The sequence below is a fragment of the Dermacentor variabilis genome, chromosome 7 (assembly GCF_050947875.1).
Source record: "Dermacentor variabilis isolate Ectoservices chromosome 7, ASM5094787v1, whole genome shotgun sequence".
NCBI classification, from domain to species: Eukaryota; Metazoa; Arthropoda; class Arachnida; order Ixodida; family Ixodidae; genus Dermacentor; species Dermacentor variabilis.
The window spans coordinates 131308223-131596580 of record NC_134574.1 but is presented as its reverse complement, the minus strand read 5'-3'; the positions used below and the strand labels follow the sequence as shown (position 1 = coordinate 131596580).

The 288358-nt window shown below is 46.0% G+C and overlaps 1 protein-coding gene across 1 annotated transcript; it reads left to right on the top strand.

The window, feature by feature from the left end:
• Positions 1 to 100302: 100302 nt before the first annotated feature.
• Positions 100303 to 270200, top strand: LOC142587138 (uncharacterized). The gene is made up of 5 exons (XM_075698024.1): positions 100303 to 100321; positions 210299 to 210364; positions 211501 to 211608; positions 261720 to 261851; positions 270064 to 270200. The coding sequence occupies exons 2-5, from the start codon at positions 210301 to 210303 to the stop codon at positions 270084 to 270086; spliced, it is 327 nt and encodes a 108-aa protein (XP_075554139.1). The 5' UTR covers positions 100303 to 100321; positions 210299 to 210300; the 3' UTR covers positions 270087 to 270200.
• The last annotated feature ends 18158 nt before the right edge of the window (positions 270201 to 288358 follow it).

Sequence of the window (288358 nt, the reverse complement as noted above, 5' to 3'; positions counted from 1 at the left end):
AGATTATGACGCACGCCGTAGTGGGGAACTGCAGAAATATGTACCACTTGAGGTTCCTTAGCCTGTACCATAATCTAAGTACAAGGGTGTTTTCGTATTTCGCCTCCATCGAAATGCGGCCGCCATGGCCGGGATTCGATCCCGTGACCTAGTGCTTCGCAGCCCAAATCCATAGCCACTAGCCAACCACGGCGGGTAAAGCAGCAGATGTGATAGCAATAGAGAACACACATAAAAACGTTCTACAGTATGCTTTCAACTCCTACCGTACGTATATGTACACAGATAACTTCTGCACTGTAACCAACTTTTGTGGAAGCCTTTCATAGTCAACGCTATAAGCTGCAGTAAGCAGCTTGACCGGATCAAACTAGTGAGCGCAGTGCCATGGAACAGTCCCCGATATGACTTCAGATAAGAGGGTAGCCGTTCATATTTGCAAATGGTATTAAAGGTAAACTCACTTGCCTGAAGTTTCAAGTGTGGTCAGGTGAAAAGCGTACGAGGAAGTCAAAATGACTGATCAACCAACTTCAGCATCCACCTCCAGTATAATGTTTTTTACTAAGAGGCTTAGAGTGCGGTAAGCTGCAACTGGCATTGAGATAACGACACAGAATTATGATTAAGAGTGTTTGCTGGGGACATTTATTACGAAATACGCGACTGTCTTCCAACTGCCAAACATAAAACCCATTCTCGGCGCAGACGGTGCTAAGCGGCGTGGGTCAATTTAATGTAGATTTCTTTTTTTAGTGATTTCATTCAAACTTGGCGTGCGAAAGCTCGTATCGGCTTGAACGCCCAGGCTGAAAGCCGATCCCAGCCTAGCGAGACACTTTCAAGCCGCACTTCGCGTGCGTTTCGAATAATTGAGCCCTCATAAACCCACAACGCTGGGCAACTTTTTCGTTCGGTGCTGTGTGGACGACACCTCTCTTCGGGCGCTCCGCATATGGCATGGTTCCTACGCAAATGGAGCTATATATTAAACCTCGTTAGCACGCCAGCAAGAAGGTTAATTTTCCTGGTGCGAGGTTTCGAAGGCATTAGCGCTCTGTTTCGACTGCTCTTTGCTTATTCGCAGGAATGCCTCTTCTCGTTTTGCGTTCCGACTGACGCGATCTTGATATGGCTTGCTGAGAAGTTGCACGGCAGTTCTCGTGCTGTAAGACGTGCAATGGCTTTCTCACACAAAATGAGAATACAAATTCGCTGGTGCGAATGCTCAAACGGTTGCTATAATCTCGTTCGTTGGAAATTTTCTGTAAAACCACTAAGGCGTGAAAACAAAGTAAGCCCAGCTCTTTCAATTGCAGGAGCTGATTTGTCACCCATTCGAAGATGCTGGAGAACAGAAGGAGGGAAGGCGGATGGATGCAGTAGCTACTTTTTGCGGTGCGGGTACCTGCCTATGTTTATGAATATGTTCGCTTGCATATTTCTCTTTGTTTTCGCAAAATTTCTGCTGCGTCCACACAGAGGGCACGTTTTCGATCGGGTAGCGAACTGACAGGTAGCTGGCACTGAGAGCTTTGCTCATGCGCGCTGCTAACGCTTGATTAAAGCGACGGAAGATTCACACGCACGCCATACCTCAATTTTGTCTGATTGTTCAGGCTCAAACATCAACCGCTCCTGTAATTACTAGCACGCCAGGCAGACTACAGACATTTCTCTACCCGGTGTGTATTCAACTCGTAAGCTCTATACGATGTTGAACTGGCGCTATTGTCGTGCATACAAGTACCGCACTTCTAATAGCTGAAATTGACAATACTGGACACAACCTGAGAATAAGTAACGTGTATCGACAGCACTATGTCTTGCAGGTCCGTTTCTTTCCTGTAATGTCATTCATGCCTCAGCATTATTACACAAACTTTATGAGCCCAACTACGTAGTGTCGTTTTTATAGTATGCATTACAACAAGGCATCGCGAACCAGGTATCTTTTACTGCTCATTTCGAGCTGAAAGCGAACATACCTTGCACTGTTACGTTTTGTGCGGATAACGGGTTGCTATTCACAAATCCTAGCGTTGAATACGATTTGGTTACAGGCAAAGCATTTCAGACGTTGAGCACCTGATTGTAACAAAGGAGTTCGCCCAAAAAGCGCAACGCAGCCGAACGTTTGTCAAAGAGAAGAATTTTCATCAATACCAGAGAATAGAGCAGGAACTCTGCAAATCATTTTTATAGCATTTAGAACAATTTTTTGATCAGGATTCTCCACTGACTCCGACATAGAAGCTTGCGCTTAATCTCTTGTGCACTAGTGTAGCACACCTTCTAGAAGAATTAAGGAAAGCTTAGGTAGGCTGAAGTGCATGTCCGAATAGCAAGGCACATGTTTCAATAATTGCCGTGACGTTTTGTGCACCAGTCTGTACTTTCCTATCTGTTATATGCATTTACTAACGGCTATAAACGGCTTAAAATATATAGCATGCAGTCGAAGCTCTATGTAAATTTCCGCTTAACTTGCAGATTCTTGTCGCCCTTCTGTTATGTTGATGTTTATTGCTTCACTTTGTCGTATATATTTTCTTTTATTTTTTATTTTTTTTTCACGCAGGCATAGGCCTTGAATATAAACTTGTTTTGCCGGAATCGCAAATGATACCATCCGTGCAAAGAATGGAATAGGATGCGTTTCATGGAGCTCAAAGAACAACGGAGGTCACCGTATGTGTGCTATACAGCGTGTCACAGCTAGCTTTAGCCAGGGTTTGAAAATATGCCATTTAAGTCTAAAACCATTCGACCAAATGCATGTTGCCGACTATTGTATGTAGCAAGTCGCCCTACTATTTCTTTTATTGTGCTTAATATCATATTTAGTGAATATTAATTAACAAACTTTTGAAGCAACGAAGTTAGGCAAAAAGTTTCAATGAGAAACTTATAGAGTGGTTTGCAACACGTCTGATTAAACGGTTAATAACTTTCTATCAAGTATTAGTTCTTTTCCCGCTTGCTGCAGATGCCCGGGAGAAAGAAAAACACCACGTGACATGCCTGCTTGCGCGCCATGATTGCAGTGCTCACAAACGTTCTGCGTTTGGGACCAAACGCCCATAGCACTGAGAAAGGTGAGCTGCTGTACATTCAAAACACTTATAAAACATTGTGAGCCCTACCGATGTAGCGACTTACATGACTATGTTAAACTATGAATCAAATAATTTTATTTTCACTTGTTCAATGGCCTTTCACAAACACCGCTTATACATTTTCTAGCGACAGCAAGACAGCATTTACTGTACGGACGGCCACAACTACAAGATACAGCACTCATATTATTTGAGCAGCATCAGCTTTGCTCGCTGAAGAAACGTTCAATATGTGAATTCGCAATTGATCCATCAAGCCAGGGGTATGTCATGATTCAATGGATAGTAGAATTAGCATCGTTTTGTTTGGAAGAAAAAAAAGCCGTAACTCTATAGACGAAGAACCAACACCGCTGATTTTAGTGATTTATTCGGTAAACAAAAAGGGCACCTATTTCACCAAAGAAAAGTGATGCTAGCTCTTACATGCATCTTTGTAGTCCCTGCGGTCTAAACAAACAAAACAAAAATAAAGTAGTGAAAATCACCTTTCTCACGTCACTAACCTGTTACTCTGAGTTACCGACTAGCCTGTGCTTAGATTTTGCACAAATAAAATTCACTTTTTTGAATAGTGGTCCGATTTACAGGAATAAATCCTAGGCTCGTTTCCCACTGAACTTTTCCTATGAGTCTGGAAGGAATCATATCGAATGAGACACCTGATCCGAAGTCACCATGTGCCCTTACGAGGCATCTCAGTGGCACTGCCGTACGGGGGCGCTTTCGGTATATTTAAATTGTTACGCGCAAGCGAAACTGTCCGGTTCTTCAAGTCGGCGGTGTCTGAAAGTGCCAAGCAAGCAAACGAGGAAGGCATCTGGAGGTGAACAAAATCGCGCGCCGCGTCAAGTACAAAGGAGCGCGAGCGCGTGGTAAAGTGACGCCACCTAGAGGAAAGTGGAAGTAACGTTAAGCGAAAGCAGGAAAGACCAAGAGAGGCGAAACAGCGCGGAGGACGAAGGCAGGCACAGGCGCGACAGGTTCATCTCCTCTGGCAGTCGCTACTGGTTGCTACATGTATCGTTTGCGATACATACATACTGGGATAACATCGTCCTCGCGCGCCCTACGCTGTGTGTGCGAGTGAAAGGGTCAGACGACGATGGTGGCTCAATCTCGCGGGTGCAATGGCAGAAGCGCGTCGTATTCCGTCGCGCGCCTGACAACCGGGGAGGAAAGGAGGCCGCACGTTGTACTTCGGCGCGCGCGGTCGCACAGGCTTTATCTTGAAAGTGAGTTGCTTTGGGGCGCACAGTCTAGGTGGGCCGACGGCTCGTAACTTTGCTTGCGCGCGTTTTCACGCATCCGTTTGGTTTGAAGCGTAACAACTTCGCTCGCTGCTGCTGCCGCGATTCTTCCCCGGTCATCGGGTCATCACTCCCGCGGTCATCGAGTTTGAAGTATTCATGTTTGTCTGTGCGTGCTGACACCATGCTAGTCAATTTAGTTAGTAAGCGAGTGTTGAAAAGGGGGCATTATACTTCAATGGCTTCTGCGCATGACGCAGCCGCTCGAGCCCCGTCTTGAATACAATGTGCGATGCGGAGAGTGTAGGCATGTAGGCGCACCGAAAGGCGATATCGCCGCGTGCGCTATAACACCCATACGCTTGCTCATCACCCGCGTTCACGAAGTCAAACGTCACTATTGGTTTTGAGTTTTCTTACTCTCACACGGCCAGTATACTTGTAGCATTTCGCTCCCTAGCCCTGTGGTTTCAAAGAGCGCAATTACAAAGATTTGCCTCCCTCCATCATCTCTTTAGCATTTTCTTCGTCTCGATTACCAGCAGGCCCGTATCATTTCGCTACATCAATGCAAGTGCGCTTGTGCTGATGTACTGCTTTATCCAGCCGATCTATCTTGTGAAATAACCTTCACTTTTTTGTTTTATAAGTGTAGACGCACTGCGAATTGCTTAAAACAAAATACGGCGCCACAAAGTATTGCAGTGCCGTGACTGCGATGGCCTCCTTTTAAAGCAATAAAAATGTGGGTTTGGTAAATTTCCACATAGTTTCGAGTTAGCATTCTAGTTGTTGCTTCGCGGAACAACTGTTCTTCTCCTGCTAGTAACAGCGCAAAATGTAGACAAGAGACGAGACAAGAAGACTCGTCTCTTGTCTACATTTTGCGCTGTTACTAGCAGGATGGAAAACCAACAAGCCCAAGCTGCTATTCTAGCGAAATACTGTTCTTCTCCGTCCATAGTAGCTCTGGGCAGTTTTACTCTTGCTACGCACGAACGAAAATTCAGCGCATGCCTCCTGCTTCTCTCAAAACAATTAGGGTAGCACATGTTCGAATCCCCCGCACGTCTTGGCCAGCACCTGTCAGAGCTTTCTTTGTGCATATATTTTTCAAGTGAGAGAAGGTGCTCCTAAAATACAGACGTGATAACTTTTTAACCTTCATTTATGGTTACGCTGGAGCGAAATAGAGACCTCAGGTTGTGCTGAGGCTGCACCGAACTGAGCGTCGCACAAAAGGAGCAGCAACAGAATACAGACGTGAACCCTGCGCTCCTGTAGGACTCGTGGTTAGAAATCCAATGCAATTTACCTTTGGCTTCCCGGGCCACGCTTGCCGACCCCAGGCATGCATGATTCATGGGGACTTCGTTTTATTTATAATGTTGCGGGGCCAGGCGGTGGCACTTCAAGGAGTCGCGATGAAAGAACTGAGGCAGAAAGCGAGCACGAAGGGAAGGAAAGCAAAGAAATACGCACAACCGGCATTGATGTCACTGAGACGGCGCAGAGACCGACATCTAATTCGTTGTGCACCGTTCTTTCCTGAGAGACTCTTCTTCACGAATGGTACTCGACCTCGCACGCCGCGTTGAGGCGTTACCACTTGTGTATCACCACCTCTTCAAATAGAAGCGACACGCGTGCTCATCGCGGCGAGACACGAAAAAAAAAGTGTGCACTGAAGGAAGCGCTCCAGGGGAGTGAAGGTGTTCTTATTCGTTTCGCAAGCACGTCTTTCAGCCGCACCGAGGCGTTGGAATCAAGAAGGCACTACAAACACTGTTCTGGGGGCGCTTTTCCCTCTCTAAATGTGTTGGCTTTGTGTGCCCAGTCCTTCGTACATAAATACTTCATGCGCGTGCGGTATACCATAGTGAGATGTTATCTTGCGGTTACCACATCAAGCGCGTGTTTAGACTTCTTATTTTCTTCGTCCATTCCTCCCCAAATCAGGTAGGTCATTCATATTCTGTATGGTCACATCTTGTCTTGTCTTGTGTCCCAGACAGTGGCGCATACCCACTATGGCGGATTGGCCAAGAAGCAGGCGGCTTTTCGTATGCGTAGTAGTAAAGCCAAACTAGATTTAAATTGTGGAGCGTGAGACTAGAACTGTAATTTAGACGTATGATGAAAATAATGTGAAGAATTTTGATAAAATAATTAATGTAAATAAATGAAATAATAGAAAATGTTGATAATTTTAGAAAGTCAGCAAGGTACTCTTTTTCTATCTCTAATAAAATTGTAAATTGCAAGAAAAGCATCCCTGTGGCTTGATCCCAGTGAAGTAGCACCAAAAGAAAGAATGGTTGGTGAGGTTAGCGATAGCCCAAGTTTGGTGAATGAGTGGACTAATAATTTTCTTTGTCTTATAAAGCGGCGGCAGGAGAGAAAATAATGTTCGGTAGTTTCAGGTGCACTGCAAAAAGAACATAGAGGGGACATAGCAAGACCAGACGTGTGTAAGTAAAAATTTAGAGGAGGTATACGGCATCTCAATTTTGTAAAAGAAACTTCCAATTGTCTTGAAGGACATCAATTATTATTCCATGGGAAGCCAAGATGGTGGAAATCAGAAGACGGTGTTAGTATGGGTGTTGCAGAGTTTTGGGATATAGCGAAATTTCTGTACCTAGCCGCGGTGACATAAGCTGATGTCGGCAAAACAGATATGATAGGGCCGTTGAGGAATGCTCGTGTGAGTGAATCGGCCATTTCATTCAAGTGTAACCCTTGATGTCCCGGTACCCAAAGCAAACATACTTTCCGTAAGTATGGAGGTACCATCGAACGAAAGGTTCTTGAAATTCTTGTATCTAAAGATGCAGTCAGTGCTGCACGTACAGATAGCGAGTCGGTCACAATAACAGCTAATGGGTCGTTTTGGGGGAAGTTTTCGTAAGGCTAATATAATCGCTAATAATTCTGCTTGAAATATAGGTGTGAAATCGGGAAGGCGAAGCGAGTAAGACCATTGTAGAGATTCAGAGAGCATCCCCACTCCCGCCTTCTCATTGCACACAGAAGCGACAGTGGCTATTACATTTTCAGTTGTTAGTTGGTATAGGTGGTCGTGTAAGATGTTAATTAAATCTGGCCTTGGTAACAGTTTATCATGATTCGGAAATATGTCCTCGAACTCAATTTTCTACCGCTGAGTAGCTATACACTTCGTCATCGTCGGCGTAATCTGCACACGAGCCGACGCGATGAGGAGATTAGTGAAGCAGAAGAAAAAATGAACGATGGAAACTAATAAGTATCATATCATGCGCCATCATCAAAATAAAAATGCACGTCAGGTCTATATTATTCTATACAGCCTCCATACGCAATTTCATCATCCACCACATGCGTATCTCTTGGTGAGAATTGCTTTCAGATTACAAACTTCTGGGGAGACGTGAGGCATTTCTTGTCCCACATATCTATCTTCCTTCGAACGCAGACAGCCGCGGGACCCTTCGATCTTGCCCGGATGTTCTTCTCTCTTGCACTGGCTTGAGCGCGCGGAGCTGCGCAGGTGCAACTTTGTCGTCGTCATCGTCGTCATCGTCCAAAGGTTGACACTCGCCATAAACTCAATTTACGTCGTGCCGCTGTATTCGCTGCGTGCATAAGAAAATTCCTCCTAATGTAAGATGTGAAATCGCCTTGGCACAAATGATTCTGGTGTGCATTAAAAAAAATGAAACCACTTTCGTATGATTTGCGCAAGTCTCGTCAGCGTAACGGCCACGGCGATTCTCCCTCATAGTTGGCCCGGAAGGCTCTTTGAACGCGCAGGCTATTGTGTTATAAATATGCGCCAGGCGGTGCAACACGACGGTTTGCTTACCTAGTGGTGACGGGTTTACCCCACTACCCATCCTTCCTCTCGTTGTTTCTGTCCATCCAACAGGTGGCTCATACCTAGAAATGCCCGCGGTCGGGAAAAAAAAAACCGAAATTCCGAGAATTGCCTACTAAAGCGTAAGCATTGTTTGGCTCGGCTGTGACTTCGTTTTTGGTTAGTATTGCTTACCGACCTTTCTTAGCATGTAAAGAATGCCTAGGCTTTTGCAGACGATTGTCAGATTTTCGCGCCACATTTGACCCCGTCAGTGCAATTCAACCAATTGAGCCGAAACGCCGGGCACGAGCACGCCTCGACGGAGCAGCGTGGCCGAAAGCGAACGCCAGCTGCTGCCATAGTTGGTGAGCCGACGCGTGAGGGGCGAGCGCATCGCCGCGACGTCATGTCACCCTCGCTGTCGCTCGCGCGAGCCTGTGTTATGCGCGCATTCCTTGTCCACACAAGCTCTCGCCTGCGCTCTGACTGCGCCTCGGTAAGGCCCAATGAAAACGCGCTCGCGGGCCAGCGAGGTGTTCGTAACTCTATGCGGACACACGGTCTCGTGCGGCACGTTGCAAATGGGGCGAAGTGTGGCGCGACTGCCTCGCCAATCTGGACAGTGCGAGAGCCAGGGCGCGCGTGACGCTTGGGCGGGATTCACAGCAGCCGCCGCCAACAGACCTCCCAGACGGCGCACGCTATTCTGGCGCCATCTCGTGGTCATCGTCACCGCACTGCGCTTTTCTTCTCACGCTTTGCCCATACCTCCTACTCTGCTTTCCTCCTCGCGTCTATCATTCCCGGCCTCGCTACGCGTTGCCTCTAAATATCATCATTATCCTTTGTTTGAACGACTATATATATATATATATATATATATATATATATATATATATATATATATATATATATATATACATATATATATATATATATATATATATATATATATATATATATATATATATATATATATGTATCGTTCATTGTGCTCGTTCGCTCGGTTTCGCCGATGCCGACGTGTTCCGCAGGCATGGGCGCCTCACAGCTGGCGCTAAAAGGAAGAGAGCGAAAGAAAATTCGGCAAATGCCGGTGTCTTGGTGCGTCACTAAAGGCATGTCCTTGGGCCATAACTTTACCTTTCTGCTCTGTCTGATCTAGATCTCCTAACAATATTCTTACTATGAAGTCTCTTCCTGTAGGCTTGTGTGCTCGTCCATACCTTTTGTGACAGGCCACGAAAGGAAAGGCTCATTCCTTTTTTTTTCGCTAAGTGGAGAGTACGCTTCATGGAGCACTGTTACTGTACGTATATTAGTATGCCTCTGATATCGACATGCAGGTGCTATTCGCAAAATTTTATCTGGCGCCCTCTAAGATTGGTGTGAATTTCCTTGACACCTTTGGGTTGCGTCAAGAGTATATAAGGTCAAAAAGCGCATGCTACGCGAGAAATTAACCTGTGTACAATTATACTCAATAAATTTTTTTTCTTTGCCCGCCACAGATTTTTGGTGTGGCGAATGGCTTCATTGTGCAAAACGAACCCTAAGCTTAGTACGCACCACCAAATTTCCCATAAAATTGAGCAACATTTTAATTTACAGTGACTTCGGCAAATCTGAACTACAATCACGCTGCTGACCGGGTTGTTGCACGGCAGAGTCCTTCACGTCAGCATCAATTGCTCGGTCTCGAACGACCTCTAGTTGATTCTCGTGGCCGAGAGCAGGTTTAACAGCTCCCGTACGAGCACAATCACACTGCGAAATACAGTCCGGAAAGAAAGGTGCCTGCTTTCTTGCTTGAATGCACAACCATTATATGCCACATTACGCTAAAACCTGGCGTCCTCAGCGGCGACACCGAGTAATGCTTCCAAAAATGGCCGATGGCACAAAGACTAAAATACACGTTAAAAATGCTCAGATTGACGTCTATTTCATCAGGGAGATTTCCGGAAAGAAATCATATCAATGTGCTTGAAAGGAAAGCTTGGGTCTCAGTGGGTATCGAACCCGGACCACCGGGGAGCGAGACGAGCGAAGTTCCCCGAAGCCATGGTGGCTCCACGGTTCTGGTTACCGAAAGCTGTGCCTAGTGCGTGCGCCATTACACCCGTCGCGTCGAATGGGCGCAGTCAATGGGGAGCAGGTGGCGCCAAGTCATTGGCGTATAAAATGAGTGTTTCAAATAAAAATCGATAATATCAAATCGAACGTCGCTGAGCCGTCCTTCGATATATGAAGCAGTTAGAACGCAGGCGAGAGCTTGCGCGGACAAGCAATGCGCTGAAAAACAAACAATTCGTCTAAATGTCTCAGCCGGATTTTTTTTTTTGCGTGTGGGTGATCATTTTGGTATGTGTGAAGCCTATAGAAACATCCAAGCTTTTAGACGTCTAAGTCTCCTTACTGCAAATGTGCGTGGCAAACCTGGTTTGGAACGGCGTGACCCATAACTATAAAGGTCTATTATTCAAGAAAATACTGTGCTGTCGCAACGGTTCGGTAAACCAAGAACATGCATGTCTAATATGACGTTTCGCATAGAAACACGCAAAAAACACGCAACGCAGGTAACCGGTGTCGCAAACGCTTTATATTCTCCGTTATTTTCTTAGTGCTCTTCACTTCTTGTGCAACTGCCGGCGATTTAATGTACAGAAAAAATCGCTGACGGACGTCCTTGTCAAAATTTGTTGTTGGACCGTTAACTGAAAAGATTCAATTGGGGCCTTCGCCTGATTCTCGTCATCAGCCTGGTAGTCTGAAGGCTCTCAAGAAATTTTTGTGTGACAGAGGACTGGACAAGAGACTTTGAAGAGTCTTGGATCGTGCAGGATTCTCGCCAAACCTTCATCCTCCATAATCAACGTCTTCTCTATTCTTTCTTTGTACACCCTTTCCCCTTCACCCAACGCCTAGTAGCAGGTCAGAACATTGAGTCAGGCCGACCTCTATCCTTTTCTCTCACTTCTCTCTCTTCCTCTAGTCCATTCCTATCGTTGCCTACAACACAGTTATAAGAATTTAAAATATAAAGTTGGGGCGAAATTTGTGGTCATTTGCAGGGATAACTGTACGAGCTACCTTCTGTTAAGACCTAAGTGCACGCATATCTCGTAGCGCAAAGCTCAGCTTTATTGTTTCCCTAACAGGGAGCCTATACCAAGCGAGCACCATAAAAAGAAAGAAAGAAAACCCTTTTCCAGGCACCCTAATATAACGAATTTTAACCGAACCACACTTCCAGTCCGTTCAGACCGGACTACCAAGAGATGTAAATGTCATCAGACCTTTCCGCGCGGTCGCCAGACGCTACCTAATAAAGCTAGACCTGGCCTCCTTAGACTATCGTTTTTTTTTCTTCTCCAACACAAAGCAAAAGATTCATACAAGAAAGCATGCCTACTGCGCTGCTAAACACAAATGCACACCAAACGGCAAATAGGGACGGGCGGCTACGACTGCAGCAAACGACACGTCAACTCGTAAAAGGCTCGGGTCGTCTTAAACGGTATTCCCAACGTTCCTTATTCAGGAGACGGAAACAAAACAACGAGAAGTTCACCGTCTGGCCCGAATCCCTTCAGACGAGGAGCACTTAGACGCAGGACGGGAGAGACAATAACAGGCGGTCCAAAGAATAACGGCAAGGCCGGCGTAAGGACGGGAGAACTCTTGATTAGATGGAATGAGAAAGCCTCGAGGATAAATGCGGACAGACAGCACTGAACCACGTGTAAATAAAAAGAAAGAAAGAAGATAATGGGGGCAGGCAACAAATAAAAAAAAGAGAACGAAACGTTACCGGAACCTAAGTGATGCGGCTTTGTAATTAGCTTCCCTTGTCTGTTAACCGTCCACACGTCTTCATGCTTAGCGCAAGACGGGAAAGAAAGGATTAGCAAGAAGCTAAGAAAGAAGGAAATAGGCTCAGAACAGACCTCTTGATGAGAAAACATATCAGAAGCAGAAATAATGATCTCGCTGCATAGATCGAATGCATCTGTGACAAGTTCTACTGAACTGGACAAAGTGCACAAGTATTCATGCAACTGTAATTGCCATCCACACAAACGTTGCACCACGTTACAAGTGAGAGTGATTAGCACATAGGAAGTATGACCCAAAGTACATTTGGGGTATAGGCTAATGGGAAGGGAGTTAAGTATCCTTCGCTTACGTTAAGCTTCAGATATGAAGCTTCATACGGAGTTAAGCCGATGGTCGGACCCAGTACTCAAACAACATCAACTATTAAAGGTGGTACTTTTCCTTGGCTCTGCAGACTAATTCACGTTACGGCACGAAGCAATGCATCGGACAGCACAGCTCGTAGTCACCAGTCTTCCCTGACACGCAAAGTTGGAAGGGCTATCTTGATACGCAGGGAACACCGAATCTGGAAGCCAACATAAGAAGTTGAGTATAAGACACAGAGGAAAGCCGTACGCTTACCATCGAGGGTTAGTTTCCGCTGCTATGCGACGACTACAATCAATGCTTCGAGCTGAAAAGCATGGTCCTTCGCGTCCCACACTGGGAAGGCGAGCTCATGGTAAAAATGAAGCCTTGCCAAGTAAAAAGAACCGACGGAACCAATACCAAACCGTCGTGCAGGCGAACTTTAAACAATGTTAGAAAGCGTGGGCCATTTTCGTCGACTTTCCACGAACAAGCCTTTCTGCCAAAGTAAGATTTCATATTTGTAAATAGATTTATAAAATCAAACTTGCACTTTGATGTAGCTTTTCTTCAGAGTCCGAAAATGTGACACCTCCTTAGCTTCTTGCTACAGCTACCTGTATGAAGATTTGATTCATTTCCTAAATTCAACATTAGGGAATCGCAACATTACACATGTCGCGCCTCTTTTATAAGCTGGATGAAAACTATTTCCCACGAAATCTTTGGCATCAGTCCTTTCGCACACTGAACGGAGTTTTAAAAAAATTTGCTGAACCACAGAGCTCAACCGAGCCTGTTCCTGTGAATTCACCAAGAAGGCGGACCGTATACCTAATCAAATGTCAGCTCTGACCCAACGCATTTCTTTGTAAATCCAAATTATCAAATGAAAGCTTCTGCTGACACACTGCTGTATCTTCTTCAGAGAAAATGAAAAGGATGGAGCGTCATTCCTGCTTTGTGGCTGCTCGAATTTCGGACCAATATAGCACATTCGATCATCATTCCTCAGTATAGTCCCGTGTATCTTCTAATGCAAAGTTCATCCATGATTAAATTGAGCATATCGCCTAAGCGCACGTTCTTTTTGGAGGGAATTGCTGCAGAGAGGTGTTTAGACTTTACTTCAAATATTTGGAAATTGGTACTGGGCAGCAAGTCGTTTGGGAAGGGCGCGGAGGGCGCGGAGGGGGTTTTGGGAAGGGTGTGAAGCGGCGCGGCTGCATCAAACCCGTGAACAAATCATAGCGGCGCGGATAATCGTAACAGGATGAGGTATGTGTCTGCTACAGAAAAAGAAATCTGGAAATGATTCAGCACATAGTAGTATGGAGAAGTGATTCAAACATTCTGGACTATTAAATACAAGAAATTCTACGATAAGTGTTCTGTTAATATGGAAGCTGACGATCACGATGCAGTAAAAAAAAATCATGCTGCTTTCTTCTAATCGTTGCAAAAAAAAAAATAGTCAAGCTTTCAGGAAATGCAGGATAATCAACCTGGCTCTATTCTTGCTTCACCTCTGTCATTTATTCTCTCTCCCTTTCTTATAGAGGAACGCTGCCTACATACTTTTTCAAATGCTTTTGATGAGGAAGCATCAAATGGCCCCTTGAGCGGAAATCCGGCGTCTGTAGAAGCGCCACAGTACCTGAAATCCCACTGGCTGCGACTCCCCGACACGAGCAAGCCTCGACGGAGCCTAGTGAGCGAGACGGAACTACGCTGCACCGCTGGCGTGCCAGGTGTTTCGTGAGAGGAGAGAGCATTGCCACGACGCCACGTCATCAGCGCACCCTGTCTCTCTCTCTCTCTCATCCCCACTGGGCGGAGCTGCTGCGCGCCGGCCGGCCTTGGTGACATATGCTGCTTCTTCACTCTCCCTTCGCGCAGAACGTCGGTGGCACGCGGAGATGGCATCATACGCTGCTGCTGCTTGGTAGCTCGGGCAGCATGTAGCCTGCGGTGCCAACGCCGCAGACTCTAACCTGAACCAATCTAATCGCAAAGCTCGAAAACCTTATTTCCAGCGCAAAAGTCGCAGTACAGCTCAGCGGCATTCAATTTGGAATCAATGTTGTGCATTCCTAGCTCATAGGAAGTGCTTAGGTATCCTCGGGATTCATCTTAAACGTGACAGAGTTTGGAGGAAATAGAAGTTATCTACAGTCGAAAACGATGCTTTGGAAACCGTTGGCGCCGGAAAAAATGAAATAAATATTTTTTGAAGCCTGGAAATACCAGTTGAAATCTAGAAGCCCACCATACATCCGCGTGTTGCATAAAAAAATGTCAGTGAAGCAATTCCACGTTGTTGAGCTCTGCTGGCAGAAACTGTTCTCATTTTCACCAACGCTGTAGCGTCCGGCGTTTTCTTCACTCCTGCCTGAAGTATGCAAAAATAACAATAATTGAACTAGACATTCTTCCATGTTGTAGTTTTGGGAAATAGAGACGCTGTAACGTTGGTGCGTTCTCCACAAACCAGAAAAATGAAAAATGCAGTGAAAGATAGCCTAAAGGGACAAATATTTTTGCTATAATATTTTTATCCTGTTTTCTTGCTAGCGGAAATTTTCGTGATTGAATGAACTGCACGACAGAACCCTGTGCCCGCGCTGCACTTTCATAGTCCCTGATGTGTACACCTTGCTGACGGCAAAGAAATAATAAATACAGTAGCGGCGGCAGGCCTTTACGCATGACAAACTCGTAATTTCACGCTTCGGAAGCTGCTGTGATGGAAAGAAAAGATATGTTCAGAAAAAGTAGCTAAGCTATCGGTCTTAGAAAAAAAAATAAAAGCACTTTCAGTGGCACGTCCTTCCTTTCTTTAAGCAAAAAATAAACGTACATCTTCGAGGAATTATGATGTGTGCCGCACTACTGACCAAAAGATTTACCATAGGTGAAGCACACTTCGGCTGTGTCTTGAAAGTGAACGGTTTGAAGCTAACCTTGCTTAAGAATTGAGGACAGCGTATTGTAAACAACGATGACGTACATGATTGAGCGTTCCAATACGTACTGCTGCAATCAGGAGTGCAAGAAAATTTTCGTCAGCCGTCAGAAATGCTACGGCTTCTCGGGAAATTGTCAGGTGCTGCTCTTGGTGGCCTAAGGTGCGCCAGCAATTTTCAATCTCGGACAGAATAGAAACCACGTTTCGAAACTGAACGTTGTGGTTGTCGTGTCTGGTTCTCAACCTGCCAGTGAAATCCGTGTCATCCGTACGAACGCGCGATCGTTTACAAAAAAAAGAAAAAAGCCCGCTGGAAGTTGTCGCCCTTCAGCTGTGGACACGTGAGTTGAACAAGACGGTAGAGTTTGATGTATGACTGTCTTGAAGAAGGGAGACAAACAGTGAGGTCGGGCTTGCAATAAAAGCAGTATTAAAGGCCTGAGAAAATGAATAAGTTTCCACTCATTATTCACGTCATTTTGTTTTAATACCCAAACACTTTTGCCTTTATAGGTGTAACGTATGCAATGAAAGAAACAGAAAGCTTTGACGATGTAAACGATCGATAGGCAAACAATGTATCGGACAGTTAGCGTAAAGGGCATTTGTGTAAAAAAAGGCTCGCAATTTATTGCATTGCAATGTGACGAAAGCAAAGTTCTGGTCAATCAAATGGCGTCATCGTCGAATGATGCCAGCCAAAGCCGAATACGAATGAATGGGAATTGTTCTGTTCGTATGAAAAAAAAAATTCATTCATTCATTCATTGTAGCTAACATCCCGAAGCAACGTCGGCGCTAAGAGAGACACTGTGGAGCGAGGTGATCCGGGTTAATTTTGAAGGCATTGGATTTTTTTTTCAGCTGCACCAAATCTAGGCAAAATATTCTTAGTGCAATGTGCACCCACCTAAATGTACCGGCGGCGGCCAGAACTGCACCCGCCGTGCCACGCTCTGCAGCGAAACGGTATAAAGCCTAATATATCATCTACTTTACGAGGTACCTTACGCAACAGTTCCTCAAGTGTGCGAGTGTAACTGAATGATGATAGCCTCGCACAGTACCCAATAGAAAAGAGTCACTTGCGCGAGGCCACAGTAAGTTTTTTCTGGGTGATGTGTGGCTTCAATGCTCAGCGGTAGTCCGCGGGCCGCTTCAGAGGACAAGTGCTCTGGCTGAACTCGTGGGCCTACAGTCAAAAATTGATTTGGAGCTGTTGACCACAATCACTATCCGTTGCGTGTGAGGTTTGGGCGGTGTTTCGCTTGCCTTCATTGTCGCAAAGCAAGCATTGAAGTCTGTTCGAGATTGCCACCCAACAAAGCACCCGTGGAATGGCGGATACTCAGCTTTCAATAAAATGCTAATTTGACGCCATCTGCCTTTGGTAATTAACGTGTGTTGTCCTAAGTGTATTTGGTGCTAGAGACACTATACATTCATTATGAGATATTGTTGTATAATATGGTGCACACTCACTGCTCGCACACCGGACTCAGTCGGTGGTTTCGACGAAATACGTCTAATAAACGGGAATCAGGCTGCGAAATTTTGCTAGTTGCTGTGTAGTCATTGTCGTTGTCGTTGTACTTAGCACATGTCAAGTTTCATTTTATTTTGTTCCTCTTTCTGTTTACTGACCCTAACGATGCCTGCGTTAAATAAACACTGTAATGGCTAGGATAAAAATTGGTTTATCCGGCGAAAAAAAGAATAAAACGCACAGCATTAGGTATTCAAGTAAGATAACATCACTGATGAAAATTACCATGTCTGCGTAATTCCATAAAGCAAACCTTTTTTCTTCACAAATTAATGCAAGGAATATTCAGTAAAGTTTGCAAATGGGCTTGTTGGTTTTCAGTTATGAACTCGTACCACTGTCGTCGGCAATAAAGTGCTGACAGTTCGCGCTACGTGTATGTAACATTGTTTCTTCTTTTGTTTGTGTTTTTTTTTAACGCGCAATGCTACACTTGCAAGCATTATGTTGCTTCCTCTGGGAAAGAAGAGGTGTGGTTATCTATTTGAAACTACCGCGGGGTAAGGAAGAAGCCGCCATATCTCTTGACACTTGGGACGCTCCATTGAAAACAAATGCTGCCCCTTTCTACACTCGGGTTGAAATTCCATTCTGCCCTGCGGGCTTTGTCGAGTCGAAACTGTGGCAGTTTCCGACAATTCCATTTTGCTCTTGTCGGCTGTAGCGATGGCGCGACTTCGTGAGACGCGAAAACAATGCGATTGTTCAGACTTACAGACCACTTTCAGGCTGGAAATGGAGCGGGAGCCGAAGAAAATGAAGAGGACGCCCCGCTGATGTCCTTTTCAGCTTTCGCGTCTTTGTGTCGTCCACACTGCTCAAGTAAAGTGCGGTATAAACACTTAGATGGGCTCCCTCTCACCAGAGCCCTTACTTGAACGAACGCTGAAAAGTATACGCAGTGACCACTTTTAAGTACTGCGAAACTTTCAAAAATCGCCTGTTGTAAACAGCGTAATTCTAGTCCAGGCGCTCGATTATTCAACGATGTGCAGCTGCACGAGAAAAGAAAACACATATTAAAGTAGTTAGCGAAAATTCCCTAATAAATTTCTTGGTTAACTATTTTACAGCGCATACGACAATTTACAAATTCTAGCAGATGAGTTTGCTAGGCATGCCCACTTGGAATGAATGTCCAGAACGACAGTTCCGATATACATGTACGCGGCATCAAACTCACTGCGAAAATGTGCGTTTGTTCCGCTCACTAATTTACCAGAACACTCCTTTATTCATTCAAGCAAGAGAAGTAGCTTGAACGCCCACGTATTTCCTCCAACACTTTGGCAAATCATATCGAGAAACTGGTGTCACCTTGGAAATTCATTTCGAGTGAAGTCGCCTTGCAAACTCACCGACCTCAGTTCGTAAATTTCAATATGTGTTCTAAGATAAATAATGAAGAAATTAACCAGTTAATATTCTTATTAGGGAAATATGTGCCTTGATTTCACTTTATAGTAATGTCGGCTGCCTCCTATAATCCAGCTCAAGGGCAAGAATTATGGTACCTGCCACTAGCAATTTTTAAGAATTGCATATAACTTCAAATTGATCAACAAGCGTGTGAATAAAGTAAGCACACCATGAGCTGCATTAGCCAAGCAAAGGGGCCAAGATCCCGCTTTCTTATTGTTATGAACGTGCCGATTTCTGTTTCATATGTTATTTATATGACTTCAATAATCAATTTTAGCGATTTCTTCTACTGCGATAAGTTGTTAAGGGCTTTCATCTGACGATCTCGATAAGACCGCGTCACGTGACAATACCTTCATGGACGATAGAAAGCTGAGCTAGTTGGTAAGGATTCATTGTCCACTTCTCTACTCTTGTGTCATGTCTGCACGCCTCACTTCTTTTTTGCATAATAAATCCTTCATGGTTATTCCCTTTGGGGAAGGGGGCCATTGGTGAAGGACTAACACTAGCACAAGTTTCTAATGTTCTTCTCAACGCAGTCGGTAGCTAACTTTGTTCATTTGTCTTTCCGAAAAGGTTATTTCATATCCGTGAGGCTGAAAGTAACAATGGCAATACGCTCAACTGTTTGTGTAGAGACTATAGGATTTTGCTTATCTTCGTGACACTGACACCCTAAACGAACTTTAGGGAATGTTTTATACACACGATGTTGACCGAAGTGTTTTTCTACGTGGCTTTGATTTTGCATATAAGCACATCAAATTTTATATACCACGTATACAAAATATTTCAACTCCTTCACGCCTTTTATCTATTTTAGTTTATTCGCCCCATCTCTCTCCCAATCCCTTGAAATTTTTTTCAGCCCCTTCTTTGTGCAGAGTAGCGTGCATTTGACTACGTGTATGCATGCGCCACTTGAAATATTTGCGTTTATTTTAAAGTCACCTCTGTCTCGCCGGCACTTGTACAAGGGGGTTCGACAAGTAGGCATTAGATGTAATAAGCGCAAATCACAGGTGCCTAATTACCCACCGAAGCGCAGTTTTTTGACGAGGGATGATTACCCCCGAGCAGTCAAAAATAACGCGCGCATTGAGAAGCGAAGAAACGGTACGGTACGCGAAAGTGTCCAGTGGTGCTCTGGGGCGAAGCCCGTGTTAGGGAGCTGGCATGGGAGTCATCATGAAATGGGACCTGCCGTACAGTTTTCTTGAAAGCGCGAAACCGTAGGAAACTACGACCACATAAATGGTCAACAAAGAGCAATCGCTGAGGAAGCGATATACCTAGCAGTTATATTTTCATCGAACCTAACTAGGAACAGCTATATAAACTGCGGAACCGTAATAGTTAACCGCGTATATAAATTTTGGAGAAGAAATTTCAAGGAGGCACTTGCCATTTGTAGGGCGTGTTGGTAAGGTTACTTGGAAAGCATATTTAGCATCATAGACCAAGGAGAGAGGGTAGACGATACTACGATGCGCTAACTTCAACAACCTTATTTTACGGAAACAACCACCAATGTCCCCGTTGCAGAGTTGCGCCACTGTGGATGGGTTACATAGGTGGTTGTTTCCTGAAAATAAAGTTGTTGAAGGCAGTGCATTGTGTTATCGTCTGCCTTCCCTCCTGGTTCTGTGGTGACAAATATGTTTTCTAAAGGCAAGAAGGCATTGCGTGAAATGAAATAGGTTTTACATTTTCCTAACGTTCGCCCTACCTTGGAGTATGCTTCCGCAGTTAGAAGCTGTTGAGGAAAATGCAGCCCGATTTGTAACAAACTCGTATTAGAGTAATGCTAGTGTTACCACCTTAAAGAACTTGCTCAACTGGGACATGCTTGATATCCGCCGTGCCGTATCTAGCTGTTCACTATTAAATCAAATTGATGGGAACAATTTCGTTATCAACCGTCTCGTTTTCATAAGACCACCTATTTACGTGTCACAAAGACACGACCGTAACAGATAAATACGAGAAATTTCTTGAAGAACAAAGACATTTCAGTCATCTTTCTTTCCCAGCAGCGTTAAGGAGCTGAAAGAACAGTCTCAGGAGGTAGCGTCGACAAAAGACAAGAAGGCATTGCGTTAAGTCAAAGAGGTTCCTGTTTTATTGTTGTTGTAACTATATTATGTTAATATTATAGATTATTATTACATTGTTATATTATTCTTGTTTTTCCTATAACACCCACCCCTACAGCAATGCCTTCGGGTGATTTGTAGCTTTATAATAACTAAATAAATAAATAAATAAATAAATAAATAAGGGTGCAAATCGGAGACGCAAGTGTGCCTTTTTCTTCATAGCAGCCGGTGACGTATGTTGAACCTAACCTAAAAGCCATTTTACGTAACGGAAGAGCAGACGCGCAATACCCTTCTTTTTCAGCCCCAGCCGAATATCGCAACTGAGAGCCCAGGCGGCCGTATCGCCTGACGGAGGCCAGCAGGGTTGGTTGAGTATTCGTGAGCAACCACGCTCATCTCTATCAGCACCGGCACAGGCACAACCGTTATAGCACAAGGAATAATGCGGAACGAGCAGGCATGCGTGATCATGTTGAAGCTGTTGCTTGTTAGCGCAGTTCGAATCGTGGAAGCAAAGTATGATATGCTTCGGAAGAGGAGTGAAACACCTCATTGGATTTTGTTTTCTGATATTCCACATTATCGTCGTCAGCCCATTTTTACGTCCACTGCAGGAGGAAGGCCTCTCTGAGCGAACTCGAATTACGAATGTCATGCGCCAACCAATTCCATCTAGCACCCCCGATTTCGCTAATTACATAATACCACAACTAATTTACTCTAACTAATTACATAATACCACAACTAATTACACTTTAAGAGCTAGGAACTTTATTAAGGTAAAAACCAGAACAAACTACGGCAATCAGCTTTTACAGTAGCAGATTTCTAAGTTACTTAATGATGAGAATGCTGTATTTGATATCAAGCAAGATTCCTCAATGATCTCAATATTCAAAAAGAAATCAATACTGTATTTTTCCGACAATTGACACCTTTCTTTTCTAATTGATTTTCTGTTTTTCGACTGATGTGCAATTTCACGCGTTGCAACCCCTTTTTGTCCCCATTTGGGTTTTTGGCTTTTCTGTATCTTTCTGTACCTACTTTATTTCTACATTTGCATTATTTACATACGGCACTGATTTATTGTATGTATATTTGTGTCATTCGTATATGCGCATGCATATATAAGTATGTATATATGTGTGTATTATGTGTATATATGCATACACATTTTTTCGCACTGTTGTCTGTTGTGCTCGTGACGCCAGGGGCCTAGTCAGGCGTCTATAGTCTCGCCCTTCGCTCCGGTGCCATGACAGTCTTGTATTGTCAAAATCGTAATAAACTTCAAACTTCAAACATCAGCCCACCTCATTTTCTGCCGTCCTCGACTGCGCTTTCCTTCCCTTTGCACACATTACGTAACACTAATGGTCCACCGTTATCTGTGCTACACAATACATGGCCTCCCCAGCTCCATTTTTTTCTCTGAATGTCAACTACAAAATCCACTATCACCATTTGATCTCAAATACGCGCTGCTCTCCTGCTGGCTCTAATTCCCCGCGGCAAAAACTCATCACTACATAGCCCTTTGCGCCGACTTTAACTTGCTCTCGAGCTTCTTTGCTAATCTCCAAGTTTCCGCCTCATATGTTAGCTCCGTAGAATGCAATTATTGTACACTTTTCCTTTCAACGACGGTAGTTAGCTTGTGGTCATGATCTGGCAATTCCTGGCGTATGCAGTCCGACCCATTTATATTCTGCAAATTTCTTTCTTATGATCTGGGTTCCCTGTGAGTAATTGACCTAGATAAATATACGCCTGCACAGACTCTAAAGGCAGGCTGGCGATCATGAATTCTCATTCCCTTGCTATTGAAGGCTATCTTTCTATTCTGAATAATTGTTTTCAACCCACTCTTATAAGAGCGTTCACTCTTTAGTAAAATCCAGTGGGGAAGGTGAGGGTGTGCCTGTAGGGATTGCGTCCGCTGGCGAAAAGAAAACAAACACTGAGATATAAATAAAATATGTCTAACCCAGTTTACATTGCGGTTGATAGGAAAGTAGCTAAGATAAAGGATCTGTAGATTATTATTGTTGTATTTACTTAGTTTTATTTGAGCCTAATTTTGTGTTCTGTAGGCTATACTTAAATCTGCGTAGATCCTTTTCAGGCGACATCTTTCCACTACGTCGGCCAGGCCACTTCATCTGTGATGCGGTCCAAAACATAGTATTGGTCGGTACGATCGCGGAAAGCGAACACTGTACGGAGGCAAACATTGCTACAAAGGAGCGAATTGAGCGCAAAACTGTTTTCTTGATTTGTTGCAAACGCTATGGCCGTGTTTTCTTGAGGGCGTTCTGCTACATTTTGTGAACCCTCCAGGGGAGCTCAGATGATTTCCAGCGCCGGGGAAAATAAAAGCTCCCGCGGTACGTAAGGGGCTTTTCGTGTCATATGTCTGACCTTTCGTGCTCTTCTTAAAATAAATAGTTGAAAGCTTGTCGCGTGTTTGTGTTTACATAGCGGAGCGAAGAAAGCGACTAGAACGTGCAATGTTTCCTCATTGCTGTGGCAGCTACGATGACCTATATAAGACACACTAATGCGAGAACGCTCTTGATGTTTGTTCTAGTGGCCCATCTATCACACGTAAACAATGAACTGGACACGTCCTTTATTGCTAGCGGTTATGGATACCGGCTGTTTTCCAGCGACGATAGAGTGCTGCAGGTCTTCGAAAACATCCAACTGGACGCACCGAGCCAACAGAGCTCCTTGTTTCACTTTGTATTGTGTTCACACATAAAAATACAAACCCGTATCGGGAAGCAAGGCCACAATCACATTTAAAGTTTCCGAACACATTTTCCTTTCTTTTGTAGTGAGTGCGTCACTTTACTCTATGAACACCCTTGCCTTACGGTGCCGATGTGGGGAAGGATGTCCTGCTTTCTCGCGAATTTACTTCAAACTTATGTTATCACGCTTCTCGAAGCTCGGGATCTGCCGTGAAGGCATTAGCCCCAGTGAAAACGTGACCACGTGTTTTTGGTATAGTGCTTGTGCCACTGACGTTTGAGTGCTCACCCATTGGAAAACATAAATCGAGACAGGTCCAGCCCCAGTACCATATATGTGACAGGCGAATCTAAGCATTCAATCATCGGGTAACTGGACCATTTGTGTAAAAGTTATCAGATAGAAGAACGTTCATGAAATGTTCTACTTGCCATGTGCGAAAAGGTAGTTTCGCGCAGTTTTCGTGTTGTATTTTGCTAAATGAAAAAGGTTTGCGCCATTTCGCGGAATGTAGCAGTGCATGAGGATGAAAGAAGTCAGCGAATAAATAAAACCGTAAGTGCACACTCATATTTAGCAAAATACAATAAATAAGAGTGACTTCTCAGAACAGTACTCATAGCCCTATAGACCTACATATAAAAAATTACAACACCTAACGCCTGGTATCTCATGACCATATAAAGCATCCAACTGAAATTTATTTTAGATATCTCCGTTTGTACGTTATAAATGAGATGAAAAAAAGCTGGCTATTTAGCTTTATTTTCTTTGAAAAAAAAAATAACCGATGATTACAGTACTCATTAATGCGAAATTTCAGCGCAGCTGTATGCTTGTGTTCATTTTGCGATGTATTCAGGCATCGAACCGATCCGCACACCTACTGACAGAGACGCGACGCGCCGCGCTATATATAGACACGCCCCACAGTTGCCGCTTCCCGTATATAGACACGCCCCTCAGTTGCCGCTTCCCGGCAACCGTACCTTACGCAACTGTAATGTTTACTGGAAAACGCTTTCGGCAAGCACTATGCGCGAAGGCGAGCTTTCTGGTTCTTTTTTTTTTTCTTTGCCCCGCATGGCCCATGCCGGCGCTGCAGCGAATGCTTGGACGTGAGCGCCATCTGGTGGTGCTTCATGATGGCTTCTTCCGCCTTCCTCCTCATGCATCCGCTGCACCCCTCTCCTCTGCTTTCCTCTTCCCTCTCTCTTTGCTCTCGCCGTATTTCTTCACTGGCTGCGCTCCGCGTTCGCTCTTTCCTCTTTCGCTGTGCTCGCTGGCTCGGTTACGCCGCCGAGGCACGCCGACGCTCAACGCAGGAGCGGGCACCTATGAGATGCACTCCAAATGTTTCTTACACATTTCAGTACATCAGGAGCAGCGAGTTCTATCACCTGCACGCACTGAAAGCAATATGATGGTCTGTCTTCCTCACTATACCCATACCGTTTAGGTAGGTTCCATAAAGAAAGGAGAGTGCAGAAAAATACTACTCACTTTTCTTTCTGGTGAACTTGTTTATCCCGCGCATGTTAATGACTTACCGCTGGCGCGTTCTGCTCTGCAGCCGTTTTACGAGCATTTTATTTATACCTTCGTGCTTCATATAATAAGGTACGTCGATGCTCGGTTTGATAGGGTACTGCTGAAGACTCCATTGTCTACAACTTGCGTTTTCATTGCCAGAGAGCTACCTGTAGGTCGAAATCTACAAGTTATATTTGCATCTCATACGCTTTTAAAGCTAAGTACAGTTTTAGCTAAAATCTACTTCAGTTTAGAGGATTGCAGGTGAGGATCAAAGAGGATTATAGAGAATTAAAAAGTACAAGAAATGGTCAGGCCATGTAGTTTGCCGAGCAAGTGATCGATTACCTATTGCAGTAACAGGATGAGAGGGGATGGAAGGGAAACGCCATCGAATACGGCATACGACTAAGTGTTGTGATGAAGTTACACTGTTTCCAGGCGTACACTGGTGCCAGTGGGCGAATGACAGGGTTGATTTGAGATCGCTGAGAGAAGCTTTCGCTTACCACAGGTGGACAATAAATTGAGGGATAATGATAGCGACAATAGAAGTGCATGGTTGTCATCTAGGAAAATCTATACCGTCTTGTCAAGCCGGTCCTAAAAAGTAACGATGTCAGTTCACTCGGCCCAAAATATAGGGTGGATAAATAAAGGGCCCGAGCCCTTAGAAGTCCAGGCATTTATCGTTACTGAGCTTCTTTACTTTCTTTCTTTCTTTCTTTCTTTCTTTCTTTCTTTCTTTCTTTCTTTCTTTCTTTCCTTCTTTCTTCCTTTCTTCCTTTCTTTCTTTCATTTTTCTTTCTTTCTTTCTTTCTTTCTTTCTTTCTTTCTTTCATTCTTTCTTTCTTTTTTTTTTACTTGGCGGTGATGCTGCATTACGAACGTGAGTTCAGTTAACGCAAGTGACACCTGGTGGCAACATATGTGATATTCCTTCATCGAATAGGCTTCAAAAAGACTCAATAGTCTTTGTTTTTTGTAGAAGAGCAAGAGCATGCTCAGTCATCCCTTTTTCGAGGAATATGGGGAATAAAAGTGAGAAATGAATGACGTTAGATGAAAACAAAAGCCATACCCGTACGGGTGTATGTGCTTTCTGCCAGACGCCGTAATTTCTTTTCGGCAGTTCACAATTTTTTTCGTGGATTCTATCATATATCTAGGCTATATTGTACAGTCTTTTCCAACTTTGTAAACGTTTGCTACAGCATTATATGATGCATCGAAACGCAACCACATCATTCTCAAACCTAACCAGAGGTTATCTTGTGTATCTTTCATACTTTGCAGGAAGATTGCTCTCTCATGACATTGGATAGCACTAGCATTCATCTCTGACGGTGTGCTGGACGCTTTTGTTTACAACAGACGGATGCCTCTCCAAGCGATCTCCGCTTTCCCATAGCCATCTATGAGCAGACTGAGCCTATCCTCAGAGAGTATTGACACGCGTATATTGTTTCTTCTTCGGGCGATCACTTTTCACTAGCTCTCCACTGCTACAGCACTGCTGCTCGGCTCAAGACGCGGCTACATGTATCGGAACTTTCCCGAATGTTGTCATCGGAGACATAGCGAAAGAATCTTGTCTAATCAAGTTGCGTGCATCAGGCGAATACTGGTTTACATTCTGGAAAGTATGAGGTTACTAACGACTATGATAGAGTGTACCGTGAGACACGTATTGATAACCGATACCCTTGAAGACCAGATTAAAATATACTGTGCCAAATCCACGGTACTCTTTAAGGCACACCGTAGTGGGGGGAGTCTATAGATTAATTTTGTCCCGCTCGGATTTTTTGAAGCTTACTCGATGCTTGAGCGTTTCTTGGATTTCGCCCTTTCGAAATGTGATTGCCGTTGCCAGAATTTGATCCGCGTGGCCTTGTTCTTAGCAGCGCAACCTCACCGCCACTGAGGCACGATGGCTGGTGGATCAGATTTCGTCAAACGAAGAGCGCACTCGCTGCTAGCATTGTGCTTTTTAGTGCTGCTTGTTTTTATGCGTACAGTTATGTACTACCTGGTTCGCCACCGTCGCCCCAGCGTGGAAATATTGTATTCGAACCATGTAATCTAGCACTACTCTTTAGTGCATTTGCCTGGGAGGAAGTGTGTGGTGAAGCGGGCGGCGGCGTGTTAATTTGGACATCGCCCGTATGCAACTTACGCAGAAATATCCCTATATGCAGGCGCATTTGCGTTATGACACAAAAGATAAAATGGATTGGAATATTTTACAAGCACCGCGGACTAAATGTGATGTTATCCTGTTGTGCTTCATATCCACTCAGTATTAACATTTACTAAGACGCTGGACAACGGCCTGGCCATTGGCTAGTGAGCATTTTATAATGAATAGCGTTGAAGCGCAAAAAGGAAATGGAAAGAACTTCATGTATCTAGTCCCACTGTTCTTCTGTATCAGATTTTCATGAAACTTAGGTCCCTGTATATCCCTTTACTGATTGCGTCCGCTTACCTTCCGCGCTTTAAAGTGGTACACTGAAACATTACTCCTTTGGCTCCTTTTGGCACACTCACCAGCCCAGCAAGGCATCGGTTCCAATTTAACCCCCCCCCCCCCCCCAGATGAGGAGAAATTTTTCGGCTGCGAAGCTTTCTCCCTGAGAAACCAACGTAGAAGAGAGGGAGAAACAAGGAAAGGCAGGGTGGTTATCCAGACGGACGTCCGGCTGCCTAACCCTGCACGAGGTAGAGCACACAAGAGAACGAATACAAGGCAAAATTGTCATTGGGCAAATTATTCGTTCTGCACTAAAAACGTGGGCGGAACAACGCCGGTGATTCGGGATTCGTGCATACAGTTCAGTGATGGAGAACACAATTGAACGACGAGTCGTTTAAGACAACCCACCACACTGCTGCTACAGGGAAGAAACAAGCTAAAATTCCAGAGAACCATGTTTGATTCAAGACCTTTCGCCAAGCCCCTTGGCACTGATTAAAGGACAGCGAGAAATGTTGACGCATCACCAATACCTCTTGCAGAGGAGGGGCATATTGTGGTTCCTGGCCAAATAAGTGCAGGCGCAATACCTAGTAAGCACAGTACGTGTTTTTCCATGTCTGGTTGAAAGAAATTTTTTTTATTTTGTCAGACAAAAGCGCGGTTTTTCCTTTGAAAGTGACTGAAGTATGGCCGCATGGAATTGTATGGTCTTCAAGGCGCACCACTTCTCAGTCGTAACTTCTGTGAATTACGCACGAATAGCCATTTTACAGGCGCTGTCCTCTCGATATTTCTTAAATCGCAATGGTACACGCGAATGAGCTTGCACTGAAGTCCCCATTCGGCTTGGCAGCAAATAAGGAAAATGCGGTACATAATTACATAGGTATATTCCCAAATTACTCCCACACATTTCAATCGTGTTGCTTTTCACCTGCACGAATTAGTCTGGCATGTTAGCTAGGTGCGTTTTGTATTATTCTTACTGGCGTCTCTTGTCTAGAAGTGGCATTCGGGGTGTGGCACGTCCGATCATCATTTGGTTCCCTTTTAATAAATGCCTAATGAATAAAAAAGGGCGGTGTTTATTAAAACCACCAAAAGTATGTCCATCTCATCAATGAAGTGCCCGGGAGCGCTACCCTCGACCGAATCTTTCTTGCAGGAAACACGTAAGTAAACCTGGCCTATCATGAACAGACCTTCTCTCTAAAAGATCAGTGCATTCTGTATTCCAGTGTAGTAAATGTGCTTTAAAAAACTACAGTGAAACATTAAGCAGGCAAGTTGATTTCTCAAAGCTCTTCATAAGCGCACGCGCATGCTGTCAGTACCGGTAAAAATGCAATAAGAGCTTCCTTTCTTTTATTTAAATATAAATTTGCCATTATTGCACAGGCTTACGGCTGCTTCATTTAATTATCTACTAATGGAGTACTCGACGGTATTTATTTCACCTATTCCCTGTGTAATTACATTCATATTTAAAGGGGCGGAATAGCCCTGCGACATAGGATGAAATATGTGAATGGCTTCGCAGTTCCACAGCAGTAAATACTTTCTATGCTGCACGTAGGACCGATTTCCCAGCGCTCTTTCTCTGAATAGGCCTTGACATTATAAAAGGTATTGCTCCCGAGAGGGCATGCTGCGTGGGATGGGAAATTTTATAAACGTACAGGCTTAAATGCCGGAGAATAATTTTTATCCGAGAACTTTTGATTCGCCTGTCTTCGTTCTTACCGTTGAAATCGCGCGTACCCTTTTGATAGCAAGTGTTCTGAATAAGCTGAGGAGGTTATTCGAGTTCTTAAAAAAATGAGCTGGCCATAATTACGCGCTGATTGCTATGCACAGTGAGATGAATTAGGGCAAAGACCAACAAAGAATGTTACTTGCAAAATAGGATAAAAGTGGGCTTATTTAGACAGCTGGAATTCAGATAGTGTCTGAGCGAAGTAAATAAAAAAAAAGTTTGAATTGTGTTTTAATGCATGCATATAGAATTATATGGAACTTGTAGGAGAAGTTAAAGTAGGACTGCGAAATCTTTTTGCTTTCGTGTACTTTTTCTGGTTCTTCGCACAAAAAGTCTGAAAAGAAACAGAATTTAGCGCATTTACATGCGTTATGTTAATAGCCATGCATTTTAGGAATATATGACGGCGTATATTGCCAAGCGTACGTAATTACCTTTCCTGGTGAATGTCTTTTACCAGATGACATAGGTTCAAGGTTATCGTGCAGCGCACGACACACCTTTGTGTAATGAAAGTTTCACGTATGTTATCTATCGCTGAGTCTATCTGTTTATCTCTTCATTGACCCTTGTGCAACCAGATTGCATGCCTCACTAGAATAACCGCCTACGCCAGCAGCAGCCATTACGCTGGAAGATTCAACGAATCACGTATAAATAGTCGTATGCGTCTGACCACACCCCCTAGATAGCACAAGGCCTGTCCGCTCCAATCCATGACGTCATGCTACCTGGCCCGAAATTTCCATTGACACGGCAGGCATGACGAAATAGGTGACGTGAAATTGACCACGGCTTTCTCGGGAGCATCCTCATTAGATTCTATGGCAGTCGGGCCAGGTAGCGTGACGTCACAGATTGGAGTGAGCAGTCCTTGTGCTGTGTAGGTGGTGTTGGTCTGACCCGCTGCTCATACTTCGACGATGGACGTGTGTGCAAGCCGCTGTCATTCTTCCAAAGCGTTATTCGTTTTGATGTGCACAGGTTTGCGAAACAAAAAGTTATTTTCGTGACTTGCATTGTGCTACTGTTGGGCTTCACCATCATGACAACGTGGCAATATTGTATACAAGATGTTTCACGTAACTTGAACCAAGGTTTTATAAAAAAAGGTGGTTAAGCTCAGCTGAATGAAACCAACGACATATGGTTTGCCGTGACGTTGCGCCCTCTAGAGCATTTTTTATGCCCAGCCTAATTAATTGACTAAGATCAATTATGCAAAAAATCATTATTATTCACTTCAGGGCCAAGTGCGTTTCATTTCGTTGTTGAGGGGCTTCTGAAAGGAGCGATTTATTTTTTTTTCCCGACAATGTACATGTTGCGTGGCGATTTTTCGCCGACGTGTAAAGAAATCCCTCGAAATATGAAATAAAACCGCGTGACTGCCCTCGTGACTGCCATCGTATTGCAGCGCTCTCAACTGTGCGTCGAGCCTGTCGGTCATCAGGGACGACGGCGCTTCCTTTCCGTGCGCCACCGCCAAAGATGCTCACGCACTCTGAAGCCGATGTCAAGAACGCTCACTTCACCACGGTCAGCGCGCGCGGTTCTTTCGCACGAAGCGCGGTTGAGAGCGCTGCAATACGATTAGCTTCTTCGGCCGTACAGCAGTCACCCTTAGATGTGTCACTCATTGGAAAGCGGAAAGAGCAAACTTTTGTAAATGCCTCCTACACCCAAAGGCTGGGTCAAAAGGAACAACGTTGCATCGGAGCAGCGAATTGCGAAAGCAGTTTCAACTTGTATAGGGGGGTTCATCTTACGAAAGCGACAATCACATGAATTAGGAGACGACCAATAAGTGTCCTTGAGAGTGCGTACCAGGAAGCATTGTGTCTTTGCAAAGCGGAACCCCATGGGTCCTTCATGAGCAGACTGGGCAACATTGGCGGTGAAGTTGTTACTAGTAATAGTGGCCTCTCTTGCCAGCCACTTAAATATAGTTTCATTTCCTTTCTCGAGAGCGGAATGGTAATTATATGTTATCTCCCGTAGCAAGTGCTCACAAGTCCGTGAGTCTATAGTAAACTGCGAACTCTATCGACTACCATTTAGTTGCGAAATATGATCAATTTTCAGGGTCCTTCTTGCATGTCTTTTATAAGAGCATGCCGCACAACACGGGCTCCCAGCACTGATGTTGTTTATGCGACAATTAAAATTTCATGAGGATTACTGTAGCCGGTATAGATGTGCATCCGGTTCCCATATGTCTCATTTATTAAAAGTAGCATTCACTGTTCCTAAAACAGTTTTTGGTGATTCACTTCTTCATCTCTCCCATATATAACACAGCGCACCAGTGTCTGTGGAGACATCATAACGGAGAAGAACATCTTGCTCCTGGTGGATGTCCTCATAAAAAATTCTTGAAGTGAGCCGATTCAGGTCTTTGTGAGAGCAAAAGAAGAAGGTGTTGTTCGAGAATGCGAGAAATATCAGGAATGTGTAACCAAAGTCAATCAACAGCAATGTATGTGGGTATATGATGACACCCGGCAGGCGCGATTGTTGCAGAACTTGAGGCGCCTCCATGTTGAGTCCTTGACACATACGTGGTGCTTGACCCTCTAAGCTGTCCAACAAACGAAGATTGTCCTTATTCGCATGGGAGAGCGCTGGCAGGTGGTAGCACAACATTACTAGAAAGGAACCTATCTGTAACTACAGCCTGGAGTGTACTGATGGAGCCCATTATTTTCAACGCATCAATTTAAGTACATGCGCAATAGCCACCAGTCTCATTTGCTCATATGCGCGATGGCACTTCAAGGAAAGTAATCTGAAGAGAAGTGAAGTGAAGGGGAGTAACCTCACAAGTTCAAACTCAAATGTAATGTACGCGCACCAAAAAGTACTGGTAGCACTTCAGCGAGAACAGTGAGGGTCACCAGGAAAAAATAGTCGCTTCAAAGAACTTCTCATCAATCGGATATATCGTAATCACAACTATTTATTCCTATCTCGTGTCATGTGCGGGGACTCTCTGGAACCAGGACGACAGTGAAAGCGACCACCGCGAGATTTAGAGTTACGTCTTTAACATTGTGAGTTACAGAAAATTATCAGAGACACTGAACCTACTATGGCTTGCATATTCTTGCTTTGAGTTCGTGACTGCATTTGTTCAACGTCCTGGAAAGCGTACAACCCCACGCAACCCCCTATCACTTCATTTCACCACAACATTGTCTTTGGGTGAAGCCATTAAGGCCGCCTCGCGAAGGAGAGTGTAGTTTACTCGCTTGGAATTATAGCGCATCCTCTTGGTTGCTTAGATTCTCGTTGAAGTGCTCATTCAAGGACGCCGAAACACAGAACACTGCACTCTCTCGAAAGAAGGAGTCAACCCTGCAAAGTGGCAGCCAAGCCAGAAACATTATTGACCTGATTCACTCAAGTGCGTGATGACAGACGCGGAAGAGCGCTCAGCAGCGCGGGGAAAGTTAGGCGCCTATAGGGAACGTGGAAGTGCACTTAGCCTAAGAGACCTGAACTTGCACAGTCTCCGTGAGTGCTTTAGGCGCTGCCTCTTTGAAGTCCTCCTTAGGCTCCAATAAGTTGCTTATCATGCGATGCGTGCAGCTTTCTGAAGCTTCCATGTGAGATTGACATTTACAAGTGATGGACCTCATGTAGTGGCTATATTTCCTTTCATCCCATGGAGGCTCTAGTCCCGCACTCTACGTAGGTCGATGTTGGTATGACGCTGTCCAGTATAGGAAAATATTCTTAATCGATTCACTGAATTACGGTGACGTCTAATGTGGCAATTTATACATGGGTGTATGCGTCTCACAACTTGTCAGTGATAGTTTACTCAAACAATGCGTGAAATGTCACAGGAAAACCTTTGGATAACACGCATATGCAATTACGACTGTACCTGTAAGGGGTTATCGAAGTTAGAGAAAGCATAATAAAATGAATTGATAGTTTTGATAGAAAAGTACGTCATAAAGAAAACGAAAGTGAATGCAAAGACCACTTGCCGCCGGTGGAAGTCCAACCCCATCTTCCCGATTAGGCTCGCCATGCTTTATCATTAGGCTGTGGTAGCACCATTCTACCGTCTCCTTTCTCGGACGTTTGGGCATGCGTGCAAGGTATATTACTGGATGTGTTAGTTGCACTTACACTTGCAAAGATCTTGCACTTCCGCCGCGGCCATTGTGGCGGAAGTGCAAGATCTGTCCCATTGCATAGGTTACATAGTATGCTGATACTAAGAGACAGGCAACTGGTCAATAAACGCACGTGTGTGGCGTGATGGCACGAATACTTCCAATATACTTTTCCAGGGATGTCGCTATAGATGGTTGACTTCACTACTTCGATCTGCATTTGGGGGCCTGTGTAGTCTGAATCTGCGAAAATAGGCTTCAATGCACGTTTACCTGAAAAGCCCTCGTTACTCAATAAGTACTACGGTCAAGCTTGGAACAATATCGCTTAATTAGATTGACAACAAAGTTTCTTAGCTTAACACTACATATTTCGTTCATCTTCCTAACATGTATTTGTTCGGCGCACAGATGCAACGTGTCTCACGGATGATGAAAGAAACGCTTACAAAATGGACACGTACTTCACATAAATACGTATCATTAACAGCCTTGCTTTAAGAAGGACCAAACAGAAGGAAGCAAAACAGTTTTACCACGTTCCTTCACGGGATCAGAAAGGTAAGAAAGACGAGAAATGCCACCCAGCTTTCTGTCACACTGACGGGCACCGAAAAGGCAGGATGTGCGTCGAGTGTGCTCCTCATCAGTGCTTTGCAATGTGGTGAACGCGGTGTAAATCATGGATGCCGGATTTCAAAATGGCGCGACGGAATGCAACTGAATTTATCTAGCCTTTATTGCTGAGTCACCACTCAAGTTTTTATGCCTTGAGTCGGGTACTGCTAAAATGTATCAGCGTAATGCAAGTATAATATCGAATTGAAAAAGATGTGTTAACTACGCAGCTCCCACGAAACATCTGAAGTGGACCTGAGCAAAACAATATTGTTCGCAGCTGTTAAACCTCATTTGGGGTTAAGGTAAACTATTGTGTCTGTGTGACATGTGACATGATCCTATGGGTGGGCAGTGCAACCCGGACGAAGGACAAGAGGAAGCCAGGTTGTTAGAAGAAGGACAAAACCTCGACACGAACACGATGGCTTGCAGGCCATGACGACGACGTTAGCGTGACAACGCTGTTGACGGCGACAGACTAAACATTAGGGCGACGTCATTGCTTCGACTACTGCAGTATTGTGACACTTGAATGACACTTGCAGGGCGCATCGCACGAGGAATGACTAGACCCTGCACATACATCAGAGTGCATTGTAAGAGGGATCGAATGGCTAACACCAAATAGACTTTAGTCAAACACTAGGATTGAACTTGTGGCTCTGTCCACAATGCGTTCGCTTAGTGCTCGCAATGCCAACTCACTCGCCGTATTTCAGGGTGTCTCAAGGGAAGCAGAGTGCGGAATACGGCTAGCAACTTTTTCTGACAACTGAATGCACACTAACCATAAAAATGCGACAGCAATATCTATAGTTCCTTTCGGACTCTACGCACATCAGCCTACATTAAGAGGCATTGAATAGAATTGAACTAAAATTTTAATTACAAATGCAGCATCAATGAGTTAGGATATTGGAAAAAGCAGCACGTCCGCCGTTGTGTTATATTCTAGAAGCAAAATATTTTGCGGAACGCTGCCATGGGAAGTGTCGAATTCGTACGTAGTTTCGCAAGTTTCATATTTACTGTGAATTTAGAGCGGCACATTATTCAAAATACATTTCCTTGTAAGATTTAAAAGAAACGAACCTATTTTTTTTCGGAACAGTTGCACATATTGCTCGCGCTCACGCAAATTGCTCCTACCCATCGACGCGGCCCATTCCAAGGTTGTTGAGAGGGCCATTTGTTCCAGATGTCTTGAGTGAAGTTGCCGGTGAAATCGCAGCCTCACAAGATGCGAGAATGTTTCTATGATCAAGCCTCGAGGCTGCATTCGGGTGGATATTCGTGCTCTGTCGTTTTCGCAGTGTCGGAAACACTCCTTCATAAAGGGACGGAAAGGAGAAAAGACAGGCAACCGATCGAAAAGGGACCAACGGTTGTGCCTCAGATACATAACGCTGCGTACAAATTTAGGAGCGAGGCTGACATGTTCGAGGTGCCTGCAGTTCACGGCGCTACGCGAGCTGGCTGGCCTGTGCCCACGCATTTACAGAGCCTCCAGGCCCTACCCATGTGGGGTAGGGCCTGGAGACGTGCTATAGACCCCATGTAGCCTGCTCGGATTGCGTGATGTATGAAATGCCACTTAACTGCGCTATGGTTTACATAGGCCGAACAAGCTGGTGACTAAACGACGGTTAGTGAAAAATGAACTTTAGATAAAAAAAAGATTTCACCACGATTGCCCGCGCATCGTGATTCTTGCATGCATGAGTCCAGGTTTTCTGGTGTTTGTATTCTCGGTAAAAGTACCGATGCCCTGGCACGTGAGATAATGGACGCACACTAAATTAAAACGAAAAGACATGTGTGTTTCAGTGACACGCCTGAAGGTGCTGCGTAGCGCTGAGTAAAAATTTTTTTTTCAATCTTTACTAGATTTAAAATTTTCTGCGAATCGCCTTGGCTGGCGTAATTTGATGAGTGTTTAAAGCAATGTAGTGCTGCATGTTCGGAACGGCTGTATATATTACCCCGCTTTTCTTTGAATAAAGACAGTCACGAATAAGGTACTTTTAATTCTCGTCTTCCTTGCGTGGTTGTTGCCCGTCTAGTCTACCTACCACAAGTTATCATGTAACTCGCCGTGGCTGCTCAGTGGCTATGGTGTTGGGCTGCTGAGCACGAGGTCATGGGATCGAATCCCGGCCTCGGCGGTCGCATTGCGATGGGGCCAAAATGCGAAAACACCCATGTACGCAGATTTAGGTGCACGCCACGGAGCTCCAGGTGGTCGAAATTTCCGGACACCTCCACTACGGCGTGCCTCATAATCAGAAAGTGATTTTGGCATGTAAAACCCCATAACTTAGATATCATGTACCAACTAGCCCAGCAGCAACTTTTCTATTTCTTCGTTTCGTCGAAAAGCCCTTGTCAGGACCATGAGATAAAAAGAGTAATAAAGGAGGATCGTATACGACCTTAAGCAAACTGATAATTTCCACCAAGGCATGGCTCACTAAAACCAAGCTCAACAAATATGTCACCAGCAAAAAGAAAGGTTCTTTCCTGGCTTAGCAAGTGAACAACATCTTGCAAGACACTAAAAAAGTATGGCCCGCTTGAAAACAAAGCGCTTTCGCGAATGCAGAATAAAGTAGAAACCTCTGCGTTTTAAGCCTAGTCGCAAATGGCTTCCGTGTCGACGAGGCGAAAGCTGAGGTTGTGCTCCAACTGCAGAAAGCGCATTTTTCAAGCCGTATCAAAGTCAAGCCACTTTTCTGGCTTCCACCTTCTAGCCGGCAATACATTTTACTCGCGAAGCCGAACATGAGCCAGAAACCGCTCTTCTTATTCTTTGAATGATCATGTTAACCGCTTACCGAGCACCTTCTATAAAAAAACAAGTACAGAAAATTGGGCTTCAACGCCATTTGGTGCTATGCTACTTTCCTTTGAATTCTCGGAGCGCGAGAAAGGGCGGTAATGTCATTTGTCTGTAGTGCGTGACTTTCCTCTGCATTACTCTCAGCGTGAGAGAAAGCGCGCAACATGTTGATTCTTATGTTTTTCGAGACTGCAGAGTCAGATTTCCCTTCTCTGATGGAATAAAATGAAAGCGGCTTCACACGTATATCTAACTACTTATATGTGTATGCTTTACATTAATATTATTTTTATTGCGATAACAATTGTATGGACACTACAGGCATATTTCGGCCGTCGTTAGCAAAATAACTTTGTCGTCCCGCACCGTATGCTGCATGTGGGAGTGAAACATGCGAGGGTCATCAGACGACTGCGGCTCAATCTCGCACGTGTAGTGGAGGAAAGCGGGAAGTAAACACGCCTTCTTCCCTCGCGCACTAGGCACCGGTGGGAGGGGAAGCGCGGGGGAGGGGGTTCTACTCCGGCGGCTGCGGCCTACGACGCTGTGTGCTATTTCGACAAAGTGCGCGGGCCTCATCTCCAAAGCGATCTGCATTGTTGACAAAATGCGCCGATAGCTGGTAGCTTCGTATGCGCTGTGCTTTCGATGCTTTGTTCGCGTTGAAGCGAGAGGCAGCACGGAAGTCAATTCGCTCGCTGCTGCTACCGCCCTTCCTCAAACCAGCCGATTGACAACAACATTTCTGGTGATTGAATGAGATGTGTTCATGTTTAGCTGTGTGCGCGTGGCACCGTGCTTGTTAATTAGCAAGCGAATTTTTACAAGTTTACACGGCCGACAAAAATGATATCCGTACTTCGTGCAGCTGCTTGCTAATTTGCTATCGTAATCGGTGCTTCGCCTTTCCGGCGAAACTACGACTTTATGTGCTCGTGTCAATGAGCAGTTAGTCTGTCAAATGAGAGCTCTTGACAACAGGCACCTATGACTAAAACAAGCTTCATGGCAAAGATTCAACACGTTTCCCTCTGCTTTCACCTGTGTAGGTTTTATTTAGTTTTTGTATGGATACATGCCCGCAATAAAGAAATATTTTGTAGAATTTCTCCGCATTAAAGCCTTACTGAGACTAGAAATTATTACCGGAAGTTGGCTACCAGTTACCAAAAAAAAAAAAGCTGGCACAGTTTTCATGAATACTTAAAGAAATTGCAACTTGGCTTACGACTCAATATAAGGTATAAACAAGCAATAATGTATTTTATTCCTGAAATAACAAGCACTAAGTAATACTGCGCCAAAATAGAAGTTGCCAGAACGTTTCATTTCTGATCTGAACAACAAAAATGGCTTAGCACAGTGCAGTAAAATATAATCAGTTTGTGAATGAGCACCACGCTAAAACAGGCTTACTTGGCTTGTGTTAGCATAAACACTATCGTAGCCTTCAAGCACAGCCTCTGATTGTCACGTGTTGTCGCATGGGTGCACATTCTGAAGCATTCGGTATATCACGCCCCACAATAGAGAGGCACCAATAAAATGAAAGCGAGAGAAGCACACAGACGTACAAACATAATTGCTGGGAAAGAAGAAGAAGGGATCTAGGGGGAAAGCTGATATTTGAACAGATGTAGGCAACACGGACAAGAAACACAAAGCAGATTCCAGCAAATTCTGTGGCTGTGAACTAATTTACTGTTTACTGAGAAGATTTTGAGCCAAGAAAACAACACACACAAGAAAGATGGCGACGCCACGAGCGTCCGTGGTGTCGACGTCTTTCTTGTGTGTGTTGTTTTTGGCGCAAAATCTTTTCAGTACGCAAGATCCCCTACTAGCCCAGCAGTTAACTCTTCTAAACTACTTTTACAGCAGCATTCTGCCACAGTGAAGGTGAGATCATACAGCGCTAGGGCAGGTACCCCATGATACTTTTATTAATATAGTTGGCCCGAATTTTTTAGACGAACATATAATGGCGAAGAAACAAAACTATTTTGTTATATTTCTTTTACTTCGTGAAATTAGAGTTGTCCAAAGTGTAACTAGTTCGCATGAGCTCCATGAAGCATTCATAATTCTCCAGTACTTAAGCCCACAACGTCCATAAGCCCACCTGCCCGTCATCAAAATGCAGATGGAAAACCTTTAAGCCTGTACTCGCCCTGCAGACAGAGACAGAAAACACACCTGAGTCTATTTTTCCGAGCCAATCAGTCAGAAACAATTGAAACTTAAGAAACCATTTGTAGCTCGACATTCTTCTCGGTTCATCAGAAATAACGACCCATCCGCCGCCATTGCGGTGCACAGAGCGTCCTTTCAAAAGTTTTATTTTTCTGGCTGCGTAAGAGATAGAATTAGTGAACCCAACACTCAACTTCTTGCTGCAGTTTTGAGAGATGAGTAGAGATGAAAGTATTTTTTTTAATCCATGAACTTGCCTTCAGACGATGTGTAAGTCCTCAGGAGTTAGTTTGGGTATGCATGCCATATTTTTCTACGTTGATGGAATTACATTTTAGTTTTGTATTTTTAGAAAACTATTCGCGAAGTTTAAACATAAGGAGTGCCATTCAAAGCTTGTTACGTTCAACGACTTTTCTTACGATTGAATGCGCTGGAATGTTTCAAAACGAAGCCGCGTCTTTTTGTGTACATACAGGAACGAGATCAGAGCGGGGGGGGGGGGGGGGGGTATTCCGCAAGCATCCACATTTCGTCCGCTCTGAAGGTGCTGATTAGCTTGGGGCGCCTGTCTCCTTCTAAGTGCATCCTAGCCCAGCCAATCGGAACTGCAGCAGCAGACGAAATGGACATGTCCCGTTAGGTCTACACTTAAAAAATACCTCCACTGGTTTGCAATCAATAGACATACATGTATACACTTTTAGAGAACCCATATCAGTAGCACATATGTGTTCCGTGATCTCGATGGACGATGCCTCCCGAAAGAAAGACGTGGCACCGACAAGATATGTTAATCATATATATCTGAGGTGCGACCTATAAACATGAATACAGCGAGAAATGCGTCGTAATACAGTAGTGCTCAGATCATGAGAACCCAACAAACGAAGAAGCCAAGAGCAACGTAGGGGAAATTACTTGTGCTTAATAAATGAAAAAAAAGAAATGACAAATCAATGGCAATGAAAACGGATGAAATGGCAACTTGCCGCAGTTGGGGAACGATCCTACGTCTGCGCATTACCCGTACAATGCTCCAAGCATTTTGAAATGCTAAACGCGCGAACTTTGAGGCAATCATCCGTGAGATCGGCACACTCATAGATATCTTTTACCGCATCGATAAATGTAGTGTTCAATCTAATTCGAGCATGCTTGTGGCTAAAGTCGCCGAATTAAACAACAAGTACATCTCGGCTCAGCGAATAATTTTAATTTGCAATACACCATAGTATATGGTTAACTTTAAGCAATCTTTTAATCCCATTCCCCATCCCTATACAGAGTAGCATGCCAGCAGTTATATACGCGCCGGCAAAATTCTCTGTTTTTCCAATAAAGAGCCCTCTCTCTCTCTCTCTACAGCAAACACAGAAATGTGGCTTCATAAATTAGCCCGGGTACGTCTGGGAAGCTGGGAAGCGAGGTGGTAGGGACTTCACCTCTAGAGAATGTAGAGACTTCCGAGGATTACATCACCTCGCTTATGACATGCAAATTATCTGCAAAATACCATACCATGAATGGGAATCACCGATCCGCAAGAATTCTAGCAATCCGTAAATAATAAGAAGAATAACACTTATCGACAGCTCTGGGAATGTCATCGCTCCCGAAAGAAGTGCATCCACATTAAAGATAGTTTTGTTCGCACAATATTTCAGACAACCGAAGCGTTTCACTGGCAGCATTTTCATACTCTGACTACACTGTTAAGCTTCGTATAATGAATCGTTCTGTCGGTGTTGACCATTGTACCTAAGAAATTTAAGCTTTCTTCTTCACCCGGCTGGGACGAAATTAACCCAAAGTTTGTGAAAGCCGCAACAATTGTGTATAGATCAAATATTTTACTGAAGCTATTTAAGCAATCATTAGACACGGGATTTCCCTCGGCTGAATTGAAGATCGCAAAGAATGAAATACAATTTTCAACTCAGCTAACCGACAATCACCAATATATTACCAGAACATTGCCCCTCACAATTATTCTTTAATGTCATCACTATTACTCACCCTTCATAAAGAAAGAGTAATCGCATTATCCTCGCCAGTCATATCCATCTCAACGCGCCACCATTATACCTAAATTTGATTAGAAGAAAAACGCAGGACAGTAAAAGGTAAACGGCGGCTCTTCCAGCTCTCGCAAAAGGCTCGGAGTCGAGATTGTGCCGTAATATGATTATATTCCTAGAATGGGCCTGCGTTGTGGAATGCCCGAGGCCGGGATAGAGTGCCCCACACTCAAACCAGCCCCTCTACCGGTATTTTTGCACAGCGGTATCAAGAGCCGGTGGAAAGTCAGCAAACCATACTGGAACCGAGGTTACCACTATGTATAGCCTACGCATTAAAGCCGAACTATACAGACGATTCCGAGTCAGGCTCTTGTATAGGGTCATCGGCAACAGCGACCCCTACCAAGATCGATGTGACTGGAAACGTAACGCGTGCCATCATTGGCCAGTCTGACAGCTGAGCCAACTCGGGCCCCTAATGCCCATCGGCAGTGAGCTAGAATAAGGAACAAACGCCCACCGCCTCCCATGATCGCAGCAAGGACATATTGGTGGTCCCCCACGAGAATGGTGAATGTTATGGGGGCCGAGCCGGTAATATACTAGGCGTTTCTTTTTCATGCCAAAAGCTTACCATTAATGATTTAAGAGTTATTAGCATTCATGGTATAATTCACACACTTTCCGGAATGTCTTTAACAGATTCGCCGCCAACATGGGTCATTGGGCATTGTTCATGCGTTATTCGGCCGCTGGGTATGTAACACTATATGGCATTTGCGTATTGTTAGCCGTACCTACGCATTAGATGCGATAAGATGACACCAGACATTGCGACAGTAGTCTCTAACACCTGTTGTTTGAGCCAAAGGACGGTCATATTTCTGTCCTGGTGCTGTATTTTTGAAAGTCAAATAATGCTCGACGCATTTCGCGCGGAGCAACGCCCGCGAAATGCATCGAGCCATCGAATGCGAAATGCAGAGACCTGTGGTCGTTCGCCACCTGCGGGAAACTGTTTTTTCATCCACTTTCGTGCCTTTAATTTATCGTTTTAATTCAATTATAAGTACAAGTAATGTCCCCTATGTTTTCCTTCGTATCTTTGTTTGTAGGCTTCTCACGGCATGATTACCAAAAATCGGGCTCCTAGCTTAACCGCCTTTCTTGGCGTACTCAGAGTGATATAGAGAGCGAAATCGAGCCCACTGGTGGTGAATTGAAGAGAGAAACCTTTCTTCCGCTTTTTTCTTCTCGATGTTTTGGCATCTCGTCTCTGGAATCGCTAACTGTATTTGACTATGGCGCCGGTTGACACTCCGTGTCAAAAGAGTAACTTTGTACGATAAATGGTAGTCTTAAAATACAAAGTTGTGATTACTGGTGTTCCGTGACCACCACAGTCGCTGCTGAAAATGTTCACCATAAGGTTGCGTACATCTCTTCAGTCGACTCCACACGCTGCTAGACACTTGGTGGAGGGTTGCTGGAGTTATTTGTGCATTGGGAATGGTAATGTGGCTTTTGTTCATGCAGTGAGTGTGGACATGTTCTCGTAAACCCGGCTTTTCAGTGTTCTCCAAAGACGTTATCAGATGACCTACAGGTCCTGCGCTATGACATATCACATCTGGAAGTGGATTGTGATTCACTATTATTAAAGTACATATATTTTTAGTTTATTTCAATGCACGATACTTTTTTCGGCACCAAGTAGAAAAGCTGCAAGGCCTGACACAGCCATTCGCTTTAGCAACGGCTCAGGAAGGCAGGCACGGCATGATTGATGCGTAGTATTGCACACTTGGGCATTGGTGGTATGGCCAATTCGAATCCTCGCCTGACAATCTGTGGGCAGGGAGTTCCGATCCTGGCTTCGGTTCACGATCTTGGATGAAACGAAGCATTTAAAATAAAAACCAGGACAGAAATCGTGGTTCAAGCATGATGACCTCGATAATCGCGTCTCTTTTTCTGCAATCATTATACCTTGTGAAGTGACTGCACAAGTTCACCTAAATGGTTTTATTAAGTGAAATAATCAAACAGTGAACCATTTAAAAAAGGCTGAACCATTTAAAATAAACAACTGGTTCATTCGCCTCAACAGTTCGCATTCAAACCGTGGCACACGCAAACGGTTCCATGTCTTGCAACGGAACAAACTGCAGCATTCACAATGTTTTATATTACTGGAAACAAATCCACCTGATCTAGTGTCTCATTAAAGGACCTAATACTACCATAAACATAAGACACTAACGTTTCTTTTGTCTGCGTAAAATCTGGAGCATACTGAAATTCCAGGGTTGGTGGATGTTATTACCTTACGTTTGCTATAAAAGCAGCAAAAGAAACATTAATCTACATGCGTTGCTATACTTAGCTAGTAGAAGACAACGTTTAATTTTAGAACATTGTAAAGGCAACTGCAAGGCAGGTGTCAACAAATGACTGCACAACAAGACGCGTTGTCGAGCGATTCGGTTGATGATGCAGCATAAAACTAAACAGCACTAAAAAACACGAAGACAGCTAAAACCAGAAGAGCTTCCTAACTACGAATATATTTTAGTAAAACTTGAAAAGAGAACTTGTGGTTTGTACATGCATAGAAAAAGAATGAAAGCAAGGCTGTCGGAATTAAAAAAAAGTAAAATAAACGATAAAGCTCAGTAGCTGTTCATTTGAACAAAATGTCAAAACAGTTCAGACCATCCTCTCTTTCGCACGCTGACAGATGTATCACTAGTGCAATCATCCCCCCCCCCTCCAGTTGATTAAGAAAGCCTCCCAAAGGCTTAATAATATCGAAGCGACACCTGCAAATCAAAGAAAATTGAAAATTAACATGATTACAATATGCAAGCTCGCACAAAGGAGCAGGTTAGGCGTGATGATTTCAATGGTCTTCTGCTTAAGTAATAATGGAAACCGACGGTGCTAGATTGGTGTAGTGCGACATAAGCCTATTTCATTCATTCCACATTCCATTAACGAGCGGTCGCGTACTGTGAGTAGTAACCACATACTTGCCAACGCATGCTACACGTGGGCGATGTTTCCAAATGAATACAAATGACCGCAGAAGGCCAGCCTTTCGGAGAGGTAAAAAAACAGATCCCCTTTGTTTTCTTCGGAAAAAGCAGGCCTACGAAAGCTGTTAGTATTAAGAACAAAGGAGAGGAACTTTACAAGACGATTGCAGGTAAATCACGTCAGTGGCAGTTTAGCTTTGTGGCACTACCACGAAAGGAAACTGAGCCGTACACGGAAAAAGCCCAGGCAACTTTCATGCGGAAGTGTAACTGTTGAGCTCTTCAAATAGGTGAGGTCGGTCTGAAGGCGCGAGGCAGGGCAGTGAGGAAGGCGCCTGGAGGTGAAGAAAATCGCGTGTCGGAGTAAGTACGAAGGAGAGCGCGGCAAACGAACGTCACCTGGAGGAAAGTGTAGGCAACGTTCTGCGAAGGCGGGAAGGACTCGGCGAAGAGTCGCAAAGGACGAACGTAGTAAGAGATCGCCCGCGTGGATCTTCTCTGGCAGCTGCTAAGATATTGTTTGCCATACGTACGTAGTGGCCACGCTTGAAACTAGATTTGACCTTTCTATAGCGTCTCATGTGCAGAGTCCATTGCGGAGCTCCCGGGGCGTCGCCACAATATTCTGTTGGCAGTTCTGTTGCCCACCCCAAAAGCATTGCACAAACCGTAGCTTTGCCTTTCTACTAACCCTCTACCTTTCAACTCATTATCTGATTGTGCTTTTGACACCTAAAGCCCCATTTTCAACTGAATTTCAACATTTCTTCCGCAGTGCGACGTGTCGTGTTAGGCAACGAAAGTGCCAACTTTCTCGGAAGATCTATACGATGGCTCACTACAATAGCGCACAACAACGCCCCAAAGAAACGCGCCTGGCTTTGTGTTATTTGTACTAGGCAGACAAACAGCAGTGGTGCATGCAAAGTAAAATGTAACATCAACTAATGACTCTTATCTTAGCATATGCGCTGAAGTATTGAAACAGCACAGTCAACGCCACCGCTAATTATCTGATCGTCAGTCAAGACAAACAGTACATAGAGCTTCGCTCACATAGATTCCCCCAGCGCATGGGATCGGTCTGCTGTTTCACTCCACTTATGCGGCAAAGACAGAGCCTGGCCTAATTGATTAATTATTATTAAAGCCACGTACAACGCTCAGGAAGAGGACTAAGACTGAGGTTACACACTGTGTTCACTTCCAACACCATTTATTGCCGTGGTCAAAATACGGGGGCATGCGCAGAAGATGAAAACAGGACAGAAGAGCCACACTAACTGCAAGTCATATTTACTGAGCATTTAGTAACGTGTAAAAAAATTCAGTGTCGTTCGACTCTGTGAAGAAGGATGGCCAGTGAAGAAGGATGCTGTGTGTGCGGGCTCCTTAATGGCGAACGGCACCTCCGCCACGAGTCGGCCTCGTGCTGCACTAACTTCGGGATTGGTCCACGTATGGGTTAGAGTAATGAAGTCTTGTTTGAGAACCCTGCAGGCAGTCATTTAAAAAAATAGTTTGTCCTTAGATGAGATAATGAAGGTCCAAGTATCAGTATTTGAATTTCGCGCCAAAGCCCAGCGCCAGTACGTTAACGTGACGTTAGGGATTCCAAAAGTATGTTTTCGCATTTGGGCCGTGTTGGCTGAATAAAGGTTCCTGAAACTTGCCATGTTTAATATTTGGTTCCTTTAGAACACAATGTAGTCGATTTGTACCGCTCTATATAGTTAGTAGACCCTTGAAGATGCCATCAAAATCCACGGCGTCACAGGCCCCAGGTGCGGTAACTTAAGTAGGCGTCGCCAACCGTATTTCGTTCTTGCACTTTTTCTGGCTTACCAAACGTCTTATCGTTGTAAGTGCGGTGTTTTTGTTGTTTTAGAACAGTAATTTACCGATGCAGAAGAAAATTTTTTACATAGTGTCCCTTTAAAGGCTGCTACACCTGCGCCGTAGGTCATACGGTAGTGCAGTATTGTCACGTGGTAGTGAGGGTCATGAAAGGAGTAGAAATAGCCAATGAGCTTTGGGGTACGCAGATACTCGGACAGTTCTGAGTTAGTCTGGGACGACAAATCGAAGAGCACCCACTGCGAACTACATTTGGAGGACATACGCGGTGACGGATGTGAACGTTTAAGCTGGTGGATGCGGTAGCCAGCGCCGTCTGCAAGTAGCTGTGGCGTTGAGGCAGCACCAGCCGCCGCCATGTTGCTTAAGCAGCGGCGGCGGGAGGCGGATGTCGGCGCCGCCGCCGAATCCTTGACCCCGCACGGGAAGAGCGGATTCCATCTTTAGAAATGGCGCTCCGCACAGAGACACCTGCCCATCACCTCTCCTCGTCGTGCACTCTGTGGCGTCTCATTGGTCGGCTCCTCCCGCCCGCCTCCTCCCCCTCCTTTGCCGTCGCTTCTCTTCGTGAGAGAGCGCATTCCTACGAATGCCCATATTCTTGGTGGATCCGACATTAGACAGCTTTAGTTACACGTACGTAGAGGCTTCACGTACGCAAACGTGAAAAGCCTACGTACCTTACGCGCATGCTATCTGAAACGCTTTTAGCTACACGTATGCGACGCGCGCCAAGAGGGACCACGTAGCTCCATCTATCGGGAAATGTGAACACGGCCGTGGCCAATTGAATCCTGTCGCTGTGTTTCGATGCAAGCGGTCTGCGTGCGCACGGTCCGCTATCGCTTGTTCGTGATCTCGCGAAACTCCCGCGCGGAGCTGTCTACGCGGGCAAGAAACGCACGCAAAGAATTCAATCTCACGTACGTCCGTGAGACCAGCGCGCGGCCGCTACGTTCTACGCGTGCGCACTGCTCACACGTAGAAGCTCTACGTACGCAAAGCTTCTACGTACGTGTAACTAACTTCCACTCTGCACCTTCTCACCCAAACACCTGCGTCGCGACGCGAGCTCCTAGCTGTTGCCTCTCTATATCTCGCCTAGTCTTTTCTCCTCTCCACTTCTATTTGCGTAGCTGCGCCGAGTTCTGAACGGCCGCCGGCCACGGCTGTCGGACACTGATCCTTGATCCTTGATCTTTGAAACGGCTGCTACTGAAGCTTAAACAGCTCTGCTGTTAAAAAAAATGCACATTATTATTGAAGTATGTTCACATACACGACTCCACTGTGTATAAGCGCGATAGGCGCGGAAATAACGCACAAACAGCCCAGTTTTCTCATGTAATTAGCATCGTTGATTTCCCGCGTGAGCTGCAAAGCTAATCCGCTAAAACTTCAGCACATTCAGGTAGAGGCACGCAGCCGCAATCGCGGCAAAGGATGCACAAATGACCTTGTACAGTGTTATGAGCGTTAATATTATTACGCGAACGAAGGAATAAGACTGGAGACTATTTACAAAGTATATTTACAAAGAGTAACTGCAGCGCTAGCCAGTTCAAACGACAGCTCGAGAGCCAGAGAGCCTTCGTCGCCTTTGTCGAGGCGCCCAGGAGCATCGGGCACAAGAAACACACAATATACCGCCTGCGGCAGAAGCACCTTCCCGGGGCGCCTAAATATCGGTGATAACAGGAAAGTAATAAGGCTTGAGGCGTGCGAAATGCACAACGTCAGTGGAATTTGGGGCAAATTAGGTACTGGTACTGACTGGGGGGATTTCGAAGGTAGCTGGAGTTACGGCCCGCAGCACTAGACATAGGCCCGTGTACCGAGACAGGAGTTTTTCTGACAGGCCAACGTGACGAGTCGGGGACCACATGAGTACCAAAGATCCAGGCGAAAAGTGGACGTCTCTGTGTTGGCGATCGTAAAAGCGAAGTTGCTTCTCTTAAGAGGTTAGGAGGCGAGCGCGCGCCATTTGGGGTGCTTGGGCTGCCCTGGTGATGGCGTAAAGTGCATACTTGGTTGTCTCTGCCGCGGCGGATGGAAAGGATGCGTCCAGTGGCAATGGGGGTTCTCGGCGGAACAGCAGAAAAACGGGGAATAACCGGCAGTGTCCTGACGTGAAGAAATATAGGCAAAAGTGGCATAGGGTACGGCAAGGTCCCAATCAGTGTGGTTGGACGAGTCGTACTCTGCAAGCATATGTGTTAGGGTACGATTCAGACGCTCAGTGAGACGATTGGTATGTGGATGGTAACACGTAGTCGGCTTGTGCTTGGTGGAGTAGGACTGCAGCGTGGTCGGCGATGAGTTGAGAAAGAAATGTCAGACCCCGGTCGGTGAGCCGTTGGTGTTGTGTACCATGCTGCAGAATCAAGGCGCGTAAAAGAAAATGGGCGACATCTGTGGCGCAGTTTGTTGGAAGCGCTCTGGTGATGGCGTAGCGCGTGGCGTAATTTGTCGCCACCGCGACGCACTTATTCCCAGACATAAATAGAGGGAAAGAGCCAAGTAAGTTCATGCCAACGCAAAAGGACGGCTCCGAAGGTATGTCGAGCGGTTGAAGGCAACCCGGCAGGGAGCGTCGATGGTGTTTTTCGGCGCTGGCATTTTTTCACAAGCCGAAACGTATTTTTGGACGGAGCGGGCAAAGCCTGGCCAAAAGAAGCGCCGGCGAATCTGGTCGTAATTGCGGGCGACGCCAAGGTGATCAAACGTTGGCAAACCGAGAAGTTATTGGAGAACAGCTGACTGGAGGTGCTTGGGAACGACGAGGAGCAGGGCAGGACCGTCGGGGCATACATGGTGGTGGTATAATACACCATCCCGGAGTACAAACAGGTGAAGGGACGATTCAGAAGCAGAAGATTCCAAGCCGCCAGTGATGGCGCGCAAAGTGGCATCACGGCGTTGCTCGACGGCAACGTGTAGCAGCTGAGAAAAGGGGAAAACACAGGCGACAGTATCGGGGTCAGGCGATTGGTGCGGGGATCGTTACCCTGCACCTTCACCAAACTGTCACGCGAACGAAGGATTAAGACTGGAGACTCTTTACAAAGTATACTTACAAAGGGTAACTGCAGCGCTGGTCAGCTCAGCCGACAGCTCGAGTGCCAGAGAACGTTCGTCGTCATCGTCGAGGCGCCCGCGTGCTTTGGCCACAAGAAACACGCAATAATCATGTATCAATATGTTGCTCCTTTAAGTGCTTGTATAAGCACGTGCCGGTTTGTCCAACATATTTGCGACAGCACGACACAAGACTCCAGTAGACCACGGGTGTGACGCATGGCACAAGATATATTTTGTACTGAAAAGAGAAAAGAGACCGTTGCGATGCAGGCGCATTCGCACGTTTACATATATTTTAGAGGTTTTCGGGAGCTGAGAAACACGCAGTGATCCGCGCACGCTGCCCATTCTGTTTTAGCCGCAGGGAAATATCATTAAGGTAGAGGAGCACTGCATACCGCTGCCTTTCATAAGGCTGGCGCCCTGACTGAGCTGGCTCTCCAGGTTTAGTGCACTTAACAAGATGTCATTTAATGCTAGAAGTTATGGCCACAGGCGCAACATAGGCGACCAAACTGTGCTGCAAAACTGTGTTGCCTCCCATGTGGGCATTATTTCTTGTAGCTAAATTTATAATACCTCGTTTGACAACCTTTTCGTGTGTCAAGTTAAAGGGCCAGAGTGACTTATACTCTTCCGTTCGAAGCAGCACACATGTTTGCTAGAAAGGCACAGCCGGAGATCGAGAAACGTAATCAGTGATCTATAGAAAAGTTCGTGCGTCAGCTCCAGAAGTTGCTTCTCTCTCTGAATCGTGTGTAAAATTTCTTAGTGCGCACACCTGCGACAGATATTTTAAAGACATTTAAAGGCAAGCTCGCGCTTCTGGAGCTGACGCACGAACTTTCTATGAATCATTGAGCTTTCTCTATCTTCGGGTGCGCCTTTCAAGCAAACATGTGTGCTGCTCCATCGAACCGATGAGTATAAAGTCACTCTTGTCATTTAACATGACACACTCAAAGCTTGTCAAACGAGTTATTTTAAGTTTAGCCACAAGAAATCATGCCTGCATGCGATGCTACACAGTTTTGGAGCAAAGTAAGTCAGCTATATTGCGCAGGGAACGTCGTGGTAATAGCTTCATCTATAACAGAACAGGTTAAGTCCACCAAACATGAGGTCCCTCTCAGTCACGGACAGTCAAGTCAGTGACAAGAATTCAGTTAGCGAAACTGTCCGGACTTGGTGAAATATTACGAATGCCCCCGTCTCGATGAACCCCCACCGTTCCCTGAACAATACACGCAGAGTCGCATCTCAGCAAGATCTCGACTTGAATGAAACCAAGCTGTTTGGGCGCTGGAAGGAACACCACGTGACAAATCTTCAAAAAGTAAAGATCAGTCGGGATGAGAAAGAGATTCCTACCAAACACCTATTTTTGACTTTCTACGGAAACATTTTCCAGGATCTATTGAAATAGGCTATCAGAAAATCCAACTTAGTCCCTGGTTTCCGAACCCGTGCCACTTCTTTAATTCTTTAAGTGCCAGCGATTTTTTCATGACTTTCAGAGCAGCCGGGGCCATCCATATCTACAAAGTGCACGTCGCACGGCCATCCTACCCACAATTGTACTGACACACAGCGCTACGCCTTTCTTGTGAGAGCGAAAATGAAATAATTACGCTGAAGATTCAAGAGAACATTTCCTTTGAGGAAGCCCGAAAGCGTATTTCCTTCTTCCATACCGCACAGTATGCTGGTTCGAAGCTTGCTGGGGTGACGCTGTAGCAGACTCCGGCATCAGCTCGGGCCACAAAGAGTGTGGCCGCTGCGTTGCCCCCCGCCCCCAGGAGACAGCAGCCAGCGCTGCTGCTCCGTCTCTGGAAGAGGGCCCATCAACCTCTCGTTTGCGGGCCACCAAGGCCCTGCTTTTACAGGCAAGGCCAACCTTGAGAACACCCCGCTCGTGGGAGCGGAAGTCCAGCGGATCCCAGTAGTGGATGGACACAACCATAAGCTAGGCAGTGCACTCAGCGCCTCGGCAGCGGCGCGATTCTCGTAACCGCTGCAAGAAAGACAAACCGCGGATCAGCAGGCCAGAAAAGGCTCCATAAGGTAGTTTGACTCCGCTTGCCACACAGTTTCGTAGCAATGGTAACAACCGATATAGCGCAATAAGCTTCAGAACGATTACTACCAATTTGTGACCCATTAGCTCTTTCTTACCTTCTCGTGTTTGCGTTGTATTGACAGAATGGAATTCCGCGAGCACTCAAAGCATAATCAATTGCTGGAAACACTTGTGCCTCAGACTAGTTAAACAACACGCGCTTTAAGCGTGCCATGAAATTCGTTGCTCTTCCAGTTGGGATTGTTGTTCCAGAATTTTCTACAGTGCAGAAGCATTAACTGACATGGCGATGCGATTTCGCTGCACCCTCTCACTTCCTATTTCTGGAAACTGGGTCAGGCGCCGTTTAGAGCAAATTGGTATGCTTTGAGTACTGGCTGCCTTCAATCTGCAATAACAGGCCCCATAAACGAATAGATAAACTATATTTGATAATACTTCAATTATAGACAGTTCAATTGAGCATTATAAAACAAATTCTAATGTGCAACGCTGCTATGAAGCATTAGCAGCAATCAAATGTTATTTTTTGTTATTCCTAGTTTATTACATCAAGCAAATCCTCATATCCAGATATTTTCCACATTTCCCCGCCGGCAATATGTTGAAAGTTATTTTCGTGTATTGTTTTATTTTTTAATGTAACCTTTCGTATAGGCACACAGTATGGCTCGTCTTCGCTGATCAACACCCAGTAATTTTGTACATTGCCTATGCGACTGTCCGCCGAACTTCTGCTCAAGCATCAGCTTAGCACAATGGGCCGCATTAAAAGCGATGACGAGTATAAGTACGGCACAATGTCAACAACTCTCAGTGTACCAAGTCCGACAGGGTGCTTTCTTGTAACGCGGATTTAAGGCATTTGGCCCTGGCAAGCCTACGGCATTATAGCACAATTGAGGCCCGCATTAAATATATACACATATATATATATATATATATATATATATATATATATATATATATATATATATATATATATATACATATATATATATGTGTGTGTGTGTGTGTGTGTGTGTGTGTGTGTGTGTGTGTGTGTGTGTGTGTGTGTGTGTGTGTGTGTGTATAAGGGGTGGTGATTAGGTACTTAGTCAATATTTGTCATTCATTTTAATGGACTTCCGGAACTTTGCAAATAAAATTGCCGATAACATAATTCTAGTCCTCGAGCTCGATTATTGAGACAGGCGCACATTATTTGCACGACAAATGAAAACACATATCGAACTAGGAAAAATTTCACTAATTATCGTCATAGTTGATTACACTAAGGCACTTATTGCCGGTGAGCTTGAATGTAGCTTGAACTTGAATGGAGAGCTTCAACGAAATGTAGCCGGTGAGAATTGAATGGCGTATTCACTTGGAATGAAATTCCAACATGACACCAGCCTTCAAATATGCGCCATCAAACTTGCCGTAAAAATGCATTGTAGTTCAGGTTCATCATCATCATCAGCCAGGTTACGCCCACTGCAGGGCAAAGGCCTCTCCCATACTTCTCGAACAACCCCGGTCATGTACTAATTGTGGCCATGCCGTCCCTGCAAACTTCTTAATCTCATCCGCCCACCTAACTTTCTGCCGCCCCCTGCTACGCTTCCCTTCCCTTGGGATCCAGTCCGTAACCCTTAATGACCATCGGTTATCTTCCCTCCTCATTACATGTCCTGCCCATGCCCATTTCTTTTTCTTGATTTCAACTAAGATGTCATTAACTCGCGTTTGTTCCCTCACCCAATCTGCTCTTTTCTTATCCCTTAACGTTACACCTATCATTCTTCTTTCTATAGCTCGTTGTGTCGTCCTCAATTTGAGTAGAACCCTTTTAGTAAGCCTCCAGGTTTCTGCCCCGCAGGTGGGTACTGGTAAGACACAGCTATTATATACTTTTCTCTTGAGGGATAATGGCAACCTGCTGTTCATGATTTGGGAATGCCTGCCAAACGCACCCCAGCCCATTCTTATTCTTCTGATTATTTCCGTCTCATGATCCGGATCCGCCGTCACTACCTGCCCTAAGTAGATGTATTCCCTTACGACTTCCAGTGCCTCGCTGCCTATTGTAAATTGCTGTTCTCTCCCGAGACTGTTAAGCATTTCTTTAGTTTTCTGCAGATTTATTTTTAGACCCACTCTTCTGCTTTGCCTCTCCAGGTAAGTGAGCATGCATTGCAATTGGTCCCCTGAGTTACTAAGCAAGGCAATATCATCAGCGAATCGCAAGTTACTAAGGTATTCTCCATTAACTTTTATCACCAATTCTTCCCAATCCAGGTCTCTGAATACCTCCTGTAAACACGCTGTGAATAGCATTGGAGATATCGTATCTCCCTGCCTGAGGTTATTTTTTCATAAAGCTTCCTTTATTCCATTGCAGCTCTAATGTAAATGAAACAGAATGGTATTCCGTCCCACGATTTGGGTAATCATATCTCAAAACTGGTGTAATCCTGGAGATTCATTTTAAGCGGATACTCTTTTCAAACTAAACCATTTGTAAATTGTAATATGCGGTTTTAAGCAGTTCATTCGTGAGTGTTGGTTCATTAGTTGAATCTGTGTTTCAAGTTCTCGTGTTAATAATGTCAGCTTCTTCGAAGAATCCTGCTCGAAGATAGGAATTAGGTTATTTGCCACAAGCGACGTTTAAAAAAATACGGGAAGCATAAGAACAGCGACTGCTCATTTACTTTATGGCAGCGAACATGCACAGAGTCGCACATAGCAGCCGCATGTAAAAGGCCATCGAACAAGAAGGTCAAGAAACGCTAGGCTAACTTCCAAGGTATGGAAGGTATGCGTATCTGTACTGCAGTACACTAAATAAAGATTACAATATAGAATTTCAAATAAGAGGTGCACGCAAATGTGAAACCGTGCCATTTTATGAAGCGTTCCTGGAGTTAAGGCTGCCATATACCTTCTGATTTGTTGGTCCACATGAATTTGAGAATAGGCCCCTTCATAAAGCGCTACAGTACTTAGTGGCCAGCGTTGAACGCTTCGTGAATGCGCACAAGCTCCCGCCCAGGTTAGCGACACTGCTGTCAAAAATTGCCGTTTGTGTGCCTCTGCCTGTCTTTGTGGCATAAGATTAAGTTTCGGTAAGTGATATCCCTGTATAGAAGATTGTATGCAGCCTTTTGTGGGCATTGGATCTTATCTCTACCTTTATCTGACTAAATTCGTGCATGTGGACAAGTCAATAGTACTGTGCAACGTGTCTGACAGAGTAAAGATAAAGTCGGCTGTGCCGAACCGGTTGATGAGCGCTTATACCTTTTTTTTTAAATCGGCGTTCCTTTGCTTTCTATCTCATTGTAAAGACATTTCCATAAATTTTTATGCTACAAGGATTGCATCAGCTCAAAGCATTTTCTAAAGAAACTTCATTTCTGAGTAGGCGTAAACCGGACGCTGTCACTTGCTACATTCTGATGCCTGCTGGTTTTAAACGGGGTTTAGGCCTCTGTCAAGCTTTTTCCGGCTTTTCGCCTACATCCCCCAGCAGTACTTCTTAGTGCTGAATTTTGTAATGAAGCACCTTTCACTATTTTTTCGAACCGGGAGAGAACTGGATGCAGATTGGAGCATGTTCAACCTCGACTAAAACCAAAACAGTATTTCTGAAAGCGTAGAATTCTATGTGAACCCTCTCGCAGTTACACTGAACGTGGCTGCTGGCTCGGTGTTGCTGCTGCTGTCGCGCAAAATATCTGGCAGGCAGGACCACAGTGCCATCTTTCGTATTCCTGTAGGTGTCAAGGCAGCTGTTCTTGTGGATTTACTCACTGATAAAATAAATGATACCTAAATATAACCATTTCAACAAATGAACGTTCTTCACGAAAATCACAACTCATTTATTAAAGCAAACCGCTCTAGGCTTTCGATGCCTACATTCCTGACCACTAAACTACAATCGCAGGCATACTTATTTCGTGCGAACATCAGCTGGAGAGGATCACGGGTGTTGCTGATTATGGTGATTTCCATACTATGACTTATACCTTCGACGTGGACTGGCTAAGAAGCGGTCCCTACATTTAGAATGAACAAGAAATGAAGAAACGCAAAACAATATGAAAATGCTGACGGGGCGCAACACGAATGGAGCACAAGAGTGCGCGCCAGTTTTCTTCACGCAAATGATGCAGCAAACAAATGAACAAGTTCGAGTTCTTTATTTTTCAAGTTCTAGTTTTTTACTAATCACATGAAGATTGCCAATGTCATTGCGCACGGTATTAAAGTGGGGCCCATTAGCTCTCGTATCAGTTGTCAAGGTGGAGCCAATGTCTTCTGCTGTTATATAAAGACTAGAGCGCGTGAGAAAAAAAATGCGTGAGGCAGTGAAAACATTGGCGCATACTCATTGAGCAAGTGACGCGACCATAAAAGAGCGAAGGTTAGTTTTGTAGCTAGTAAATGATTGTTGTGCGATTAGATCTGTTGGTGCTTTATTCCAAAGCAGTGATGCGACATGCGAAAATGTAAATTATCCATAATTAGTTCGAGATTTTTGAAGATTTAGCGTTTTCGAGGTGACTGATCATAATGGCCCAGTTGAATAGTACACCAGACAGGTTTGGTCTGTTCTCGTATTTCCTACTGTAAACACCAGCACGGCCTGCTGTTACCTGGTGTGCACATCAAAGTTGCCTGGTGTGTTCAGGTGTACGTGGTGAATGTGGTGAAATACATAAAGTTCCCTGAAGAGTGTGGACTGAGACTCTTACTCTTCATCAGATAAACATGTGCCCGGAAAAGCTAGCAGTTCTCAAACCACACCAATAGGGCCAAGCAGAGTCGTCTTATCAAACTCACAGGTCAAATGGGTCAGGTGTATGCAGCGGTAATAACTCCTTTTATACTCTAGAGTAGTGGCTTGTGTTCGTGGTCATTCTAGAGTTAACGACATTCTTCGTGACCAGAGCAAAATAATCCGACATGTTTCTTTAGAGTACAGTTCAGGACAACGTCAACAAATTTCGGCTACCGGAGACTGCTCTTGTGCCGCGTGAGCCGTTACCAGTTATATTCCAGTACAAACAGACACCGGCAAAGAGGAGAGCCACAACGCCTGAATAAATGCACTTTTGCCTGTTACTACACCCCATCTCCTACAAATATATTAAGATATCTAACTGCACCGACTAGAATTATAAGCTGTGAATAAGATTCGCGAAGACTGATTCCCAAATGGAAGTCGCTTCATTGACCGACACAATGGCGTCGAGTTGGAAAGGCATGCATGTGACGTGCTTTTTGTATCGGCCAATTACACAAACTGATCAAAAACAGTCAATTTCTACCAACACCCCCAATTTTCTATTTTGCTTATGCTTTGTGTATAATTAAACACTCGTACTGACCGCGCAGTGGGCCATCTACTATACATTTATCAGGTTGTCCTTTATCATGTATATCTTGAAAGCCATAATGATTCTTAAGATATCGTAGACTTATAAAAATTCTGGCACTCTTTTTTCCAGTTTATACGCAAAGATGAAATCTCTACGTATCAGTAAGTGGATCTGTGCCTTTCATGTGGTAAACCAAGCACTTATGCCAATCTACTAATATGTCTCCTAACATTTTTTTTCTAATCAGGAATGGCGAACATATTTATCCTCCTAAGCGTCATACTTTTCAACTTGGAAGCTACAGTTGGCTCAGGCAAGTGAGCGCTTCTATTGTTTGATACGGAGACTAACAACTGAAATGTTTCACAAACGCAAGCAAACACCGCCTTACGATGATGGTGTGACAACGAATGCATGACGACGGTATAACGACCGTCGCGAGACGATGAAGGTACGATGACAGTCGCATGACAAAGCACGAATGATGACGATGCAACGGCCAGTATGGTAGGACCGCTTACACGGTGATAGGCTCAAGCTATACAATTTATACCCCTAAGTGGGCATAGGGGGCCGGCATTACAACTAAGAGATGGCGAGTGAGATGACGAAGCTAGAATTTTGATGACGTAACGGCCACGAAGGCGTCACGGCCCCGAGCACTTAGATAGTAGCGCAACATGACAGACAACTTGAGCGGCTTGGTTGGCGTGAAAAGGCAAGTCATGGCAGGCAGGCTCGAAACGCCTCATGTAGGCAGGATTGCGTCTGGCATATTAAACGTGGGCGTCTTTGTGAACACTGGCTGGGGAAATATATTGCTGAGCAGCAGCATATATAATTCGCCATACTCAAATATCCGGTACAAGATGTTACACGTACCTATTCGGCCTATGACCGGCCTTCGGAAGCAAATTGCCTTGCATGTATCTTGCATTAATCTTGCGACGTAAGGACCCTGTTGTTGCGAACCTCTCATGGTAAATTATTGCGTTAGCGTACCACAATGTCATGTTAAGGCTTCATAGTAGCTCGAACAATTCGATTGATACATCGTTAATTTGATAAATATTGAACAGGATTCCTCGAAAACAAATAAGACGTGCTTGGATATACCTCGCCCCACAGTTAAAGCGCGGGATATTCAGAGAAGTTTATTCATTTATCGAATAGTTCATTTGGCTCACAAAATTCAGAGCCATGGCATGAATACGTATTCAGCACAATTCTTGTAAGTTTTACCGAAACTTATTCAACAATACTATTTTAAGTTCCCACTCCGCTAATTTTCGAGGTGCAAATATGGCAGTAGCCTCGATGCTCTTCTGTACTCCCTTAAAGACTGGTACATAAGGCTATGAATATGATGCTCCACTGAATTCGACCATGGTTTCATTTCCTGCGTTATTTTATACCAGGATCTGAAGAAAGGATTAGTTGCAATAAAGATAATGACAACCTTTGCAAAAAGCATTATGCGAAGTTGACCTGCCTAACTTCCTCAAATGGTTTGGTCATAATACAATGCAGTAAGTATTTACTTTTTTTTCAACTGCGTGTGTTCGTCGTTCTAAAATATCAGCACATTCTAGCATAAACACAAATTTAGTTTTGGTATAAATTTGTTGCGACAACAGAATGCCGATAAGTATCTTGAACTCCGCAGCTTGGTATTGAGTCAGGTCCAAAAATTATCAATGAAACTATACAAAAGGCTTTCTTGAATAACAATAGGACTATGCGATGTGATACCTCAAGAAAGTACAAACATCTTTGTTTTTCTAAGCGTTGTGCAACCTTTCCAATACATACGTAAATACTGTTAGAAACAATAAGTCTAAAAAATTTACAAAGGCTTTTGCGGATGGAATACACATGTTTGTTATAAATAAATCAAGGAAATCAGCAGCAGTGTCGATGGTACGAGTAGATGAATTGATGGCTTTTATGCAGCCCAGAGTTCTTTTCAGCTGTTCCATATTTTAATACTACTACTCTCGAGCATATATATATAAAAATGCACACCTGAAATAACTCACTATTCGTTGTCACCAGCAAACTACAGCATTAACTAGTGCAAGTCAAAAAGGTCACGTGCAATACCAATCGAAGGCCGATGTACTCAAGAAATAATAAGTTTGTCCAGATTGAAAGGTAGAATTGCGTAATCTGTATTTATACAGGAATACTGTCGCAAAATTTTACACAAAACATTTTTCTTAACCAGTTTGCGGACAACGCCACGTTTACTAATTCAGGGATTTATCCTAAAAATATAAGAATGTTAGCTTAGAAAACACCACTTCTATCAACACACGGAATTGGGATTAGGCGTCCTACTATTCATTATTGGACCTTCGATTGGTAATTGCCAATTCACATGTATCCAGCATGGAAAGAGAAAACCAATTTCGTGACTCCCGATGGCTCGATCAATTAAAAGTTCGGCCCTTTCTTTTCTGTTACGCGTCTGCGACATTGCCAAGGTTTATTGAAACGACACTGCGACGCTTGAAGTGGCAGATCTGTTAAGTTTACCTTGCCAGCGCCGTAATTTTTCGTCGCACATTTGTAAAGGAGAATCGTCGACACGACGTTATTTTGACGTGGCTTCAACAAGCCGCCCTTGTCCTTAACTTGAGTAAATGCAACATTGACCAAACGAGAAGCACTAGTGCTTGGAAATCTATTGGAGAAGCACAGTGCACGACCAGACACTCAAATGTTCGCTGCAGTTAAACACTTTAAACAACTTCAGTCACAACGCGAACTGAGAAGTTTCTTTAGTTTTTCTTGCACGTTCGACGTTTATTTCTCCAACTTAGCCAATGCTGCTTACCGCATTTGTTCAGTGCTGCGCGACGATATGCCTCTCAACTGGACATGGGATTGCGATTTCTGGCTTTGTCAACGAATGTTCCTGCTCTCTTCCGGACCCACACTTCAGAGTTTTGATCTTTCTGCCACAACAAAGTTTTACACAGATGCCAGCGGGATTGACCTCAGCGCCCTTCTCGTCCAGCGTCTCAGCGATGCCAAACATGTCATTGTCCAATGCCTGCCATTCGTTGACCAAGTCCTACCACAAATACGCCGTCATTCAACAACATCATTTCGCCGTGTAGAAGTTCCGTTCATATCTTTATGGCCAACGTTTTACGATCGTTACTAATCATCATTCACTATATTGGTTGGTTGGTTTACAAGACTCAACGGACCGTCTTGCTTTCTGGTAGCTACGTTTGCAGGAATTTCACTTTGCAATGAGCTACAAGAATTGTTGTAATCACGCGAACGACAACCGCCTTTTCAGACTGTCTACCAGCAGCATATGATGGAGACATTTTCAATAAAAACATGGCCACCATCGATGACACTGTGGCGGCTTGGGCTAGTCGGTACATGCTCTACAGGGCAACAGCGCGAAAAGACGAAGGATAAGAAGGGGAGCACATATCAGCGCTGAATGACGACCGAACCTTTCATTAAGAAAAGAACCCACATATACACCTAAAGACGACAAAAGTACATCACTGTGCATCGGTCTCTCATTGTCATGCACAATGATTTACTGACGCTTTATTTAGATATATATGTATGTTCTTTACTTAATAAAGAATTCAATCGTCAGTCAGCACTGGTGTGTGTTCTGCTCCTTGTCCTTTGGTTTTTCGCGCTGTGCCCCGGTAGGCCATCGATGACATTATTTTTCGTGGAATGGCCACTTTCCGGCAAGAGGAGTGCAACGATCACAGCCAGAACTGCATTACGCAGCTGCTGGCATGTATATGGTCAGAAGCTTAGGTGTCCAGTTGATGGTACGTTTGCATCCAAGTATGTGGCCATTCTCAAAAAGTGCAGAATATTAAAGCACCCTTTTACTGCTCCGGTTGGACTTGATCCTCCGGTATCACGATCGCCTCCTTTCTAAATAGTTGGAATTTATCTTTTCGACCTACTTTCGCCCTCAATAAGCGACAGTTGTTGGATTTATAGTGTTTGACGATCCCCTGTCGCGTAATCCTGAAATCACTGCAACGATTCCATGGCCACGACTATCCTTATTTCATGCTCCTTCATGTTATCCGTTACACTACGTTAAGTACCCCCTTCCCGCATAATTGGTAGCCCCTTCTGAAAACATCAGGCATTTTTTTTCATGTTATCGCTCTATCTGTTTACAACCATCACGTCAGAACTTCTTCTGAGTGCCCTGTCTAACCTGGCCAAATAACTGTGGTTGGTCAACCGCCGTCATATAAGCGGCACAGGTACTGGGAAATAGTACCAAATAAAGCTTGGTTAAAGCGTTAAGATCTCCAAACCACCAGTGGTGAAGCCAAAGATGTCCACCTGGGGGTCCGGCGTTAGTATCCGGCCCGCTCAGCACCCTCTAGCCCCTCACCCTCACCGTTCATGGTCAGGTCCCCATCTTCCCCCCTCCCCCCGAAAGAAATGTCTGGTTATGCCACAGTGAACCACCCTATAGCTATCTTGGCGCACCCACCAATATTTTATTGCAATAGCAATTATATTTGTCACTCCATCAGCATATCTGTCGTCGGCGTTGCTGTTACCATTGCCTTGAGCTTCCCATAAAGTCCAAAATCGATAAAATCGTCGCCGCGCGACGTATGCTGCATGCGCAAGTCAGACCTTGCAGAAGTGAACCGGTGACTGCGGATCAATCTCGCCCACGCAAAGGAAGGGAAGCTAGGAGGAAGCGTGCCACCTTCCGTCGCTTGCACGGCTCCGGAATTGGTGAGGGAGGGGGGCGCGTTCTACTCTGATGGCTGCTGTGTAGGGCCTGTGCTATCAGGAAAGTAATCTGCGAGGTAGACCGAGTCCTCATTGCGCTGTGTTTTCGGGGCCTAGTTCGCGGTGATGCGAGACACAGCACGAAGGTCCATTCGGTCGCTGCTGCTGACGCGCTTCCTAACTTCTGCATTCGGACAGCGAGTTTCCTGGGTCATCGAGCGAGATGTGCTCATGTTTCTTTGTGTGCGCGTGACACCATGCTTCTCAATTCTGTTAGTGTGGCCATGTTTAGTATCTTAAAAACCCGATAAAACTACTAACTTTATAACGCGTACCTGTCTACTAATTTGCTGTCGCAGTCGTTGCGTCCCTTTCTGGGCGAAACTGCGGTTTTTATTATTTGTACGCATGAGTTTTGGCGCTGGCGGCGCCGCTTCATATCTCCCAGCGAAGCGGTCTGAAAGTGCAGCGTCTCGTGCACGTCTCACGCTACAGATAGATAGAGGAAAGGGGAAAGGCAGGGAGGTTAACCAGAGGGGAAGATCCGCTTTGCTACCTTACGTTGGGGGAAGATGGGAGGGGGAGGTGAAGTGATAACAAAGTAGAGATAATGAAAAAAAAGAACACAGGCATGCAATCGCAGTTGGTCACTGTCGCCGCACACTGTCACCGCACAGCACAGTAGCACTTGCAGCACTATGAACATCTGTTCATGCTACAGCCGCTTGTCCAATTCTGTAGCCCTTAAAAACTGCAACAGTGCCCTCGTCGCCCTCTGCTGCGATGGCTTGTGATGGCGGCATATTAATATAAGTTCCTCTGTTGGAGGTATTCGGTCAAAGCACCCTATCGCGTTTGCGAGCGATCGCCTCTGTAAATTATAGCGAGGACAGTCACAGAGAAGATGCTGAAGAGTCTTCTCGTTACCATAGTTATCACACGAGGCGTCTTCGGCCCATCCGATTCGGAAAGCAAAAGACTTGGTGAACGCCACCCCTAGCCATATTCCACAAAGCAGGGTAGCTTCGCGACGGCAAAGTCCAGCTGGAATGCAAAGGCGTAGCGAAGAGCCTAGGTTGTGCAGCCGGTTGTTTTGAAAACCTCCTGCATTCCACAAGGATAGCGTGATATTGCGGCTGAGCATTCAAAGTTTTCTCGCGGCATCTGTCCTTGATAATTGTATCGGCTCCTCTTCGTCCCCTTGAAGAGCCGACCGAGCAGCGTTATCGGCGTGTTCGTTTCCTATGACACTGCAGTGACTTGGAAGCCACTGAAATGTCACGTGGTGTCCTTTCTCAGTCAAGGTATTGATTAGTTCTCTAATCTCGTAGTCGAGTTGTTCGTGTGGTCCACGCCGCAGGGCTGATAGCAAAGACTGCAGTGCTGTCTTCCAGTCACTGAATATTGACCATCTTCGAGGTTGTTTTTGGCTGACGAAACGAAGTGCATCGCGAAGAGCTGTAAGTTCCGCAACCATCGGTGTCGTTCGGTGGCATTTCTGGAAACTGATAGTGGTGGCTTTCGCTGGGAAAACCACGGCTTCAGAGGAACACTGGAGGGTTGCCGATGCATCAGTATGAATATGTACGTGGTCGGCGTACCTCTCGTGCAAAAGGAGCAGAGTTAGTTATTTAAGAGCAGGCGATGACAGCTCAGATTTTTTCCTGATTCCTGGTATGGTGAGGTGCACTGCAGGTCGAGCCAAACACAGTGGAGGAATCGATGGCTTAGTTGTGGGGGTGAAGCCTGATGGAATCCAGGTGTAATAATCCTAAATCGTGGTACAATATGATGCCTGCGGCTTTTCTGACGGTAGTTTTGCCAGGTGGTGGAAACGGGGATGGGCAACGTGCCTATTGTGCACTCTCAGCACTTCCACCGGAATGTGTGTTTGTATGGGTTGGTCTCGCGCGATCGCAATAGTCGCTACTGTCGATGTGCATTTTGGCAAACCAAGACAAACCCTGAGAGCCCGAGCTTGAATGGCCTGTAGAGCACGAAGGTTTGTCTGGCAAGTGTTGGTCAGTACGTGTAAACTTATCTCAAGAAACCCATAAAAAAGCCCTGTACAATTACAACATTGCATGCACTGACATTCCCCAAGCCTTTCCCCCAGAAACTTGAAAAGGTCGGGCATTCCTATCAGACGCTGTCTCAAGTAGGTCACGTGTGGGCTCCATGAAAGATCTGTATCAATGGTTATTCCAAGAAATCTGTGAGTCTTCTCGTAAGAAATTATCTGCCCATTTATTGAGATGACGTAGGGTGCCATTGCTTTGCGAGTGAATGCCATCAGTGCACATTTGTCTGACGAAATTTTGGCACCTTGGTTGCGGAGGTATATAGCTGTCAGAGTAGTAGCTTCTTGAAGTCTTTTACGTATCTGAGGACGTGTCACACCTGAAGTCAATATACATATGTCGTCTGCGTACATTGACATCTTGATCGCTGTTGGCAGATGATCAACGAGACCAATGAGTGTGAGATTAAATAGGGTAGGGCTTTGTACACCGCCTTGAGGAACACATCGGTAGGTGTAGTGTCGTGCGGTCTTACCATCGCTAGTACACACAAAGAACGATCTCATAAAAAGGTAATGAGAAATCCATTGGAAAACTCGACCACCTAGGCCAACCATCTCAAGAGCATCGAGGATAGCCTCGTGAGATACGTTATCGCATGCCCCCTTGACATCCAATAACAAAGCTGCAGATAATATTTTGCGTGACTTCTGATGCTGGACATGCGTAGCAAGATCAACAACGCTGTCTACTAATGAGCGATCTCGGCGAAAACCAGCCATGCAATTTGGTAACATGTTGCAGTGTTGCAGGTACCACTCCAAGCGGGCAAGGATCATCTTTCCCATTATTTTTCCCAGCGCTATGGGCGGTATGAGGCGAGTTCAAGTAGGAACTTGCCTTGCTTCAGGAGAGGGACCAAGCGGCTTGTCTTCAATTCTTCGAGTACCATGCCATCTTGCCAAAATACGTTGTATAGATGCAGCAGTTCTCGCCGTGAACCATCACTCAGGTTGTTCAAGGCGTGGTAGGATATTCCATCTCGTCCCGGGGATGGAAAACGCCTGCATAGAGCAAGAGCCGCTTCTAGTTCCTCCATTATGAAAGGAAGATCCATGCGGCAGTCACGCGAAACAGGGATGAGACTGGGAGCTGTAAAGCCTGGACGATGCGCTTGGCCAGCGATCCTTGCACAAAAGTCTTCTGCAACATCAGCATCCAGTCGCGTCTGGAAGAGCGCTAGCGCTTTGAATGGGAAGCGTTGTTCAGGAGGGAACGCAGACCAAGTATGGTTCTCCAGATGTGGGAAAGTGGCTTTCCGGGGTGTAGTGACTGGCAAAACGTTGTCCTACATCGAGATGCCAATGTATCCATGCGACGTTGAATTTTCTTTTGTAGTCGTCTGGCTGTCCTAAGGTCTTCGACGGATTTTGTACGTCGGTGACGCCGCTCCGCACGACGACGGAGTGCGCGAAGTCGCTTCAACTCTATATCTAGTTCCGTGTGCTTCGACGAAACCGTGACCGTGCGTGTGACGTCTCGTATTGCAGACTTGATTGTTTCCTCTAATCCAGAGGAGAAGCCCTCCCGACAAGCATCTTTCATGGTGGAAGTAAAATCAGTCAATTAATCGAATGGTGTTCCGTGGGAAGGACCTTGACATCCCTTTGATGACAAGGTACGTGGGAATGTGATCATTTCCGTGTGTCTCGATATCCTAAAACCATTTAACACATCTTGTGAAAGAACTGGAGACGAAAGATAGGCCAAGACAGCTGCCATAATTCACGCCTCGTATAAACATTGGGCTGCCGTCATTCAGGAGTGAAAGGCCGTGGTTGCAGGCGAAGCTTGCAAGTCTTTGCCCTCTTGCATTCGTCCTTGTGTTTCCCCATGCCATATGGTGCGCATCAAAATCCCCGATAATAACATATGGAGCAGCTGAGCACGCCGACAAGATGTTCGTTAATCTTTTGAGATCAAAATTACTTGGAGGCGATATATAAACGCCTACAAGTGTAAACATGAGCTTGCCCTTTTTAATTGTTCGGCAAACATATTGATATCATGGGGCGGAATCCGCTGGCAAATATAGGTCAGTTCTCGACGAATAAAAACAATGACTTTGCTGCATGCCTCAGTTGTTGCGGATATAATAGCTTCGTATCCCGATAATCTGACCAATTTTGACACGTTAGGCTCACATATGACAATGATTGGGAACAAATTAGTATATATGTACTAAAGGAAGTATGAAAGGCGTGACCTTAGTTCTCTTGCGTTCCACTGGATGACTGACGGTGCCTTGACTTCTTCTCGAAAGGATGAGTGATGGTTGGCAATGTCTCTACTCGAAAGACTCAAGCACTGGACTTAAGGCGTCCAGTACCTTCAGTGCACTTCGAGTAGACCGTTTTTCAAGGTTCGACAGAATCACTCGAATGGCATCTATGAGGGGACGCAAGATTGAAATGATTTGTTGATTTGCTTTGGGCGTGTCATCAGCGGCAGCAGTAGGCTCCCGAGCGGCCTTGGCAATCTGTGGTTCTGTGGGAAGTTGCTGCCTCGGAAGAGCAGGTCATTCTTCATGAGAAAGATTGTTTTCAGCTGAATTTCTTGCGCTGTTCAGCCCCTTTTTGGCCTGATTGGAGAATGTCGGTGCTACACTAGAAGGACCCCTTTCCTTTCGTGTCTCTGGCTTTTTTGAGGAGGTTTGGTGACGCTGACACCGGATCGTTTCAGCAGCATCCCTGTGAGTCGAATTGTCCCGAACCATTTGCTTGAGAACAGCGACCTATTTCTTGATGCGAGGGCAGTCCCTAGACGAGGCAGCATGGCAACCATTACAGTGGCCGCACTTTAGGACAGTAGCCCGGCACGTGTCCTCCGCGTGAGGTTCAGCCCACCGGGGACACAGTAACGAGTTTGGACAGACCCCCCTGACATGTCCAAGCTTAAAGCACTGATGGCATTGAAGACGCTTTTGTACGAAGGGCCGAAGAGGGTGTCGGAACTGACCGACTTTGACGTGAGATGGTAGGCAATCTCCTTTGAATATCACTTTGCCGCAGCGCGAACTTCCAAGGTGGCTCACACGCGTGATGACAACACCCTCACTCGCTGTTTTGACGAGGATAGGCAAGTCCGCGTTGGGAATGGCGACATCAATGTCATAAATTACCCCTGCTGTTGATGCGTCGTCCATCGGGATATAGGAGCGCACTTTGATGCGCCCTAGCTCCGAGATTTGCTTCAATTTTTCTAGCGCACTCCCGTTGGAAATATCGATTGCGAGGACATTTTTTCTTGTATTTATCCGAATGTCCTTGATTTCATTCGCCACGACCCCTTCCAAGAAAACGGAGAGTTCTTGCCTGTTTAGCTGTCAGAGGTTGCTTAAAGGTTCCTCGGGTACGAACACGATGGCGGGAAGCCAGCGTTCAGGCCTTGACTTCAGTGTCGCCGTGCTCACTTGCGTTGATGTATTCGCGTTGACAGTCCTCCTTTTGGCCCTCTTTCGGCGGACAGTGATGAAGCTATCACCCGACGAGTCATCATCCGGCACGGAGTACAGCTCAGTGTCCTCGGTGTGACTGAACACTCTGCCTCGTGAAGGGCGGCCTTGATGACCTCTGGCCAGGAGGGCCTCTGGAAGGTTCCGCGTCCATGGCCACAAGACCGGGAGCCTAGGCACCAGGAAATTCCGAAGATTTCGCCAGAAACCAGACAACACAGATAGAAGGATTCTACCAAGAAGACACTTCTTCGTCGTCCCCCTCATGCTACAAATTTATATAGAAACGAAGGGAAGGTCTTTTTTGATAATAGAGTGATTTTTTTTTCAAGCGTGCATATAAGTCTGCAGATGCTAATCGGCAGAGGAGTCGGAATTGAATCATTGCACAAGAAAGTGGAACAAAAAAACGAATTGTGCAAGTAAACATGGTAATGATATTTACTGATGAAACAGTAGTGAAAATTAAGCGCCTCTACATGTCATGAAGTCAACATCGGTTAAAGCATTCCCAGAAGGGGAATTACTGACAGGTCTCAGAAAACTAAACTGAGGCCCCTAGCTAGCTGTTATGAAGGTTATGCGTAGGAAGAAAAATAGCACGTAACTTTAGAAAAGTGGGCCTAATCATGTTTGTTTGGCGTTCAAGACAAGATATGTCGTTATGCTACGTGGCACATCAACTAGTGCAATCCTAGTGTAAGTAGATATGTCGTCTGTTCTTAAATTGACACACTTATATCAGTATAGATTGGTTGTTCGCCCTACGTGAGACAGACTGGTTCAGGAATGGTATATTCAGTCGAAGCTTACAATGCAATGCCTCTAATTGAGGTATAAGCAGCCTTGGAATTCCTGATACTACGCGAATGTCTGCTGGTTGCTTAAAGTTAATAAAAAAGGCGACCGATTCGAGATGCAATATTTCTTGACCGGCGTATTTTACGGTCATGTTTGAAGCTCCGGCCTTTGTAATATATCTTGTAAGTTGTTTGTCCTAATGTGACTTCGTCGGATTTCTCGCTTCCCAAAATACCACCGTGGCCAGGTAGTGACCATCATGTTATGCAATGTCCACTTATATTGGCCCTGGGCTGAATCTAGGCAATGCAACATCCTGCAGGCTCATTGTCACAGTGTCTGTGAATGCTGCACATATTTGATACAACCGCTTTCGAATCCATGACAATGATTCAGGGCCGTAATTGGTGTCGAAAACCATCCTTAAGGGTCTCCTTTATACAACACAGATCCGCTGAAGTTGAAGATTCCCAATTGAACAGAGTTGCTGAGCTACAAGAACGAACGAGTAAATGCTGATATATACGACACCCAATAAAGCGCTTGTCTGGGTGTCATGTGTATCCCTTTCTAAATCGAAGCTTTCTTTGCCTCTTCCTTCGATTTTCCCATTGCTGCTGCCGCTGCTGCTGTGGCTGCTGGTGTCAGGCACACCGCGTCGGAGAGGGGCGAGGGGAGGGCTCACAGCGTGTGCATACATGACAGGAGCGAGGCAAAGAGGGAAGGCGGCTCTAGAAACTCGTTTCCATCCCACTGCGTCGAATGTGCACAATGCCCGCTGGAGCTCCCTGGCCTTCGCCACGTTAGCCTCTTGACAGCTGTAATTATCCGTGACTCCCCTCAGAAGTACTGCATAAACTTCAGCGCTTGCCTTTCTACTAAGGGTAGAGTCCAAAGGTGACGTACATATAACTGTAGGTAGGAGGGAGGAGAAGAGGCCGTTCCGGTACAAGGAAGGCGGGGGGGGGGGGTGAGAGAAGGCATGCGAAGCCTACTATTATACGAGGGTAGTTACGGGGAAACTGGACAAGCTTAAGGCCAATGTACGGTAGAGTACGTTCCTGCCATTTCTGAAAAATAAACACCATGCAAATATGTCAAGAGGACAAACAAGGCTGGGTGTGCAGATGGAGAGCCGCATTAATTAAAGCGCACTGCGAGGTTCAGGGGACACTAAGGAAACGGTCGAACGTCAAAGCGACAGTTCTGTGCCTGCCACGTTAGCTTTGCAGTGACAGCATTGCTAGAGGCCGTGGATTCGATCCCAACCGCCGAAGCCGCATTTCGACGGGACGAAATAGAAAACGCACGTGAACTTAGATTTTGGAACAGATTAAAGAATATCACGGTGTTAAAATTAAACCGGAGTGCGTCACAAAAGCGTGCCTCATAATCCGATCGCGGTTTTGGGACGTACAGCTCCATAACAAAATTCTTGTTTAATACTTCCCCCACAATGCGATGTGCCATGTGAGGCAATGACTATGCTCAACCCTTTCAGAGGTTTTGAAGTATGACGCACAACAATGCTTCAACCAGACACCTCTCCCTGTGTTCTGTATACTACGCAGACAGACAGCAAGGTAACGTTTAACATCAACTCACCACTCTCGTGTTAGACTAAACGTTGAAGAAATAAGCTTGAGCCATAATTATCACGACTAATTATCGTCACTCAAAGTATCCAGCACGGAATGCTTGGCTTATATCGGCTCCCAGTGCGTGGTATTTGCATAAATTTTGTCGTTCGTTCTTTCATTTCAGTACAGAAATTACCTTGAACATGTACTACCAACTACGGCCATCTTTAAGTTTTAGATGTCTCTCGCTCAATGAGAACCGCTAATTGAGGCCCTTAGAAGGGCTGAAAGACTTTACGAAGAGCGGTGCCGAGCTCTACTGCCATCCGTAAAAAAAAAATGGTTTATACTGAGTACTGTTTGCGCGTATAATATAGAGCAGTCTGTTTTTGGGTGCATTTTCAATTCATTTCCTTTCTGGCACTTATTTCCGTGTAATATGGCGTAATTTTGTGTGTTTTTGGAAGCACATTTCAAGAGCTCGTGCTAAGTCAAGCTTTAGACCGACCGTTGCAAGAGTCTCCAACTTGACTTTTCGTGATGGGTGGCATATAATATCACGAAATATTGTTAATGAGATAACACTTAGCAAGGCACCCGTTTCACTTTGTACTTCCTGTCGCTGACGCAAGTGCGGACGAGGAAGGGTGTCGGAATAACACCAATGAGCAGTTTCACAGGCGGTGTTTTATGAAGGAGTACTAGCGCTTGTAGACTACGAGTGCCTCTAGCAATATGCTCAGAATAAGAATACTGCTCATTTGGCTGTGCAATATGCCGCTACCTGTAACTGCCTGTTTGGTAGAACCACTCCAGCAAAGAAAGGCGGATCATTCAATAAGATCAGTGTAATTTTACAGTGGACGTGTCACAGCGGATTTATTATTCATGCAAGCAGATTGAATGCCTGCCTTGGTACGCCTCATGTTTATTCGTTATTTTTTTTTACTCAGCATCCAAATAAGCATAAATATGAGGTGGTTTACTGTTGCGCGAGCGCGTGCAGCTTCTTCGTGTTTCTAGTCCCTGCTTCAATTGAATATGCGATTCGTCGCTGCCTCGATCGTGGCATTCGTCAAGGAGTTCTTTGCAATATTCCATTCCAGTGAAGTGTTTCGTGCATTCCATGTATCTCGTACAGCGCGTATTTTTTATGGGCTTCAACCTACTAGAGTTCATCGTCAAAAAACAACGCATGTGTTTATTACATAGCTCTACTAAACATCTGCCAGCTATATATTTGAGAGGGGGACATAGGAACAGCACAACAACACATAGAATGACCAAGAGAGACAATAGTACGTTTTAAATATATTACGGGCTAACACTTTATTTTATTGATTTCTAAGAGAGCAGGTGAAAGTGCACACATCATCATCAGTAAAAAGGCACTGCATTATAAGAATGTACTATGCTGTGAACTCACACTACTTGATGACATTGCTTGTTCTGGAAATTTGTGGAAGTTCTTGCTCGTGCATGTTCTAAATATTGGACTTCCTGAATGTCTAATTTTAGACAAATGTGCATTTTTCTTTTATCTGATGCATCTAGTGAGCCGCGGAAACACCTGCACACCGGGAAGTGTTCCGTGGACCTTGCAAGATTGTGAAGCATCGTATGGTCGTTATGCAATCACCTGCCAGTATGGCTCATGGACAGATCACATATGCAAGTGTTTCTGCGGTCAGTATATTTTTATTCTGTTCATTATTCAGCACATTCTAGGAAGGGGGGAGCTGTACTTTATGCTTACATCGCATCCAATGCATGGGAAGGGGCTAAGGCAAAGTCAAACTCTAGTCTCTATAATAAAAAAATATGTTATTGGCATCGTCATGTCTCGATTGACGTAGAGCTCAAAACATTTATAGAGGATACCTATGATTAGTAGCGCTCCCATTTTTCAAGTGCTAGCTTCTTTGCGGCTTCATCCACTCTCATTATTGTCGTTGAACATGCTGCTTCTAACTTGAAATAAGCTGATTCGCCGAAACATGAGTAAAGGTGAGGTATTTGTCTTCAGTGTGTTCCGAACCGAGCAGACGAAGAAATGGCCACTAGGCTGACTAACCAGCATCTGATAACCGTCTCTATTGTCTCTATATATGCGCCCAGTGCCGACATTGTTCTCTATGGAATTACGCAAAGAAATAATAAACAATACCTAAACACCGTCATTGCAACAAATATCTGCCTTTGAGCGCATTATTTCTTTTTTATAAAAATAAAATTTCCCTTTGGATTCCTTCTAGAGGTAGCGCTGTCTGGTTGGCCGGTATCTCGCCAAGTAGACATATTATACAGACTAAAATTATTCTGGGCCAATGCAGAAGACCTAATAGTAACGTATGCCCATCCAGCATATTGTGAAATATTTTTCTAAGCCTGATGCAATGCTGGCATATAAATGAACTGAAGCTTTCGTGCTATGTTTGGGTGTGTCTTTCTTTTTTCAAAATCACGCAAAATAATTTAAGATGTTATACGCAACGTCCGTGGAACGTGTACTTGTGTGAGCGTGAGCAAAACACATAAACCGTTAGTTGGAAGCTTTATAATTTATTTCTTGCGCAAGTTTATGTCCTTGAATCTGCGAATAGCTTCTTCTAATTATCAAATGCTATATTATTACACTTGATGACAATGAATATTTACGCGAGTGTATTTGCGCCAAACACGGGGATTCAAAGGGGGAGTTTGAGTACGCACATTCAATAAGGCTCAGGCAGTGACAACAGCAGTACAAGGATTCACAATGGATGCACGCAATTGTATGGGTTCCTCGTATTCCAGCAAAGAAGGTGTGTATGCTGGCAGGATGCTAAAGACGTGTTGATGTGTGAAGTAGTGCGTGAAGTATTTTTACACCTTTGCGGCATCCAACCCTTGGGCAAAGATTAAATCGAGCGCCAACGTGTTTTGGTTGTCTGCAGATCAACATTAAAGCACCGGTTGATAATCCAAGGCATCTTCTTGCGTACGTTAATGTCGTTACCTGGAAATAAAGTGACGGGGCCGAAGTGTAACAAACTTAGCGTCCTCAGCACCAGCCTCTTACCTTATCACACCGCACGCCTCTCTTGTTGGTGTTACGATCGTCCTGGAATTCGACGACTCAAGAGTGGGAAACGTTTCACCTCGTTTTGCCGTGTCAAGAGAATCGCCCCCATCCGCAAGAAAATGTCACCCCTCTGGTCCCAGCCACTTCCCGAGCTGAGACGTGTTATGAGCAGGCCACAAAGGGGACGAAGCATTCGACTTCACAACTTGACAAGGGGACACAAGACCGCTTAATACGCGGGTACAGACACCTACACGGGCTCAACTCCAAGCATACTGCGACTAGCACAAGGCCAGCAGAAGTCAATGACAGTTTTGTTGTGCACCACTTGACCGATCCTAACAGGTGTACGCGAGCAGGTGCATAAGGCCGTTCGGACCCCACGTTGGGCAGAACCGCTCGAGACTCGGATATAGCCACAACCATGTACTACTCAAAGGAATACATTCTTTCTATTTTGTGATGACCATGATGGCCGCCTTTGTTGCCGTACCTACGGCCGCCTGATTCTTTATCCATCGCCCTTGCTGGGTATGAGCCATGAAAAAGCTTTGTCATCATCATCGTCTCCTTATTGTTTCCGTGAAGACCCGCCTCATCCGGTGGAGTTCTTCTCATTACCACAACCCATGCATCAGCCAATACGCGAAAAGCTTTTCCTTCTCTCCAACATTTCCACCCCGCAGTTTTCTTATTTTCCTTTTATTTCCTACTTCTTTCAAGAGGCTCCGTTGAGACCTGAACCCAACTCGGCAGCACAGAACCTTGTTACAAAAAACGCGAACTAGCCGGGAAGAAAGAAAGCCTTCCTTTAAAAAAAAAAACTGGGCTGATTCTTGAGGCTGTTTGGCGTTCCATGTAACGCTCGCCTGCGTCTGCAGTGGATTTTTTTTTTCTTGGGCAAGAACCCACCATAAGCTTTAGTCCACGGCACAGGCCACGTAATTTTTTTTTCAGGGCTTTAGGCCCACGATGGGCTGGCCACCCCCGTGAAGCCAGAAACACGTGCGATGAACGAGCGAGTGACAGCCTCGCCTGCTCATCCATCCGGTAACTTCCCGCGACTCGCTTTCCAAAAATCACCATCCATTTTCCTCAAATTCCCGCGATGAACAAGCGGGTGACTTAAAGAGTGAGGGTGTGCCCGCCTACCTATCTCGCCCATCTCCACCACTCGGTTAAGCGCGAGCTCAGGCACGACAGTCCCCGCCCCACCTGCCCTCACGCACCTCCGCCTTCCTTCCCATCCCCCAAGTCCTACCACCATCATTCCACGGATCTACTACGAAAACAGTCGAATAAGCCCAAGAAACTTGTTCGCTTTAAACGCAAGCTACGCTGTACCCGAAGTACAGTCACCGCGCAAGGGATCGGTCGAGCGTCAATTTGTTGGCAAATGCTACTGCAGTAAAGCGTGCATCTGTTCAAAGCCGGGTAAACAGGAGAATATTGAATATGAGCCTTGTTAATTACAATATGTGGCGGCAGAAGCCGGTAAAAGCAATCGAGTACCACGGCAGTCTCCGAGCATAATGGATAAAGGAATAAAAAAAATATCTATCCCAAGAAAGGTAAAAGGAACAGAAGTTGGGGCAGGGATAGGGTACACAGCAGCTCACAGGGAAAATCTCTATTTAACGGCATCATAGAAGTAGCACTCGCAAAAAGCCAGATTCTTTTCGCCAAGTGGAAACTGTTCGTAAACGTTAAAAGAGAGTCAGGCCCTTTTAAACGCAAGTGTCTTGGTTAGCCAGGCCACAAGAGGACATCAGATTCATAGGTGTCACACGCACCAACAGGGCTTCGCAATTCAAATAATTGCCTACTTCGAGCTTCGAATGCGGGGCACGCCAACAGAGCATGATCGCACGTTTTATATCGCTCTGTGTACGCACCTTAGGTTAACTCAAAAGAACGGCGAATCAACCCCGAATCGGTAGCGATAGATATGCGCGTTTCCTGAAAAATCACCAGAAGGTCGGTGACAGGTGCGGGGTACGTATTGTGTTTTCAGCTCCGCAAAAGTTGGGGCAAATGTGCCGCCTACTGAACGAATTCAAGAGGCCGGACTGCGAAACAAAACACAGAAGAATTCGTTGAATGTGAGGCTGGTGTGGTGTATAGCATTCGCTTCGCCAGTCAGAAATTTTCTAATTTCCTATCTGTGCGCGGTCTCGATGTAAGTTTGTTAGAGCATCGCAGGAACATTGCTCACTAAGTGGCAGTGGCCATTTAGTCAACCACACCCGCCGTTGCTCGCATAAGCCAGCGTGCAAGGCGTTTTTCAAAAAAAAACCAGTGTCTTGAGGAAAATTCATCACTCGCAAAAACCGCAAAATGTTCGAAGCTCTTTCTATCTCTAATGAAAAAGATTACTGTTGAGTACTCCATCTGTTGCACTTGGGAAAAATGAACTTTTATGTCGCAGGGCTAAAGTGCGCGTCGCGTCATCTTGGTAGGGCGGGCGATGTGCAGGATTGCACGTGAGTCATTTGAAACTTTTGCCGTTGTTTGGCTTTTGCTGACTTTGTTGATTATGACCTGATTCAAACAAAGAGCTTTGAACAGTCACAACCACCAGTAGCGTCTCCCTTTTTGCACAAAGCCTCGTTTATCGTGATTAAAATTCAGTTGAAGTCCAGCGTACTTGTCCCTCTCTGCTCGTCCGTATTTATTTGTGCACTAGAACGATGCTTCACAATACTACTCACAAACATGCATCCCAGCTGTCCTCGCTTAGCGTTATGCTGTAAAATAAGCGCAGTAAGACGTGCTAAAACTGTTGCCCCGATGGGTCATTTGGCTGCCGAGTGCTAGTAAGGACAGAGTCTTTGCTCCAATCTTTCCATTGTGAAATAGAAGTGGCAAAATTTTGAAAAAATTATGGGCCATATTGGGGGACTGCAGAAATGCGAATCACCTGGGTTTTTTTAACGTGCACACGGGTGTTCTCGCATTTCGCCACCATAGAAGTTCGGCCGCCATTTCCGGGATACGATTCCGCGGCCTCGTGGTTAGCAGCACAACACCATAGCCTTTATTGAACTACGGCAGGTCGAAAAAATTTTTCATTTTTTTTGTCACATCCAACACTATTAGTCTTATTAGGTTTGTATACACAACAAAATAAACGAAAGGAAAAAAGAGCTGGCAGCTTTCCCTAGAGTAGGGAGGAAGCAAAGGTGGGGAGGTTAACCAGATTGAGTTCACTTTGATACCTTACACGTGGGGAGGGGGATGGGCGAGTGAAAGGCAGAAAGAGAGAACATGAGTCTATATCGCACTTTCACATGGACTAAGTTAGGTACAGGACCTACAGTCGGGCACTGAAGTCTGTTGCCGTCAGAAAGCGAAGAAGCGCTATAATAGCTTTCTGTGCTAATGAGCTGTGAGGCCAAACTCCCAAGGTCTTTGCTTCCGTGAAGGGCCTATCGCCCAGTCTATTCAAGGCACACTAGATAGCCTGGCGCTGGTTATCGAAGCGATAACATAGGCACCGAGGATGACTGATGGTCTCTTCGCACTTGCACTTAGCGCACATCGGTGAGTGTGTCATTCCAATAGGATACTTGTAGGAGTTACTGAACGCTACTGCTACCTACAGCCGACACAGCAGTGTTGCGTGACGTCGTGGAAGATGTGCTTGCAGTTTCAGTTTCAGTGATGCGTCGAGGCTGTATAAACAAGTCAGAGTTCTGTGATCTATGCCGGAAAATTTCACCAGGATTGGCACAGTGCCTACTGGCTCAGAAGAGAAAATACACGTAAAAAAGAAGAATGATTAAAGTGCAGGACAGATATCAAGAGCAACTGGCATGGCGAGTAAAGCTGAAGGAGAAAAATAAAAGAAGATGCGCCGTACCAATGGGAGATTCCACTACGACGCCATCAGTGAGAAACGCGAAAACCCTTCTTAACTTGCGATGTTCCGTATGGCTGCAAGTTGTTTCCGCGTCATATCTTCTCTTGATTTCGGCGTTTCCAGTGACCTTTACGTACCTTCTACTTTAATCTCAAAGCTACAATGGACTGAAAGCCTAGGGCTTCTTCTTATCACCCTTTTCGTTAGAAGAGTGAACCCTAAGCCACGCTGCCACTGATTGCCATAGGAATGAGCTACTGCACATAGGTTATCCTTCTTGCTTGCACGGAAATCCAACTAGAATATGTCACGACCGCAAAGTATGCCTGCGTGATGGACAGCTCTGCACATATTCTAACCGCTGTACTCTAGAAGAGTTTGATAATTTCCGGAATGCCGGTTTACGTGAGAGCTTTCTTCATACGGTTTCGCCATGTCAGTAAGATGATCAACTGAATATATCGTACACACCCGCCTAGAAATATTAAGAATTTAGTTGGAAGTATCTTTTCAAAATAACGCAATACTTATCTCTCGGAAACTCTCCATGGCAGCAATCGAACAATGTAGTGACAGACAGCATTCCTTGAGTAACGTTTGCTTAAAACCTGCATTGGTAATTTTGACACTTTCATTGCTTAGCCTATTTGCCAAATACTCCGATATCGTCCCGCTTCGTTCTGTCAACCGATTGCCAAGATCACCCAGAGCAAGGAAGCATAACGACAACTGTATGACTCCGACGCAAGTGACGATGGACTAACAAAGAAGGAATGATATCGATCAAACGACAAAAGTGCTTTAACAACTATGCCATGACGACAATCAGATGTGAATATTTAAATTATGACGATGGTATAGTGACGACAACGCTACGACTCCGACAACAATGAGATGTGGATGTCTGTATGACGATGGTGTCATGGCGACGACGTTATGAAGACAACCAGATGAAGAAGTGGGAATGAAGACGATGGCACAAACAAGACGGCATGTTTCCGGCGGTGTGACAACGGATGAATCAGCGTGTGCTTGACTACGACGGCATACAACAATAGCATAAACACGATTCAATGACAACAGAACGATTACAATAGAATCACCTACTAGGAATCATCTTGATGATTAGCGAATGTGGTATGACAACGACTGCATGACGAGAGCCGAATGTTGGAGTTGCAATGGTGAAGAGATCCCAACGACGGCATCTCGAGGACTGTATAAAAACGAATGCATGGCGATAACTGAACGGCGACGATGCAGTGACGGTGACAGTGTGACAACGACTTGAGCATAACTGGATTCCGACGAGTGCATGGTGACAATATCGTGATGATGAGCATCAGGAAACCATTATGATGATGATGGCCTAACGACAATGGCATGACGACACTCGGATGAAGAAGCTAGAGTGATTATGACACGACTATAAGGGCATTACCACGAGGGTCTGACAATGGAGGCCTGACAGCGACTATGTGATAATTACAGCTTGAGAAGGGCGGCATATCACGATTGAATGACGACAGTATGACTACCATACGATAATGAAGACATATTGGCGATAGAACGATTAAGGTGCTATAAAAACGACGACATTACTAGAGTTGGATAACAAACTTGTAATGCAACGATGCAACTATCATGACATCACGATACAGAGCACATACCTAGTCGCCCAAGCTATAGACAACTTGGACCACTATATCGGAGTAGGGATGGCCGATATCGCAGCATGACGTTACTGCGCTGACTCGGAAACGTTTCGCCATGCTCTTTGCCAGTGCCCGTAGTACAGTGTGCAAAGATAACCGCATTTCGCCGTGATGAACCAGTTTAACGACCAGCCTCTGACAGAAGAACTATTTCCTAAACATCTAAGCGACTTAACATCTCATCATAAGGCCATGCTAGAGCTACGGCACTTCTTGAGATCAACCTGCCTGTGTAAGCGCCTGTGATTGGAATGCCTCTTCTGTTACCTATTTTTTTCTTGTTCCTTTTTCCCTTCGCTCTTTGTCGTCTTTTTCCAACCACTATATGACCCCACCCCAGTGCAGGATAGCAAACCGGAATGTCACCTTTGTTCAACCTGCCTGCCTTCCTCTTTTTAACTCTCTCCCTCGCTAGATCGGAGGAGATACTGCGACTACGTTAGCATGGCGATAGTCAGATCACGAAGCTGCAATGGCGATCATTGAATGACTACGACGACATCATTATGACGATATGCATGACAATTGTATGCTGATGATGGCCTAACTACGACGACGGGGCGAATGTCGGATGATAAAGCTGGAATGACGGCGATGTAACCACCATGACAACATAACGACCACGAGCCCATGCCTTGTGGCCGAAACTGTTAGGCCATTTAGGCCAATGGTCAGGGTGGAAGGCGTGACGACAGTGGTATGACGACAGTACGAACATGTTCCTATGGGTGGGCCGCACAACCCGGATGAAAGACAAGATGAAGCACACGATACGGGCGCATCGCTCCTGTACTTCCTCTTGTCTTTTGTCCGGGTTGTACGCCGACCCATAGAAATATGTTCAATCACCAACTCGCATCGCTCGTGTACTTCCTCTTGTCTTTGGTCCGGGTTGTGCGCCCCCCCCCCATAGGAATATGTTCAATCACCAACGCACGCAGCTTGCCGTGTTAAGACGGTAAGATATAACGAAGCTGGATTGACGACAATGGAACGACTACAACGACGTCAAGACAAGGAGCACCCACCTATTGTACGAAGCATGCAGACAACCACTGGGTAGGCGTAAGGTGACAGAATCCCAGAGACAGGGATAGACAGACAGACAGACAGACAGACAGACAGACAGACAGACAGACAGACAGACAGACAGACAGACAGACAGACAGACAGACAGACAGACAGACAGACAGATAGATAGATAGATAGATAGATAGATATATAGATAGAGACAGACAGATAGATAGATAGATAGATAGATAGATAGATAGATAGATAGATATAGACAGACAGACAGACAGATAGATAGATAGATAGATAGATAGATAGATAGATAGATAGATAGATAGATAGATAGATAGATAGATAGATAGATAGATAGATAGGAGAATCTTGTTCGCAATGAAATGTTTGCCTATACGTCCAACGTTTTTTCAGACACTTGGTGTTTCAAAACTGTGACAGCCAAATTATAGTGCAAAATCTGTTTCTATAACATTATTCGTCATGCAAATAATGACGTTTCTGAAACAACAAAATGCCCAAGAAATTGAACACAGTCTCATAAACATGAGCACTATATTCCGTTCTTTTCTTTTTTTTGACTAAGAAGAAATATATTTCTTTTTTTTTTCAGACCTACAAAGTCGATACCGGTAATGGTGCTCTTGATAGCATATTCCAATCTATACAATCAACTTTCATTTTTTCGTAAGGCTCTTTTAGAATGCATTAAACGCCTTGTCTAGAAACAATAAAACTTCGCACGTCTGGATGTGTCAAAGTCATATTTGTTTCGATATAATTTGTTTCCTACGAAGAGTACATTTATTTTGCAAGTACGCATAAAATGAACTCAAAGCGTGATCTAGAAAAATAGCATTTAAATATCCCCCAGGTGCCTTGTAATTTAAGGTTACGTGGTATCAGTGGCCATGTATTAAAAACCGCGTAAGTTGTTCCGGAGAAATCTGCATTATCGCGTGTCTTTAACCGGCAATAAGCAAATATGTTGTCGAGTGCATACAAATACATAGCGTAACAATTGAAAATCGGGTTGTTTTTCGAAAACCTGAAAACGTTTACTTATGGTCATTATGTAGAAGTGTATACAGGTCAGATGTGTTCGCTGATTGTGTAAACGTAGTCATCGCTGTATACACGACATATCCCCTTCCGAAATAGACAAGAAATGGACTCAGGTAGTATTAGAAGTTGACAAATGCTCTACATGTGCACGCGTGACACATTAGCGTTTCACACACTGAGCTGTTTTACTTTAGCTAGTACACAAAGACTAAGCAGTTCACAAAAGCCGCTTTGTTTGAATGCACGTAATACTCGATCATTGTTGTACACTCCACACGGGCGTCTAGTTACAAGACCGTGACCACAAACTCATGTGTAGAACGTTTTCAGAGAACCTTTCAAAGACATAGGGGACTCCTTTCTTTGTATTTTCCAAACTGACTTGTAGAAGCTGATGCAGGTACGAGGGCCATTTCCAAAATCTGCCAGCCTCATATTTGACGACTCCGCAAAGTGGAAGGTGAGGAGTTTATTTTGACTAACTTTCGTGGCATAATCCATCACCAAGATTACCCGTCCGCTTTTATTTACACATGTGGCGTGAATATACTTCTCGGAACAGAAACGTCGCAGATCCTTGCAGTCGAACGTTCTGCGTGTTGGTTTCCTGTGGTGCTATGTCGTCGGGTTGATTCAGCTTGACGAATTCTTGCAGGTTGGCGGGTCGACGACGGCATGATCGACAGTTCGGTTGCCACATCCATATATTTAAACGCTAGATCTTTGCCTTGTGGTTAGTGGTCGTCATCGCCGATGGATTCGAATTCACTTCGGTGATCGCAAGTGGGCGAAACGGAGCGAGAGTCGCTGTGGCTGTTCGCCCGCGCCTTCTTCCGAGTCGTGTGGCGCGAATTGTCGAGCTGTGCCTTGGTGATGGAGTTGTTCTTTACCTGCACTATAAAACTGTTGAGCTGTGGCGCGATCCCATCGATCTCGCCGTTTAACGTGGCGGTCTTGTTTGCGTGGGTTGCGGCTGTGATTCCCGACTGGTGATTGAACGATTTTTTTTTTCGTTGTCGCATGAATGATCTTCATAAAGGCTTCTTGAAATATCAGGCACCTTGTCTCTACTATGGCTTCGACGCTCGCCTTAGTCAGCGTCGTTCCCCAATCTTTGTTTTGGTTTCCGAGCTCCTGACATTTTTGATGCAGCTAGTTTTTGACTTCTTGTTATTCTTGGCATTTTTGAAGCAGTAGTTTGGTGAGCTTTTGCTGTTTTTATTGACGTCGGAGTAGCTTGTCTATGAGGTGTTGTTTTTGGTATTGGTTGTGCTGATTCTGCAGTTTGTTCTGCTAGTTCTGCGCTTTTTTTTCGAGAACCCGTATGACTGCGGCTTCGTCCAATGCATCCAAGCTGCTTGTACCCCCGAGTCGCTCGAACCGCTTAGATCGTCGGCGTAGCTCGCGCGCTTGACTCAGCGGAAGCGAGAAGGGGGAACGCGAGCGCGAGGCATTTTGCAGTATCGGCTAGGAACTGCTGCGTCAGGGGGAGCTGCCCACACTGACACTGCTCGAAGTTGTGGCCGATGTGCCTAGCTCTGGCAACTCTTCACTGCTGGAGCTCCAGCGGTTGTCTCTTTCTTGTAGCCTTTGAGGCACTGTTTCCGTATATCGTAGGGTGGATGGCTTGGACTTGGTCTCTTCTTGCACTCTGTACTGGCACTTTCGTGCGCTTCCATGTCTTTTCAACGGACCAAAATGTAGCCTTCAAAATGTTTTCTATTACTGAAAAAATATCCACCTTATTTGGTGTCTCATTAAAGAACCTAATACTACCATAAGCAAGAGACACTAACGTTTTTTTTTTGTCTGCGTAAAATATGGAGCCTACTGAAATTCCAGGGATGGTGGATGTTATTACCTTACGTTTGCTATAAAAGCAGCAATAGAAACTTTATTCTATATGCGTTGCTACATTTAGCTAGTAGAAGACAGCGTTTAATTTTAGAACATTGTAACGGCAACTGCAAGGCAGGTGTCAACAAATGACTGCACAACATGACGCGATGTCGAGCGATTCAGCTCATGATGCAGCATAAAACTAAACAGCACTAAAAACACGAAGACAGCTATAACCAGAAGCGCTTCCTAACTACGAATATATGATAGTAAAACTTGAAAAGAGAACTTGTGGTTTGTACATGCATGAAGAAAGAATGCGAGCTAGGGTATCCGAATGAAAAAAAAAAGTAAAAAAGTAAAAGTAAAAGATAAAGCTCAGTAGCTGTTCATTTGAACAAAGTCTCAAGACAGTTTAGACCATCCTCTCTTTCCCAAGCTGACATGTATCACAAGTGCAATCAGCCCCCCCCCCCCCTCTGCTTGATTAAGAGTGCCCTCCAAAGGCTTAGCAATATCGCAGCGACACCCGCAAACAAAATACCATTGAAAATTAACATAATTACAATATGCGAGCTCGCACAAAGGAGCAGTTTAGGCATGACGATTTCAATGGTCTTCCACTTAAGTTATAATTGAAACCGACGGTGCTAGATCGGTATTGTGCGACATAAGCCTATTTCGTTCATTCTACATCTCATTTACGAGCGGTCGCGTACTGTGAGTAGTAACCACATAGTTGCCAACGCAGGCTACACGTGGGCGATGTTTCCAAATGAATACAGATCAGGCAGCCCTTCAGCCATTGGCTCAAAGAAGAAAGGCTGCCCGGTTGCGCTTTTTTCACTCCTTGTATTTTCAACAACTAGGCCTTCAGCCACAGGACTACTTCGAAAGGGACAGAACCAGACCCTCACGACATAGACATACTCATAGCATCAAGCCAATATTTGCCCGCACGAATTTCTTCAAACATTCATTTTTCCCTACAACAATATCCGACTGGAATTCCTTGCCTCATGACTCACCTCTCCTCTATTCAACTTCTTGAAAGCCTGTATATAAGTATGTATATTTATGGTTACAAATGATGATTACTTATTAACTGTGAATAGTGTGCTTCTTTGTCTATGTACTTCTGTTTGGGGCACGTTCTCTCCCAAATTGTATTTGCTTTCTAACCTTGTTTAGTTTTGTTATTATATATTTTGGATGTAAATAGCAACTTCACCATTGTTGCTGATCCTAAGGCATAGTGCTTACTAACAAATGAATGTACCCTCTCCTGCTTGGACCGATCCAGTCTGCAGTATTTTGGAAATAAAAAAATAAAAATAAAATAAATAAATAACAAATGACAGCAGAAGGCCAGCGTTTCGGAGAGATAAAAAAAGATGCGCTTTCTCTTCTTGACAAAAGGCGGGCCTACGAAAGCTGCTAGCATTACCAACAAAGGAGAGGAAATTTACAAGACGATTGGAGGTAAATCAGGTCAGTCGCAGTTTAGCTTTGTGGCACTACCACGAAACGAAACTGAGCCGTACACGTAAAAAGCCCAGGCAACTTTCATGTGGAAGTGTAACTGTTGAGCTCTTCAAATAGCTGAGATCGGTCTGAAGAAGCGAGGCAGGGCAACGAGGAAGGCGACGGGAGGGGAAGAAAATCGCGTGTCGGAGAAAGTACGAAGGAGAGCGCGGCAAACGAACGTCCCCAAGGGAAAAGTGTAGGCAACGCTCTGCGAAGGCGGGAAGGACTCGGCGAAGAGTCGCAAAGGACGAACGTAGTAAGAGACCGCCCGCGTGGATATTCTGTGGCAGCTGCTACAGGTATGTTTGCAATACATGCGTACCGGAGTAACATCGTTCTCGCGCGTCGTACGCTGCGTGCGCGAGTGAAAGCGTGTGACGGTGAGCAACACGTAAAATGTTTTTTGCAACATTACGGTACGATAATAAGACAACCACTGCCACAAAGGGTGCCGTCGGTATGCTGTAAAGATCGGAAGATTTCTTTTTGTCTGACAGTAGCTGGTAAAATATTCGTTTTTGGGCAATGCAGATGTATTCCGTTAAGTGCGGCAATAAAGAAGCCAAGTGGTATTGTTGGTTTTCACTGAACACGGAGTGCAAGTATCGACGGAACCTGTCAGCGATTTCAGACTCCTCCACAACGATACCCGTTCCATCTAATGTTCGCTCGTCTCTCGTCCTTATTTTTGAAGAAAATCAAACATTTTTTTCAGAAAGATAATGAGCGTTTTATCAAAAAAAATATTTGCATAGATTGCCTCAGTTCTGCCTTTAGGTTTCAATTAGCACTTGAAATTTCGGCTGCAGCAGCATTGCTTTTACGCAGTCTTTTTTTTTATTGTGACTGTGCATGCATATTCGTATATAACCTGCAATTTTTTTGCATTTCCGCGTCACTGGTGGCAAGCATATATATATATATATATATATATATATATATATAGCTGTGTGGTTAAAAGAAAAGGAAGAACTACATAAAAGTATGAAAAATGTGCCATTAACAGTTGAAATGTAGCTGCTTTTTACAAATTTCCCTACTTTATTCCCACTGCCAAATGTAGGGAATAAGAATCGGGCACATGCCACAAGCTTAACTTCCGAGATCGCTGCTGTTCGTCTTGCAGCGTTTTGTGGCACCTATCTTCTGCAACGTCTGCGATGGCTGGAGGTATTGTTGCATTAAGTAAACACCAGCCCAATGGCATGGCGCAAGATTGCCGGTTTCCATGCCAAGGTTACCCACGCCTTCCATACCTAGCGCACCACAATTAGACTCCGGGGATGTGACCGCTCATTTTACTCTTCTACCGAGAGCTTATCTGAGCCGCCGATTCAATACTCATGACCTCCGGCATACTCTAGCGCGATTAAAACAAAGCTAACAAACAGCTAGCTGTTGAGGTGGTGTCTCTTCACTTGAGTATGCCATTACCCGTGTGCAAAATACTTGCCGTGGGAAAATTCTGCAGAGTGGGAATGTAATATTATGACACTTCCAGATTTGCATGAACTTCAATTATCTCTTTAAGGTAACGTACGTGCTTTGTTGTTGCGCAATTTTATCTAATTCGACACTCTTAGGAGAAATGTGAAAGTAATAAATTGCAATACATATATTTTAAGTGGAACAACATTATTTCCCTGCTTTAGCCAATTTAGGCATATATGTATATATATATATATATATATATATATATATATATATATTGTCACAAGCTGTCATGAACCACGCCTACCGCGCAGGCAACCAGATGAACGAAAGAAGAGAACGACGTTGGCCAAGCTGCCGCGAGACCGCTCTGGAACAACCGCGCCTATCAACCAGATTCATCTGGTTCTTCATTGAACACCTCGTGTGTAACATTTGGTGGAGCTATGCGGGGTAACTCCCACGACCTACAACGGTGCCCCCAGCACAAGAGCTACGCTGAAGCCGTCGCCTCACCGGACTTTCGCCGTCGCGCTCAGTCATGGCCAGAGAGCAAAATACCCTCACCAGCTCTGCCTCGGCGAGCCCAGTCCCTATCCAGCACTAAAGAAAGCCACGCACGTTCTCAGCGAAGGCAGAGGAAGATGTGGATGAGTGGCTAACTCATTACGAAAGGGTAAGCCAATACAATAACTGGAACGCTGCCAGTCAGCTTAGGAACGTTGTTTTCTTCTTGGCCGGCACGGCGCTGGTATGGCATGACAACCACGCGGACACGCTAAATACATGGACACGCTTCGTTGAGGAGATGAAAAAGTGTTTCGGTGACTCGGACGCAAAGAGGAAACGTGCGGAACTCATATTAGCCCAGAGAGCTCAGGTACCCGGCGAGACTTGCACTACCTATATCGAAGAAATTTTGAAGCTGTGCCGAACCATCAACCCTCAAATGACAGTGGAAGATAAAGTGGGGCACGTGGTAAAAGGAATAGCGGAAGACGTGTGCAACTTCCTCATCGGTAAAGAGAGCTTGCACACTGTATCAGAACTGATACGGCACTGCCGTACGTTCGAGGCGCTGAAGACTCGCCGAATTGCACCAAAGTTTGGACGGCTGGCCAATGTAACGACCGTAGCAAGTGTTGACACGAGTCCCCCGCTCCCAGACCTTTCGTCCGCCATCCGCCAGATAGTCCGCGAGGAGCTCGAGCGACATGACGAACAGGCACGTTATGCGGCGCCACGTTGCAGCACCTCCGTTTTCAGAGACACTCTTTGGGAACCCCCTTCGGCTACTTGGAACCACTCTGTGAACGTTGCGGATCTTAACGGCTCCAGAGACGAATCGCATTACATTACAACCGAACCACCACGCAATGATTCGCCCCCTGAACGTTTTGATCCACGCCCACGCAACTTTCGTCCGCGAAGACTCGCCGCTACCTACGACTTTCAAGGGGAAGAGCCTCGTTACCCTCAACCGATGTCTTCAGCAGAATACTTCAGTCCGCATTCTGAAGTTCGCCCTTCGCCAGTGTGCTACTGCTGCGGCATGCCTGGCCATATAGCTAGGTACTGTAGCCGACGCCGAGCATCAAACTACGGATCGTCAGCGCCGACTATGTCGTCTAGCGGTCGTACACTGCGCACTCCAGGAGACTCCACTTCAGGAAGCCACTTTCGGGAGGACCGATGCACCGCCCAGGAGACCTACTTTGGAGAAGAAAGAACCCGGAACCGCTACCGCTCCCCTGCCTCCGACCGTACTCTGACGCCACCACCAGCCTTCCGATTCACGTCACCATCGCCTCGGCGCCGTTTCGTGTCGCCCCCGCCGGGAAACTAGCCAGCGCGGCCGATGGAGGTGAGGTCGCTGGAAAATGTGTGCTGCCGACTCAACTGCCTCCAACTATTTTCATGCTAAAGAATAAGGTTCATGTACTGATTGATGGGGTCTCTACAATGGCTTTAGTCGTCACGGGAGCAACTGTCTTGGTCATGAGTGTGGGGCTTAAACGCCTTCTGGGACGCAAGGTTTTGTTTCGTTGGGACCAGTGCACAAGTTTCCGTGGAGTCAGTGGTGAATCATTATGCCCGGTTGGTGTGTGTAACGTGGTTGTGTGTTTGGGTGGGAAAGTTTTTAATACAGAGTTTACTGTTCTTCCTCGCTCCTCGCATTACGTGATTCTGGGGATTGACTTTTTGCAATTGTGTGGTGCGAATGTTGACTGCCGGACGGGAGAACTCAGTGTCGACACCAGTGTTTCACCTGTGCTCTTTGAAGGTGAAGCTTGCCCGGAGAGTGTGTTGTGCGTGTCTGAGGATACAGTTGTGCCCGCCTTATCCGCGATGCGTGTTGCCGTCGCCTGATCACCTCCGACTCCCATCTCGTTCGATGCTGCAGTGGAACCTGTGCATCGGAATCGCCTCAAGAAAAACGTGTTAGTTGCGCAATGCGTGGTCTCAGTGACCAATGGATGCGCGGGGCTGTGGGCGCTAAACTGTTCCACTGAAGCGGCAGTGCTACCCCAAGGCCTAAAGGTTGCCACGTTTAAGGAAGACTCGCCCGTATCGGTGGCAGTACTTACAGAGCTCCCAGATGGAGGAGCAACCAGTGTCTCGAGCCCCGCGAGCTCGAAGATACTTTCCATGATTGACAAGTCACTCAGCGATCACGAGCGTCGAGTTTTGATGGCCCTGCTTACGAAATATACGTCAGTATTCGAGTTTGCGCAGCACGATGACCCAGCATCAATTCCTGCGTCCAGAACTCGTCACCGCATCAACACAGGAGCCGCCCAGCCAATCCGACAAAAACCCTATAGTGTATCCCCGTCAGAACGCAAGATAATCAGCGATCAGGTCCAAGAAATGTTATGCAAAGGCGTCATTCGAGAATCATCTAGTCCTTGGGCAGCCCCCGTGATATTGGTGAAGAAGAAAGATGGTACGTGGCGGTTCTGTGTTGATTACTGTCGCCTAAACGCCGTTACTAAGAAAGATGTATATCCGCTCCCACGAATTGACGACGCCATAGACTGTCTCTTTGCGGCATCTTACTTTTCCTCAATCGATTTACAGTCAGGTTACTGGCAAATTCCTATACACAAGGACGACAGAGAAAAGACAGCATTTGTAACACCCGACGGACTATTCGAGTTTAACGTGATGCCTTTCGGGTTGTGTAACGCACCCACAACGTTCGAAAGGTTCATAGACACGATATTACGCGGCTTAAAATGGGAAGTTTGCATGTTCTACTTAGACGACGTGTTGATCTTCGGGCGAACGTTTAGTGAGCACAACAAACGTTTGGATTTGGTCTTGAACTTCTTGGAGAAAGCGGGTCTTGTGCTCAATTAAAAAATGCCATTTGAGGGAACGAAAAACTCTTGTGCTAGGCCATCTGGTCGCTAAAGAAGGCAACCGACCAGATCCACAAAAGCCTGCGGCCGTAGAAGTATTTAGAGTACCAAACTCTGTCAAGCAGTTCAGAAGTTTCTTGGGCTTGTGCTCCTATTTTCGCCGATTCATTCCCCGGTTTGCTGACATGGCTCATCCCCTTACACGCCTTCTCCAAAAAGGCGTTCCCTTTGAGTGGACTGCAGATTGCGACTCATCGTTTCGCCAGCTCAAGTTCCTGTTGACATCCCAACCAATTTTTCGCCACTTTGATCCTTCATCACCAACTGAGATTCACACCGATGCCAGCGGCGTTGGCATCGGTGGTGTGCTAGTTCAGCGTGTTGGTGACAGTGAGCACGTGATATCTTACGCTAGCCGGTCCTTGAGCCGCTCCGAGCGCAACTACACAGTCACCGAACAAGAGTGTCTGGCGGTCATCTTCGCAGTGCAACGGTTTCGTTCCTACCTCTACGGGCGCCCCTTCACTGTGATAACAGATCATCATTCGCTATGCTGGCTTGTGAATCTGCGGGATCCTTCAGGACGACTAGCGCGCTGGACCCTCCGTCTACAGGGATACGATTTCGTTATTTTCTACAAAAGTGGTCGGCGATATGCTGAAGCTGATTGATTGTCTCTCTCGGATGCCACTTCAAACAACTGAATGTGATGCGGACGATTTTGATGAATACATCGCTTTTGTGTCCCCGGAATTTCCGGATATGGGTACCGTCATATCCGAGCAGCACAAGGACGAGAGCTTACAACCGCTCTTCGCGGCAGCACAGGAGTCACCTGCAGGCAGTCGCTTTCGCCTACGTGATGGTGGCGCGCTGTATTAGAAGAGCTACTCGACCACCGGTGCACGCTACCTTTTAGTTGTCCCCAAGAACCTTCGCCACCAAGTATTACACGCCATGCACGATGACCCAACTTCCGGTCATCTTGGTTCCACACGTACACTCTACCGGGCTCAAGAACGTTTTTACTGGCCTAAGATGCGGAAAGATATCGAACGGTACGTCGCCAGCTGCTCTCAATGCCAGCGCTACAAGCGTCCGCCACAAGCGCCACATGGCCTGCTTCAACCAGTTCCCCCTTCTAGCGTCCCCTTTGAGCAAGTTGGTATAGATCTTCTGGGCCCTTTCCCGCGATCCTCCAACGGTAATCGTTGGGTTATCGTTTGCGTAGATCACCTTACCCGCTATTGTGAGACCGCCGCATTGCCATCGGCCACAGCTACAGAAGTTTCGGTCTTCTTGCTGGCTAACGTTATACTCCGACATGGACCTCCTTGCATAGTAATCAGCGATCGTGGGTGACAGTTTACCGCGGACGTGGTTGAAGAAACCCTTCGTCTGCGTTTATGTAGCTTCCGCCCATTCTATGCCCTACCATCCACAAACTAATGGTCTGGTCGAGCGCACAAACAACACGCTTGCCAACATGCTGTCCATGTACGTCGATTCAGCACACAAGAATTAGGACAGTATCTTGCCTTTCATTACATATGCATTCAATACCGCGAGACACGAGACCACTGGTTACTCGCCATCTTTCCTTCTGTATGCTCGTCCGCCGCGCTACACCCTCGACACCATATTTTCCTACTTCGCTCATGACAACGAATCAACTGATGAGATCCTATGTCGAGCAGAAGAAGCACGACGCCTCGCTAGGCAACGCACCTTAGCATCGCAGGACCGGTCCAAGATACGCTATGACGGGCGTCACCGCCACGTTTACTTCGATCCTGGTTACCTTGTGTGGCTCTGGAAGCCCTTGCGGAAGCGTGGCTTGTGCCAGAAGTTTCTCGCCCACTACGTCGGCCCTTACGTTATTCTGGAGCGCCTCAGCGAAGTAAACTACCGCATTGCGCGTCTCACGAGCAGTGGACGACGCTCGGCCAACGCTGAAGTGACACACGTTGCGCGTTTGAGGAGTTACAACCCACGAGATGACTGACTCGCCCGGCGGGCTTCGTCTGACACCGGGGAAATGTCACAAGCTGTCATGAACCACGCCTGCCGCGCAGACAACCAGATGAAAGAAAGAAGAGAACGACGTTGGCCAAGCTGCCGCGAGACCGCTCTGGAACAACTGCGCCTATCAACCAGATTCATCTGGTTCTTCATTGAACACCTCGTGTGTAACAATATATATATATATATATATATATATATATATATATATATATATATATATATATACATCCTCGCGGGATTGAATTCATGACATGGAGGCCGCCTTATGATGGCGCCGAAGTCAAAAGCACCCCTTCCCGTGAATTGGGGGCACGTAAAAGATCCCGCTCTCAAACTTAGCCCCCACTACGGTATGCAATGTTCAAATGGGGGTTTGGTACATTAAGTCCCAGATTTCAATACCGCCTCTGACGCTGATCTGGTGCCCATAGTTGCTGCCGAGGCATGTGTTCCTTTCTGATCGTGATGTCATTGTAGTTGTTCCATTGTTGTTATTGCACATTCATAATATTTAACTTTTGTCATACCGTCATTGTCACGGCTTCTACGCCGACTCAATGGTCGTGGATTTCTAATAGGTAGGGCCGCATTGTAAGATCTCGTGATTGTGATGCCGTTGTGGTCATTACATAGCGGTCATTCCAGCTTTGTTGTTCGACACTTGTCATGCCGTCGGCGTCCCGACATCATCTACATATTGTCGTCATGCATTAGTTGTGACACCAGTGTAGAGATGACATCATGCTCTTTAAATCGTTGTCATTGCAGCTTCGTGATCTAACTCTCGTCTTGCTGTCGTCTTCTCGCCTTCCAGTATGGCCGAGTGGTCCAAGTTCTCTAATATCTAGGGTCATTACTTATACCCTTAAGGTAGTGATGACGTCATGATCGTTGCATCGTTGTCATTCCAGCTTTCTAAACCGACCCTCGTTAATCAATCGTCATCACGCCATGATCGTCATGCTGTCGTTTCATCATTGCAATCAATTCAGTAAGGTAATCTTGCTCTCTTCATACCGTCGTCGTCATAAGCTATTCACCATTCCATCGACGTCATTGCTTTTTCGCCATTTTATCGTAATCACAGTGTGAATATTAAATCGTGATTATGCCGCGCTCGTAATTCGGTCTGTGTCAGATAGCCGCTATCACGCCTGCCTTGTCAGATAGTCGTCATATGCCATCGTAGTTATGCCTTCATTGTCACCTGAGGTTCATGATCCAAATCTCGTCATTCTGTCTTCACGATATCGCCGGCATTGAGGTTGCGTCACATAGTCAGGGCCATTCTATTGTCATCATACACTCATCGTGATTCCAGTGTCTTCGTGCTGTTGTCATGCTGTCGTCGTAATTGCATCGTCGTCATGCAGGCGTTGTGACACCGTCGCCGGCATGCCGTTGCGGTAGTTTTATAGCGATAAATAAATTTCCGTCTCCGACTCACGTCATAACGTCGCCGTCATATTGTGGTCGTCATGCCATCGCCGCCGTTCTGTTGTTTCACAATTGCGATAGCTTCAGTATCGTCGGCCCATTGTTTTCGTGCCGTTGTCGTCACACCACCTTTGTCAATCCATCGACTTCATTCCTTGTTCATCATTCTATCCCTGCCGTGATTATGTCGTCGTTGTCACGTCATATTCGTGTCTACGTCATCGACACACAGACGCTATTACGCATCCGTTGGGATACCGTCGTCTCGGTGCCTGCTTCCTCGTCCAGTGGTCGGGATACCATCGTCTGGACGCCAACGTCGTCCTGTCATCGTCGTCAAGCTGTGTTTTTACCGACGTCGTAATTTTGAGAATCAACATCTCATTATCCTGACACCGTCGCCGTTATACGCCTTTGTTGTTCTACATATATTATTACTTCTTCGTCATTCGATCTTCACTGCGTCGGCCTCATACAGTGGTCAGCATGCCTGTATGCTTATGGGCAACTCTGGTAAGCAGAGTGTCATAGCAAAGTGCAAGGAGCCGCAGTATATGGCATATAGCAGAAGCAACGATTGTCTCAGGATTACAACTACATGGCGAAAACAAACGTGACTTCAGGAATACGGTATGTCACTACCTTGCTAGTATGCTATATCCCTGCTGCCATCGACAGCCATCGATAGGTGAGTTTTACGGTAATTTTTTCATCGTTTCTGATATATCTAACTTTTCTGTGTGGTACGTTTAGCTGGTGCACTGATGATTTCCCTGTATTCACAATAACTTATTTATGGTAACGGCATAGTTAATTCCTGATATTGTGTTGCCTTCGATGTAAAGTGGATACAAAGCTATATATACTACGGCCGACATACGTTCGGGAGTAGTTTACGTAATGTTTCTTCAAAATGTGTCTCGTGTCATTGCTTTAGATGTGGTTTGCACTAGGGTTGCTTATTGTGTTTCTGAATTTGGGTATATTCAAGAGAAAGCGTTTTTATCACTGCTTGAAGCATTCTTTGGGAATATTACCCAATTTACAATTTGTCCTCTTCTCAGTGATGATGTGAAGTACTTCCGACGAAGTTGCTGATTCTTTAAGAAGCACTGGGTCTTGGCCATCAAACTGGTATGATCTCATGGTCGCCTGCCCATCTGCTCTTCTTATCAAAGTTACTTCAAGCTACATAGTTGGTTGCACCAAATATAGAATACGGGTTGATATACGCTGATTTATTTATACTGGACTACCTTAAGTCCGTTTTCTTCTTCTTGCTCCACTCCTTTTCTGTCCCTTCAGACCTCTTCTCCTTCGCGGGAACATGACAATAAATACAAACAATGGGTTTTCCAGAACGAAGGGAGCTCTTTTGAGTAGCGTAAGCTGGTGCGTATGTTACGTTCAAAGTATGATACGAGGACACCACCAAATAAATTGCTAAACATAGAGTGTTGCTTAAGCAAACAACGATTATTGCAGTCTTCGGCATTCGTCAGAGCCGTCACAAAACACCCGATGATCGTCGCTCTCAGGAAAGCAAAGAATTTGTACCGCTGGCCATCAGCAACACGGCGAGTTGTAGCGCCTTGGCTGCACACGGAAGATTCTCCCTGATGCATGGTTTTGTAACAGCTTTGCAAAGGCTCACACACCTTCAAGAATTTTTATAGCGCTGTCACGTGTCACAATTGAATCGCATACAAAACATGGTTGCTCCGCGCACGCCATCACGTCGCAGATAGCGAAAACGAAAAAGGCATAGACAACTCCTCTACGATGACTATACGGGTAAGCGAATAGCTGAAACACGTCAAGTATGAGGCGTGTAGTGAAGCTGTGCTGCTCAATCGCACTGCGCGGTCTGGCGGAGTCATCACGAAGTCCACGTTTACCCTGGGGCACATACATTCCGAGCCAAATTGGCACAAAAGAGGCTCATTGAAGAACGACACACACCCAGCGGCATCTAACCGAACGAAAGACCTGCATTATTTTAGATGCCACGTTCTTCGAGATCGCCCCCATTTTCTTAGGATCGCTAGATAACGACACAGCCGGAAAGAAAACTCTTCTGACAATGCAAACAATATTATTCGCAATAGAACGCTGGTAAACGATCAAAATAAGCGCAACAGGAGCGCGACATTAACAACTGGTTCGGTACCTCGCATTGGTACTCACCTCATCATGTATCACAAGCTGAGTGAGGCACAGGAGGGGGTGAATCTGCTTTTGCTTGACTGAAGCTGAAGCACGCTTGATAACGACATGCATGCAGGAAGTGCTGTTAAATATAATGATGAAATCAAAGTCCCACCAAAATATTGCCAAAATTATATCAAAATGCCAATAACAGATATCATTTTACTGGTGTTTCTGTTAATTTATTTTTCTATTTCGCCTTTTTTACCCTTCTCATTATATATACGGCCATGACGGTGGCGCCCCACCATGAGCATATATGTTTATCTTTCTGGGTGTCCTTTCGTCCGGCTTTCGTCCAGCATCGTGCTTACGTAGCGGTGTAAGTGTGTACTATAAATAGAGGCCTTTTTCTGTCGTGTTGCTAAGCCTGTGAACGTGGCGAGTGCCGGGTGTTTTCTGACGAACCTGAGACTTCATTGCAATTTTCCTTGTGCTTTGGATATGAAATCAAAGAAAGCTGAAAATACACGACCCCAGTGCACGGCCATCCGTCAAATATGAAACTTTATTGGCAAATAAGCAGACACACGAGGTGGTTATCTCGCTGTCAACCACAATGCCGAATTATACTTCGACACAATATAGCTTGTGACAATCACGGCGCTCCAGATTAAACTCCGCAGTAACCCCTACGATCAAAAGTATTCTAGATGCAGTTTCTTTGCAGAGACTAAATCATCAAGCAGGTGCACTCGATACGGAAGTTTTAGCTGTGGACGTTTTAGTTGCTGGAGAGTACATTTAAGGCTATATGCTCTATGTACCACCTTCGCATATCCATTCTAGGGATGGGCCAACATTGCATGCATCCCAATATCACATCAGTGGCGAGTTTGTTTGACTGGCCACATACCCATTGGCAGACACCTAGGACGCCATAACGTGAATCCTCTACAAGCTGTCTTAAAGGAAATCTTCCTTTCCTTATTCCTTTGACACTTAGAGTGCTGCTGCTACTTCTATTGTCGCTGTCTGCACGCAATGTTGGGGCATGGTTAAGAGCGTGACTATGCATGGCGGGTGCGTGGTACAGAGGAATGGCCCCGCGTGAAACTAGTTTTGACCTTTCTATCCTGTCGCATGTGCACAGGGCCCTGCGGAGCTCGTCGGGCGTCGCGACAATATACTATTGACGGTTGTGTTGCCCACCCCGAAAGCACTACAGAAACTGCAGCTTTACCTTTCTACTGAAGCTCTACCTTTCAACTCATTATCTGATTGTGCTTTTGGCGCGCGAAGCCCCATGTTCAATTGAATCTGAACATTTCTTCCGCAATGCGACCTGCCGTGTTAGGCAACGACACTGCCAACTTTCTCGGACGATATATACAAGGGCGCACAACAACGCCCCAATAAAACACGCCTGGCTATGTGTTATGTGTACTATCAGACAAACAACAGTGGTGCCTGCAAAGTAAAGTTTAACATCAACTCCCGAGTCTTTCTTTTTTTACCCTAAGCGCTGAAGAATTGAAACACGCACTGTCAACATCACCGCTAATTATCTGATCGTCAGTCAAGTCAAACAGCATAGAAAGGTTCGATCACATAGATTCCAATTGCATGGGATTGACCTTATGTTTCCATCCACTTATGCGGCAAGGACAGGGCCTGGCCTAATCGGTTAATCATAATTAAAACCAAGTACAACGCCAAGGAGGATGACTAAGACTGAGGATACACACCGCGCCGGCTTCCAGCACCATATATTGACGTGGCCATAATATATATTTCATCAAAATTATAGTTTCGTCAAAACTATATTTCATCTTCTGCATGCGCAAAAGATGAAAAGAGAAAAGAAGAGGCGACCTAATAACAAGTCATTTATAGTAGGCATATAGTCAATTGAAAAAAGTTCAGTGCCCCTTCACTCTGTGAAGAATGATGACCAGCAAGGTGGTGTATGTGGGCTCCTGGGCAATGCTTAAAGGTTGCTTAACCTCCGCCGCGGGTCGGCCTGGTAGTGCACTATTGTCACGTGGTAGTAACGGTCATGAAAAGAAGAGAAATAGTCAGTGAGCGTTGGTGCGCGCAGCTACTCGGACAGTCCTGAGTCAGCCTGGGATGACAAATCGAAGAGCACCCACTGCGAACTACATTTGGATGACATAGGGGGTGACGGTCGCGAACGCTTAAGGTGGTGGCAGCGGTGGCTTGCGCCCTCTGCAAGGAGCTGTGTCGCTGAGGCAGCAGCAGCCGCCGCCATGTGGCCTAAGCACCGGCTGCGGGGGAGACGACCGTTGGTGCCGCCACCGAATCCTTGGCCGCATTCTCTTGCAACCTCCCGCGACGAGCGGATTCCATCTTTCGAAATGGCGCGCCGCACAGAGACACGTCCCCATCGCCTGTCCTTTTCACGCCCTCCACGGTCTCTCATTGGTCGCCTCCTCTCGTCCGCCTCCTCCTCCTCATTTGCCGTGACTTCTCTTCGAGAGAGAGCACCTTCCTAGGTCTATCCACCTTATCGGTGGAATTATACACTGATCCCGCTGGCGCACGCCGTGTCTTTCAACAAGGAGTGCACGTCAGGTCATCGATAGGTGAAGCCAATCCCCCACTGCGCGTCTCCTCACCCAACACCTGAGGCGCGACGTGCGCTCCTAGCTGTTGCCTCTCTACATCTCTCCTAGTCTCTCCTCGTCTCCACTACCATTTGCATAGCTGCGCCGAGTTGTGAGCAGCGGCCGGCCACGATTATTGGAAGGTGATCCTTGATCCTCGCAACTGCTGGAACTCAACCTTGAACAGCTTTATTGTTAGAAAACGCACATTTCTGTGAAAGTCTGTTCAAATACACGACACTATGTATCAACGCGATCGGAGCGGATATAACGCATAGACAGCCCAGTTCATTCTTGAAATAAGTCTTTTTGATTTACCGTGTGCGCAGCAAAGCTGTTACGCCAAAACGTCAGCACGTTCAAAGAGAGGCACGCTGCCGCACTCACGGCAAAGCTTGAAAAAATGGTCTTGTACAGTGTTGTGAGCCTGAAAATGGTGCTCTCTTAATTAAGCCCTTGTGCATCCCGGCTTGTCCAGCGTATTTTACGACAGCAGGACAGGGAAATCTGGTAAGCCATGGCTGTGGCGCATGACACAAAATGTACTCGGTGTTCAACAGAAGAAAGACTCCGCTGCAACACAGGCGCATTAACACGTTTGCAGAATTTTGACAGATTTCGCAGAGCATAGAAAACCACAGTAATGCCCGCAGGCTGCCCATTCTTTTTCAGCCCATGGGAAATATCATGAACGTAGAGAAGCATTGCAGACGGGCACCTTTCATCAAGGTGGCACCGTGACAGCTGGTTCACCAGGTTTAGTGGACTTAAGAAACTGTTCTTTATTGGCAGAAATTATGACCATTGGGCACCCAGTACGGAATACGCGACCAAACTGTACAGCTAAACTGTATTGCATCCTATGCGTGCATCATTTCTTGTGGCTAAATTTATATTACTTAGTTGAGAAGCTTTGCATGTACCAAGTTAAAGGGCCAGAGTGACTTTCTACTCTTTATTCGACGAAAAGCAGCCCACGTGTTTGCTAGAAAGGCACTGCCGGAGATCGAGAAAACGTAATAAATGATATATAGAAAGTTCTTGCGTCAGCTCCAAGAGCTGCTGTTCTCTCTGAAACTGTGCGACATTTTAGAGTGCGCACATCTGCGAAGGGAATTTTAGGGACATTTAAGAAGGAGCTCGTGCTTCTGGAGCTGATGCAAGAACCTTCTGTGAATTGTTCATTGCGTTTTCTCTATCTCCGAGTGAGCTTTTCCAGCAAACATGTGTGCTGCTTCTTCGAACCCACGTGTAGAGAGTCACTCTTGTCCTTTAACTTGGCACAATCAAAGCTTGTCAACAGATGCGTTTTAAATATGGCCACAAAAAATCATGCCCGCACGAGACCCTACACAGTTTTGGAGCACAGTTTCTCGCATGGTTTGTGCTGGAAACGCCATGGCAATAACTTCGCCTCATGCAGACCAGCTTAAATCCACCAAAAGTGACCAGCCCACTCAGTCACGGCGGCTAGCGGTGACCTCTTGTTCGACGTCAGTGTCAAGAATTTCCTTAAAGAAACTATCCGGACTTGTTGAAATTTGTAATACCCGCGTCTCGGTGAACGCGCACCGTCCTCTGAACAGAACACGCGGAGTCGCATCTGAGCAAGATGCCCTAGACTCCTCTGAAACCAAGCTGCTTGAGGGATGGAAGGAACAGCACGTGACAAATATCCAAGAAATAAAGATGAGGTGGGATGAGAAAGAGATCCCTACTAAACACCTAATTTTGACTCTATACAAGCATTTTCCCAGGATATATCGAAACAGGCTATCTGAAAATCCAACTTAGTCCCTTCATTCCAAATCCGCACTGCTACTTTAAAAGCCAGCACTTTTTTCGTGGCTCTCAGAGCTGCCTGGGCCGTCCATATGCACAAAGCGCACGTCGCACGACCATCCTGCCGACAAATCTACTGAAATACACCACTGCGCCCTTCTTGCAAGGGCGAAAATGAAATTGTTACGCAAAAGAGAAAAGAGAACACTTCCTTTCAGGACGCGCGAAAACGTATTTCCTTCCTCCATACCGCAGGGTATGCTGGTGCGGTCCATAGAGGGGCGACACCGCAGCAGACTCCGGCATCGGCTTGGCCCACAACGAGTGTGTGTGCGGCACTGCCACATCCCCCCAAGCGACGCAGCCAGCGCTGCTGCTCCGTCTCAGAAAGAGGGCCCATCGACCTCTGGTTTCGCGGCCTCCGAGGCCCTGCTTTTCGAGTCAAGGCCTTCTTTGAAAGCACCATGCTCGTGGAAGCGGAAGTCCAGCGGCTCCCAGGAGTCGATGGACACAACCCTAAGCCGGGTGACGTATTCTCGTAACCGCTCCAAGAAAGACAAACAGCAGACCACGACGCCCGGAAACGCTGCATAACCAAGCTTGACTCCTCTTGACACACAGTCCTGTAGCCATGGTAACGACCGATATAGCGCAATATACATCAGAACGAGTACTACCAATATTGGACCATTGGCACTTTCTTACCGACTGGTGTTTTTTGCTGTATTGACAGAAGTGAAATCCGCCAGTCCTCAAAGGATAACCAGTTGCTGGAAAACTATCTGCCTTCGACTAACTTAAAAAACACGCACTTTAAGCGTGCTATGAAATGCGTTGATCTTCCAGTTGGGATTGTTGTTCCAGAATTTTTCTACATGTCAGAAGCATTAACTGATATAGCGATGACATTTAGCTGCACCCTCTCACTTCCTATTTCTCATAACTGGGGTCAGACGCCGTTTAGAGCAAACTGGTATGTTTTGAATACTGGATGCCTTCAATCTGCAATAACAGGTCTCATAAATGAATAGGCAAACCCTAATTAACACCATTGGAATAATAAGCGGTTCTATTAAGCATTATTGCCAAACAAATTCTAATGTTTGCCGCTGCTATCAAGCATTAGCACCAATCAAATGTCATTTTATCGTTGTTCTCAGTTTATTCATCAGAAAACTTTTCTTATTCAGAAATTTTCCACATTGCCCCGTCGGAAGCCTTTTGAAAGTTTCTTTTTTTTGTAGTGTAACCTTTTGTTAGTCGCACAGTATGGCCCGTCTTCACCGGTCAACAAACAATAATTTTCTACATTGCCTATGCGACTGTGCCAAATTCCCGCGCAAGCACCAGCTCAGCACAATTGGCCGCCATGGAAACGATGACGGTTATAAGTACGGCAGAATTTCCACAGCTATCCTTTTTTAATCCCACAGGGTAATTTCTTTTTTATCCGTATTTACGCCATTTGGTCCTGCCTAGCCTGCGGCATTATAGCACAGTTTAGGCCCACATTATTACACTGCTATATATATAAGGGATCAATATCTTTACGTGTTTAGTCGGGAAATCAAGACAGTCACTTAACTAATGAAATAGTTGCTAATTACCGTTTTCGTTAATTACAGTGCGGCACAAATTGGATTTATGAAATGTAGCCGGTGAGCTTGCATAGCATATTCACTTGGAATAAAATCCCAATATAGCACCAGCTTTAAGATATGCGCCATGAAACTTGCCGCAAGAATGCACTGCAGTTTAATTTATTTTTCATAAAGCTTTCTTTAATGCATTGGAGCACTAATGTAAATGAAAGACAGTTTTACTTTGTCCCACGATTTGGGACATAATATAAAAAAAGTGTTGCAATCCTGGAGATTTATTTTATGTGGATACGTCTTGTAAACCGTCTAGCATACGTAAAATGCAATATGCGGTTTTAAGGAGTTCATCAGTAAGTGTTGGCTAAGTAGTTTAATCTGTGTTTCAAGTTCTCGTGCTAATAATGACAGCTTCTTCGAACAATCCAGCTCAGACACAAGAATTATGTTATTTGCCACAGGCAATTTTTTTGAAAAGACGGGAAGCTTAAGAACAGTGACCGCTTATGTACTATGTGGCAGCGAATGCGGAGAAAGTCGCATATAGCAGCCGTATCTAAAAGGTTATCCAAAGAAAAGGTGAAGAAACGCCAGGGCAACATCCAAGTTACGGAAGGCATGTGTATCTGTATTGAAGTTCGCTAAATAAAGATTAAAATATCAAATTTCAAATAAAGCTTGCACGCATTTGTCAATCCGTGCCCTTTTAGAAAGCATTCCTGGAGTAAAGGTTACCATATACATTCTGATTTGTTGACTCAGAAACATTTCAAAATAGACCCCTTCGTTAAGCGCTACAGTATATATAGGCACCGTTGAACGCTTCGGGAATGAGCACAAGATTCCACACACTTTAGCGACACAAGCGTCACAAATTGCTGTTTGTATGCCTACGCCTGTTCTTGTATAACATTAGGTTTCGGTAAGTGATATTCTTGTGTCGAAGATCGTTTCCAGCCCTTTGTGGGCATTGTATTTTATCTCTATCTTCATCCGACTAAAATTGTGCATGTGGACAAGACGGTAGTGCTGTGCGACGTGTCTGACAGAGTAAAGATAAAGTGGGCTATGCCGAACCGTTTGACGACCAGTCACACCTTTTTTTGTCTGTGTTCCTTTCATTTTTGTACTCTTGGAGCGACATTCCCCCTCAATTTTGTATGTTGTACGGATTGTATCTGCTGAAAAAATTTTCTGCCAAAGCTTCATTTGTCAGCACGCATCTACCGGAAGGTGTCACTTGCTACCTTCTGATGCCTGGTCGTCCTAAATGGGGTTTAAGCCTCTCTGTCAAGCATTTTTTGGCTTTTCGGCTTCACTCCTCAGCATTGTTGCACTTCTTAGTGCTGGATATTGAAATGAAGTACCTTTCACTATTTCTTCGAACGCGAAGAGAACTGGATACTGATTGGAGCATGTTCAACCTTAACCCAAAACAAAGCAGTATTTCGTAAAGCGCAGATTGCTATGCGAACCCTTACGTAGTCTCACTAAACGTGGCTTCTGGCTCGGTGTTACTACTGCTGTCCCGCAAAACCTCTGGCAGGCAGGACCGCACTGCGATCTTTAGTGTTCCTGTAGGTGTCCAGGCTGCTGCCCTTGTGGATTCATCCACTGATAAAAGATATCATACGTAATAATCATGATTTCATGAAATAAACGTTCTTAACGAAGATCATAACTCTTTTATTAAAGAAAACCGTTCTAAACTTTGGATGCCTACTTTCATAACCACTAAACGACAATCGCAGGTATATTTATGTCGCGCGAACACCAACTGGAGAGGATAACGGGTGTTGCTCATTATGATGATTTGAATACTATGGCCTATATCTTTTCACGTGAGCTAGCTAAGAAGCGGTCCGTACTTTTAAAATCAACGAGAAATGAAGCAACACAAAACAATATGAGAATCCTCACGTGACGTAACACGAATCTGCGGAAGCACATGCATGCACGCCAGTTTTCTTGACGAAAATGATGCTGCAAACAAATGAACAAATTCGAGTTAATTTTTTTCAAGTTAAATTTCACCTATTAATTACATGAAAATAACTACATTCAGTGTGGTATAAAGGCTGGGCCATTAAGCTCTCGTATGAGTTGTGAAGGGGGACCTTATTTTACATGCTGTTATATAAACACTAGAGCACGTGAGAAAAAAAAAACAACGTGCCAGAGAGTACAAACATCGTGCGTACACCTTGAGCAAGAGACGCGAGCATGAAAAAGCGAAGATTAGTTTTGTAGCTGATAAACGGCAACTGGGCTGTTAAATCTGCTGCTAATTTATTCCGAAGCTGCAATGCGACATGCGAGAATGTAAATGATCCATAATTAATGCGAGATTTTGGAACGTTTAGCGTTTTCGTGGTGACTGATCGTAATGGCCGGGTATGTCATATTTTAATAATAAATTTTCACTGGAGCACATCGTAAAATTTTGTGCATTATCATGAAAAGGAAAACGAGATTGTTAATTATTGCTAGTTTTCGAGGGTAGTACATTAAGTAATGGCTACGTGAATGTGATTGAGTCCGATATTTTTCTGAAGAGAATTGCTAGAAGCGCTGTATATTGTGCTGCAATAATTGGCAATAAAGTGGTGTGGTACGTGAGTGCGTGTATGCTAATAGAATACGTAATATGCCAGTGTATAGAACAGACATAAAGAGTACGGAGTGTGTTCAAAGCGAAAATATAACGTAGCGTATGTAGTATTGGGATTTTCTTATAGAATATTAGTCTAGTTCATTGGATATGTTTATGCTGTTTAGTTGACTGTCGAGGTAGATGACTCAAATTTCGTCTCGTTAACCATTTGCAAAGCAGAGATGTTGAAGTTGAAATTCAGTGTTCATTAGTCGGCTGTTTATTGCAGCGAAATTTACGTAGTTGCTTTCCTTTGTGTTTGCCAGAAGACAGTTAGAGGACAGTCGAATAGCTTTAGCAGAATATCACTGGCTTTTTTCGTTAAGATTTGTTTCCGTACCAGCTTGCACAAAATTATTGGTATCGTACGCGTATAAAATACAGTCTTCTGAAACATTCGCCAGACAGTCTTCACCGGGTAAATCGTTGATGTATGCCAGAAAAAGTAAAGGGGCTAATATGGATCCATCGGGAATACCGCTGTTAGTTATAATTTGGGATGAGGACATATTGTTAACCACTACGTACTGCTGCCGGTTTTTCAAATATGTGATAATAAGGCATAAAGGTGCTCCCGGAATACCATAACCATACTTTTCAAGTTTTTGCGGTAATAGGTCGTCTTTCACAAGATCAAAACCTCAGTTAGGTTCATGAAGATACTCATGGTTAATATTTATCATTCTAAGTTTTTTTGGTTTGTTTCACAATGTTAGCTGACGCTGTATCAGTGGGCTCTCTTTTTTTACATCCATATTTTTCTTTAGTACAAACGTTGGGCGCTGTTAAATACTTATGCAGACTGTCTAGCACTACTTTTTCAAGAACATTAGAAAAATTGAGAAAATACGGATATTGGTCGGTAATTGGACGTAATAATTTCATCCCCTTCCCTAAACACTGAAAAGCCTTGCATGTCATCAGTAGCGTACAGAACGACCGCGAAACGAACACTTCGCTAATTATATGTGATAGGGGTTCAAATAAAATATTCGAACAATATTTCTGCATTGAAACATGCACCAAGTCCAGACTGGTTGATGAAGTATTCTTTCAATAGAGGATTATGTTGCTGACTTCATGAGGTTACGTAAGCTTAAGAAAGAGAGAACAGGAATGCTTGACAGTTGTGACTGTGCTTGATTGTGATGGGTATGAGTTATTTACAATTAAATTTTTGGTCATTGTAGTTGACTAACTCTTGAAGCTTTCAGCAATATTAGAAGAATCACTTACTATCGTATAATTTACCGAGATAACACATATACTGTTTCTGTTGCACCTGTTTTTTTCCCCTTTCATTTCTTTTTTTAATGTCTTTTGTTTTATCACTGTACGGGAACGCTCCTAAAAAAACAAAAAAAGAAGTTATATATATCCTCAAATATGGATGACCGCACATGTGCAGGTCATAAATACCAGGTTCTCTAGCCGAGTGCTATCCGTGCGGTATAACCGAGCTCAGATTGGTCCCCCTTGACTGAGCAAATAAGGCACCACTGTAGCAGTCTTTACAGTGCTCTGTTGGCACAGCACCTCGTCGCTCTCACTGCGGCCTTTAACGGACTCTGTTGCCACTATGGCATCGTTAGCTGCTAGCACTTCGAGTTCACCTACGAACGTGCTGCTAATCTCGCAGGTGCTACAACTTCTCTCGGCTTTCGACCAAAATCTGCTATCTAGTTCTTCCCACTTTCGCTGCGTCCAGCCTACAGATCACAAGCCATCGCCTGTGATATCAGCTGTGACATCGGTTGTTGCATCGGCTATGGCATCGGCGCCGGCCACAAAGTCACGTGGTCTTAAATTATGGGATAAGCTAAGTTGAAATCTGGGGGTGTGCCAACTTCAATTTGGAGGTTGGTCAACTTAAATATGGCTGTTGGTATACTTGAAATTTGGACGTGGTAGCCAAAAAAAAGTTAGGGATAAGCCAAGTGGAAATCCTGGGTTGCACTAAATTAAAAAGGAGGGTATGCTTACGTATACTTACACAACTAGAGCAGAGTTTCTGCATTACTTCTCAATTCTTAAATTTGCTTCGACTTGGGCTGCCACGCAGGCATGAGTAGGCTACGATTATTCGTTGTTTTCTTATGGATACAGGCAACGTGCAGGGATTGTTATATAATTGCGCACCCTTGCTCGCACTGACATTGCGCAACCGTCCTATTCAGTTTAGAGACCACAGCGCCGCAAAAGCTAATTTCGCATTGAGAAGACAAACATATGGACAGACGACGCACCCGCGACAAACTAATTATAAGAAAGCACGGTTATTATAATACTTGGGGTGCACATGTGCGCCCATGCAAGAAAGAAAACTAAACGCGGAGGGATGTGCCACGAGTAATACTACAACAGATCCACAACGCAAAATATCTTATTGTATGGCAGATCAAATTTCTGGAGTATACAACTCGTTTTAAAGCTCCGTTCACATCAGTATGCCTCGTTCATATGGCTTCAAGAAGGAACCAGCCTCTTCATAATCATTACCTTCAGCGTTCTCGATGCTGTTATAACCACTCGTCGAAATTTAAACACCACTGGGGCATGGAAGTGGACCCAGATCATGCCCCTCCATCAAATACTTCGGCCCATCCACGGAAGCCAAGGAGAAATATCGTGCCGTGCGCAGCGCGCTCAACTCGCGCGCGAGGAGAATTGAGGAGGAAAGCGCTGTGGGGTGGACTGTTTCGCTACTTTCAAATTATCAATGGGCCTTAGCGGGAGTTCTGCTGCTTCGCCACCTCCCAGGCATTACAAGGGCAAGGAAAGCCTCGGGAAACGGCAACAGGTAACCTGGCAACGGCAACAGCTACAGCAGCTAATTGGTGAACAACCTGTACTTTGCTACATTACTGGTTTGCCATTAATAATTTATAACGCCCAAACGGTGGTGGTTGACAGAAATCGGCCAGCAGTTTTTCGCGATGATTTTATAAGGTACGCCAAATGAAGGAAAATAAAAGTTTAGGCAATCTGCTGACCGGACTGGCCTTTCTCTCCAATGACTCAATGAAACAAGTTAGCTAGAAGTCTGCTCGCTTTGTTTAGAGAAACTAATGGCTGATACCAAGATGTCATCATCCTGCAGGTGTTTAGGCGGTAGATCTATGGAGTAGTTGAACAGGCCGTCCGCACGAGTGCATTTTAATTCAGATTCAGAAGTCGGCCAGAACGGGCGTTCAAATTTGATGGTCAGCACATGGAGTGCTGGCCGCTATAGGCTTTAGATGTCCTATTGCTAAACTAGGCTAGGCTTTTGCTGTGGATCAAGTGATCGCAACGTATTCGTTCACCACCAGAGAATCGTTGGCTTCCACTCGAGTTAACGAAGCTGTAATGTAGGTAAGATACAAGTGCCACTTTTTTCTGAAGATGAAGATTGCTGACGTCTACGTTACTTGAGTAGGCGTGGCGTTCGCTAGCGGCATCTTCATCGGAGGGTTCGACTCCTGCAGGTGACAGCAGGCGTCGTTTGGGCCTTTTGAATGCTCTTACCGGCGCTGTTTTCCACTTGAGGGAGGAGTAAGATTTTATAAGCACGTGAGTTGAGTCACGGGCTGAGCGATGTGTGCGTTCCACACTTGAAACCTCAGACTAATGCTGTCATCAAGGCCAAATCTTGTCTCCCGATTTTCCGCGTATGTCCAGTAGACAATCATCAGTTAATTCCATCTGGTGTTACGTGGCGACAGCTATGTACATAAAGTTCTCTGAAGAGTGCGGACTGAGAACGTTACTCTTCATCAGACAAATATATGCCCCGACATTTCATCAAGGTGGCACCGTGACAGCTGGTTCACCAGGATTAGTGGACTTAAGAAACTGTTCTTTATTGGCAGAAATTATGACCATTGGGCACCCAGTACAGAATACGCGACCAAACTGTACAGCTAAACTGTGTTGCATCCTATGCGGGCATCATTTCTTGTGGCTAAATTTATATTACTTAGTTGACAAGCTTTGCATGTACCAAGTTAAAGGGCCAGAGTGACTTTCTACTCTTTATTCGATGAAAAGCAGGCCACGTGTTTGCTAGAAAGGCACTGCCGGAGATCGAGAAAACGTAATAAATGATATATAGAAAGTTTTTGCGTCAGCTCCAAGAGCTGCTCTTCTTTCTGAAACTGTGCAACATTTTAGAGTGCGCACATCTGCGAAGGGAATTTTAGAGACATTTAAGAAGGAGCTCGTGCTTCTGGAGCTGACGCAAGAAACTTCTGTGAATTGTTCATTGTGTTTTCTCTATCTCCGAGTGAGCTTTTCCAGCAAACATGTGTGCTGCTTCTTCGAACCCACGTGTAGAGACTCACTCTTGTCCTTTAACTTGGCACAATCAAAGCTTGTCAACAGATGCGTTTTAAATATGGCCACAAAAAATCATGCCCGCACGAGACCCTACACAGTTTTGGAGCACAGTTTCTCGCATGGTTTGTGCTGGAAACGCCATGGCTATAACTTCGCCCCATGCAGACCAGCTTAAATCCACCAAAAGTGACCAGCCCACTCAGTCACTGCGGCTAGCGGTGACATGTTGTTCGACGTCAGTGTCAAGAATTTCCTTAAAGAAACTATCCGGACTTGTTGAAATTGGTAATACCCGCGTCTCGGTGAACGCGCACCGTCCTCTGAACAAAACACGCGGAGTCGCATCTGAGCAAGATGTCCTAGACTCCTCTGAAACCAAGCTGCTTGAGGGATGGAAGGAACAGCACGTGACAAATATCCAAGAAATAAAGATGAGGTGAGATGAGAAAGAGATCCCTACTAAACACCTAATTTTGACTCTATACAAGCATTTTCCCAGGATATATCGAAACAGGCTATCTGAAAATCCAACTTAGTCCCTTCATTCCAAATCCGCACTGCTTCTTTAAAAGCCAGCACTTTTTTCGTGGCTCTCAGAGCTGCCTGGGCCGTCCATATGCACAAAGCGCAAGTCGCACGACCATCCTGCCGACAAATCTACTGAAATACACCACTGCGCCTTTCTTGCAAGAGCGAAAATGAAATATTACGCAAAAGAGAAAAGAGAACACTTCCTTTCAGGACGCGCGAAAACGTATTTCCTTCCTCCATACCGCAGGGTATGCTGGTGCGGTCCATAGAGGGACGACACCGCAGCAGACTCCGGCATCGGCTTGGCCCACAACGAGTGTGTGTGCGGCACTGACACATCCCCCCAAGCGACGCAGCCAGCGCTGCTGCTCCGTCTCCGAAAGAGGGCCCATCGACTTCTGGTTTTGCGGCCTACGAGGCCCTGCTTTTCGAGTCAAGGCCTTCCTTGAAAACACCATGCTCGTGGAAGCGGAAGTCCAGCGGCTCCCAGGAGTCGATGGACACAACCCTAAGCCGGGTGACGTATTCTCGTAACCGCTCCAAGAAAGACAAACACCAGACCACGACGCCCGGAAACGCTGCATAAACAAGCTTGACTCCTCTTGACAAACAGTCCTGTAGCCATGGTAACGACCGATATAGCGCAATATACATCAGAACGAGTACTACCAATATTCGACCATTGGCACTTTCTTACCGACTGGTGTTTTTTGCTGTATTGACAGAAGTGAAATCCGCCAGTCCTCAAAGGATAACCAGTTGCTGGAAAACTGTCTGCCTTCGACTAACTTAAAAAACACGCACTTTAAGCGTGCTATGAAATGCGTTGATCTTCCAGTTGAGATTGTTGTTCCAGAATTTTTCTACATGTCAGAAGCATTAACTGATATAGCGATGACATTTAGCTGCACCCTCTCACTTCCTATTTCTCATAACTGGGGTCAGACGCCGTTTAGAGCAAACTGGTATGTTTTGAATACTGGATGCCTTCAATCTGCAATAACAGGTCTCGTAAATGAATAGGCAAACCCTAATTAACACCATTGGAATCATAAGCGGTTCTATTAAGCATTATTGCCAAACAAATTCTAATGTTTGCCGCTGCTATGAAGCATTAGCACCAATCAAATGTCATTTTATCGTTGTTCTCAGTTTATTGCATCAGAAAACTTTTCTTATTCAGAAATTTTCCACATTGCCCCGTCGGAAGCATTTGGAAAGTTTCTTTTTTTTTGTAGTGTAACCTTTCGTTAGTCACACAGTATGGCGCGTCTTCACCGGTCAACAAACAATAATTTTCTACATTGCCTATGCGACTGTGCCAAATTTCCGCGCAAGCACCAGCTCAGCACAATTGGCCGCCATGGAAACGATGACGGTTATAACTACGGCGGAATTTCCACAGCTATTCTTTTTTAATCCTACAGGGTAATTTCTTTTTTATCCGTATTTACGCCATTTGGCCCTGCCTAGCCTGCTGCATTATAGCACAGTTTAGGCCCACATTATAACACTGCTATGTATATAGCGGATCAATATCTTTACGTGTTTAGTCGGCAAATCAAGACAGTCACTTAACTAATGAAATAGTTGGTAATTACCGTTTTCCTTAATTACAGTGCGGCACAAATTGGATTTATGAAATGTAGCCGGTGAACTTGCACAGCATATTCACTTGGAATGAAATTCCAATATAGCACCAGCTTTAGGATATACGCCATCAAACTTGCCGCAAGAATGCACTGCAGTTTAATTTATTTTTTCATAAAACTTTCTTTAATGCATTGGAGCACTAATGTAAATGAAAGACAGTTTTACTTTGTCCCACGATTTGGGACATAATATAAAAAAAACTATTGCAATCCTGGAGATTTATTTTATGCGGATACGTCTTGCAAACCGTCTAGCATACGTAAAACTCAATATGCGGTTTTAAGGAGTTCATCAGTAAGTGTTGGCTAAGTAGTTTAATCTGTGTTTCAAGTTCTCGTGCTAATAATGACAGCTTCTTCGAACAATCCAGCTCAGACACAAGAATTATGTTATTTGCCACAGGCAATTTTTTTTAAAAGACGGGAAACTTAATAACAGTGACCGCTTATGTATTATGTGGCAGCGAACGCGGAGAAAGTCGCATATATGCAGCCGTATCTAAAAGGTTATCCAAAGAGAAGGTCAAGAAACACCAGGGCAACATCAAAGTTACGGAAGGCATGTGTATCTGTACTGAAGTTCGCTAAATAAAGATTACAATATCAAATTTCAAATAAAGCTTGCACGCATTTGTCAATCCGCGCCCTTTTAGAAAGCATTCCTGGAGTAAAGGTTACCATATACATTCTGATATTTTGACTCACACACATTTCAAAATAGACCCCTTCGTTAAGCGCTACAGTATATATAGGCACCGTTGAACGCTTCGGGAATGAGCACAAGATTCCACACACTTTAGCGACACAAGCGTCACAAATTGCTGTTTGTATGCCTACGCCTGTTCTTGTATGACATTAGGTTTCGGTAAGTGATATTCTTGTGTCGAAGATTGTTTCCAGCCCTTTGTGGGCATTATATTTTATCTCTATCTTCATCCGACTAAAATTGTGGATGTGGACAAGACGGTAGTGCTGTGCGACGTGTCTGGCAGAGTAAAGATAAACTGGGCTATGCCGAACCGTTTGACGACCAGTCACACCTTTTTTTTTATCTGTGTTCCTTTCACTTTTGTCCTCTTGGAGTGTCATCCCCCTCAATTTTTATGTTGTAAGGATTGTATCTGCTGAAAAATTTTCTACCAAAGCTTCATTTGTCAGCAGGCATCTACCGGAAGGAGTCACTTGCTACCTTCTAATGCCTGGTCGTCCTAAGTGGGGTTTAGGCCTCTGTCAAGCATTTTTTGGCTTTTCGGCTTCACTCCTCAGCATTGTTGCACTTCTTAGTGCTGGATATTGAAATGAAGTACCTTTCACTATTTCTTCGAACGCGAAGAGAACTGGATACTGATTGGAGCATGTTCAACCTTAACCCAAAACAAAGCAGTATTTCGTAAAGCGCAGATTGCTATGCGAACCCTTACGTAGTTTCACTAAACGTGGCTTCTGGCTCGGTGTTACTACTGCTGTCCCGCAAAAACTCTGGCAGGCAGGACCGCACTGCGATCTTTAGTGTTCCTGTAGGTGTCCAGGCTGCTGCCCTTGTGGATTCATCCACTGATAAAAGATATCATACGTAAAAATCATGATTTCATGAAATAAACGTTCTTAACGAAGATCATAACTCTTTTATTAAAGAAAACCGTTCTAAACTTTGGATGCCTACTTTCATAACCACTAAACGACAATCGCAGGTATATTTATGTCGCGCGAACACCAACTGGAGAGGATAACGGGTGTTGCTCATTATGATGATTTGAATACTATGGCTTATACCTTTTCACGTGGGCTAGCTAAGAACCGGTCCGTACTTTTAAAATCAACAAAAATGATGCAACACAAAACAATATGAGAATCCTCACGTGACGTAACACGAATGTGCGGAAGCACATGCATGCACGCCAGTTTTCTTGACGAAAATGATGCAGCAAACAAATGAACAAATTCGAGTTAATTTTTTTCAAGTTAAATTTCACCTATTAATCACATGAAAATAACTACATTCAGTGTGGTGTAAAGGCTGGGCCATTAAGCTCTCGTATGAGTTGTGAAGCGGGACCTTATTTTACATGCTGTTATATAAACACTAGAGAGCGTGAGAAAAAAAAAACGTCCCAGAGAGTACAAACATCGTGCGTACTCCTTAAGCAAGATACGCGAGCATGAAAAAGCGAAGGTTAGTTTTGTAGCTGATAAACGGCAATTGGGCTGTTAAATCTGCTGCTAATTTATTCCGAAGCTGCAATGCGACATGCGAGAATGTAAATGATCCATAATTAATGCGAGATTTCGGAACGTTTAGCGTTTTCGTGGTGACTGATCGTAATGGCCGGGTATGTCATATTTTAATAATAAATTTTCACAGGAGCACATCGTATAATTTTGTGCATGATCATGAAAAGGAAAACGAGATTGGTAATTATTGCTAGTTTTCGAGGGTAGTACATTAAGTAATGGCTACGCGAATGTGATTGAGTCCGATATTTTTCTGAAGAGAATTGCTAGAAGCGCTGTATTTTGTGCTGCAATAATTGGCAATAAAGTGGTGTGGTACGTGAGTGCGTGTATGCTAATAGAATACGTAATATGCCAGTGTATAGAACAGACATAAAGAGTACGGAGTGTGTTCAAAGCGAAAATATAACGTAGTTTATGTAGTATTGGGATTTTCTTATAGAATATTAGTCTAGTTCATTGGATATGTTTATGCTGTTTAGTTGACTGTCGAGGTAGATGACTCAAATTTCGTCTCGTTAACCATTTGCAAAGCAGAGATGTTGAAGTTGAAATTCAGTGTTCATTAGTCGGCTGTTTATTGCAGCGAAATTTACGTAGTTGCTTTCCTTTGTGTTTGCCAGAAGACAGTTAGAGGACAGTCGAATAGCTTTAGCAGAATATCACTGGCTTTTTTCGTTAAGATTTGTTTCCGTACCAGCTTGCACAAAATTATTGGTATCGTACGCGTATAAAATACAGCCTTCTGAAACATTCGCCAGACAGTCTTCACCGGGTAAATCGTTGATGTATGCCAGAAAAAGTAAAGGGGCTAATATGGATCCATCGGGAATACCGCTGTTAGTTATAACTTGGGATGAGGACATATTGTTAACCACTACGTACTGCTGCCGGTTTTTCAAATACGTGATAATAAGGCATAAAGGTGCTCCCGGAATACCATACTTTTCAAGTTTTTGCGGTAATAGGTGGTCTTTCACAAGATCAAAACCTCAGGTTCATGAAGATACTCATGGTTAATATTTATCATTCTAAGTTTCTTTAGTTTGTTTCACAATGTTAGCTAACGCTGTATCAGTGGGCTCTCTTTTTTACATCCATATTTTTCTTTAGTACAAACGTTGGGCGCTGTTAAATACTTATGCAGACTGTCTAGCGCTACTTTTTCAAGAACATTAGAAAAATTGAGAAAATACGGATATTGGTCGGTAATTGGACGTAATAATTTCATCCCCTTCCATAAACACTGAAAAACCTTGCATGTCATCAGTAGCGTACAGAACGACCGCGAAACGAACACTTCGCTAATTATATGTGATAGGGGTTCAAATAAAATAATCGAACAATATTTCTGCATTGAAACATGCACCAAGTCCAGACTGGTTGATGAAGTATTCTTTCAATAGAGGATTATGTTGCTGACTTCATGAGGTTATGTAAGCTTAAGAAAGAGAGAACAGGAATGCTTGACAGTTGTGACTGTGCTTGATTGTGATGGGTATGAGTTATTTACAATGAAATTTTTGGTCATTGTAGTTGACTAACTCTTGAAGCTTTCAGCAATATTAGAAGAATCACTTACTATCGTATAATTTACCGAGATGACACATATACTGTTTCTGTTGCACCTGTTTTTTCCCCTTTCATTTGTTTTTTTAATGTCTTTTGTTTTATCACTGTACGGGAACGCTCCTAAAAAAAGAAAAAAAGAAATTATATATATCCTCAATTATGGATGGCCACACATGTGCAGGTCATAAATTCCAGGTTCTCTAGCCGAGTGCTATCCGTGCGGTATAACCGAGCTCAGATTGGTCCCCCTTGACTGAGCAAATAAGGCACCACTGTAGCAGTCTTTACAGTGCTCTGTTGGCACAGCACCTCGTCGCTCTCACTGCGGCCTTTAACGGCCTCTGTTGCCACTATGGCATCGTTAGCTGCTAGCACTTCGAGTTCACCTACGAACGTGCTGCTAATCTCGCAGGTGCTACAACTTCTCTCGGCTTTCGACCAAAATCTGCTATCTAGTTCTTCCCACTTTCGCTGCGTCCAGCCTACAGATCACAAGCCATCGCCTGTGATATCAGCTGTGACATCGGTTGTTGCATCGGCTATGGCATCGGATGTGTGTTGTTTAGTGGCGCAAGGGCCAAGTATGGCCAAAGAGCGCCATGACTGATAATGTTGTGTTAAGCGCTGATTTGTGAGTGGCGATGGCGGGATGTAACATGGCTGTAAAGTGGCCTAAAATCAATCAGTGTCATGGAAACGTAAAATAGTATATAGCATAAAATTATGACAGTGATACATGTAGTGGTCTGTGGATATAGTACACGTGATAAGTGATCATGGAGCTAAAATGCGAGAATATGTAAATAGCACTAATGCCTCCGGGGGGCCTTTGAGCCCAAAGGCTGGGAGGCAGGTGCTTTCTTTTATTGCACCTACCGCAGCAGAAACCTCTGTTAGATGCTGTGCTACGGATTTCCTGGGGCTATAATATGAAAACTATCTACATCTTTTAAAAATCGAAACAGGGATTCATGTTTGAAGAAAGGTTCTATACCTATAATCATTTGAGGATGGAGTGGAATTAGCTGCCTATGTGGTAATGGAAAATGCTTTTTCCTATTAGCGTCTAATTGAGTGCATTGCAGCAGGATGTGAAGCACGGTAAGTGGCTCACCAAATTTATCACACATGGGCGGATCGCCACCGGATAAGAGGTATGCGTGTGTGCTGTATGTGTGTCCTATCCTGAGTCTGCAAAGTGTTACTTCTGTGTGGCGGTTCTTCGATACCGGCGGCCAGTTGCCAAGATAAGGCTTGATAACATGTAATTTATTTGCTGTTTCTTTATTCCACAAGCGGTGCCAGAAATCTCTTAGGTTTTTTCTTATTGAGGGCTTGAGGTCCGTTACAGGGATAGTCGTGGAAGTGTCTGCAGCGTTCGCGTTCACGGATGTGGCTAGCTGGTCCGCTAACACGTTTCCCTCTATCTCTCGGTGCCCCGGCACCCAGCACAGGACGGTATGCTGCTTAGACGCATAGGTTTTTAGCAATGCTGAGTAAAGAGAAATAATTACAGGGTTTTTATATTTCTTGACAGTTTTCAAAGCATTTACGACGCTCAAGGAGTCTGTGTATATAACTGCCTTTGGGATATTAAATTCTTTAATGTGTTTAACAGCGGCCAATATCGCGTAGGCCTCTGCTGTGAAAATACTTGTGTTAGGGTGTAGAACACCAGCAACCGAAAAGGATGGACCGACCGCTGCGTAAGATACACCAGAATTACACTTCGATGCGTCTGTAAAGAATTCAGGAGAGGAGTATTTGTGCTGTAATTCGAGGAAATACGTTCTTATATGCGCGACAGGCGCGTGCTTTGTAACAGTTACGAAAGATATACCACAGTCTATTGGTTGCCACTGCCACGGCGGGGGCCGTATAGCAGGGGACATAAGGTGGTATTCAAGCAGTGGAACCCTTGTTTCTTCAGCCTTGTCTCTGACACGCAGTGAGAAAGGCTTTGCCACTGTGGGCCGGTTGCGAAAAAGTTGACAACTGGACAAACAGTTTATGGTGGAGAACGCGGGCTGCTCACTGTTTGCGTTCACTCTCAGAAAATACATGAAAGAGAAGTATGTTCTCTGCAGATTAAGTGACCACTCATCCGATTCAACGTAAAGGCTTTCCACTGGGCTTGTTCTAAAGACGCCTGTGGACAAGCGAATGCCTAAGTGGTGGACAGGGTCTAGCATCTTCAGAGCAGTTGGAGTTGCCGACTGGTAAACTATGGCTCCATAGTCTAGTCGTGTGCGTATGAGGCTTTTATACAAGTTCATGAGACATTTTCTATCACTGCCCCAGGATGTGCGTGAGAGCACCTTTAAGATATTCATTGTTTTCATGCACTTGTCTTTAAGATATTTTATGTGCTGTACAAAGGTTAGTTTCGCGTCTAAAATTATGCCTAAGAATTTATGTTCGCTGTTTACGGGCAGACGCTCACCATGCCACACAATTTCAGGATCAGGCTGCAGGCCTCTTTTTCTGGAGAAAATGACACAGGTGCTTTTTTGTGGGTTCAGTCTGAACCCGTTCTCATCAGCCCATTTGGAGACCCTGTTAAGACCAAGCTGGACCTGTCGCTCACAGATTGCACGAGAACTTGACTGAAATCCTATCTGCACGTCGTCAACATACGTTGAATAGAAGATGTTATGTGGTATGTGTAGACGAAGAGAATTCATTTTTACTATAAAGAGTGTGCAGCTGAGCACCCCGCCCTGCGGCACTCCAGTTTCCTGTACAAACTTCTGTGACAGAACACTGCCCACTCGAACACGGAATGTCCGATTCGACAGATAACTTTCTATAACATTGAACATATTTCCGTGTATACCTAACTGTGAGAGGTCTTTCAATATCCCGAACCGCCACGTTGTGTCATAGGCTTTCTCCATATCTAAGAATACTGATAAGAAAAACTGCTTATGGACAAAAGCTTCACGGATGCGTGCCTCGATACGTATGAGATGGTCAGTGGTGGATCGACCCTCCCGAAACCCGCACTGGTATGGGTCCAGCAATTTGTTTGATTCTAGGAAGTGTAGTAGGCGACAGTTAATCATTTTTTCGAATACTTTGCAGAGGCAACTTGTTAATGCCATAGGTCTATAACTTGATACAGAGGAAGGATCCTTTCCGTGCTTCAGTATTGGAATTATAATAGCCTCCTTCCAAGCAGAGGGGATCTCGCCGGAAGACCATATAACGTTGTAAAGGGAAAGGAGGGTTTTCTGTGTTTCGGATGGTAGTTGTTTTAACATCTCATATATTATGCGGTCTGAACCTGGGGCGGATGTATTACAGCAGTTCAGTGCTGCCTGCAGTTCTGTTATGCAGAATGGTTCATTGTACGGCGCACTTTTTGCACATTTCCTTTCTAGATTTTGGTTCTCTATTCGTGTTTTGCACTTTAGGAATGTTTCGGTGTAGTGTGAGGAGCTGGATATGTGTTCAAAGTGTGTGCCAAGAAAGTTGGCTTGATCTTCCAGGCTTTCTCCGTGACTATTTACTAAAGGCAGGGAATACGCTTGTTGTCCATTAACCTTTTTCACTCTATTCCATACTTTGCTCTCATCTGTGTACGAGTTGATGCTTGATATATACTTCGCCCAACTCTCTCGTCTTGCTTGTCGGCGCGTTCTCCTCGCCTGGGATTTGATATGTTTAATGTTTTCCAGGTTTTCAGCTGTATCTGCATGCATCGTTCCACCAGGGAACACGCCGCTTGGAACCCATGCCGCTCGTTTGTGTAATACATTTACAGGCGGCATCCAGTATAAAAGCTGTAAAATATGCAACAGCATCATCTATGATTATACCAGACATCTCAGTCCACGTCATGTAAGTAAGAGATCGGTACCGTTCCCAATCGGCTGAGTCAATCTTCCACCGAGGGACCAGCGGGGGAAGTTGATCTTGTTTCGGCGTAGTTAGGATTATTGGGAAGTGGTCACTCCCATACGGGTTGTTAAGCACATTTCATTTAAAATAGGGTAAAAGCGTCGGCGATAAAATGCTAAGATCTATGGCAGAGTATGACTTGTTGGACAGGTTAAAATATGTGTGCTCCTTCGTGTTCAAGAGACATGTTCCAGAGGAAAAAAGCACCTCTTCAATGACGCGACCTCGCGCATCACAGTGTGGATCGCCCCACAAAGTACTGTGTGCATTAAAATCACCAAGAATAAAATAGGGGTCCGGGAGCTCATCTATTAATGACTCTAAGTCGCGTCTGTGAAGGTGATGATGTGGTGGTATATACAGAGAACAGATTGTAATGAGTTTATTTAAAAGAACGGCTCGAACGGCCACGGCCTCAAGGGCCGTTTGGAGCTTTAAATACTGACATGCTAGACTTTTGTCAGCAATAATGGCTACACAGCCAGATGCTGCGACAGCATCCTCGCGGTCTTTGCGAAACGTAACATGCTTTCGGAGCAAGTTTGTGTGTATAGATTTTAAGTGTGTTTCCTGTAAACACAGCACTTTTGGACTATGTTTGTGGATGAGTTCTTGCACATCATCAAGGTTTCTAAGAAGACCTCTGACGTTCCACTGAATTATTTGTGTATCCATTTTTATAGTAAATTGGTGCTGTGCTTATGGAAAAGGCAGTGATGCCTTAGATTACAGAGCTCTTTCGAGGCCCTGTAACCGGGGTTTTGTTCTTTTGAAACCGTTCGAGGGAACCTCGCCGCTCCTTAGGCGCTTGGTGCGCCTTGAGGATAGGTGTAGTGTCCATTGCCTCTGGTGAGGCTCCGGATACGTGCTCTTGCGAGCGAGCAGTTTTCAGAGAGAGTCCCGCCTTGGAGGGCAAGACCCCTGCGCCCGCCAGCCCGGAGGTCGATGGAGCTCCCTGGGGAATTTGGCTGCGCCGGCTGTTGCCAGCGCCGGAAGGGGCGGGGGAGGGTGGGGCTGCCTCAGTGGCGCCCACCTTCGGGGTCGGTGGCCCCGTCTGCTGGGTAGACGGAGCAGCGCTAGCTGCAACCGCCACGGGGGCTGATGGCGTAACTGCCGACTCACGGCTTGTGGGTCGGACAGCCGCCGGAGGCCGTTGTGGCGCTGCCCCCTGACGCGCCACTTCGGCAAAGCTGGCCTTAGGAAGGTATGCAACCCGCCTGCGTGCCTCTTTGAAGGATACGTTTTCGATGACTTTGATTGTCACAATCTCCTTTTCTTTTTTCCATGACGGGCAGGACCGCGAGTATGCGGCATGCTCGCCATCACAGTTGACACAATGTGGAGTGTTCTGGCATGTTTCGGAGGAATGTTCAGTGTCACTACACTTGGCACATGTCAGCCGGCCTCGACAGTTCTGTGAACTGTGGCCAAACCTTTGGCACTTAAAGCATCTGAGAGGATTGGGCGCGTATGGCCTAACTCGAAGTTTGATATAACCGGCCTCGATGGACTCGGGGAGGACACTTGAGGCGAAAGTGAGTATCAGGTGTTTTGTTTGGATTTCTTTTCCATCTCGCCTCATCTTAATTCTTTTGACATTTATAACATTCTGTTCGCTGAAGCCCTCCAAGAGCTCAGCCTCAGTGAGCTCCAGCAAATCATCGTCGGAGACAACGCCGCGGGAGGTATTCATCGTGCGGTGCGGCGTTACTACTACTTGGATCTCTCCAAATGATACTAGTTTAGGCAGTTTCTCAAATTGCTTCTGATCGCGGAGCTCCAAGAGGAGGTCACCGCTTGCCATCCTCGAAGCCTTATATCCTGGACCAAACACTTCGGTAAGAGTCTTCGATACAAGGAACGGTGAGATTGTTCGCACTTGTTTAGCTGGTTTTTCTGAGTGGATTATGTGAAAACGAGGAAAATTGTGGACTTGCCGTCCGAAAAACTGAAAGACTTCTTCCGTGCGCCCTCGGTTCTGAGGGCGATCAGGGAGTTTAGGAAACGCGTTTTCCATAGATACAGTTGGGTTTTCGGCCGCGATGCTGACCACCCACCATGGAGCCCAACAGGGGGACGTGACAGAAGTTCCTGCTAGAGAAACCCTGCCAACGCCAGCCGTACATCGCTGCTATAACCAAATACAGCAGAACCAAGGCTGGCTAGCTACACAAGGTTAACCCTTGCCGCCGGGAAACTAGGAAGTGAGGAGAAGTGATGAGAAGACAGGAAAGATGAAAAAGGCGAGAGAGAAAGACGAAGATTGGAGAGGAGGACAGGAAAAGGCGACTGCCGATTTCCCCCGGGTGGGTCAGTCCGGGGGTGCCGTCTATGTGAAGCCGAGGCCGAAGAGGTGTGTTGCCTCCGCCAGGGGCCTTAAAGGTCGAAACACCCAGCTTCGGCTCAAACCCCAGGATCCCCTTTTCCCCAGACACGGCTAAGCCGCGCACGGCTACACGCGGGAGGGTCCAACTCTCGTGTGCTCGGGTCCGTGGTGTCGCAACACACCAAACGCCTGCTTGCGCAGACGCCCCTGCGGGGGGCTATGGCATCGGCGCCGGCCACAAAGTCACGTGGTCCTAAATTATGGGATAAGCTAAGTTGAAATCTGGGGGTGTGCCTACTTCAATTTGGAGGTTGGTCAACTTAAATATGGCTGTTGGTATACTTGAAATTTGGACGTGGTTGCCAAAATAAATTTAGGGATAAGCCAAGTGGAAATGCTGGGTTGCACTAAATTAAAAAGGAGGGTGTGCTTACGTATACTTAGACAACTAGAGCAGAGTTTCTGCATTACTTCTCAATTCTTAAATTTGCTTCGACTTGGGCTGCCACGCAGGCATGAGTAGGCTACGATTATTCGTTGTTTTCTTATGGATACAGGCAACGTGCAGGGATTGTTATATGATTGCGCACCCTTGCTCGCACTGACATTGCGCAACCTTCCTATTCAATTTAGAGACAACAGCGCCGCAAAAGCTAATTTCGAAGACAAACATATGGACAGACGACGCACCCGCGACAAATTAATTATAAGAAAGCACGGTTACTATAATACTTGGGGTGCACATGTGCGCCCATGCAAGAAAGAAAACTAAACGCCGAGGGATGTGCCACGAGTAATACTACAACAGATCCACAACGCAAGATATCTTATTGTATGGCAGATCAAATTTCTGGAGTATACAACTCGTTTTAAAGCTCCTTTCACATCAGTATGCCTCGTCCATATGGCTTCAAGAAGGAACGAGCCTCTTCATAATCATTACCTTCAGCGTTCTCGATGCTGTTATAACCACTTGTCGAAATTTAAACACCACTGGGGCATGGAAGTGGACCCAGATCATGCCCCTCCATCAAATACTTCGGCCCATCCACGGAAGCCAAGGAGAAATAGCGTGCCGTGCGCAGCGCGCTCAACTCGCGCGCGAGGAGAATTGAGGAGGAAAGCGCTGTGGGGTGGACTGTTTCGCTACTTTCAAATTATCAATGGGCCTTAGCGGGAGTTCTGCTGCTTCGCCACCTCCCAGGCATTACAAGGGCAAGGAAAGCCTCGGAAAACGGCAACAGGTAACCTGGCAACGGCAACAGCTACAGCAGCTAATGGGTGAACAACATGTACTTTGCTACATTACTGGTTTGCCATTAATAATTTATAACGCCCAAACGGTGGTGGTTGACAGAAATCGGCCGGCAGTTTTTCGCGATGATATTATAAGGTACGCCAAATGAAGGAAAATAAATGTTTAGGCAATCTGCTGACCGGGCTGGCCTTTCTCTCCAATGACTCAATTAAACAAGTTAGCTAGAAGTCTGCTCGCTTTGTTTAGAGAAACTAATGGCTGATACCAAGATGTCATCATCCTGCAGGTGTTTAGGCGGTGGATCTATGGAGTAGTTGAACAGGCCGTCCGCACGAGTGCATTTTAATTCAGATTCAGAAGTCGGCCAGAACGGGCGTTCAAATTTGATAGTCAGCACATGGAGTGCTGGCCGCTATAGGCTTTAGATGTCCTATTGCTAAACTAGGCTAGGCTTGTGCTGTGGGTCGAGTGATCGCAACGTATTCGTTCACCACCAGAGAATCGTTCGCTTCCACTCGAGTTAACGAAGCTGTAATTTAGGTAAGATACAAGTGCCACTTTTTTCTGAAGATGAAGATTGCTCACGTCTACGTTACTTGAGTAGGCGTGGCTTTCGCTAGTGGCATCTTCATCGGAGGGTTCGACTCCTGCAGGTGACAGCAGGCGTCGTTTGGGCCTTTTGAATGCTCTTACCGGCGCTGTTTTCCACTTGAGGGCGGAGTAAGATTTTATAAGCACGTGAGTTGAGTCACGGGCTGAGCGATGTGTGCGTTCCATACTTGAAACCTCAGACTAATGCTGTCATCAAGGCCAAATCTTGTCTCCCGATTTTCCGCGTATGTCCAGTAGACAATCATCAGTTAATTCCATCTGGTGTTACGTGGGGACAGCTATGTACATAAAGTTCTCTGAAGAGTGCGGACTGAGAACGTTACTCTTCATCAGACGAATATATGCCCCGACAAACAAGCAGTTCTCTAACCGCAACGTTAAGGGCGAGCGTAGTCGTCTTATACAGCTCACGGGTGAATAGGGTCATATAAATTTGGAGATAACTCCTTTTATACTCTAGAGCAGTGGCTGCTGCTCGGGGACATACTGCAATTCACGACGTTCTTCGCGAACATAGCAAAATAATCAGGCACGTTTCTCCAGATTACAGCTCACCGCAACGTGAACAAATTTCGGCTACTGAAGGCTTCACTTGCGGCACGCGACTCTATAACAGTTGTATTACAGTGCATACAAACACCGGCAGAATGAAGAGCCACAACGAGTGAATAAATGTCCTTTTCACGGTTACTACACTGCATCTCCTACAAATATCTACTGTTATCCAACTGCACCGACTAGAACTATAAGTTGTGAACTAGCTTAGCGAAGGACGATTCCTAAAAGAAAGTCGCTTCTTCGCACGCACCTATTTGAACGACAAAATGACGTAGTCTCGAAAAGGCACAGATATGACGTGCTTTTTGTGGTCGTCAATTGCCGGAACTGGTCTAAAACAGTCAATTTCTGCCAACTAGTCCAATTTTCTATTTTGCTAATGCTTTGTGTATAGTTAAACAATCGTACTGACCGCGTAGTGGGCCAACTATCATGTTGTTTTATATCATGATAATCTTGAAAGCCATAGTTATTATGAAAACTTCGTAGATTTATCAAAATTATGGCATTCTTTTTCCCAGTCTACCGAAAACATGAAATCTCTACATATTAGTAAGTATATCTGTGCCTTTATTTCGCAAGCCTAGCGCTAATGCAAATCTACTAATACGTTTTCTAACATTTTTCTCGAATCAGGGATGGCGAAAATATTTATCCTCTTAGGCGTCGTACTGCTCAACTTGGAAGCTGCAGTCGGTTCAGGCAAGTGAGCGCTATTATTGTTTGATGAGCAGATTAACTATTGAAATGACAACATGACAGGCCGTGTTGACTTGACAACGAATGCATGGCGAGTGTACAACGATCTTGGCGCGACGATGAAGGCTTGACGAGAGTCGCATGACAAAACACGAATGATGACGATGCAACGACCACTATAGTAGGATCGCATACTCGGTTATAGGCCCAAGTTATACAACTTAGATCCCTGAGTTGGCGTAGAAGGCAGGCATTATAATGACGAGATGGCGAGTCAGATGACGATACTGGAATTACGATGACGGAAGGACCACGGAGGTATCACGGCCACGAGCACTTACCAAGTGTCGCAAGCTGGCAGACAACTTGAGCGCTTTGGTTGGCGTAGAGGCAAGGCAAGGCAGGCTCGAAATGCCTCAAGTAGGCACGATTATGTCTCGCATGTTAAATTTGGGCGTCTATGTGAACACTGGCTGGGGAAATACGTTGCTGAGCGGTCACATACAAAATTCGCAATATACGAATATCCGTACAACACGTTACGCGTACTCATTCGGCCTAGGGCCAAACCATCTACACCGGCCTTAGGAAACAAGTCGTCTTGCACGTATCTTGCATTAATCTTACGACCTATGGTCATAGCTGCTGCGAACCTGTCATGGTAAATTATTGTATTAGCGTAGCACAATGTTAGGTTTCAACCTCACAGTAGCTCGAATAATTCGACTGATACACGGTAAACAGTGATGAATCTTGAACATAATTCTCCGAAAACAGACAAAACTTGCTTGTATACACATCGCCTCACATTCAAAGCGTGGGACATTCAGACTAGTTCATTGATTATTCGAACATTTCATTTCGCTCACCAAATTCAGAGCCACGGCATCAACACGTATTCAACACAATTATTGTAAAGTTTAACGTAACTTACTCAATCATGCTATTATAAGTTCCCATTTCGCTAATTTCCGATGTACAAATATGTCAATAGCTCGGCGCATTTCTGTACTTTCTCCATGACTGGTACTCAAGGCTATGAATTTGATGCTGTACTGAATTCCACCGTGGTTTTATTTCCTGCCTTGCTTTAAACCAGGCCCTGAAAAATTCACTTATTGCCAGCTCAGCAGCGAAGATTTATGCAAACAATCTGAAATGAAGTTGACCTGCCTTGTTAAAGCAAATTTGGATGTCCCAGCAACATGCAGTAAGCATTTACTTTTTCTGATCTACGTGTGTTCGATGCCCTACCATATCAGCACATTCCAGTATAAAGATAATAAATTTGGATTTGTTATAAATTTATTGCGAGAACACCATGTAAATAAGTATCGTGAACTCAGAAGGTTGGGTTTGATTCAGGTCAAGAATTTAACAGTAAAACTATACAAAAAGATTTCTCGAATAACAATAAGACTATGTGATGTGATGTGATGCGATGGCGTATAGGTAGAGCATACGCCTCGCGTGCAAGAGGACCGTGGTTCGAATCCCGGTGCAGCGCAATTTCCGACGGGATAAAAAAAATATGCGCGTGTTGATGAAATTGCATAAACAGGCCTGGAGTGCGGCCTGATCCGGGTGACCAGAACCGGTAACGTACTCCCTCAAAAGAGCAGGATTGGCCCCCCTGGTGCAGTACTTGGCCACAACCTCCCATATTAATACAACTATCAAACCCCGGCCCTCAGTCCTCAGCAGCTGCAAAGCAACTGACCACGGCGGCGGTCAGACTTGCGACGCAGCAGAGGGTGCAAAGAATCCCTGGATCCGGACAGGCAGCTATTGGAATCTGAACCTGGCAACGTTTAACGCTACAACGTTATGTAGTGAGGCGAGTAGCAGTGCTATTGGAGAAATTAGAGGGCAGTAAATGGGATATAGACCGACCGTTGCAAGCATGTCCACCGAGATTTTAGCCAATTGGAGTCATATATAATCACAAAATATTTTTAATGAGGTAATATTTAACAAGGCACTGATTGCACTTTGCAGTTCCTGTGGCTGACCCAAGTGCGGACGAGGAAAGGTGTCGCAATAACACCAATGAGCAGTCTCATAGGCGGTGTTCCATGAAGGAATACTAGCGCTTGCAGATGACGAGTGCTTCTAGCAACATGCTCAGAATAAGAGTATTGCTCACTTGGCCGTGCGATATGCCGCTACCTGTAGCTGCCCGCTTTGTAGAACCACTCTAGCACAGTAAGGCGGAGCTCTCAATAAGATCAGCGTAATGTTACAGTGGACAAGTCACAGCGGATTTGATTAATTGTTGATGATTAACGTTGATCGATTAACGTTCGAGTCATTGTTGTTGATTAATTATTAATTTTTTCACGCTGCATCAAAATAAACATAAATATGAGGTGGTTTCGAGTTGCCCGAGCGCGTGCAGGTTCCTCGTGTTTCTAGTTCCTGCTTCAGTTGAATATGCGATTGAACGCTGCCTCGGTTATGACGTCTGTCCAAGAATTCTTGGCAAATATTTCATTCCAGTGAAGTGTTTCGTGCGTTCCATGTATCTCGTACTGCGTGTAATCTTTAAGGGCTTCACAATACTTGAGTTAATCGTCAAAAAATTACGCATGAGATTATGAAATAGCCGTACTAAACATCTGCCAGCTATATATTTGAGAGGGGCATACATGTAAGGCACAACAATGCATAGACTGACGAACACTGAGACAAAAGAACGTCTTGCATATCATACCCGCTTAACAGTTTATTTGATGGGCTTCTAAAAGAGCACGTGACAAGGCACATAATAGCATCAGTAAAAAGGAACTGCTTGATACGAACGCAGCATGCTGTGAACTCAGATGGCTTGACAACATTGCTTGTTCTCGAAATTTGTGGATGTCCTTGCACGTGCACGTTCTAAATTTTTGGACTTCCTAAATGCATGTTTTTGGACGCATGTGTATTTTTCTTTTATCTCATGCATTTAGTGGACAGAGAAAAAACCTGCACTCCAGGAAGTGTTCCGTGGCGCATAAGCGATTGTGGAGCAGAGGTTGGTCATTATGCAATCAACTGCATGCGTGGCGAATGGACACAATACATATGCAAGTGTTCCTGCGGTCAGTATATTTTTATTCTGTTTAATATTCAGCACATTCACGGAAGGGGGGTGTGCAGTATTGTACGCCTACATCGCATCCAATGCACGGGGAGGGGCCAAGACAAGGTCGAACTCTAGTCTCTACAAGAAAAAAAAATAGTTATTTGGATCGTCATGTCTCGATTGACGTAGAGGTCACAACATTTATAGAGGATACCTATGATTAGTATCCCTGTCATTCTTCAAGCGTTTGCTTCTTTTCCGCTGGAGCCACACTGATTATCGTTGTTGAAAATGCTGCTTCTAACTTGAAATAGGCTAATTCGCCCAAACATGCGTAAGGGTGAGGGATTTGTCTTTAAGGTGTTTCTTACCGAGCAGACGAAGGAATGGCCGCCAGGCTGACGAATAAGCATCTGATAACTGTCTGTATAGTCTCTATAGATGCGCCGGTTGCGACTTTGTTTTCTTCGGAATTGCGTAATGAAATAACAAACTATAGCTAAACACCCTCATTGCAACAAATATCCCTCTTCGAGCGCATTACTTGTTTTCATAAAAACAAGATTTCCTTTTAGATTCCTTTTAGAGGATGGGGGTGTCTCGCCGCCCGGTATTTCACCAAGTGGACATGTCATAGAGACTGTAAACTTAATCTTGGTCAATTCAGAAGATGTAATAGTAACGTATGCCCATCCAGAAGATGGTGAAATATTTATCCAAGCCCGACGCAATGCTGGCATCTAACTGGACTGAATTGTTGTGCTTTGTTTGGGTTTTTCTTTCCGTTTTCAAGATCACGGAAAATAATTTATTAGGTCATACGGAACGTCCGTTGAAGGTGTCCGCGTGATCATGAACAAAACTCATAAACCGTTAGTTTATGTGTTTGCATACAAATAAAAACCTGCTCTGTTGTCTGCGAATTACAGCAACACATAAATCAAGGCCAAATAAGCTGTTTCAAGTCGTGTTGTCAGACGCTTCCTTGTTTGTGGTGTGCATAAAGTGAAATGGTCCTCAAGTAATACTTAACGCTAAGAAAATAATACTACGCTAACAAAATAAGACAGAAGACTATCAGGCAGTAGAATCAAAATAAGGATAAGACAGTAGGCTAACAAAATGAGACAGAAGCTATCGACGATCATTAGCAATTTACGCGAAGGAGAAAACGAAGGAGAACTAGCGAGTGAGCAAGAAACAGTCTCCTCTCTTCCTCCTTGTTTCCCATCCCCATACCTCGGTTGGCCAAGAGCATTGGTCATTTCCCTCAGCGCATCCCCAGAGTTCATTCACGCAGCTCTGGCGAGCCAACGCATCTACAAATACTTGCGCTCCTTCGCGGTTCCGTGTGAACGCCGTCAGCGTTCTAAGGAACGCTGGCCTGCGTCTGTAGTGCTTTATTTTTTCGGGGGCAAGGATCCACCATAAAGTCCACGGCACAGCCCAGGTATTTTTCTTTCATGGGCTTTAGGTTCACGATGGGCTGGCCACCACCGTGGAGCCAGAAACACGTGCGACGAATGAGCGAGTAACATCCTCCCCTGCTCCTCAATCCGGCTCCTCATTGCCACTCGCTCTCCCAATGGCACAACCCCGTTTCCTAAAATTCTCGCGATGAACAAGCGACTGATCAACGAGTGAGAGTGCGCCCCCTTACATATCTCGCGCATCTCCGCCATTCCGTTACGCGAGATCTCAGGCACGACAGTTCCTTCACTACCTCCACTCACGCGCCTCCGCCTTCCTTCCCTTCGCCAAGTCCGACGACCTTGTTTCCACGGATCTACAACGGAAACAGTCGAATGAGCCAAATAAACTTGTTCGCTTTAAATGAAAGCTCCGCCATATCGAAGTACAGTAACCGCGCAAGGCATCGACCAAGTGTCGATTTGTGGGCAAACGCGTTGGCAGTAACGGGTGTATCTGTTCGCAGCCGGGTAAATTGAAGAATACTGAATATCAGTCTGGTTAATTACAATATGGGAAGCCGGTAGAAGCCATCATCTGCAATGGCAGTCTAAGAGCGTAATGAATAAAGGAGCAAATAAATTATCTATCCAAGGAAAGAAAAAAACGAAGAGCAGTTGGTGAAGGGGTGGGATACACAACAGGTCACAGCGAAAACCTCACTTTTAAAGCATCAAAGAAGTAACACTTGCAAACAGCCAGACCCTTTATACCAATTGGCAACTGTTCATAAATGTGAAAAGAGCGTCACGCGTTTTTGAACGTAAGTGCCTTGTTTGGCCAGACCACAAAAACACACCAATTTCATAGGTGTCACGCGCACCAAAATGGTTTAGCAATTCAAATAGTTGCCTGTTTTAAGCTTCGTATGCTGGGCACGCTAACAGAGCGTGATCACATGTTTTATTCACATTACAATGGCCGCAGCAGTGGGATTTTGCTTTCGAGACAACGGCGAATCAGCCCCAACTCGGTGTTGGTAGTTATGTGTTTTGCCTGCAAAGTCTCCAGAAGGGCGGGGACAGGTGCGGGATACGTGTTGTGTTTTCAGCCCCTTAAAGGCTGGGGCGAATCTGCCGCCTAGTGAGCGATTACAATATGTTGCACTGCAAAATAAAGCATACCAAAGCTCTCGTTAGACTTGATGTTGGTGTGGTGTATAGCATTCCCATCGCCTGTCAGAAATTTTTTTTTTCAATCTGTGCACCGTCTGAATGAAGTTTTGCTAGGGCATCGCAGGAATGCCGCTTCACTAAGTGGCAGTGGCCATTCAGCCAACCACACGCGCCGTTGCTCGCATGGGCCAGCGTGTAAGATGTTTTTCGAAAAAACCTGGGTGTTGTGCAAAACTTATCACTCGAAAAAACCGCAAAATAATCGAAGCCATTTCCATCAATAATGAAAAAGATTACTGCGTCAGTACTCCTTTTCTTGACTCAGGAAAAAAAGAACTTGACTATCGCAGGGCAAACGTGCCCATCGCGTCATCTAGCTAGGGTGGGAGATGTGGAAGATTGCACATGCGAGATGTGAAACGTTTACCTTTGTTTGGTTTTTGCTGCCTTTGATGATTATGGCCTCGTTCAAGCAAATATCTTTGAACAGTTGGTTGCACCAGCAGCACCTCCCTCTTTACATAAAGCCTTGTTTGCCGTGAATAAAGTTCTGTCGAAGCCCGGTGTTCTTGTTGCCCTTCTCTGCTCGACCGCGTTTATTTGCACGCGGGAACGATGTTTCACAATACTATTTAAAAACTAGAAGCCCAGCTGACCTCACTCAGCGTTATGCTGTAAAAGCAGCGCAGTAAAACGTGCTGGAACTCAGAATCCTATGGGTCATTTGGCTGTCGAGTGGTAGTAAGGACGGACTGTTTTCTTCAATCTTTCTATTGTGAAATAGAAGTGCTGAAATGTAAAAAAAATTATGGCGATTAAGAGCTAAAATACCGATCTGATTATGAGGCATGCCATAGTGGGGTTACCGCAAAAATTTGGGCAACCTGGGGTTCTTTAATATGCACACGGGTGTTTTTTTCTTCATTTTGCCCCCATATATACTCGGCCGCCATGGCCGCGATACGATCCCGCGACCTAGTTCTTAGCACCCCAACACTATAGCCCCTAAGCAACTGCGGCAGGTCGCCCAATTGTTTCGTTTTCTTTTTTTTTTGCCTCGTCCAACAATATTACCGTTGCTGGGTTTGTAAACGAACCAGAGTCAGCGGAAAACATGAGTCTATATTGCACTTTCACAAAGACGAAGTTAGGTGCAGGATCTCTACAGTCGGGCACTGAAGTCCGTTGCCTACAGGTAGCGAAGAAGCATTCGAATGGTTTTCTGGGCTAATGAGCTGTGATGCCAGGCTCCCAAGGCCTTCTGTGAATGGCCTATCGTCCAGTCTATTCAAGGTACATTGGACATTCTGATGTTTATCGGAGAAGATGACTAATCGCCTCTTCACACTTGCACTTAGGGCGCATCGGTGAGTCCGCCATTCCAGTAGGATAGTTCTAGGTGTTAGTAAATGCTACTCCAAGGTACAGCCGACACAGTAGTGTTGCGTCACGTCGTGAAAGTTTTGATGGTAATTTCAAGTTGAGTGATGCGTCGAGGCTGTATAAGCGACAGTTAGAGTTCTGTGGTGTATGCCAGTAACTTTCAGCAGGAATGGCACAGCGCTTTGCAGCTCTAACGAAGAAAAGACACCTAAACAAGAACAATGATTGAAGAACAGGAGAGCGATCAAGGTGAACAAACATAGCGAGTGAAGCATAAGAACAAAATAAATGAAGACGGAGCTTACCAATCGGAAATTCTACTATGGAGACATCAGTAGGAAACGCGGAAACGTTTCTGAACTTGGTATATTTCGTATGGCTGCAAATTGTTTCTACGCCACAATTTACCTTGATTTCAAAATTTCTCGTACTCTTCACGTACCTTCTACTTTAGTATCACAGCTACAACTTACCGAACGCCTAGAGCTTCTCTAACCATGCTTTTGTTAGGAAAGCGAACACTAAGCTGCACTGACACTGATTGCCAGAGGATTGAGCTACTGCACGTAGGCTATCCTTCTTGCTTGCACAAAATTCCACCTGGAAAATGTAACGACAGCAAAGTATGTATGCGTGACGCATAGCTCTGTACACCTTCTGACCACTGTCCTCTCGGACTGTTTGATGATTTGCGGAATGTCGGTTTACGTCAGAGCTTTCTTCCTACGGATCCACCGTATCAATAAGATCCAGTGAACAGGTTGGACGGACCCGACTAGAAATTTTGAGCAAATAGCTGGAAGCGCATTTAAATATTCATCATCATCATCATCATCATCATCATCATCATCATCATCATCATCATCCTCAGCCTGGTTACGCCCACTGCAGGGCAAAGGCCTCTCCCATACTTCTCCAACTACCCTGGTCATGTACTAATTATGGCCATGTCCCTGCAAAATTCTTAATCTCATCCGCCCACCTAACTTTATGCCGCCCTCTGCTACGCTTCCCTTCCCTTGGAATCCATTCCGTAACTCTTAATGACCATCGGTTATCTTCCCTCCTCATTGCGTGTCCTGCCCATGCCCCCATTTCTTTTTCTCGATTTCAACTAAAATATCACTAACTCGTTTTTGTTCCCTCGCCCAATCTGCTCTTTTCTTATCCCTTAACGTTAAACCTATCATTCTTCTTTCCATAGCTCGTTGCGTCGTCCTCAATTTAAGTAGAACCCTATTCGTAAGCCTCCAGGTTTCTGCCCCGTACGTGAGTACTGGTAAGACATAGCTGTTATAAACTTTTCTCTTGAGGGATAATGGCAATCTGCTGTTCATGATCTGAGAATGCTTGCCAAACGCACCCCAGCCCATTCTTATTCCTCTGATTATTTCAGTCTCATGATCCGGATCCGCACTCACTATCTGTCCTAAGTAAATGTATTCCCTTACCACTTCTAGCGCTTCACTACCTATCGTAAACTGCTGTTCTCTTCCGAGACTGTTAAACATTACTTTAATTTTCTGCAGATTAATTTTTAGACCCACCCTTCGGTTTTGCCTCTCCAGGTCAGTGAGCATGTGTTGCAGTTGGTGCCCTCAGTTACTAAGCAAGGCGATATCATCAGCGAATCGCAAGTTACTAAGGTATTCTCCATTATCTCTTATCCCCAATTCTTCCCAATCCAGGTGTCTGAATACCTCCTGTAAGCACGCTGTGAATAGCATTGGAGAGATCGTATCTCCCTGCCTGACGCCTTTCTTTATTGGGATTTTGTTGCTTTCTTTATGGAGGACTACGGTGGCTGTAGAGCCGCTATAGATATCTTTCAGTATTTTTAAATACGGCTCGTCTACAGCCTGATTCTGCAATGCCTCCATGACTGCTGAGGTTTCGATTGAATCAAACGCTTTCTGGTAATCAATGACAGCTATATATAAAGGTTGCTTGTGTTCCGCACATTTTTCTATCACCTGATTGATAGTGTGAATATGGTCTATTGTGGAGTAGCCTTTACGGAATCCTGCCTGGTCCTTCGGTTGACGGAAGTCTAACGTGTTCCTGATTCTATTTGCAATTAAGTTATTAAATACTTTGTAGGCAGCGGATAATAAGCTGATCGGTCTGTAATTTTTCAAGTCCTTGGCGTCCCCTTTCTTATGGATTAGGATTATGTTAGCGTTTTTCCAAGATTCCGGTACGCTAGAAATCATGAGGCATTGCGTATATAGGGTGGCCAGTTTTTCTAGAACAATCTGCCCACCATCCTTCAACAAATCTGCTTTTACCTGATCTTCCCCAGCTGCCTTCCCCTTTGCATAGCTCCCAAGGCTTTCTTTACTTCTTCCGGCGTTACCTGTGGGATTTCGAATTCCTCTAGACTATTCTCTCTTCCGTTATCGTCGTGGGTACCACTGGTACTGTATAAATCTCTATAGAACTCCTCAGCCACTTGAACTATCTCATTCATATTTTTAATGATATTGCCGGCTTTGTCTCTTAACGCAATTATCTGATTTTTGCCAATTCTTATTTTCTTCTTCACTGCCTTTAGGCTTCCTCCGTTCCTGAGAGCATGTTCAATTCTATCCATATTGTACTTGCTTATGTCAGCTTTCTTACGCTTGTTGATTAACTTCGAAAGTTCTGCCAGTTCTATTCTTGCTGTAGGTTTAGAGGCTTTCATACATTGGCGTTTCTTGATCAGATCTTTCGTCTCCGGCGATAGCATACTAGTGTCCTTTCTAACGGAGTTACCAGCGAGTTCTATTGCACACTCCCTAATGATGCCCACAAGATTGTTGTTCATTGCTTCAACACTAAGGTCCTCTTCCTGAGTTAAAGCCGAATACCTGTTCTGTATCTTGATCTGGAATCCCTCTATTTTCCCTCTTACCGCTAACTCATTTATCGGCTTCTTATCTACCAGTTTCTTCCCTTCCCTCCTCAGGTCTAGGCTAATTCGAGTTCTTACCATCCTAATGTCACTGCAGCGCACCTTGCTGAGCACGTCCACATCTTGTATGATACCAGGGTTAGCGCAGAGTATGAAGGCTATTTCATTTGTAGTCTCGCCGTTCGGGCTCCTCCACGTCCACTTTCGGCTATCCCGCTTGCGCAAGAAGGTATTCATTATCTGCATATTATTCTTTTCTGCAAAGTCTACTAATAACTCTACCCTGCTATTCCTAGTGCCTATGCCATATTCCGCCACTGACTTGTCTCCAGCTTGCTTCTTGTCTACCTTGGCATTGCGCTCGTCCATCAGTATAGTGTATTTTGTCTTGACTTTACCCATCGCCGATTCCACGACTTCATAGAAGCTTTCGACTTCCTGGTCATCATGACTGGATGTAGGGGCGTAGACCTGTACAACCTCCATTTTGTACCTCTTAAGTTCAAGAAGACCTGCCACCCTCTCGTTAATGCTATAGAATTGCTGTATGTTACCAGCTATATTCTTATTAATTAGGAATCCGGCTCCTAGTTCTCGTCTCTCAGCTAAACCCCGGTAGCACAGGACGTGCCCGCTTTTTAGCACTGTATATGCTTCTTTCGGCCTCCTAACTTCACTGAGCCCTATTATATCCCATTTACTGCCCTCTAATTCCTCCAATAGCACTGCCAAACTTGCCTCAATCGATAACGTTCTAGCGTTAAACGTCGCCAGTTTCATATTCCAATGGCGGCCTGTCGGCCATTGGGATATGAACCTGGCAACGCAGAACATATCACAAGTTAACGCAGAACATATCTCATGGAAACTCTCAATGGTAGCAATCGAGCAATGTAGCGACTGACCGCATTCCTGAAGTCACGTTTGTTTAAAACCTATATTGGTAATTGACCCGTTCATTGTTTAGGCTATTTCCCAAATCCTTCGATATATTTTCGCTTCGTTCTGGCACCCGTTTGCCAAGGTCGCCCAGAGCACGGAGGCATACCGAGGACTGTATGACGCACTGTGTCGACTGTATGATTGAATCCTTGTATGCGACGACTGTATCCTTGAACAACATGCCATGACCACAAAGAGATGTGACGATGGTATAATTATGACGATTGTATAATGACAACAACGCAACGACCCCGACAACAATGTGATGAGGACGCCTGTATGACGATGATATCGTGACGACGACATTGTGACGACAACCACATGTAGAAGTGGGAATGGCGACGATGGCACGAACAAGACGGCATGTTGGCGAAGGTGTGACAATGGATAGATCATAGCGCGTGATTCACTGGGACGGCCTACAACAATGGCATAAACACGATTAAATGACGATAGAAGTATTACGATAGAATGGCCAACAAGGAATGAGCTTGATGGTTAGCGAATGTAATATGACGACGGCGGCATAATGGCAATGGGAGAACAGTACCGAAGTGATGAAGATGGCGAAACGACCGTTCGATAACGATGGCATCCGGGCAACTATACGACGAGAGCCGAATGTAGAAGTTGCGATGGTGACAACATCCCAACCACGGCATCTCGAGGACGGCATGAAAACGAACGCATTACGACGACTGTATGGCGACAGTGAAGGGACGGTGATATGACAACAGCGTGAGGACAACGGGATACCGACGTTTGTATGGTAACAATGGCGTGATGATGCGTGTATCATGAAGCCTTTATGATGGCGATGACGTGACGACGATAGCATGACGACACTCGGATGAAAAAGTTAGGGTGATTATGGCACGGCTAAAAGAGCATTATGACGAGGGTCTAATAATGGAGGCTAACAGCGACTGTCTGATGAATACAGTTTGACAAGGGCGGCATATCGCGATTGAATGACGACAGTATAAGTACGATACCATGATGAAGAAATATTGACATCGATCGAACAATGAAGGGGTAATGACAACGACGGCATGGCAAGAGTGAGATAACAAAGTTCTAATGAGGACGACGCAACGATTATGATGTCATCACGATACAGAACACATACCTAGTGGCCCCACCTATAGAGAACTTGGGCCACTAGATGGGAATAGGTATGGCCCACATCGCAGCATGTGAAGACTGCGGCGATGCGGAAGCGATTCGTTTTGATCTTAGACAATGCCCGTAGTACAGTGTGCAAAGGCAATCGCATTCTGTCATGATGAACCAGTTTTACAACCACTCTCAGGCGGAAGATAGAATTGTGAAACATCGACGCGTCCTAACGCCGCATGGTAAGGCCATGCAAGCACAACTGCACTTCTTGAGATCTTCAGCAGTTCTTGTGAACGCCTGTGATTGGAACGCCTTTCCTGTTAGTTGTTTTTCTTTCTTGTTCCTATTTCCCCTCTCGGTCTTTGTCGTCTTTAAAACCCCTATATCCCCCACCCAATTGCAGGATAGCAAACCGGAAAATCGCCTCTCGTAAGCCTCCCTGCCTTCCACTTTTTCTCCCTCTCCCTCGCCAGATCGCAGTAGATGTGATGACGTCAGCATGAAGATAGATCACAAAGCTGCACTGGCGATGACTGAATGACCACGACGACGTCAGTATGACGATGTGACAAGGAATGCGTGACAATTGTACGTTGATGATGGCCTAACGATGACGACATGGCGAATGTCGGAATATAAAGCTGGAATGGCGGAGATGCAACCACCACGACGACATTACGACCACGAGCCCATACCTGGTGCCCGCAACTATTAGCGAATTTGGGCGACTGGTGTGGGTGGAAGGCGTGACGACGGCGCCATGAGGACAGTAAAATATCACAAAGCTGCATTGACGACAATGGAACGATTACAATGAGGTCAAGAGAATGAGCACCAACTTAGGTATCCAAGCATGTAGACAACTACTGGGTAGGCGTAAGAGGACAGACTGACAGAGAGAGGCATAGATTTGATAGATAGATAGATAGATAGATAGATAGATAGATAGATAGATAGATAGATAGATAGATAGATAGATAGATAGATAGATAGATAGATAGATAGATAGATAGATAGATAGATAGATAGATAGATAGATAGATAGATAGATAGAAGTAGGCGAAGAATGCTGTTCGCAATGAAATGTTTGCGCGTACGTCCGACGTTTATTCAGACACTTTGTGTTTCAAAACTGTGAGAGCCAAATTAAAGTGCGAAGTATGTTCGTATGAATGTATTGGTCACTAAAAGAATGACGTTTCTGCAACAAGAAAAGCACCAAAGAAATTGAACAAAGTCTCTTTAACATGAGCACATTATTCCGTTCTTTTTCTTGACTAAGATGAAATATATTTCTTTTTTTTTTCAGACCTACAGGGTCGAAACGGATAATGGTGATTTTGACAGCACTTCCCACTCTATACAATGAACTATCAACTTTTTGTAGGGCTCTTATAAAATCCATTAAACGCCTTGTCTAGAAACAATAAAGCTTGGCATATCTGGATGTGTCAAAGTCTGATTTCTTTCAGTATAAGTTGTGTCCTACAAAGAGTGCATTTATTTTGCAAGAATGCAAAGAAAGAGCTCAAGGCGTCCTCTAGAAAAATAGCATTTAGGAATCCCTCAGGTGCCTTGTCACATGGGATCACATGGGATCAGTGGCCATGTAATAAAAACCGCGTAAGTTGTTCAGGAGAAATCTGTCTTCTGGCGCGTGTTGAAACTTCAGTAAGCCAACATGTTGTCGAGTACATACGAGTACACGCCGTAACAATTGAAAATCAGAGTTTTTATTTGTGTGCAGATACATGGAAACGTTTAATTGTGGTCATTATGGAGATGTTAATACAGGGCAGATGTGTTCGCTAATTGTGTAAACGTAGTGATCGCTGTATACGCGTTATATTCCCTTCCAAGACACAAAGGAAATGGAGCCAGGTTACATTCCCTTCCAAGACACAAAGGAAATGGAGCCAGGTTACTACCTGGCTCCATTGGCATTGTACATGTGCATAAATTTTACATTAGTGTTTCACGCACTAAGCTCGTTTGCTCTAGCAAGTTCACAATGACAGAGCAGCTCACAAAAGCGGTAATAATTGAATACACGTAATACTCGATAATCGTCGTACACTCAACACAGGCGTCCAGTGCCCACAAATTCATGTTCAGAACGATTTCATGTTGGACTAAAAATGTGATGCACTGCGCTTTTTAATGCGCACAAATAACTTGGCATAGAAAGAAGGAACATCTGGTTCTACTAAGTCATTGGGATCTTCTTGATTTGTATCTTCCAAACTGGCTCATAGAAGTTGATGCAGCTACGAGGGCCGTTACCAAAGACGGGCAACCTGACATTTTACGGCTCCGCAAAGTGTAAAGGGAGAAGTTTATTTTAACTGCCTTTGTAGCATATTTTGTCACCAAGATTACCTGACCGTTATATTTACACAAGCAGCGTGGATATAGTTCTTGCAACAGAAACGTCGCTGACACATAATATTGATAGCAGTGAACATGATATATCAAACTTCTTCACACCTAACAAACACTGTCAAAAGTTTAGAAAATTTCCCCAAACTTTGGCAAGTGGTTGTTTGCTGTCAAGAAGGAAATGTATACCCATCTACAGACGGTGTTCTGTCCAACACGGTAATATATCTCAATGTTATAGTCCGTGTGAGGTAGAAGTCGCAACCTTTTTATGAGCTACGGAATTTAGGCCAGACTTGGGTGAGACCTGTCCCATCTGCGCTCACCCAGCGGCACACGCAGATCTAGTCCACTTCTTCTGGGATTGTCCCGTACTGCCTGTTCAAAGTGTGTCTACACCCAAGTCGCCCACCTCACAAGAATCAGTGCGTCTGTGGTCCCTAGCATAGAGCGCTGCTAGATTTCATCAGACTGAACAAATTATAGATGTACCGGGTGCTACAGCGGACAATTTACCAAATTTTTAAAAATAGCTTGTTGTAGATAGCACCATTCTAGTGCTTGGGATATAGTCTACTCGAAGAGGCGCCTATTACTTGCACTATAAATTGAAATGCATACTTGACTAATTAACAAATGTTTTTGAAGTAGCTTGGTCAAACACCCGGTATATTGGTAATAGAACAGAGCACTGGTTTGAACATAATACGCAATAGCACACGCAGATCTAGCGCACTTATTGTGGAATTATCTCGCACTGCCTGTTCAAAGTGGGTCTACACCCAAGCCGCCCACTTCACAACAATCTGTACAACTATGGTCCCGAGCATAGATCGCTGGTTGAGTTCATCAGACAGAACAAATTATACATGTACCGGGAGTTTCAGCGAACAATTTACCAAATGCTTAAAGATTCCTTATTGCAGGTAGCAAAATTCTAGTCCTTGAGCTATAGTGTACTCGAAGAGGCGGCCATTACTTGCCCTATAAATTGAAATGCATACTTGACTAATAAACAAACGTTTTTTTTAAATAGTTTGTTGAAAACGTCTGGGATTGGTCGGCCTCCTTTCGCTTAACTTTCGCTGGTTCTGTGAAAATAAGGTCGACGTGCAACAGTATGTTAAAAACGTCCATAAAACGGATCCTCAACGAAAACGAGTTGGCTGAGTTATGTCGTATATATGCAAAAATCCCGCATTGAAGATTCAGGAAGACTAAGGTCGGCAATGTAGAGTAATTGTCGCTCCCCACGATAAATTATCCAGAAGTGTCCCTTTTCTGTTTCTGAAAGCTACTGCCTCATCCCACCTGTCAATCGAATTTTCGCTTAAAAGTCGCAAGAAAGCTGTCTTTCCATTTGTGCCATGGATCATGGCATTGGCTTGCGATTTGAATGTCACACTACTTTCTCGCATTGCCAGGAAAAAGGGGGGCATGTTACTCATTTTACGACATGCTCTGGTTTTGTGCACATGCATATTTATAAAATATGAGCGTGTATATTGTCTTTATATGAGCCTTTTATATATAATGACTCGGTAGACAGTCTCTTACCTATTTATTATAGTTGAAGAATAATAATAAATGAATAATAAGTTGGCTGCATTGTACACGCCTTTGAAGCAATGAGACGATCTATTCTCTGTGGGTTTCAGGGCTTCTACTGAGTCTCAAACTGCCTTGAAAAAGTTGTCGCTCCTACTTGAACTACCTGGTCTGCGGCTGCAATAGCGCTAGTAGCAAGGCGTTATTCCTGTGCTTAAACTTGTTCTCGGAATCTATCTCTGAAGGTACCGTATACATAGATTCAAATTCAGACATTGCAACATCGAAGCGTACCGCACCTTTCCGGACAAGGGCTACTTCGATCAGTTGACTCTTCTCAGTGAAGATGTGAAGACGTTCCGAGGAAGTCGCTAATTCTGTAAGAAGCAGTGGGTTTTCGCCATGAAGCTGGTAGGATCTCATGGGCGCCTAACCATCTGCTCTTCTTACCAACGTTACTTCAAGCTACATGGTCGGCTGCGCCAAATATAGAGTACGGGTTAAAATACACTCATTTATTTAGACTGGACCACCTTTAGGGCCGGTTCTCTTCCTCCTCCTCCGCTTCTTTTCTGTCCCATCAGTCCTTTTCTCTGCGCGAAAATATCACAATAGATACTAACAATGAGTTATCCAGAACGGAGGAAGCTCTTCTGAGTAGCGCAAGCTGGAGCGTCTATTGCGTTCGAAGTACGATACGAGGACACCACCAAATAAATTATAAAAGATGAAGTGCTTCCTAAGCAAACCATTACTGATATCTTCGGCATTCCTCAGATTATTCACAACACACTCTATGCTCACCACACTCCGGAAACGGAAAAATTTCTACCACTGGCGTTGGAGCGGCTGCGCTGCACACGAAGCTTGTCCCTGCTACATACTTTCGTGACAGCTTTGTAGTGGTCCACACACCTTAGACAATCTTTTCGCTAGCTCTGTCACGTGTCACAGATGACTCGCATACACAACATGGGTGCTCCGCGCACGCCATCACGTCGTAGATAGCAAAAAAAAATATTGGTAGACAACTCGTGTACGACGGCTATCCGAGTATGTGAATTGATGAAACACGTCAAGCATGAGGCTTGTAATGGAGCTGGGCTGCTTTGTCGCACTGTGCCATCTGGCGAAGAAACCACGAATTTGGCGTTTGCCCTGTGACACATACACTCCGAGTCAAAGTGGCACAAAAGAGGCTCATTGAAGAACGGCACACACCGAGCGGCATCTAACCGGACGAGAGACCTGCATATTTAGATGTGACATTTTTTGAGGTTACCCCCGTTTGGTTAGGATCGTTAGGATGACTAGATACGCGGAAGGCAAACTCTTCTTACAATGCAAACATAATTATTCGCAATAAAACATTGCTAAACGATGAAAATAGGCGCAACAGGAGCGCGACATAAAAAACTGTAACGACACCAGGCATTGGTACTCAGTACTCTCAGCAGTACCACAGCAGTACTCAGTACGGCTGTGGTACTCAGCATGTATCACAAGCCGACCAAGGCACAGGTGGGGTGAATCCCCTCTTGCTTGACTGAAGCTGAAGCGCGCTTGATAACGCCATGCATGCAGGAATTGCTACTACAGCTAATGATAAAACTAAAGTTCTACAAAAACGTTACCAAAACTTATATGAATATGTCAATCATATATAATATTTTACTGATCCTTCTGCTCCTTTATATTTTTGTTTTGCCTTCTTTACTGTTCTGATTTTTTAGCCGGTCATGACGGTGGCGTCATACTGTGAGCATATATGTTTATCTTTCTAGCTGTCCTTAGTGGACAAGGCTGATTCTTGTGCTAGTTCGTACGGTTTACTCATAATGGCAAATCCTTTAGCGCACTCCAAAAAGACATGGGACGTGACAGAGTGCTGTCCTGTGTTTCTTTGACGTCCCGATGTTTTTGAATTTCGCTAAAGGCTTGTACATTAGGAGTCCTTAATGGAGCATCTATCATCCAGTATTATGCTAAAGTAGTAGTGTAAGTGTGCATTAGAATGCAGTGTGCATGTAAGTGTGCATTTTTCTATCGTGTTGTTAAGCCTAAGAAAGTGACGAGTGCTGGATGTTCTCCGACGAACCTGAGACTTGACTGCAATTTTCCTTATGCCTTAGATATGCAATCAAAGTAAGGAGAAGATACACCGCTCTAATGAATGACCATCCTACAATTATGAAAATTTATTGGCAAATCAGCAGACACACGAAGTGCTTATCTCGCTGTCAATCACAATGCCGTATTGTACTTCGACACAATATGGCTTGTTACGGTCACTGCGCCCCAGCTTCAACTCCGCAGCAGCCCCTACTCTTCCACGTATTCTGGATGCAGCTTTTTGAAAAGACTAAACTATCAAGCAGGCGCACTCGAGAAGGAACATTTAGTTGTGGAGGGTTTAGTTACTGAAGTTTGAGTATATTTAAGGCTACATGCTCCATGTACTGCCTTGGCATATCCTTTGGTAGGGATGAGCTAAGAATATGTACATCCCAATATCACATCAGTGGCGAATTTCTTCGACTCGCCACATACTCAGTAGCAGACACCTAGGACGCCATAACGTGAATCCTTTACAAGCTTTTAGTAAAGCAATGAAGGGGGCTAGTTGGTGAACGTTCATGGTTATACTGCGCTCAGTTTTACAAACACGATACTAAGGAAGGACAGGACGTGGACGGACGAAGCGCAAACTACCAACTGTTTGATACTGTTAAAGAACGCGCTTATATACAAGGAGATATGGTGCGGGGGGGGGGGGGGGGTTGGGGGCTACATATAAAAAGATATGACAAGGTGACGACATGTGATTATAGTTTGGGTCAGGCATACATCCTTCACATGCACCCGTTCGCCCTGGCGAACTCGACCTCAGCTTTGATAAGCGCGATGGACGGAGTGCTTACGCACGTCTCTTTTTCTTTAGCTATCGCAAGCGCCTCCCATATTTCTCGCTCCGTTTTTGTTTTTGATGTTCCGATGACTGTGGTGCTTTCTATTAGCGGGGAGCATTTGCACTGTTTGCAATGTGCGGCCAAGTTGCTAGGTGCTGTCAGAAGCTGGCACGTGTATTTGTGCTCCCGTAACCTATCGTTTAGACAACGTCCAGTTTGCCCAATGTATACTTTCCCGCAGTCTAGTGGGATTTGGTAAACAACTGAAGTAGCGCATTCCACGTACTTTTTTGCGTGCTTAGTCTGACAGACCGTACCACTAGGGTTGGCCTCTTTGGCTCCTGCGTTCACCTTCTTGCACATGCCTTTTAGTTTTTGCGGGGCGGAGAACAGAACTTGAACGTCATGGCGTTGGGCTGTCTTTTTTATCCGATGTGACAAGCCATGGATGTAAGGCAACACCACGCGTTTTTTCAATTTTTTCTGTGTTTTCTGCCTTTTCCTGTTGGCTCTGATTTCGGGCAACAAGTTTTCACAGATTTGCACCACCATGCTGTTCGGGTACCCACTGTTTCTCAAGCGGCTTACTTGCAGATCGATGCTGGCAGAACATGTGAAAGCATGGGCTTGACAAGGTTGGCAAAGCGCGTGAAAGAGAGCAAAGAACTCACTCTGAAGCCATTTTTCACGGTAAAAACCCACAAAGAGGGAATTCCTTTTAGGACGATTATTGAAGATCGCGGAACATGGCAAAGATGCATCGCGGACTACCTTCAGGCCTGCTTGAACTCTTTACCTTTCGATGACCCGTTCTTGATCCGCAACTCTGACGAAGTTATTGCAACACTAAAGAGTAGCCCGCCGACATCTTGTTTTTCAATCGACGTGAAGGACCTGTTCTACAGTGTCCCGAGGCAAGCGGTGGTACTAGCAGTAGAAGAAGCCATCGACACGTTGGGCTACACCAAATTTCAGGACGTGTGCAAGTGCAGTATTTCTAGTTTTGTGAACTTGTTAAAACTGTATCTACATGGTGCGTTTATCGAATATGGTGACAGCGTGTATGAGCAGAAGGATGGAATCGCTATTGGTTCTTGTATAGCTCCCGTGCTTTCCGACTTATTTTTGAGTGTGGGAGACAGGAAACTTGCCGCCTTGTTTGGAGACACGAACATAACTACCTGTTTCAGATATGTTGACGATTATTTGGTGTGCATGAAAGAAAACCAAACCGATCCATGTAGCGTAGAAACTGTCATCAGCATGTTCAAAAAAGCACATGAAGGTTTAGAGTTCACGTACGAGAGGCGCCCTAACAGCAAGTCATTCGTACAAGGCATATAGTCAGATGCAAAAAAAATTCAGTGCCCTTCCACTCTGTGAAGAAGGATGACCAGCGAAGCTGTGTATGTGGGCCCCTAATGGCGAACTGCACCTCCGTCACCGGACGGCCCGGTATTGCACAATCTTCGGGATCGGCCGACGTATGGAGAGTGCTTAAATTCTGCTTCACCTCGGTCGCGGCTCGGCCCGGTATTTCTCTATATTCGGGATCGCCCCACGTATGGGAAGCGTTTAAGGCCGGCTTCACCTCCGCCGCGGATCGGCCCGGTAGTGCACGATTTTCACGTGGTATTGACGGTCATTAAAAGAGTAGAAATAGCCAATGAGCTTTGCTGTTCTCAGCTACTCGGACAGACCTGAGTCAGTCTGGGATGACAAATCGAACAGCACCAACTGCGAACTATATTTGGAGGACATACGTGGTGGCGGACGTGAACTTTGAAGGTGGTGGCAGCGGTAGCTTGCGCCGTCTGCAAAAAGCTGTGTCGCTGAGGCAGGAGCCGTCACCGCCATGTTGTGTAAGCTCTTGCTGCGGGGAAAACGACCGTCAGTGCCGCCACCAATTCCTTGACCATATTCTCGTGCAAGCTCCCGCTGGTGCTCGCGACGAGCGGATTCCACCTTTCGAAGTGGCGTGCCGCACAGAGACACCTCCCCATCGCCTCTCCTACTCGTGCCCCTCCGCGGCCTCTCACTTGTCGCCTCCTCCCGCCCGCCTCCTCCTCCTTCTCATTTTCCGTCGCTTCTCTTCTTCGGGAAAGAGCATCTTCCTATGTTTGCCCAGCTTATCGGCGCATCGGACACTGATCATGCTAGTGATCTAAAGAAAGGAAATACGCTTGATTCTGCAACCCGTGAGGGAGCATGGCGAAGCGTGGTCAGGGGACAGGGAGTGGGAAGTGAAACATGATAGAGAAAGAGAGAGCATGTGTCCTAATATGATCCACTGTGCGCGGGAGGTGGCAGTCCATAGTAATGTTGCCAGCGTTGTAGCGGGCGCTTACAGGGTCTGTTCCAGTGGAATTAATAAACTCCAGCAGGCTTCGCAGTGCAGGGAGCTCGGGACACATCGGGAAGAGCTGGTCAGTCTTTGTGGCCGCTGGAAGGGCGTGGCGTCTGTAAGCGTTGATCACTATGGAGCGTTCCTGCGCCAAGGATGGACAGGCACAGAGAAGGGGATCCAAAGTCTCCGGGTCCGCGCACCTCTTGCAGGCAGGTGACGTGGCGCGGCGCTTGGCGCACAGTGGGGATGCAGTGCAGGTACAGCCAGTCCGCAAGCGCAGGAGTGTGGAACGATCTCTAGTGGAGAGGCCGTTCTCTAGAAGCGGCTTGGGGGCCCCACCACTAGCAACTCGGGGGTCCGGGTGAATAGAGGTCAGCAGGCGCCGTAGCCGATGTCTCGTGTAGTCCGAAGCCGCTACCGCTATGGCAACCGGTGCTACATCATGATGGGCAGCTTTGGCGTAGGTATCCGCCTCCTCGCTACCGGCTACCCCGACATGTGAGCGCAGCCAGTGGAAGGATATTAGGATTCCGGCGGTGGCTAGAGCCGTTAACTTGGCAAGCAGTCGCACCCCTCTAAGTCCTGCGCGCCTTGGGTTGAAAAGGGCCTGGAGCACTTGCTTAGAGACGCACACCACCGCCACGATCTGCTGGGGAGAATGCTCAACAAGGAGGTCGGCAGCCAGGTGCAGCCCGGCGAGCTCAGCTGCGGTAGAACACTGATCCCGTCGGCGCACGCTGCGTCTCTCGTAACGTGCACGTACACCTGACGTGCACGTGTACGTCTGTTGCACGTGCTAGGCGCAGCCAATCCCCCACTGCACGCCTCCTCACCCAAACACCTGATTCGCGACGCGCGCTCCTAGCTGTTGCCTCCCTATGTGTCACCTAGGCTTTCTTCCTCTCCACTGCCATTTGCACAGCCGCGCCGAGTATTGAGAGGCCGCCGGCCACGGCTGTTGGACACTGATCCTTGATCCTTGAAACGGCTGGTACTCATGCTTAAACTGTTATGCTGTTAAACAACGCACATAAATGTGAAAGTCTGTTCAAATGCACGACTCCACTATGTATTCATGCGAAAGGAGCATAAATAACGCACAAGGAGCTTGTTTTTTCCTGAAATCAGTGCTTTTGATTTTCCGCATGAGCTGCAAAGCTGTACCACCAAAACTTCCGCACGTGCTGAAAGAGGCACGCAGCTGCAATCACGGCAAAGGATGCCCGAATGGGCCTTTTACAGCGTTATGAGCGTTAATATTGTGCTCTCTTAAGCGCTTGTATAAGCACGTCGAGGTTTGTCCAACATATTTACGACCGCATGACAGCGGAATCTGGTAAATCACGGCTCTGGCGCACGGCAAAAAAATGTATTTTGTACTTAAAAGAGAAAAGACTGCGCTGCGCTGTAGAAGCATTCACACTTTTGCAAAATTTTGTCTGGTTTTCCAGAACCGAGAAAACCACAGTGATGCCCGCACGTTGTCCATTCTTTTTCAACCGATGGGAAATATCATGAACGTAGAGGAGCACTGAATACCGGTACCTTTCATCTGGCTGGAACCGTGAGTGAGCTGGTTAACCAGGTTTAGTGGACTTAAGTTGTTCTGTAATGGCATAAATTATGGCCATTGGGTATCCAGCACAGAATAGGCGACCAAACTCTGCTGCAAAACTGTGTTGCATTTTATGCTGGCTTTATTGCTTGTGGCTAAATGTATGATACTGCGTTTCACAAGCTTTGCGTGTGCCAAGTAAAAAGGCCAGATTGATTTGTACTCTTCTGCTTGAAGATGCAGCCGAAATATTTGCAAGAAAGACACAGCCAGAGATGCGGAAAACGTAATCAATGACCCATAGAAAGTTCATGCGACAGCTGCAGAAGCTGGATTTCTCTCTGAAACTTCTCAAACATATCAGAGTGCGCATATATACGAATCACATTTTAGAGACATTTAAGAAGGAGCTGGTGATTCTAGAGCTGACGCACGAACTTCCTATTAATCATCTAGTTCTCTTTATCTCCGGGTATGCTTTTCGAACAAACATGTGTGCTGCTGCTTCGAACCGAGGAGTAGAGTCACTCTTGTCCTTTACCTTCGCACACTCAAAGCTTGTCAAACGAGGTATTTTAAATTTTGCCGCAAGACATCATGCCCCCATATGATGCTACAGTCAGTGGCAAGAATTCTCTTAGAGAAACTGTGCGGACTTGTTCAGATTGGTAATTCACCCCTATCGATGAACCCACACCGTTCTCTGAACAGTATGCGCAGAGTCGCACATGAGCAAGATCTAGATTTGAACGAAACCAAGCTGCTTGAGGGCTGGAACGAAAAGCACGTGATAAATGTCCACAATATAACGATCAGGTGGGATGAGAAAGAGATCCCTACTAAACGCCTAATTTCGACGATCTACAAGAGCAGTTTACCAGGATATATTGAAACATCTGAAAATCGAACTTATCTCTAGATTCCGAACCCGCGCCGCTGCTTTAAGTGCAAGCGATTTGTTCACGCCTCTAAGAGCTGTCGTGGCCGTCCATGTGTACAAAGTGCACGTCGCACGACCATGCTGCTGACAACTGTACTGGCACACATCACTGCGCAAACTGCGACGGTGACCACCGTGTACACTACCGGTCTTGCCTTGCTTGTAAGAGCGAAAATCAAATAATTACGCTGAAGACAAAAGAGAACATTTCCTTTCAGGAAGTGCGAAAGCCTATTTATTTCCTACATACCGCAGGGTATGCTGGTGCTGTGCGCGGGGGGGGGGGCGACACCCCGACAGACCCCAGCATCGGCTCGGCCCACCAAGAGTGTGGCCGCAACAGTTTCCCCAGCCCCCCAGGTGACAGCAGCCAGCGCTAGTGCTCCGTCTCTGAAAGAGGACCCATAGACCTCTGGTTTCGGGGCCACCAAGGCCCCGCTTTTTGAGGCAAGCCTTCCGCTTCAGCGAGCCTACCGCTCGTTATATATAAGCCAGGCGGCGCATTCAGTGCCTCAGGAGCGGCGCGATTCACTTAACCGCTCCAAGAAAGACAAACCGCTGATCACGGGGCCCGAAAGGGCTTTATAAGCCTGCTTGACTCCTCTTGACACAAAGTTTCGCAGCAATGGTAACAACCAATATAGCGAAATAATCTTAAGAACTATTACTACCAATATTTCACCCATTAGCACTTTATTACCGACTTTTCTTGTGTTGTGTTGACAGAAGTGAACACCGTCAGCCCACAAAACACAACCAGTTGCTGGAAAAATGTCTGCCTTCGACTAATTAAAAAAAAGAACACGCACTTTAAGCGTGCCATGAAATTAATTCATCTTGTAGTTGGGATTGTTCTTCCAGAATTTTTCTACAGTGCAGGAGCATTCGCTGATACGGCGATGCCACTTCGCTGCACCCTCTCAGTTTCTATTTCCGGAAACTGGGGTCAGGCGCCGTTCAGAGGAAACTGCTACACTTTGAGTACTGGCTATCTTCAATCTGCAATAATAGGCTCCGTAAATGAATAGATAAACACCTATTAATCATATTTCAATAATAAGCAGTTCTATTGAGCATTGTTAAACAAATTCTAATTTGTGCCGCTGCTTTAAAGCATTACCTGCAATCGGTACATGCTCTACAGGTCAACAGCGCGAAAAGAAGAGGGACGAGAAGGGGAACGCACCAGCGCTGATGAATACTGACTCCTTTATTAGGAAAAGAACACGTATTGTACCTAAAGAAGACAAAAATACATCATTCTCGGTGTCATGCGCAGCGATTTACTGACGTTTTCTTTAGGTATATATGTGTGTTCTATTCTTAACAAAGAATTCAACCGTCAGTGAGCACTGGGGCGTATTCTCCTATTTGTCCTTTGTCTTTTCTCGCTGTGCCTCGGTAGGCCATCGATGACATTCTTATTCGTGGACTGGCCACTTTCCTCTAAGAGGAGTGCAGCGATCGGAGCCCGAACTGCATTACGCTGCTGGTGGAATGTATGTGGACAGTAGCCTAGATGTCCAGTTGATGGTATGCATGTATCCAAATATGTGGCCAGCCCCGATAAGTGCTGAAATTTCAAGCACCATAATACTGCTTCGGTTGGACTTGATCCTCCTGAAGCACCATCATCTCTTCCCTAAATAGTTAAAGTTGATCCTTTCTACCTATTTTCGCACTCAAAAAAAAAACGACAGTCGTTGGATTTATAGTGTTTGACTATCCCCGAACGCATAATCCTGATAACCGCAGCGATGCCAATGGTCACCACAACCGTTCTTTCATGCTTCTTCATGTCATCCGTCACACTGCATCATGGCCCTCGTTCCTGCATTATTGGGAGGCCCTGCAACAAATATAATGCATTTCCTGTTCATGTCATCTTTCCCATCTGTTTTGAACCATGATATCAGAAATTCTATATGAGTGCATTCTCTAATCTAGCAAAATAGCTGTGGTTGGTTAATTTCTTTCGTACAAGTGCAGGAGGTACTGGGAAATTCTACCAAATAAAGTTCGGTTAAAGCATTCAGTGAAAACATTTTTTCGACGCTAATGCGTATACGGTGCTTTGTTTACGGTGCTGGATGCACGAAGCATGTCATAAAGTACACGGGAGAGGAACGCCTGATAATTGATCGCTATAGTACATACGAGGAATACCGTAGTGCAAATCGATGTAATATAAAAAAAAGCGGTTTCAAAGCCACTGTTTGAGTCAAGACAAGCTGTCTCAGTGCCGCCAGTTACACAGTCGATAGCATTGACAATTCCACGGCTGCGACTGGGCGTTGTTGGGAGTGGACCATACAAGCCCATGTCATCACCATCATCATCAGCCTGGTTACACCCACTGCAGGGCAAAGGCCTCTCCCATATTTTTACAGCTACCCCTGTCATGTACTAATTGTTACCATGTTGTCCCTTCAAACTTCTTAATCTATTCCGCCCACCTAACTTTCTGCCGCCTTCTGCTCCGCTTACCTTCCCTTGGAATCCAGTCCGTAACCCTTAATGACCATCGGTTATCCTCCCTCCTCATTACATGTCCTGTCCATGCACATTTCTTTTCCCTGATTTCAACTATGATGTCATTTACTCGTGTTGGTTCCCTCAACCCAATGTGCTCTTTTCTTATCCCTTAACGTTACACTCATCATTCTTCTTTCCATTGCCCGTCGGTCGTCCTCAATTTAAGTAGAACCCTTTTCGTAGGCCTCCAGGTTTCTGCCGCGTGCGTGAGTACTGGTAAGACACAGCTGTTATACACTTTTCTCTTGAGGGATAATGGCAACCTGCTGTTCATGATCTGAGAATGCCTGCGAAACGCACCCCAGCCAATTTTTATTCTTCTGATTATTTCAGTCTCATGATCCGGATCCGCGGTCACTACCTGCCCTAAGTAGATGCATACCCTTACCACTTCCAGGGCCTCGCTACCTATCGTAAACTGCTGTTATCTTCCGAGACTGTTAAACATTAGTTTACCTTTCTGCAGATTATTTTTAGACCCACCCTTCTTCTTTGTCTCACCAGGTCAGTGAGCATGCATTGCAATTGGTCCCCTGAGTTACTAAGCAAGGCAATATCATCAGCGAATCGCAAGTTACTAAGGTATTCTCCATTAATTCTTATCGCCAATTCTTCCCACTCCAGGTCTCTGAATACCTCTTGTAAACACGGTGTGAATAGCATTGGAGAGATCGTATTTCCCTGCCTGACGCCTTTATTTATCTTGATTTTGTTGCTTTCTTTATGGAGGACTACGGTAGCTGTGGAGCCGTTATAGATATCTTTCAGTATTTTTACATATGGCTCATCTACCCCCTGATTCCGTAACGCATCCATGACTACTGAGGTTTTGACTGAATCAAACGCTTTTTCGTAATCAGTGAAAGCTAAATATAAGGGTTGGTTATATTCCACACATTTCTCTATCACCTGAGTGATAGTGTGAATATGGTCTATTGTTGTGTAGCCTTTACAAAATCCTGCCTGGTCCTTTGGTTGACAGAAGTCTTAAGTGTTCCTGATTCTATTTGCGATTACCTTAGTAAATACTTTGTAGGCGACAGACAGTAAGCTGATCGCTCTATAAGTTTTCAGGTCTTTGGCGTACCCTTTCAGATGGATTAGGATTATGTTAGTGTTCTTCCAAGATTTCGGTACGCTCGACGTCATTAGGCATTGCATATACAGGGTGGCCAGTTTTTCTAGAACAATGTGCCCACCATCCTTCAACAAATCTGCTGTTCCCTGATCCTCCCTAGCTGCCTTGCCCCTTTGCATAGCTCGCAAGGCGCTCTTTACTTCTGTCGGAGAGACGAGAACGTCTATCCGCTAAGCGCCGGTAGCACAGGACATGTCCGCTTTGTAGCACTGAATATGCTTCTTTTGTCCTCCTAGCCCCATTATATCCCTTTTACTACCCTCTAATTCCTCCAATAACGCTGCTAGACTTGCCTCACTATATAACCTACTAACATTAAACGTTGCCGGGTTCAGATTTATTGGCGGCCTGTCCGATGTGATGAATTGCCAAGGAGAGGATGGGCCCGGATGGACTAACTAGAAGTGATTCTTTAAGCGAGGTTAGTAGAGACGCAACGACAGAGACAGCGCGAATTTTCACGGTCGTGTGCGTTGTGGAAGATGAAGTGCTAAGCAGTTGCGTCGTCTTAAAATTCTCCCAGTACGTAGACACGAATAGAATGGAGAAAGACTGCAATCCACCGGTTACATGAATGATGGCCAATGTGCCGATATAATGTACCGTTTTTACCCTCAATCTGCGGCGACTGGGGTGGACATTCCTAGCTGCACGATAAGTCGTTATGTTGATGCAACATGATATCACTGAGCTAACCGGAAGAAAAGGCGTATATTGAGGGTAATGAGCTGAAATCCGAAGTAGCCACAAATTGTTTAGGTGATAGTAGAGAAGCTGATGGTGGACATAAAGGAAGTGATGGCAGCGGGCAGTGGGACAGAGGATATGCGTCTTAATATATTTTCCCAGACATGCATTCCCACAGGAAGCTGCGGACGATCTAGGGGCTTAGTTCGCGTTAATACGAGATGCAATACGAAGGCAAATTCAGTCACTGCTGATGGCACGCTTCCTAACTCCTGCGCTCGGTCAGCCAGTTTCCTGGGTCATCCAGGTAGATCTGTTCATGTTTCTTGTGCGCCCATGACACCATGCTTGTTAATTTTGTTAGTGTGCTATGTTTAGCAGATTGAAACTCGACAAAACTACTAACCTTACCTCGCAATGCTGTCTACTAATTTGCTTCGCAGTCGCTGTCCCATTTCGGGTGAAAGTGCGGCTGTTTTATTTCTCTATTTGTGTTTTGGCACTTGCAGCCCCTCTTTATACCTCCCAGCGAAGTGGCCTGAAGTTACAGCGTCTCAGTGCATGTAGCACCACGATACAAATTTCTAATAAAACCAAGATAATAGCTTCATCAGAATAGAGAAATTTATTTTGCAAGCATACCTATGAGCCTGGAGTTGCTAATCTGCAGAAGAAACGGGACGGAATCTTTGCAGGAGATATTTGAAGAAAAATATCAATTGCGCAAGTAAACATGGTAATAATATGTACTTGTGCGACTGTAGTGAAAGATTAGCGCCTCTATATTTTATAAAGTGAAGATCGGTTAACGCGTTCCCAGAAGGCAGATTTCTGGCAGGTCTCGGAATGCTAAACTTGAGGCCAATCTCTGTTTAGAAGGTTAGGCGTAGGACAATAAATGTCACGTAAATTTAGCAAAGCGGGACAAATAATGTTTGTTTGGCGTTCAAGACAAAATATTTCGTCATTCTGCGTGGCGCATTTAAGTAATGTGACCGGCCGTTTTTAAACTGGCATACCTATATCAAGAGAAATCGGTTGTTTGCCCTATGGGACACAAATAATGGTTCATAAATGCTACGTTCAGTCGATGGTGATAGTGCAATGCCTCTAATTGAGGTGGAAGCAGCCTTGGCATTGCTGTTAATGCGCGAATGTCAGCCGGTTGCTGAAAGGTATTGAAAAACGCGACCGATTGGAGATGTAATCCTTTCTTGACCGGCGTATTTTACGGCCATGTTCGAAGCGCCGGCTTTTGTAAGATATCTTGTAAGTTGCTTGTGCTAATCTGATTTGTAGCCGATTCGTCGGATTTCTCGCCTCCCAAAATGCAACAGTGGCTAGGTAGCCACTCCAAAATGAAGCAATGTCGAGTTATATTGGCCTTGGCGTAAACCTAGACATTAGCACATCCTGCAGGCGCATTGTTACAGTGTCTGTGAATGTTCCACATATTTTATACTGCCGCTTGCAGTGCGAAAATGGATTCAGTGTCACAATGGATTTCGCTTTCCCGCTGCTGCTGCTGCTGCTGCTGCTGCTGCTGCTGCTGCTGTGGCTGCTGCTGTCAGGCACACCGCGGCGGAGAGGTGCGAGGGGGGCTCACGGCGTATGCGTACATGTCAGAGGCGAGTCCAAGAGGAAAGGCTACGCAAGAAACTCGTTTTCATACCGGCGCGTCGAATGTGCACAATGCCCTCTGAAGCTCTCAGGCCTTCGCCCCAGTAGCGTCTCAACAGCAGCAATTATCCGCGACTCCCCTGAGAAGCATTGCAGAAACTTCAGCGGTTTCCTTTCTACTAAGGTGAGAGTCAAAAGGGGAGCTACATAGAACTGTAGGGCGGAAGGAGGAGAAGAGGCAGTTCCGGTAGAAGGAAGGGGGGAGATGATGTGAGAAGGCAAGCAAACCCTACTAGTATACGAAGGTGGTTACGGGGAAACTGGACAAGCTTAAGTTCAAGGTACGGTACAGTACGTTCCTGCTATTTGTGAAAAATAAACGCAATGCGAATATGTCAAGCGGACAAACAACGCAGGGCGTGCAGAAGCAAAGCTGCATTAATTAAAGTGCACCGCAGGGTTCTGGCGACACTACGGAAGTGGTCGACCACCAAATCAACACTTCTGTGTCCGCCGCGTTAGCATTCCGGTTATAGCAATGCTAGAGGCCGTGGATGTGATCCCAAGCACGCAAGCCGCATTTCGACAGGGGAAAATAGAAAACGCACGTGCACTAAGAATTTGGGACGCGTTAAAGAACATCACGGTGTCCAAATTATCCGGAGTGCGTCACTAAGGCATGCCTCATAATCCGATCGGGGTTTCGGCACGTACAGCTCCATAACAAAACTCTTGTTTAATATTTCTGCCACCATGCGACGTGCCATGTGAGGCAATGACTATGCTCAAACCTCTCAGAGGTTATGAAATACGGTGCACAACAATGCCTCAAGCAAACACCGCTCCCTGTCTTCTGTGTACTAGGCAGACAAACAGCAAGGTACCGTTTCACGTCAACTCACCACTCACTTGTTAGGCTAAACGTTGAAGGATTTAGATTTTAGCCGTCAACACCACTGCTAATTATCATAAATCAATACATCTAGCACGGAATGCTTCGCTTACATCGATTCCCACAGTGCGTGGGATCTGCATACCTTTTCTCATTCGTTCTTCCATTTCAGAACCGAAGTTACCTTGAACATGTAGCACCAACTAACGTCATCTTTAAGTTTCAGGTGTCGCTCGCTCAAGACGAACCACTCATTGAAGCCCTTTAGAAAGGCTGAAAGACGGTACGCAAAGCTGTGCAGAGCTCTACTTCCCTGCATAAAAAAATTGGTTTACGTAGCCATCGCCATGGCAGACCCCACATTTACCCATGTCCTCACGGATTCGCGTGCTGCAATTCGGGCTTATGAAAGCGGCAACGTATCGAAAGAGGTAGCGCATATACTACTAGCAAGCTCAAAAGAGTGCAAACGATGCCTCTTCTGGTTCCCCGCTCACATGGGGAAAGACATTCACCCGCAAAAACCCAACCTCAATGAAACGGCCCACGGCCGTGCGCGAGAACTTGCCCGCCGCGACGGTCCCACGGCCTCCGAGGGGCTGGACATTCAGTTTAATGACCCACTACTCACTTACCAAGAAATCACCTCACACTATCGAAAAGGCAGAATGAAATACCCGATCCCGCACGCCAAGCTCGAGCGCGCGCAGGCGGCCGCGTTTCGAATGCTGCAAACGGACTCGTATCCGTCACGAGGCCTATTAAGCCACTACAATTCAGAAATCCCGGCAAATTGCCCAGACTGCCCAGAACTCTATTGCTCACTCTCGCACGTGCTTTGGCAATGTACCGCGTTACCAGAGGGCCCTCTCTCCAGTGAGCCCGAATGGGAAGAAGCCCTCAAAAGCCCGGACCTCACACTCCAACTCAAGGCCGTCCAGAGGGCCCAAGAACTGGCGGAGCGTCACCACGTTCCCGTCCCGACTTGGGCGTCGCCTACCGTTTCGGCCCAAGGAGCTCCCCGCGTGCGATCTCCAACGGCTTAAACACCCTCAGGACCTCAATAAAGTTCTTGACTGACTGACCACGGAATGCTGTTTGGGAATATATTCCAGAGAAGTCTGCTTGGGTGCATCTTCAATTCATTTTGCTTCTCGCCCTGAAGTCTCCGTAATATGGCGTAATCCTGAGCGTTTTTTAATGTCTGCTTCAAGAACTCCAGCTAAGTCTAGCTTTAGGCCGACCGTTGCAAGCATCTCCACCTAGATTTTTGCTAAGGGGCGTCATTAACTATCAAGACACATTTTTAATGAGATAACATTCAGCAAGGCACTCAATGCACTTTGCAGTTCCTGTCGCTCACCCAAGTGCGGACGAGGAGAAGTGTCGGGATGACACCAATGAGCAGTTTCACAGGCGATGTTCTATGCAGGAACGCTAGCGCTTGTAGATTACGAGTGCTTCCAACAATATGCTCATAATAACTGTATTGCTTATTTGGCTGTGCAATATGCCGCTACCTATAACTGCCCGTTAGGTAGAACCACTCTAGCATAAGATGAGCGCAATGTTACAGTGGCTGTGTCACAGCGCATTTGTTGTTCATGCAAACATAGCGAATGCCTGCCTTGGTAAGCCTCACGTTTAATAATTATTTATTTTTTTCCCGCGGCACCAAAGTAACATCCATACGATGTGGTTTCGAGTTGCGCCAACGCATGCAGGTTTCTCGAGTTTTTAGTTCTTGCTTCTATTGAATATGACGTGCATCGCTGCCTCGATCATGGCATCCGTCAAGAAGTTCTTGGATATATTTAATTCCAGTCAAGTGATTCGTGCCGTCTATGTATCTCATACAGCGTGTAATTTTTATGGGTTTCAAAATACTAGAGTTCACCGTCAGAAAATTACGCATGAGTTCATTCAATAGCCCTACTGAAGTTCTGCCAGCTATATACTTGAGAGGAGGATATAGGAACAGCTCAACAATATATAGAACGACCAACACTGAGACAAAACAATGTTTTCAAAATCATACCGGCTTAAAACTTTGTTTTATTGATTTCTAAGAGGGCACGCGAAAGAGTGCATATCAGCATCAGTAAAAAGGCACTGGCTGATGAGAACGCACTATGTTGTCAACTGACGCTACTTGAGAACATTGCTTGTTCTCGAAATTTGTGAACGTCCTTGCAAGTGCACGTTCTAAACTTCTGGACTTCTTAAATGCCTAATTTTAGACATATGTGCATTTTTCTCTTGTCTGATGCATTCAGTGCCCGGCGAAGAAACCTGTAGTCCTGGAAGTGTACCGTGGCAATTAATCGATTGTCCAACAATGGGTGGTCGTTGGGGAATCACACATGTTATTGCGGTCGGTATATATTTATTCTGTTCATTATTCAGCACATTCTAGGAAGGTAGGGCTGCATTTTATGCCTACACCACATCCAATGCACTGGAAGAGGCCAAGACAAGGTAAAACTGCAATCTCTATCAGGAAACAAAAAAAAATATTACTGTATCGTCATGTCTCGATTGTGGTAGAGTTCACAACAATTATAGAGCATACGTATAATTAGTAGCGCTGCAATTTTTCAAGTGCTAGCTTCTTTGCCGCTTCAACCAATCTCATTATTATTGTTGAAAATGCTGCTTCTAACTTGAAATAAGCTGGTTCGTCGAAACATGCGTAAGGGCGAGGGATTCGTCTTTAGTGTGTTTGTAACGAAGCATATGAACGAATGGCCAAGAGGCTGACAAATCGGCATCTGATAACCTTCTGTATTGTCTCTATGGATGCGCCGGTTGACGACTTTGTTGTCTTTGGAATTGCCTAATAAAATACTAAATGATGCCTAAACACACTCATTGCAAGAAATATCCGCCTTCAAGTGCATTATTTGTTTTTATAAAAACAAAATTTTCTTTTATATTCCTTCTACAGGTAGGCAATGTCTCGCCGGCCGGTATTTCGTCAAGTGGACATATCGCAGAGTCTGTAAAATTAATCTGCGCCAATACAGAAGACGTAATGGTAATGTATGCGCATCCCGAAAATTGTGAAAGGTTTATCCAAGCCCGATGCAATATTGGCATCTAAATCAGCTGAAGCTTTCGTGCTTGGTTTGGGTGTCTTTCTTTTTTATAGATCACACAAAATAATTTAAAAAGTCATACACAACGTCCGTTGAACGTCTATTTGCATCAGCATGGACAAATCACATAAACCGTTAGTTCGAAGCCGTTTTAATATTTCTTGCGCAAGTCTATGTCCTTGAATCTGCGAATGGCTTCTTGTAATAAGCAGGTCCTACATTTTTTTGCAGTTGATGACTGAATATTTACGCGAATATTTTTGCACCAAACATGTGGATTTTAAGGGGGAATTTGAGTTTGCACATTAAATAAGGCTCCCGCAGTGACAACAGCAGTACAAGGACTAACAATCGTTGCACACAATTGCATGGGATCCTCATTTTCCAGCAAGAAAGGTGTGATTGTTGCAGGATGCTAAAGATGTGCTCATGTGCGGAGTAGTGCGAGAAGTATTTTTACATGTTTACGGCATCCAACCCGTGGGCAAACATAAAATTCAGCATCAACGTGTTTAGGTTGCCTGCAGATCCACATTAATGCACTGGTTGATAATGAAAGGCACCTTTTTGCCTATGTCAATGTCGTCACCTGGAAATAAAGTCACGTGGCTCAAGTATGACAATAAACTTAGCGTACTCAGTGCCGCCCTCTTACCTCTTCGCACGACACGCCTCCCTTGTTGCTGTTGCGATTGGCCTAGAATTCGACAACTGAACTGTGGGAAACGTTCGACCGTGCTTTGCCGTGTCAAGGTAATTGCCCCCATTCACAAGAGAACTTCACCCCTCTGGCGCCTGCCACCTCCCGAGCTGAGACGGGTAATCAATAATCAATAGGCCGCAAAGGTTACAGGCCCTCGACTTCACGACTTGACAAGGGAACAAAATACTGCGCTGAATACGCAGCCACTACCACTTGCATGGGCTTAACTCCAGGCATACTTCGACTACTACAAGACCACAAGAAGTGAATAACACTTTTGGTGGGGGCCACTCCACCGATCGTAACTGCTGTACGCGAGTAGGTACTTAAGGCCGTTCGGGATCCCATGTTGGACAGAACCGCTAAGGATTCCAATAAAGCCACCACCGTCTACCAATCAAGGAAATACGTTCTTTCTATTAATTTTTTGATCATCACGATGCCCGCCTACCTCGCCTTACCTACAGCCGCCTGATTCTCGATACATCCCCTCTAGTGGGTACGAGCCATGAAAGAGCTTTAAAATCATCTTCTCCTGATTCTTGAGATGAAGACCTACCTCATCCGGTGGAGTTCTTCTCATTACCCCCTTCGATACGTCGACGAATCTCCGAAAAGCTTTTCCTTCTTTCCAACTTTTCCACCCCGCAGTATTCCTATTTTCTGTTTATTTTGTGGTTCTTTGAAGAGGCTCCACTAAGACCTTCTGTATGCATGCGGGATGGACAACTTTGTACATATTCTGACCACTGTGATTTAGGACAGTTTGATGATTTGCGGAATACTGGTTTACGATAGAGCTTTGTTCCTACGGTTCTGCTGTATCAGTAAGAAGTTCAACTGAATATGTCGGATGCATAGAAATATTGAGGATTTAGTTGGAAGTATCTGTATTTAGTTGGAAGTAGAGGCAATCAGCAGGCCACAAAGGGGACAGGCCGTCGACTTTATAACTTGACAAGGGAACACAAGACTGTGCTGAATAAGCAGGCACTGACACCTGCATGGGATCAACTCCAAGCATACTTCGACTACCACAAGACCACGAGAAGTGAATGACGCTTTTGTTGTGGGCCACTCCACCGATCGTACCGGCTGTACGAGAGTAGGTACTTCAGGCCGTTCGGGCCCCCATGTTGGGCAGAACCACCCGAAATTTCGATATCGTCTCTACCATGTACAGATTTGGATATCGTCACTACCATGTACCACTCAAGAGAATACATTCTTTTTATTTTTTTATCATCACAATGGACGCCTTCCTCGCCCTACCTACAGCCGCCTCATTCTAGAAATATTGAGGATTTAGTTGGAAGTATCTATTAAAATTAACGCGGAACTTATCTCTTGGAAACAATGTAGCAGCAGACAGCACTCCTGAAGTTACTATTGTTCAAAACCTGTATGGGTAACTTTGACCATTTCATTGCTTAGGCTATATGCCAAATACTGCGATATCGTCCCGCTTCTTTCTGGCACCCGCTTGCCAAGGTCGCCCAGAGCATGGAGGGATAATGATGACTGTATGATGCCGATGCCGGGACAATGGACTAACGAAGAAGGAATGATATCGATCAAACGACAAAAGTCCTTTAACAACCATGCCATGGCCACAATGAGATGTCAATTTTTGAAATATGACGATGGTATAATGACGACAACGCAACAACCTCGACAACATTGATATGAGGACGTCTGTATGACGATGATGTCGTGACGACGACTTTATGACGACCACCAGATGAAGTGGGAATGACGACCATTGCAGGAACAAGATGGCATGGTGGCGGTGGTGGGACAATTCTTGAATCATATTGTATGCTTGACTGTGACAGTATACAACAATGACATAATCACGATTCGATGACGACAGAAGGATTACGATAGAATAGCAAACAAGGAATGACCTTGATGGTTAGCGAATGTGCTATGACGACGACGGCATAATGACAATAGGATGACAATACTGCAGTAATGAAGATGGTGGAATGACTGCTTGACGACGATGGCATGAGGACAACGGTATGACGAGAGCCGAATCTCGAAGTTGAATAAATGACGTCGTCCTAACGCGGCCTCTCGAGGACGGTGAGATGACAAATGCATGACGACGACCGTACGGCGATGATGCAGTGACGGCGATAGTGCGACCACGGCATGAGGACAACGGGATGCCGACGAGCGAATGGTGACAATAGCGTGGCGATGAGTGTATCAATAAACCTTTACGAAGATGATGGCGTAACGACGATGGCATGACAACACTCGGATGAAGAAGCCAGGGTGATTATGGCATGGCTATGAAGGCATTGCGTCGAGGGTCTTGTAAAGGAGCCTAGACAGCAACTGTCTGATGCATATCACGATTTATGCATATCACGATTGAATGATGACAGTATAATTACCATGCGATGAAGAAATATTGACATCGATGGAACGATGAAGATGGTATTGCAACGACGGCATGGCAAGAGTCGGATAACATAGTTGTAATGACGGCCATCCAATGATCATGACATCATCACGATACGGAACACATACATAGTGTACCAAGCTATGGACAACTTGGACCGCTAGATCGGAGTAGGGATGGCCGATATGGCAGGGTGTGGTGACTGCGGCGACTCAAAAACGATTCGTCATGCTCTTTGAGAGTGCCCGAAATACAGTGTGCAAAGACAATCGCATTCCGTCGTGATAAACAAGTTTTACGACAGCCTCGGTCAGAAGAACAAATTATCAAATATTGACGCGACTTAACATCGCATCATAATGTCATGGAAGCGCTACAGCGCTTTATGAGATCAAGCGGCCAGTGTGAACGCCTGTGATTGGAACACCTTTTCTCTTACCTGCTTTTTTTTTCTTGTTCCTTTACTTCCCCTCGCTCCTTGTCGTTTTTACAACCACTATATGACCCCACCCCAGGGCAGGATAGCAAACCGGAAACTCACCTCTCGTTGAGCTCCCCACCTCCCTCTTTTTGTCTTTCTCCCTTGCTAGATCGCAGTAGATGTGACGATGTCAGCATTACGATAGTCAGATTACGAAGCTGCAATGGCAATCATTGAATGATCACGACGACATCAGTATGACGATGTGACAAAGAATGCGAGGCAATTCTATGCTGATAATGGCCTAACAACGACGAGGTGGCGAATGTCCGATGATAAATCTGGAATGACGGAGATGCGACAACCACGACGTCATTACGACCACGAGCCCTTACCTGGTGGCCAAAATAGTTTGACCATTAGGCAATTAGGTCACTGGTCGGTGTAGAAGGCATGACCACGACACCATGACAGTAAGAAATCACGAAACTAGATTCACGACAATGGAATAACTTGCACGAGGTCAAAACATGGAGCACCCACCCAGGTGCCCAAGCATGTAGACAACTACTGGGTAGGCGCGTAAGAGCACAGACAGACAAAGTCAGCATAGATAGATAGATAGATAGATAGATAGATAGATAGATAGATAGATAGATAGATAGATAGATAGATAGATAGATAGACAGATAGATAGACAGATAGATGGACAGATAGACAGATAGATAGATAGATAGATAGATAGATAGATAGATAGATAGATAGATAGATAGATAGATAGATAGATAGATAGATAGATAGATAGATAGATAGATAGATAGATAGATAGATAGATGCCTTGCGCTTGCTGATTAACTTGGAAATTTCTGCCAGTTCTATTCGAGCTGTAGGGTTAGAGGCTTTCATACCTTGGCGTTTCTTAATCAGATCTTTCGTCTCCTGCGATTGCTTACTGGTATCCTGTCAAATGAAGCTACCACCGACCTCTATTGCACACTCCTAATGACGCTAATAAAATTGTCGTCGATTGCTTCAACATTAGGGTGCTCTTCCTGAGTTAAAGTTGAATACCTGTTCTGCCGCTTGATCTGGAATTCAAGGTGGTCAAAAGCAACTATATCTGCTGCCAAAAGAAAACTGAAGAAGCTGCAGTAGGCAACTGTCGGGGTGTCTTGCAAAACTAAGCGTAACATTTCCTTTTTCTTTCACTTCAATGACTCGTGGTTTTTGGTTTCTTTTTTTAATTAGTTTCCTGGCCTTGTCAAATAATTATATCTGTTTCAAGTATAACATTTTTTTCTATGAATGCTTGCCTTTTCATTCTCCGTTCTTGCTCGAGACGATTATTGCTCTTCATCAAAACTTACAGGTCAAGCGATTCTTGATGCGTAGCATTTGACCTCTTGTTTTTGGCCATCATTCCTTACAGAGTGGAGTGGCTTTCTAATTGAATGCAATACTTCTGATCCGCGTAATGAATTGCTAGACTCATTCACGAAACGAAATGAGTTTCGTTGCGATGCTGTCCCTCTTGGTCATGGTTGCCGTGTTACGTTTCTCGAACGTGGTGGCCTGGTCAATTGCAATGGGCAGCAGTCTCTCAAGGTAAGCAGCTGTTGCTGCAGTTCGCACAGTGACATGGACACTCAATTTACATGCACCGTGGGCAAATTGCGCTTGTGGCCTTCCTCGGTGACCGCGATATCGGATGAACGGAGACCAGCATACGTGCTCACATGGTCTAAATTGTGTGACGGTGATAGCACCGTGGGTGGAAAAGCAGGGTAGATTGGCTGCCAAATGTGATGCCCATGAAGCGGACGATGAACACATGAAGACGAACAGGGGTACGAATTGCTAGCGACACTTTAGCGGCCCCTGAAAGAACAAGCAGAAACGTGCAGGTTGGGAAGGAGTTAAAAGGTAAACTGGTGGGTAGTTCACGTCGCCGTGATGGCTGCGGCAGCATATGCCTGCGTCACCCGATTACTTCGCAATGCAAGTTGCTAATCTTCAACAGAGACTGTCAATGACAACAAGTGTGACACTGTTTGCGCTGCCGGTTGTCGCTCTATGAAAGACCGCAATGTGCAACGACGAAAGTAAGCAGTTTGCAAGTTTGCGTGAATCATTCCAGCGTATCTCGACATGCAAATTTTATTTCAGTTCTTGCACGAGAATGTACATGGACACTACCTTTCTTCTGCCAATAAAGTCGCACGTTCTGTTCAATCACTTGTGGCTTGTTCGTATGGGCGTCAGCAGAGGCTCTTTGGTCTCCTGGCAATAAGAACGGAGCAAGGAAATGAGGTATACCACACAGCCAGCAGGGCGAGCACGCCGCTAGCAAGCTGCGATGCTCAAAAGATGCTATGGCCGCACGCTACCGGCCAAAAGCGGCCATATTGAATTCTTGTCTTAAGGAAACTGGACTTCTGGCGCCGGATCTGGCGCCATCTGGCGTCGGATCCGATAAGTTCCATACGCTGCCGCTGCTTATTTTCGCACCACTGCGGAAATTAGAGTTTCTCTTCTCCAAAGATTGTTCGTTATATTATAGTCTACCCATCTTGTCGGTGGAATTAGACACTCACTCAGATGGCACACGCCGCGTCTCTCAAATAGAAGTGCATGTGCATTTCATCTGATCGCTAGGTGCAGCCAAACCCCCACTGCGCGCCTATTCAGCCGAACCCCAGCGCCCCTCTATGTTTCCCCCAGTCTTTCCTACTCTGCACTTCCATTTGCATAGCTGCAGCGAGTTTTGAGCTGAGGCCGGCCATGACTGTTGGACAGTCATCCTTGCTACTTGATCTGTTGAACCTCCTGGATCTCAAGCTTAAACATCTCAACAGTTAAAAAACGCACATTGCCATGAAATTATGTTGAAATACACGACTCCACTATGTATAAGCGCGATAGGAGTGGAAATACCGCACGAACAGCCCTGGTTCCTCATGAAATCAGCCTTTTCAATTTTCCGCGTGAGCTGCAAAGCTGTTCCGCCAAAGCTTCAGCTCGTTCGAAGAGAGGCACGCAGCCGCACTCGCGGCAAAGTGTGCCCAAATGGCCTTGTACAGTGTTACGAGCGTTAAAATTGTGCTCCCTTAAACGCTGGTACGTCCTGTTTTCTCCAACATATTTACGACAGCACGAAAGGGGAATCTGGTAATCCATGGTTGGCGTATGGTCCAAAATGTATTCTGTGCTTAACAGAGTAAAGAGTCCGCTGCGATGCAGGCGCATTCACACGTTTGCAGAATTTTGACAGGTTTTCCGGGGTCGAGAAAACCACAGTGATGCCCGCACGCTGCCCATTCTTTTTCAGACGGTGGGAACTATCATGAACATACAGGAGCAATGCACACCAGCCCCTTTCATCAGGCTGGAACCGTGACTGAGCTTGTTCACCAGGCTTAGTGAACTTAAGAAGCTTTTCTGTAATGGAAGAAATTGTGCTTTTTTGGTACTCAGCACAGAATACGCGACCAAACTGTGCTGCATCCAATGCGGGCGTTATTTCTTGTAGCTAAATTTATATTGCCGCGTTTGACAAGCTTTGCGTGTGCCAAGTTAAAGGGCCTGAATGACCTTTTACTCTTTGTTCGAAGAAGCAGCACACATACTGGCTAGAAAGGCACACGTAGAAATTCAGAAAACGTAACCACTGATGTATAAAAAGTTCGTGCGTCAGCTCCAAAAGAAGCTTTGCTCTCTGAAGCGTGTCTAACATTTTAGAGTGCGCACATCTGCAAATTGAATTTTGAAGACATATAAGAGGGAGCTGGTGCTTCTGGAGATGACGCACGATATTTCTATGAATCCTTGATTGTGTTTCCTCCATCTCCGGGTGTTCCTTTCGAGCAAACATGTGTGCGGCTTCTTCGAACCGACAAGTAGTGAGTGACTCTTGTCCTTTACCTTGGCACAAGCAAAGCTTGTGAAACGACGTATCCTAAATTTGGCCACTAGAAATCATGCCCGCATGTGATGCCAGACACTTTTTGAGCACAGTTGGCCACCTTGCTTGTGCAGGAAACGCCATGGCCATAACTTCCCCAATTACAGAACACCTTGGGGCCACTGAAAGTGATGAGCCCACTCAGGCTCGGCGGCCAGCGGTGACCTGTTGCTCAAAGTCAGTGGCGAAAAGTTCAGTTAGAGAAACTACGCGGACTTGTGGAAATTGGCAATACCTCCGTCTCCATGAACCCGCACCGCTCTCTGAGCAGAACACGCGGAGTCGCATCTGAGCAAGATCTCGACTCGAGTGAAACCAAGCTGCTTGAGGGATGGAAAGAAGAGCACGTGACAAATGTCAAGAGAGAGAGAGAGAATGAAGAGGAAAGGCCGGGAGGTTAAGCTGATATGAGTCTCCTGTTTGCTACCCTACACTGGGGATGGGGAATATGGGTTAGAAAGCTGACAGAGAGGAAAACGCTAAAAAAAGGAAAAAAGAACACGCACACATGGAGACACACACACAAAAGGCGTTCCAAATAAAGTCGTTCACACTGACCGGTAGATTGCAAAAAGCGCAATAGCGCTTGCACGGTCTTCTTCTGTGACGGTAGGTCCTTTCGATGTTGTAGAATTGTTTTTTGGTATAGCGGTTGGTCGTCCAGTTGGTCAAGTTCGTGGCGAAGGCATGCGCTCTGTGGACTGTACTGCGGGCAGGGGCACAAAATATGGCCAATTGATTCTTCATGGCCGCAGTGTCACAGGTTGGGCTGTCGGTCATCCCTATGCGGAATGCATAGGCTTTGGTAAAGGCGACGCCCAACCAAAGTCGATATAAAAGGGTGGCGTCTCTACGGCGAAGCTGTGATGGCACTCGAAGACTTAGTGTGGGATCAAGTGAGTACAGTCGCGTATTCCTTAAATGTGGCTCATTCCATTGCGACGCGGTGCACTGCCGAGCAAGTAGGCGGAGCTTCCGTGCTGCGTCAGTTCTAGAAAAAGGAATTGGGACGTGGCGCTCCTCAGTATGGGCTGAGCGGGCAGCGTGATCCGCCCGTTCATTGCCGATAATCCCGCAGTGACTTGGAAGCCACTGGAAGGTAATTTCATGGCCTGCAGCACTTATATGGTGTAACGTCTCTGTAATATGGAATATTAGTTGTTCGTGCGGTCCGCGTCGTAAAGGTGACAGTAGAGACTGCAGTGCCGCCTTCAAATCGCGGAATATTGTCCACTTGTGCGGCGGTCCATCACCAATGTGATGAAGGGCAGTAAAGAGCGCTGCGAGCTCTGCTACCGTCGATGTTGTCGCGTGGGTCGTCTTAAATTTGATTGTTGTAGCTTTCGCTGGTATGACGATTGCCGCCGCGGAGCTGCTTGGAATGACAGGTCCATTAGTGTTAATATGCGTAGAGTCACGGTAGTTCTCGTACAAATGAAGTAGCGTGAGCTGTCTAAAATTAATGTCCAAATTAAGTTAATGTCAGAAAATTAAGATCAGGCTGGCAGAGAAATAGATCTCAACTAAACACCTAATTTTGACTATCTACTCGAGCATTTTGCCAGGATATATTAAAGCAGGCTATATCAAAATACAACTTATTCCCTAGATTCCGAACCCGCGCCGCTGCTTTAAGTGCCAGTAGTTTGTTCATGGCTCTCAGAGCTGCCGGGGCCATCCCTATGTACAAAGTGCACGTCGCACGACCATCCTGTCGCAAACTGTACTGAGACACACCACTGCGCAAACTGCGACAGTGACCACCGTGCATACACTCGGTCCTGCCTTTCTTGAAAGAGCGAAAATGAGATAATTACGCTCAAATTAAAAGAGAACATTTCGTTTCAGGAAGCACGAAAATGCATTCCCTTCTTCCGTACCGCAGGGTAGGGTGGTGCGACACGTAGGGGGCGACACCACCGCAAACTCCGTCATCAGCTCGGGTCACAGAGCGTGTGGCCGCAGCAGTGCCCCCAGCCCCTAGGTGTCGCAGCCAGCGCTGCTTCTCCACCAGGGCCCTGCTATTCGAGGCAAGGCCAACCTTGAAAACACCGCGCTCGTGGAAGCGGAAGTCCAGTGGCTCCCAGGAGTCGGTGGACACATCCCTAAGCCAGGTGGCTCATTCGGCGCCTCGAGAGCCGCGAGATTATCGTAACCGCTCCAAGAAACACAAACCGCGGATCACGGGGGATGGAAAGGCTCCATAAGCCACCTTGGCTCCTCTTCACACACACTTTCGTAGCAATAGTAACAACCGATATAGCGCTATAATCGTCACAACGATTAGGACCAATATTTGACCCATTAGCACTTTCTTACCGATTTGGGTTTTGTGTTGTATTGACAGAATTGAACTCCCCAAGCAATCAAATCATAAGCAGCTTCTGGAAAAATTTGAGCCTCAGACTAGTTTAAAAAACACGCGCATTAAGCATGCCATAGAATGCGTTCATCTTCCAGTTGGAATTGTTGCTCCAGAATTTTTCTACAATGCAGAAGTTTTAACTGATACGGCCATGTCATTTCGCTGCACCATCTCGCTTCGTATTTCTGGAAACTGGGGTCAGGCGCCACTGGTATGCTTTGTGTACTGGATGCCTTCAATCGGCAATAACAGTTCCCATAAATGAATAGATAAACACTAATTAACATTATTTCAATAATAATCAGTTCTATTGAGCATCATTTCCTATGTTTGGTGCTGCTATCAAGAATTAACAGTAATCAAATGTCACCTTCTCGTTGTCCTTAGTTGATTACATCAGACAAATCTTCATATCCGGAAATTTTCCACATTGCCCCTTCAGAACCTTCTTGAAAGTTTTTCGTATTGAAAGCTTTCGTTAGTCAAACGGTATGGCGCGTCTTCACCGTTTAACAAAAAATAATTTTCTACATTGCCTATAGGACTTCGCCGAATTTCCGCTCAAGCACCAGCTTAGCACAATGAGCCGCAATAAAAATGATGACGGGTATGAAGCACGGCAGAAGTTTAACAACTGTCAGTTAGGAAGCCCGACAGGGTACTTTGTCTTTATCCGTACTTACGGCATCTGGCCCTGCCTAGCCTGCAGAATTATAGCACAGTTTATGCGCACATCAAAACACTATATAAGGGATGAATATCTACATATTTAGCCGATATTTGTCATTCATGTTTAAAGGCTTTCCGAAATTTAGCAAATAAAGTTGCCGATAATATAATTCTCGTCTTCGAGCTCGATTATTCGGAGAGGCGCACATTACTTGCACGACAAATCAAGATAGCCACCTAACTAATCAAATAATTACTAATTATCGCCTTAGTTAATTACACTACGGCAAACATTGCAATTTACGAAATGTAGCCGGTGAGCTTGCATGGCGTATTCATTTGGAATGAAATCCATGGCACCAGCTTTCAGATATGCGCCATCAAACTTGCCCTAAAAATGCATTGTTCTTCCATTAATTTTTTTCATAAATCTTACTTTATTGCATTTCAGCACTAATGTAAATTAAACACAGTTTCATTTCGTCCGACGACTTGGGAAATAATATATCAAAACGGGCGTTATCCTGGAGATTCATTTCATGCGGATACTTCTTGCATAGCGTCTACCATTAGTAAAAGCAATATGTAGTTTTAAGCAGTGCATTAGTGAGTGTTCGTTAATTAGTTGAATCTGTATTTCAGGTTCTCGTGCGAATAGTGTCAGCTTTTTCGGAGAATCCAGCTCATAGACAAGAAATACGTTACTTGCCACAGGCAATGTAAAAAAAATACGGGAATTTAACAACAGCGACCGCGTATGTACTATGTGGCAGCGAAAGCGTACAGAGTGGCATATAGCAGCCGTATCCTAAAGGTTAGCCAAAGATAAGTTCAAGAAACGCTAGGGTAAAATCCAAGTTACAGAAGGTGTCTGTATCTGTACTTCAGTTCACTAAATAAAGATTACAATATAAGGTTTAAAATAAAGCGTGCACGCCTACCTCGAACCGCGCACTTTTTTGAACAATTCCGGGAATGAAGGTTACCACATACACTCTGATTTCGTGGTTCACATGAATTAGAACACAGACCCCTTCATTAGGCGCTACAGTACTATATCGGCGCTGTTGAATGCTTCGTAAATGCGCACAAGATTCCGCACGCGTTAAGGACAGAACCGTCAAAAATTGCTGTTTGTATGCCTATGCCTGTTGTATAACATTAAATTTTGGTAAGTGATATTCTTATATTGAAGATCGTTTCCAGCCCTTTGTTGGCATCGGATTTTACCTCTGCCTTTATTTGACTACAATTGTGCACGTGGACAAGCCGGTAGTGCTCTGCAACGTGTCTGACAAAGTAAAGATGACGTGGGCTGTACCGAACCGGTTCACGACCGGTCATACCTTCTTTTTTTGATCGGTGTTCCTTTGTTTTTTGTCTTCTTGGAGCGACATTTCCCCACATTTCTATGCTGTGAGTATTATATCTGCTCAAATAATTTTCTACAGAAACGTCATTTCTGTGCAGGCTTAAGCCGGACGCTGCCACACGCTGAATTCTGATGCCTGCTCGTTTTAAACACTGTTCAGGCTTCCGTCATGCCCTTTGTGGCTTTTCGGCTGCACCCCTCAGCATTTTTGTGCTTCTTAGTACTGGATGTTGTAATGAAACGCCTTTCACTATTTCTTCGCACCGGAAAGGAACTCGATGCAGATTGGAGCAGGTTCAACCTCAACCCGAAACAAAACTGTATGTCTTAAAGCGTAGATATTTATGCGAACCCTCTCATAGCTACAGCGAACGAGGCTTCTGGCTCGGTGTTACTGCTGCTGTCCCGCAAAATATCTAGCAGACAGGACTGATCTAAAGTATTCCTGTGGGTCTCCAGACTGCTGCCCTTGTGGATTCACTCACTGATAAAAGAAATGATACTTCATTATCATCATCATCATCATCATCATCAGCCTAGTTACGCCCACTGCAGGGCAAAGGCCTCTCCCATACTTCTCCAACTACCCCGGTCATGTACTAATTGTGGCCATGTTGTCCCTGAAAACGTCTTAATTTCATCCGCCCACCTAACTTTCTGCCGCCCCCTGCTACGCTTCCCTTCCCTTGGAATCCAGTCCGTAACCCTTAATGACCATCGGTTATCTTCCCTCCTCATTACATGTCCTGCCCATGCCCATTTCTTTTTCTTGATTTCAACTAAGATGTCGTTTACCCGCGTTTGTTGCCTCACCCAATCTGCTCTTTTCTTATCCCTTAACGTTACACCCATCATTCTTCTTTCCATAGCTCGTTGCGTCGTCCTCAATTTCAGCAGAACCCTTTTCGTAACCCTCCAGGTTTCTGCCCCATATGTGAGTACTGGTAACACACAGCTGTTATACACTTTCCTTTTGAGGGATAGTGGCAACCTGCTGTTCATGATTTGAGAATGCCTGCCAAACGCACCCCAGCCCATTCTTATTCTTCTGGTTATTTCAGTCTCATGATCCGGATCCGTGGTCACTACCTGCCCTAAGTAGATGTATTCCCTTACCACTTCCAGTGCTTCGCTACCTATCGTAAACTGCTGTTCTCTTCCGAGACTGTTAAACAATACTTTAGTTTTCTGCATATTAATTTTCAGACCCACCCTTCTGCTTTTTCAGACCAACCCAGTGCATGCTCACTGACCTGGAGAGGCAAAGCAGAAGGGTGGAAATGATAATTAAATGTCATCATTTCAACAAATAAACGTTCTTCACGAAGATCATAACTCATTCATTAAAGCAAACAATTCTGATCTTTCGATGCCTACTTTCCTAACCACTAAACCACAATCGCAGGTATACTTAATTCGTGAGAACACAAACTGGAGAGGATCACAGATACTGCTGATTATGATGATTTCCATACTAATGCTTATACCTTCGACCTGGACTGGCTAAGAAGCGGGCGGTAATTTTAAAATCAACAAGAAATGAAGACTAACACAAGATAATATCAGAATCCTCACGTGACGTAACGCGAATGTGCGAGAGCCCATGTCTGCGTGGCAGTTTTATTCACGCTAATAATGCAGCAAACAAATGAACAAGCTCGAGTTCCAGTATTTTTCAAGTTCAAGTTCTTTTATTATTCACATGAAGATAAGTACATTATCTATGGTATAAAGGTTGGGCCCTATAGCTCTCGTATGAGTTGTGAAGGGGGACTCTATGTTACAAGCTCTTATATGAAGACTACAGCGCGTGAGAAAAAAAAAACAATGTGTGAGACAGTACAGACATGGTGCTTACTCCATGGGCAATTTGCGCGAGCATGAATAAAGCGAAGGTTAGTTTTGTAGTGGATAAATGGCTGTTGTGCAATTAGATCTGTTGCTAATTTATTCCGAAGCTGCGATGCGTCATGCCAGAATGTAGATGATCCATAATTATTTTGGAACGTTTAGCATTTTCGTGAGGACTGATCGTAATGGTCGGGTATGTCATATTTTGATAATGCGTTTTTACAAAAGGACACCTTATAATCCTGTGCGTGATTTTGTGCGTGGTAATAGCATACGTAATTTGTGAGTGTATACAACACACATAAAGAGTACTTAGTGGGGTCAAAGCAAAAATGAAACGTAATTTATACAGTATTGGGATTTTCTGGTAGAAGTTTAGTGTAGTTTCATGCATATGTTTATGCCACTGTAGGTAGGCGCCTCAAAATTTCATCTCGATAATCCTTTGTAAAGGAGTGTTGTTGAAGTTTAATGATTTAGTGTTCATTAGTCGGTTGGATTTGCAGCAAAAGTTACGTAGTTATTTTCTTTTGTGTTTGCCAGAAGACAGACTGAAAAGCCAATCAAATAGTGTTAGCAGAATATCACTACCTTGTTTTGTTACGATCTATTTCCGTGCCAGCTTTCAGAAAATTATTGGCATCGTCTGCGTATAAAATACACTTTTCTGAGACATAGTCGGGTAAATCGTTGATGTATGCCAAAAAAATAAAAGTGCCTAATATGGTTCCCTCGAGAATATCACCGTAAGTTTTCATTTGGGATGACCACATGTTGATGACCATTAGGCACTGCTGCTGGTTTTTCAAATATGTGTTAATTTGGCTTAATGGTGCACCCCGAATGCCATACTTTTCAAGTTTTTTTAGTTATATGTCGTCGTTTTTTTAGTTATATGTCGATCAACGTAACGAAAAATTCATAAGAGAGAAATGAAATACCGAATGGTGGCCCAGTTGGCATAGCATAGCAGGAAAATATTACGCTTTGAAGGGTCAGCTAATTGCCTGCAAGGGAAACTGTAAAATTGTAATCTTTTGCAAGAAACTTCATGTTCAAGGCAAAACAGCTTTGGTAATCAACCCAAAAAATACGTGATATATTATTGGTTAACTCTACATTTCTGCTATGCATGTGTGAAGTTAAAGAAGAAGCATTATTTTTAAATACGAAAAATTCTTTCTTGAATTTGTGTCAGCACTGACTCTTCTCGAATTTGCTCACAAGCTTGCCTGCCGGGAATGCAGACGACAAAGATGGCTTCGTCTGCGACACAGATGACAGTGAAGCGCTGTGGGGGTCTGCGTTTTATTGCCAAAAGAGGCACGCTCTAACGCGACGAGGATTGCGCTTGGTGTGAGCCGGGTAAATCATGCAGCCATTGCACATATTATGTTAATATGTGGTAAAGTCGTGAGGCAGTCCTGCAGTGCTAAAGGATATGTTTCACGCAGTTTACAAAAAGAAACATCTGCTATTATGTAGACAGAAAAATCAGAAAGAGCGCTGATATTGTTCATGCAAAGCATTTTAAAGGACATTACGCACTGCAATGCAATTCAACATACATAGGGCATGACACTTTGTGCCCTACTCCCTGGAATCCAATGACGATGCAAGTAGAAAACACCATAATTAAAACTGAAAACCTACAGGAGTATGAACAAATATTGTGGTGTATTGTGTTACCACTGCTTCAGAGCCGGAACATGCTCATCTATAAAAAACATGCGCATGTTCAGTCTGATGTGGTGAGATGTCTTTGGCGACAACTTTTCGCGTGCATGTTAAAAAAAATACGGTGCGAGACTGCGGCACTTGACTTCACCTGCATTTGTAATGATAAAAAAAGGCAGTCACAGTTTTTTGACTAGCTTTTGTGGCTAATTATATTAACAATCTTTCCTTGCTTGTCTGTCTGCCAGTGCCCTGTCTGTGTTTTCGGGAAACGGCAATGCCGTTTCCTAAAACACAGACAGGGCACTGGTCACTTACAATGGACGCCGATGGGAATGCAAGATGCTACCCGCCATCGTTGCTCAGTGGCTATGGTGTTGGGCTGCTGAGCACGAGGTCGCGGGATCGAATCCCGGCCACGGCGGCCGCATTTCAATGGGGGCGAAATGCGAAAACACCCGTGTGCTTAGATTTAGGTGCACGTTAAAGAACCCCAGGTGGTCAAAATTTCCGGAGTCCTCCACTACGGCGTGCCTCATAATCAGAAAGTGGTTTTGGCACGTAAAACCCCAAATATTCTTATTATTAATGGAAGATGCGTCCAGTCATCCGTTGTTTGTCACTGCTTGTAGGAACGTTTGTGTGCTTCTGAAATTACGGTATATATATATATATATATATATATAGATATATATATATATATCATAAAAAGAAGCCAATAAACACCGACACAAAGGACAATATAGGGGACATTACTTGTGCTTAATAACAAAAATTAGGAAACCACAAATTAATGGAAGCGGATGATAAAACACTTGCCGCAATTACGCGTGCGAGGCTCTACCAATGAATTGGTGCGGCGCCGTTTCCCCATCCACTTTCTTGGGTATTTATGTTTCCTAGTAGTATGAATATATATACAGGGTGTTCCAGGTAAATTGGACCAAGATGTTAAAGACATCGAAGAGTTCTAGAGAAATCGTACCGACTAAATAGTATCCGCAGTCGTATGCACTTTCGCCCAGTATCTTTGTCATCACGAATTATTGCTTAAATAATTACTTTTATTTAGTGAACTTTTAACTTATTGCTTCAATCGCAAACATATCAAAAACAAAGTTCTAGGGCACCTAAAAAAATTCGAATCAAGCATTTGTTTAGTGCTCAGCTTTGCCTCGTTGGTTTTTCTCAGGAAAAACAAGTACGCGCGAAGCATCCAAAATACGAACTAGATACGCGCTCGCGCCCCGCTACTCAAGCGAATAGCCACGGATACACAACTTTACTAGCGGTGGTAGCTTGATGCAGGGCTTCACGGTATGTGATAGCCGCTGCATCATGAGAACGCGTCACTGGCGCAGTGATAAGCGTAGCGGGCCTTGTACGATGCGGCGATACGAGAATGCAGCCGTATGTCTTGCAATGGTTGCTTGTAGGTGCTTGAATGGCGGCGTGCGAGTGCGAATCTATTTCGTATTTCCCATATTTCGTGCGCTTTTGTTTTTTTCTTGGAAGAAACAATCAGGACCACTTCAGCACGGAATAAATGCTTGATTCGGAGGTTATGTAAGGTCCCCTACAAAATTGTAATTCATGTGTTTGCGATTCAAGCAATAATTAAAAGGTTCACTAATTAAAAGCAAGTAAGTAAGTAATGCTTTGTGATGAAAAAATACTGGCTGTAAGTACATACTACTGCCGCTACTATGCAGTCGGTACAATTACTATAGAGCTCTTCGTTTTTGTAAAAATCTTGGTCCAAGAGAACTGGGACACCCTGTATATATATATATACAGCGTGGTCCAGCTAACATGAGACAGAGTTTTACAATATTCCGATGCACTCTAAGGGGACATGGCAAAATGCATGTTGCTCGCTTTCGTATGTAGTTTGTCGCGATATTTTCGTGTTTTGTCTAATTACCCTATTAGTCAAGAATAATTAACCAACTTTTGAAGAAAGGAATATAGGAAACCATGTCAATTATAAAGTTGCAGAGGTGCTGGCAAAATGTCCGAATAAACAGTTTCTGCCTTTCTATCTGTTAAGTATTAGGATTTTTCAGCTTACCGCGGATTCCCGCGAAATACAAAAAAAAAACACCACCTGACATGTCCGCTTGCGAGACGTGATTGTACTGCTCCCGGGCCTTCCGCGAACAAACATACACAGCATTTAGCCGGTGTGAACACCCGTCTGCTTATCACTATCATGAACCAGCGTAAATAGCGCAGCCAACGCCTTCGTCACTGCCCTGTCGCCTTTTAAGCTTAAGCGGCAGCACGCCCTGCTTGGCTCTACGGTCGTTTGAAGGCGGGCAGTTTTGGGGGAGCTGTAATCACGGCTCGCAAGCAGGTACGTCACGTGGCATTTTTTTTCGCGGGCATCCGCAGTAAGCTGCAAAACACTAATACTTAGTAGATAGAAAGTCAGAAATTGCCTAATCAGACGTTTTGGAAATTGCTCAAGAAATTTCTAATCGGACTTTTTTGCCTAACACTGTTGCTTCAGAATTTGGTTCATTATTCTTGACAAATTATCTAATTAGGAATAAGACGAAAATAGCATCACATGCTACATACAAAGGTAAGCAACATGCATTTGGTCACGTCGTCTTAGAGTGCATCGGCGTATTTTTAAACTATGACTAAAGTTAGCTGAACACCCTGCCTAAGAAAAAATGCGCGTGAAAGAAAGAAAGTTGTTTTCCACGAAGTGCATCAACTTTTCACATGATACCTTGCGGCAGCCATGCATGCCTCTCTCCTGAAGTCATATATAGATATGTGCGTGTGTATGTGTGCGCGCGCGAAGGGTGTTTTTGCGTAACTTAATATGTCAATGAGAAAGTTATAGAGTGACATGAAGAACTCCCGGTACAGCTTTCTGTTGCTCAATACGCGCCACATAAAAGTATTTTTCTGAGCGTGAGAGAAGCCCGCGAATACACGCAAATTTCCTGGAACGGCCAGTCGCGCGACAATTTGGCGTGCATTTGCGGGCGACATTGTCGGACTCCTTACCGACAATGTCCGGCCTGTCCAGACTCTTTTATCATGCTAATCTTGAAAGCCATAACGATTCTGCAAATTTCGTAGATGTATAAAAAAGAATCTTGGACTCTTTTCTCAGTTTACACGAAAAGATCAAATCTCTACGTGTTAGTAAGTAGATTTGTGCCTTTCATGTCGCAAACCTAGCGCTTATACAAGTTCACTAATACGCTTCCAAATTTTTTTCTCTAATCAGAGATGGCGAACAGATTTATCCTCTTAGGCGTCATACTGCTCAACTTGGAAGCTGCAGACGGCTCAGGCAAGTGAGCGCTACTGTGGTTTGATACTGAGTTTTACAATTCAAATCTTTCTCAAACGCAAGCAGATGGCCTTACGATGATGGTATGACAACGAGTGCATGAAGTGTACAAATATCTAGGCGTGACGATGAAGGCATGACGAGAGTCGGATGACAAAGCACGAATAATGACGATGCAACGGCCACTATGGTATTATGATCACGATCGCATACCCAGTGGCCCAAGTTAAACGACAATTTAGACACCTGAGTCGGCTTAGGAGGCAGGCAATACAACGACGGGATGGCGAGTCAAATGGCGAAGCTCGAATTACGATGATCGAACTGCCACGAAGGCATAACGGCCACGAGCACTTACCTAGTGGCGCAAGCTGCAAGAAAACTTGAGCCGCTTTGTTGGAGTAAAGAGGCAAGGCGAGACAAGGCAGGCAGGTTGAATCGCCTCAAGTTGGCAGGATAATGTCTGGCACATTAAATGTGGGCGTCTATGTGAACAGTGGCTCGGGCAATATATTGCTGAGTGGTAGCATATATAATTCGCTATCTTGGAATATCCGGTACAAGATGTTACACGTACCTATACGACCTATGACTAAATCATGTGCACCGGCCTAGGGATGCAAATTGCCTTGCACGTATTTTGCATTAATCTTACGACGAATTTTCACAGTTGTTCGGAACCTGTCATAATAAATTGTTGCATTAGCATAGCACGACGTCAGGTTACGGCTTTACAGTAGCTCCAATAATTCGTTTGATACATGGTAAAAAGTGGTGAATATTGAACATGATTCCTCGAAAACAAACAAAAGTTGCTTGTATGCACCTCACCCCACATTTAAAGCGTGGGACATTCAGACTAATTCACTGATTATCCGAAAATTTCATTTTGCTCACCAAATTCCGAGCCATGGCATCAACACGCATTCAACACAATTATTGTAAAGTTTAACGTTAGTTATTCAATGTTCCTATAAGAAGTTCCCACTTCACTAGTTTCCGAAGTGCAAATATGGCACTAGCTCAACGCTCTTCAATACCCTCTCCGACACTGGTACTCAAGGCTATGAATATGACACTCTACTGAATTCTGCCATGGTTTTATTTCCTGCCTTGTTTTAAACCAGGCTCTGAAAGAAGGACTAATTGCAATACCAGGCAGGACGACCTTTGCAAACTGGTTGAAATGAGGTTGACTTGCCTAGATCGCGGAAATGGCTATTTCTCAACAAAATGCAGTAAGTATTTCCTTTTTCGGAGCTACGTGTTTTGAACATCCAGCCATTCCAGCACATTCCAGTATACACATGAGGAATTTAGATTTGTTATTCTTTTTATTTATTTACAATACTGCTACTCTGATTTGAGAGCGTGGCAGTTGGGTGATACAGTATATAAGTACGCATCTAGACAGAACAGTTAGATGAAAAAGAAAAAAGAAGAAAACAATTGCCCAAGGATGGCAATATAAGACGGAAGGTGAGTTTAGGAATGAAAATGCATGTTTTAACATGACGGGGTAATCAACATGATACCAGCAGTGAAGGACATGTATGTAACCAGTTATACATGAAATAGGAGCGAACTGTGAAGATAGCACCTAACGCGTCAAGAAATTTTAAAATTCTGTAAAGAGATGCGATAAAAATATATACACTTTGAGAGCGAGAATAAACGAATTTTGAAAATAATCTTAGGACTAGAAGTAATACAGTAATGAAAACTTATTTTGGGACCAGAGCGTAGCATATATCCACATAACGGCAACCAACAAAAAGAATCATTGCTATAACACAATGTAAATAACTGTCGTGAGCTCAGCAGGTTGGCATTATTCATGTCAAAAATTGAACAATAAGATTATACAAAAAGCTTTCTCGAATAACAAAAAGGCTATACGATGTGTTATCTCAACGTAGTATAAATTTATTTTTTTTTCGAAGCGGTGTGAAACATTTCAAATACATAGTTAAATACTGTTGGAATCACTAAACCTTACTTTTTACACTGGCTTTCGCGGATAGACTACACATGTTAATTATAAAGAAGTCAAGCAAATTAACAGTAGTGTTCATCCAAGTAGGCGATGTCTTTTATGAGGCCCAGGGTTCTCATCAGCTGTTGTATATCTTAATAGTGCTACTCTCGAGCATATGTATGCAGAAATTACCACCTGAAATAACTCGTTATTTGTAGTCACCATCCAACTAAAGCATTCACTCGAGTAAGACAAAATAGGTCGGGGACCGATATACTAAGGAAGCAATAATATTGTCCAGTTTAAAGGTAGAACTTCGTAATCCGTATTTATGCAGGAATACTGTTGCAAAATGTCACACACAAGATTTTTCTTAGCCAGTTTACGGGCGCGGCCACGTCTACTAGTTCAGTGATTTATCGTAACATTTTTATCTGAATGTATGATTAGGAAACACCACTTCTATAAACATACCAAATTCTGATTAGGCACCCTAGTATTCGTTATTGGATCTTCGATCGGCAATGGCAGATACATATGTATTCAGGAGACAAAGAGGAAACCAATTATGACACTGCCGACGGCTCCATGAATTCAATGTTCCGCCGCTTCGTTTGTGTTACGTGCCTGCGAGCTCCAAACGTTTATGGGAATGGCACTGCGCGGCTTGAAATGGGAGAGCTCGTCAATTTACACTGCCAGTTGTGACTTCTAGTCGCACATTTGCAGAGCACAATCGCAAACTCGATGTTATTTTCACGTGCCTTGAATCAGCTGTCTCTGTCATTACATTTATTAAATGCAACTTTAACCAAACAACAGGCACTAGTGCTTGGACATCTATTGGAGAAGCACGCTGCACGACTTGACACACGAATGTTCGCTGCAGGTCGAGACTTCTAACAAGTGCAGCCACAACGCGAACTGCGAAGCTTCTGGAGTTTTGCTTGTGCGTTCGACGTTTCTTTCTCCATCTTAGCCGATACTGCTTACCGTATTCATTGAGTGCTGCGGGCAGATGTGCCTTTCACGTGGACAATGCAATGCGACTTCTGGCTTTGTCAATCAAAGTTATCGCTCTTCTCCGGACCCACATTTTCACAATTTTGATCTTTCTGCCACAAGGAAGATTTACACAGATGCCAGTGGAATCGACCTCAGCGCCCTTCTCGTCCAGCGTTTCAGCGACGGCAAACATGTCATTGTCCAACGCCTGCCGTTCATTGAACAAGTCCTAAAACAATTATGCCATCATTGAACAACGCAATTTTTTTTCCATCTATAAGTTCTCCTCATATCTCTATAGGCAACGTTTTACGATCGTTACTAATCTTCATTCACTATGTTTGTTTGGTCTCCAAGACTCAACAGACCGTCTTGCTCTCTGTGAGCTATGTTTACAGGAATTTTACATTGAATCAGTTACAATTGTGATCATCGTGAGAACGACGAAGGCCTTTCGAGGCTATGTTACAAAGAGCAGCACATGGTGCAGACATTTTCGATCAAAACGTGGCCACCATCGACGACACCGTGGCGGCTTTTGCTAGTCAGTACATGCTCTACAGGGGAACAGCGCGAAAAGACGAGGGACGAGAAGGTGAACATGCACCAGCGCTTAACGACGACTGAATTCTTTAATGAACTGAAGCATAACTGCGAGTCGGCCTAGTTGGAACATATTCATATTTATACTTTTTAAGCGCTCGTCCTTGTGTTGCCCCTATTCTTCGTCCCTGTTTGTTTGCGCACAAAAAGTATAAATATGAATTCTTTATTAGGCAAGGAACACACATGTATATCCAAAGAAGACAAAAGTACACCACTGCGCATCAGTGTCTCATTCTCGCTGTCATGAGCAGTGATTTACTGACGTTTTCTTTAGGTATATATGTGTGATTTTCATAATAAACCGTTCAGTTGTTATTCAGCGCTGGTGTGTATTCTCCTATTTGTCCTTTGTCTTTTCGCGCTTTGCCCAGTAGACCATCGATGATATTGCTTTACGTGGACTGGCCACTTTCCTGGAAGAGGAGCGCAACGATCGCAGCCCGAACTGCGTTACGCTGCTGGTGGCATGTATGTCGTCAGTAGACTAGGTGTGCAGTTGATGCTATGTATGTAGCAAAGTACATGGCCAGCCCCGACAAGTGCCACAAATTCAAGCACCCTACTAGTGCTCCTGTTGGACTTGATGTTACTGTAGCACATTCCGGAGTGCGTCATAATCCAGAGTGAGGCATAAAGGCGGCGCTACATAATCCGATCGTGGCTTTGGCACGTACAATCCTAAAATCTAATTCAAGTTTAATACTTCTCCCACAATGCGATGTGCCATCTGAGGCAATGACTATGCTCAACCCTCCGCGAAGTTAGAAAGTAAGGCTAACAACAGTGCCTCAACCAAAGACCTCTTCCTGTGTGTTCTATGTACTACGCAGACAAACAGCAAGGTAACGTTTAACATCAACTCAACCATCTCGTGTTAGTCTAAAGGTTGAAGTATTTAGGCTTTACGCATAATCATCAGCGCTAATTATCGTCAATCAAAGCATCCACCACGGAATGCTTCGCTTACTTCGATTCCCACAGTACGTGGGATCGGCATAAATTTTGTCATTCGTTGCTCTATTTCAGTACTGAAGTTACCTAGAACATTACTACCACCTAAGGCCATCTTTAAGTTGCAGGTGTCACTCACTCAAGGCGAGCCGCAAATTGAGGCCCTTTAGAAGGGCTGCAAAACTGTACGAGGTGCGGTGCCGAGCTCTACTGCCATCCGTAAAAAATTTCGTTTACCACTGAGTACTCCTTGGGAATAGATTCCAGAGCAGTCTGTTTGGGTGCATCTTCAATTCATTTTGTTTTTCGCCCTGAATTCTACGTTATATGGCGTAATTCCGAGCGTTTTTAAAGTATATTTCAAGAACTCCTGCTAACTCGCGCTTTAGACCGACCATTTCAAGCATCTCCACCTAGATTTTTTCTAAGGGGCATCGTAAAATCTGACGAAATATTATTGATGAGATAACATTTAGGAAGGCGCTCATTGCACTTTGCAGTTAATGTCGCGCAGCCAAGTGTGGACGAGAAGAAATGTCAGAATGAGACGAATGAACAGTTTAACAGGTGGTCTTCCATGTAGGAATACTAGCGCTTGTAGATTACTCGTGCTTCCAGCAATATGCTCAGATTAGGATTATTGTTCATTTGGCTGTACAATATGTCGCCACCGGTAACGGCCCGTTTTGTACAACCACTTTAGCACAGAAAGGCGGAGCTGTCAATAAGATCAGTGTAATGTTACAGTGGACGTGTCAAAGAGGATTTATTAATCATAGAAGCATATTGAATGCCTGCCTTGGTGAGCCTGATGTTAATGAATCATTTATTTTTTCGGACGGCACTGAATCAACATAATTATGACGTGGTTTTCAGTTGCATCAACGGGTGCAGGTTCCTCGTGTTTCTAGCTCCTAATTCAGTTGAATATGCAATTCGTCGCTGCCCCGATCATGGCATCCGTCAAGAAGTTCTCCGCAATATTTCATTCCACTTAAGTGTTTCGTGCATTCGATGTATCTCGTACAGCGTGCAATTTTTATGGGCTTGAAAATACTAGAGTTCATCGTCAAAAAATTATGCATGAGTTCATTAAATAGCCCTACTAAACTTCTGCCAGCTATAAATTTGGGAGGGGGATATAGGAACAGCGCAACAATATATATATATAATGACCAACACTGAGACAAAAGAACGTTTTAAATATCATGCCGGCAAAACACCTTATTTTATTAATTTCTAAGAGAGCCCGTGAATGGGCGCATATCAGCATCAGTAAAAAAGCACTGCCTAATGAGAATGCCTTGTGTTGTGCACTCACACTACTTGAGAACATTGCTGCTCGAAATTTGAGGGCATCCTTGCATGTTCACGTTGTAAACTTTTGGACTTCCTAAATGCGTAATTTTAGACACATGTGCATTTTTCTTTTGTCTGATACATTTAGTGAGCCGCAATAAAACCTGCACTCCAGGGAGTGTTCCGTGGCAATTAACTGATTGTCCAGCATCTGGTGGTCGTTGGGGAATCAACTGCATGCGTGACTCATGGACAGAATACTTATGCAAATGTTACTGTGGTGAGTATATTTTTCTTCTGCTCATTATTAAGCGCAGTCTAGGAAAGGGGGCTGCATATTATGCCTACATCGTATCGAATTCTCGGGGAGGGGCCGAGACAATGTCAAACTCCAGTTTGTATGAGAAAAAAATTATTGGGGTCATCATGTCTCGATTGTTGTAGGGTTCAGGACATCGAAAGAGGATACCTATGATTAGTAGTGCTGCCATTTTTCAAGTTCTAGCTTCTTTGTCGCTTCAGCCACTCTCTTTATTGTTGCTGAAAATGCTGCTTCAACTCGAAATATGCTAATTCACCGAAGCATTTTAAGAGTGAGGGATTTGTCATGAGTGTGTTTCTAACCGAGCAAACTAAGGAATGGCCGTGAGTCTGACAAATCGGTATCTGATAACCGTCTGCATCGTCTCTATAGATGCGCCGGTTCTGACGTCGCTGCCTTTGACTTTACCCAACTAAATAATAGGCCATGTCTAAACATACTCATTGCAACAAATATCCGCCTTCCAGTGCACTATTTTTTTTATAAAAACAAAATTTTCTTTTAGAATCCTTATTCAGACAAGTGGGGGGGGGGGCGGGGGCTGTCTCGCTGGCCGGTATTTCGCCAAGTGGACATATCGTAGAGACTCAAAAATTACTTCAGGCCAATACAAAAGACGTGATAGTAGCGTACGCCCGTCCAGAAATTTGTGAAATATTTTTCCAAGCCCGATGCAATACTGCCATCTTAATCAACTGAAGATTCCGGGCTATGTTTGGGTGTCTTTCTTCAAGGTCAAGCAAAGTATTTTAAAAGGTCTCACACAACGTCCGTTGAACGTGTATTTGCGTCAGCGTGAACAAAACACATAAAACTTTAGTTGGAAGCCGTTTTATTTATTTATTGCGAATGTTCATGGGTCCTTGAATCTACGAATGGCCTCTTGTAATGAACAAGTCCTATATACGATTGGCCTGAAGGTCGACCACTCAAGTGTGGGAAACCTTCAACCTCGCTTTGGCGTGTCAAAGTAAGCGACCCCCATCACAAAAAGATTTCACGCTTCTTGCCCCAACCACTTCCCCAGCTGAGAGAGGCAATCAGCTGGCCACAAAGGGGACAGGCCGTCGACTTCATAACTTGACAAGGGAACACACGACTGCGCTGAATAAGCAGGCACTGACACCTGCATGGGCTCAACTCCAAGCATACTTCGACTACCACAAGACCACGAGAAGTGAATTACACTTTTGGTGTGGACCACTCCACCGATCGTAACGGCTGTACGAGAGTAGGTACTTCAGGCCGTTCGGGCCCCCATGTTGGGCAGGACCACCCAAACTTTGGATATCGTCACTAGCATGTACCACTCAAGAGAATACATTCTTTTTATTTTTTATCATCACAGTGGGCGCCTTCCTCGCCCTACCTACGGCCGCCTAATTCTAGAAATATTGAGTATTTAGTTGGAAGTATCTCTTAAAATTAACGCGGAACTTATCTCTTGGAAACAATGTAGCAGCAGACTGCATTCCTTAAGTTACGTTTGTTTAAAACCTCTATAGGTAATTTTCACCATTTCATTGCTGAGGCTATATGCCAAATACTCCGATATCGTCCCGCGTTTTTCTGTCACCCGTTTACCAAGGTCGCCCAAAGCATAGAGGCATAATGACGACGGTGTGGCGCTGACGCAGTGACGATGGACTAAAAGAAGGAATTATATCGATCAAACGACAAAAGTCCTTTAACAACAATGACATGACCACAATGAAATATGAATTTTTAAATTTTGACGATGGTAGTATGACGCCAACGCAAAAACCCCGACAACATATATATGAGGACGTCTGAATGACGATGATGTCGTGTTGACGACTTTATGACGACAACCAGATGAAGAAGGTGGAATGAACGACCATCCCAGGAACAAGACGGCATGTTGGCGACGGTGTCACAATGGTTGAGTAATAGTGTACGCTTGACTGCAATGGCATAGAACAGTGGCATAATCATGATTCAATGACGACAGCACAATTAAAATAGAATAGCCAACAAGGAATGACCTTGATCGTAAGCGAATGTGGTGTGAGGACGACGGCATTATGATAATGGGATGTCAATACTGTAGTAATGAAGATGGTGGGACGACTGTTTGACGACCATCTCATCAGGACAACGGTATGACGAGAGCCTAATGTCGAAGTTGCACTGCTGACGACATCCCAGCCACGGCATCCCGAGGACTATATGGAAAGCAATGCGTGACGACGACTGTACGGCGGTCATGCAGTAACGGTTGTATTGTCACAACGGCAGGAGGACCACGAGATCGCGACGTCTTTATGTTGACAATAGCGTGATGATGAGTGTTTCAGGAAACGTTTGTGATGATGATGGCGTAAGGACAATGGCAGGACGACACACGGACCAAGAAGCCAGGGTGATTATGGCACTACTATGAATGCATTATGACGACGCTCTGGCATTGGAGGCCTGACAGCGACTGTCTGATGATTGCAGCTTGATAAGGGCGGCATATCACGATTGAATGACGAAAGTATAATAACCATACGATGATAACATATTGACATCGACGGAACGATTAAGGTGGAATAACAATGATGGCATGACAACAGTCCGATAACATAGTTGTAACGACGGCGATACAGCGATCATGATGCCATCAGGATACCAAACACATATGTAGTGGGCCAAACTATGGACAACTTGGTCTGCTAGATTGGAGTAGGGAAGGCCGATATCGCAGGGTGTGGTGACTGCGCGACTCGGAAACTATTTGTCATGTTCTTTTGCCGTAATACAGTGTGCAATTACAATCGAATTCCGTCGTGATAAACCAGTTTTCTGCAAAATCGACGCAACTTAACACCGCATCATGAGGCCATGCAAGCGCTACGGCACTTTATATCAAGTGGCCTCTGTGAACGCCTGTGATTGGAACGCATTTTCGGTTACCTGCTTTTTTTTCTTATTCCTTTTTTCTACTCGCTCTTTGACGTCTTAACAACCACTACATGACCCCACCACATTGAAAGGTAGCAAACCGGAAGCTCACCTCTGGGTAACCTCCTGGCCTCCCTCTTTTTCTCTTTCTCCCTCCCAAGGCAGCAGTAGATGTGAAGATGTCAGCAAAACAATAGTCAGATCTCGAAGCTGCAAAGGCGGTCATTGAATAACCACGAGGTCATTATCACGACGATGTGACAACGAAGGTATGACAATTGTATGCTGATGATAGCCTAACGACGAAGACATGGCGAATGTCCGATAATAAAGCTAGAATGATGGAGATGCAACCACTACGGCAATATTATGAACACGACCCCATACATAGTGGCTGAAACAATTATACGGTTTCGGCCAATGGTTGGGGTTAAAGGCGTGACGACGCTGGCATGACGACAGTGAGATATTACGAAGCTGGTTTGAAGACAATGGAACGACTACGACGAGGTCAAGGCAAGGAGCACGCATCTAGGTGCCCAAGCATGTAGACAAATACTGGGTAGGCATAAAAGGACAGGCAAGGCAGGGCAGGGCAGGGCAGGGCAGGGCAGGGCATGGCAAGGCAAGGCAAGGCAAGGCAAGGCAAGGCAAGGCAGACAGACAGACAGACAGACAGACAGACAGACAGACAGACAGAAAGAAAGAAAGAAAGACAGATGAAGTAGGCAAAGAATTCTTTTCGCAATGAAATGTTTGCGCGTATATCCGACGTTTCTTCAAACGATGTTTCAAAACTGTGAGAGCCAGATTATAGTGCAAAATATGTTTCTATGACAGTATTGGACGCGCAAATTATGACGCTTCTGCAACAAGAAAAGTTCCCAAGAAATGGAACGCAGTCTTTTAAACATGAGCACATTATTCCGCTTTTCTTTACTGAGACGAAACATATTTCCTTTTTTTTCAGAACTACAGGGTCGAAACAAATGATGGTGATTTTGACAGCACTTTCCAATCAATACAATGAACTTTCGACATTTTGTAGGGCTCCTATGAAATCCATTAAGCGCCTTTGTCAAGAAATATAGAACCTTTGCACCTCTGCATGTGACAAAGTGTGATTTATTTCTATGTTATTTGTTTCCTACAAAAAGTACATTTCTTTTGCAAGTACGCAAAGAAAGGGCTCAAGGCGCCCTCTAGAAAAATAGCAATCAAGGATCCCTCTGGTGCCTTGTAATTTAACGTCAAATGGGATCAGTGGCCATGTAATAAAAACTGCGTAAGTTGTTCAGGAGAAATCTGCCTTCTGGCGCGTCTTGAACGTGCGGTAAGCGAATACGTTTTCGAGTACATACGAATACATAGAGCAATAATTGTAAAACGGCATTTTTTGTATTTGTGTACAGTCACATGGAAAAGTTTAGTAATTGTCATTATGGGGAAGTATATACAGGTGAGTTGTATTCGCTAATTGTCTAAACGTACTCATGGCTGTGTACACAATATAACCCGTTCCAAAACGCACAGGAAATGCACAGGGTCAGGTAGAATTAGAAGTTGGATAATCTTGTGCATGTATGTCACATAGGTTTTTCGCTCACGGAGCTGTTTTACGCTTGCTAGTACAAAAGAACAAAGCAGTTACGCGGAGTGGCTCGAGCCAATGGGGCCCTGAACTAAGGGCTCCACCCTGCGAGCAAGTCGCCCAATCTCATGAAAATAAATGTTTTCTCTCTCTCTCTCTCACACACACACATACACACAAAAGCCGTTTTAATAGAATACAATTTATACTCGATCATTGTTGTAAACTACACAGGGGGCTGTAGTCACAAGACCGTGGCCACAAATTCATGTCCAGAACGCTTTCACGGAACCTCACTGTCATGTTGAAGTATGCACGTGAAACAATGCGCTTTTTAATGCGCAAAAATAACTTTACATGGCAAAGAGGAACATCCGTTTTACTAAGTCACAAGGGACTCTGTTGCAGCTTCGACGGGACGGCTGGGCGGAGGTTCTACGGCATGAGGCCTAAACGGCCGGGGCGCGCAGCGCCGCAAGGAAAAGCCGAACTGCTTCAGTCCCGGACCAGGCCAAGAATAATTTTATTTCCGCGAGGGGAAACGCTGCAGGCAACTTACAGCATTTGGCGCTGAGTGGCGCCATGACGCAAACGACCCAAAACCGAAACCGGAAACCAACACTGGATACCGCACCTCCTCTCTCTTGAGAGATAAACGCGCTATTCGCTCTTCTATCAACAAATTAAGTCATGAGTTACAGTTACTTACGCCATTTTAAGAAAAACACACAGCATGAAAACTGAAAATTAACATGATTGCACTACAGTTATGAAGTGTTTCGGTACCGTCTTGGGAAGACGATGAGATGCAGATTTGCACGCATAGATCACACATAAAAAAGAATTCACAGTGTACAAAAATAGACACTGCAAACATCTGTGTGCCCCCTGGGACAGCACTGATGGGTGGCTTATTCGCCTTGAGCCTGACTCGAGACAATCTCTGTGGCTGTCGTGGATTGGAGAGTGTGCGTACAAAGCACTTCACACTGCCTAGAAGTTGGGATAGTCCCCCCGTAAGGATGCTAACAGCCTAAGCAATGTTCAAAAGCTTTTTGGCATGAAAGACAAATTGGTATGGCGGCTGTTACCGTAGTGAAATTGTGCATACTATATGCTTATGGTGCAAGAATTTTAATGTACAAGAAATGTATCGTATCTCTTCGAACGAGATGCTAAGAAATAAAGAAAAGTGTTCCTACCACTAGGAGCCACTGATAAATCTGCAGTATAGCAGTAAGTACAGCATGTGCATTGCACATGCTGTACTTACTCCAGCCGAATTCGCATGGGAGGGCTGAAATCTCTGTAGCCAGTAACCCAAGGCAGAAAGTAACTTGGAAAGTTAATCCGTAAACCGTTCCGGAGGTTGTCTATGACGTGTAGACGTAAGGAGGACTGGTTCAGGTTGTAGAGGAGGAATAGCGGAAGTGTTACCCGTACAGGGACTGTCAGTGCCCTGAGTGCTTTCAGGGGCTGTGTCTTGGGGAGCAGTGGCTACTCATGACTTCGAGCGTACCGGAATCTTGGAAAAATGCTAGCATAATTCTAATCCATAAGAAAGGGTACGCCAAAGACTTGAAAAATTATAGACCCACAGCTTACTGTCCGTTGCCTACAAAGTATTTACTAAGGTAATTGGAAATAGAATCAGGAACACCTTAGACTTCCGTCAACAAAAGGACCAGGCAGGATTCCGTAAAGGCTGCTCAACAATAGACCATATTCACACTATCAATCAGGTGATAGAAAAATGTGCGGAATATAACCAACCTTTATATATAAGTTCCATTGATTACGAGAAAGCGTTTGATTCAGTCGAAACCTCAGCAGTCATGGAGGCATTGCGGAATCAGGGTGTAGACGAGCCGTATGTAAAAATACTGAAAGATATCTATAGCGGCTCCACAGCCACCGTAGTCCTCCATAAGAAAGCAACGAAATCCCAATAAAGAAAAGCGTCAGGCAGGGAGATACGATCTCTCCAATGCTATCCACAGCGTGTTTACAGGAGGTATTCAGAGACCTGGATTGGGAAGAATTAGGGAAAAGAGTTAATGGAGAATACCTCAGTAACTTGCAATTCGCTGATGATATTGCCTTGCTTAGTAACTCAGGGGACCAGCTGCAATGCATGCGCACTCACCTGGAGAGGCAAAGCCGAAGGGTGGGTCTCAAATTATTTTCCAGAAAACTAAAGTAATGTTTACCAGTCTCGGAAGAGAACAGCAGTTTACGATAGGTAGTCAGCCACTGGAAGTGGTAAGGGAATACATCTACTTAGGACAGGTGACTGAAATAATCAGAAGAATTAGAATGGGCTGGGGCGCGTTTGGCAGGCATTCTCAGATCATGAACAGCAGGTTGCCATTATCCCTTAAGAGAAAAGTTTATAACAGCTGTGCCTTACCAGTACTCACCTACGGGGCAGAAACCTGGGGGCTTACGAAAAGGGTTCTACTTAAATTGAGGACGACGGAACGAGCTTTGGAAAGAAGAATGATAGGTGTAACGTTAAGGGATAAGAAAAGAGCTGATTGGGTGAGGGAACAAACGCCAGTGAATGATATCTTAGTTGAAATCAAGAAAAAGAAATGGGGGGGGGGCATGGTCAGGGCACGTAATGAGGAGGGAAGATAACCGATGGTCATTAGGAGTTACGGAATGGATTCCAAGGGAAGGGAAGCGTAGCAGGGGGGGGCAGAAAGTTAGGTGGGCGGATGAGATTAAGAATTTTGCAGGGACAACATGGCCACAATTAGTACATGACCAAGGTAGTTGGAGAAGTATAGGAGAGGCCTTTGTCCAGCAGTGGGCGTAACCAGGATGATGATGATGATGATGATGATGATGATGTCCACCTTAGACTTCTTTGGCATTTTCAATTTAAAAACGGCGAGTTAAGCTTGTCCAAAGCGCCCAAATCTGTTTCCAAAAGAAAACTGAAGAAGCGGCAGTAGGCAATTATCGGGATGTCTTGCAGAACTAAGCGTAACGCTTTCTTTCTTTTTCACTTCAACGACGCGTGGTTTTTCGTTTCCTTTTAATAATTAGCTTTCTGGCCTGGTCAAATTATTTCATTTGTGTCAACTATGAATGTCTATGAATGGAAGCTTTTTCATTCCTCCTCCTTGTTTGAAACGATTCCTCTTCTTCATCAAAACTTACAGGCCAAGCAATACTTGACACGTAGCATTCGACCTCTTATTTTTAGTCATCAGTGCTTACAGAACGGAGTGGCTTCCTTCTTGAATGCAAGATTTCTCATCCCCATATTGAACAGCTAATCTTATTCAGAATTGCTCTCCCTGCTCGCAAGACTGGGTTCTTCCAGGTACACTGAAGCGAAACGAAATGTGTTTCATGGCGATGCTCTCCCTCATCATCATGGTTGCCATGTTACGTTTCTCGGATGTGGCGACCCGGTTAGCTGCATTGGGCAGCAGCCTCACGAGGTGAGCACCTGCTCCGGCAGTCTGCGAAGCGACAGAGACTGCCTATTTATATTTTCCGTGGACAAATTGTGCTTCTGGTCTTCCTTGGTGGCCTCGATCAGGCATGAATGGAGACCAGCATACGTTCTCAGATTGTCTGAAGTGTGTGACGTTGATAGCAACGTGGATGGAAAGGCGTGCAGGAATGGGGGCCAGAGGTGACGCCCACGGAACAGACGTTGGACACTAGAGATAAAGTGGGGCATGAATTCCGAGCGACAGCTTTAGCGGCCCCCGAAAGAACAAAAAGAAACGATCAGGTTGGAAAGGAGTTGTACGCTAAAGTGGCGGGTAGTCTATGTTGCCTTGTTGGCTGCGGCAGCAGATTCATGCGTCACCTGATTGCTTCGCAATATAAGTTGTTCGCCTTCAACGGCAACTGTCGGTTCAAAGAGGTAGGAAACTCGGTCCAATCTGTTCGCACTGTTGGTTGTCGCTAGTTACCAGACAGTCAGGTTCGATGAAGACGAGCACTATGCCTGTAGTCTGATGGCTGAACGTGCCTCAAACCACCCGTGTGCGCGAATGCCCGCTGACGCCTTGATGATTTTAATCATTGTAAAAGGTATATTCTGAACCTTATGCGAGTGGTATGTTGAAGCCATTAATGGAAGATTTTCGTTGCGTAGCCGTCCCTCTTAGTCATCGTTAACGTTTCGCGCTTCTTTTATGTGTCGGCCTGGTGAGCTGCATTGGGCAGCAGTGTCTCTAGGTACGCACCTGGTCGTGGAGTCCGCACATCAACATGGACTCAAAATTTACATGCACCGTAGGCAAATTGTGCTTGCGGCCTTCCTGCCGCTATCAGGCATGAACGGAGACAAGAATACGTGCTCACATGGTCTAAAGTGTGTAACGTTGATAGGCACGTCGGTATAGTGAGTGATTGAGTGAATGATCTTTTATTAGGTCCAGCAAAACATGACTACAAGGGCCCGAAAAGGTGGCTGCCAAAGGTGATGCCCACGATATGGACGATGGACACATCGAGATAAAGCAGGGCATGAAGTGCGAGCGACACTTTAGCTAGCGGCCTCCGAAAAAAACAAACAGAAACGTGCAGGTTAGGAAGGAGTAAAAAGCTGAAGTGGCGGCTAGTCCATGTTGCCGTGCTGGCGGCGGCAGCAGATGCCTGCGTCACCCGATTACTTCGCATTGCAAGTTGCTAATCTTCAACGGAGACTATCGGTGCCAACAGGTGGGACACTGTTTGCGCTGCTGATTTTCGGTCGTTAACAGACCGTCACCTGAAATGAGAAAATTAACCAGTTTACGAGTTGGCGTTAATATTTCTAGCGTATCTCAACGTGCAAATGTGTCTGTTCTTGCACGAGAATGTACGTGGACACTGCTTTTCTTCTCCCAATAAAGTCGCACGTTCTGTTGACTCACTTGCGGCTTGTTTGTATTGGCGTCAGTAAAGCCTCCTTGGTCTCCTGGCAATTAGAACGCGCCAGCTACGTGACAGTGAAGGCAACGAGGCATGCCACAGAGCCCGTAGGGCGAGCACACCGCGCACCAGCGCACGCTACCAGTTAAAAGCGGCCATATTGGATGTTTGCAAAAAAAAAAACTGCATTTTCGCATCCTGGTTGAGCAGCGCCACCTGGTGTCCTCCCTGATAAGTTCTATGCGCTGCGACTGCTCATTTTAGTACCATTGGGGAAGTTATAGTTTCCCTTCTCTAAAGTCCGTTTTTTCTAAAATGGTTCGTCCATCTTATGGGTGGAATTGGACACTGATCCCGCCGGCACACGCTGCTTCTCTCAGCAAGGAGTGCACGTCATGTCATCGCAAGCTGCAGCCCATCCCCCACTACGCGCCTCCTCACCCAAACACTTGCATCGGCATGCGCGCTCCTAGCGGTTGCCTCTCTGTCTCCCGCAGTCCTTCTTCCTCTCCACTTCCCTTTGCACAGCTGCGCCCAGTTTTGAGCAGCGGTCGGCCACAGCGGTTGGACAGGGATCCTTGATCATTGAAACAGCTGGAATTCAACATTAAACAGCTCTACTATTAGAAAACACACATTACTGTAAAAGTCTGTTCAAATACACGACTCCACTATTAATAAGCGCGATAGGAGCGCAAATAACGCACAAACTGCCAAGTTTTCTTAGGAAATCAGCCTCTTAGATTTCCCGCGTGAGCTGCAAAGCTATTTCGCCAAAACTTCAACGCCTTCAAAGAGAGGCACGCAGCTGCACTCATGGCAAAGTCCCCCCAAATGGTCATGTACTGTGTTATGAGCGTTAAAATGGTGTTCTCTTAAGCGCTAGCACATCTCAGTTTGCCCAACCTATTTACGGCAAAACGACAAGGGAACCTAGTAAACAATGGCTGTGGCGAACGGCACAGAAGGTATTCTGTGCTTAACAGAGAAAAGACTCCGCTGCAATGCAGGCGCATTCACACGTCTGCAGAATTTTGACAGGTTTTGCGGAGCCGAGAAAACCACAGTGATGCCCAAAAGCTGCCCATTCTTTTTTCAGCCGATAGCAAATATCATGTGCATAGAGGAACACGACAATGCCGGCGCCTTTCACCAGGCTGGCACCGTGACTGAGCTGGTCCATCAGGTTTAGTGGACTTAAGAAGCTGTCCTGTATTAGCAGAAATTATGCCCATAGAGTACCCAGCATAGAATACGCGACCAAACTGTGCTGCAAAACTGTGTTGCATCCCATGCGGCCAATATTTCCTGTGGCTAAATTTATATTACCTCGTTTGACAATCTTTGCGTGTGCCAAGTTGAAGGGCCAGAGTGATTTTGCACTCTTTATTCGAAGAAACAGCACACATGTTTGCTAAGAAAGCACAGCCGGAGATCGAGAAAACGTAATCTATGACCTGTAGAAAGTTCGTGGGTCAGCTCCAAAAGCTGCTTTTCTCTCTGAAGCGTGTCTAACATTTTAGAGTGCGCGCATCTGCGAATGGAATTTTAGATACATTTAGGAACACCTGGGGCTCCTGTAGCTGACGCACGAACTTTCTGTGAATTCTTGATTGCGTTTTCTCATTCTCCGGGTGTGTCTTTCGAGCAGACATGTGCGCTGCTTCTTCGAACCGACGAGTACATATTCACTCTTCTCCTTTAACTTGGCACAATCGAGGCTTGTCAAAGGAGACATTTTAAATAAGGCCACATGAAATCATGGCCGCACAGTTGCTTACTTTGCTTGTGGTGGAAACGCCATGGCCATAACTTCGCCCATTACAGACTAGCTTAAGTCCACGAAACGGGACAAGGCCACTCAGTGACGGCGGCCAGGGGTGAGCTGTTGCTCGAAGTCAGTGGCAAGAATTCCGTGAGAGAAACTATCCGGACTTGTTGAAATTGGTAATACCTCCGTCTCGATGAACCCGCACCGTTCTCTTAATAGTACACGTGGAGTAGCTTTTGTGCAAGATCTCCTGACTTGTCTGAAACCAGGCTACTTGAGTGATGGAAGGAAGATCACGTGACATAAGCGCAAAAATAAAGATAAGGTTGAATGAGAAAGAGACCTCGACTAAACACCTAATGTTTACCTTCTAGACAAGCAGTTAACCAGGATATATTGATACATGCTATCTGAAAATCCAACTTAGACCCCGCATTCCGAATCCGCGCCACTGCTTCAAGTGCCAGTGCTTTCTTCGCGGCTATCAGAGCTGCCGGGGCCGTCCATATGTACAAAGTGCTCGTCGCTCGACCATCCTGCCGACAACCCTACTGAGATACACCACTGCGCCTTTCTTGTAAGAGCGAAAATGGGACAATTACGCTAAAGATTAAAGAGAACATTCCGTTTCAGGAAGCGCGATAGCTTATTTCTTTCTTCCATACCGCAGGGTATGCTGGTGCGGCCCGTAGGGGGGCGACAGTGCAGCAGACTCCGGCGTCGGCTCGGCCCACAAAGATTGTGGCCGCGGCAGTGCCTCTAGGTGACAGCAGCCAGCGCAGCTGCTCTGTCTCTGAAAGAGGGCCCATCGACCTCTGGTTTCCGGGACTCCAAAGCCTTGCTTTTTGAGGCAACGCCTACGTTTAAAACACCCCGCTCGTGGAAGCGGAAGCGTAGTGGCTCCCATGAGTCGATTGACACAACCCTAAGCCAGGCGGCGCATTCAGTGCCTCCGGAACGGCGCGATTCTCGTAACTGCTCCAAAAAAGACAAACGGTGGAGCATTAACTGATATGGCGCTAAACACGCGCTCTTCCGAGCGCTGTGCTTGACGTGAAGGTTTCGGCACGTTGGACGAGACCTTTGCGGCCACCGGCCCGGAGGTGGTATGTGCGTATGGGCCTCCTTGAAAGGTATATTTTGTTTGACTTTGATTGTGACAATTTCCTTTTCTTTTTTCCAGGATGGTCATGACCGCGAGTACGCGGCATGCTTCGCATCACAGTTTACACAGTGGAGAGAGTTCTCACAGGCTTCAGAGGTGGGTACATGAGCACTGTATTTCGCACAGGTTTGGCGGCCTCGGCAGCTCAGCGAACTGTGCCGAAACCTTGGCATTTGAAACATCTGAGGAGATTTGGCACGTATGGCTTAACACGGAGCTTGACGTACCCTGCCTCTATAGACTCGGGCAAGATACTTGAACCAAAATTAATTATCACGTGCTTGGTTTGTATGTCTCTGCCATCTCGCCTCATCTTAATTCTTTTAACATTGATCACATTCTGTTCACTGAAGCCCTCCAAGAGTTCCGCTTCAGCTAACCCCAAATGATCATCATCTTAAACTACGTCATGGGTGGTATTCGTAGTACGGTGCGCGGTTACGATTATTTGGGTTTCCCGAAATGACACTAGTTTTGGTAATTTCTCGTACGGCTTCTAATCGCGGAGCTTCCAGAGAAGATCACCGCTTTCCATCCTCGACACCTTACATCCTGAACCAATAACTTCCGTTAACGATTTTGAAACAAGGAATGGTGAGATGGTTTGCCTGGTTTTTGTGAGTGTGCTACATGAAAACGAGGGAAGTTGTGGACTTGGCGTCCAAAAAACAGAAAGGCACCTTCGGTGCGCCCTCTTTTCTGAGGGCGATCAGGTAGTGGAGGGAAGGAAGTATCCATGTGTAGACGTACAGTTTTCGACAGCAACGCCAGCCACCTACCACGGAGTCTAACAAGGGGCGCTGCAGCGGAATTAATAAACTCCGCCAGGCTTCGAAGTGCAGGGAGCTGGGGACTCACTGGGAACAGCTGGTCAGTCTCTGTGGCCGCTGGAAGAGCGTGGCGTCTGTAAATGTTGATCACTATGGAGCGTTCCTGCGCCAAGGATGGGTCGGCACAGAGAAGGGGCTCCAGAGTCTCGGGGTCCCCGCACCTCTTGCAGGCAAGTGACGCGGCGCGGCACTTGGCGTACAGCCGGGATGCAGTCTATGTGCAGCCAGCCCGCAAGCGCAGGAGTGTGCAACGGTCTCTACTCGAGAGGCCGTTTTCTGGATGTGGCTTGGGGGCCCTGCAACTAGAAACTCGGGGGTCCGGGTGAATGCAGGTGAGCAGGCACCGTCGCCTATATCTCGTGTTGTCCGAAGCCGCTACCGCTATGGTAACCGGTACTACATAATGATGGGCAGCTGTGGCGTAGTTATCCTCCTCCTCGCTACCGGCTACCCCGACATGTGAGCGCAGCCAGTGGAAGGATATTAGGATTCCGGCGGTGGCTAGAGCCGTTAACTTGGCAAGCAGCTGCACCCCTCTAAGTCCTGTGTGCCGTGGGTTGACAAGGGCCTGGAGCATTTGCTTAGAGACGCACACAACCACCACGAGCTGCTGGGGAGAATGCTCAGCAAGGAGGTCGGCAGCCAGGTGCAGCCCGGCGAGCTCAGCTGCGGTAGAACACTCATCCCGCCAGCGCACACCGCGTCTCTCGTGGCGTGCACGTGCACCTGACGTGCACGTGTACGTCAGTTGCACGTGCTAGGCTCAGCCAATCCCCCACTGCACGCCTCCTAACCCAAACACCTGTTTCGCGACGCGCGCTCCCAGCTGCTCCCTCCCTGTGTGTTGCCTAGGCTTTCTTCCTCTCCACTGCCATTTGCACAGCCGCGCCGAGTATTGAGAGGCTGCCGGCCATGGCTGTTGGACACTAATCCTTGTCCTTGAAACGGCTGGTACTGATGCTTAAACAGCTATGCTGGTAAAAACGCACATTAACGTGAAAGTCTGTTCAAATACACGACTCCACTATGTATTAACGCGAAAGAAGCAGAAATAAAGCACAAGGAGCCATATTTTTTCGTGAAATCAGTACTTTTGATTTTCCGCGTGAGCTGTAAAGCTGTTCCGCCAAAACTTCCGCACGTGCTAAGAGAGGCACGCAGCTACAATCACGCCAAAGGATGCCCGAATGGCCTTGAACAGTGTTATGAGCGTTATTATTGTGCTCTCTTAAGCGCTTGAATAAGCACGTCACGGTTTTTCCAATATATTTACGACAGCATGACAGTGGAATCTGGTGAACCATGGCTCAGGCGCAAGGCAATAAATGTATTTTGTGCTTAACAGAGAAAAGATTGCGCTGCGATGCAGTCGCATTCACACGTTTGCAGAATTTTGTCTGGTTTTCTACAACCGAGAAAACCACAGTGATGCCCGCACGCCGTCCATTCTTTTTCAGCCGATGGGAAATATCACGAACGTAGAGGAGCACTGAATTCCGGTTCCTTTCATCAGGCTGGAACCGCGACTGAGCTGGTTAACCAGGTTTAGTGGACTTAAGAAGTTGTTCTGTAATGGCATAAATTATGGCCATTGGGTATGGCCATTCTGTATGGCCAGCACAGAATACGCGACTAAACTGTGCTGCAAAACTGTGTTGCATCCCATGCGGGCACTATTTCTTGTGGCTAAATTTGTAATGCCGCGTTTGACAAGCTTTGCATGTGCCAAGTTCAAAGGCCAGAGTGACTTATACTCTTCCGCTCGAAGCAGCAGCACAGATGTTTGCAAGAAAGGTGCAGCCAGAGATCCGGGAAACGTAATCAATCGCACATAGAAGGTTCATGCGTCAGCTGCACAAGCTGCATTTCTCTCTGAAACTTGTAAAACATTTCAGAGTGCGCACATCTACGAATCACATTTTAGAGACATTTAAGAAGAAACTGCTGCTTCTGGAGCTGACGCACGAACTTTCTATGAGTCACTGAGTTCTCTCTATCTCCGGGTGTGCCTTTCGAGCAAACATGTGTGCTGCTACTTCGAAATGATGAGCAGAGCCACTCTTGTCCTTTACCTTGGCACACTCAAAGCTTGTCAAACGAGGTATCTTAAATTTTGCCGCAAGACATGCCCGCATGCGATGCTACACAGTTTTGGAGCCCAGTTAGTCGCCTTGCTTGAGTTTGAAACGCCGTGGCCATAACTTCCCCCATTGCAGAAAAGCTTAAGTCCACCTAACGTGATGAGCCCGCTCAGTCACGGCCGCCAGCGGTGATATGTTGCTCGAAGTCAGTGGCAAGAATTCTCTTAGAGAAACTGTCCGGACTTGTTGAAATTGGTAATTCCCCCCTCGAAGGACCCGCACCATTCTCTGAACAGTACCCGAGGTCTTGCACATGAGCAAGATCTATATTTGAGTGAACCCAAGCTGCCTGAGGGCTGGAACGAAACGCACGTGACAAATGTCCAAAAAATAATGATCACGTGGGATGAGAAAGAGATCCCTACCTAACACCTAATTTTAACGATTGACACGAGCGGTTAACCAGGATACATTAAAACAGGCTATCTTAAAATCCAATTTATTCCCTACATTTCGAACCCACTCCGCTGCTTCAACTGCAAACAATTTGTTCACGCCTGTAAGAGCTGTCGCGGCCGTCCATGTGTACAAAGTGCACGTCTCATGACCCTGCTGCCTACAACTGTACTGGCACATATCACTGCGCAAACTGCGACGGTGACCACCGCGTATACAACCGGTCTTGCCTTTCTTTTAAGTGCGAAAATGAGATAATTACGCTGAAGACAAAAAAGAACATTTCCTTTCACGAAGTGCGAAAGCATATTTCCTTCCTCCATACCGCAGGGTACTCTGGTACGGTGCGTAGTGGGGCGACACCGCAACAGGCTCCGGCATCGGATCGGCCCACCAAGAGTGTGGCCGCAGCAGTTCCCCCAGCCCCCCAGGTGACAGCAGCCAGCGCTGCTGCTCCATCTCTGAATGAGGGCCCACAGACCTCTGGTTTCGGGGCCACCAAGGCCCTACACCCCGCTCGTTGAAGCGGAAGTCCAGTGTATCCCAGGAGTCGATTGACACAACCCTAAGCGAGGCGACGCATTCAGTGCCTCGGGAGCGGCGCAATTCACTTCATCGCTCCAAGAAAGACAAACCTCGTATCAAGGGGCCCGGAAGGGCTTCATAAGCCAGCTTAACTCCTCTTGAAACACAGTTTCGTAGAAATGGTAACAACCGATCTAGCGCAATTATCTTCAGAACAATTGCTATCATTATTTCACCCATTAGCACTTCTGTACCGACTTGTGTTTTGTGTTGTATTGACAGAAGGGGACTCCGCGAGTCAGCAACACAAAAGCGCGTGCTGGACAAATGTATCCCTTCAAATAATTTTTAGAAAAAAAACACGCACTTTAAGAGCGCCATGAAATCCATTCATCTTCCAGTTGGGATAGTTCTTCCAGAATTTTTCTACAGTGCAGGAGCATTAACTGATACGGCGATGCAACTTCGCTGCACCCTCTCACCTCCTATTTCCAGGAACTGGGGTCAGGCGCCGTTCAGAGCAAACTGGTAGGCTCTGAGTACTGGCTGTCTTCAATCTGCAATAATAGGCCCCATAAATGAATAGATAAATACTAATTATTATTATTTCAATAATAAGCAGTTTTATTGAGCATTGTAATACAAACAAAGCATTAGCTACAATCAATTGTGATTTCCGCATTAGTCTTAGTTTATTTTATCAGAGAAATCTTCATATGCAGATATTTTCACATTTTCCCATCAGTAGCTTTTTGAAACTTTTATTTTTGTAGTGTAATCTTTCATTAGTCACACAGTACGGCGCGTCTTCACTGGTAAAAAAACAATAATTTTCTACATTGCCTATGCGACTGTTCCGAATTTCCGCGCAAGCACCAGGAGAGCACAATCGGCCGCAATAAAACACTAATATATATATATATATATATATATATATATATATATATATATATATATATATATATATTGCAGTTTACCAAATGTAGCCGGTCAGCTTGCATGGCGTGTTGTAATGAAATGCTAACACGACACTTGCCGTAGCAATGCATTGTACAATTTTTTTTCATAACGCTTTCTTTAATGCATTGGAGCACTAATGTAAATGAAACACTATTGTATATCGTCCCACGTGTTGGGAAATAATATATCAATACTTATCTAATCCTGGAGATTCATTTCATGCGGATATGTCTTGCAAACCGTCTACCATTCGTAAATTGCAGTATGCGGTTTTAGGCAGTTCATTAATGAGTGTTGGTTATTTGTTTAATCGGTGTTTCAAGTTCTCGTTCTAATAATGTCAGCTTCTTGGAAGAATCCAGCTCAGAGACAAGAATTAAGTTATTTGCCACAGGCAGTTTTTAAAAATACGGGAATCTAAAAATATTGACCGCTAATGTACAGTGTGGCAGCGAAAGCGTACAGAGCCGTATATAGCAGCCGTATCCAAAAGACGATCCAACAAAAAGGTCCAAAAACACTAGGGTAAAATCGATGTTATGGAAGGTATACTTGTTGTATACCGTCTACCATTCGTAAAATGCAACATGCGGTTTTGAGCAAATAATTAGTGAGTGTTGGTTAATTAGCTGAATCTGTGTTTCAATTTGTCATGCGAATAATTTCAGCTTCTACGAAGAATTCAGCTTAGAGAAAGTAATTAACTTATTTGCCACATGCAATTTTTAAAGAAAGACGGGAAACTTAAGAACGGGGACCGCGTATGTACTTAGTGGCAGCGAAACTGTGGAGTCGCATATAGCAACCGTATCCTAAAGGTTGAGCCGGGTTGGCCCCACTACAAGTAGTGAGACGTGTCCGCGTCGGCTCCCGCTTTATGGGCAGTTTTGACCGGATTTTTCGCTCTTTGGTGCCTAATTCTGTGCTAAGCGGATCCGCGAAGTTACACGGTATACCGGGATATAGGACCTTTTTCAGTGAGTGGACTGTACTTGATTTTACGGCCTTTCTCGTCGAGACTACGCCGCCGGAGGTGTTAACCCATAACGCCGAACCCGCCGTGCTCGTGGGCCGCGCCGGCTCCCCGGCCGCTTGACGCTTTTTTCATGATGGAATACGCTGTGGAAGGCGAAGATATTGCTCCGGAAGACGTTTCGGAGGATGCTGGCTGGAAAATTAACACCCATAGGAATTCTACGACCAAGCCAAGGCCATCATACGGCGGCAACGCTGTTAGCCCTAACGGCGGACGGGACCTAAGAACGGCAAAGTGAGTCCAAACTCGCCTGCTCGTGTAAAGAACGGTATCATCCTTCGCGGTAAAATGCCTCCGCTGCCGAAAAATGATATCAAGATTATCGTCAGGATAATGGGAGGTCTGAATATTGCTAAAATTGGTGCGGCCACGGTGGCTGATGCAGTCGCGGCTGCTTCTTGCCTAGACGAGGCAAAGCGAGAAGCGGACACCATCTGCCCCAATTATCAGCAGAATATTGTGGTGGTTAGCACACCGGAAGACGAAAATGCTGCGAAGTACGTGAGGATCAAGGATTTATGCATTGCTGGGCACATGCATGAAGCTGCGGCATATCGTGCGGCGCCGCATGAAACGTGCAAGGGAATCATAAGAAATGTTCCTCTCAGCGAGGGACCCGAAGCGCTCAGTCGGAAGATTGTCAACCCGCGTAATCCCCTGGCCCTGGCGGCAAAACGCATCAAGGAGTCGCGTACGGTCATCATCGCCTTCGATGGATACAAGGTGCCCAACTACGTTCGTTATGGCAACGCGCTGGTTCGGTGCACGCTTTACCGCAAGCAGATTGATGTTTGTTATGCTTGTGGAAAGCTGCGGCATCGCGCTGACGTCTGCCCCTCGCCGGAAGAAGTGGTTTGCAGGGGCTGCGGTTCAACCAATCCCAGTGAGGCCCACCGGTGTACGCCCAAGTGTGAACTGTGTGGGGGAGAGCATATCACGGCTGCCAAGGAGTGATAGCAGCTGTTCCGTACTCCATATGTGGTCCGGCGCCGTCGTTTTGAGCGGGCTATGGAGGACATCAAGGCGGAGGATGAAGAGAAGGGAGGCTTCAGGTACGACGATAGCCAGTTCCCGACGTTGGGGAAGACGCTGGAGAGCGGGCAAGGAGAAGATCGTGGGCGTCGACGTTCAAGGTCAAGATCAAGGAGACCAGGTAGAGCATCTCACAGCCGCTCCGGTGGCCGGTCTGGGAGCAGATCGGCGTCTAAGGTGCGCTTCGGACTGGACGGACAGTTGGGAACTGAGACTGCACGTGGCCCCAACGGGACTGCGGGACAGGGTGTGCGCAAGAGTGGTATGCAGCAGGGTCTACAAGGCAAGGGCCCCAGTGGAGCGGCAAGTGGTACTACCTGGACGGAGCGCACAAGTGCTCGAACGGAGATGCCTAGTTTGGTAAGGCCAGAGCAAAGCAAGAATGAGGCGAGATTCAAGAGGATAGAACAGGAAAACGCAGAGTTGAGAGAAATGGTGAGGCTGCTTAGGGCAGAAATCTCGGCCCTTAAGGGTGTGGCAGGAGCTGCACCGGCCGAGAGGGCAATGCCTGAGCCCATAGAGAGCATGGGTTTTGCTGATGTAGGTGAGGCTAGTGGGTCGCGCCCCTCAAAGAGGAAGGCGATGACTCATGAGGCAGAGCCCGCGTCAAGGAAGTTGAGATCTGAGGTGAAGGAGATGCTTTCGAGTGTTGTAGATAGTGTTAAGCAGGTAATGATGGTCTGGCGCAGCGTCAAAACCAATTGCTGGTCTTTGGGCAATTTCTCAGGAACCCGCGCTGTGCACTCTACAGAATTGCGCAGCTAAATAACTTCACGTGGCTCCGGCTCCAACAGTGGCATCGGCTGTGACGTTGGCTGTGGCATCATTGATGGCCACGTGGTCACGTGACCTTAAATTAGGGCATATCTTATTTTGTTATAGCGCAAGCTTGACACGGAGAACAGAAGGCACATCTGACACACATAGCGCTTGTGTGTCTGATGTGCCTTCTGTTGTCCGTGTCAAGCTTGCGCTATAACAAAATAAGGTATGCCGTACCAACAAGCCCCTATTGCTATCCTCATAGATTAAATTAGGGGATAAGGTAAGTTGAAATCTGCGGGGCGGGGGAGCAATCTTGAGGTTGGTCAACTTAAATCTGGCTGATGGTCAACTCCAAATTTCGACGTGAGTCAAAGTAAACTGAGGGATAAGCCAAGCGGAAATCTGGGGGTGCACAAACCAAAATTTGGGGCTAGGCTAACTTATTATCGGGGATATGCTTACGTATACATAGACAACGACAGTAGAGTTTCCGCACTATTTTTTTGCTCTTCAATTTCCTTCGACTTCGGCTGCCATGCACGCATCAGTAGGTTACGGTTATTATTTAGCTTTCTTATGGACACAGGAAAGCTGCAGGGGGTGTTACGTGATCGAGCACGCTTGCTCGATCTGACATGGCGCGAGCGTCCTATTCAGTTTAGAGGCCGCGCCGCGAAGCTACGTTCACATTGAGAAGACAACGTTTTGGATAGACGATGGACTGGAAACTAATTCATTATAAGAAAGTATGGGGAATGTATCGACTGTGGTGCACATGGGTGCAGGGGCAAAAAAAAAAAAAACAAAAGAAGAGGGATCCACAACGTAAAGCATCCTATTATGATGCACAAAAAAAATGTGTGGAGTGTACAACTCCCCTGAAAGCTCTTTTTGCATCAGTACGCCCCATAAAAACGGCTTTAAGGTGAAACGAACCTCCTCATAAACGTTACCTTCAGCATTCTCAATGCTGTCATAACCATTTTAAAAAAATTTCTACCCCACTGGGGCACCCAAGTGGCCCCAAATTGTGCGCCTCCATCAAATGCTGCATCCCGTCCGCGGGAGTCAAGGAGAAAGAGCGTGCTGTGCGCAGCGCTCGAGCTGGCGCGCGAGGAGAATCGAGGAGGAAAGCGCCGCGGGGAGGACACTGTCGCTACTTTCAAGTTATCGGTGGTCGCCTGCCGGACTGCTGAACATGGCTCGTGTTCCTTGCCACTTCTACCACGCTTTTGCGTATGTACTTTTGTAATATATCTTGCGCTACACGCCGGACTTTGCCGTCTGAGGAATCTCCTTTGTTCACGTGCGTGGGTTTGTGCGTGTATGGCTGGTCGTTCACGATCACCACGTGCGCCGGAGTTGTGCGTGTGACTCACCACGTGTACGCTACCTCTTGTGTACGGTGGATTGTATCGACATTCGCCGGTGTTGCGTTTGTGCGCGTGTTCAAATTACAACTACCGTGTGCGTAGTGTTTGCGAATGCGACGGCGACGCTTCCCACGTGCGTGACAATTGTGTGTAGTGTGCTTCCACGCGCGCCGCACTGGTGCGAGCGAACCCTGCGATTCGCGTGTGTTCGTCCCACGTGCTTTTCTTTTGTGCGTGTGCGTGCGCGCACGAATTATAATGTACTACGACGGACTTTGCCACACCAAACAAGCGCGCTCCTCGCGCTGGCTACTGAAGAATGTGGAGTGCTACAAGCATCGAGGTACCGCTGACCTGGTCCACGTACTGTCTTGGTCATCGGCAACGCGAAGCCGCAGAGGCGACATTGAATTGAATATATCTTTATTTCCAACAGATTGGGGGAGACCGGGAAGAAAAGCTGCAAGTGCAGCTTGAAAAAACACCCTGCCCCCTATGACCACAAGACATGGGCATCACATAGGCAGAAATCGTGGACAAATGGCTCACCTAGCGCGCTGCTGCTGTGGCAGCGGCTGTAGCGCCACACTACAACACCCCTGACACTCGCGGTCGTTCTCTTACCCTGTCCGAGCCTCCCACCCCGGCCCTCTAGCAAGAATACCGTCCTCACTTCCCCAGTCGGATCGGCCTTCTGGTTCTCCCGAACCAACTTCCGTCGAACTCCTCGGGAGCTCCGATGTGGAAGATCTGGATCTGTCTGCCTCTCGGAAACGCGGCCGCGACAGAGATGACGAGGGTGACACCCCAGAGCACTCGATGGGTTTCAGCACCCTCCCTGAGGGCAAGACGAAGTCAGCGGTTGTCCCTTCTTGCTCCACAGCTGAGGACCGGGCTGTCGCTTCAAACGCATCCGCAACCAGTACCACGGTGCCCCAAGCTGCCATTCCCGACAGACTGCACTACCGGAAAAGCTGTAATTGCCCAGACAACGGTTTCCTTTGTAGACAACCCTGCCAAGTCTACTACAGAGGCCAAGGCAATCTCGGAGGTTCCCCAGGAACCTCCATTACAGGCTGCCCTCGGAAAGACACCAGCTGAGAAGGCGACAATCGGCAAGCCACACAGCGCAGCTGCCTTACTGAAGGATCCGTCAGCTTCTCCAACAAAGCGGCTTGCCTCGAAAAAGAAGGGCAAGGGAAAGTGACGACCAACTCCGGGTTGCGTGCAGCCTCCAGCGACTGCTACCACCTGAGGCCCAACGGCTTCTCCGCAGCAAGAGGCGCCACTAAAGGCCACTACCACCAGCCCCTAGATCGCACACTCTCCGGCACCCGAGAGTGGCGAACCAACACAGGACGCGTTCACCACGGTCCTCTCTAGGAATGCCCAGCATTGCGCCAGGGGTCTACAACAAGTCCCCACCATACTAGTTAATGCAGCAGCGGTCGGGACGGCCCTGTTCCGCTTTCTGTCCCGGGAGGGGCCTTCGAGCGGGGATCTCGCCTTGCAGTTGCCGCTGTGCGCTCTGCGCAACCACGTGTGTCCGCGGTCCGTGTTAACACAAAGAGAAACATTGTGGCCGCAGACGCCACCTCGCAAGCCTGATTGGAGGAGCTCCTCGCTAACACGGAGCGCCGAGGGCCATTCCAGTTACTGCTCGTCCATCAGGTGCCCGGGAAACAGCATGGGGTTTATACCCGGCATTGATGGCGAGTGTACCGACGCGGAGCCGGCTGGGGCGATCAAGTCGAGTTTCCCTATCCTGTCGGCGACCCGCTCCAGCTACATGGTGACGCTACGCTTTAGCAGCCTGGTCACTCCCGAGCATGTGTTCATATACAGGCTCCACTTCCGGGTGAGGCCTGAGAGACTGCGCTCACTGCAGTGCCAGCAATGTGGCCGCTATGGGCACGCGGCTGCAACTTGAGACAGAGCTACCAGCTGCCTGCACCCTGGGAGGTCGCACATGTGAAGACAAAGCTGCCGAAATGCCACCCACTGAAACAATAGTGGTGGAAATCACCCTGGTAATACTCCTGCCTGCCCCAGGTGGCAGGAGGAACGCAGGGTGGCAACCATCATGGCGGTTGGCCCTACTCCCCTCTCTCGTCGTGCCGTCCGAGCCTCTGTGCGGGAAGAGACGCAGCAGGCGAAGACCTCTAGGCAGGTCACTTATGCACAAGCCCTAACCCGCCACTCACGAATGTACAAGTCGGCGATGCTCTCTGCTAGCCAGCTACCCAAAGCAGCCCCACAGACCCTCCGAGCCGGACCATCTTACGGGGGCACCAGCCACACCACCACAGCAGGCCTGTACAGACCCTCGCGACCAGCTGATCGCGAGCCTGCAGCTGACACTCAATGCCATCGGAGAGATGCTGCCTGCTGATAGCCCACTTCAAGCCCTCTGCCTCCAGGCGGGAGGCGTGCCATCAGCTCAGCACGAGCACGGCTAGCAACCCATCGAGGTCCCGCCGCCGCCGCCTGAGGGTGCTACAGTGGAATGCAAACTCGCTGCGGCAGCGGCACGGACAGCTGTTTGAGTACCTCCAACAGTGCGACCTGGAAGTATTCGCACTGCAGGAAGCATACACCGTGGCCGTGAACCTACGACTCCGGGGCTACAAGGGCTACTCGCGCGCCACTACCTGTGCCACACGCAGTTGCACTGCGGCACCCTGCCTAGTGGAGCCCACAACCCACGGAAACCACGCACGGCAATCTACGTCCGCAGCACCCTGGAGCATGCTGTTCTACCTGTTGCTGTCATCGTAGGTGGCACCTTGTAGTCATACTCTGTCGCGGTACGCCTTGGCAGCCGTGACATGGCTGTGGCGAGCTTCTACATCCAGATGAGTATAGGCCAGGGCTGGCTAGTAATACATAGTTACACAGGAACCATAGCGTTGGGAGGATGATTGACACAGACTAGACAGTACAAGTGCTAACTTTCAACACAGCGTTTATTGCGGAAGAGGAGCGTACATACGCACTTGATTCTGCCAAGGGAAAGACGGACGTAAAAGCTTGACAAAAACGCCATATGCTGTCATGCCGTGAACTGAAGCTGTATAGTTTATCATGCCACAGACGCCCTGCTGACGCATAGATCACCTGCCCATGCAATCTCAGTTCCGTCCTTGATTTCTCTTGGCAGGTCTTTGCGGTGCTGGTACAAAATGACCCTCTTATCAAGCAAGGAATGTGCCAGATGACCGTCTGTGGAAATATTGCTAACTTTATTACTGTGCTCTTGGAGACGCACATTCAAGCATCTGCCCGTATGGCCAATGAATACTTTCCCACACGGACATACATACACCACATGGACTGGTGAAGCGGCAGTTGTAGCCGCCGAGGCAAGGGCCTCAAAGACGGCATCAACCGAGATGGCTTGCTGATCTAGAATATCGGGGAGCCCACCCACGTCCCCCGCGGAGCTTGCACGACCATGGATCACTTCCTCACCACCGCGCAATGCTCCTACTCCTGGGCCACCACTCCGGACACATGGGGGTCTGATCACTTCCCTATCGTGATCAGCCTCGGGTGTGGAAGAAGGCCTATGTCAAGAACATACTACTTCGCAGACTGGTCCCTGTTCCGGAAGCACTGCAGCAAGGTGGACGATGGCCGTAACCTCCTGAGCGCCATTGTGGATTGGGCTCAGGCTGCCGCCATTCAGTGATCTGCCCAACCAGATACAGTCTCTCCAGACCTCCACCTGCTTAACCTCCGCGCCTCCAGGCGCCGTATGGAGCGCAGAGCACAGGACCGAGTATAAACGCGTGGATACGCCGCTACGGACGCAAGGCCCGGCCCAGGAGGAGCCACAGCTGGAGGAGCCTCTGCTCTGCCATCGAGCACTGGTCCAGGGGACCCCTGGCTTGGAACCTGCTCAAATCCCTCACCGGCAGGAGAGCAAGCCTAAAACCTATCTTCGCCGTGCCCATCATGGTGGGCGTAAGCGAAGAGGCCCTTGCAGAACACCTGGCCGACCAGTTCGCGCCGGCTATACCACGCACTACAGCCATTCTGCCGGAAGGACAGTCTTTCGTCAGCCTGCCTAGATGCCTGCATAACCACCATCCGGAGTGGACATCGAGCCAGGTGACGGCTATCTGCCAGGACCCGCTGACGCTGCACGAGCTCCAAGTGGCCCTGAAGAGGGGGAAGCGTCGTAGCCCACCAGGAGCCGACGGAGTGACGATCCAAATGCTCCGCTACCTGGCCGCTAGTGAGCAGCAGCGCCTGCTCGACTGATACAACGACACCTGGCGGTCAGGGCAGGTGCCGGAGTCATGGAGCACAACCATTGGGGCCCTCATCCTGAAGGACAGAAAGCCGGCTGGACAGCTGAGGCTGTATCGGCCGATAGAGATTCAGCGCTTGCAAGGTGATGGAGGCCACTCCTCTGGTGCGACTGGACTCGGTGGCCCGTGTCCCTGGGTTCCTGGCGGACGAGCAGTGGAGGCCATGCTGCTCCACACAAGAGCAGCCGCCCGTGGCACAGCTGTCCGGCTGCATTTGGAAGTCGTCCAGTTACCCTGGAGCACGGCCGTGAAGTACCTAGGGCTGCAAATTGATCAGCGGCTGTCCTGGCTGCCTGTTGCCAAGACCCTGCATGCCCAGTTCCTCCAGGTCCACAAGGCAATCTCTCAGCTTCTTGTCCAAAGGCAGGGCTGTACCACTAGGTAGGCTCTGCGGCTGTACGATGCAGCAGCCACCTCACGCCTGCGGTACGCCCTCCCACTCGAGGTACTACCACGTGCCGGTCTTAAGCAACTGCAGCTGCAGCATCGGGCCGCGATTAGGCTCTGCCTGGGTGCTCCCCTCAGCTCTCAAGTCACTGCGACCTTGGCCAAGGCGGGAGCATGGCCCCTGTCACTCCTCCTCCTGCAGCAGGGGCTACGCCATGTTGACGGCCTTCACCATGGCCGAGACGGCAGTGCCCTGCTGTCGCGACTGCGCTCGCTGCCCTATTCACAGATGGGGCGACATCGTAGGCTGTAGGAGGAGGTGATTCGGAGGTCTCCAGCAACAACGCAGATCTGCTTCATCCCCAGTGACCTCCCGTGCACTTACCACAGAGCTGCCCGGCGTTTGCAAATGGCTCCCCCGACTTGTGCCCTTAAGCAGACGGCTGCCTCCCTCCTGTATGAGGACCATGGAGGACACCTGCAGGTCAACAGTGACAGCACGGTGATGCCGGACACGGGCTCGTCGACTGCGACCTGCGTGGTGCCCGCTCTGCGGAAGAGCAGGCAGTGTTGCCTCCCCGACGATACGCCGTCAACAGCGGCTGAGGTAGCAGGCCTCTACCTGGCTGTAGACGTATTCGCGGTGGAGCTGCCAGCGACCACAGTGCCCACATTCTGCCACTCCAGGGTGGCACTTCTCAGCCTGCAGAGGCCAGAAAGGGCCAGCCTTGGTGTCCCCCTCCTCTCAACATCGCTGATGGCGCTCCAGGAGGCAGGCTGCCCGGTGTCCCTGCACTGGCTTCCAGCCCACGTAGTGATACCGGGCAACGATGAAGCTAATACACTGGCAAAGCATGCCCACCACTGCCTGGTCCCGCCCAGCCGCGCAGTGACAGCCAGTGACTTCACAAGCCACAGGCTGTGACGTCATCTTCTGGCCTGCCATCCGGACAAGCGGATATTCTTGGGACGCCCTCCACGACCACTTCCGCAGCGCGGCCTTGCGTCCAGAGAGGCCTCCCTCCTGCTGCGACTGAGGATTGGCTGCTGCTGGATTGCCTCTCTAGCCTGCGCTTCCTGTGGGGAGCCCAAGAGCCTGGGTCACCTGCAGCGGCGTGACTGCGCCATGCAGGAGTTCCGACGCCTGGAGCATCCTTCTGCACGGGAGGAAGACATCATCTTCCCTGTTCGCAACGAGCTACCAGCCCTCCTAAGTGCCGTCGAGTACCTCAACTCGTCGGGGCTCTCGGCGAGACTCAAGGGTTTTCTGCAAACACGGGTAGCCTCAAGGATACCAAACCACTATAGGCTACTGGCTCTGCCCCAGCCATATGGCTCCTGCTGAATCACCACCCCCTGGCCTTTCAGCAGACTACCATTCCTGCCGGACCCGCTAGTCCCTTCCTGCCAGTCTGCTTAGCCACTGCCATGGCGACACTCTAACCACCTACACCCCTATCTCCTTTGCTCCCACTATCTCCCCCCCCCTCTTGGCGCTGAGCCGTGCTCCGGCAAGGGCTGCAGAATATAGCGTCAACATTTCCTTTCCTCTCAAGATCCACTTCTTTCTTTCAAATTATCAAGCGGCTTTAGCGGGAGCTCGGCTGCTTCGCCACCTCCCGGGCATTACAAGGGCGCGGAAAGCCTCCGGAAGCGGCAGCTGGTAACTTGGGAGTGCGAAGAGCTACAGACGCTAGTGGAGGGGGTAGGAAGAAATGGGCCGGAAGTATTACGCGATGATTTTATCAGGTACGCCAAACAAAGAAAATCATAGTTAAAACAATTTGCTGACGGGGCCGGCCTTCCTTTCAAATGACTCAATGAAAAACTTTAATTCCAAGTCTGCTCGCTGTGTTTGGAGAAAGCTAATGGCTCGTACGAAGATGTCATCATCCAGCAGGTGTTAAGGCGGTGGACCCACAGAGTAGTGGGACAGGCCGACCGCACCAGTGCATTTCAATTCAAATTCAGAAGTCGGCCAGATTCAGTCGGTTCAAATATTAATGTCAGTCACCACATGGAATGCTGGTCGCTATAAGTTTTAGATGTCCTACTACTAAAATAGGCTAGGCTTTTGAGGTACGACCCTTTCTAGTTCCACTTTTTTTTGGAACTTGAAAATTGCTCAGGCCTACGTTACCTAAGTCGGTATAGATTTCGCTAGCATCAGCTTCATTGAAGGCTGCGACTCCTGCGTGTGACGCAAGGCGTCGTTTGGGCGTTTTGAATGCACTTACCGGCGCTGTTTTCCACTTGAGGGGCATTAAGATTTTGTAAGCACGGGAGTGGAGATACACGCTCAGTGATGTGTGCGTTCAATATTTGAATCCTCAGACTAATGTCGTAATAAAGGTCAAATTGTGCCTGCCGATTGCCGTGTATGTTAAGTAGACAATTTATTTATTTATTTATTTATTTATTTACTTATAGATACTGCGATCGGAAATCACATCATAGCAGGGTGGGTATACATAGAAATATACAAGCATATAAACACATACAAATCCATCACATATGCCGGCATTTTCAGACATTGGTGAAGAATACATAACATACAAGAAAAAAGCATAGAAGCAGATAACGCACACGAATTCATAACATTTGCAAGCATTTTTCAAACATTGATAAGGAATTCTGGGTAACAATATGAGAATTAAGATTATTCCTGTCTGTTATTGTCCTAGGAAAAAAAGAATATCTGAAACAGTTATTCCGTGCGTTGATGGGGGTTATCGATAAAGCATGCCTTCGTCTCGTGTTATAACCTGATGACTAAGTAAAGAACTTGGAAGTGTTAACCTTCTAATGGCCGTTTACAAGTTGAAAGAGGAACTTTAATCGACAGATTAAAGTTCGCACAGTCACCGGGGGTAATCCACTGCGCCTTACGAGCTCACCAACAGACGCGCGGCCGTATAAACTAAAAGCAAACCTAACTGCCTTATGCTGTACACGTTCCAGTTTTTAAATATTGGTTAAAGTGAATGGGTCCCAAATAATAACGGCATATTTTACTTTGATATGGTGTTACGTAGGGACGGTAAAGTACATAAAGTTCTCTGAAGACTGTCGACTGAGAACCTGACTCTTCATCAGGCGAACATGTGCCCGGAAAAACAAGCGATATTGAAAGTACAACCATAAGGGCAAGCACAGTCGTCTTATTAAGTTCACAGGTCAATTGAGTAAGATATATGTAGAGATAACTCCTTTTATACTCTAGAGTAGTGGCTGGTGCTCGCCGACATTATAAAATTCACGACATTCTTCGCGACCAGAGCAAAATAATTAGACACGTTTCTTTGGATTACCGTTGATGACAACGTCAACAAAGTTCGGCCACTGAAGGCCTCTGTTGTGCCGCGTGACTCGATAACAGTTATGTTACAGTACAAACAAACACCGGTAAAAAGAATAGCAAGAACGAGTAAATATATGCTTTTTTTTTCGGGTACTACACCCTATTTCCTACAACTATCTACAGATATCTAACTGCACCGACTTGAAATGAAAGCAGTGAATTAGCTTCGCGAAGGCCGATTCCTAAAACGAAGTCATTTCACTGGTCGACAAAATGACGTAGACTCGGAATGGCATACATGCAACGTGCTTTTTGTATTAGCGAATTACACAAACTGGTCAAAAGCAATGCTTTTCTACAAATTCGCCCAATCTTCTATTTTGCTTATGCTTTGTGCATAATTAAACAATCACGCTGACTGCGCAGGGTGCCAAATACTACACGTTTATCAGGTTGTAATTTATTATGTTAATCTGTAAAGCCATACCGATTCTGAAATTTTCATAGAATTATAAAAATTCTAGCACCTTTTTCCCAGCGTATACGAAAAAATGGAATCTCTACGTATTAGTCAGTAAATCTGTGCCTTTCATGTCGCAAACCTAGCACTCATGCAAATCTACTAATACGTCTCCTAACACTTTTTTCTCTAATCAGGGATGGCGAACACGTTTATCATCTTAGGCGCCATACTGCTCAACTTAGAAGCTGCAGTTGGCTCAGGCAAGTGAGCGCTATTATTGTTTTATTAAGCAGACCAAATATTGAAATCTTTCGCAAACTGAAGAAATGACGGCCTTACGATGATGGTATGACAACGAATGCATGAAGACTGTACAACGATCGTGGCGTGACGATGAAGGCATGACGGGAGGCGTATGCCAAAGCGCGAATGATGACGATGCAATGACCACCATGGCATTATAATCACGATCAGATACCCGGGTATAGGTCCAAGTTATAGGACAATTTAGACCCCTGTATCGGCGTAGAAGGCAGGCAATACAACGACGAAATGGCGAGTCAGATGGCGAAGGTGGAATTACGACCATGGAACGACCACAAAGGCACCCCGGCCACGAACACTTTTCTAGTAGCGCAAGCTGACAGACAACTTGAGCCGCTTGATTGCCGTAAAGAGGCAAGGAAGTACACGACAGGCAGGCTCGAAAAGCCTCAAGCAGGTAGGATCAAGTCTGGCATATTAAATGCGGGCGTCTATGTGAACACTGGCTGGGGCAATATATTGCTGAGCAGTAGCATATATAATTCGCAATATTGGAATATCCGGTACAAGACGTTACAAGTACCACTACAACCTATGACTAAACCATGCACACCGCCCTTTCGAAGCAAATTGCCTTGCACGTATTTTGAATTATTAATGCGACTTATTGAGCAGTTGTTCCGAATCTCTCATGGCAAATTATTGCATATGCATAGCGCAATGTAAGGTTTCGGCGTTGCAGTTGCTCGAATAATTCGATTGATACATGGCTAAAAGTGATGAATATTCAACTTAATGCATCGAAAACAAATAGGACCTGCTTGGATATACCTCGCCTCACATTTAACGCGTGGAACGTTGAGACTAGTTTATTGATTATTCGAACATTTCATTTGGCTCACCAAATTCAGATCCGTGGCTTCATTAGGTATTCGACACAATTCTTGTAAGTTTTAACGTTAGTTATTCTGCCTTCCTATTATAAGTTTCCACATCACTAATTTCCGATGTCCAAATATGGCAATAGCTCGACGCTCTTCTATACTCTCTCAAAGACTGGTACTCAAGGCTATGAATATGATGCTATACTGAATTAGAGCATGGTTTCCTTTCCGGCCTTCTTTTATACCAGGCTCTGAAAAGACTCAGTGCAATACCAAGAATAACGACCTTTGCAAACAGCATGGAATGTGGTTGACCTGCCTAGATCACGGAGATGGCTTTCGGTCAGGAACATGCAGTAAGTATTTCCTTTTTCAGAACTACGTGTGTTCGCCGTCCTGCCATATCTGCACATTCCAGTGTGAACATAAGAAATTTAGAGTTGTTATAAATTTATTGCGACAACACAATGCAGATAAGTATTGTGAACTCAGCAGGTTGGTACTCATGGTCAAAAATTTAACAATAAAACTATAAAGAAAGCTTTTTCTAACACTAAGACTATGGGATGTGATATCTCTAGAAAATATAAATTTCTTTTTTTTCTAAGCGCTGTGAATCTTTCCAATCTACAGGTAAATACTGTTGGAATCACTAAATCTAATATATTTACACCGGCTTTTGCGGATGGACTACATATGTTAGTTATAAATAACTGAAGCAAATTAACAGTAGTGTTGATACGTGTTCACGAAGCCGAGAGTTCTCATCAGCTGTTCCATATCGTAATAGTGCTACTCTCGAGCATATCTATACAAAAATGGCCACCTGAAATAACTCAATATTTAATGTCACCAGCAAACTACGGCATTCACTCGAGCAAGACAACTAGGTCACGTGCAATGCCAGTCGGAGGCCGATATACTAAAGAAGTAATAAGTTTGTCCCGCTTTAAAGGTAGAACTTCATAATCTGTATTTACGCGGGAATAATGTTCCAAAATGTTGCCCACAAGAGTTTTCTTAGTCAGTTTGCGGACACGGCCACGTCTACTAGTTCATTTATTTATCATGCAATTATTATGAAAATGTAAGTTTAGAAAACACCCCTTCAGCATAGAAAATTGGGATTATTAGTCATTATTTGATCTTCAGTCGGCAATGGCAGATACACATGTATCGTGCAGACAAAGATAAAACCGATTTTATGATCCCTAACCAGCTTGATGAATTCAATGTTCCACCGTTTCGTTTGTGTTACGCACCTGCGACATTCCAAAAGTTTATGGAAATGGCACTGCGCAGCTTGAAAGGCAAGATCTGTTTAGTTTACCCTGCCTGAGAAGTTTTTTTAGTTTTGCTTGTGCGTTCGACATTTCTTTCTCCACCTTAGCCGATACTGCTTAAGTATGTATTCAGTGCTGCACGCAGATATGCCTTTCTCCTGGACCGCGCAGTGCGATTGCTGGCCTTTTCAACCAATGTTCCTGCTCTCTTCTGGACCCAAACTTCACAATTTTGATATTTCTGCCGGAACAAAGTTTTACACAGATGCCAGCGGAATCGACCTCAGCGTCCAGCGCCCCAGCGACGGCAACCATGTCATTGTGCAATGCCTGCCGTTCATTGAGCAAGTCCTAACACAATTACGCCCTCATTGAACAACGTCATTTTCGGCGTCTATAAGTTCTGTTCATCTCTGTGACCAAAGTTTTACGATCGTTACTAATGATCATTCATTATGCTGGTTGCTCTCCATGACTCAACGGTACCGTCTTGCTCTCTTGGAGCTACGTCTCCAGGAGTTTTACTTTGCAATCAGTTACAACAATTGTCGTACTCACGCCAACGGCGACGGTCTTTCGAGACTATCGGCCTTTCGAGCAGCAGCAAATGATGCAGACATTTTAGATAAAAACATCCCCATCATTGGTGACACCGCGGCGGCTTGGCATAGTCGCTACGAGCTCTACAGGGAAACAGCGCGAAAACACGAGGGACGAGAAGGGGAGCACACACCGACGCTGAATGACGATTGCATCCTTCATTAAGAAAGGAACAGGCACATATACCTAAAGAATACAAAAGCACATCACTGCGCATCGGTGTCTCATCCTCGTTGTTCTGAGCAGTGATTTACTCATGTTTTCTTTAGGTATATATTTGTGTTCTTTTCTTAATAAAGCGTTCAGTCGCTAGTCAGAGCTGGTGTGTATTCTAATAGTTGTCCTTAGTGTTTTCGCACTGTGCTCCGGTAGACCATCGATGACATTCTTTTTCGTGGACTGGCCGCATTCTTGAAAGAGGAGCGCAACGATTGCAGTCCGAACTTCATTACGCTGCTGGTGGCATGTATGTGGTCAGTAGCCTGGGTGTGCGGTTGATGGTATGTACGCAGCCAAGTACGTGGCGAGCCCCGACAACTGCCGCAAATTCAAGCACCCTACTAATGCTCCGGTTGGACTTGATCTTCCTGTAGCCCGCGGCACAGCCAATGTATTCTTTAGAGGCTTTAGGTCCACGATGTCACCGCCGCGCAGCCAAAAACACGTGCGATGAACGAGCGAGTGACAGCCTCGCCTGCTCCTCCATGTGGTTCCTCGCCGTCACTCGCTTTCCCAAATGCCCTAGCCCTTTTCCTCAACATCCCGCGATGAACAAACAAGTGACCTAACGAGTGAGAGTGCGCCCTTCTGCATTTCTCGCCCATCGCCACTCCGTTACGCGAGAGCTCAGGCACCACAGTCCCCTCCCCAACTCCACTTCCCTTCCCTAAGTCCGACCACCATTGCTCCAGGAATCAACTACGAAAACGGTCGAGTAAGCCAAAGAAATTTGTTCTCTTTAAATTAAAACTCCGCAGTACCGGAAGTACAGACACTGCGCAAGACATCGGATGCGCGTCAATTTGTGGGTAAATGCGATGGCATTAATGGCAGATGGCAGAAGGGTGCATCTGTTCACAGCCGGGTATATGGGAAAATGCTGAATATCAGTCTGGTTAATTTTATTTTTACCAATCGGCGCGTTGTTTCAATGACGGTTTGCTAGTTTATCGCAGGAATGCTGCTTCATTATGTAGTAGGGGCCATTTAGACAAACACCCGTCGTTGCTCCCATAAGCGAGCGTGCAGGGCGTTTTTTCGAAAAAACCGGGGTGTTGCGCAAAATGTATCACTCGGAGAACGCGCAAAATGCACGAAGCTCTTTCTATCTCTAATTAAAAAGAATACTAAGTCAGCACACCTTCTCTTGCACTCAGGAAAAAAGAACTCGATTATCGCAGGGGAAACGAGCGCGTCATCTAGGTAGCGCGGGAGATGTGCAGAATTGCTCTCGAGTATTATGAAACTTATGCTTTTTTGGTTTTCGCTACCTTTGATGATTATCACCTCGTTCAAGCAAATATCTTTGAACCAGTCGGGTGCGTTAGCACCGCCTCCTTTCTTACACAAAGCCTTGTTTTCCGTGAGTAAAATTCAGTTTAAGTCCGGCGTTCTTGTGGTCCTTCTCTGCTCGTCCGTGCTTATTTGTATGCGGGAACGATGTTTCACAATACCATACACAAACAAGTAGCCCAGCTGTCGTCGCTTAGCCTGACGCAATAAAAGCAGCGCAGTAAAACGTGCTGGAACTCATGACCCGATGGGACATTTGGTTGTCTAGTGGGAGTAAGGACGACTTATTTGCTGCAACCTTTACATTGCGAAATAGAAGTGGCACAATTTAAAAAAAAGTATGGGGTTTTCGCAGCCAAAACAGCCATATAATTATGTGGCACGCCTTCGCGGTGCACTGCGGAATTTTGGACCACCTGGGGTTTTTTACCCCGCACAGGGGTATTTCCGCATTTTGACCCCATAGGAATTCGGGCGCCATGCCCGGGATGCGATGCTGCGACCTCGTGCTTAGCAGGCCAACACCATAACCAATAAACAACTACGGCGGGTCGAAAAATTATTATTTTTTTTTGCCACATGCAACATTATTACTCTTACTAGGTTTGTATACACAACAGAATCAGCGAAAGAAAAATAAAGCTGGCAGCTTTCCCTAGAGCGAGAAAAGGCAGGAAGGAATGGCAGGGAGGTTAACCATACTGAGTCCAGTTTGCTACCCTACACGTAGGGAATGGGATGGGCGAGTGAGAGAGCGAAAGAAAAAGCGTAGGTATATATTGCACTTTCACGTGGACTAAATTAGGTAAGTACAGGATGTCAACAGCCGGGCCCTCAAGTCTGATGCCTTCAGGTAGTGAAGAAGCGCCCGAATGGTTTTATCGGCTAATGAACTGTGAGGCCAGGCTCTCAAGACCTTTGATTCTGTGAATGGCCTATCGTCCAGTCTATTCAAGGCACACTGGACAGTCTGACGTTGGTTATTCAAGCGAGAACAGGGCTGCAGAAGATGAGTGCTGGTCTCTTCAGACTTGCACTTAGCGCACTTCAGTGAGGCCACCATTCCAATAGGATAGGGTAGGAGTTAGTGAATACTACTGCTACCTACAGCTGACACATAATTGTTGCGGCACGTAATGAAAGGTTCGCAGGTAATCTTTGTTTCAGTGATGCATGCAGGCTGTATAACCGACAGTTAGAGTTCTGTGGTGTATACCAGTAACTTTCACCAGGATTGACACAGCACCTACTGGCTGTAGAAATGGAAAGACACATAAACAAGAACAGTAATTAAAGAACAGGTGAGAGCTCAAGATAAACGGGCAGAGCGAGAAGAAGGAGAAAAATAAAAGACGCCGCCGCTTACGAATCGGAGATTGTATTAGGACGCCATCAGTGGGAAACGCGAAAACCTTTCTGAACTAGCTATAATTTGTACAGATGCGAATAGTGTCTGCATCATAATTTCTCTTGATTTCAGCGTTTCACGTGCTCTTTACGCACCTCTAATTTAATCTCATAGCTGCGACTTACGGAACGCCTAGACCTTCTTCTATCACCCTTTTCGTTATGAAAGCGAGCGCTAAGATACGCTGGGACTGACTGTCATAGGAGTGAGCTACTGAGCATAGGTTATCCTTCTTACTTGCACAAAGATCCACCTAGAATATGTCACGACCACTAAGTATGCATGCGGGATGAACAACTCTGTACATATTCTGACCGCTGTTCTCTATGACAGTTTGATGATTTTCGGAATGCCGTTTTACGTGAGAGCTTTCTTCCTAGGGGTCTGCCGTATCAGTAAGAAGATCAACTGAATATGTCGGATGCAGCAGTCTAGAACTATTAAGGATTTAGTTGGAAGTATCTTTAAAAATTATTGCTGAACTTATCTCTCGGAAACTCTGAATCGTAGCAATCGAGCAATGTAGCAGCAGACCGCATTCCTGAAGTTACGTTGATTTAAAACCTGTATTGGTAATTGTGCCCGTTTCATTGCTTAGGCTGTTTTCCAAATACTCCCATATCGTCGCGCTTTGTTCTGGCACCCACTGGCCAAGATCGCCCAGAGAATGGAGGCATGACGACTGTATGACGCCGACGCAGTGACGATAGACAAAGGACAAAGGAAGGATAACGATGAAATGACAAAAGTCCTTTAACAACAGTTCCATGACCAGAATGAGATGTGAATTTTTAAATTATCACGGTGGGGTAATGACGCCAAAGCCACAGCCCCGATAACAATGACATGATGACGTCTGTATGACGATGATGTCGTGGCGACGACGTTATAACGACGACCAGATGAAGAAGTGGGAATGACGACGATAGCACGAACAAGGCGGCATTTTCGCGATCGTGTGACACCGGATGAATCATAGTGCATGCTTGACTGGGGCGGCATACAATGGCATAATCTAGACTCAATGACGACAGAACGACTACGATAGAATAGTAAACAAGGAATGACTTTGATGGTTAGCGAATGTGGTATGACGACGACGGCAAATGACAATGGGATGACAATACTGCAGTAATTAAGATGGTGGAACGACTGGTTGACGACGATGGCATCAGGACAACGGTATGACGAGAGCCGAATGTCGAAGTTGAAGTGATGACGACATCCCAACGACGGCATCTCGAGGACTGTGCGATTACAAAGGCTTGACGACGACTGTACGGCGTTGATGCAGGGACGGTGATAGTGTGACCACGGCATGACGACAACGGGATGCCGTCGAGCGAATGGTGACAATTGCGCGATGATGAGTGTATCAGGAAACCTTCACGATGATGATGGCGTAGTGACGATGGCATGACGACACTCAGATGAAGGAGCCAGGGTGATTATGGCATGACTACGAAGTCATTACGAGCACGGTCTGAAAATTCACGCCTGACAGCGACGGCCTTATGCATATAGCGATTTATGGCATATCACGATTGAATGACGACAGTATAATTGCGATACGATGAAGACAGTGACATCGACGGAAAGATGAAGGTGGTATAACAACGACGGCTTGACAAGAGTCGGATAACATAGTTGTAATGAGGACGATGCAACGATCATGACGTCATCACCATACCGAACACATACGTAGTGCCCCAGGCTATGGACAACTTGGACCGCTAGATCGGAGTAGGGATGGCCGATATCGCAGGGTTTGGCGACTGCAGCGACTGAAAAACGATTCGTCATGTTCTTTGCCAGTGCCCATAGTACAGTTTGCGAAGACAATCGCATTCCGTCGTGACAAACCACTTTTACGACCACCTGGGGCAGAAGAACTAATTATGAAACATTGACGCGCCTTGACATCACATCATAAGGTTATGCAAGCGCTACAGCGCTTTATCAGATCAAGCGGCCTGTATGAACGCCTGTGATTGCAACACCTTTCCCTTACCAGTTTTTTTCTTGTTCCCTTTCTTCCTCTCGCTCCTTGTCGATTTTACAACCACTATATGACCCGACCCCAGTGCACAATAACAAACTGGAAACTCACCTCTGGTTAAGCTCCCCACCTGCCTCTTTTTCCCTTTCTCCCTTGCTAGATCGCAGTAGATGTGACGACGTCAGCATGACGACAGTCAGATCACGAATCTGCTATGGCCATCATTGAATGACCACGACGACATCATTATGAAGATGTAACAAAGAATGCATGGCAATTGTAAGCTGATGATGGCCTAACAACGACGACGCAGCGAGCGCCCGATGATAAAGCTGAAATGACGGAGATGCGACCACCACGACGACATTACGACCACGATACCTCACCTGGTAGCCAAAACAATTAGACCATTAGGCAATTAGGTCACTGGTCGGTGTCGAAGGCGTGACGACGACGCCATGACGACAGTAAGAAATCAAGAAGCTGGATTCACGGCAATGGAATGACTAGCACGAGTTCAAGGCAAGGAGCACCCACCTAGGTGCCCAAGCATGTAGACAACTACTGGGTAGGCATAAGAGGGCAGACTGACAGAGACAGGCATAGATAGATTAGATAGATAGATAGATAGATAGATAGATAGATAGATAGATAGATAGATAGATAGATAGATAGATAGATAGATAGATAGATAGATAGATAGATAGATAGATAGATAGATAGATAGATAGATAGATAGATAGACAGACAGACAGACAGACAGACAGACAGACAGACAGACAGACAGACAGACAGACAGACAGACAGACAGACAGACAGACAGACAGACAGACAGACAGACAGACAGATAGATAGATAGATAGATAGATAGATAGATAGATAGATAGATAGATAGACAGATAGACAGATAGACAGACAGACAGACAGACAGACAGACAGACAGACAGACAGACAGACAGACAGACAGACAGACAGACAGACAGATAGATAGATAGATAGATAGATAGATAGATAGATAGATAGACAGATAGACAGACAGACAGACAGACAGACAGACAGACAGACAGATGAAATAGGCTAGGAATGCTGTTCGCAATGAAATGCCTGCACCTGCGTTCTGATGTTTCTTTAGACGGTGCCACAAAACGGTGAGAGCCAAAGTATAGGGCAAAATATGACAGTATTCGTCGCGTAAATAATGACGTCTCTGCAACAAGTGCCCAAGGAATTGAACGCAGCGTCGTTAACATCAGCACGTTATTCTGTTCTTTATTTTTCTTTTACTAAGACGAACTATATTTCCTTTTTTTTCAGAACTACAAAATCATGGCAAATAGTGGTGATTTTGACAGCACTTTCCGATCAATACAATGAACTTTCAACTTTTTCTTGGGCGCTTATGAAATCCATTAAACGCTTTTGTCTAGAAACAATGAACCTTTGCACCTCTGGTTGCGTCAAAGTCTGGTTTCTCTCTATATCATTTGTTTCCGACAAAGGGTACATTTATTTTGCAACTATGCAAAGACAGAGCTGAAGGCGTCCTATAGAAAATAGAATTGAAGAATCCCTCAGGTGTCTTGTATATTAAGGTCACATGGGATCAGTGGCCATGTATAAAAACCGCGTATGTTGTTCTGGAGAAATCTGCATTGCCGAACGTCTTAAATGTGCGTTAAGCGAATATGTTGTCGAGCACATACTAATACACAAAATAACCATTGAAAATCAGATTTTTTTGTATGTGTGCGCAGTCACGCGGAAACGTGTAGTTATGGTCAATATGGAGGAGTATATACAGGCGAGATGTGTTCGCTAATTGTCTAAACGTCGTCGTCGCTGTATACACCTTATATCCCGTTCCAAAATACGCAGGAAATACGCTGGGTCAGGTAGTATTGGAAGTTGAACAATGTTTTGCACGCATGTCACATTAGTGTTTCGCGCAATGAGCTGTTTTGCTCTAGCTAGCACACAAGAACAAAGCAGTTCACAAAAGCCGTTTTAGTAGAATACACGTTACACTCCATCATTGTTGTACACTCCACACGGGCGTCTAGTTACTGGACTGTGGCCACAAATTCACTTTCAGAACGCTTTCAGAGAACCTCAATGTCATGTTGGAGTACGTACGTGACGCAATGCGCTTTTTAATGTGCACAAATATCTTGGCTTAAGAAAAAGGAGCATCCGCTTTTACTAAGTCACAGGGGACTCCTTGCTTTGTATCTTCCAAACTGACTTGAATCTGATGTAGATACGAGGAACATTTCCAAAGTCAATCGGTGTGACATTTGGAGACTCCGCAAAGCGGAAGGTGAGAAGTTTCTTGTGACTAACTTCCGTATCATAATCCATTACGAAGATTACCTGTCCTCTTTTAGTTACACATGTCACATAGATAGATAGATAGATAGATAGATAGATAGATAGATAGATAGATAGATAGATAGATAGATAGATAGATAGATAGATAGATAGATAGATAGATAGATAGATAGATAGATAGATAGATAGATAGATAGATAGATAGATAGATAGATAGATAGATAGATAGATAGATAGATAGATAGATAGATAGATAGATAGATAGATAGATAGAAATTTCTATAACTACACAAGACACACGTATAGCATAACCATAGGCTAAACCATAATCCGTCCTTGTAGATATGTAGTTAAATATTCGTATAGGGTCGAATTTCACTATTTTTATATACCGTTCAGGGTTACGCTGGGGTGGGGCTCTTCGTAGCTGGGTGGCTGACCTCTCGTTCTTGCTTTCAAGACGAGCTGCTGAGACTTTGGGGGCGAAGCGCACAACGCAGTTTTAGAGATAGCTTTCGATTGTGTCTACGGCTTCCTGTAAGCTGCTTTCTTGCCTTACACTGTTCGTAGCTCTGGTCGAGAGCGTGAAGTCTTCAGCAGACATCGCGTAACGCACATATGGTATGGTCTCGAGGAGTTTGGGTGCCTTGGCCACAGGTCTCTGGCTGGTAACCAGTGCTAGTATTATTCTTAGCCTGTCTTGCTACTTGAGCCTGCTCCTTTGACTTGAGATCCTGTTGACGAGGTGTGAGTTGCGAAAGGATGCGTTGTAGTCTCGGTAGGCTGGCAGCTCCTGATCTGTCCTTATCGATGTGGAGTGCAAGTATTCGTAAAGTGTCGAATTTCCGGACTGTTGTCCCGTGGACGCTCACGCTGGGGTCGGGCTCTTCGTACCTGGGTGGCCGGCCTCTCGTTCTTGCTTTCACGACGAGGTGCTCATACGTCTCGGCGGCACCGCGGAAGCCTCAGTTTCGGACATAGTTACGTTATAGAGTAGAAGTGATATGATTGACCCTTGCGGGATGCCTCTGTTTGGAAGTAGGAAGCTTTCGCTGCGGATGTTGCAGATCCTGACTGTAGCCGTGTGGTCCATCGGAAAGTTTCTGACGTACGCGTAAGTCCCAGTGCCACCGCCGGTGCCTTCGAGTGTGTTGAGGATCGCGTGGTGGCTAATGTTATCAAAGGCTCCCTTGACGTCGACTGCCACTGTGGAGTAGTTGCTCAGAATGTTTAGTTGATCTAGGAGGTCTTCTTTTAGTTGTGTAAGAGTACGTCCTGCATCTAGGGGACACCATGATCGGCCTCAAGCCGATCATGGTGTCCGGTACACAGCGGTTGTCTTCCAGGTTCTGAGTAATGCGGTCGTCCACCATGTGTTCGAAAAGCTTTCCCGCGGACGAGATGCGGGAGATCGGGCGTAGGTTCTCCAATCTGAGAGGTTTGTTGGGCTAGGGCATCATGGTGATCTCCGAGTACTTCAATACAGCAGGCAGTTCTCCTTTCTCCCAGCACTCGCTGAAGTAACAGGGGATAGCCTCGGTGGCCTACTACGGTAAGTTGCGTAGGTGTTTCTTAATGATGCGGTCTTTACCCGTTCTGGTATGTCTAGTGACCTTGCATAGGGCCACGTGGAGTTCGGCCTGCGTGAACGGTCAGCCGAGTTCTGGATTCCGTTTTCCAACGTATTCAGGAAAGGGTGTGCCTTCGCATAGTTTTTTTTATTTCTCGACGGACGTGTTCCTCTGATCCTGCGCTGTTGCGGGTAAGATTGTGAAGATGTTGCTTCTGTTTCGTTTTGGTCGGTACAGTGGCCAGGAGTGCGCCTAGGAGCTGTCAGGTCCTCTTCATGCTCATAGTTCCCTGTAGCTTGCCACAGAAAGCGTGCTAGTTCTGTCTGACGAGGTGGTCCGCATAGTCTTGGACCTGCTTGGTAAGGAGAGCGATGCATGTTTTTAGCTTTCTTTTAAGACAGACAGACAGACAGACAGACAGACAGACAGACAGACAGACAGACAGACAGACAGACAGACAGACAGACAGACAGACAGACAGACAGACAGACAGACAGACAGACAGACAGACAGACAGACAGACAGACAGACAGACAGACAGACAGACAGACAGACAGACAGACAGACAGACAGACAGACAGACAGACAGACAGACAGACAGACAGACAGACAGACAGACAGACAGACAGACAGACAGACAGACAGACAGACAGACAGACAGACAGACAGACAGACAGACAGACAGACAGACAGACAGACAGACAGACAGACAGACAGACAGACAGACAGACAGACAGACAGACAGACAGACAGACAGACAGACAGACAGACAGACAGACAGACAGACAGACAGACAGACAGACAGACAGACAGACAGACTCAGAACTCCTTAACTCAGCGGCGAATAGTAACCACATTAAAAAAACAGACTTTATTACAGTCCACGAAGCGCACAAATTATGGGGTCATTTTCTTGGTAAACTACGAAACATGCACACATGTAAAATAAAAAGAGTAGACTATATAAAAAGCCCAGGACTTTCATTACACTCAATGGGCAGCAACGCTAAGACTATAGTCCGTCCCACAACGAAAACGGAAGACATTATCTGATTGATTATGCGAGTGTACAACAAGAAAGGCAGCATAGGCGAGGATATGCTGCTTAGGGCTCACCATGCTTTCCTCATGGGCCATGTCATTTACATAGCCGCGGCCCTCAATTGGACCAAAACGGAAAGAAATGAATTAGATACGCTCATGCGCAAAAGTTATAAAAGGGTGCTCGACGTGCCAATCACAGATAGCGCAGAGGAACTCACGACGTTGGGAGTACACAAAACAACTTCTGAGTTAATATACGCGCAAAAGTCAGCACAAGTTATTAGAATATCAAACTGCAAAGCACGCAGAAGACTGCTGGATGTGGCAGGCCTCCGTCCTAGCTCCAGTCAGGGAGCGACTACGCAACTTGATAACCAAACAAGAAACTCCTTTATAGGTAGACCCTTCTCCAAGAAGCGTCCACCCCCAGCACAATAAAGCTCGAAGGATAGCAAGGGGCTTTATTAAAGAACATATCCGGAACGGAGACCTTTGTTGACGTGGCGCCACACGCCAGTGCCAACAAGTTTTCCGTAGCACTAGTCAATGACAACATTGACAGTACTCAAGACAAGGGCAGTACCTTGAGTACTGTCAGAATTACAGTGCTCAAGACAAGGTCTTGAGCGAAGCGGCATCACGGCAGCTTCGCTAGTCGTTGGAGCGTTCGCATCGGGATTGATAGCCAAAGAGACAGCTGTGATTCTCAACGGCAAACACACATAGAACCAGACGTATTACCGGGTCACCTGAACCTCAATGACATAGTCCACGACCGATCGCGAGATTTTTTATGCTGTGAGGGGACGGTCTCTCAGGTAAGTTCGGGAGACCTCGTCCACATTGGTCCTCTAGTTACTTTTCACGAAATCACATCACATTACAGAGGGAATGGGCAGAGTTTTCAATCTCCCCATCATCACCTCAACAGATCACAAGCTAGCACGCTCCGCATGCTTCAGATGGGGTACTACCCCTCTCGGGACTTTCTCAACATGCTCCTCCCCGACATTGATCCACTCTGCCCAGATTTTAGCACAAAATTTTGCTCATTTAAACACATGCACTGGCAGTGTCCTGTGTTACAGGATTTTAACTAAGAAGAAGACTGGACGAAGGTCATCACAGACCCAAGACAAGTCGTCCAGCTCCTGGTTGTCCAGAATGCTCGTGAACGTTCCGCCATGGGACTAGCAACGGCTGAGTAAAGACCTACCTAGCAGGCCCCTACCAAGCACCTCATGACCCCAATAAGTTTGCTTACCACTTCTATTACTAGTCTGGCTGAACTTCTTCGATGCTAAGAAAGACAATTTGCTTGCATACATTACTGGCTGCGAAACCGTTCTCTATGTTGTTGGTGTTTGTATCTTCCCAACTCGCGTTTTTTTTTCGCACCTCAACGCACAAACAAGTTGTGAGCTATTCAAATAACATGTTTTGTCCTTCGCCTGCGTGTTTTCTCTTCTAGACACGTGAGGCCCTTATTCACTTGATACCGGCACTCTACAGAAACTATAGCATCCACGCCAATACAAACTCACTGTTGTACGCGCTGGTTTGTTATGTAACTGAATTGGTAATTAGTCGCAGATGTGAAAGGTGGGCTTAAGTAGATTTGTCCTTGACTAAATTTGAGCGGACAGTGATAAATGCGTGTCAGGTATATGATGTTGGCTCGTTTTGGCAAGCAAAACAAGGGACACTAAAGAGAAAAATGATTTCTTCTGTATCAGTAAACTGCTCTTCTACAATGTCAAAAGCACCACTCTTACCACGATAGGACGCTTCGTGAAGCCAGAAAAAGGTCATTAAGAAAAGACGGGTGGCGACGCCTGCTGGAATTTCGTGCACCAGCTAGCTGTGATGTCATGTATTTTCACAGTGTTGTCAGGATGGGCAGGGTGCGTTCTACTCCGGCAGCAGCTGCGTATACGGAGCAGCCACGTGCTACCGCGCACGCCTTACTTTTAAAGCGATCTGCGATCGTTACGGACTCTAGGTGCTCCGATGGCGCGGATGGCTTGTAGCGGCATGGGAGCTGTGTTCTCACTTCTGACTTTGTTTAGAAGTGATAGGCAGAACGATGGTCTCGTCGCTCGCTGCTCCTGCCTCGCTTCCTCACGTCAGCTTTTTGACAGTGTGTGTCCACCGTCATCGAATCCGCTCTTGCTTAACTGAAGGTGAAGCGCGCTTAATAACGTCATGCATGCAGGAAGTGCTACTACATATAATGATAAAACTAAAGTTCCACAGAAACGTTACCAAAACTTATATCAATATGCCAATAATATATATTATTTTACTGATGTTTCTGTTCCTTTATATTTCTGTTTTGTCTTTTTTACCCTTCTGATTACTTAGCCGGCCATGATGGTGGCGTCATACCGTGAGCATATATGTTTATTTTTCTAGCTGTCCTTAATGGACAAGGCTGATTCTTGGGCTGGTTGGTACGATTTACTCATAATGGCAAATCTTTTAGCGCATCTCAAAAAGACAGAAACGTGACAGAGCGCTCTCTTGTGTTTGTCACGCCCCTGTTATTTTTAATTGCACTAAAGGCTGTGACTTTAGGAGTCCTTAATGGAGCAGCTTTCGTGCAGTATTATGCTAAGGGGGCGGGGTAAGTGTGTATTATAAGTAGAGGCCGTTTTCTGTCGTGTTGCTAAGCCTTTGAACTTGGCGAGTGCCGGCTGTTCTCTGACGAACCTGAGACTTCAGCGTAATTTTCCTTGTGCTTTGGATATGCAATCAAAGAAAGCTGAAAATACACGACTCACACGCACCAACATCCGTCAAATACGAAACCTTATTGGCAAATCAGCAGACACAAGAAGTCGTTCTCCCGCTGTCAACCACAATTCCGAACTATACTTCGAGAAAATATAGCTTTTGACGATCACTGCGCCCCAGCTTAAAACTCCGCAGCAACCCCTACTATCCCAAGTATTCTAGATGCAGCTTTTTTGCAGCGACAAAATAATCAACAGGTGCACTCGATACGGAAGTTTTAGTTGTGGACGTTCTAGTTGCTGAAGATTATATTTAAGGCTATATGCTCCATGTACAGCCTTGGCATATCCATTATATGGATGAGCTATTATTATATGGACTGCTAATGTCGCTGCCTTGCACGCCGTATTGGGACACGGTTAAGAGCGCGAACATGCATGGCAGGAGCGCCGCATAGAGGAAAGGCCACGCTCGAAGCTGGTTTTGACCTTCCTATCGTGTCGCATGTGCAGAGTCCCTCCGGAGCTTCATGGGCGTCACCACAACATTCTATTGACAGTTGTGTTGCCCACTCCGAAAGCATTGCAGAAACTGCAGCATTACCTTTCTACTAACGTTCTACTTTTCAACTCATTATCTCATTGTGCTTTTGGCACGTGACGCCCCATTTTCAACTTAATTTCAAAATTTCTTCCTCAATGCGAAGTACCGTGTTAGGCAACGACAATGCCAACTTTCTCGGAAGATATATACAATGGTGCACAACAACGCCGCAAAGAAGCGCGTCTTGCTTTGTGTTACAAACAAGAGTGATGCATGCAATGCAAAGTTTAACATCAACGCACGACTCTTTTATTAGCCTAGACGCCGAAGAATAGTGACACGCACAGCCAACATCACCGGTAAATATCTGATCATCAATCAAGGCACACAGCACAGAAAGCTTCGCTCACATAGATTCCCACGGCAAATGGGATCTACCTAATGTTTCAATTCACTTATGCAGCAAGGACAGGGCCTGGCCTCATTGGTTAATGATAATTAAATCCACGTACAGCGGTAAGGCGGAGGACTAAGTCTGAGGCTACACATAACGCTGACATACACCTTATAAATACCGTGGTCAAATTATATATTTCATCAACATTATATTTTCGTCAAAATTATATTTCATCTTCTGCATGCGGAAAAAATCAAAAGAATACAGAAGAGGCGCCCTAACAGCAAGTCATTTGTACAAGGCATATAGTCAGATGCAAAAAAAATTCAGTTCCCTTCCACTCTGTGAAGAAGGATGTCCAGCGAAGCTGTGTATGTGAGCCCCTTAATGGCGAACTGCAACTCCGCCATGTGTCGGCCCGCTATGGCAGTATTTTCGGGATCGGCCCACGTATGGGAAGTCCTTAAATCCTGCTTCATCTATGCCATGGCTGGGGTCGGTATTTCACTATATTCGCGATCGGCCCACGTACGGAGAGTGCTTAAATCCTGATTCACCTCCTCCACGGGTCAGCCCGCTATTGGACAATTGTCGGGATCTGGCCACATATAGGCATTGCTTAAAGCCAGCTTCGCCTTCGTCGCGGGTCGGCCCGGTAGTGCACTATGGTCACGTGGTAGTAATAGTCATGAAGACAATAGAAATAGTCATTGAGCTTTGGTGCACACAGCTACACAGTCCTGAGTCAGTCTGGGATGAGAGATCGAAGACCACTCGCTGTGAACTAGATTTGTAGAACACACGGGGTGACGGAAGCGAACGCTTAAGGTGGTGACAGCTGTGGCTTGCGCCGTCTGCAAGTAGCTGTGTCACTGAGGCAGAACCAGACGCCGCCATGTTGCGTGAGCACCAGCGGCGGAGAAAGCTACCGTCGGTGCCGCCGCAATTCCGTGACCACATTCTCGTGCAAGCTACCTCTGGTGCTATGGACCAGCGGATTCCACCTTTAGAAATGGCGTGCAGCACAGGGACACCTCCCCATCACCGCTCCTACTCGCGCCCCATCGCCGACTCTAACCGGTCGCCTCCTCCCACCCGCCTCCTTCTCCTCATTTGCTATCGCTTCTCTTCTTCGGGAAAGAGAACCTTGCTAGGTTTGCCCAACTTATCGGTGGATCGGACACTGATCCCGCCGGCGCACTCCGCGTCTCTCAACTAAGAGTGCACGTGCACGTCTGGTCATCTCTAGGTGCAGTCAATCCCCCACTGCGCACCTCCTCACTCGAACACTTTCGGCTCGATGCGCGCTCCTAGCTGTTGCCTCTCTACGTCTAGCCTAGACTTTGCTTCTCTCCACTTGCATTTGCATATCCGCGCCTAGTTGTGAGTGGCCGCAGGCCACGGCTGTTGGAGAGTCATCCTTGATCCTTGATTCTTGAAACGGCTGGTACACAAGCTTAAACAGATCTGCTGTTAAAAAACGCACATTATTATGAAAACCTGCACAAATACAAGACTCCACTATGTATGAGCGCGATAGGACCGGAAATAACACACAAACAGCCCAGTTTCTCATGAAATCAGCCTCTTCGATTTTTCGTGTAAGCTGCAAAGCTGTTGTGCGAACACTTCAGTACGTTCAAAGAGAGGAACGCAGCCGCACTCACGGCGAAGTAGGACCAAACGGCCTTGTACAGTGTTGTGAGCGTTAAAATGGTGCTCCCTTAAGCGCGTGTAGGTCCCGGTTTCTCCATATTTATGACAGAACGACAGGGGAATCTGGTAAATCATGGCTGGGGCGCATGCCACAAAATTTATTCTTTGCTTAACAAGGAAAAGACTCCGCTGCGATGCAAGCGCATTCACACGATGGCAGAATTTTGACAGGTTTTTCGGAGCCTCGAAAACCGCAGTGATGCCCGCACTCCGTCCATTCTTCTTCAGCCGATCGGAAATATCACGAGCGCGGAGGAGCACTGCATGCCGGCGCCTTTCATCAGGCTGGTACCATGACTGAGCTGGTTCACCAGGTTTAGTGGACTTAAGATGCTGTTCTGTAATGACACAAATTATGCCCATTGGTTGTCCAGCACAGAATAGATGACCAAACTGGGCTGCAAAACTGTGCTTCATCCCATGTAGACATTATTTCTTGTGGATAAATTTAAAATACCTCGTTTGAAATGTTTCGCGTGTGCCAAGTTAAAGGGCCAGAGTGACTATCTACTCTTCGGTTCAAAGAAGCAGCACACATGTTTGCTCGAAAGGCACAGCCGGAGGTCCACAAAGGGTAATCAATTATCTATAGAAAGTTCGTGCGTCAGCTTGAGAGGCTGCACCTCTCTCTGCAACGCGCCTCAAATTCCAGATTGCGCACAGCTACGAATCGCATAGTAGAGACATTAAAGAAGGTGCTGGCGTTTCTTGAGCTGACGCACGAAATTTCTGTGAATTCTTGATTATGTTTTTTATATCACCTGATCACCTACTCATCGGTTCTTCGAACCGATGAGTAGAAAGTCACTCTTGTCCTTTTACTTCTCATACTCAAAGCTTGTCCAACGAAGTATTATATATTTGTCCACAAGAAATCGTGCCCGCATGCGATGCTACGCAGTTTTGGAGCACAGTTCGTCGCCTACATTGCACTGGAAACGCCATGGCCATAACTTCCCCATTACAGAATAGCTTCAGTCCGCCAAACGTGATGAGCACACTCAGTCAAGGCGGCCAGGTGTGACCTGTCGCTCGAAGTCATTGACAAGAATTCCGTTAGAGAATGTGTCCTGACTTCTTGAAATTGATAATACGTCTCGATATCGTCTCGATGAATCCGCACGGTTCTCTGAACAGTACATGCGGAATCGCATCTCAGCAAGATATCCTTGGCTTGAGTGAAACCAAGCTGCTTGAGAGCTGGAATGAAAGACACGGGACAAATGTCCAAAAAATAACGATCAGCTGGGATGAGAAAGAGATCCCTACTAAACACCTAATTTTGACGATCTACACGAGCATTTTACTAGGATATATTGAAACGGGCCATCTGAAAATACAAATTATTCCCTACATTCCCAACCCGCGCCGGTGCTTTAAGCGCCAGCTACTTGTTAACGGTTCTCAAAGCTGCCGGGGCCGTCCATATGGACATAGTGCACGTCGCACGGCAATCCTGCCAACAAGTGTATTGAGACACACCACTGCGCATACTGCGACGGTGACCACCCTGCGTACTACCGGTCTTGCCTTTCTTGAAAGAGCAAAAATGAGATAATTACGCTAAAGATTAAACAGAACATTTCGTTTCAGGAAGCGGGAAAATTTATTTCCTTCCTCCATACCGCAGGATATCGTGGTGCAGCCCGTAGGGGGGCGACACGGCCGCAACTACGGCATCGGCTCGGCCCACAAGGAGTGTGGCTGCAGCAGTGCCCCCAGCCCCCCAGGCGACGCATCCAGCGCTGCTGTTCCGTCTCTGGGAGAGGGTCCATCGACCAATGGTTTTGGGGCAACCAAGGCCCTGCTTTTCGAGGCAAGGCCTACCTAGAAAACACCCCACTCGTGGAAGCGGAAGTCAAGCGCCTCCCAGGAGTCGATGGACGCAACCCTAAGCCAGACGACGCATTCAGCGCCTAGGGAGAGGCGCGATTCTTTTAACCGCTCCAAGAAAGGCAAACCGCGGATCTGGGCGCCCGGAATGACTCCATAAGCAAGCTTGAATCCTCTTGACACAGTTTCGTAGCCATTGTAACAACAGATATAGCGCAATAATCTTCAGAACTATTACTACCAATATTTCATCCACTAGCCCTTTCTTCCCGACTTGTGTTCTCGCTGTATTGACAGAACTGAACTGCGCCATCCCTCAAAGCACAACCAGTTGCTGGAAAAATTCCTGGCTTCGACTAATTTAAAAAAACACGCACTTAAGCGTGCCATGAAATGAGTTGATCGTCCGGTTGGGATTGTTCTTCCAGGATTTTGCTACAGTGCCGAAGCATTACCTGATTCGGCAAGGTCACTTCTTTGCATCCTCTCACTTCTAATATATATATTGTAATTTACGAAATGTAGCCGGTGAGCTTACATGGCGTATTGGAATGAAATTTCAAAATGATACCAGCTTTCAGATATGTGTCATCAAACGTGCCGTAGAAATGCACTGCAGTTCACTTTATTTTTTCATAAAGCTTTCTTTTATGCATTGCAGTATTAATGTAAATGAAACACAGTTGGATTTCATCCCACGAGTTCGGAAATAGTATATCAACACTGATGTAACCCTGAAGATTCATTTCATGCGGACACATCTTGCAAACTGTTTACCATTCGTAAATTGCAGTATGCTGTTTTAATCAGTTCAATAATGAGTGTTGGTTAAATAATTGAATCAGTGTTTCAAGTTCTCGCACTAATAATGACAGCTTCTTCCAAGAATCCAACTCAGAGACAAGAATTAATTGATTTGCCAGAGGCAATTTTTTAAAAACGTGAGATCTAGAAACATGACCTCTTATGTACTATGTGGCAGCGGACGCGTAAAGAGTCACATATAGCAGCCGTATCCAAAAGGTTATCCAACAAAGAAGGTCAAAAAACACTAGGGTAAAATCCAAGTTATGGAAGGTATGTGTATCTCACTAAATAAAGATTAGGATATAAAATTTCAAATACAGCATGAGCGCAAATGTCAAACAACGGCCTTTTATGAAGTATTCTTGAAGTAAAGGTTACCATAGACCTTCCTATTCGTTGGCTCATATCAATTTCAAAATACTCGCCTTCGTTAAGCTCTACAGTGCCAAGTGGAAGCGTTGCACTCTTCGTGAAAGCGCACAAGATTATTCACACTTTTGCGACACAACTGTCAAAAATTGCTGTTTGTATGCCTATGCCTGTTGTTCGGGTGCAACAATAAGATTCGGTAAGTTATATTCTTCTGTAAAAGATCGTTCCCAGCCTTTTGTGGGCATTGTTTGTTATCTCTACCTTTATCTGACTAAAATTGTGCATGTGGACAAGTCGGTAGTGCAGTGCAACGCGCTTGACAGAGTAAAGAAAAAGTGGGCTGTGCGGAGCCGGTTGACGACCGGTCATACCTTTTCTTTAAATCGGTGTTCCTTTGTTTTTTGGTTTCTTGGAGTGACGTTTACCCAATTTCTATGCTGTAAGGACTCTATCTGCTCAAATAATTTTCTGCGGAAACTTCATTTGTGAGTAGGCTTCAGCCGGACGCTGTCACTTGGTGAATTCTGATGCCTGCTCGTTTTACACAGGGTTTGGGCCTCTGTCAAGCCTTTTGTTGCTTTTCTTAATCCTGGATGTTGAAATGAAGTGCCTTACAGTATTTCTTTGAACCAGAAGAGCACTGAATGCAGATTATAGCATGTTCAACCTCAACCCGCAACAAATAGTATTTTTTGAAGCGTACATTTCTATGCGAACATTTCGTAGTTACACTGAAAGTGGCTTGTGGGTCGGTATTACAGCTGGTGTCCCGCAAAATATCTGGCAGGCAGGACGGCACTGCCATCTTCTGTATTCCTGTAGGTGCCCAGGCGGCTGCCCTTGGGGATTTATTCACCAAGGCTAGCCGTCAAGTATTTATTCATAACACTTAAATAAAATCATTTCAACAAATAAAAGTTCTTCACGAAGATCACAACTCATTTATTAAAGCAAACCGTTTTAACAGTTCGATGCCTACGTTCCTAACCGCTAAGCTACAATCGCAGGTATATTTATTTTCTGCTAACACCAATTCGATATGATCACGGGTGTTGCTGATTATGATGAATTCCACGCTATGGCTGATACTTTCAAAGGAGACTAGCTAAGAAGCCGTCCATACATTTAAAATGAACAAGAAATGAAGAAACACAAGACAATATGAGAATCCTCACGATGCGTAACACGAATGCAATACACGCGTGCACGCCAGTTTTCCTAATGCAAATGATGCAGCAAACAAATGTACAAGTTCCAGTTTTCTTATTTATTGAAGTTTAACTTCTGTTGTTAATCACATGAATATAAGTACATTGTTTATGGTACAAAGGTTGTGCCCTATTGCTCTCTTATGAGTTGTGAAGGGGCACGTTATTTTACATGCTGTTATATAAAGATTATAGCGCGTGAGAAAAAAAATTACCGACGATTACGTTACTTCCTAATGCGAAATTTGAGCGCAGCAAATAAGCTGTTTTACCTTTTCGATAGATTGAGGCAAAGAAATCGAGCAACACATGTATGCGCTATCACAGAATTTTTTTTTTATTTTTCACACGTATTCTTTTAACAAAGACTCCACTAGGTAAGCTTCTGCTTCGGCGTCACGCACCTCTGGATTCTGACGGCGACGGCGCTGGGCCTCTGCTCTGGCAGCTCGTTTAGCAGCAGCAGCAGCAGCAGCAGCAGACGGAGGACTTCCATCGGTCGTCTCGCTCATGGCTCAGAAAGAACTGGCAGATAATTTCGCAGTGGCGAACGGCAGCGGCAATTTCGGCTCGGGCGGTGCACATATACAGATCCGCCGCCACCGATCTGGCTCTCTGATTGCCACCGCACAGGGGTTGCATTGGAGGAGGAGCGAAGAAAGGAATTAAGTTCGAGCCGGCGCTTTGACAACCGGAGACTCGCAGGAAGAGGGGGGAGGCGGGCGGCGTGTACACCCAGCGGCAAACGATGGGGCAGAAGCGCGCGCAGCAAGCGGACAACACGATAAAGGGAGGAGGGAAGAGATAGCAGGGACTGACTGATGCCGCTGACGCCGATAGTGAGTCAACCCCAGCTGCGGAGTTGGTTTCAGGGACAACGCCGCCGATGCCGACACAAACAATATGATACCCTCGCTTCCGCAGCGCTAAGAACCAGGTCTAGCCGTGGGAAGGTGGTCACGTATTCGTCGACGTGCCGGGGCCTACGTGAAATAACCGGCGCGTCGGCAACTGAAGAGCACCCTATCCGCCACACAAGAACAGGGGGGGGACCCTTTCCTCCTCTTTCTGCATGGCGGCGACGGTGTTCTATGCAGTCACGTTATCTTGACTCTCTAGCGGCGTCAGCGGCATCCAGCGTTATCAGTCGGTCGCTGCTAGCGCTGGGGGGATGAAAGGGGGGCGGAGCTGGTTACGAGGCCGACGACAACGCCGACGACGACGCGAAACCCAGGAACGGACGCCAAAGAGCTGCGCTCTAAAACAATGTGTGAGACAGCACAGACATGGTGCGAACTCCTTGAGCAAGTGACGCGAGCACAAAATAGAGAAGATTAATTTTGTAGCCGGTAAATGGCCATTGTGCTCTTCGATCTCTGGCAATCTCTTCCAAAGTTGCGATGCGACATGCGAGAATGTAAGTGATCCATAATTAGTGCGATATTTTGGAATGTTTGGCGTTTTCGTGGTGACTGATCGTAATGGTCGGGTATTTCATATTTTGATACAAAATTTTTACAACAGGACATCGTATAATTTTGTGCATGATTTTATAAAGCAAAACGAGAATGTGGCAATTATTGCTACGTTTTTAGGGCAGTATATTAAGTAATGGCTACGCGAATGTGATTTATTCCGATCTTTTCATGAAGAGAAATGCTGGAAGCGCTGCATCTTGTGCTTCAATAATTTGCAATATAATGGTGTGGTACATGAGCGCAGATATGGCAATAGCATACGTAATATGCAATTGTATAAAACTTAAATAAAGAGTACGAAGTCTGTTCAAAGCAAAAATCTGACGTAGTTTATACAGTATTGGAATTTTCTTATAGGAGGTTAGTGTAGTTTCATGGATATGTTTACGCCACTTAAGTTGACTGTCGAGGTAGATGCCTCAAAACTTCGTCTCGTTAACCCTTTGTAAAGGAGAGTTGTTGAAGTTTAATGGTTTAGTGTTCATTAGTCGGGTGTTTTTTGCAGTGAAAATTACACAGTTACCTTCCTTTGTTTTTGCCAGAAGACAGATTGAAGCCAATCAAGTGGTTGGAGGAGGATATCACTGGCTTCTTTTGTTAAGATCTGTTTCCGCACCAGCTTTAATAAAAATATTGGTATCGTCTGCGTATAAAATACAGCCTTCTGGGACATAGTCGGGTCAACCGTTGATGTATGCCAGAATAAGAAAACGGCCTAATATGGATCCCTAGGGAATGCCGCTGTTACTTATCATTTGGGATGACGACATATTGTTAACCACTACGTACTGCTGCCGGTTATTCAAATATGTGCTAATTAGGCTTAAGGTTGCTGCCCGAATACCATACTTTTCAAGTTTTTTTTAGTAATATGTCGTCGTACACAAGATCAAATGCCTAGGTTAGGTACATGAAGATACTCATGGTTAATAATTTTCTAAGTTTATTTGAGGTTTTTCCACAGAGTTAACTAACGCTGTTCAGTGGAATTTCTTTTTAAATATCCGTATTTTTCTTCAGCCCAGTGTTCGAGCAGTAAAACGTACCCCAAGTCTAGACAGGTTGATGAAGTATTTCTTAAATAGAGAATTATGTTGCTGACATCATGAAGGTATGTAAGCTTAAGAAAGAGAGAACTTTAATGGTTAATTGTTGTTGGTGTGTCTGATTGTGATCTATGTGAGTTATTTACCATTAAATTTTTCGGCATTGTAGTGAAGTAACTGTTGAAGCTTTAAGCCATAATAGAAGGATCTACTACAATCGTATCACATGCCGAGATTCCACATATACTGTTTGTGTTGCACAAGTTTAGGGCAGTATTTATCCCTTTCCACGTAGTTTCCGAGTCACCATATGCTTGTTTAATTTTACCATGCAAAATAATCTCGCTTAGAAACTGTCATAGGCTTTCAAGCTTTTTTCTCAATGTCCTATATTTGTTTTCTAAAGTGACGCTGGGCGGTTTTCGCTTTAGTTTACTATACCTCTTATCTTTGAATGTATTGACCTTAGAATACCCGCAGTTAGCCATGGTTTTCGCTTTCCGTTTCTCCTAGATTCCTTTGAAACATATTCACCTAGTTTTACTTGAAATAAATGGTTTCATGAACTGCTCACATTTATTGTCAGTTGTGTCTACCGAATATACAGACTGCCAATTTATATTCATTATGGCATCAAAAATGATGTCTTATTTGTATGTCATACGCTTTTGCTGAGTACATAACTGGCGTCTGGATGTTACGGTCGCAAACAGTGGAAGGTGATATGTAATGCCAGATGTTAATGTCCCTCTTGAAAATTTGGTGTCACATATGTTTGCGAATATGTCAGCCAATGTGCTCAGTCTTGAGTTAGTAATGCGTGTTGGTAATCTGAACAATTGTTGTAATCTTAGCTTATTATTAAGTGCGTGTGGCTATAAGTGCCGGTTCAATTAATGGCAATGTTGATACCACCCGCTATATTTATCTGAGTAGTACTGTTACTGGTTTTATCACGCCACCTATTTAATTAAGATAAAAATAATTTTTGTTGTCTTTAAGCGCCGTTTAGATGAAGCGTACTAATGTTCATCTATGGTTATGAGGTATAAGGCTTCTGGCTGATTTATTTGGTAGCATTTCGATAAAGAGTACTTCGCACTATGTAGATCTTAAAGCTATGTCTGTTCTAGCTCTGTATATTACGTTGTTTCTTACGTGAAGAGCTGCACCCCCATGTATAGTTTCGTTACTTGTAGTGCCTGATGATCAGCTTGGCCTAGAAGCGAGCTCCAGGTGATAGCCGGGGATTGAATATGTTTGACACATGTTTCAAAAAACAAATTTCTGATAAAGCAATAAATTGAAACGTTTGATATAGTGTTGCGCAAAGGTCAACAAACTCATCCTAATGCTTCTGAAGGCTCCTTATGTTAAGATGCAGTAATGATAAGTCTGATGAAGTGGATAACTGAATATTAAATATTCGTGGTTCTAGAAATTCAAACACCATTTTGGTGTATTTTTTTCTTTTTTTCCTTCCGTCTGTTGTAGCAGGTTAGCCTTATGTGATGACATGTAAGTCATCTGGTGATCTCATATTGTGGATGCACTGGTTCTGGTTTTTCTGGCTTTCAGGACACAGTGATCTGTCCGCAGGAACTTCCTTTGTTTGCTTTTCTTCAGCTTCAATGCTTCAGAGAGGCGTGATTTGCTTTGCAGACTTAAAGTGTTCGTTAAAAAAACCATTGGCTCAAATTTTTCCTTTTGCCAGGATATGTATTTCTGTACATTTTCTTAACCCACTCCTACTATAGCGGAAATTGCGCTGCAGTATGTATAAATAAATAAATAAATAAATAAATAAATATTTCGCAGTGAGTTGAGCTTTCCCTGTTTTTCTCTAGAAATGGTTCCTTTTGTCTCTCTAGAGGAACGGAATTATTATTTTATTTGCTCTCAGGTTATTAGCAGTTGGCACTCTGTGAGTGGTAGAAATGTCTGAAGGGAAAATAGGGTATTCAACTTTCGTGCAAATATCAACTGCTAGTTGCACAAGGTTTTCGTCTGTACCGTTCGGTACACCACGTATGACAACATTGTTCACGCGCCAATATTGTTCTGCTTGTGCGATTTTTTTGGCGAAGATGGCATTCGATATCTTTCAATTACTCATTTTCTTTCTTCATAACGTTGCTCTCAGCATGTATAGCATTTAGTTTAGCTTAAATCATCACACTCATTGCTCCAAAATGTAAGACTGCTTTATATTCCCACAATTTTCTTTTTCAGATATGTTTTTTTACTCACTGAGACCAAGTGCTGTTTGAAGCTCGGCTGCTAGCTGCTAGCCTTTACCGGAGAGGTGCGAACTAGGAGTCGGATTCCTGATTAATAAGAATATAGTTGGTAACATAGAGCAATTCTATAGCACTAACGTGAGGGTATCATGTCTTGTTGTGAAACGTAATATGAGGAACAAAATGAAGGTTGTACAGGTCTACGCCGATACATCTAGTCATGATGACCAGGAAGTCGAAAGCTTCTATGAAGACGTGGAATCAGCGATGGGTAAGGTAAAAAAAAATACACTATACTGATGGGCGACTTCAATGCCAAGGTAGGCAAGAAGCAGGCTGGAGACAAGGTAGTGGGGGAATATGGCATAGGCACTAGGAATAGCAGGGGAGAGTTATTAGTAGAGTTTGCGGAACAGAATAATATGCGGACAATGAATACCTTCTTCCGCAAGAGGGATAGCCGAAAGTGGACGTGGAGGAGCCCGAACGGCGAGACTAGAAAAGAAATAGACTTCATACTCTGCGCTAATCCTGGCATCATACAAGATGTGGACGCGCTCAGCAAGCTGCGCTGCAGTGACTATAGCTTGGCAAGAACTCGAATTAGCCTAGACCTGAGGAGGGAATGGAAGAAACTGGTACATAAGAAGCCGATCAACGTGTTCGTGGTAAGAGGGAAAATAGAAGAATTCCAGATCAAGCTACAGAACAGGTATTCGGCTTTAACTCAGGAAGAGGACCTTAGTGTTGAAGCAATGAACGACAATCTTGTGGGCATTATTAAGGAGTGTGCAAGAGAAGTCGGTGGCAACTCCGTTAGAAAGGATACCAGTACGCTATCGCAGAAGACGAAAGATCTGACCAAGAAACGCCAATATATGAAAGCCTCTAACTCTACAGCTAGAATAGACCTGGCAGAACTTTCTAAGTTAATCAACAAGCGTAAGACAGCCGACATAAGCAAGTATAATATGGATAGAATTGAAGATGCTCTCAGGAATGGAGGAAGCCTAAAGGCAGTGAAGAAGAAACTAGGAATTGGCAAGAATCAGATGTATGCTTAAGAGATAAAGCCGGCAATATCATTACTAATATGGATGAGATAGTTGAAGTGGCTGAGGAGTTCTATAGTGATTTATACAGTACCAGTGGCACCTACGACGATAATGGAAGAGAGAATAGTCTACAGGAATTCGATATCTCACAGGTAACGCTGGAAGAAGTAAAGGTAGCCTTGGGAGCTATGCAAAGGGGGAAGGCAGCTGGGGAGGATCAGGTAACAGCAGATTTGTTGTAGGATGGTGGGCAGATTGTTCTAGAGAAACTGGCCACCCTGTATACGCTATGCCTCATGACTTCGAGCGTACCAGAATATTGGAAAACCCTAATATAGTGCTTATCCATAAGATAGTGGATGCCAAAGACTTGAAAAATTATAGACCGATCAGCTTACTGTCCGTTGCCTACAAAGTGTTTACCAAGGTAATTGCAAATAGAATCAGGAACACCTTAGACTTCCGTCAACGAAAGGACCAGGCAGGATTCCGTAAAGGATACTGAACAATAGACCATATTCACACTACCAATCAGGTGATAGAAAAATGTGCGGAATATAACCAACCTTTATATATACCTTTCATTGATTAAGAGGAAGCGTTTCATTCAGTCGAAACCTCAGCAGTCATGGAGGCATTGCGGAATCTGGGTGTAGAAGACCCGTATGTAAAAATACTGAAAGATATCTATAGCGGCTCCACAGCCACTGTTGTCCTCCATAAAGAAAGCAACAAAATCCCAGTAAAGAAAGGCGTCAGGCAGGGAGATACGATCTCTCCAATGCTATTCACAGCGTGTTTACAGGAGGTATTCAGATACCTGGATTGAGAAGAATTGGCGATAAGAGTTAATGGAGAATGCCTTTGTAACTTGCCATTTGCTGATGATATTGCCTTGATTAGTAACTCAGGTTACTAACTGCAATGCATGCTCAGTGACGTGGAGAGGCAAAGCTTAAGAGTGGGTCTAAAAATTAATCTGCAGAAAACTAAAGTAATTTTTAACAGTCTCGGAAGAGAACAGATGTTTACGATAGGTAGCGAGGCACTGGAAGTGGTAAGGGAATATATCTACTTAGGACAGGTAGTGACTGCGGATCCGGATCATGAGACCAAAATAATCAGAAGAATAAGATTGGGCTGGGGTGCCTTTGGCAGGCATTCTGAGATCATGAACAGCAGGTTGCCATTATCCCTCAAGAGAAAAGTTTATAACAGCTGTGTTTTTCCAGTACTCACGTATTGGGCAGAAACCTGGAGGCTTGCGAAAAGGGCTCTACTTAAATTGAGGACGACGCGACGAGCTATGGATAGAAGAATGATAGGTGTAACGTTAAGGGATAACAAAAGAGCTGATTGGGTGAGGAAACAAACTCGAGTTAATGATATCTTGGTTAAAATCAAGAAAAAGAAAGGGGCATGGGCAGGACACGTAATGAGGAGGGAAGATAACCGATGGTCATTGAGTGTTATGGAATGGATTCCAAGGGTAGGGAAGCGTAGCAGAGGACGGCAGAAAGTTAGGTGGGCGGATGAGATTAAGAAGTTTGCAGGGATAACATGGCCGCAATTAGTACAAGACCGGGGTAGTTGGAGAAGTATGGGAGAGGCCTTTGCCCTGCAGTGGGCGTAACCAGGATGGTGATGATGATGATGAGGAAAAACAACTTGGCGCAGGTGGGAACCGAGCCCACAACCTTCGCATTTCGCGAAGGTTGTGGCCAAATGAAAATTTGGACGTGGTCTTAACAGAGAGACCGCAAAGAGAGGAAAGGCAGGGAGGTCAACCGCACGAGCATCCTGTTTTCTACCCTACCTTGGCGAAAGGGAAAGAGAGCACAGAAAGAGGAAAGATGTATAGAGGGAAAATTGTGTGTTCTCTTGAAATCAGTCAAGGCCCAGCAAATACCCCGCCGATACATTCTGCTGCCTGGAGCTACTCTTGGTGCTTCCCATAGCTGGTCAATCGCGTCAAACTCACGTGTGATGACCAAGGAGCTACTGGTCGTCAGCAATACGTTGCTGGACGTGGCAGTATATCGTTAAAGGAAAACCCAGCCTTTTCGACTTAAGTGCGAAGAGAATGCTGCGGTCGAGCCATGATCTATACTCAAGACTTGAAAGTACTCAACTGAGAGCACCTAGCACTTGAACTGCACTTCGTGCTGACGAAGTGTGCAGGTTATTCAAAAGCACTCGAAAAGTATTCATCAGAGACCAGGGCGTCAAAACCAATTGCTGGTCTTTGGGCAATTTCTCAGGAACCCGCGCTGTGCACTCTACAGAATTGCGCAGCTAAATAACTTCACGTGGCTCCGGCTCCAACAGTGGCATCGGCTGTGACGTTGGCTGTGGCATCATTGATGGCCACGTGGTCACGTGACCTTAAATTAGGGCATATCTTATTTTGTTATAGCGCAAGCTTGACACGGAGAACAGAAGGCACATCTGACACACACAGCGCTTGTGTGTCTGATGTGCCTTCTGTTGTCCGTGTCAAGCTTGCGCTATAACAAAATAAGGTATGCCGTACCAACAAGCCCCTATTGCTATCCTCATAGATTAAATTAGGGGATAAGGTAAGTTGAAATCTGCGGGGCGGGGGAGCAATTTTGGGGTTGGTCAACTTAAATCTGGCTGATGGTCAACTCCAAATTTCGACGTGAGTCAAAGTAAACTGAGGGATAAGCCAAGCGGAAATCTGGCGGTGCACAAACCAAAATTTGGGGCTAGGCTAACTTATTATCGGGGATATGCTTACGTATACATAGACAACGACAGTAGAGTTTCCGCACTATTTTTTGCTCTTCAATTTCCTTCGACTTCGGCTGCCATGCACGCATCAGTAGGTTACGGTTATTATTTAGCTTTCTTATGGACACAGGCAAGCTGCAGGGGGTGTTACGTGATCGAGCACGCTTGCTCGATCTGACATAGCGCGAGCGTCCTATTCAGTTTAGAGGCAGCGCCGCGAAGCTACGTTCACATTGAGAAGACAACCTTTTGGATAGACGATGCACTGGAAACTAATTTCTGAATAACACTAACACTGGAATATAATGACTGTGGTGCACATGGTTGCAGGGGCAAGAAAAAAACAAGAGAAGAGGGATCCACAACGTAACGCATCCTATTATGATGCAGAAAAAAAATGTGTGGAGTGTACAACTCCCCTGAAAGCTCTTTTTGCATCAGTATGCCCCATAAAAATGGCTTTAAGGTGAAACGAACCTCCTCATAAACGTTACCTTTAGCATTCTCAATGCTGTCATAACCATTTTAAAAAAATTTCTACCCCACTGGGGCACCCAAGTGGCCCGAAATCGTGCGCCTCCATCAAATGCTGCATCCCGTCCGCGGGAGTCAAGGAGAAAGAGCGTGCTGTGCGCAGCGCTCGAGCTGGCGCGCGAGGAGAATCGCGGAGGAAAGCGCCGCGGGGTGGACACTGTCGCTACTTTCAAGTTATCGGTGGTCGCCTGCCGGGCTGCTGAACATGGCTCGTGTTCCTTGCCACTTCTACCACGCTTTTGCGTATGTACTTTTGTAATATATCTTGCGCTACACGCCGGACTTTGCCGTCTGAGGAATCTCCTCTGCTCCCGTGCGTGGGTTTGTGCGTGTATGGCTGGTCGTTCACGATCACCACGTGCGCCGGAGTTGTGCGTGTGACTCACCACGTGTACGCTACCTCTTGTGTACGGTGGATTGTATCGACATTCGCCGGTGTTGCGTTTGTGCGCGTGTTCAAATTACAACTACCGTGTGCGTAGTGTTTGCGAATGCGATGGTGACGCTTCCCACGTGCGTGACAATTGTGTGTAGTGTGCTTCCACGCGCGCCGCACTGGTGCGAGCGAACCCTGCGATTCGCGTGTGTTCGTCCCACGTGCTTTTCTTTTGTGCGTGTGCGTGCGCGCACGAATTATAATGTACTACGACGGACTTTGCCACACCAAACAAGCGCGCTCCTCGCGCTGGCTACCGACGAATGTGGAGTGCTACAAGCATCGAGGTACCGCTGACCTGGTCCACGTACTGTCTTGGTCATCGGCAACGCGAAGCCGCAGAGGCGACATTGAATTGAATATATCTTTATTTCCAACAGATTGGGGGAGACCGGGAAGAAAAGCTGCAAGTGCAGCTTGAAAAAACACCCTGCCCCCTATGACCACAAGACATGGGCAGCACATAGGCAGAAATCGGGGACAAATGGCTCACCTAGCGCGCTGCTGCTGTGGCAGCGGCTGTAGCGCCACACTACAACACCCCTGACACTCGCGGTCGTTCTCTTACCCTGTCGGAGCCTCCCACCCCGGCCCTCTAGCAAGAATACTGTCCTCACTTCCCCAGTCGGATCGGCCTTCTGGTTCTTCCGAATCAACTTCCGCCGAACTCCTCGGGAGCTCCGATGTGGAAGATCTGTATCTGTCTGCCTCTCGGAAACGCGGCCGCGACAGAGATGACGAGGGTGACACCCCAGAGCACTCGATGGGTTTCAGCACCCTCCCTGAGGGCAAGACGAAGTCAGCGGTTGTCCCTTCTTGCTCCACAGCTGAGGACCGGGCTGTCGCTTCAACCGCATCCGCAACCAGTACCACGGTGCCCCATGCTGCCATTCCCGACAGACTGCACTACCGGAAAAGCTGTAATTGCCCAGACAACGGTTTCCTTTGTAGACAACCCTGCCAAGTCTACTACAGAGGCCAAGGCAGTCTCGGAGGTTCCCCAGGAACCTCCATTACAGGCTGCCCTCGGACAGACACCAGCTGAGAAGGCGACAATCGGCAAGCCACACAGCGCAGCTGCCTTACTGAAGGATCCGTCAGCTTCTCCAACAAAGTGGCTTGCCTCGAAAAAGAAGGGCAAGGGGGAGTGACGACCAACTCCGGGTTGCCTGCAGCCTCCAGCGACTGCTACCACCTGAGGCCCAACGGCTTCTCCGCCGCAAGAGGCGCCACTAAAGGCCACTACCACCAGCCCCTAGATCGCACACTCTCCGGCACCCAAGAGTGGCGAACCAACACAGGACGCGTTCACCACGGTCCTCCCTAGGAATGCCCAGCATTGCGCCAGGGGTCTACAACAAGTCCCCACCATTCTAGTTAATCCAGCAGCGGTGGGGACGGCCCTGTTCCGCTTTCTGTCCCGGGAGGGGCCTTCGAGCGGGGATCCCGCCTTGCAGTTGCCGCTGTGCGCTCTGCGCAACCACGTGTGTCCGCGGTCCGTGTTAACACAAAGAGAAACATTGTGGCCGCAGACGCGACCTCGCAAGCCTGATTGGAGGAGCTCCTCGCTAACACGGAGCGCCGAGGGCCATTCCAGTTACTGGAATGTGGCTCGTCCATCAGGTGTCCGGGAAACAGCATGGGGTTTATACCCGGCATTGATGGCGAGTGTACCTACACGGAGCCGGCTGGGGCGATCAAGTCGAGTTTCCCTATCCTGTCGGCGACCCGCTCCAGCTACATGGTGACGCTAAGCTTTAGCAGCTCGGTCACTCCCGAGCATGTGTTCATATACAGGCTCCACTTCCGGGTGAGGCCTGAGAGACTACGCTCACTGCAGTGCCAGCAATGTGGCCGCTATGGGCACGCGGCTGCAACTTGAGACAGAGCTACGAGCTGCCTGCACCCTGGGAGGTCGCACAAGTGAGGACAAAGCTGCCGAAATGCCACCCACTGAAACAATAGTGGTGGAAATCACCCTGGTAATACTCCTGCCTACCCCAGGTGGCAGGAGGAACGCAGGGTGGCAACCATCATGGCGGTTGGCCCTACTCCCCTCTCTCGTCGTGCCGTCCGAGCCTCTGTGCGGGAAGAGACGCAGCAGGCGAAGACCTTTACGCAGGTCACTTATGCACAAGCCCTAACCCGCCACTCACGAATGTACAAGTCGGCGATGCTCTCTGCTAGCCAGCTACCCAAAGCAGCCCCACAGACCCTCCGAGCCGGACCATCTTACGGGGGCACCAGCCACACCACCACAGCAGGCCTGTACAGACCCTCGCGACCAGCTGATCGCGAGCCTGCAGCTGACACTCAATGCCATCGGAGAGATGCCGCCTGCTGATAGCCCACTTCAAGCCCTCTGCCTCCAGGTGGGAGGCGTGCCATCAGCTCAGCACGAGCACGGCTAGCAACCCATCGAGGTCCCGCCGCTGCCGCCTGAGGGTGCTACAGTGGAATGCAAACTCGCTGCGGCAGCGGCACGGACAGCTGTTTGAGTACCTGCAACAGTGCGACCTGGAAGTATTCGCACTGCAGGAAGCATACACCGTGGCCGTGAACCTGCGGCTCCGGGGCTACAAGAGCTACTCGCGCGCCACTACCTGTGCCACACGCAGTTGCACTGCGGCACCCTGCCTAGTGGAGCCCACAACCCACGGAAACCACGCACGGCAATCTACGTCCGCAGCACCCTGGAGCATGCTGTTCTACCTGTTGCTGTCATCGTAGGTGGCACCTTGGAGTCATGCTCTGTCGCGGTACGCCTTGGCAGCCGCGACACGGCTGTGGCGAGCTTCTACATCCAGATGAGTATAGGCCAGGGCTGGCTAGTAATACATAGTTACACAGGAACCATAGCGTTGGGAGGATGATTGACACAGACTAGACAGTACAAGTGCTAACTTTCAACACAGCGTTTATTGTGGAAGAGGAGCGTACAAACGCACTTGATTCTGCCAAGGGAAAGACGGACATAAAGGCTTGACAAAAACGCCATATGCTCTCATGCCGTGAATTGAAGCTATGTAGTTTATTTTACCACAGACGCCCTGCTGACGCATAGATCACCTGCCCGTGCAATCTCAGTTCCGTCCTTGATTTCTCTTGGCAGGTCTTTGCGGTGCCGGTACAAAATGACCCTCTTATCAAGCAAGGAATGTGCCAGATGACCGTCTGTGGAAATATTGCTAACTTTATTACTGTGCTCTTGGAGACGCACATTGAAGCATCTGCCCGTATGGCCAATGTAATACTTTTCCACACGGACATACATACACCACACGGACTGGTGAAGCGGCAGTTGTAGCCGCCGAGGCAAGGGCCTCAAAGACGGCATCAACCGAGATGGCCTGCTGATCTAGAATATCGGGGAGCCCACCCACGTCCCCCGCGGAGCTTGCACGACCATGGATCACTTCCTCACCACCGCGCAATGCTCCTACTCCTGGGCCACCACTCCGGACACATGGGGGTCTGATCACTTCCCTATCGTGATCAGCCTCGGGTGTGGAAGAAGGCCTATGTCAAGAACATACTACTTCGCAGACTGGTCCCTGTTCCGGAAGCACTGCAGCAAGGTGGACGATGGCCGTAACCTCCTGAGCGCCATTGTGGATTGGGCTCAGGCTGCCGCCATTCAGTGATCTGCCCAACCAGATACAGTCTCTCCAGACCTCCACCTGCTTAACCTCCGCGCCTCCAGGCGCCGTATGGAGCGCAGAGCACAGGACCGAGTATAAACGCGTGGATACGCCGCTACGGACGCCAGGCCCGGCCCAGGAGGAGCCACACCTGGAGGAGCCTCTGCTCTGCCATCGAGCACTAGTCCAGGGGACCCCTGGCTTGGAACCTGCTCAAATGCCTCACCGGCAGGAGAGCAAGCCTAAAACCTATCTTCGCCGTGCCCATCATGGTGGGCGTAAGCGAAGAGGCCCTTGCAGAACTCCTGGCCGACCAGTTCGCGCCGGCTATACCACGCACTACAGCCATTCTGCCGGAAGGACAGTCTTTCGTCAGCCTGCCTAGATGCCTGCATAACCACCATCCGGAGTGGACATCGAGCCAGGTGACGGCTATCTGCCAGGACCCGCTGATGCTGCACGAGCTCCAAGTGGCCCTGAAGAGGGGGAAGCGTCGTAGCCCACCAGGAGCCGACGCAGTAACGATCCAAATGCTCCGCTACCTGGCCGCTAGTGAGCAGCAGCGTGACTAGCGGAATTCTAGAGGAATTCGAAATCCCGAAGGTGACGCCGGAAGAAGTAAAGAAAGCCTTAGGAGATATGCAAAGGGGGAAGGCAGCTGGGGAGGATCAAGTAACAGCAGATTTGTTGAAGGATGGTGGACAGATTGTTCTAGAGAAACTGGCCACCCTGTATACGCAATGCCTCATGACCTCGAGCGTACCGGAATCTTGGAAGAACGCTAACATAATCCTAATCCATAAGAAAGGGGACGCCAAAGACTTGAAAAATTATAGACCGATCAGCTTACTGTCCGTTGCCTACAAAGTATTTACTAAGGTAATTGCAAATAGAATCAGGAACACCTTAGACTTCTGTCAACCAAAGGACCAGGCAGGATTCCGTAAAGGCTACTCAACAATAGACCATATTCACACTATCAATCAAGTGATAGAGAAATGTGCAGAATATAACCAACCCCTATATATAGCTTTCATTGATTACGAGAAAGCGTTTGATTCAGTCGAAACCTCAGCAGTCATGGAGGCATTACGGAATCAGGGTGTAGTTGAGCCATATGTAAAAATACTGGAAGATATCTATAGCGGTTCCACAGCCACCGTAGTCCTCCATAAAGCAAGCTAGAAAATCCCAATAAAGAAACGCGTCAGGCAGGGAGATACGATATCTCCAATGCTATTCACAGCGTGTTTACAGGAGGTATTCAGAGACCTGGATTGGGAAGAATTGGGGATAAAAGTTAATGGAGAATACCTTAGTAACTTGCGATTCGCTGATGATATTGCCTTGCTTAGTAACTCAGGGGACCAATTGCAATGCATGCTCACTGACCTGGAGAGGCAAAGCAGAAGAGTGGGTCTTAAAATTAATATCCAGAAAACTAAAGTAATGCTTAACAGTCTCGGGAGAGAACAGCAATTTACAATAGGCAGGGAGGCACTGGAAGTCGTAATGGAATACGTCTACTTAGGGCAGGTAGTGACGGCGGATCCGGATCATGAGACGGAAATAATCAGAAGAATAAGAATGGGCTGGGGTGCGTTTGGCAGGCATTCCCAAATCATGAACAGCAGGTTGCCATTATCCCTCAAGAGAAAAGTATATAATAGCTGTGTCTTACCAGTACTTACTTACGGGGCAGAAACCTGGATGCTTACTAAAAGGGTTCTACTCAAATTGAGGACGACACAACGAGCTATGGAAAGAAGAATGATAGGTGTAACGTTAAGGGATAAGAAAAGAGCAGATTGGGTGAGGGAACAAACGCGAGTTAATGACATCTTAGTTGAAATCAAGAAAAAGAAATGGGCATGGGCAGGACATGTAATGCGGAGGGAAGATAACCGATGGTCATTAAGGGTTACGGACTGGATCCCAAGGGAAGGGAAGCGTAGCAGGGGGCGGCAGAAAGTTAGGTGGGCGGATGAGATTAAGAAGTTTGCAGGGACGGCATGGCCACAATTAGTACATGACCGGGGTTGTTGGAGAAGTATGGGAGAGGCCTTTGCCCTGCAGTGGGCGTAAGGCTGATGATGATGATGATGATGATGATGATGATGATGATGATGATGATGATGATGATGATGATGATGATGATGAGCAGCAGCGCCTGCTCGATTGATACAACGACACCAGGCGGTCAGGGCAGGTGCCGGAGTCATGGAGCACAACCATTGGGGCCCTCATCCTGAAGGACAGAAAGCCGGCTGGAAAGCTGAGTCTGTATCGGCCGATAGATATTGAGCGCTTGCAAGGTGATGGAGGCCACTCCTCTGGTGCGACTGGACTCGGTGGCCCGTGTCCCTGGGTTCCTGGCGGACGAGCGGACGTGGTTCCTGTGGCGCCGCCCCACTGCGGACTCCGCTGCTTACCTGAGCAGCATTGGCCTTGCCATCTGGGCAAGGAAGACGAAGGCCATGCTGCTCCGCACAAGAGTAGCCGCCCGTGGCACAGCTGTCCGGCTGCATTTGGAAGTCGTACAGTTACCCTGGAGCACGGCCGTGAAGTACCTAGGGCTGCAAATTGATCAGCGGCTGTCCTGGCTGCCTGTTGCCAAGACCCTGCATGCCCAGTTCCTCCAGGTCCACAAGGCAATCTCTCAGCTTCTTGTCCAAAGGCCGGGCTGTAGCACTAGGTAGGCTCTGCGGCTGTACGATGCAGCAGCCACCTCACGCCTGCGGTACGCCCTCCCACTCGAGGTACTACCACGTGCCCGTCTTAAGAAACTGCAGCTGCAGCATCGGGCTGCGATTAGGCTCTGCCTGGGTGCTCCCCTCAGCTCTCAAGTCACTGCGACCTTGGCCAAGGCGGGAGCATGGCCCCTGTCACTCCTCCTCCCGCAGCAGGGGCTACGCCATGTTGACGGCCTTCACCATGGCCGACACGGCAGTGCCCTGCTGTCCCGACTGCGCTCGCGGCCCTATTCACAGATGGGGCGACATTGTGGGCTGTAGGAGGAGGTGATTCGGAGGTCTCCAGCGAACAACGCAGATCTGCCTCATCCCCAGTGACCTCCCGTGCCCTTACCACAGAGCTGCCCGGCGTTTGCAAATGGCGCTCCCCGACTTGTGCCCTTCAGCAGACGGCTGCCTCCCTCCTGTATGAGGACCATGGAGGACACCTGCAGGTCAACAGTGACAGCACGGTGATGCCGCACACGGGCTCGTCGACTGCGACCTGCGTGGTGCCCGCGCTGCGGAAGAGCAGGCAGTGTCGCCTCCCCGACCATACGCCGTCAACAGCGGCTGAGGTAGCAGGCCTCTATCTGGCTGTAGACGTATTCGCGGTGGAGCTGCGAGCGACCACAGTGCCATTCTGCCACTCCAGGGTGGCACTTCTCAGCCTGCAGAGGCCAGAAAGGGCCAGCCTTGGTGTCCCACTCCTCTCAACATCGCTGATGGCGCTCCAGGAGGCAGGCTGCCCGGTGTCCCTGCACTGGCTTCCAGCCCACATAGTGATACCGGGCAACGATGAAGCTAATACACTGGCAAAGCATGCCCACCACTGCCTGGTCCCGCCCAGCCGCGCAGTGACAGCCAGTGACTTCACAAGCCACAGGCTGTGACGTCATCTTCTGGCCTGCCATCCGGTCAAGCGGATATTCTTGGGACGCCCTCCACGACCACTTCCGCAGCGCGTCCAGGGAGGCCTCCCTCCTGCTGCGACTGAGGATTGGCCGCTGCTGGATTGCCTCTCTAGCCTGCGCTTCCTGTGGGGAGCCCAAGAGCCTGGGTCACCTGCAGCGGCGTGACTGCGCCATGCAGGAGTTCCGACGCTTGGAGCATCCTTCTGCACGGGAGGAAGACATCATCTTCCCTGTTCGCAACGAGCTACCAGCCCTCCTAAGTGCCGTCGAGTACCTCAACTCGTCGGGGCTCTCGGCGAGACTCAAGCGTTTTCTGCAAACACGGGTAGCCTCAAGGATACCAAACCACTCTAGGCTACTGGCTCTGCCCCAGCCATATGGCTCCTGCTGAATCACCACCCCCTGGCCTTTCAGCAGACTACCATTCCTGCCGGACCCGCTAGTCCCTTCCAGCCAGTCTGCTTAGCCGCTGCCATGGCGACACTCTAACCACCTACACCCCTATCTCCTTTGCTCCCACTATCTCCCCCCCCCGCCTATTGGCGCTGAGCCGTGCTCCGGCAAGGGCTGCAGAATATAGCGTCAACATTTCCTTTCCTCTCAAGATCCACTTCTTTCTTTCAAATTATCAAGCGGCTTTAGCGGGAGCTCGGCTGCTTCGCCACCTCCCGGGCATTACAAGGGCGCGGAAAGCCTCCGGAAGCGTCAGCTTCCGGAGGCTTTCATTTGGAGGCTTTCATTCCGGAGGCTTTCATTTGGCTTTTTTTCATTTTTCATTTTTTTCATTTCATTTCATTTCATTTGGCTCGCGAAATTCAGATCCGTGGCTTCATTAGGTGTTCGACACAATTCTTGTAAGGTTTAACGTTAGTTATTCAGCCTTCCTATTATAAGTTTCCACTTCACTAATTTCCGATGTCCAAATATGGCAATAGCTCGACGCTCTTCTGTACTCTCTCAGAGACTGGCACTCAAGGCTATGAATATGACTTGGGAGTGCGAAGAGCTACAGGCGCTAGTGGAGGGGGTAGGAAGAAATGGGCCGGAAGTATTACGCGATGATTTTATCAGGTACGCCAAACAAAGAAAATCATAGTTAAAACAATTTGCTGACGGGGCCGGCCTTCCTTTCAAATGACTCGATGAAAAACTTTAATTGCAAGTCTGCTCGTTGTGTTTGGAGAAAGCTAATGGCTCGTACGAAGATGTCATCATCCAGCAGGTGTTAAGGCGGTGGACCCACAGAGTAGTGGGACAGGCCGACCGCACCAGTGCATTTCAATTCACATTCAGAAGTCGGCCAGATTCAGTCGGTTCAAATAATAATGTCACCACATGGAATGCTGGTCGCTATAAGTTTTATATGTCCTACTACTAAAATAGGCTAGGCTTTTGATGGGGATCAATTGACCGCAAGGTATTCCTTCACCGCAAGAGAATCACCGGCTTCCACTCGAAATAACGAAGCTGTAATTTAGGTACGACCCTTTCTAGTTCCACTTTTTTTTGGAACTTGAAAATTGCTCAGGCCTACGTTACCTGAGTCGGTATAGATTTCGCTAGCATCAGCTTCATTGAAGGCTGCGACTCCTGCGTGTGACGCAAGGCGTCGTTTGGGCCTTTTGATTGCACTTACCGGCGCTCTTTTCCACTTGAGGGGCAGTAAGATTTTGTAAGCACGGGAGTTGAGATACACGCTCAGTGATGTGTGCGTTCAATATTTGAATCCTCAGACTAATGTCCTAATAAAGGTCAAATTGTGCCTGCCGATTTGCCGTGTATGTTAAGTAGACAATTTATTTATTTATTTATTTATTTATTTACTTATAGATACTGCGATCTGAAATCAGATCATAGCAGGGTGGGTATACATAGAAATATACAAGCATGTAAACACATACAAATCCATCACATATGCCGGCATTTTCAGACATTGGTGAAGAATACATAACATACAAGAAAAAAGCATACAAGCAGATAACGCACACGAATTCATAACATTTGCAAGCATTTTTCAAACATTGATAAGGAATTCTGGGTAACAATATGAGAATTAAGATTATTCCTGTATGTTATTGTCCTAGGAAAAAAATATCTGAAACAGTTATTCCGTGCGTTGATGGGGGTTATCGATAAAGCATGCCTTCGTCTCGTGTTATAACCTGATGAGTAAGTAAAGAACTTGGAAGTGTTAACCTTCTAATGGCCGTTTACAAGTTGAAAGAGGAACTTTATTCGACAGATTAAAGTTCGCACAGTCACCGGGGGTAATCCACTGCGCCTTACGAGCTCACCAACAGACGCGCGGCCGTATGAACTAAAAGCGAACCTAACTACCTTATGCTGTACACGTTCCAGTTTTTAAATATTGGTTAAAGTGAATGGGTCCCAAATAATAACGGCATATTTTACTTCGATATGGTGTTACGTAGGGACGGTAAAGTACATAAAGTTCTCTGAAGACTGTCGACTGAGAACCTGACTCTTCATCAGGCGAACATGTGCCCGGAAAAAAAAGCGATATTGAAAGTACAACCATAAGGGCAAGCACAGTCGTCTTATTAAGTTCACAGGTCAATTGAGTAAGATATATGTAGAGATAACTCCTTTTATACTCTAGAGTAGTGGCTGGTGCTCGCCGACATTATAAAATTCACGACATTCTTCGCGACCAGAGCAAAATAATTAGACAGGTTTCTTTGGATTACCGTTGATGACAACGTCAACAAAGTTCGGCCACTGAAGGCCTCTGTTGTGCCGAGTGACTCGATAACAGTTATGTTACAGTAAAAACAAACACCGGTAAAAAGAATAGCAAGAACGAGTAAATATATGCTTTTTTTTTTCGGGTACTACACCCTATTTCCTACAACTATCTACAGATATCTAACTGCACCGACTTGAAATGAAAGCAGTGAATTAGCTTCGCGAAGGCCGATTCCTAAAACGAAGTCATTTCACTGGTCGACAAAATGACGTAGACTCGGAAAGGCATACATGCAACGTGCTTTTTGTGTTAGCGAATTACACAAACTGGTCAAAAGCAATGCTTTTCTACAAATTCGCCCAATCTTCTATTTTGCTTATGCTTTGTGCATAATTAAACAATCACGCTGACTGCGCAGGGTGCCAAATACTACACGTTTATCAGGTTGTAATTTATTATGTTAATCTGGGAAGCCATACTGATTCTGAAATTTTCATAGAATTATAAAAATTCTAGCACCTTTTTCCCAGCGTATACGAAAAAATGGAATCTCTACGTATTAGTCAGTAAATCTGTGCCTTTCATGTCGCAAACCTAGCACTCATGCAAATCTACTAATACGTCTCCTAACACATTTTTTCTCTAATCAGGGATGGCGAACACGTTTATCATCTTTGGCGCCATACTGCTCAACTTAGAAGCTGCAGTTGGCTCAGGCAAGTGAGCGCTATTATTGTTTTATTAAGCACACCAAATATTGAAATCTTTCGCAAACTGAAGAAACGACGGCCTTACGATGATGGTATGACAACGAATGCATGACGACTGTACAACGATCGTGGCGTGACGATGAAGGCATGACGGGAGGCGTATGCCAAAGCGCGAGTGATGACGATGCGATGAACACCATGGCATTATAATCACGATCAGGTACCCGGGTATAGGTCCAAGTTATAGGATAATTTGGACCCCTGTATCGGCGTAGAAGGCAGGCAATACAACGGCGAAATGGCGAGTCAGATGGCGAAGGTGGAATTACGACCATGGAACGACCACAAAGGCACCCCGGCCACGAACACTTTTCTAGTAGCGCAAGCTGACAGACAACTTGAGCCGCTTGATTGCCGTAAAGAGGCAAGGAAGTACACGACAGGCAGGCTCGAAAAGCCTCAAGCAGGTAGGATCAAGTCTGGCATATTAAATGTGGGCGTCTATGTGAACACTGGCTGGGGCAATATATTGCTGAGCAGTAGCATATATAATTCGCAATATTGGAATATCCGGTACAAGACGTTACAAGTACCATTACAACCTATGACTAAACCATGCACACGGCCCTTTCGGAGCAAATTGCCTTGCACGTATTTTGAATTATTAATGCGACTTATTGAGCAGTTGTTCCGAATCTCTCATAGCAAATTATTGCATATGCATAGCGCAATGTAAGGTTTCGGCTTTGCAGTTGCTCGAATAATTCGATTGATACATGGCTAAAAGTGATGAATATTCAACTTAATGCATCGAAAACAAATAGTACCTGCTTGGATATACCTCGCCTCACATTTAACGCGTGGAACGTTGAGACTAGTTTATGGATTATTCGAACATTTCATTTGGCTCGCGAAATTCAGATCCGTGGCTTCATTAGGTGTTCGACACAATTCTTGTAAGGTTTAACGTTAGTTATTCAGCCTTCCTATTATAAGTTTCCACTTCACTAATTTCCGATGTCCAAATATGGCAATAGCTCGACGCTCTTCTGTACTCTCTCAGAGACTGGCACTCAAGGCTATGAATATGATATCATACTGAATTCGAGCATGGTTTCATTTCTGGCCTTCTTTTATACCAGGCTCTGAACAGACTCAGTGCAATACCCAGAATAACAACCTTTGCAAACAGCATGGAATGTTGTTGACCTGCCTAGATCACGGAGATGGCTTTCGGTCAGGAACATGCAGTAAGTATTTCCTTTTTCAGAACTACGTGTGTTCGGCGTCCTGCAATATCTGCACATTCCAGTGTGAACATAAGAAATTTAGAGTTGTTGTAAATTTATAGCGACAGCACAATGCAGATAAGTATTGTGAACTCAGCAGGTTGGTACTGATGGTCAAAAATTTAACAATAAAACTATAAAGAAAGCTTTTTCTAATAACACTAAGAATATGGGATGTGATATCTCAAGAAAATATAAATTTCTTTTTTTTTGTAAGCGCTGTGAATCTTTCCAATGTACAGGTAAATACTGTTGGAATCACTAAATCTAATATATTTACACCGGCTTTTGCGGATGAACTACATATGTTAGTTATATATAACTGAAGCAAATTAACAGTAGTGTTGATACGTGTTTATGACGCCGAGAGTTCTCATCAGCTGTTCCATATCGTAATAGTGCTACTCTCGAGCATAGCTATACAAAAATGGCCACCTGAAATAACTCAATATTTCTTGTCACCAGCAACTACGGCATTCACTCGAGCAAGACAAATAGGTCACGTGCAATGCCAGTCGGAGATCGATATACTAAAGAAGTAATAAGTTTGTCCCGCTTTAAAGGTAGAACTTCATAATCTGTATTTATGCGGGAATACTGTTCCTAAATGTCGCCCACAAGAGTTTTCTTAGCCAGTTTGCGGACACGGCCACGTCTACTAGTTCATTGATTTATCATGCCATTATTATGAGAATGTAAGTTCAGAAAACACCCCTTCAGCATAGAAAATTGCGATTATTACTGATTATTTGATCTTCAATCGGCAATGGCAGATACACATGTATTGTGCAGACAAAGCGAAAACCGATTTTATGATCTCTAACCGGCTTGATGAATTCAATGTTCCACCGTTTCGTTTGTGTTACGCACCTGCGACATTCCAAAAGTTTATGGAAACGGCACTACGCAGTTTGAAAGGCAAGCTCTGTTTAGTTTACCCTGCCTGAGAAGTTTTTTTAAGTTTTGCTTGTGCGTTCGACGTTTCTTTCTCCATCTTAGCCGACACTGCTTACCGTATGTATTCAGTGCTGCACGCAGATATGCCTTTCTCCTGGACCGCGCAGTGCGATTGCTGGCCTTCTCAACCAATGTTCCTGCTCTCTTCTGGACCCAGACTTCATAAATTTGACCTTTCTGCCGCAACAAAGTTTTACACAGATGCCAGCGGAATCGACCTCAGCGTCCAGCGCCCCAGCGACGGCAACCATGTCATTGTGCAATGCCTGCCGTTCATTGAGCAAGTCCTAACACAATTACGCCCTCATTGAACAACGTCATTTTCGGCGTCTATAAGTTCTGTTCATCTCTGTGACCAAAGCTTTACGATCGTTACTAATCATCATTCATTATGCTGGTTGCTCTCCATGACTCAACGCACCGTCTTGCTCTCTTGGAGCTACGTCTGCAGGAGTTTTACTTTGCAATCAGTTACAACAATTGTCGTCATCGCGCGAACAACGACGGTCTTTCGAGACTATCGGCCTTTCGAGCAGCAGCAAATGATGCAGACATTTTAGATAAAAACATGCCCATCATTGATGACACTGCGGCGGCTTGGGATAGTCGGTACGTGCTCTACAGGGAAACAGCGCGAAAACACGAGGGACGAGAATGGGAACACACACCGACGCTGAATGACGATTGCATCCTTCATTAAGAAAGGAACAGGCACATATACCTAAAGAATACAAAAGCACATCACTGCGCATCGGTGTCTCATCCTCGTTGTTCTGAGCAGTGATTTACTCATGTTTTCTTCAGGTATATATTTCTGTTCTTTTCTTAATAAATCGTTCAGTCGCTAGTCAGAGCTGGTGTGTATTCTAATAGTTGTCCTTAGTCTTTTCGCACTGTGCTCCGGTAGACCATCGATGACATTCTTTTTCGTGGACTGGCCACATTCTTGGAAGAGGAGCGCAACGATTGCATTCCGAACTGCATTACGCTGCTGGTGGCATGTATGTGGTCTGTAGCCTAGGTGTGCGGTTGATAGTATGTACGCAGCCAAGTACGTGGCGAGCCCCGACAAGTGCAGCAAATTCAAGCACCCTACTAATGCTCCGGTTGTACTTGATCTTCCTGTAGCACCACCATCACCTCCTTTCTAAATAGTTGGAGCTGATCTTATCGACCTGTTTTCGCATTCAACAAACGACAGTCGTTGGATTTCTAGTGTTTGACGATCTCCTGACACATAATTCTGAAATAACCGCAGCGATGCTAGTGGTCACGACTACACTTGTTTCATACTTCTTCATGTCACCCGTCAGATTACGTCAAGGACCCTCTTCCCGCGGTATTGGGAGGCCTTGCTACAAATATAAGGCATTTCCTGTTAAGCTTATCGCTCCCACCTGTTTTTAACTATCATGTCAGAACTTCTGAGTGCCTTCGCCAACCTGGCCAAATTGCTGCGGTTGGTCGACTTCCGTTATATATCTAGTGGAGGTACTGGGAAAGCGTACGAAATAAAGCTCGGTTAAAGTGGTTAGTGAAACCAATTCCCCGACGCTAATAGGTAAACGTTGTTTTGTTTACGGTGCTGGATGCACGAAGCATGTCATAAAGAACACGGGAGAAGAACACCTGATAAGCAATAGCTATAGCACATACGTGGAGCACCATAGTGCAAATCGATGTAACATAGAAAATACGGCGGCTTCAAAGCCACTGTCCGAGTGAAGATAAGCTGTCTGAGCGCCGCCTGTCACACGGTCGATAGCAGTGATAATTACACTGTTGCGACTGGGAGTTGGGAGTGGAGCATACAAGTCGATGGCGACGAATTACAAAGGAGCGGATGGGCATGGCTGGGCTAACTATAAGTGATGCTTTAAGCGAGTTAAGTAGAGAGGCAATGACAGAAACAGCATGAACTTACAGGGTTGTTGGTGTTGTGGAAGATCAAGTGACAAGCAGTTGGTTTGTTCTGAAATGCTTTCGTAGACACGAATACAATGAAGAAAAACGAATTCACCGGTTTCCTGAGTGATGGTGATAAGAATGGAACGGGTGCCAAGAGAATGGAACCACTGTCGAGGACGCCAAAGGACTGGGTGGGGTGATGAAAATAAGAACTTCGCAGGCGCAAGTTGCAATCAGTTGCTGGAGCCCAGGGATAATTGGATATCGGAGGGAGAGGCCTTCGTACAGCAGTGGACTTAAGGTACGTTGATGATGATGGTACAGTGCAGCACTGGCGTAGAGGTAGAGCATCCGCCTCGCGTGCAAGAGGACCTTGCTTCGAATCCCGGTGCCGCGCAATTTTCTACCGGATTAAAAAAAATCAGCGTGTTGATAAAATTGCACAAACAGGCCTGGAGTGCGGCCTTATCCCTGTGGCCAAAACCGGTAACGCACTCCCTCACCAGAGCAAGATTGGCCACCCTGGTGCAGTACATGGCCACAACCTCCCATATGAACAGAACAATCAAACCCCCGCCCTCAATCCCCAGCATCTGCGAAGCAACTGACCACGGCGGCGGTCAGGCCTGCAACGCAGCAGAGGGTGCTAGGAATCCCTGGATCCGGACAGGCCGCCATTGGAATCTGAACCGGGCAACGTTTAACGCTTGAACGTTATCTAGTGAGGCGAGTCCAGCAGTGCTATCGGAGGAATTAGAGGGCAGTAAATAGAATATAACAGGGATCAGTGAAGTTAGGAGGACAAATGAAGCATATACAGTGCTAAAAAGCGGGCAGGTCCTGCCCTACCAGCCCTTACCGGAAAGGCGAGAACTAGGAGTCGGATTCCTGATTAATAATAATATTGCTGGTAACGTACAGGAATCTTATAGCATTAACGAGAGGGTGGCAGGTCTTGTTGTGAACCTTAATAAGAGGTACAAATTGAAGGTCGTACAGGTGTAGGCCCCTACATTCAGTCATGATGACGAGGAAGTCGAAAGCCTCTATGAAGACGTGGAATCGGCGATGGGTAGAGCGAAAACTAAATACACTGTACTGATGGGTGACTTCAGTGCCAAGGTAAGCAAGAAGCAGGCTGGAGACAGGGCAGCGGGGGAATATGGCATAGGCACTTGGAATAGCAGGGGAGAGTTATTAGTAGACTTTGCAGAACAGATTAAAATGCGTATAATGAATACTTTCTTCCGCAAGCGGGATAGCCGAAAGTGGATGTGGAGGAGCCCGAATGACGAGACTACAAATAAAATAGACTTTATACTCTGCGCTAACCCTGGCATTACACAATATGTGGACGTGCTCGACAAGGTGCGCTGCAGGGACCATAGGATGGTAAGAACTCGAATTGGCATAAACTTGAGGAGGGAGTGGAAGAAACTGGTACATAAGAAGCCGATCAATGAGTTAGCGGTAAGAGGCAAAATAGAGGAATTCCAGATCAAGCTACAGAACATGTACTCGGCTTTAACACAAGAAGAGGACCTTAGTGCTGAAGCAATGAACGATAATCTTATGGGCATCATTAACGAGTCTGCAATAGAAGTCGGTGGCAACTCCGTTAGACAGAATACCACTAAGCTATCGCAGGAGACGAAAGATATCATCAAGAAACGCCAATGTATGAAAGCCCCTAACCCTACAGCTAGAATAGAACTGGCAGAACTTTCCAAGTTAATCAACAAGCGTAAGACAGCTGACATAAGGGACTATAATATGGATAGAATTGAACATGCTCTCAGGAACGTAGGAAGCCTAAAAGCAGTGAAGAGGAAACTAGGAATTGGCAAGAATCAGATGTATGCGCTAAGAGACAAAGCCGGCAATATCATTACTATTATGGATGAGATCGTTCAATGCTGAGGTGTTCTATAGAGATTTATACAGTACCAGTGGCACCCACGGCGATAATGAAAGAGAGAATAGTCCAGAGGAATTGGAAATCCCACAAGTAACGCCGGAAGAAGTAAAGAAAGCCTTGGGAGCTAGGCAAAGGGGAAGGCAGCTGGGGAGGATCAGGTAACAGCAGATTTGTTGGAGGATGGTGGGCAGATTGTACTATAAAAACTGGCCACCCTGCATACGCAATGCCTCATGGATTCGAGCGTACCGGAATCTTGAAAAAACGCTAACATAATCCGAATCAATAAGAAAGCGGACGCTAACGACTTGAAAAATTATAGACCGATCACTTTACTGTCCGCCGCCTACAAAGTATTTACTAAGGTAATCGCAAATAGAATCAGGAACACCTTAGACTTGTCTCAACCGAAGGAGCAGACAGGATTCCGTAAGGGCTGCTCAGCAATAGACCATATTCAAGCCATCATTAACGTGATAAAGAAATGTGCGGAATATAACCAACCTTTATACATAGCTTTCATTGATTACGAGAAAGCGTTTGATTCAGTCGAAACATCAGCAGTCATGGAGGCATTACGGAATCAGGGTGTAGATGAGCCGTATGTAAAAATACTGAAAGATATTTATAGCGACTCCACAGCCACCTAGGCCTCCTTAAAGAAAGCAACAAAATCCCAAGAAAGAAAGGCGTCAGGTAGGGAGATATGATCTCTCCAATGCTATTTAGAGCGTGTTTACAGGAAGTATTCAGAGACCTGGATTGGGAAGAATTGGGGAGAAGAGTTAATGGAGAATACCTTAGTAACTTGAGATTAGCTAATGATATTGCCTTGATTAGTAACTCAGGGTACCAACTGCAATGCATGCTCGATGTCCTGGAGAGGCAAAGCCGATGAGTGGGTCTAAAAATTATTCTGCAGAAAACTAAATTAATTTTTAACAGTCTCGGAAGAGAACAGATGTTTACGATATGTAGCGCGGCACTGGAAGTGGTAAGGGAATACATCTACTTAGGACAGATAGTGACTGCGGATCCAAATCATGAAACTGAAATAATCAGAAGAATAACAATGGGCTAGGGTGCGTTTGGCAGGCATTCTCAGATCATGAACAGCAGGTTGCCATTATCCCTCAAGAGGAAAGTACATAACAGCTGTGTCTTACCAATACTCAACTACGGGGCAGAAACCTGGAGGCTTACGAAAAGGATTCTACCTAAATTATGGACGACGCAACGAGCTATGGAAAGAAGAATGATGTGTGTAACGTTAAGGGATAAGAAAAGAGCAGATTGGGTGAGGGAACAAACGCGAGTTAATGATCTATTAGTTGAAATCAAGGAAAAGAAATGGGCATAGGCAGGACATGTAATGAGGAGAGAAGATAACCGATGATCATTAAGGGTTACGGACTGGATTCCAAGGGAAGGGAAGCGTAGCAGCGGGCGGCAGAAAGTTAGGTGGACAGATGAGATTAAGAAGTTTGCAGGGACAGCATCACGACAATTAGTACATGAATGGGGTAGTTATAGAAGTATGGGAGAGGCCTTTGCCCTGCAGTGGGCGTAACCAGGCTGATAATAATGATGATGACTGTTTGGGAATATATTCCAGGGCAGTCTGTTTCGGTGCATCTTCAATTCATATTGCTTCTCGCCATGAATTCTACGTAATAAGCGTAATTCGATGTGTTTTTAAAGTATACTTCAAGGAACACCTCCTAAGTCTAGCATTAGACCTATCGTTGCAAGCATCTCCAACTAGATTTTCGCTAAGGGGCATCATTTAATATCACGAAACATTTTTCATGAGATAACATTTAGCAAGGCACTTACTGCACCTTGTAGTTCCTGTCGCCCACCCAAGTACGCACGAGAAGTGTCGGAATGACACCAATGAAGAGTTGCACAGGCGGCGTTCTGTGTAGGAATACTAGCGCTTGTAGATTTCGAGTGATTCTAGTAATATGCACAGAATAATAGTATTGCTCGTTTGGCTGTACATTATGGCGCTACTTGTAACTACCCGTTTTGTAGAACAACTCTAGTATAGCAAAGAGGAGCTGTCCATAAGGTCAGTGTAATGTTACAGCGGACGTGTCAAAGCGGATTTATCATTCACGGAAGCATATCGAATGTCTGCATTGGTACGCCTTACTTTTAATAATTATTTATTTATTTCGCGTTGCATCGAAGTAAACACAAATACGACGTGGTTTCGGATTGCGCGAACGCGTCCAGGTCCGTCTTGTTTCTAGTTCCTGCTTCAGTTGAATTTGCGATTCGTCGCTGCCTTGATCATGGCATCCGTCAAGGAGATCTTGGCAATATTTCATTCCAATGAAGTGCTTCTTGCATTCCATGTATCTGATAGAGGGTGTTATTTTGATGGTCTTCAATATACTAGAGTTCATCGTGAAAAAAACGCCTGAGTTTATTAAATAGCTTTACTAAACGTCTGCCAGCTATATATTTGAGAGGGGGATATAGGAATTGCACAACAATATATAGAATGACCAACGATGATACACAAGAACATCTTAGGTATCATACCGGCTGAACACTTTATATTATTGATTTCTAAGAGAGCAAGTGAAAAGGCGCCGATCATCAACAGTAAAAAGGTACTGCCTGATAAGAATTCACTATGTTGTGAACTCACAACACTTCACAACATTGCTCGAACTAGAAATTTGTAAACGTCGTTTTACATGCACGTTCTTGATTTTTGGGCTTCCTAAATGCCTAATTTTAGACACATGTGCATTTTTATTTTTCCTGATGCATTCAGTGTTCAAGAATAAAACCTGCAGTCCTGGAAGTGTACCGTGGCAATTAAGCGAATGTCCAACAACGGGTGGTGTTTGGGGAATCAGCTGCATGCATGGCTCTTCGACAAGTGGGATATGCAGGTGTTACTGCGGTTAGTATATTTTTATTATGTTCATTATTCAGCACATTCTAGAAAGTGGGGCTGCATTTTATGCCTACATCGCATCCAATGCGCGGGGAGCAGCCAGGACAAGGTCAAACTCTAATCTTTATAAGAAAAAATTATCGGGATCTTCATGTCTAGATTGAGGTAGAGTTCACAACACTTATAGAGGATACCTATGATTAGTAGTGCTGAAGTTTTTCAAAAGCTAGCTTCTTTGCCGCTTCAGCCACTCTCATTATTGTTGTTAAAAATGCTTCTTTTAACTTGAAATAGGCTGATTCGCCGAAACATGCGTAAAGGTGAGGAATTTATCTTTAGTGTGTTTCTAACCGAGCAGGCGAAGGAATGGCCGCGAGGCTGACAAACCAGCATCTGATAAACGTCTATATAGTCCTTATGGATTTGCCAGTTAACGACTTTGTTTTCTTCGGAATTGCCCAATGAAATATTGAGCGAAGCCTAAACACACACATAATATATATTCCCCTTCCAGCTCATTATTTGTTTTTTTACATAAACAAACTTTCCTTTTAGATTCCTTCTAGGGGTGGGGGGTGTCCCACCGGCCGGTATTTCGCCAAGTGGACATATGTAGACATATGTGGACAATTATTCTGGGCCAATACAGAAGAGGTAATACCCATCCAGAACACTGTGAAATATTTATCCAAGCCCGATGCAGTGCTGCCATCTGAATGAACTGAAGCTTTCGAGCTATGTTTCGGTGTGTTTCTTTTTTCAAGATGGCGCAAAATAATTTAGAAGGTCATACACAACGTTCGTTGAACGTATATTTGCGTCAGCATGAACAAAATACATAAGCCGTTAGTTGTAAGCCGTTTCATTTATTTTTTGCGAATGTTTATGTCCTTGAATCTGCGAATGGCTTCTTGTAATAAACATGTCCTATATTTTTATGGTTGATGACAGGTAATATTTACACGAGTATATTTGCGCCAAACGCAGGCATTTTAAGGGGGAACATGAGTATGCAGATTCAATAAGGCTCACGCAGTGACAACAGCAGTACAAGAACTCACAATCATTGCACACAATTGTATGGGTTCCCTGTTTTCCAGCAAATAAGGTGCACATCCTGGCAGGATTCTAAAGGCGTGTTCATGTGTGGAGTAGTGCGAGTATTTTTACACGTTTACGACACCCAGCTCGCGGGCAAAGATAAAAGCGAGCATCAACCCCTTTTAGCTTTCCTGCAGATCGACATTAAAGCACCGGCTGATAATCAAAGGCATCTTCTTGGATATGCCAATCTCGTTACCTCCAGATAAAGTCACTGGGCCCAAGTGTAGTAAACTTAGCGTCCTCAGCACCGCCCTCCTATCTCATCGCACGAAATACCTCTCTTGTTGCTGTTACTATTGGTCTGGAATTCTACCACTGACGTGTGGGAAACTTTCAACCTTGCTTTGCCGTGTCGAATTAATCGCCCCCTTTCACAAGAAAACTTCACCCCGTGGCCCCAGCCACTTCACCAGATGAAACGGGTAATCAGCAGGCCACAAATTGGACAGGCCCTCGACTTCACAACTTGACAATGGAACACAAGACTGCGCTGAGTACGCAGGCAATGACACCTGCAGGATCACCACTCCAAGCATACTTCGACTACCACAAGGCCACCAAAAGTGAATGACACTTTTGGTGTGGACCACTCCATCGATCGTAACGGTTGTTCGCGAGTGGGTTTTTAAGGTCGTTCAGGCACCCTTGTTGGGCAGAAGCGCGCGAGACTCGGATATAGCCGCAACCATGTACCACTCAAAGGATACATTCTTTCTATTTTGTTATCACCACGATGCCCGTCTTCGTCACCGTACCTACGGCCGCCTGATTCTTGATCCATCCCCTTTAGTGGGTACGAGCCATGAATGAGCTTTATAGTCATCATCGTCTCCTCATTATTGCGGTGAAGACCCACCTCATACGGTGGAGTTCTTCTCACTACCCTCACCCACACGCCAGCCAATATCTGAGAAGCTTTTCCTTCTCTCCAACTTTTCAACCCTGCAGTTTTCTTATTTTCAGTTTATTTTCCTGGTTCTTTGAAAAGGCTCCGCTGTGACCTTCTGATACAAACTCGGCAGCACAGAACCTTGTGGCAAAAAACGCGAACTGGCCGGCAAGAAAAAAGCTCTTCTTTTAAAGAAAACTGGGCTGATCCTTGAGGCTGTTCAATTTGCTGTCACGTAGGTCACATGGGCTGTACGAGAGAGAGGGCGAGAGGACGTGCTCCACGGTTACATAGATGGCAAAGAGCGCGTACTTCTGCGCATACATATAACCCGCTCTGTTGTTTTCCAATTACAGCAACTCATAAATCGAGGGCATCTATGCTGTATAATAGAGTTAGCAAACACTTATATGTGGTGTGCACAAAGTGAAATTGTCCCTACGTAATACTTCGACTTTTCTCGCAAGCTTTAGTGCTCCATATTTGAGCTTTAGAAACATAACAATGTAAGACAGAAGCTGTCGACGATCATTACGATTTACGCGAATAAGACGAACAAACGAACGAACCAGCGAGTGAGCAAGGAACAGTGGCCTCCCTCCCTCCTTGTTGTCCATCCTCGCATCTCGACTGCCCAAGAGCATGCACCATGTCCCTCTGCGCATCCCCGGAGTTCAATGGCGTCAGCCACAGAGAGCCGACGCATCTACAACTTCTTGCTTTCCTTGGTGGTTCCTCGTCAACGCCGTCAGTGTTCCACGGAACGTTCACCTGCGTCTGCAGTGGTTTCTTTTTGTTCATGGGGGCAAGAAGCCACCATATATTTTAGCCCACGGCACAGCCAATGTATTATTTAGAGGCTTTAGGTCCACGATGTCACCGCCGAGCAGCCAAAAACACGTGCGATGAACGAGCGAGTGACAGCCTCGCCTGCTCCTCCATCCGGTTCTTCCCCTACACTCGCTTTCCCAAATGCCCTAGCCCTTTTCCTCAATATCCCGCGATGAACAAACAAGTGACCTAATGAGTGAGAGTGCGCCCTTCTGCATTTCTCGCCCATCGCCACTCCGTTACGCGAGAGCTCAGGCACCACAGTCCCCTCCCCAACTCCACTTCCCTTCCCTAAGTCCGACCACCATTGCTCCAGGAATCAACTACGAAAACGGTCGAGTAAGCCAAAGTAATTTGTTCTCTTTAAATGAAAGCTCCGCAGTACCCGAAGTACAGACACCGCGCAAGGCATCGGATGCGCGTCAATTTGTGGGTAAATGCGATTGCAGTAATGGCAGATGGCAGATGGGTGCATCTGTTCACAGCCGGGTATATGGGAAAATGCTGAATATCAGTCTGGTTGATTTTATTTTTACCAATCGGTGCGTTGTTTCAATGACTGTTTGCTAGTGCATCGCAGGAATGCTGCTTCATTATGTAGTAGGGGCCATTTAGATAAACACCCGTCGTTGCTCCCATAAGCGAGCGTGCAGGGCGTTTTTTCGAAAAAACCAGGGTGTTGCGCAAAATGTATCACTCGGAGAACCCGCAAAATGCACGAAGCTCTTTCTATCTCTAATTAAAAAGAACACTAAGTCAGCACACCTTCTCTTGCGCTCAGGAAAAAAGAACTGGATTATCGCAGGCGATACGAGCGTGTCATCTAGGTAGCGCGGGAGATGTGCAGAATTGCACTCGAGTAATATGAAACTTATGCTTTTTTGGTTTTCGCTACCTTTGATGATTATCACCTCGTTCAAGCAAATATCTTTGAACCAGTCGGGTGCGTTAGCACCGCCTCCTTCCTTACACAAAGCCTTGTTTTCCGTGAGTAAAATTCAGTTGAAGTCCGGCGTTCTTGTGGTCCTTCTCTGCTCGTCCGTGCTTATTTGTATGCTGGAACGATGTTTCACAATACCATACACAAACAAGTAGCCCAGCTGTCGTCGCTTAGCCTGACGCAATAAAAGCAGCGCAGTAAAACGTGCTGGAACTCATGACCCGATGGGTCATTTGGTTCTCTAGTGGTGGTAAGGACGACTTATTTGCTGCAACCTTTACATTGCGAAATAGAAGTGGCACAATTAAAAAAAAATATGGGGTTTTCGCAGCCAAAACAGCCATATAATTATGTGGCACGCCTGCGTGGGGGACTGCGGAATTTTGGACCACCTGGGGTTTTTTACCCCGCACAGGGGTGTTTCCGCATTTCGACCCCATAGGAATTCGGGCGCCATGGCAGGGATGCGATGCCGCGACCTCGTGCTTAGCAGGCCAACACCATAGCCAATAAGCAACTACGGCGGGTCGAAAAATTATTTTATTTTTATTTTGCCGCATGCAACATTATTACTCTTACTAGGTTTGTATACACAACAGAATCAGCGAAAGAAAAAAAAAAGCTGGCAGCTTTCGCTAGAGCGAGAAAAGGCAGTAAGGAATGGCAGGGAGGTTAACCATACTGAGTCCAGTTTGCTACCATACATGTAGGAAGGGGGATGGGCGAGTGAGAGAGCGAAAGAAAAAGCGTAGGTCTATATTGCACTTTCACGTGGACTAAATTAGGTACAAGATGTCAACAGCCAAGCCCTCAAGTTTGATGCCTTCAGGTAGTGAAGAAGCGCCCGAATGGTTTTCTGGGCTAACGAACTGTGAGGCCAGGCTCTCAAGACCTTTGATTCTGTGAATGGCCTATCGTCCAGTCTATTCAAGGCACACTGGACAGTCTGACGTTGGTTATTAAAGCGAGAACAGGGCTGCAGAAGATGACTGCTGGTCTCTTCAGACTTGCACTTAGCGCACTTCAGTGAGACCGCCATTCCAATAGGATAGTGGTAGGAGCTAGTCAATACTACTGCTACCTACAGCCGACACAGAATTGTTGCGGCACGTAATGAAAGGTTCGCAGGTAATCGTAGTTTCAGTGATGCATGCAGGCTGTATAACCGACAGTTAGAGTTCTGTGGTGTATACCAGTAACTTTCACCAGGATTGACACAGCGCCTACTGGCTGTAGAAATGGAAAGACACGTAAACAAGAACCGTGATTAAAGAACAGGTGAGAGCTCAAGATAAACGGGCATAGCGAGTAAAGCAGAAGGAGAAAAATAAAAGAAGACGCCGCTTATGAATCGGAGATTGTATTAGGACGCCATCAGTGGGAAACGCGAAAACCTTTCTGAACTTGCTATAATTTGTACGGATGTGAATAGTGTCTGCGTCATAATTTCTGTTGATTTCAGCGTTTCACGTGCTCTTTACGCGCCTATAATTTAATCTCATAGCTGCGACTTACGGAACGCCTAGACCTTCTTCTATCACCCTTTTCGTTAAGAAAGCGAGCGCTAAGATACGCTGCGACTGACTGTCATAGGAGTGAGCTACTGAGCATAGGTTATCCTTCTTACTTGCACAAAGATCCACCTAGAATATGTCACGAACACTAAGTATGCATGCGGGATGAACAACTCTGTACATATTCTGACCGCTGTTCTCTATGACAGTTTGATGATTTGCGGAATGCCGTTTTACGTGAGAGCTTTCTTCCTAGGGGTCTGCCGTATCAGTAAGAAGATCAACTGAATATGTCGGATGCAGCAGTCTAGAAATAATAAGGATTTAGTTGGAAGTATCTTTTAAAATTATTGCTGAACTTATCTCTCGGAATCTCTGAATCGTAGCAATCCAGCAATGTAGCAGCAGACCGCATTCCTGAAGTTACGTTGATTTAAAACCTGTATTGGTAATTGTGCCTGTTTCACTGCTTAGGCTATTTGCCAAATACTCCCATATCGTCGCGCTTTGTTCTGGCACCCACTGGCCAAGATCGCCCAGAGAATGGAGGCATAACGACGACTGTATGACGCCGACGCAGTGACGATGGACAAAGGACAAAGGAATGATAACGATGAAATGACAAAGGTCCTTTAACAACAATTCCATGACCAGAATGAGATGTGAATTTTTAAATTATGACGTTGGGTTATGACGCCACAGCAACAGCCCCGATAACAATAACATGATGACGTCTGTATGACGATGATGTCGTGACGACGACGTTATAACGACAACCAGATGAAGAAGTGGGAATGACGACGATAGCACGAACGAGGCGGCATTTTCGCGATGGTGTGACACCGGATGAATCATAGTGTATGCTTGACTGGGGCGGCATACAATGGCATAATCTAGATTCAATGACGACAGAACGACTACGATAGAATAGTAAACAAGGAATGACTTTGATGGTTAGCGAATGTGGTATGACGACGACGGCAAATGACAATGGGATGACAATACTACAGTAATGAAGATGGTGGAACGACTGGTTGACGACGATGGCATCAGGACAACGGTATGACGAGAGCCGAATGTCAAAGTTGAAGTGATGACGACATCCCAACGACGGCATCTCGAGGAGTGTGCGATTACAAATGCTTGACGACGACTGTACGGCATTGATGCAGGGACGGTGATAGTGTGACCACGGCATGACGACAACGGGATGCCGTCGAGCGAATGGTGACAATAGCGCGATGATGAGTGTATCAGGAAACCTTTACGATGATGATGGCGTAGTGACGATGGCATGACGACACTCAGATGAAGGAGCCAGGGTGATTATGGCATGACTACGAAGTCATTACGAGCAGGATCTGAAAATTCACGCCTGACAACGACTGTCTTATGCATATAGCGATTTATGGCATATCACGATTGAATGACGACAGTATACTTGCGATACGATGAAGACTTTGACATCGACAGAAAGATGAAGGTGGTATAACAGCGACGGCTTGACAAGAGTTGGATAACATAGTTGTAATGAGGGCGATGCAACGATCATGACGTCATCACCATACCGAACACATACGTAGTGCCCCAGGCTATGGACAACTTGGACCGCTAGATCGGAGTAGGGATGGCCGATATCGCAGGGTTTGGCGACTGCCGCGACTCAAAAACGATTCGTCATGTTCTTTGCCAGTGCCCATAGTACAGTGTGCGAAGACAATCGCATTCCGTCATGATAAACCACATTTACGACCACCTCTGGCAGAAGAACGAATTATGAAACATTGACGCGCCTTGACATCGCATCATAAGGTAATGCAAGTGCTACAGCGCTTTATCAGATCAAGCGGCCTGTATGAACGCCTGTTATTGCAACACCTTTTCCCTTACCAGCATTTTTTTCTTGTTCCTTTTCTTCCTTTCGCTCCTTGGCGATTTTACAACCACTATATGACCCCACCCCAGTGCACGATAACAAACTGGAAACTCACCTCTGGTTAAGCTCCCCACCTGCCTCTTTTTCCCTTTCTCCCTTGCTAGATCGCATTAGATGTGACGACGTCAGCATGACGACAGACAGATCACGAATCTGGTATGGCCATCATTGAATGACCACGACGACATCCTTATGAAGATGTAACAAAGAATGCATGGCAATTTTATGCTGATGATGGCCTAACAACGACGACGTAGCGAGCGCCCGATGATAAAGCTGAAATGACGGAGATGCGACCACCACGACGACATTACGACCACGAAACCTCACCTGGTAGCGAAAACAATTAGACCATTAGACAATTAGGTCACTGGTTGGTGTCGAAGGCATGACGACGACGCCACGACGACAGTAAGAAATCAAGAAGCTGGATTCACGGCACTGGAAGGACTAGCACGAGTTCAAGGCAAGGAGCACCCACCTAGGTGCCCAAGCATGAAGACAACTACTGGGTAGGCATAAGAGGGCAGACTGACAGAGACAGGCATAGATAGATAGATAGATAGATAGATAGATAGATAGATAGATAGATAGATAGATAGATAGATAGATAGATAGATAGATAGATAGATAGATAGATAGATAGATAGATAGATAGATAGATAGATAGATATAGATAGATATAGATAGATAGATAGATAGATAGATAGATAGATAGATAGATAGATAGATAGATAGATAGATAGATAGATAGATAGATGAAATAGGCAAGGAATGCTGTTCGCAATGAAATGCCTGCACCTGAGTTCTGATGTTTCTTTAGACGGTGCCACAAAACGGTGAGAGCCAAAGTATAGTGCAAAATATGACAGTATTCGTCGCGTAAATAATGACGTCTCTGCAACAAGTGCCCAAGGAATTGAACGCAGCGTCGTTAGCATCCGCACGTTATTCTGTTCTTTATTTTTCTTTTACTAAGGCGAACTATATTTCCTTTTTTTCAGAACTACAAAGTCGTGGCCAATAGTGGTGATTTTGACAGCACTTTCCAATCAATACAATGAACTTTCAACTTTTTCTAGGGCGCTTATGAAATCCATTAAACGCTTTTGTCTAGAAACAATAAACCTTTGCACCTCTGTTTGCGTCAAAGTCTGGTTTCTCTCTATATCATTTGTTTCCGACAAAGAGTACATTTATTTTGCAACTATGCAAAGACAGAGCTGCAGGCGTCCTATAGAAAATAGAATTTAAGAATCCCTTAGGTGTCTTGTATATTAAGGTCACATGGGATCAGTGGCCATGTATAAAAACTGCGTATGTGGTTCTGGAGAAATCTGCATTGCCGAACGTCTTAAATGTGCGGTAAGCGAATATGTTGTCGAGCACATACTAATACACAAAATAACCATTGAAAATCAGATTTTTTTGTATTTGTGCGCAGTCACGTGGAAACGTGTAGTTATGGTCATTATGGAGAAGTATATACAGGCGAGATGTATTCGCTAATTGTCTAAACGTCGTCGTCGCTGTATACACCTTATATACTGTTCCAAAATACGCAGGAAATACGCTGGGTCAGGTAGTATTGGAAGTTGAACAATGTTTTCCACGCATGTCACATTAGTGTTTCGTGCAATGATCTATTTTGCTCTAGCTAGCACACAAGAACAAAGTAGTTCACAAAAGCCGTTTTAGTAGAATACACGTCACACTCCATCATTGTTGTACACTCCACACGGGCGTCTAGTTACTGGACTGTGGCCACAAATTCACGTTCATATCGCTTTCAGAGAACCTCAATGTCATGTCGGAGTACGGACGTGACGCAATGCGCTTTTTAATACGCACAAATATCTTATATAATAATAATAATATTTGGGGTTTTACGTGCCAAAACCACTTTCTGATTATGAGGCACGCCGTAGTGGAGGACTCCGGAAATTTTGACCACCTGGGGTTCTTTAACGTGCACCTAAATCTAAGCACACGGGTGTTTTCGCATTTCGCCCCCATCAAAATGCGGCCGCCGTGGCCGGGATTCGATCCCGCGACCTCGTGCTCAGCAGCCCAACACCATAGCCACTGAGCAACCACGGCGGGTCACAAATATCTTGGCTTAAGAAAAAGGAACATCCGCTTTTACTAAGTCACAGGGGACTCCTTGCTTTGTATCTTCCAAACTGACTTGTAGAATCTGATGTATATACGAGGAACATTTCCAAAGTCAATCGGCGTCACATTTGGAGACTCCGCAAAGCGGAAGGTGAGAAGTTTCTTGTGACTAACTTCCGTATCATAATCCATTACGAAGATTACCTGTCCTCTTTTAGTTACACATGTCACATAGATAGATAGATAGATAGATAGATAGATAGATAGATAGATAGATAGATAGATAGATAGATAGATAGATAGATAGATAGATAGATAGATAGATAGATAGATAGATAGATAGATAGATAGATAGATAGATAGATAGATAGATAGATAGATAGATAGATAGATAGATAGATAGATAGATAGATAGATAGATAGATAGATAGATAGATAGATAGATAGATAGATAGATAGATAGATAGATAGATAGATAGATAGATAGATAGATAGATAGATAGATAGATAGATAGATAGATAGATAGATAGATAGATAGATAGATAGATAGATAGATAGATAGATAGATAGATAGATAGATAGATAGATAGATAGATAGATAGATAGATAGATAGATAGATAGATAGATAGATAGATAGATAGATAGATAGATAGATAGATAGATAGATAGATAGATAGATATTTATATAACTACACAAGACACAGGTATAGCATAAGCATAGGCTAAATCATAATCCGTCCTTGTAGATCTGGATTTAAATATTTGTATAGGGTCGAATTTCACTATTTTTATATACCGTTCAGGGTTACGCTAGGGTCGGGCTCTTCGTAGCTGGGTGGCTGACCTCTCGTTCTTGCTTTCAAGACGAGCTGCTGAGACTTCTCGGGGACGAAGCGCACACCGCAGTTTTAGAGATAGCTTTCGATTGTGTCTACGGCTTCCTGTAAGCTGCTTTCTTGCCTTATACTGTTCGTAGCTCTGGTCGAGAGCGTGACGTCTTCAGCAGACATCTCGTAACGCACATATGGTATGGTCTCGAGGAGTTTGGGTGCCTTGACCACAGGTCTCTGGCTGGTAACCAGTGCTAGTATTATTCTTAGCGTGTCTTGCTACTTGAGCCTGCTCCTTTGACTTGAGATCCTGTTGACGAGGTGTGAGTTGCGAAAGGATGCGTTGTAGTCTCGGTAGGCTGGCAGCTCCCGATCCGTCCTTATCGATGTGGAGTGCAAGTATTCGTAAAGTGTCGAATTTCCGGACTGTTGTCCCGTGGACACTCACGCTGGGGTCGGGCTCTTCGCAGCAGGGTGGCCGGCCTCTCGTTCTTGCTTTCACGACGAGGTGCTCATACGTCTCGGCGTCACCGCGGAAGCCTCAGTTTTGGACATAGTTACGTTATAGAGTAGGAGTGATATGATTGACCGTTGCGGGATGCCTCTGTTTGGAAGTAGGAAGCTTTCGCTGCGGATGTTGCAGATCCTGACTGTAGCCGAGTGGTCCATCAGAAAGTTTCTGACGTACGCGTAAGTCCCAGTGCCACCGCCGGTGCCTTCGAGTGTGTTGAGGATCGCGTGGTGGCTAATGTTATCAAAGGCTCCCTTGACGTCGACTGCCACTGTGGAGTAGTTGCTCAGAATGTTTAGTTGATCTAGGAGGTCTTCTTTTAGTTGTGTAAGAGTACGTCCTGCAGGCCGATCATGGTGTCCGGTACGTGGCGGTTGTCTTCCAGGTTCTGAGTAATGCGGTCGTCCACGATGTGTTCGAAAAGCTTTCCCGCGCACGAGATGCGGGAGATCGGACGTAGGTTCTCCAAGCTGAGAGGTTTGTTGGGCTTGGGGATCATGGTGATCTCCGAGTACTTCAATACAGCAGGCAGTTCTCCTTTCTCCCAGCACGCGCTGCAGTAACAGGGAATAGCCTCGGTGGCCTACTACGGTAAGTTGCGCAGGTGTTTCTTAATGATGTGGTCTTTACCCGTTCTGGTATGTCTAGTGGCCTTGGACAGGGCCACGTGGAGTTCGGCCTGCGTGAACGGTCAGCCGAGTTCTGGATTCCGTTTCCCAACGTATTCGGGAGAGGGTGTGCCTCCGCATAGTATTTTTTTAGTTCTCGAAGGACGTGTTCCTTTGATCCTGCGCGGTTGCGGGTAAGATTGTGAAGATGTTGCTTCTGTTTCGTTTTGGTCGGTACAGTGGCCAGGAGTGCGCCTAGGAGCTGCCAGGTCCTCTTCATGCTCAGAGTTCCCTGTAGCTTGCCACAGAAAGCATGCTAGTTCTGTCTGACGAGGTGGTCCGCGTAGTCTTGGACCTGCTTGGTAAGGAGATCGATGCATGTTTTTAGCTTTCCTTTAAGTTTTTTTCACTTCCATCTCTTCAAAAAGCCAATTCCAGACTCCCAGTGATGGAGGAGGCGCGCATTGACTGCGGGTAAAGCGGCATCGATTTGTATGGCCTTGGTGTGACGTTCTACTGTCTGTAATACATTCTTGAGCCACTCGTCGATGCCAATTATGCTTGCTCCGGAATCTAATGTGTCCCTAAAGGATTTCCATTCGGCAAGCCACGAAATTCCAGTCTTGGTCTCTCTGCTGGTGTGTGCAACATCTAAGGGGAGGATATGGTGATCGCTACCTAAAGTTTCCTGGAGTCGACTCCACTCTTCGCAGAATGCGTCCGCGGTAAATGTAAAATCGGGGTTTGTGTTCCTGGAGACGCTGTTTCCAATTTTCGTGGTCTGGAGAGGATCATTCCAGAGGGTGAGTATTTGATGCTGGCCGGCTTCGTGCACTCTACCACCCTTCCTTGTAGGGTTACGATAGACCCATGCCATGTGCGAGGCGTTGAAGTCCCCAACTATGACGAGTCGGTGTCCATTCGTGGATTACCGGCTCTCTCCTACAAAGTCATCGAACTGCGGTAGCTGGTCGCGAGAGGAGCTGTACAGGCTAGCCACAAATGGACTTTGCTGCGTCTTTCGTTCGTGTAAAACCTCTATTAAGGTGTGTTCTCTCTGGGTATTCTCTACTTCGTGTTTTTGGGCTGTGAGAGTTTTCTTGACCAGTATGGCAGTGCGTCGGCTTGTGCAATGTGATGTATCCTTGCAGTCGGACGATCTGCGCGTTGGTATCCTGTAGTGCTAGGACGTCGGCTGGATTCAGCTTGACGAATTCCAGCAGATTGTCGTGTCGACGATGGTATGATCGAGAGCTTCATTGCCATATGCGTATAGCTAAATAATGGTGCTTTGTCTTGTGGTTAGGGGTCGTGTCGTCGATGGATTCGAATTACCGTAGGCCACGGCGAGTGGGCAATACGGAGTGAGAGTCGCTGCGGCTGTTCGCCCGCGCCTGCTTCCATGTTCCATGCCGTGTGGCACGAATAATCGAGCTGTGCCTTGGACATGTAGTTGTTCTTTAGGTGCGTTATAAAATTGTTGAACTGGGGTGCGATCCCATCAATTTTGTCGTTTAACTGGGCGATCTTGTTTTCGAGTGCTGCGGCTATTTTTCGATTGCTGATTGGACGATTCTTTTCAATGTGGCGTGAATGTTCTCCATAAAGGCCTCTTGAAATATGAGGCACCTTGCATCCACTGTGGCTTCAACGTCCGCTTTCGTCAGCGTCGTTGCCAACTTTCTGTTTATGTTTTCGAGCACCTGGCATTTTTGATGCAGGTGGTGTGTGATTTATTGTTATTTCTTGCATTTTTAAGCAGTTTATCGGTGAGGTTTTGCTGTTTCTATTGACTGCGGAGGAGCTTGTGTATGAAGTTTTGCTGGCTTTGCAATTGGCTATGCTGATTCTGCGGTCTGCTCTACTGGTTGTGGTGCTTTTTCTCACGGACCCCTATGACTTCGGCTTCGGCCGTTGCATCAAAGTTGCTGGTGCCACTAGAGTCGCTCGAGCCGCTTGGCGCGTCGGCGTAGCTCGCGCGCCTGAATGAGGGGCAGGGAGAGCGGGAACGCGAGCGCGAGGCATGTCGCAGTATTGGCGTGGAGCTGCTGCGCCAGGGGGAGCTGCCTCCACTGACACTGCGCGAGCTGGTAGCCGATGTGCCCTGCTCCGGGAACTCTTCACTACTGGGGAGGACCGCCAGGGGGCCAGCGAGTGCGAACGCGCTTCGCATCGGCTCTGTACAAACACGGCGATTTTGTTCGAATTTCCATCCACGCAGTGCCCATCTCTTCACTACACCGCTCGCAAAGGTGAGCGCTACCATCCGTTCAAATTTGGTGGCCGTCGGTGCCCCCTAAGCGGGCCCACGGGCCGAAAACCGCCTTTTGCCGATCAGCTGCCACACTAGGCCTCGAGCCACCGTGCGCTAAGCCTAAGCCGCTTCGACCTCCCCGACGTCGACAGTATTGAGGCCCAAGTGATCGGAGAGACCATCGACGCAAAGAACTTTGATCCCAGGGACTGGAATCATATCCTGAGCCTACCCACCCGTCAGAAAGGAGCACCGAAAATCCAGGACCAGGCGAACGCTGACAGCGGCTCGCGACCTGAAGATTCCGTACACCAAGCGTCCCAGCTGCGCGCAATGCGTCTCGCGGCGCAAAGGTCGCAACGCTAGCCGCGTTTGCCTGAGGATGCCTACAAGATAGTGTTTCGTTCAACCAGGGGACTTACCTTGACCGACCTTCAACCGCGCCAGCTTCGCCTGGCCCTGCTAGCTGCAGTCAAGGACCTCAAAGCACCAGACACCACCAGCTTGATTATCCACCCCCTCAACAATACCTGCACCGTGAGTACCCCGCATAAAGCCGACGCGCTACGCCTGGTCGCCATCCAACAACTCTCCATTCAAAGCCAAGTCTACGCCGTCACTGCCTACATCGCCCCGCAGATGGTGCAGTAAGAGGAGTGATCACTAACGCCCACTGGGAAGAAACCCCAGCACAGATTCTGGACGACCTCGTCATGGGCAACCCTAGCGTCCCCATCATTGATGCACGCCGCATGGGAAGGACTCGTTCGATCCTTATCACCTTGCGGACGGGTCCGGTGCCCCGAACCATCTCCTACGGAGGCGGAATACACAGCTGCAGTTTATACAGAGGACACCTGGACGCTTGCACAAATTGTAGAAAACCAGGGCATCGCGCGAATGTGTGTACCCTTCAGCGTACGCACAACTGTTCCAGATGCGGTATCCCGCACCCCCGAGAGGACACCCCGACATTCACCCCAGCCTGCATACTCTGTGGAGGCGCCCACATGACCGGTACTAAAGGCTGCAAAGCGAGGGGACGCCGCTCACCGCCCGCGTCACGACAACAGCACATCTTCCGCACACCGGAGCGAGACGCGGACCGCTCCAGCACGTCTCGCTCATCGTCTCGTCACCGCCAGGACCAACAGTCTCCACAGCTTTCCTGGGCGAACAGAGTAGCAGGCAAAACACTGAACGCTCCCAGCAAGCCGTCAATCCCCCCACCCACACAGGTGGACCCCCGTGACCGGGAGCTCCAGGCCCTGCGAGAGGAGGTGAGTCGTCTTACCTCTCTCATCAAAACTCCCAACTTTACCCCTCTACCGCTTCCGCCAATCGTCCCTTCCACCCAACCCACGCCGCTACCTCAAACACCCACTGAGAACATGGAACAATCCGACTGCCAAACCCCCCACCTCACCCCCACCCAAGAAAAAAATGCACAACAGAGCACCCACCCATCACCCAGACCGACCTTCAAACTCTAGAGGCCCGCATGGACGCTAAACTCGCCGAAATGGACGCGCGTCTAGAGGCAAAATTCAATCAGCTTCTAGACCACCTGTCTCAACGCTTTGAACAACAAATTGAAGCGGCATTTACGTGCATGGTGCACACCCTTGAGATGAGCCTTGCACGGTACGACACCCGCCTCCAAACAATCGAGCAGGCCCTTCCCTAGCTGCAGCTCCCCAATCGCCCCTGTCAATCCCGCCCACCTACCCCACAGAACTCCCTACCCAACCTACCTATACTCACCCCACCCAAGCTACAGTATGGCGGGGCTACCACCTAATTCCTTATCAATTCTGCAATGGAACTGCCGCCGCTTCCGGGGCAAGCGCGCACCCCTCCAACTCCTCTTCCCCACACTTCCCACGCCCCACATCCTTCTCCTTCAGGACACACATGCCCCTGCCACACTTCCCAGCTACACATCCGCTCACTCGGACGCAACGAGTACACCCAGGGCTTCCACACTCATACATCGCTCCATTACACACCAAACGCATCAGATCACCTCCGAGACGCTCTGCGTGATCACAGAAATCATACAACACACACACTCCACACCATCTATTTTTATTGCAAAGATAGACCACCCACCGTCTCATCTGATGGCTTCATTGGAAACGCTACTGCGAGATATCCATCGTATTGCAGACAAGCATCCATTCATAATCGGAGGGGACTTCAACAGTCAGCATACTGACTGGGGCTACCGCACCACCACGGGACGAGGACGACGACTCTGGTCCTTGGTACAAGAGCTCCGCCTCACAATACACAACTTTAACACCCCCGCGAGAATCGGCAACAGTGTCAGCGCGCACACCAGCTCGGACTTGGCACTGAGCCGCAACCTTGCGGGTATTACGTGGAATACAACACATCACAGATTAGGGAGCGATCATTACATCCTCTACGTTACAGTACGCTACAAACAAAGAACGACGCTTCACCTAACACACAAACTCACCAACTGGAATGCAGTCCGCGCCGTACGGGCGGCCCTTCCTGACGCTCCCATTACAGACATCGACCAGTGGGTGGCATCACTCATGAACGATGTCTCCGCACACACTCCAACCATTGACACCACACCACATACACCCACCCTCGACACTCACCTTGCGCACCTATGGGAGGCCCACCGTAGCATCCTAGAGCGCTGGAAAGGGCAAAAGCTCAACCGGACCCTTAAAAAGCGGCTAGCCGCACTGCAAACAAAAATTACTGAGCACTCTGAGGAGCTCTGCCGATCCAACTGGGGACAGATTTGCGATAGTATGGCTGGCAATCTGTCCTCCAAGCGCAGTTGGCAACTCCTCCGTCAGTTAATTGACCCCACGCAATCTAAAACAGCCACACAACAACACGTCACACGCATTATACACAAGACTGACCTTTCTCCCGATGCACTCATCGACATACATAGGAACACACATACAACTCCCGGTACCTCAAACCCTCTGCCTATGCAGGCACCCCAAATGCCAATCTCGACGCGGAGATTAGGGAAGCAGAAGTCAGAGCGGCCCTCCTAACTCTCCACTCTAGCTCCACTCCAGGAGTTGACCGTTTCTCCAATAGCATTCTCCTCAATTTGGACGATCAGTCGATTGCCCAGCTCACGGGGTACTTCAACACATGCTGGCAGGAGGGCACCCTCCCGCAATCCTGGCGTCACGCCAAAATCTTATTGATACCCAAGCCCCACAAACCCCTTACACCTGCAAATCTTCGCCCCATCTCCCTAACCTCGTGCCTGAGCAAGCTTTTGGAGCATGTGGACTCGCCCGACTCACCCAACACATGGCGGAGCAAGACCTCTACCCGCAAAACATGGTGGGCTTCCGTCCCCACCTGTCGGCACAGGGCGCCATGCTCCAGCTCACACAGGATATTTTCGACCCCCTCATACCGGGCCACACAAAAGCCGTCCTCGCCTTAGATCTCTTCAAGGCCTTTGATCACCTAGACCATCGAGCGATAATGACGGCGCTCTCCCCCTTGAACATAGGTGAACGTATGTACACCTATATTCAAGCATTCCTTACGAACCGCACAGCCGAAATACACTTCGGTCCCCACACATCCCGCCCATGCACCCTTAGTGGGATAGGCACCCCCCAAGGATCCGCCCTCTCCCTTTTTTCTTCAATGTCACTCTCATTCCCCTTGCCCGCAAACTACAAGCCATCCCTCACCTTCGGCACACCACTCTATGCTGATGATATCACTCTATGGACCTACCCATGGCAGTGATGGAGACATATAGAATACTCTGCAGTCGGCAGCTACCCTCACCCAAGCACATGCGCGGAGTATCGGACTCTCATGCTCTCCGGAGAAGTCGGAGCTCCTCATACTCCGCCCCACAACCCAAAACTGCCCTACCACCCCTATAACCGTGACACTGGAAAACCGGTACATCCCTGAGGTCCACACTCTTCGGGTACTGGGCCTCCACATCCAAAATAACTGGAAAAACACTCTCACCATCCGCAAACTCAAGCGGACGGCGGTGTCGATATCGCACCTAATCCGCCAAGTTTCTGCACACCACCGGGGTATGAAGGAGCATGACCTATGTCGTCTCATTCATGCCTTCATCCTCAGCCGCTTTCTCTTCACGCTCCCCTACCTTAAACTCCAGGGCAGAGAAATCTCCACCCTGGATGCCATGATCCGAACAGCATTTAAGGCAGCACTACACCTACCCCTAAATACCTCCACCGAAAAACTCCTCCAGCTAGGCCTACATAACACGATAGGTGAGCTTATTGAGGCCCACCGACAGACACAATACATACGTCTCGCGAGAACCACCACCGACAGACACATTCTACACACACTCGGTATCAGGATACCAGCCAGGGATCCCACACAGCTCCAGGTCCCCCACCACATTCACCGCGAACTTCTTATTAAACCTCTCCCTAAAAACATGCGCCCCACCTACCACGAACCCCGCCGCAGAGCTCGCGCACGGGCGCTCCACAAACACTATGGCACGGAAACGGATGCTGTCTGGGTGGATGCCGCATGCACAGGTGAGGACGCGGTTGTTGCCATCACGAACCCCTCCCTACAACCGATTACCACCCTTCACATATCCCCAACTGCCACTTCGGAGGAGGCTGAAGAGGCCGCCATTGCCCTAGCTATTACGCGCACGGAGGCCCGGTATATATTATCGGGCTATAAAACTGCGATACTAAATTTTGCTCGCGGGAGAGTTCACGTCCCTGCATTTCGCATACTGAACTTTCTCGCTGCACACCCGCCCCGCCACATGGATCTCATATGGGTGCCTGCCCCCTCTGGGAATCCTAGAAACGAGACTGCCAACGCCTTAGCCCGAGGTTCTCTCAACCGGGCACCGGCGGCCTCCGATGCAGGGTTCTCACGGGAGCGCATGCATTCATTCAGTGAACTGACGCAAGCCTGCAAAGCCGAGCGCCGACTCTACCCCCCACCCCATCCCTCCCTCAGCAATTATCACCAGACACTTTGGAGGCGGCTCCAAGCACGCACCTTACCCTCCCCTTATATACGCTCGCGCTATCACCACATCCACACCGACCCCTCCTGTACCCTTTGCCACCACGCCAAAGCCACTCTCGATCACATCCTTTTCCTCTGCCCGTCGGATCCTCCCCCGCGGGGCCTGGAGCACCTTACTACTTGGGAGGCTTGGGAGACCCTACTGCGCTACGAGGACCCGGCCAAGCAAGCCATCGCCACAGGCCGGCCTGCCAGCGTCATGAGCCTCCGGGACATGAACGTTTGAGTGCAGTGGGGCCGTGCGGGGGCCCAAGGACCTGCGTGTCCGCAACTCCCCTGTGTGCAATAAAGTTGTCACCATCACCAGTACTGGAGCTTCAGTGGTTGCCTCTTTCTTCTAGTCTGTTGAGGCACTGTTTCCTTATATTGTAGGGTGGAAGGCTTGGCTTCTGTCTCTTCTTGCACTCTTACAGTTTCGTGCGCTTCTTCCCAGAGCTTGCAGGTCGGTTTGTAATCGTGGTGTTGTTTGTGGCGGTCCAGTCTTGCCGCATTTTTAATAGAAATCTGGGATAAGTTTCGGGCAGATATTTTGGCGGTGTCCCGTGTTAGGGGGGGGGGGGGCACAGGGGCGGCAGTACTGCATTGACTCGCGATATGGCCTGCAGCGTAAGTCTACGCGGTGGAAGATGATGCAGTAGTGAACGAGCGGTCCTTCGGAGAATACGACTGCATGGTCGATTTACCCATCATTCAGGCGTCAAGAGCGGTGTATTTAGCCGGTGTTCGGATTCCTGCCTTGAGTTCTGCAATGCTTATTCCTGGTATGAGGCCACTGATGACGCCTCGGGAGATGTCTTCCGGGATTCGGTTGTTGCCTTTGACATTGTGTTATGTGCCTCCGAGCTACATTCTGTTGACGCTGACCAGCATCCTGGCGCCTTCCTTGTTGGCAGTACTTGTGATGTTTAAATTTTCAATTGTCTGTACTTGCATACGTACTTTGTCATTGAAGTCCTGCTGCGATAGTCCACTCGCTCTACAGATGGCGTGCATGACTGCGACGGTATTGCATTTGGCGAGGCCGAAACCTGCTCGTCTGCGGTAGACGATCAAACACATATAAAAACAAAGAAGTAGACTCTATCAAGATCCTAGGCCTTTCATTAGACTCAAAGATCTGCATTGCTATGACCATAGCCCGTACCAACACGAAAACGCAAACATCGTGAGATTAATTATGAGAGTGGCCAACAAGTAAGGCGGCATATGCGAGGATATACTCCTGAGGGCTCACCATGCTTTCCTCATGAGCCACGTCATTTTATTGTCGCCGCCCTCAATTGTACCAAAATGCAAAGCGATAAATTAGACACGTTTATGCGCGAAAGTGTAAAAAGGGTGCTCGGCGGGCCAATCGCGGCAAGCACAGAAAAACTCAAGTCGTTAGAACTACGCCGCGCCGGGAACGTGTCTCAGGTGAGTACGGGAGATCTCGGCCACAGTTATCCTCCAGTTACTTTTCACGAAATGACATCTCATTACAGACGGAATAGGTAGAAATTTCCCTTCCCCCGCCATAGGCTATACAGATCACAGGCTAGCACGCTCTGCATTCTCCAGTAGGGGTCCTACCACTCTCGCGGCTTTCTGTACATGCTGGACCCCGACATTTATCCACTCTGCTCAGAATGTAGCAATGAATTTAGCTAATTAAGTCGCATGCTCTGGCAGGGCCCTGTGTTACAGGATTTTAAGCAAGAAGAAGACTGGACGAAGGCCATCAAGTAACCCAGGCAAGACGTTTAGCTCCAGCTGCCCAGAAGGCCCATGAACCTTCCGACATGGGACTAGCTAACGGGCGGTAAGAACCTACGTAGCAGGCCCCTAACAAGTTCCTGAGGACCAAAGTAAGTTTGTTTACCACTACTACTGCCAGTCTGGCTGAACTTGATCGATGCGAAGAAAGATAATTTGCGTGCATCCTTGCAACCTGTAACATTAGTGGCTGCAAAATTGTTCTTTGTGGTTCTTTTTTTCGACACTCAACACACAAAGAAGTTGTGAGTTAGTCACCTAACAAGTTTAGTTTTTCGCCTGCGCTATTTCTCTTCTTGATACATCAGGTCCTTATTGACCAGCTACCGGCAATCTACAGAGTTTGTATGCTCTAGGCCAATACAAACTCAATGTTGTACGCGCTGGTTTGTTATGTAACTGTATTGGTAATTAGTCGCAGTTGTGAAAGTTGTGCTTCAGCACATTTGTCCTTGCCTAAGGTCGAGCGGAGAGTGATTAATGCCTGTCAGGTATTTCATGCAGGCTCGTTTTGGCCAGCAAAAAAGGGGCAATAAACAGAACAATGGCCTCTTCCGTATCAGGAAACTGCTCTTCTACAATGTCAAAAGCACCACTTTTACCACGATACGACGCTTGGTGAAGCCAGAAAAAGCGCAGTAAGACCTGTAGCTACGCCTCCGTGAAGTTCATGCACAAGATAGCTCGGACGTTATTAATTTTCACAGTGTCATTTAGGCCCTTGTTCATTCTCTAGCGGTATACCTAGACCGCATTCTGTTGCAAAGGAGCCAAATAATAACCATATTAAGTTTGGTAACTTTCTCTGAGCTAACGCGGCCTAAATACGAAAAATTACTTTGACATCAGTGAGGCCACAGTGCTGTGCCGGCGTTGGGAATTCGGCGCTAACTTCAAAAACTGACCTAGATTTCTTTTATTCGCGATCTATATTTCGAAATTACCGACAACAGAGTTTCAAACCAACGTATTATCCGTCTAAATTGATTTAGTGTTTTGGTTTAGCGTCGCTTTAAAATGGGTGTTGCGTCGTTTGCTACGGTTGTGTCATTCCAGGTTAAAAAAATCAGAATTTTTAGTTTTATTACGACGTCTTGCAACAAAAGAAATTGCACTTCTTGCAAAATTAAGGGAAATATGATTAGAGCGTTAGTTCACTTTTTCCGTAAATTAGCAGTTTGGTCCAAAAGCGTATAATTGAAAGCGATAGCAAGCATTAGCGTTTCGTTAAATGCGTCTCAGAGATCTGACATGATCGGTAGAACGACCAATGGCGTTGTGGGTGTTGCATCTCGGCAGGCAGCAAAGAAAAAGATTTCCGCAGAAACCCCTTTGGGACTTGTCTTTGTTATGCGTAACCCTTGTGCCACTTGCTCATCTCCACGCAGCCCGATGTAATTAGGAATGTTGTGAAACTCGATCCGATCGGTGTAAACGACAGCGCTGCTGTGACACGAACTGCTTAGGACTGCTGCGCAGTGCTGATGACAGCGGACGCAAACTATTGCTGGTGGTGGCAACGGCTGCGCTGATGATCTTCCAATCATTATAAGCGGTTACCACTCTTTAGCGCCTTATCCATCCACATCGAACCGTTACCAATCCTGATCAGCCACACTGCGGTGGCAGCGACGTATGGCGTGGCCGCGTTAGCCCTATCTTAAAGAAATAAATTATGGGGTTCTACGTGCCAAAACCACAATCTAATTATGACGCACGACATAGCCTCCAGAAATTTGCGCCACCTGGGGTTCTTTAACGCGCAGCTAAATTTCAAGCCACTGGTGCTTTCGCATTTCGCCCCCCATCGAAACGCAACCACCATGCTCAGAATTCGATCCCGTGACCTCATGGTTAGCAGACCAACACCGCAGCCACTAATCAATCACGGCTGCTGTCGAAGGCGATCTGCGACGGGGACAGAGAGCACCTAAAGTTTCCTGTCCGAGAACACAGCACACAACTTCGTTTATCTGTGTGCACGGCGCTTAGATCGCGTTGAGCACGTGTGGGCCCTATGCTGAAAGTGATCTACGATTGGGGCAGAGTTCGCCGAGTGCTGATGGCTTCGCGTACGTTCCGTTCTCGCCACTTAGTTCGTGTTCATGCGAGAAGCAGGACGAAGGTCAATTCCTTCGCTACTGAGGCCGCTATCTTGGAAGTGGTCGTCTTATGTGACCGATGGACTGACGGGCGGGTTTTCACTTTGGGTGGGTATAGATACAAAAAAGAAAAAAGCGTTCCTTAACGACCAAATAAATAATTAGATATAGCTTGTCTTAGTATTGTGATAAAAATTATATGGACACACAAGGCGCGTTTTTGCCATCGACGTCGCCGTAGTCCTTATCTTGCTATAAAATCCAAGGGTGATACCATCGCCGCCGCGCACAGCATGCTGCATGCGCAAATGAAAGCGTTCGAAGGTGAGCCCCATCGATACCGGCTCAAACTCGCACGCGCAAGGGAAGAAAACGGGTAAGAAGCGAGCCGTCTTTCGCCACGCGCAAGGCATCGGCTAGAAGAGAGAGACGGGAGGGGGTCGTTCTACTCCGGTAGCAGTTGCGTATGGCGCACACACGGGCCACCGCGTATGCCTTATTTTCAAAGCGATCTGCTATCGGGACGGATTTTAGGTGCGCCGATGTCTTTGATGGCTCGTAGCTGCGTGGGCGCTGTGCTCCCGCTTCCCAGTTTGTGTCGGAGCCATAGGCAGGATGATGGCCTCTCGCTCTCTGCTGCTGCCTCGCTTCCTCACGCCAGCCTTTTGAGAGCGCGCGTCCACGCTCGTCGAATGTGACGTGTCCCTCTTTGGCTGTGCTCGCGTGACACCATGTTTGTCAATTTAGTTAGTAAGCCAATGTTTACAAGTTTATAGGGCCGATAAAAGTACTATCTTTATTCTACTATCTTACTACTATACTTACGTCAGTGGCACACCCAGTTCGAGGAACGCCGGAAAAATTTACGGGGCTCACGACAAGAGCATGATAGAGGACAGGACAGGCTAGCACTAATTGACCGCGAAAACGAGATGATAAACACAATACCTTGACTCATGGTAAAAATTGTCGAGATTAAGGGCAACCCGCCATGACTGAGAACAGCCGGATGCGCCTCAGTCAATGCAAGTCCCCACAGTTGAGCAGAGGGATGCGGAGAGGCTAGCTACAAAGTGGGCTATCACTAACGAGTAAGAAAGAGGGTCAGGTAGGACCAAATCAGATATTCGCGAGTTGCACTCCGCTCCCAGGGACAGCATTAGGCAAGTAACTGAAAATTTCTCGCTCTTCCAAAGCAACATGGCTTCCATGGATGAGCGCAATAATCAGTGGATTAGCAAAATTGAATCCTTCTTAGAAAGCGTCGTGGCATCTGTGTTGGGACCTAAAGCTCTTACACCCCCAGCAACAATATCGAATGGTCACAGCGTGAGTGCGATCGGCGTCCGAAGGCTAGCACCGCAACTCAACACCAATACGATGGCCACACTAACTAACTCATTCAGTGGAACGGCAGGGGTTTCCTTCCCAATAGGGCTCCCTTGAAACAATATATTCGCTCACACGTAGGGAAGTCACATGTTATACTCATCCAAGAAACACTAAGCTCTAATGTCACGCTGCCGGCTACAGGCCCACAACAAAGTACGAGAAAGGACGGAGGATCGGCGCACTTATTAGCAACAAGCTTACCCACATCTTTCACGACTTCAAGATGGCCGCAGGTAAAGCCAGATACATATTGATAGAAATTATCCCCAGCCCAGCGAACAGCCAAAGTATATACATCCTAAATGTCTACAGCAGTCCCAAATACCTAAGATCACGCTTCAAAGCCCTAATCATCAACGCCATACAACTAAAGCGGGACTTCCCTTTGATCATAGCGGGTGAGTTCAACGCCCCGTACCATACCTGGACCTGGGGCTACATATATAACATTTCCAACCTCTGGCGCGAGGCTATAAACCTAAACTTTATGCTCGTTATGGACCCGGCATTCCCCGACAGATGCGGGACATCGTACAGCTGTGACATGACACCGGGTTTCGCCATTGTCAGGAGCATCGCAGGGGTCAGGTGGACGAACCTCGATGTAGACTTTGGTAGCAACCATCATATTTTGGCCACGCACCTCCACGTCGCGGAGAAGAGACAGCGCATGTTTCAGTACGCAGACTGGGACAAGCTTCACAAGATTAGGGAAGAGCGAAGGACGTGAGGACAAGCCTAGCCACGAACAATCGGTTGCACAGGCTGGATACGAGGTCAAAGCTACCACCAGGGAGGCTTGTACCGGCCTCCAGCTGAAAAAAATGTAGAATAGTTTGGCTCACCTGTTGGATGCTAGGCAGTTCCTCTTCGCAAGGTGGAAGGGACAACGCCTGAACCACAGGCTCGGAAAAAAGATCTTTAAAACCAACAGAACTATCGAGAAACACTGCAGAGCCCGCTCCAAAAAACAAATAGATGAGGTGTGTAATTTGATCGGCGGGCAGGTGCGCAACGAGGGAGCCAGACATCTCCTAAAGCATCTCCTCGACGAGACCAGCTCTAAATCCAACCAACGCAGCACAGTGGCGCGCACCCTACACGAAGAGAAGCCCTAATTTTCCGGCAAGGAAATTTTATCTAGACTCTTCAAGCAGTATTTGTCGGTCACATCGGGCACGACACCATTTTCACCTGAGTACGAAGGCTGCAGGAACCCTGAGCTCGACGCAGAATTCCGGATTGAGGAGATCAGGAAGCTGCTCCACGAACTTAATGGCAGATTGCCTCCGGGTGCGTACAAGATCACAAACAAAGCCTTGCGGGACCTTGACGATATGTCCATCCAATACCTGACCGATTTCAATAACCAAGCATGGAGCAGTGGTAAAGTACAATAAATGTGAAAACCGGCCAATACCATCCTAATCCCCAAGCCAGGCAAGCCGCCCAGCTTCGACAACCACCGCCCGATATCGCTCACATCGAGTGTGGGGAAGCTGTTTGTACACGCAGTCCTGAAGAGACTTTCTCGCTACCTGGAGGAGCAGTCGTTTACCCGCAAAGCATGATAGGGTTCAGGGCCGGTCTCTCGAAGCAGGACGCGATGGAGCTCATCAAGCATCACATTATTGACTGTATTACGCGAGACACAGGGGCCATACTAGGTCTAGATCTGGAAAACTCTTGAAGGGCCAGCGCAAGACGACGAAGAAAGAAGGCAGGAACACTCAGGACAGCGCTGAACTCACAACTAAGTTTATGCGAAGGCATACGTGAACTTATGTAATACAACTCATAGCCACGTGCTCTCACATGGATGGCGTCATTGTCAGTGCGAAGGCAAAAACAAAACTCTTGTAATCTAATGCTACACTATATCATTGGAATCCAACAAACACTGACACCAAGGACAACAAATGGGAAATTACTTGTGCTTAATAAATGAAATAAAGAAACGATAAAGTAATGTAAAGTAAAGTGGATAAAAAACAACCCCCCGCTTGTGGGCAATGATCCGACAATCTTCGCATACGCTTAAGATGCTCTACCAATTGAGCTACCATGGCGCAGTTTCCCTATGCACTTTCTTGGGTATTTTTGTCTCCTTGTAGAAGCCTGGGACTGTTAGCCAGTGCCACCACTCACTAAACTTGGCGTTCGATGGGGAACATCGTTTCGGCCGCAGGCCTCGCAAGAACGTGATATTTTTTGGGTGAAAGCAACCGGCCAACTCACCCACACATGCAACCAGAATGTATCAATGTTGCTCGATTCTAGACCCTCGTTATGTAATGAACAATAAGAAAGGGGGTAATCGAGGGGCCCGAATTTTATTAGTCATATCATGAGAAGCCAAGAAACACTCACACCAAGAACAACATAGGGGAAGTTACTTGTGCTTTACAAATTAACTAAAGAAATGACAAATAACGGAAATAAAAGTGGATGAAACAAAAACTTGCTGTGGCGTGGAACGATCCCACAACCTTCACACTATGCGTGCGAAGCTCTGCAAATTGAGCAACAGCGGCGCCGTTTCCCCATCCACTCTCTTGGAATTTATGCATTGATATACAGTCGATAACCTAGCGTGTACATGACTAGGTAAAACGAACAGCGCTAAAAACGGGGCCAAACAAAAACAAGACAGG

Excerpts from the sequence above, each read along its gene's own strand:
- LOC142587138 (XM_075698024.1), top strand. The coding sequence starts at position 210,301 with ATGGCGAACACGTTTATCATCTTAGGCGCCATACTGCTCAACTTAGAA. Across the intron at positions 211,609-261,719 it reads CTTTCGGTCAGGAACATGCA|TGTTCAAGAATAAAACCTGC; the intron begins GTAAGTATTTCC and ends TGATGCATTCAG. Across the intron at positions 261,852-270,063 it reads GATATGCAGGTGTTACTGCG|AACTACAAAGTCGTGGCCAA; the intron begins GTTAGTATATTT and ends CCTTTTTTTCAG.